Source organism: Lepidochelys olivacea (assembly GCF_965140295.1).
Source record: "Lepidochelys olivacea isolate rLepOli2 genome assembly, chromosome: 3".
NCBI classification, from domain to species: Eukaryota; Metazoa; Chordata; order Testudines; family Cheloniidae; genus Lepidochelys; species Lepidochelys olivacea.
Genome location: NC_140413.1, coordinates 90,128,394 through 90,379,019, shown reverse-complemented (window position 1 = coordinate 90,379,019; position 250,626 = coordinate 90,128,394). Strand labels below are relative to the sequence as shown.

The window sequence follows — 250,626 nt, the reverse complement described above, 5'->3', positions numbered from 1 at the left end:
TCGTGCCTCTTCACCCGCTCCTCCAGGCCTCCCTCCTGCTGGTCAGCTGGCTGACCACTCAGGTTTTTTTTCCTTCACTAATTTGTATTTAGTTTTTGTAGACACTGCCAGGCTGAAACAGCCAAGAAAAGATTAAGGGCTATCTATCTGTCACATAATTAAGCAGGAGTTTGAAGGAAGGAGTGTCCTCTTACCAGTCATAGAAGTGTGAAATTAAATTAAGGGGCTGTGAATTCCCCTTCACCAAAACTAGTTCATCCTCTGAAGCTCTGATTGGTAGGGGGACAAGCAAACAGGAATTGGGCAAAGAGATATCAGAAAATTCTTACCCAACTTCCTGTGGCAAGGTCTCCAGAGCAGAAGAGGGAGAAGGATGCAGGGGTGTGAACACCAGTTGGTTGCCACTGCTGCTGCTGCAGGGATACAGCGGGACAAGAGTCAGCTCTGGGCTGGGCCTGAGCATGTGGCTGCGTTGAGCCTGCACCATCCTGTACTTGAGAATCAGGAGCCACAAAAGGAAGAAGAACCCAGATTGATGACTGAGAGGGGTGGGGTAGATGTGTCCTGTGTGGTTGGGTGGCACAGCTCCGTAATTGCAGCTGTAGAGGGAGAGCAAAAAGCAGAATTGTCACAAACTTGTAATCATTGGATGTAACAGGAAAACCTTGAGTAGGAGTAGAGAGGTTATTTTACCGCTGTATGTGGACCTGGTGCAACCGCTGCTGGAATGCTGTCTAGTTTGGGTGTCAACAGTTCAATAAGGATGTTGAGAGGGTTCAGAGACGAGAATGATTAAAGAACTAGAAAACCACAGCTCCATAGGGACCATGCCCACCACTGCTCTATAGGGACAGACTCAAGGGACTCAATCTATTTTTAGTTAAACAAAAAGAAGGTTAAGGGGTGACTTGATCACAGTCTGTAAGTACCTACATGGGAACAAATTTGATAATGGGCCCTTCAGTCTAGCAGACAAAAGTATAACAAGATCTAGTGTCTGGAAGTGAAGCTAGACGCATTCAGATTTTTTTTAACAGTGATGGTAATTAACCATTGGAATGATTTACCAAGGATTATGGTGGATTCTCTATCCCTGACAATTTTAAAATCAATATTATATTTTTTTTAAAGAGCTATACTGTAGTTCAAACAGAAATATTTTGGGGAAAGTTCTATGGACTGGGTTATACCGGAGGTCAGACTTGATGACCACAATGGTCCTTTCTGGCCTTGGAGTCTGTGATCCCACAGCTGAGGGGTTGATCAGAGGACCAGATGCTAGGGACAGCCAAGACACAGCAGAGAAGTCTGGGTCAGCACTGGAACCGTGGCAGTGGGTGCCAAATACACCGGAGTCCCAGACTTGGCATGTGTGTTTGCATTGTTCAGAGACGAGCTGGGGCGGTTTGGATTCTGAAGAACAAAAGCCAAAATAGGGAAAGAACAGGTTAAAGAACAGTTAGATGTATTCAAGTAATCAGGGCCTGATGAAATTCACTTAGGGTACTTTAGGAACTAGCTAAAGGAATCTTGGAACTGTTAGCAATTATCTTCAAGAACTCTTGGAGGATGGGCGAGGTCCCAGAAGTGGGGCCAGATTTACACCTTATGTGCTCTTAGGCTCAGCATCTTCAGCACACACCCCTTCCCCACCTACAGCTGACCTTCATGTTTTTCGTAAAAAATTAAACTTTTAACCCACTTTTAACTTTTAGGCACCCCTAGAATGCTGGCACCCATAGGCATGTGCCTACTGTGCCTAATTGGAAATCCAGCCCTGCCCAGAAGGCTGGAGAATGGCAAACATAGTACCTGTGTTTAAAAAGGGGAACGAACTGGACCCAGCGAATTATAGAGCAGTCAGCCTAACTTTGATACCTGGAAAGATACTGGAGCAAATTATTAACCAACTTGTAAGCACCTAGAGGAAAATAGGGTAATAAGTAAGAGCCAACATGGATTTGCCAAGAACAAATAATGCCAAACCAACCTAATTTTCTTCTTTGACAGGATTACTGGCCTAGTGAATAGGGGGAAGCAGTAGTTGTGATATATCTTGATTTTAGTAAGGCTTTTGACACAATCCCACATGACATTCTCTTAAGCAAACTACGGAAATGTGATCTAGATGAAATTACTATAAGGTGGGTGCACAACTGGTTGAAGACCATACCCAAATAGTAGTTATAAAGGGTTTGCTGTCAGTCTGGAAGGAAAGAATCTAATGGAGTCCTGCAAGGGTCTATCCTGTATCCAATATTAGTCAATATTTTCATTAATGACTTGAATAATGGGGTGGAGAGTATGCTTATAAAATTTGAAGATGACACCAAGCTGGGAAGGTTTGCAAGCACTTTAGAGTACAGGGTTAGAATTCAAAATGACCTTGACAAATTAGAGAGTTGGTCTGAAATGAACAAGATGATACTCAATAAAGGTAAGTGCAAAGTACTTCACTTAGGAAGAAAAAATCAAATGCACAACTATAAAATGGGAAACAACTGGTGAGGTGGTAATACTGCTAAAAAGGATCTGGTGATTATAGTGGATCACAAATTGAATAACAATGTGATGCAGTTGTGAAAAAGGCTAACATTCTGGGATGTATGTAAGACATGGGAGGTAATTGTCCTGCTCTACACATCACTGATGAGGACTTGTATAAAGTACTGTGTCCAGTTCTGGGTGCCACATTTTAAGAAAGATGTGAACAAATTGGAGAGGATCCAACGGAACGCTACAAAAATGATAAAAGGTGTAGAAAACCAGACAAATGAGGAAAAGTTTAAAAAAAAACCAGGCATATTTAGTCTTGAGAAAAGAAAACTATGGGGGAACTGATACGTCTTCAACTATGTTAATGGCTGTTATAAAGAGGACAGTGGCCAGTTGTTCTTCATGTCCACTGAAGGTAGGACAAGAAGTAAGAGGAACAATCTGCAACTAGGGGATGGCACTCTGTACCTCAAAGCAGTATCCTGGAACTCCCATATTCACCAGTGTCATATAATTATGATATGTTTTGTACAAAGTATGCCTTGGGAGATAACATTTTAAAAGCCTTGATCTATTTAACATTAATATCCTGTTGGATTGTGTGTGTTATCAATGTGTGGGGAGTTATGATGTTTTGCTATGTGTGCATTACTGAAATATGTTGTGTGGTTGGGAACACCCACAACCAGCCTTTCAGGTACAACAATGGATTAGCCGGACATGCTGATGGCCAATTAAAGAGAATCCACTATCCCAGGAACTGTATACAATGGATGCTTCTCAGAGAGGGCATGTAGACAATGGAGACTGCTTGACCCACATCATAACAAAAGATCTTTACAGAAAGCTGAAAGAAACTATAAAGAGGGGAAGTGACATCATCACTTGGCTTCACTCCCTCCACAACTCAACACCTGGAAGAAACATCTAGAGCAGGGATTGGCAACTTTTGGCACGTTGCACGCCAAGTTAAGCCCCCTGGTGGGCCGGGCCAGTTTGTTTACCTATTGTGTCCATAGGTTTGGCCGATCACGGCTCCCATTGGCCAATGGGGGCTGCAGGAAGCGGCACGGGGCGAGGGATGTGCTGGCTGCCACTTCCCGCAGATCCAATTGGCCTGGAGCAGCAAACTGCGGCCAGTGGGAGCCGCGATCAGCCAAATCTGCAGATGCGGCAGGTAAACAAACCAGTCTGGCCCGCCAGGGGGCTTAACCTGGCTGGCCACGTGCCAAAGGTTGCCAATCCCTGATCTAGAGGACAAAAACATTGAACTGGGGAGGGTAGCCCTGGGCTGGCAGAGAATTCCAGCCTGTGTATTGAAGATCTGTGACTTGTTTCTATCATCTACCAGGCTGAGACACTGCTTGATTCAGATTTAGTTTATAGAACTCAGATTGCGAATTTATTTAATTTCTTAGGTAACCGAATTTGATCTCTATGCTTACTACTTATAATCACTTAGATTTATTAACTACAAAAAGATAGATTTTGTTTTATATTTACCTAAACAAAGGGTTTTGCTTGAGTGCTTGGGAAATCTCATCTCAGTTTACAAAAGCTAGTGTGTTTCCTCTCCACATTGAGGGAGGGGCAGACTGGGTAATGAACTTACACTTCTGACCAGGGCAAGATGGTACAATTCTGGGGTGCAAGGCTGGGGAGCTGGGGTGAACTGCCTGGAGCCTCTCTTTTGCTGGTTCATGAGTGGCTGGGAGAAGCATTCATTGGATGTGCCCCTGCCAATGGATGTCTGTGTAAGCGCAGTGCCTGGAGAGATTTGTAGCTTGCCAACAGCTTACCGTGTGAGAGGAAGTTTAGATTGGTGGGGCAGATGGCTCAGCAATCCCACAGTCCCTGTTGTACCCCGGGGACCCTGTTACAATTAGGGGGATTTAGGTTAGATATTAGGAAAAACTTTCTCACTATAAGGATAGTTAAGCACTAGAGGTTGTGGAATTCCCATCACTGGAGGTTTTTAGACAAACACCTGTCAGGGATGGTCTAGGTATACTTGGTCCTGCCTCAGTGCAGGGAACTGGACTAGGTGACCTCTCACAGTCCCTTCCATCCCTGCATTTGTATGATTCTATTATTGTCTATTACTAATCAAGATAAAAGGATAAAAGGAGTGTTTTACTGCTAATGGGGTTAGATAGACAAATTATTGGACAGACGAGGAAAGGCTACATATATAACCACCCTAGATATCACCAAGGGGTGTTTACTGATATCTTGTCCCCAGATTGCTGGGTAATAAAATACATTTCCTACTTCCTTTGGATTGAACTAGTTTCAAGCTCTTTTATTTGGGCTCTTTGGAAGAGATGAACCCCAAGGTGATGTGCAGGTATCTGGCTCTGTAGCCCTATGATTTCATGGTATGCTACACACCCACGGTGACTTGTGTGCATGCAGATTTCTTCTCTTGGAAAGGGGAAGGCTTATTGGATGGACAGAGATAATGTTCTGGGCCCCACTTTTGATAGGAGGGTGTATCTTATGGTGAAATAGCCAGGAAAGGGTTAAGGGCTGCCTATCTATTACAGCAGAGGTTTGAAGAAAGGGGTGTTCTCTTGCCAGGGCTTACAGAGAAAAGGGGAAAGGCTTTGGGGGCCAACAGCCTGCTTTGCTTAGGGGAATTGCTTTGTTTTGTGGTACTGTTGTTCTAGAAAGAGATCCAGTACTGATTTAGAGACTGCAAGTGATGGAGAACGCCCACATCCCTAAGTGAATTGTTCCTGTGATTAATCAACCTTACTATTAAAAATATGCATATTATTTCTAGTCTGAATTTGTGTAGCTTAAGCTTTCAACCAATGGATCTCATTTGTAACTTTAACATTCTATGACTTTCCCCCCCCCTGTGATTTAACCTTATTTTCTCTCTCTGCTTTTTCTGGTTTTGCCTTAGAGCCCAATATTCCCTCTTTCCAAATTCATTTGACTCTCCCTCTAACCTTCTTCTGGTTCATTGTTCAGGATTGAGTCTTTAATTACCAAGGATCGGGTTAACAAGGACAAAAACACCTCTGTTTATTTCTTTTATTGCTCTCTTTGGATATGTTGAGATAATTGGACCTACTATTTACCCAAATTATGAGCTCAACTGTAAACAGTGAGTGAAAGTTTATCAAAGGTCACAATAAGTTATAACAACAAATGTTGATGGGAAAAGATGCAAAAGGGAGACAGACTGAATTAGTCCAAACCAAAAGGCCTACTGATAATAACTCAAGGACTGCATTAAGATCATGCCTGGTACAGAAGAGTGTGGGACTGGAAATCAGTGGACCAAAATTACAGTATTGGAAATTAGGCCGAACTGGTGAACAAAATAATGAGATGGGCTATTCTACTCACCACTCCCTTTCTTACAAAGAAAAGACTTTGAGGGGAAAATTAGCAGAAGAAGCTGTCTGATAAAAAACTGCTGTCTGGGAGATGGGTGAACAGGAAAAAAAGTGAGCCTAATCATGCTAGATACCACCCCCACCATCTCCTCAAACCCAGGATCCACAGCATCACTATTGGGACTTCATCACCCTAACCCTGAGAGACGTCCTGACCAGACGGGGCCAGAGAGAGAGCGGAATCCAGATGACATCGCTATCTCCACCTCTACCTGCTCTGTCTAAGTCGCAAACGCTCCCTGGGATGTGAAACTGTGTCAGTCCCCACTCCCACTCTTCCTCTGTCTCAATCTGTCTTTTTTCTATCTTTGCTGTTCTTTTCTCTCCCCTTTTGTGTGGGCTTGTCTTTGTGTTTTTTTCTGGGAAACAGGATCAGACTTTAACAGCAACAATTACAGCTCCAGCCCAGCTCAACTAAGTTTTTCTCTTTTCCTCCCAGCTGGACAGTTATTACCATCTAAAAGACTGTCAAACAAGGCATTTTTCCCCCTTCTAAAGACTATCTAAAGGGAAATGGAACAAAACATGTTGTTAGAATGAAAGCCTTATTAATACTTCTAATTTCAAAGGCTTTAACTGCTTTTCCTTCTTTTTCTATATCTTTAATAAAAGGTTAAAAAGATTTTTTCTTATGTATTTGCCATGGTACTAAGCAGGCTGAGGTCTCTGTATACCAAACCCCAAACTTTCTTCAAGCAATTGGACAGTGACTGGGTCACGCTGACACCTTTGACTCTTTGAGCTCATGCAGTCCAAATTAATACAACAGATAACTGGTAGGATTGAAAATGAGAACCAACATCCTTTTAATTGTTTTCACAGATTTTCAGGGCAGAAGGGACCAATATAATATTCTAGTGTGATCACCTGCACAAAATGGGCCAGAAATTTCATTCTGGGTTTCTTGCACCTTGACTAGTAATTTCTTGGTTGAACTAGAAGCATATCTTTTAGAAATGCATCCAAGCTGGATTTAAAGACTGCAAGAGATGAAGAATTTACCATATACTTTACTAATCTGTTCTAGTGGTTGATTATCTTTATTGGTAAAATGTTGTGCCTTATTTCCAATTTTATCTTTGCTGACTCTCTCTCTTTTCTCCCACAGGGCTTCAGAATGTTCTGCTGTGCAGTTTGAGAGATGGTTCTGTACAGCTTTAAGTTTGTTTTGGAAAGGATAAATCCACTCCTCTCCCACATGCCTGACACTGCGGAACCACTATCTCCTGTAGGGCAAACTCAGTATTTCTCACTTTAATTTTTTTACAAAGTGCTGTATGTTCTATTTTTTTTCAGGCAAGGTCAAAAAAATTGCACCTTTATACTTGGAAAAGAAACTGCAAGGTTTGAGCTGGATGGTAGTTCAGAGGGAGGGAGTACTAGGAGCTGTTTCAATTGTATATACACAGATAATCTAGATCAAACTGATAACTGTTTCAAAACAGATTTCCAAGAATGACTTGAACCTCTCTCTGCCTGTACAGCATCCAGCTCAAAGGTCAACGTGCTGCTGGTAGTAAACTCCTATTGTACAGCATAGTTTATAATCAGGAGCAAAAACCCGATGTTTACCTGTTTGTGGTGCACACTATTATCACTCTTGCCTGTTTGCAAGGGGTACTCGCTGGAGAGAAGCAGTGAATGTGCATCTCAGGGGCGATGCTAGAACAATTTGTTTCGGGGGAGCAAAGGGGTGGTGAAGACCATTACTGGGGGAGCAAGGATTTTCCTACCATATTTTATAGAATGGGGATAAATAATGACTGTAGCAATTTATTTACCTAATTGAAGCTGGACATGCCTGTGGTTGCAGCAAATCTGTCCACAACTCTCTTCAGATCAAGAGACTTGGACAAGTTTTTTTTCCAATAGGCATGACAGCCAAGTCCCTTAACTGGTTACTGGTCATGTGGTTTCTCAAACAAGCTTTCACCCATTTGGAGGACTAGTTTTTCTCATCTCCAACCGACATGCAGTGAGGTGAAATGTCTTGCCCAAGGCATCAGTGCAAGTCTGTGGAAGTGCCAAGATCAAAATTCAGAACTTCCTAACATAGAGTGTCATGCTTATTTCTTTCCAGACCATAGGCCTCTCCATTGAGTCGGTTTCTCTGAGGAAATGCTGGATACTGTCTCAGATCGTGTTTGTCCTATCTATTTCCAATTTGTTTAGACTGGTTTCTAATTAGAAGAATGTCCTGGAGGTGGATTCCCTTTTCAAATATGTACAATTGATTCTCAAATTATTATTGATTTGTTTGGCTCTTACACATGCCACAGGATATGCATACTCCAAAAACACTTGCAAGGTTTAAGACTTTTACAAAGGCAGACCTCAATTCTGCAAGGTTCTCCATGTGGGCAGGGACTTAAGAAGCTATGCTTAACATCACTGGGCGACTGGAACCTATCTGGTGGAACAGATCTCCTTGGTCAGTTTCAGTGGTTGACAAACACCTCTCAATGTCCCTTTTCACCCCTTCTCTCCCATTGTTTTTTTAGTAGTGTCATAAGCAGAGGTTGAATTTGGAGAAAAAATTAGTGGCGCTCTTCCAAGCTCCACCCATATGACTCATCAAAATCAGATGCTACGCTCAGAACTTTGTGCAGATGTTCAAAACATACTGACCAACAATTTCAAATTAACCTCAGAGCCATCCTGCGCCCCACCCCCAACACCCTCACTGCTAATCACACTGCCTCATTACTAGCCCACTAATACTTCCATTCAGCCTTGCCCCCTTCCCTCCCCCCCCACCGGTGCTTTTATTTCATAGAATATATACTGAGGCAAGCAGAGTTGCAGCCCCTGCTCCCTCCCCCCCCCCAGTGTGGGTGCCCACCCGTAGGGCTATAATAAGCTCTGTGTAGGCAGTGTTCAGGGAGGCAGAGCCACAGTTACACCCAGGAAAGCAGAGATGAGATGTACGGGCTCAGCAGGGCATTTGCAGCAAAACAGAACCTGGTGGGCCTGCCCGCTTCCTCCTGTGCCGAATCCTGGGAAAGGACAGGATGTTATCCCCTCCCCAATCCCTCTCCAACTACACCCAGGGAGAATGGGGCATAAGCTCCCCAGCCCAATCCCCAAACTGCTCCTTCTGCACCAAGTTCTGGGGTTCTGGCTCCTTCTGCAGCCAAGGCTTGAGGGACAATGAGGTATAACCCCCTCCTTGACATACTGACCCACCCCCAGTGTCGGCTCCCATTCACACTGCTGAGATCTGCGCTACCCTCCCCACCTCCCCTGCCCATGGCAGCCCTGCACTTCAAATCTAACGCCCCTAGTCCCCTGCCATAGGCCGCTCAGCCTGGCCAACCCTTCCCCTCCTGTAGTCCTACTGAGTGAAGCAGAAGCAGAGCAGAGGTCAACTACATTAGCCAAAATAAGAATCTTGTACATCAGCCACATGTGTGCATCAGTCTCTCTGACTCAGAGGGAGAGAGAGCGGGCGAGACTGATGTGCAGGCATGCCTGGTGCATATGATTCTGGGTAATGCAGTTTTTATATGGGAGATAACATTAAATTGGGAGACTGGAGAATTTTGGTTGGAAATAGGAGTCTCCTTGGCATACCAGGTCAGCCTGATTTGAAACAATCATACTCTGAGCTACACTAGGATCCTTGCACTTTGCGCCCCCTTGGTGAAGGTTGAATAGCTCCATAGGCTCTGCAAGTCCCCCTGCTTTGGGCTTTTTCATTGGAAGGTAAAATAAGTGGTGGTATCTCATAAATGCCATGTACATAATGTGTGACACCAAATGAGTTGTCATAGTATATTGTGAAGATCTGTGAGCCTCCCTTTTCTTTCTTATATGAATAATGAAATAGTGAATACTGACATTTAAATGATCACTACTTGGGAATCTGAATTAACACCTCACTGAGATGAATGGGGCAGCTCATACATCTTGGAACTAATGTTTAGGGCTCTCAGCAGATTCACACAGACATCCCTGCATTGGTTACACTCTGTTCATATTTTTGCAATTGTAACTAGAGATTTACTCTTAAAAATGAAAGCGGAGTCTCTGAAGAACAAGATAGCATGAGAGAGAAACTAGTGCGTTGTACAGCAGCATACCATTCAATTTGAGCCCTAATCACAAGCAAAGAGCTAATGTTACTCAAGTCCATAATTCCAAAACAGCAACAAATAGGGACATAGGTTTCAGATGTCACTATCTGTCATCCAAATGTTCTTCTCTACAAGCAGCCAGAATTTAACAGCAGTTCAACAGTATTGATAGCATATGATCAGTGTTTCTCTCAGATAATTCTTCTTGCATCTTAAGAGGTAAATCTGGAAATGAATTTTTGACTGAAGAATTTTTAAATTAAAAGAAAATAAGTATTACAAAAATGTACCAGAAACAAATTTCTCTTATAGGTTTAAAGATGTTTGAATTTCATGTAATACAGCTGAGTCAGGTGAGGTAATATCTGTTATTAGACCAACTTGTGTTGGTGAAAGAGACAAAAAAGCTTTCAAACTATTTGGAGCTCTTCAGGTCTGGGAAAGGTACTCAGAAGGTCACAGCTAAATAAATACACAGTGGAGTAGATTGTTTAGTGTAAATAGTTAGCACATATTCTAAAGGACCTGTGGTGAAGTGACGACTCACTGGCGCAGCGCCTTCTGCTGGTCATCTCGGGAATTAGCTCTTTCCAGCTTTCAGAGCACCCTCTGCAAGCTGGTGTCTTACCTTCCCCTTCCGAGTGCAGGCGGAGGAACCGTGATTGTCCCCCTCTCCTTTGTTGTCCCCGTGTCCTCCTGTGGTTAGTGCCCTCCTCCCCTGCCTGCAGTCTAGCGGGGAGGAGTGGTTGCTTCCTCCCTTCCCCCGGTGCCTCCTCCCGCTACAGTTCCCCCCCTGCCCACACTGGTACTCTCCCTCCTGCATACAGTCTAGCAGGGGGGAGTGGTTGGCCCTGTCCCACCTTTCCTACTCCCAATACCCTGTCTGTTGGACCCTCCTCCCCTGCCTGCTATCTAGTGGGGAGGAGTAGTTGTCCATTGTCCCACCCTTAATTGAGGGCCTCCTCCTGCTTTTTTCCACCATGGAGGAGGACCCTGCCTCTGTCCCTGGCCCCACCCCGCCCCTGCTCCTGCCCCCACTGCTCCCATTGTTCATCCCCTGCCACCACCCTTGCCCACCCCAGCAGCTACCCTCTCAGACACTACTAGCCTAGACTCCGCTGCTGCCATGGCTGCCCCTTCCATTGGCAAAAAGGGCCAGGGGAATAAAAAGGACAAAAGCCCCGCCTGGAAAACAAAACCTCCCGTTGGCGGGGCTGCCCTCCCTGCCGCAGCCCCGACATCTGCTGCGGCCCCTTCCTCCCCAGCTGTTCCCTCCACCAGCTCTGGGGGCGCTCCATCTCTTGCCCCCAGAGAGTACGCCCAGGTGGCCGCTGCCCCCCCGCATGCCGCCACGCCATCTGCTCTGACTGCTGCCACCGTTACCATTTCTGGTGGCCGGGGCCCCTTCCCCTCGCTGACCAGGAGGCATTGCGTCCGCTGCCTCCTGGTTGAAACGTACGTGCGGGCGTTGGTGAGGGTGGTAGGGCCCACGGTCATCGTGGTGGCCTCCAAGATGTATGGTAAGGTTGTGTCCTTCCTTGCGTCGGAGGCTGCCGCTCAGGAGGTGGTAGAGAAGGGCATGGCGGTGGGGGGGCGTGTTCATTGCCCTAGAAGCCCTGGAGGACTTGGGTGTACGGGTGGTATTGACCTCCGTCCCTCCCTTCCTGCCCAATGTTGCCCTGTTGCCTGCCCTCTCCACCCTGGGGAGCCCATCTCCATCATCAACCCTCTCCCACTGGGCTGCAAGGACCCCGCCCTCCACCACGTTCTGTCCTTCAGCCAGCAGGTGCGGATTCAAGTGCCGCCAGCAACGAGTGGCGGGGTGGTGCTTGAGGGGTCCTTCTTGGTGTCCTATCAGGGGGCCCATTACCAGGTCCACTATTTGACGGGGAGGCCCAGTGCTTCCTCTGCCGGGCGATGGGGCACGTCTGGAGGGACTGCCCCCGGCCCGGCCTGGAGGAGCATCCAGGACCCCTGAGACCCGGGAGGGCATCGGCCCTGTCACCACCGGCGACCCTGGCAGCCCGGCTGCCGCTGCCCCTCCTCCCGTGGGGGCAAGACCTCTGTCGGGAGGGAGAGGGCTCGCCCCAGGGGGAGGTTTCCCTTCCTTCTGTTGTCCCGCCCTTGCCGCCCCGAGCCCCAAAACAATCGCCCTTGACCCCTGGCCCCACCCCGCTGACCGGCCCTCCACTTCCACTTCAGAGGGCTGGGTGCTCGTCCGGGGGAAGTGCGGCACCCGTAAATCGCGGGCTCGATCCCTCCCCTCCAAAGAGGAGGGAGAAGAGGCCCCCCGAAAAATACTGCGGGGGGCTGATGTTGTTACATCTTCTGCCACGCCTCTGAATGGAGCTCAGCAGGGGATGCCGGCTATGGCAGCCATGGCCGCAGACAGAGGTGTCACCGCCCCTCTTGTTGAGTCCCCTCTCGAGGAGGCCTCTGTAGGAGTTCCCCCAGCCCCTTTGCCATCTGCGTCCCCTGCTATTGTTGATACTGGAGCGATTACTGCCCTGGCTCCTGATGGGGAGGACTCTGGGGCTGTGGGGACTAGCTTTACCTCCATATTCAAGATTGAGGCCCTGGGTCTGACTCCAGTCACCCAGGGGGAGGACAACCCCCGGTCAGCAGGCCTCGATCTGGGTGGTGGCTCAGTTCCACCACCCCCTCCTCCTTCTCCCCACCCCTCACTCCCAACTGTAGCCCCCGCTCTGGTCCTGGGGGCGCCCTGGCTCTCCCTATTTGTCCAGCCACAGATGGCACCTCATCTGAGGCCACTGAGCCCCTAGAGGTGACGGCCGATGCCAAGTGGTCGGGCCCTGAGCCTGTGGGCGTGCCCTCCAGCGCCCAGATGGAGTGGTTGGCCGGCCCTCCGGAGGGGGGCCTCATGGAAGTTTCCGTAGTGCCTGACGCCGTGGTTGCGGGTGACGTGTTTCTCACAGCTCCCGTGCCCGACGTCAGCGCAGGCCCCTCTCTGACCCCAATCCCATTGTCCCCTGCTCCTGGCCAAGAAGAGCCACACCCTGATAGCCCGGTTGCCGGGGACCATGAATCCATCAGTGTCCCTGCTCCTGTTCCTACCCCTGCTCCCAGCCCCCTTTCTGCCCCGGTCCCGATGTTGGCCCTTATCTCTGCTCCTGCCCCTTCTTCTGTCCTCGCCCCTGGCCCAGTCCCCGCCCCGCCTCCTGATCCTATTTCCGTCCCCAATGAGTCGCTCGCCCCCTTCCCCGCCATCGCCCATGTTATTGCCGACCCCAAGGTTGTCTCGTTTCCTCTGTCTACGGATGATTCTCAGGGGGCGGTTTTCATGTTCCCTCTCCCTAACATCATGGGGGCTGCACTATTCCCTCCGCCGCCCCCTCCTGTGCCGAGAATGGGGATGGGCTGTCAGGCGCAATTGCGCCGGGGTTCCGCTCCATGTTTGCCCGTCTCTGCAGGCCGCAAAGATCTTTTAGGGGCCTTACCGGAGGGCGGCGGTGGGTTGGCTGCCGCGTCCCCCTCTGCGCTGAGGGAAGAGCTGCACCATTTCCTGCTGGACACTCATGGTTCAAAGGGCAAGGTGCAGCTCGCCCTCCAGCGCTGGGGGGACTTCCATCGCGTCCTCCGGGCCATGAAGGGCCCTTTTAGGGGAGGGGAGAGCTGGTGGCTGGAGTGGGGGGGACGAGGTTTACTTTAGCCACCTCGCTGCCCGTTCGGCTGGGGTGGCCACCCTGTTCTCCCCCAAGCTACGGCCCGAGGTGCTGGGGGTAGCCGAGGTCGTGCTGGGTCGCCTGTTGCACGTCCGGGCCTGCATAGAGGGGCTGAGATTAAACCTGGTCAACGTCTATGCCCCAAATGCGGGCCCAGAACAAGTGCATTTCTATCGGCAGGCATCAGTCTTCCTTGGCACCCTGGATCCTCACGAGTGCCGGGTCCTGGGCGGGGACTTCAACACCACCCTCGAGGAGCGGGACTGCTCAGGAGTCGAGACATCCCAGGCAGCTGCGGGTGTCCTCAGGGAGATCGTGGATCATCACTCCCTGGTGGACATCTGGTGTGACCACCACCCGGATGATGATGTTACCTTTACATATGTCCGGGTGGAGGGGGATCGGTCTCGCCACTCCTGGTTGGACTGTATTTATATCTCAGGTTTCCATCTGGCACGAGCCTATGCCTCCGGCATCCGTCCAGCCCTGTTCTCGGATCACCACTTGGTGATCACCATTACTCTAACCTTTTCTCCCCGGATCTGACCGATGCCAATGCCAGCAGGGTGCTCTGGACCAAACTCCCGACGGTCAGCATGGGCGACCGAGACCGACTGGAGCTACCTCTCTCTCTGGCCAAGCGCTCGGAAGCCCTCCGTCGCATGCCCACTAATAAATCTCCAGGCATGGACGGGCTGACCGTGGAGTTCTACAGCGTGTTCTGGGACATCCTTGGCCCGGACCTTGTCATCGTCTGGGCTGAGTCCTTGCAAAGCGGGGTCCTCCCTCTCTCATGCAGGTGAGCTGTGCTCGCCTCATTGCCGAAGAAGGGGGACCTCTGCGACTTACGGAATTGGTGTCCCATCTCGCTCCTCAGCACGGACTACAAGGTCGTAGCAAAGGCCATCTCACTGCGGCTGGGGTCCGTGCTTGCAGACGTGGTCCATCCCAACCAGACCTACACCGTCCTGGGCCGGACCATTTTTGACAACTTGTATTTGGTCCAAGACCTCTTGAAGCTGGGGCGTAGGGACGGTCTGTCGTTCGCCCTTCTGTCCCTGGACCAGGAGAAGGTGTTCGACAGGGTGGACCACGGGTATCTCCTGGGCACTCTGCGGGCGTTCGGCTTCAGGCCCCAGTTTGTGGGCTTTCTCCAGGGTCCAGTTGAGCCTGACCAGTCACTTCGCATTGGCGTACAGCACCGGAACGAGCCGGTCAGCTTCGGGCGGGGAGTACGGCAGGGGTGCCCCCTCTCGGGCCAGCTGTTTGCTCTGGTGATTGAGCCCTTCCTCCGCCTCCTCCACCAGAGGTTGTTGGGGTTGGCGCTTCGGGAGCTGGAGCTGCGGCTGGTCAAGCTCTTGTTGTTGGTCCAGCTCACGTCCCTTGGCCCGTGCCACTTTCCGCAGCCCCCATTGGCCTGGAGCGGTGAACCGTGGCAGTGGGAGCTGCGATCAGCCGAACCTGCAGACGTGGCAGGTAAACAAACCACTCCAGCCCGCCAGGGGCTTTCCCTGAACAAGCGGCGGACCAGCTTTGAGAACCACTGATCTAGACCATCCCTGACAGGTGTTTGTCCAACCTGCTCTTAAAACCCCCAGTGATGGAGATTCCACCACCTCCTTAGGCAACTTATTCCAGTGCTTAACCACTCTGAAAGTTAGGAAGTTTTTCCTAATGTCCAACCTAAATCGCCCTTGCTGCAATTTAAGCCCATTGCTTCTTGTCCTATCCTCAGAGGTTAAGAAGAACAATTTTTCTCCCTCCTCCTTGTAACAGCCTTTTATGTACTTGGAATCTGTTATCATGTCCCCCCTCAGTCTTTTCTTCTCCAGACTAAACAAACCCCATTTTTTCAATCTTCCCTCATAGGTCATGGTTTCTGGCCCTTTAATAATTTTTGTTGCTCTTCTCTGGACTTTCTCCAACTTGTCCACATCTTTCCTGAAATGTGGTGCCCAGAACTGGACACGACACTCCAGCTGAGGCCTAATCAGCACGGAGTAGAGCAGAAGAATTATTTCTCGTGTCTTGCTTACAATACTCCTGCTAATACATCCCAGAATGATGTTTACTTTTCCTGCAACAGCGTTACACTGTTGACTCATATTTAGCTTGTGGTCCACTATGACCCCCAGATCCCTTTCCACAGTCACTCCTTCCTTGGAAAGTCATTTCCCATTTTGTATGTGTGCAACTGATTGTTTCTTCTTAATTGGAGTACTTTTGCATTTGTTCTTATTGAATTTCATCCTATTTACTTCAGACCATTTCTCCAGTTTGTCCAGATCATTTTGAATTTTAATCCTATCCTCCAAAGCACTCGCAACCCTTCCCAGCTTGGTATCATCTGCAAACTTTAAAAGTGTACTTTCTATGCCATTACCTAAATCATTGATGAAGATATTGAACAGAAATAGACCCAGAAACAATCCCTGCGGCACCCCACTCATTGTGCCCTTCCTGCATGACTGCAAACCACTGGTAAATACTCTCTGGGAACTATTTTCCAACCAGTTATACACCCACCTTATAGCTGCATTTTCCATTTCTCCAAAATGATAATCAGACTTGAGAAATCATCAGACCGGGAGCATTTCATGGAGAGGTTTTTATCTGGGAAGAGTAAGGTTTCATTTCTGCTTAACCAAGCAGAGAGAGAATTACACTGGGGATGAGGGATTTTTAGACTGGGGATGAGGAACCTTTTTAAAAAAAGCTCATGTAATTTTATAAACCAATAACACAGAAAATGGAATTAAATGCTTGTTTAAAGAAGCCTTAAAGTTTTCCAGGGTGCACATTCAGCAGTTTACATACTTACACTTTTGATGTGCCTTGTGTGGCCCAGTGTAGCCAACTGGTGCACATTGGGTGTAGACTGGAGTGTGTTATTTCATTTATTAAATGGTTAAAAAACAACCCATCGAAAATATACTTGGCATATATCTCAGAGAAATTCGAAAAAGATATATAAAAACCAACAAAATATCAGAATACATTTGAAATCCTTTTGTAATCTTAAATTTTCCAATTCCTCCTCCTTTTTCTCTCCTTGCCCATCTTTAGAATACCCTCCTCTCCCCTCGACTTCTTTCCCCCACCCTCATCTTCAAACAATCACCATGCTGCCTATCTCCAACCTCTGAACAGATCATCACTGGTGCCTGTGATCAGGGCTGTGAAATGATAGCCTCTGCCACCAGCCCTGCTTCCCTCCGGTGTTGGTCAGGACGCATCTTCAAGGAACAAGCAATGTTTGAGTGAGTCAGTTATTCTTTGTAGCCCTGAGAGGAGCATAGTCAGAAGCAGTAGCACTAGCTTCCCTTTTATGGACCTGGTTAATTTTCCTTGGTGGCCATGGCTGAAGTGGAGTGAAGTGGGGTGAAGTGGAGATATTGTTTGAAATCCTGCTTCAGAAAGGGGAAAAGAGGGAAAAGAAAGTGAGGATGGAAAAACAGAATGGGGGAAGAGACAAGGTAGGAGAGAAGGAGGGTGTGAAAGATGAATGGCAAAGCATTTTTGAATACATACAACATATTTTATATTTTCATTTTTCCATGAATATTTACAGCAGGCATGGATGTAGCATTTTGTGATTTGATTGGGGGAAAGGTTTTATAATCCCAGCATGAGTGCAATTAAATTTGGAAAGGTAATTACATTAGCTGAAATCAGCCAATTAGTTCACAACTTCCAGCCAATCCAGTTTATAAACCCAAACATCTCACTAATAGCGCATGGAATAGGCAGTGGTCAGATTATTTATTAACATCTGTTTCTGGGTTTGTTTCTCTAAGGGTATGTCTACACTACGAAATTAGGTCGAATTTATAGAAGTCGGTTTTTTTTGAAATCGGTTTTATATATTCGAGTGTGTGTGTCCCCACAGAAAATGCTCTAAGTGCATTAAGTGCATTAACTCGGCGGAGCGCTTCCACAGTACCGAGGCAAGCGTCGACTTCCGGAGCGTTGCACTGTGGGTAGCTATCCCACAGTTCCCGCAGTCTCTGCTGCCCATTGGAATTCTGGGTTGATATCCCAATGCCTGATGGGGCTAAAACATTGTCGCGGGTGGTTCTGGGTACGTGTCGTCAGGCCCCCGTTCCCTCCCTCCCTCCGTGAAAGCAAGGGCAGACAATCGTTTCGCGCCTTTTTTCATGAGTTACCTGTGCAGACACCATACCACGGCAAGCATGGAGCCAGCTCAGGTAACCGTCACCCTATGTCTCCTGGGTGCTGGCAGACGCGGTACGGCTTTGCTGCACAGTAGCAGCAACCCATTGCCTTCTGGCAGCAGACGGTGCAATACGATTGGTAGTCGTCCTCGTCGTGTCCGAGGTGCTCCTGGCCACGTCGGCTGGGAGCGCCTGGGCAGACATGGGCGCAGGGACTAAATTTGGAGTGACTTGACCAGGTCATTCTCTTTAGTCCTGCAGTCCTATTGAACCGTCTTATGGTGAGCGGGCAGGCGATACGGACTGCTAGCAGTCGTACTGTACCATCTTCTGCCAGGCAGGCAAGAGATGAGGATTGCTAGCAGTCGTATTGTACCATCTTCTGCCCAGCAGCCATGAGATGTGGATGGCATGCAGTCCTTCTGCACCGTCTGCTGCCAGCCAAAGATGTAAAGGATAGATGGAGTGGGTCAGAACAAGAAATAGACCAGATTTGTTTTGTATTCATTTTCCTCCTCCCCTGTCTAGATCACACTGCAGTCAGTCACAGAGAAGGCGCAGCGAGGTTAATCTAGCCATGTATCAATCAGAGGCCAGGCTAACCTCCTTGTTCCAATAACAACGATAACTTTGGTGCACCATTTCTTATTGGAACCCTCCGTGCAGTCCTGCCTGAAATACTCCTTGATGTACAGGCACACCCTTTGTTGATTTTAGCTCCCTGAAGCCAACCCTGTAAGCCGTGTCGTCAGTCGCCCCTCCCTCCGTCAGAGCAACGGCAGACAATCGTTCCGCGCCTTTTTTCTGTGCGGACGCCATACCAAGGCAAGCATGGAGGCCGCTGAGCTCATTTTGGCAATTAGGAGCACATCAACCACCACACGCATTATCCAGCAGTATATGCAGCACCAGAACATGGCAACGCGATACCGGGCGAGGAGGCGACGTCAGCGCGGTCCCGTGAGTGATCAGGACATGGACACAGATTTCTCTGAAAGCATGGGCCCTGCCAATGCATGCATCATGGTGCTAATGGGGCAGGTTCATGCTGTGGAACACCGATTCTGGGCTCGGGAAACAAGCACAGACTGGTGGGACCGCATAGTGTTGCAGGTCTGGGACGATTCCCAGTGGCTGCGAAACTTTCGCATGCGTAAGGGCACTTTCATGGAACTTTGTGACTTGCTTTCCCCTGCCCTGAAGCGCATGAATACCAGGATGAGAGCAGCCCTCACAGTTGAGAAGCGAGTGGCGATAGCCCTGTGGAAGCTTGCAACGCCAGACAGCTACCGGTCAGTTGGGAATCAATTTGGAGTGGGCAAATCTACTGTGGGGGCTGCTGTTATGCAAGTAGCTCACGCAATCAAAGATCTGCTGATATCAAGGGTAGTGACCCTGGGAAATGTGCAGGTTATAGTGGATGGCTTTGCTGCAATGGGATTCCCTAACTGTGGTGGGGCTATAGACGGAACCCATATCCCTATCTTGGCACCAGAGCACCAAGCCGGCGAGTACATAAACCGCAAGGGGTACTTTTCGATAGTGCTGCAAGCTCTGGTGGATCACAAGGGACGTTTCACCAACATCAACGTGGGATGGCCGGGAAAGGTGCATGACGCTCGCATCTTCAGGAACTCTGGTCTGTTTCAAAAGCTGCAGGAAGGGACTTTATTCCCAGACCAGAAAATAACTGTTGGGGATGTTGAAATGCCTATATGTATCCTTGGGGACCCAGCCTACCCCTTAATGCCATGGCTCATGAAGCCGTACACAGGCAGCCTGGACAGTAGTCAGGAGCTGTTCAACTACAGGCTGAGCAAGTGCAGAATGGTGGTAGAATGTGCATTTGGACGTTTAAAGGCGCGCTGGCGCAGTTTACTGACTCGCTTAGACCTCAGCGAAACCAATATTCCCACTGTTATTACTGCTTGCTGTGTGCTCCACAATATCTGTGAGAGTAAGGGGGAGACGTTTATGGCGGGGTGGGAGGCTGAGGCAAATCGCCTAGCTGCTGGTTACGCGCAGCCAGACACCAGGGCGGTTAGAAGAGCACAGGAGGGCGCGGTACGCATCAGAGAAGCTTTGAAAACCAGTTTCATGACTGGCCAGGCTACGCTGTGAAAGTTCTGTTTGTTTCTCCTTGATGAAACCCCCCGCCCCTTGGTTCACTCTACTTCCCTGTAAGCTAACCACCCTCCCCTCCTCCCTTTAATCACCGCTTGCAGAGGCAATAAAGTCATTGCTGCTTCACAGTCATGCATTCGTTATTCATTCATCACACAAATAGGGAGATGACTACCAAGGTATCCCAGGAGGGGTGGTGGAGGAGGGAAGGAAAATGCCACACAGCACTTTAAGCACAGCACTTTAAAAGTTTACAACTTTAAAATTTATTGAATGACAGCCTTCTTTTTTTTGGGCAATCCTCTGTGGTGGAGTGGCTGGTTGGCCGGAGGCCCCCCCACCGCGTTCTTGGGCGTCTGGGTGTGGAGGCTATGGAACTTGGGGAGGAGGGCGGTTGGTTACAGAGGGGCAGCAGTGGCAGTCTGTGCTCCAGCTGCCTTTGCTGCAGCTCAACCATACACTGGAGCATTCTGGTTTGGTCCTGCAGCAGCCTCAGCATTGAATCCTGCCTCCTCTCATCACGCTGCCGCCACATTTGAGCTTCAGCCCTGTCTTCAGCCCGCCACTTACTCTCTTCAGCCCGCCACTTACTCTCTTCAGCCCTCCACCTCTCCTCCCGGTCATTTTGTGCTTTCCTGCACTCTGACATTATTTGCCTCCACGCATTCGTCTGTGCTCTGTCAGTGTGGGAGGACAGCATGAGCTCGGAGAACATTTCATTGCGAGTGCGTTTTTTTTTCTTTCTAAGCTTCACTAGCCTCTGGGAAGGAGAAGATCCTGTGATCATTGAAACACATGCAGCTGGTGGAGAAAAAAAAAGGGACAGCGGTATTTAAAAAGACACATTTTATAAAACAGTCGCTACACTCTTTCAGGGTAAACCTTGCTGTTAACATTACATACATAGCACATGTGCTTTCGTTACAAGGTCGCATTTTGCCTCCTCCCACCGCGTGACTACCCCCTCAACCTTCCCCCCTCCCTGTGGCTAACAGCGGCGAACATTTCTGTTCAGCCACAGGCAAACAGCACAGCAGGAATGGGCTCCTCTGAGTGTCCCTGAAGAAAAGCACCCTATTTCAACCAGGTGACCATGAATTATATCTCACTCTCCTGAGGATAACACAGAGAGATAAAGAACGGATTTTGGTTGAATGCCAGCAAACATACACTGCAATGCTTTGTTCTACAGTGATTCCCGAGTACGTGTTACTGGCCTGGAGTGGTAAAGTGTCCTACCATGAAGGACGAAATAAGGCTGCCCTCCCCAGAAACCTTTTGCAAAGGCTTTAGGACTACATCTAGGAGAACCGCAAATGCCAGGGCAAAGTAATCCTTTCACATGCTTGCTTTTAAACCATGTATAGCATTTTAAAAGGTACACTCACCAGAGGTCCCTTCTCCGCCTGCTGGGTCCAGGAGGCAGCCTTGGGTGGGTTCGGGGGGTACTGGCTCCAGGTCTAGGGTGAGAAACAGTTCCTGGCTGTCGGGAAAACCGGTTTCTCCGCTTGCTTGCTGTGAGCTATCTACAACCTCCTCCTCCTCCTCATCTTCTTCGTCCCCAAAACCTGCTTCCGTATTGCCTCCATCTCCATTGAAGGAGTCAAACAACACGGCTGGGGTAGTGGTGGCTGAACCCCCTAAAATGGCATGCAGCTCATCATAGAAGCGGCATGTTTGGGGCTCTGACCCAGAGCGGCTGTTCGCCTCTCTGGTTTTCTGGTAGGCTTGCCTCAGCTCCTTCAGTTTCACGCGGCACTGCTTCGGGTCCCTGTTATGGCCTCTGTCCTTCATGCCCTGGGAGATTTTCACAAAGGTTTTGGCATTTCGAAAACTGGAACGGAGTTCTGATAGCACGGATTCCTCTCCCCAAACAGCGATCAGATCCCGTACCTCCCGTTCGGTCCATGCTGGAGCTCTTTTGCGATTCTGGGACTCCATCATGGTCACCTGTGCTGATGAGCTCTGCATGGTCACCTGCAGCTTGCCACGCTGGCCAAACAGGAAATGAGATTCAAAAGTTTGCGGTTCTTTTCCTGTCTACCTGGCCAGTGCATCTGAGTTGAGAGTGCTGTCCAGAGCGGTCAGAATGGAGCACTCTGGGATAGCTCCCGGAGGCCAATACCATCGAATTGTGTCCACAGTACCTCAAATTCGAGCTGGGAACGTCGATTTAAGCGCTAATCCACTTGTCAGGGGTGGAGTAAGGAAATCGATTTTAAGAGCCCTTTAAGTCGAAATAAAGGGCTTCACTGTGTGGACGGGTGCAGGTTTAAATCGATTTAATGTTGCTAAATTCGACCTAAAGTCCTAGTGTAGACCAGGGCAAAGAGTTATGGGAAGCCTATGGTTTGACTAAGTCAGAGGGCAGTACACACACTGGGATGACTTCAATATTCTCTTCCTTTCCTATGAAGAAATGATTAAGGTGAGACTTGTCAATATCCCTACAGCTAATGTATGGAACCATAAACGTGTCCAAGCAGATCATATCTAGTCACACCATAGAATTACATTGAGATGTGAAGTGCTGGCATCAATGGAAAGGAGCCTGGTCTTTCACAATATTAACAAGTCTCATGTGATATAAAATAAATTAATTAAAGCTAGGCAAAGCTTTCATAATTAAACCTGTAAACAGGACACACCTGCTCTTAGGTTTCACTATGAAAGTGAACCTTTCGGAAGATTTGGGCCAGCTTGGGTTGACCTGTGTCCCTCCTTTTCTTCACACAATTCTCAGATACAGTCTGAAAAGTCCAAGCAAAACTCTAAATTAAGCCAGTGAATTTGGCCAAATTTTATTAGCTTGTGAACCTGGATGCCCTCCACCCATTAATTCCTTCCCACCCAACTAGTGTGTCATAATTAACAAATTTGATAACCATACTTCAGTGTCCTAACAACTGACTTACCCTAGGAAGAAAGGCTCTGTATTGTCATTAGAGCCAGTTGAAATTTTTTTTGCTCTGGTGGTTAGGGCAATCACTTAGCAAATGGGAAACTCAGGTTTGCAGGCCTGTGTTTTCCACATCCCATGTGTATGCCCAAAGTACCAGGTGGGCTATTGGTTATGCTGGGGTCTCTCTCTCTCTCTCTCAGACACTTTTAATGAAAAATATTGAATATTCATTTCCTTTCCTCATTGGAATGGAAACAACCTTTCAAAACCTTGACACTTTTTGTAAGATGGAATTGTTGCTTTCTGGCAGTTCCTAATGAGCATACACAGGTTTTACCTCTGTTACCCATTTTGTTCTGCACTCTTCTGAAAAATGACTGACATTGTGGCATTTTCTGCCCTGTGCATTCAATGCTGGATAGTCATTCCTGTATGTGTGAGTCACAATAGTTCCATGTTCATGGTGCTGCTTCTGAGTGCCGTCTGCACAAAGGGGTTGTGTAAGTTTATTTTGTCTGTTCTCCTTCCTAAGTTAAGAATATCAATAAGCCTTTTTAGTAGACTCTTGACTAGCTACTGGGCTTTTAATCTTTTTTAAGAGCATGCCATCTCAAATGCATTCTGGAAGGCCAGATCAAATTTTGATGGCTGCTTCTTCTCTAAAATCCTTTTAAAAAATGTCGGTTAATTTTCTGTTCCAAATGTGCTTGTTTTTACTGGATGCAAAGTCTCTGTTCCATTAGAAGGAGCACATTTCTAACAAATGCTTTGGCTTATTCTCTAAGCTTTTGACTGTGTGGGTGAAAACAAGCTCCACCATGGATAATACTTTGTTCAGGCACAAAGTAATCATTAAACTTCTTAAGGACTATCTCAAAGTCATTCATTTTGTGCTCACTTCTCAAACACACAAGCTTTGAAAATGTGTTCATCTTCTGTGGCATAAATGAGGGCTCACCAGGGTGGCACCTTCCACCTCTTTGAATTTGATGGCAGACTGTTGTATCCATTTTGCCATTCTGTGGCCTCTTAAAGTTGAAAAACGCTGGGGCAACAAACTCAGGTATAGCTACGCTAGCAAGTGTAGATAAAGCCTTGTTCTCTCTCAGGTTTATGTCTGACACTAAGGCGTGATAGGAACAATCACAGTTCTTCTTAAACAAGAGATATTAAAGGAAACTTCTACAACTACAGACAAACAAACAGGTTTCCACAAAGGTTTAGTTCCAGTTTTCCCTGTTGTTTATCAGGGACTACACCCTATCTAGAACTCTGTACAGCACACAGAAACGTCTAGCATATATCTACACTGCAAAGAAAAACCCATGACACCAAATCTCAGAGCCCAGGTCAATAGCAGTGTAGACGTTCCTGTTTGGGCTCTGAAACCCTGTGGAGACAGTCTCAGAAACCAGGCTCCAGCCTGAGCAGGAATGTCTACACTGCTATTTTTAGCCTCACAGCCCAAACCCATGAGCCCAATTCTGTTTACCCAGGCTCTGAGACTTTTGCACCTTTTGTGCACACACACGACTCTAACATTGTCCAAAGCAAACACAGACTGCAGAAGCAAACATCAGTTATTAGTCTGGCTTTGCTCCTCACTCCCCTTTACTATGCACCCCCTTTTTTGACCTGCAAGCTGTGGAAATGAAGTGAATAACTAGGCTGACTCTGCTGCACCCACATCCTTGTAGACGCCTTTAGTCCACCAGCAGCCTGCTAGTGTTGCACCTTTGATTTATTCTCTCCTTTCCATTATGTGGTAAGATCAGCTCCCTGCCAGAACCCACACACCCACGAGTCATATGCCGTGTAGGAATCATTTGAAAGCATCTCACCATCTCAAGCTCAATCCAAGACTGGGAAAGAGTCCATGGGAATGGAATTCCAGAACTGAGGAAAAAACATGTTAGCACTGTTGACACGGATACAACAATTTGAACAATAACTGCTTGTCCTTGTCATTACCCAGAGTCTGAAAATCAGGCCCCTGGTGACTGCTGGAAATTAAGTCCCTTGTTTTCTTGGCAATAAAATATTTATATATAAAGAAAGAAATAAGGATTATTCTGTGTGAAATAAGTTAAGGAACTTAACTAAGGTATCCAAACTCGAGAAGAGTAGACAGAGAACTGCTCAGAACTTCCTATATGCCCTGTCCCATGACGTGGTAAGAAGAGGTCAGTTGGTAACATTAATGGCCAATAAATTCAGAAAAAATAAAAGGAAATCCATGGAATCACAGTAGCAATACCACAGAGAAGGTTGCATGAAATATTCCATTCTATTTGTTACCCCTTTCCCAGCATTTGCAAATTCCTTTTGGCTTAAAATTTCTGACAGGAGATAGTTTGAGAAATGAGTGAGAAAGTGAAAGCTTCGAAGCACTATAATGTTGATTTTGATGCTGTAGAAGACGTAGTCACTGATGCCGTACTGAAATTTTTAAATGAAAATTGCCTGCAACAGCCCAGATGTGGCCATGATAGTCATAGGCAGGCTGACAACAGAGCAGCATGTTGTTTAGTGTCTATTATTGGGATTTTGAAGGTCTCATATTCATTCTTTTAAGATCTCACAACAATGGGTGCCACGTAAGCTATTGTTGTACAAATCCTGAATAAGAGGTGTGACGTGACATAAACTGTGACCGTAGAGATAACTGTTGCAACCAGGGTCCTATGGTTGCACCAGTTCTTGTACAGAGGAGGCCAAGTGGCGTGTCGATGGAAAGGTTGTAGTTTGCTGGTTACGATTATGCTGTCTGTCTGTATCATTTTTGTATTTGAAGTTATGAATATTGGCTATGTATTTGTTTGATTCTAAGTAGCCTCAATGAAGCATTTGGTCAGCTTCTTGAGAAAGGACTATTCTCAGTAAGTGCCCAATCAAGAAACACTTCACTGACAATGGACTTTGGGAGATGCCAGTCCACACCTGAGCTTTCCTGGACCCCTTCAAACTAACATGTAAACAATAGCGTCGGACTGCAAAAAGCTGAATCGTTCATAGACATGTGAATTGCCCAGGTGGTTGCAGACCCATCGTGTTGCTGTGATTTTGTAGCAAGGAGAACAAAGGGGTTTCCACCCACAAGAGAGAAAATATAAAAGGCCCTGGAAATTCCTCCATTTTGTCTTCAGCTGGCTCCACCCTGAAGAGATGCCTGAAAGAAACTGGAAAAAAGGACAGTAACTATGGGGGTGTGAGCGATTGCTGGACCCAGAGTAGACAGGAGTCTAGTCTGTGAAAGAAGCTTATTGGAACATCTCTGAGGGTGAGATTTACCTGCATTTAGTTTCCTACTGTATTAGGCTTACCCTTGCGTCTGAGGGCAAGTCCCTCTGTCATAAAATGCCAAGTACAGTTCTACTGTCCTTGATTCACAGAACCAGGATAACAACACTTTATTACTCCTGCTCCAATAACAAAGAGGCTGGGGATCCAACAGCAGTCAAAGTGACCATTTGGGCAAGCAGTCCCATCATGCTAGGCAGGGTGGGCGTGCCCATGCAAATAAGATCAGCCCCTGAAGTCCTTTTCCACAGCTCACCATCATTTGTCAGGGTAGAGCTCATTCTGACGCTGCTTACATCGAGGGGAAAAAAACCCACCCCCATAGAACTACAATCAGGTTGCACACCAGCTGTAAAGAAAGTATTCTCCTGTTTCTAGGAGTGAGTGTCACTCTTGTTTATTCAAGTGGAAGGCAGGAGTGTGGGCTTGTGTCTTGGAGTAGCAGAAACAGAGCAGAGAAGGTAAATATTATTTTATTATATATTACTAAAACATCTCCATCAGTAAATCTGTGAATGAATTAAATATCTTATGAGCTTCAGCGGTGAACTTTTCCAACGCTGTTCTTTGGCAATAAGCTGAGTGGCATGGGCATCTGATCCTCAAATGCTTTTTTTGGTGTGGTTATCCAACAACGAAGTCACAACACCAGTGTGTGTTAAAGAGTTGACTGGCGAAAGTAAATGTAATCTAAGCCATCGTTTGTTTTACAGTATGTGCATGAAGATGGAGCTTTCAACTGGCAATAGATAGTTCCTGCTGTGTCAGCAGAGGTGGGTGGAAAAGTTAAGGGAGAAACAGGTTTGTGTAGGCGTACAACTGTTGCACCTGGCTGGCCTGATGCCATTCTACACATCAGTGCTGGAATATGAGATTTGTAGAAAAGTTATAACTCCTGTACTCCTGCATACGAGTGACCACCCTAGACCAGCCCTTTTGCAGGGTCCATCAGGCTGAAAACTTCTGTAGTGCAGCCTGAAGGGTAAAAGGAAGTTGAATTTTTTTAAAAATTGAAAAAAAGAATGCAAGTAATAAAATTAGCAGGGGGGCTGATTGCATTCAGAAAGCAGGAAGGGGGAGAATTTTCAAGGTGACTGCAGCCCTGCTGGGTGAGAGCATATCATTATTTAAGAACATTTCTAATTTATGTCGCAGAATGAGGTTTATCTTAGGACTCAACTATTTTATCACATGGTGCTCTTCCATAGACACATCTACCTGTAAAAAAAAATATTATTCCTCAATATGATTTAAAAGCTCCATTACTGAACATGGAGATTAGCAGATTTATTGGGAAAACCAAACCAAAGTATCAAATTCAACATTTTATGGGGTCCCCGAGAGAGGATTCTCTGGACACTACGCATTGGTATGGCTCTGCCCCTAGTGTGCACTTGGGAAGCAAAACGATAAACTCCCCAAGACTGGTTCTTGCATAAGTAGATGAAGCTGGTCGCTCCCCAGATCTTCTTGCTGCTCAACTTTTGCTTTCTCAGCTTGACAGCTTTGGGCTGAGTTTAAAGAGATACAGTAACAGCTTTGTGATCTGGAGTGTTGGGGGAGTGGGGGGTGCCGGAAAGTCAAACATTCTGGTTCACGAAGAGGGAGGGAGTTTGGGTGCAGGAGGGGGCAGAGGGGTGGGCGTTGAGGTCTGAGGGAGGGGTCTCCTTCCCTGAGAGTTTCATCCTCCTCAATAGCACAGAGGCTGTCGGACCAGGGGTGGAGCCATTCTTCTGTGTCCCGGAAAGTCTCATCTATGTACTTCTCTGTCTTTTTACTCCTGCAGCTTGTTCCTTTGTCGTTGTTTTGCTTTTAACTGGGGTGTGTGTGTGTGTTTTGCCTTACCTTTAAAGAAGTTTAAGAAATGGTACATGTATGTAGCCCCCCCTCCCCCCAACAGCTCCCCTTCACAACTCCCTTGCAAAACTCCCCTGGTTGCTAGCTCCTCTGGTCACTTAGGAGAGGGCTTTTTAAAGCCCTGGTCTTCCTGAGTAACCCCACTCCCAGGGCTGTCCCAGCCTTTCCCCCAGTTGGGCTTTACTCTTAATTAATCCTGGCCCTCCCTCTCACAGATGACACCAGGTAACCTAATTGACTTCTCAAGCCCTCATCAATTCTATCAGGGCTGGTGTGGGGTGCACACCCCATCACAAAGTTGTAACGACCCTGGGTTTGGTGGGACCCAACTGAGAGTGTCAATTTAGGACAAACTGCTTAAAGCAGGGCAGTTACAGCCCAAGCTGGGGTTCCTTTGCACACCAAGGAAAACCAAACCAAACAGAGAAGACTTTGCTTTTACCCCACTGGCTAACCAAAAGTCACAAAAACAATTCCCTAAGACACTCCAGTTTCCCAGTATCACCACCACGGTTTTGTTCAATATCTTCATAAATGATCTGGAGGATGGTGTGGATTGCACCCTCAGCAAATTTGCGGATGATACTAAACTAGGAGGAGTGGTAGATATGCTGGAGGGCAGGGATAGGATACAGAGGGATCTAGACAAATTGGAGGATTGGGCCAAAAGAAATCTGATGAGGTTCAATAAGGATAAGTGCAGGGTCCTGCACTTAGGACGGAAGAACCCAATGCACCGCTACAGACTAGGGACCGAATGGCTAGGCAGCAGTTCTGCAGAAAAGGACTTAGGGGTGACAGTGGACGAGAAGCTGAATATGAGTCAGCAGTGTGCCCTTGTTGCCAAGAAGGCCAATAGCATTTTGGGATGTATATGTAGGGGCACAGCGAGCAGATCGAGGGACGTGATCGTCCCCCTCTGTTCGACATTGGTGAGGCCTCATCTGGAGTACTGTGTCCAGTTTTGGGCCCCACACTACAAGAAGGATGTGGATAAATTGGAGAGAGTCCAGCGAAGGGCAACAAAAATGATTAGGGGTCTGGAACACATGACTTATGAGGAGAGGCTGAGGGAACTGGGATTGTTTAGTCTGCAGAAGAGAAGAATGAGGGGGGATTTGATAGCTGCTTTCAACTACCTGAGAGGTAGTTCCAGAGAGGATGGTTCTAGACTATTCTCAGTGGTGGAAGAGGACAGGACAAGGAGTAATGGTCTCAAGTTGCAGTGGGGGAAGTTTATGTTGGATATTAGGAAAAAATTTTTCACTAGGAGGGTGGTGAAACACTGGAATGCGTTACCTAGAGAGGTGGTAGAATCTCCTTCCTTAGAGGTTTTTAAGGTCAGGCTTGACAAAGCCCTGGATGGGATGATTTAATTGGGGATTGGTCCTGCTTTGAGCAGGGGGTTGGACTAGATGACCTCCTGAGGTCCCTTCCAACCCTGATATTCTATGACCAGGGCCACTCGTTATGGGGACAAATGGTTATGAAAACCAATACCCCAGTCAAAGAAAAAGGTTCTCTCAATCCCAAAGGACCAAGCCCCATTACACTGTTGTCAATCCTTTAGAATCTAAAATCTAAAGGTTTATTCATAAAAGGAAAAAGATACAGATGAGAGCTAGAATTGGTTAAATGCTTGCGCTCCTGGTTCTGGTGGTGTACTAGAGTCGACAGGAGAGCGCTCAGTGGTTGATTTATCACGTCTATACTCAAGAAAATTGTACTGTACTTAAATTTGGGATCCATGGCTGTGACCGCATTGTATCCAAATTTGTGTTATATAGACACACTTTCTAGCGAGGGTCTGTTGTACAGTTTTTTTTGTACTAAAACATACAAAAATATAATGCCGTTTGGATTCCAATCCCTGCTGCATTAATGGATTCTCTTTAAGACGAACTTTTGTACTTCATTTATAAAGTAGAATGAGACACAGTTTTGAAGAGATTATGTGATTATGGCAGATAATTACATGATATTACAAATAAAATTAGCATCAAAGATGTTTCAAATAAGGCTATTTTCTTTCCCAGGGACTGTGTGGACTCAGAATATTTTGAGCTTGATTTATCATGAAGGCCATCGAGATGGAACAGAAAATATGGAAACAAAATGCAGAGTCCCATGGCTGTAGTATAATGTAACTAATATCCATTATGACCATCCTCCATCACCTTGTCTCTTTGCTTTACTATTTAGTTCCAAGAGATCTGAGGAACAAGAGAGCAAAAGTAGGTGAAACTATTTTTACAATTTAATTAACATTACCCAGGAAAACTTGTAGCTTTCACCAATAAATCCTCTGAGCCTGTCTGTCTGTCCTCCCCACAACCACCCTTCCTAAAGCAAATCTCCCCTGCATGGGGATGGAGCTCACTTCCTCCAAAGTTGCATTCCATGTCCTTAAACCCAGCCAAAGGGGGGAAAACAAGCTCAATCAAGACCTTAGCACTTCAGTGTCCAGTTTCAGTGGAGATCCCATTTTTCATGGGACTGCTGTGCTTGGCCTCTGGACCAAGAACGGAGCTGCTTCATCCTCATCATGACAGCTCACCCTAAAAGGGGCATTATTGATGGGTTAGGATCATTACAGTTTGCATGTTATATTGTAAATTACAGTGGTTTTGTTGTTGTGATGTATGTAGCTATGTAACTGTAAGCTCTTATGCTATCCATGTTTTATGTCTCCTGCATCTTTAAACGTCAGGAAACTTTTGCTAATGATAGGGCGGGGTGGACTGTGCCAGATGCAGCTCAAGAGGAAGGATCTCCCAGGGCCAGGGATTCACACTAAGCTCTCTCTCATGGAGATGGCTGCCCTGCCCTCCTGTGTTGCTTTCCTTAATCTAAACGGAGAGTCATTCACACTGAAGGTGTGCAGTGCTGGCCTGCCGTAATTTGAGAGAAAGTGTGAGAACTGCCTTGTGGGAGTGATGCCAATCTCTTACACTGCTACCTGGATCTCCCATGAAAGGTGGCATGTGCCATGCACCCACTTCCCCATGAGACTCCCTTCACAGTCACCCTTCCAGCTTCCTTCTCTCTGTTGCAGTAACACCTATAATAAGATGAGCAGATGCATGGTGCAGAGCTTGCACTGCATGAGGTCCGTCACTGCAACCTCTCAATCCATAGGAACCTTCCTCCTGATTGGCTTTTTAGCTCAGCCCCATTTCCCATGCAGAAAGACTCCTTAAAGTTACAGGGACGGTAAAAGTAAATGGAACAACAACATCTCCTAAGCTGCACAGAGCACAATTTAAACTACAGACATCTGGAAATCTTGTATTGCTTATGTGTATTTTACAGGGCTCATGTAGGTTTTCACAATTTTAAGACCATGTTGATGGTGCAGGGAGTTTTTCTCTTCATGGCTTCTGGCTGTCTGTTCTTACTGTGCACCACCATATGGCTCAGCTGTCTGTGTGGTTTTCCAGAAATTCTCAGCTCCAAATTGTTGGAGAAATTGGTTGTGCTGTTCAGCAGTGCATTTTAGCATTACTTTTTAAACATTGTATCCATTACAATTCTCTAAAAATATCTCCAGCTGCAATCTTTTTTGAAAGAGCAAGAAATTCATGCTTACTAGGATTCAAGTTTAAGGATATGTTTTTCACTGAAATATTTCACCAATATACCAGACACAAGGCACACAAATAAATATCTGTTGCTGACTTAACAGTGTATTTCAAAGGAACTCAAAATCATATCAATTTATTCAAGTTTAAATTCTTTTCAGATAAATTCTTTTCAGCACCTGCAATTGCACTCCCTGTTAATTTTTGTGCTGTTTATTGTCACATTTTCCATTATTTTTAAATGGTTTTGCTCCCCTCTTGCTGTGTGAAAGACCCATATAAATAACTGGAAATAACTTGAAGATCTGATTCTAAGTACATTTACTCATGTGCTTAACCTTACAATACTGAGTAATCTCCTTGAGTTCAATGGTATTATCATATGTAGACAGTTATGCATGTGCATGGGGGTCTTTAGAATTAAGGAATCGCAATAATGCCACTGAATGTACAGAAAATGCTGGCAAAGACACAAAAAGAATCCTATTCATTTAAAGCAGGATAAACTATTTACTAAAGTACTTATTCTAGCCCTTTTCAGATATAATGATTTTAATGTTACTTGCAGCAATAGCAATTTTATAAAACCACTGATTTGTAGGTTAATTGTGACCCTTTAATATACCTGAGACTGTCACACTTTTTACTTTGCACATTATTTATGTAGCCAGAAACCCAAATGACGTTGAGGTTTCCTATTTTCATTTTTCCAGCCTTTCGCTCAAACTTGAGACAATACCAGATTTTAATATTTTTCTGGAGAGGTTTTTAGCTGGGAAAGGTAAGGTTTCATTTACTGCTAAAAGGCTAAGCCCTGATCACTGACCACAGCCTGAGTAAACTATCTGAGTGGGTAAATTACTTAGATGGTGGAGCTGGTCAAAATCCTGGCCCGCACCTCACAACCTGGGGTCTAAGGTTGCAATAAATGCAGTATCATTCACAGCTCACAACAGAGATTTTGTGCAAAGGTAGTCCAGGGGGGCTGCATAAGCACATGCACTGCACCAATAAAGTGCAAGTTGCCTCGTGTATCTCAACTGGGTGTTCATTCTGAAACCTAACAATGAAGATTTCAACACACTTCAACTCCACTTAGGCACTCAGATAACACATGGGAGGAGATGAGGATGAGCACTATACAGAGAACACAGAGAAGTAGTTTTTGACAATTCATTTTCTGGTTTAGTAGTTTTCCACAATTATTATGCCTATCCCGCAATCCCAAACCACTACTTCTACCTTCCAAAGAGCCAAAAGACTCAGCTGTAACCTATCTAGCTCCTGGCGTCTCTCTTAATATCTCTAACAATGCAACATTCTCACTAAGGCAGCTTATGGCACACTGAAAATTTCAGTACATAGTAAAATATATTCTACACATTATTCTATTATGGGAATTAGTGTGACTATCTGATCTGCATAGGAGCTTTTGGGCCTGAATCCAGCCTCTTCTGCCCCAAGCTTTGAATCCACTGCCTCTTTTGTCCTGTTTAGAATCACACTACAGATGATTTTCCCTACAACAGAGAGTAGTGTGACTCCTCTCCAGTTATTGCCATCAGTGAGATCACCCTTTTTAGGTACTCTGCCAACGATTCCATGTTTTCACTTGCCAGTAGGGGTCTCTTCTCCCCAGAACTTGCAACAGTTCTGTCAGTTTTATTAGGGTAGTAGGGTCCAGTTCTTTTCGCTTTTCCACTGTGATTTGATCATCTCCTGCCATTTTGTTGTTTTTCAGCTTCTTAATTGTAGCCTGTATTGCTGACATCTCTGTTGCATCAGTCTTAATGCCAAGTAGTTTAGGTTCACATGTTTCATCAATATCTGGGGCTGAGGCTGTTGACGACTTGTCTGACATGCTCTGCCCATGTGTCTTTCTGTTACACCTCAGTTGTAAGCCTTTTTTCATCTTGGCTTTTTATTTGCCCATTTCCTGTTTTGAAATGTCCACACTTCTCACTGCTTTGTCTGTTTTCTTGTACTTTCCCTTTGCTTCTTCTAATATTTCATTTGTCTTAGCATTCAGGAGTTTTCCTTTCAGTGCTTTTCTTTCCTTGTTGAGATGCGAGGTCTCTTGGCTTATTCAGTCCTTGCTCTGTGTGTGTGCTGATACCAGGCTGTGACTGCTGCAGCTTGAATCGCGTTGTCTCAGAGCACTGTGCATTTTTCTTCAGGTCCAACCTCTATCTCACCTTCCTCTGCCTCTGTCAGCACCCCAAATCTGTTCCATAGTTCACGCTGGAATTTCTCAGAGCACACTTTTGTTTTCAGTTTTAGATTATTAATTTCTTTAACTAGAAGAATTAATCTGCGTTCTGTTTAAAGTTGGTCTTTCTCAGTTTTAATTTCAGTTTGGCAATGCAAAGGTTTTGGTTGCTCCTGTCATCTATGGCATGATCTGCCCTTGCATCTTGGACAGATGACCTGAATCTTGAACTGATTCAGATGCAATTGATTTCTTTTTTTGTTTTGCCATCTGTCAAATCCCATGGTTCTTTGTGTATGTCTCTAGAAGGGAACAGGATGCTTGCAGGAACTAAGTCAGACACCAAGCACAATTCAGTGAATTCCAGGTTTCCTTCATCATTGATATAATTGACTTTGAAAAGGTATTTGACAGCCTGCATGGGCGTGCATTGCGGAATATTCTTCAGTTTTGTGAAATTCAAGCTAAACCCATCAACAGCATACTGGCCATGTATAGAGATGCAAGGTTGCTCTATCAGAGTGAATAACCTGACAAGAGAGTGGTTCACTGTGGACACTTATGTGAAACAGGGACACATTTTATTTTTGCTCGTTTGGCATTGCCATAGACAGGATAATGAAGAAGTGTGTTAGTAACACAAAAACTGGAACCCAGATGGTAAAAGCCTAGAAGACCTGGACTGAGACACTACTGAGCAATTCCCTGGAAAAGCTACAAAGAAAGAAAGACAACCTGGCAAAATCTGCAGGTCAAACATGGCTCAGAATCAGTTACTTACATCCTTGAAACTCAGACATCAAGCGGTAATGTCATATTAGAAGGCAAAAACATCAAGAAAGTGGAATAATTCATCTGGGAAGTGCTATTCTAGCCAACAGGAACATCAAGAATAATGTGACATAAAGGTTAGGAAAAGCATCCGCCTTGTTCACTAAACTCAACAGCACATGGACATCAAAGATATACAGTACCAAAGCAAAACTGAGAATTTTCAACTCAAACGTCTCTGTGCTAACATATGGCTTTGATAGCTAAAGATCTACAAAAAATGTTAAACAGAAAATCAGACGCCTTCGAAAATAGGTGCCTACAAAGATTCTGGACATTGGTGATGACCTCTCTCCATCCAATAAATATATCCAAGGAATCACCAGCCAGCAGCTTATTTCCAGCAGAATTAGGAGGAAGTATTGGACATATATGGGACCTGCACTTCACATGCCAACACACAGAGTTCCACATGAAGCTGTCAAGTGGAAACCAACTGGGTTAGGAAATGAGAGAGCCCAAGAGACCCTAAAAAGAACCCTTCACAGGGAGGTCACAATAGTTTATCATAACACCACTGAGTGGATGGAAGTAGTATCAAATGACAGAGAGGAATGGAAGAGATTAGTTTCACCCTGGGCATCAACATTGACATGATTATTTTGCCCCTGTATTTGGTACTGGTGTGACCACTGCTGGAATACCATGTCCAGTTCTGGTGCGCACAATTGAAGAAGGATGCAGATAAACTGGAGAGGGCTCAGAGAAGAGCCATGAGAATGATTAAAGGATTAGAAAATGTGCCTTGTAGCAATAGACTCAAGGAGCTCAATCTGTTTATTTTAACAAAGCAAAATTTAAGGGATGATTAGAGTCTGCAAGTACCTACATCAGGAACAATCTAGCAGAGAAAGGTATAATATAATTCAATGGCTGGCCGTTGAAGCTAGACAAATTTAGACGGGAAATAAGTCATAAATGTTTAACTGTGAGAGTAATTAACCACTGTAACAATTTGCCACGGCTCATGGTAGATTCTCGATCAATGACAATTTTTAAATCAAGATTGTTATTCCAAAAGATATGTTTATGAGTTATTGGGGGAAGTTTAATGCCCTGCGTTATACAGGAAGTCAGACTAGATGACCACAATGGTCCCTTCTGGCCAGAGAATCTATTAATCTAGGAATCTATCAATCTAATTCTAGGTTTGTGATCACTAATCCATCAAAAGTAATGGAAAATACTATCTATGGGTAAATAATCCAGGACAAAAAAGGGCAAATATGTTGTGCTGGGTGCAAGTACCATGCTATGGTGCCAGTGGATTCTAGAGGTAACAGTGCAATGTGTATTCGTTATCACGTAACAGTCTGTCTGTTTGTGGAAAAAAACCAAAACTTGGCCTCAGATCCCTAGACGAGAAGCTGGACTTGGCCTGTCCTTTATCTCATGTTTAAGATGAAAGATAATCCAGAATAAGGCTGTGAATAAAAACAGGAACTGGAATAACATCTCTGTGAGCCCAAATATCCCACCAACAGCAGAGGGAAGAGAAGCTGAAAAACGGAAGTCTGCTCCATCGATTCTGCAGCCGTGCTTGGGAGATTATTAGGATGCAAAAATGTCAATAATTGAACAGTTTTTCTGTTTGAGATCATTAACGTTTATTTCTATAATTTTTCTTCTTCATAAGTATTGGCTGGCTCCTGGTTCAATCACATCAGAGGCTGGTACACCCACAAGGATGACTTCAATATTCTCTTCCTCACCTATGAGGAGATGAAGAAGGTGAGACCAGTCAATCACTTTGTATCTGAAAGGTTTCAGAGTGGTAGCCATGTTAGTCTGTATCAGCAAAAAGAACGAGGAGTAGATGTGGCACCTTAGAGACTAACAAATGTATTTGGGCATAAGCTTTTGTGGGCTAAAACCCACTTCATGAGATGCATGCAATGGAAAATACAGAAGGAAGATATATATAGAGAGAGAACATGAAAAAATGGGGTAGGGTATCTTCCTACTGTATTTTCCATTCCATGCATCTGATGAAGTGGGTTTTAGCCCACAAAAGCTTATGCCCAAATACATTTGTTAGTCTCTAAGGTGCCACAACTACTCCTCATTCTTTTTATATCTGAAAGAAACAGAAAATAAAATGCCTCCATTTTTCAGTGATATTTTGCCACCTTTACCCTTAACATTTGTTAGTCTCTAAGGTGCCACAACTACTCCTCATTCTTTTTATATCTGAAAGAAACAGAAAATAAAATGCCTCCATTTTTCAGTGATATTTTGCCACCTTTACCCTTTTACCACATCAGAGGCTGGTACACCCACAGGAATGACTTCAATATTCTCTTCCTCACCTATGAGGAGATGAAGAAGGTGAGACCAGTCAATCACTTTAGATCTGAAAGGTTTCAGAGTGGTAGCTGTGTTAGTCTGTATCACCAAAAAGAGAGAGGAGCAGTTGTAGCACTTCTGAGACTAACAAATGTATTTGGGCATAAGCTTTCCTGGGCTAAAACCCACTTCATCAGATGCATGCACTGGAAAATACAGTAGGAACATATATATATATATATATATATATATATATACAGAGAACATTTTTCATGTTCTCTGTATGTGTGTGTGTGTGTATATATATATATATATATCTTCCTACTGAAAATCTGAAAATTCTTAGGAAAGCAGCTAAATGAAAAAGAGCTGGACACTGTTGTGGAAAATGCTACATTTGATAAAATGAAAACTGATCCCAGGGCAAACTATGAGTCCATGCTAGGCAACCTCCTGGAACGAGGCAAAGGACATTTTCTTCGCAAAGGTAAGGCAGAAGCAACCAAATCTAATTTAATCCTGCAGATCCTGGCACAGGACGTATTGAAGCTCGCTGCCGAGACTTCCAATCACAACTTTCTGTCCCAAGGAAACACTTGGCTTCAGGAAACTAAGACTGCTGAGTGAGGGTGTATCGCTGTGTGACAATGCATCAGGCACCATTTCTCACAGATTAGAAGAGAGCTGCACTCCTTTGCTCAATGCAATGTCTTAAATGTTTGCTGAGCAAAGTAGTGCAGCTGTCTTTTGATCTGTGAGAAAAGTTTGTCAATATATTTTAAAAATGAAAATGTTCAATAAGCTCTTGTGGAGGGTAACATTCATTTTGTGCCACTTGTAAAAGGGAAGGGTCATCTTCAAGAAATTAAAACGTGAACATTCGAGAACACTGAAAGCATTTCTGTCTAGTGTTTCTGGGAAACTTCACACGTGGTGAGCATCGGAACTGATTTTGTCTCTACAGCTTTCAGGGCTTATTTAGAGTATGAAATTAGCCAAAGAAATAAAATCTAAGGGCCCCTTTGCAAACAGGGGCCGCTAACAAGGAGTTTCGAGAGGTAGTTTGGAAGGGGAGTGGGAAGGGGGCAAGGTACACTTGCCATTCTTTAAAACCTTTACACTAAACTATAATATACATTTCTTGATTTAAACAAAACCCTGTCATTAACCTAGGTAACTGTATGAGAAAATGCAGGCAGAAGCCCAGGAGCAGAGTGGGGGCTATCCTGTTTATTGCACTCGGTGTAGCATGTACGATTACCTGCCCTATGGGCGGGTGGCGTATGTGTGCATTCGGTGCAAGGAGCTCCTGGCCCTCAGAGACCATGTACGGGCTTTGGAAGCAGGGCCGGCTCTAGGATTTTTGCCACCCCAAGCAAAAAAAATGTTGGCCCTCCCCTGCTTTTTTTTCATTCCCCCCTGCCCCCTGCCCAGCCCCAACTCTGCCCCTTCCCAACCCCTTTCCCAAATCCCCAGCCCCGCCTCCTCCCCCAGGTGTGCCGCATTTCTCACCCCCCCCCATTGCTTTCTGTGGCTCCCCTCCCCGCAACCCCCCGCCCTAGCTCACCTCCGCTCCACCTGCTCCCCTGAACACGCCACCGCTCCACTTCTCCCCCCTCCCTCTCAGGCGAGGGGAGGCAGTGTATTCAGGGGAGCAGACAGAGCAGAGATGAGTGAAGGTGGGGGAGAGCGCAGGAAGTAGTGGGCGGGGGGGTGTAGAGGAACCGCTCCGCTCCCCTCCCCAGCTCACCTCCGCTCCACCACAGCCGCCTCCCCCGAGCGCACCGCCGCTCGGCTTCTCCTCCCTCCCTCCCAGGCTTGCCACGCAAAACAGCTGTTTTGCGTGCAGCAAGCCTGGGAGGGAGGGGGGAGGAGCGGAGCGGTGGCGGCGCACTCAGGGGAGCAGGCGGAGGCGAGCTGGGGCGGCGGGGGCACATTTCTAGGGGTGGCCTGGCCGGCGCTGGAACGCCGCCCCTAGATATGTGCCGCCTTAAGCACCTGCTTGTTTTGCTGGTGCCTAGAGGTAGCCCTGTTTGGAGGCCAGCGTGGCGGAACTGGAGGAGCTAAGGGAGGCAGAGAGGTTTGTTGGTGAGGCTTCCGGGACACTGTAGATTTGTCCCACCTCTGGTCAGACAGCCCCTGCACTGTTAAGGAGGATGAAAGGCCCAGAGAAGGAGAGCAGTCAGTGGGAACAGAGGGAAACCTTCCCATAGTTGGGACCCTCCTTCCAGATGATGTTGGGGTATCCTCTCGCACTGAGGTTACCTCTCCGGGGGAGGGAACTCCAGTCATTAGGAAAAGGCAGGTGTTAGTAATGGGACATTTGATCATTAGAAACATAGATAGCTGGGTTTGTGATGACCGGGAGAACCGTATGGTGACTTGCCTGCCTGGTGCGAAGGTTGGGGATCTCTCAAGGCATTTAGATAGACTTATGTGTAGTGCTGGGAAGGAGCCGGTAGTCGTGGTACATGTAGGTACCAATGACATAGGGAAGGGTAGGAGAGACGTCCTGGAGGCCAAATTTAGGCTGCTAGGAAAGAGACTGAAATCCAGGACCTCTATGGTGGCATTCTCAGAAATGCTACCAGTTTCACGCTCAGAGCCAGGCAGGCAGAGCTTCAGAGTCTCAATGCATGGATGAGACGATGGTGTGTGTGTGTGGGGGGGGGTTAGATTTATTAGGAACTGGGGAAACTTTGGGATGGGGGAGCCTATACAGGAAGGATGGACTCCACCTAAACCAAAGTGGATCCAGACTGCTGGCACTTAACACTGAAAAGGTTGCAGAGCAGTTTTTAAACTAAGAGATGGGGGAAAGCCGATTGCTGCAGAGGCGCACGTGGATCGGACAGAGACTTCCTTAGCGGAGAGTCTATTGATAGAGATTATGTTAGATGGGGTGGGATCTGAGTTACCCAGGAAAGAATTTTCTGTAGTATCTGGCTGGTGAATCTTGCCCATATGCTCATGGTTTAGCTGATCACTATATATGGGGTCGGGAAGGAATTTTCCTCCAAGGCAGATTGGAAGAGGCCGTGGAGGTTTTTCGCCTTCCTTTGTAGCATGGGGCACGGGTCACTTGCTGGAGGATTCTCTGCTCCTTGAAGTCTTTAAACCATGATTTGAGGACTTCAATAGCTCAGACATCGGTGAGGTTTTTCGCAGGAGTGGGTGGGTGGCCTGCGTTGTGCAGGAGGTCAGACTAGATGATCATAATGGTCCCTTCTGACCTTAGTATCTATGAATCTAGATTCTCTAGGTTTTAGTCAGGAGCAGGGGATGAAAGAGGACAAAGTATGGGCCAGATCAGACGAGAAACATTCACATAAAGAATCTGACACATCAGAAAAGGGCAGACAAATAAACAGTGACAAGTTTTTAAAGTGCTTGTAACACAAATGCTAGAAGTCTAAATAATAAGATGGGTGAACTAGAGTGCCTCATGTTAAAGGAGGATATTGATATAATAGGCATCACAGAAACCTGGTGGAGTGAGGACAATCAATGGGACACAATCATTCCAGGGTACAAAATATATCGGAAGGACAGAACAGGTCATACAGGGTATGGGGGAGTGGCACTATATGTGAAAGAAAATGTGGAATCAAATGAAATAAAAATCTTAAATGAATCCACATGTTCCATAGAATCTCTATGGATAGTAATTCCATGCTCTAATAAGAATATAACAGTAGGGATCTACTATCAACCTCCTGACCAGGACAGTGACAGTGACAATGAAATGCTAAGGGAGATTAGAGAGGCTATCAAAATAAAAAACTCAATAATAGTGGGGGATTTCAATTATCCCCATATTGACTGGGTACATGTCACCTCAGGATGAAATGCAGAGACAAAATTTCTTGATACTTTAAATGACTGCTTCTTGGAGTAGCTGGGACAGGAACCCACAAGGGGAGAGGCAACTCTCGATCTAGTTCTGAGTGGAGCGCAGGATCTGGTCCAAGAGGTAACTATAACAGGACTGGCTGGAGATAGTGACCATAATATAATAACATTTAACATTCCTGTGGTGGGAAGAACACCCCAACAGCCCAACACTGTAGCATTTAATTTCAGAAAGGGGAACTATGCAAAAATTAGGAGGTTAGTTAAACAGAAATTAAAAGGTACAGTGACTAGAGTGAAATCCCTGCAAGCTGCATGGACACTTTTCAAAGATACCAAAATAGAGGTTCAACTTCAATGTATACCCCAAATTAAAAAACACAGTAAAAGAACTAAAAAACGAGCCACCGTGGCTTAACAACCATGTAAAAGAAGCACTGAGAAATAAAAAGGCATCTTTTAAAAAGTGGAAGTCAAATCCTAGTGAGGTAAATAGAATGGAGCATAAACACTGCCAAATTAAATGTAAAAATGTAATAAGAAAAGCCAAAAAGGAGTTTGAAGAACTGCTAGCCAAAAACTCAAAAGGTAATAACAAAATGTTTTTTAAGAACATCAGGAAGCCTGCTAAACAACCAGTGGGGCCCCCGGATAATCGAGATACAAAAGGAGCACTTAAAGATGATAAAGTCATTGTGGAGAAACTAAATGAATTCTTTGCTTCAGCGTTCGCGCTGAGGATGTTAGGGAGAGTCCCAGACCTGAGCCGTCTTTTGTATGCGACAAATCTGAGGAATTCTCACAGATTGAAGTGACACTAGAGGAGGTTTTGGAATTAACTGAGAAACTTAACAGTAAGAAGTCACCGGGACCAAGAGTTCTGAAAGAACTCAAATGTGAAATTGTGGAACTATTAACTATGGTTTGTAACCTGTCCTTTAAATCAGCTACTGTACCCAATGACTGGAAGATAGCTAATGTTACACCAATATTTAAGAAGGGGTTTAGAGGTGATCCTGGCAATTACAGACCAGTAAGTCTAATGTCAGTACCGGGCAAATTAGTTGAAACAACAGTAAAGAATAAAATTGTCAGACACATAGAAGAACATAAATCGTTGGGCAAAAGTCAACATGGTTTCTGTAAAGGGAGATCATGTCTTACTAATCTATTAGAGTTCTTTGAGGGGGTTAACAAACATGTGGACAAGGGGGAACCAGTGGACATAGTGTATTTAGGTTTCCAGAAAGCCTTTGACAAGGTCCCTCACCAAAGGCTCTTATGTAAATTAAGTTGCCATGGGATAAGAGGGAAGATCCTTTCATGGATTGAGAACTGGTTAAAAGACAGGGAACAAAGGGTAGGAATAAATGGTAAATTTTCAGAATGGAGAGGGGTAACTAGTGGTGTTCCCCAAGGGTCAGTCCTAGGACCAATACCTATTCAACCTATTCATAAATGATCTGGAGAAAGGAGTAATAGTGAGGTGGCAAAGTTTGCAGATGATACTGAACTGCTCAAGATAGTTAAGACCAAAGCAGACTGTGAAGAACTTCAAAAAGAGCTCAGAAAACTAAGTGATTGGGCAACAAAATGGCAAATGAAATTTAATGTGGATAAATGTAAAGTAATGCACATTGGAGAAAATAACCCCAACTATACATACAATATGACAGGGACTAATTTACCTACAACTAATCAGGAGAAAGATCTTGGAGTCATCGTGGACAGTTCTCCAAAGATGTCCACGCAGTGTGGTGCAGCAGTCAAAAAAGCAAACAGGATGTTAGTGTAAGCAGTGTCAGGATGAGCTCCACCCTGACATCTGGTGGTGAGGTGTGGCAAGTTGTGGAAAAGAACTTCAGGGGCTGATCTCATTTGCATAGGCACACCCACCACACCTAGAATGAGACCATAGCTGCCCAAATGGTCACTTTGGCTGCTGTGGGATCCCCAGTGTCTCTGTTATTGGGGCAGGAAGAATAAATTGTTATTACCCTGATTATGGGAACTGTGCTTGGAACTGTACGTGGCCTTTTGTTATGATGGAGGGATTCACCATCAACTAAGTAGCACTCGCTAGGCAAGGGTCATGGGTTCCAAAACTGTGTGAAGGGAGAGAGGCTGGGGACAAGTATTAATACTTGGTGGCATGGGCCCCTTGGTGAGGGCCTTACATGCTGATTGCACTTCCTCCTCTCTCCACTGTGGAATATCAGAGCTAATTTTGATTTCATTAGAAGTCTAGTTATAGGCTGCTGAGCTCACTTTGGGCTGACAGTGCACCAGCACTGGGGCTCCCCTACTATAAGCTGAATTCACCTAAGAGCTGAAATCACTGAGTGTTGTGTTAAGTAGTGGGGGAGCCTGAAGATATATTGTGGAGCAGTTTGCGGGACGGCTGGTGAAGCAGTTCGACGCGGAGCAGTGTGTGGATGGCAGGAGCTGCAGGGGGCCCACTGTCTGTGTTGGATGGCGGCTTTGGTCTAGCACCTCTGTTCTGCCCGGCGGCCCTGCCGTGGCCCATCTCACAAGGGGTGCTTACCAATTCCCCCACAGGGAGCAAAAGGTTTCTATGCACCGTCTTTATTTGCCCTGGACCGTCTTCAGGTTTGATCTTGTAGACCGGCAGATCTCCCAGCTTTTCCATCACCAGGTAAGGTATTGCCTTCCATCTGTCAGCTATCTTGTGTTTGCCAGCAATACCCAAATTTCGCAGCAGGACTCTGTCCCCCGGCTGGAGCTCCTGCGAACGCACTCTAGCATCATATCGATGTTTGTTGCGGTCTGCGTTCTTCCGAGCCGCAGCGGTAGCTAAGCGATAAGCATCCCGCAGCTTTTCTCTTAGTCGGGATACATATTGCTGATGAGTTTCATAGCTATCTCCATCCTCTGATACACCAAAGCACAAGTCTATGGGTAATCTTGGTTCTCGCCCAAACATCAAGAGATATGGGGTGACTCCCGTAGCATCGTTCTTTGTGGCATTGTAGGCATGCACCAGAAATGCGACATGCTGGCTCCAGGTTGCCTTCTGCTCTGGTCGCAAAGTTCCCAACATATCTAATAGGGTTCGATTGAACCTCTCTGGCTGAGGATCACCTTGAGTGAAGGAGTTCGTGGGGCAGCTGGCGGAGCGGAGCGCAGCTGAGCGAAGGAGTTCGTGGGGCGGCTGGCGGAGCGGAGCGCAGCTGAGCGAAGGAGTTCGTGGGGCGGCTGGCGGAGCGGAGCGCAGCTGAGCGAAGGAGTTCGTGGGGCGGCTGGTGGAGCGGAGTGCCGCTATGGAGCTATGGGGCGGTCAGCTTCAGATCACGTAAGGTGCCTCTTACCCCCGTCCCATTTCCACCCAGGTTGGGAGGTAAAGCTCCGCCGATAAACTTTCGAACTCTGGGGCTGCCCTGACCAGGGACAGAGACTTTTGGGGCATTGGACTTTTGGGACTTTGGGTGATTTGGGGTTGCTGGACTCAAGAACCAAAGGGAAAAGGGCATGCCCCAATTTGCCTGGGGTGGGATTGTTTTTGCTCATGGGTTGTGTTATGAATCCTGTTGGTGGTGTTTCCCCAACATAATGCCACATTGTTTCTCTCTGTTATTAAAAGACTTTTGCTACACTCAGACTATGTGCTTGCGAGAGGGGAAGTATTGCCTCTTGGAGGCGCCCAGCGGGGGTGGTATATATTTGTCCCAGGTCACTGGGTGGGGGCTCGAGCCGGTTTGCATTGTGTTATTGGAATGGAACCCCTAGATATTGAACCCGGCCCTTGTTGCTGCCAACTCTGACGGGCAGAAGGGTTACATTTTTGGGGGCTCGTCCGGGATCGCCTGGGTCAGTACCCCTCGCAAGCACCTGTTGAGTGATCCACTACATTGGGAAACAGTTTACATATTTTTTTTTGTTTGTGCTTATATTTTGAGGAAATTACTGTTTGTATAATGGCTAATATGTCAGGTTTGTTGGGCCCTGGCTCAGCAGCTTCTAGCTCGGAGGCTGCAGCCTCGGCTGATGATTGGACAAAAGCTCTGGGGCAAATATTGGAAAAGGTTGTGCTGCCCCATGCTGAGTCAGACTCTTGTCGTAAGTTAAGATTATTTGCTGGGGAGGAGGAGTTTGAACCCTGGTTAGAGCATACCACTGAAATGCTGCAAGAGTGGGCCGTACCAGATGCAGAAAAGCGAAGATGCCTTATAGAGAGCCTTGGCGGCCCAGCATTAGATGTGATTCGCACCCTGAAGCTCATTGACCCTGGGGTCAGTGTGAAGGACTGCCTAGAGGCCCTTGAACACAACTTTGGGAGCGTAGAGGGCCCTGAAGACAGCTACTGTAAGTTCCTTAATTCCCGACAACAAAAGGGCGAGAAGGCTTCAGCCTACATACAGAGACTGGAGAGACTGCTTCAGAGAGCTGTCATGAGGGGAGCAGTGACTGCTGAGCAGATGGATCAGACCAGACTGGCTCAAATTGTAAGAGGAACTCAGTATCAGAACCCGATTCTACTTCATCTCCGGCTAAGAGAACGACGGGAACATCCCCCAAGTTACTCCCAGCTGATAAAAGAGGTCCGAGAGGAGGAAGAAAGGCAGGCTGCCAGTGAGTTTTGGGAAGCCCAAACATCGGAGCCAGCCAGCACAACACCACTGCAAATGGCCAGTGTACTGATGGTGAGCACCAGAGAGGAACTTGCCCAACAAATGCAGGTCCTGACGGAACGGATAGCTGAGCTGCAAAGTACTGTTGACCGAGTTAAGACTTCTAGGAATAAGAAGCCTCAAACTGTAGCGATTGAGAAGCCCGCACTTAGAGCCACCATCCCCCCCAGGCGAAGGGGGAAAGGTCAATTCTTCTGCTACCGATGTGGTCAGGATGGACACAGTGCTGCCTAGTGCCGTAATGAAGAAAACCCCTCCTTAGTGTATGGAAAGCTGAGGATCAGTTGGGAGAGATCTGGTAGCTGCCAGAGGGTCTGGGGACGGGGACCCCCCAGGTCTGCAGGATTTGAAGATTCCCCCAGAAAAGACTGTCCAGCTGGGATCCCTGCAGGACTGATAGGGCCTCAAGCAGAGGTCATGGTGAGGATCGAAGGGGTGGAGTGTAAAGCAGTGCTTGACACTGGATCTCAAGTGACTATTATATTTCAGTCATTCTACCAACAGATGCTTAGGCACCTGCCTATACAGCCACTGACTGGCCTTGGCCTATGTGGCCTCAGCATGGATGAATACCCCATCAAGGGTATGTCATAGTGCACCTGGAATTCCCAGAGGAGGTTGCTGGGGTAAGAGAAGAGGTAGACACAGCTGCCTTAATATGCCCTGACCCTAAAGGGACTTCTGATGTGTCTGTGCTGATAGGGACCAACTCCAGTCTCTTCAAGGTACTCGCGGATTACTGCAGAAGGCGGGCTGGGGACCAGTACCTGAATACCCTGATGATCCATACGCTTTGTGCTGAAGCCTATAGGAAAATTGAGAGCGCTAAAAGGGACACATCTGAGCTACCGCTTGGGGCACTGAAGTACGCGGGCACAACCCCCTTAGTAGTGCCTGCAAGGACGGAGCAAGAAGTGCTTGTCATGAGTACCTGTCTGAAAGGCAGTAAAGGGACGTTAGCAATGATAGAGCAGCCGATGGGAGGAGAGCTCCCTGAAGGAGTGCTGGTCCCCAGTGGAGTCATAACCCTACCTGCTGAAGCCCAGGAAAGGGTGACTATACTGATTGCTAATGAAACGAGTCGTGATATTTTTGTGAAGCAAGGACAAAAGATAGCAGACCTCTTTGAGCCTGAGTCGATTGTAAAACCCCAGTATGAAACTCAAGTTCCGGCAATAGACCCAGCAAAGTTTGACTTTGGAGATTCACCAGTGTCCAAGGACTGGAAAGATCGCCTGAGGAAGAAACTTTGTGAAAGATCCAAGGTGTTCTCACTGCATGAGTGGGATGTGGGATGTGCAAAAGGAGTAGAGCACAATATCAGACTACATGACTCTCGACCTTTCAGGGAGAGATCTAGGAAGATTGCTCTCTCTGAGATGGAAGATGTGCGACATCATCTTCAGGAGCTGGCTGCGAATGGCATCATTACAGAGTCCCGCAGCCCATACGCCTCACCCATTGTGGTAGTCCGCAAAAAGAATGGGAAAATCCGGATGTGTATTGACTACCGCACCCTAAACAGCCGTACTGTGGTCGACCAGTACACTATGCCTCGAGTGCAAGACGCCTTAGACTGTTTGCTGGGAAGCCAGTGGTTCTCTGTGTTGGATCTTCGAAGTGGATACTACCAGATCCCTCTGGGAGAAGAAGATAAGGAGAAGACAGCCTTCATCTGCCCATTAGGGTTTTATCAGTTCGAACGCATGCCCCAAGGGATTTCTGGAGCACCTGCCACCTTTCAACGTCTCATGGAGAAAGTTGTGGGAGACATGAATTTACTGCAAGTGTTAGTTTATTTGGATGACCTGATTGTGTTTGGAAGAACCTTAGAGGAGCATGAAGAAAGACTTCTTAAAGTGCTTGATAGGTTGGAGGATTATGGTCTGAAGCTTTCAATTGACAAATGCCAGTTCTGCAGAACCTCAGTGAAGTATGTGGGTCACATTGTGTCCCAAGAAGGTGTGAGTACTGATCCTGATAAAATAGAAGCACTCACTACATGGCCACGTCCAAGTAACTACAGAGAACTCAAGACCTTCCTTGGATTTAGTGGCTACTACCGCAGATTTGTGAAAAACTATGCTACGATTGTAAAGCCTCTGAATGATCTTACCAGGGGACATCAGTCCAGCAAGAACAAATCTAAGTCCAAGAATAAGGGGAGGTCCCCAAAGCCTCCTGTGCAGAGACACAATGGCCCCTTTGCACCATTTGGGCCACGGTGGGATGAGAGATGTGAAAGGGCTTTTCGAGAAATCATTACTTGCCTAACTCATGCTCCAGTCCTAGTTTTTGCTGACCCAAGCAAACCATTTATCCTGCATACTGATGCCAGTTTGGAGGGTCTGGGAGCAGTCCTGTACCAGGAAGTGGAAGGCAAATGTAAACCTGTAGCCTTTGCCAGCCGAGGATTGTCTGATAGTGAAACTCGCTATCCCACCCACAAGCTGGAGTTTTTGGCCTTGAAATGGGCCATCACTGAGAAATTTCGAGACTACTTGTATGGTGCTCAGTTCCAGGTGTGGACAGACAACAATCCACTGACTTATGTGTTAACAAGTGCTAAGCTGGATGCTACAGGGCAGAGATGGGTGGCCGCCTTGGCTAGCTATGAGTTCAGCATTCAGTACCGATCAGGGAGAAGCAATGTAGATGCAGATGCATTGTCCAGGCGTCCGCAGGCTCCAGAAGTTGCTGTGATACCCACAGATGGAGTGAGAGCAATTTGCAGTGTGAGTCGCCGAGAGCCAGAGGCCCGTGAAGACTTTCAGGGATGTGTTGCAGAAGCTTTGGGCCTGCCCCCTGAATGCATGCCTTCTGCTTCGGTGAACTATATTGCATTAGACCAATCTCCTTTGCCCATGCTCAATGCGGCTGACTGGCAAGAAGCCCAGCGGCAAGATATTGACATTCGTGATACACTACTTGCCAAAAGGGAGGGGCGAAGCCCAGCTGCGGTTGTCCCACCTAACCCGGAGGGTAAACTACTATTGAGAGAATGGACCAAACTAAAACTGATTCAGGGAGTGCTACACCGAATGACCACTGACCCTTTACAAAAACAACGAGCACAACTAGTACTGCCAAAAAAGTACAGAGCCCTGGCCATGAGGGCCCTGCATGATGACTTTGGGCATTTAGGGATGGAGAGGACCCTGGAACTTATTCGTAGTAGGTTCTATTGGCCCCGAATGGCTGAAGATGTTCGCAGGAAATGTGAGACTTGCGCTCGATGTGTTCAAAGGAAAACTCTGCCCACGAGGGCTGCATATCTCAAGAACATCACCAGCAACAAACCTTTGGAGTTGGTATGCATTGATTTCTTGTCTGTAGAGGTAGACAAGAGGAATGTTGGAAACATTCTAGTAGTGACTGACCATTTTACACGGTATGCACAAGCATATCCCACACGTGATCAGAGGGCCACCACCGTTGCTCGAGTATTGTGGGACAAATATTTCTCAGTCTATGGATTCCCGGCTCGGATACACTCTGATCAGGGGCGGGATTTTGAGAGTCACCTTCTGAAGGAGGTGCTGAAGATAGCAGGAATTAAAAAGTCTAGGACAACGCCTTATCACCCCCAAGGTGATCCTCAGCCAGAGAGGTTCAATCGAACCCTATTAGATATGTTGGGAACTTTGCGACCAGAGCAGAAGGCAACCTGGAGCCAGCATGTCGCATTTCTGGTGCATGCCTACAATGCCACAAAGAACGATGCTACGGGAGTCACCCCATATCTCTTGATGTTTGGGCGAGAACCAAGATTACCCATAGACTTGTGCTTTGGTGTATCAGAGGATGGAGATAGCTATGAAACTCATCAGCAATATGTATCCCGACTAAGAGAAAAGCTGCGGGATGCTTATCGCTTAGCTACCGCTGCGGCTCGGAAGAACGCAGACCGCAACAAACATCGATATGATGCTAGAGTGCGTTCGCAGGAGCTCCAGCCGGGGGACAGAGTCCTGCTGCGAAATTTGGGTATTGCTGGCAAACACAAGATAGCTGACAGATGGAAGGCAATACCTTACCTGGTGATGGAAAAGCTGGGAGATCTGCCGGTCTACAAGATCAAACCTGAAGACGGTCCAGGGCAAATAAAGACGGTGCATAGAAACCTTTTGCTCCCTGTGGGGGAATTGGTAAGCACCCCTTGTGAGATGGGCCACGGCAGGGCCGCCGGGCAGAACAGAGGTGCTAGACCAAAGCCGCCATCCAACACAGACAGTGGGCCCCCTGCAGCTAACTTACCCCTATTCTGCACATCTGAGAGTGAGTCTGAGGAGGAAGACGCAACCCTGGTGTATCCTGGGATGGAGACAAGATTTCAGTCTCGATCAGCTGAACCAAACGAGAGTTTTCCCTCTTCCGCCCTAAACCCAATGGCGAAACTATTTAGGCCCCTTTCTGATACCCCGGTGCTGCTGATGAGACCCCCCTGTGATGACACACACAGGTTATTGGACAATGGGGACAGACAGGTAGAGGATGTCCTGGGCACCTTGGACCCTCCAGCGTTAGAACTAGGAGTGCAGGGGCCTACGCCAGTAGCCGAGGGACCCTCCAGGGAAGCCTCTCCATCCGTCACTCAAGAGGATGTTCCCCCTACCTCGGCAACAGAGATTCTCAATAGACGAGACAGGGTGATAAGACCAGTGAAACGGTTAACTTATGATGCACCTGGGGTGACTAGTGAGGAGCCAATACATTTAGCACACAGGCTTGTGGAAGCTAAAGTGGGCTTCCTGAGGCCCTTTGGAGGAAACCAATGAGTTGGTATAAAGGGAGTGTGATTTGTCGGGACGACAAAGTCTCGGCTGGGGGGAGGATGTAAGCAGTGTCAGGATGAGCTCCACCCTGACATCTGGTGGTGAGGTGTGGCAAGTTGTGGAAAAGAACTTCAGGGGCTGATCTCATTTGCATAGGCACACCCACCACACCTAGAATGAGACCATAGCTGCCCAAATGGTCACTTTGGCTGCTGTGGGATCCCCAGTGTCTCTGTTATTGGGGCAGGAAGAATAAATTGTTATTACCCTGATTATGGGAACTGTGCTTGGAACTGTACGTGGCCTTTTGTTATGATGGAGGGATTCACCATCAACTAAGTAGCACTCGCTAGGCAAGGGTCATGGGTTCCAAAACTGTGTGAAGGGAGAGAGGCTGGGGACAAGTATTAATACTTGGTGGCATGGGCCCCTTGGTGAGGGCCTTACATGCTGATTGCACTTCCTCCTCTCTCCACTGTGGAATATCAGAGCTAATTTTGATTTCATTAGAAGTCTAGTTATAGGCTGCTGAGCTCACTTTGGGCTGACAGTGCACCAGCACTGGGGCTCCCCTACTATAAGCTGAATTCACCTAAGAGCTGAAATCACTGAGTGTTGTGTTAAGTAGTGGGGGAGCCTGAAGATATATTGTGGAGCAGTTTGCGGGACGGCTGGTGAAGCAGTTCGACACGGAGCAGTGTGTGGATGGCAGGAGCTGCTTGTGGGCCGTGGAGCTGAGTGAAGGAGTTCGTGGGGCAGCTGGCGGAGCGGAGCGCAGCTGAGCGAAGGAGTTCGTGGGGCGGCTGGCGGAGCGGAGTGCAGCTGAGCGAAGGAGTTCGTGGGGCGGCTGGTGGAGCGGAGTGCCGCTATGGGGCGGTCAGCTTCAGATCACGTAAGGTGCCTCTTACCCCCGTCCCATTTTCACCCAGGTTGGGACGTAAAGCTCCGCCGATAAACTTTCGAACTCTGGGGCTGCCCTGACCAGGGACAGAGACTTTTGGGGCATTGGACTTTTGGGACTTTGGGTGATTTGGGGTTGCTGGACTCAAGAACCAAAGGGAAAAGGGCATGCCCCAATTTGCCTGGGGTGGGATTGTTTTTGCTCATGGGTTGTGTTATGAATCCTGTTGGTGGTGTTTCCCCAACATAATGCCACATTGTTTCTCTCTGTTATTAAAAGACTTTTGCTACACTCAGACTATGTGCTTGTGAGAGGGGAAGTATTGCCTCTTGGAGGCGCCCAGCGGGGGTGGTATATATTTGTCCCAGGTCACTGGGTGGGGGCTCGAGCCGGTTTGCATTGTGTTATTGGAATGGAACCCCTAGATATTGAACCCGGCCCTTGTTGCTGCCAACTCTGACGGGCAGAAGGGTTACATTAGGAATCATTAAAAAAAGGGATAGAGAATAAGATGGAGAATATCTTATTGCCCTTATATAAATCCATAGTACACCCACATCTTGAATACTGCGTACAGATGTGATCCCCTCATCTCAAAAGAGATATACTGGCATTAGAAAAGGTTCAGAAAAGGACAACTAAAATGATTAGGGGTTTGGAACGGGTCCCATATGAAGAGAGATTAAAGAGGCTAGGACTTTTCAGCTTGGAAAAGAGGAGACTAAGAGGGGATATGATAGAGGTATATAAAATCACGAGTGGTGTGGATAAAGTGAATAAGGAAAAGTTATTTATTTGTTCCCATAAGAACTAGGGGTCACCAAATAAAATTAATGGGTAGCAGGTTTAAAACAAATAAAAGGAAGTTCTTCTTCACACACTGCACAGTCAACCTATGGAACTCCTTGCCTGAGAAGGTTGTGAAGGCTAGTACTGTAACAGGGTTTAAAAGAGAACTGGATAAATTCCTGGAGGTTAAGTCCATTAATGGCTATTAGCCAGGATGGGTAAGGAATGGTGTCCCCAGGCTCTGTTTGTTAGAGGGTGCAAATGGATAGCAGGAGAGAGATCACTTGATCATTACCTGTTAGGTTCACTCCCTCTGGGGCACCTGGCATTGGCCACTGTCGGTAGACAGGATACTGGGCTGGATGGACGTTTGGTCTGACCTAGTATGGCCGTTCTTATGTTCTTATGACAATTCTTGTGGCTGAGAGGAGAGGGTATTTTTCATGTTGTAACCCTTATATGGGAGAGTGGTGAATAGATATCAGGGGTTTGTGGTCTTATACTGCTGAATAGAAGGGGGACCCAGCTAGATGGTAATGGGCACTGTGGTATGGAAAAGGGAGAGAACCACTGCAAACTCTTAAGTACAGTATTGCCTGAAAAGGATGTTCAGAGAAGCTCAAATTTCTCTTAATAGTAACTACTTCCTTTTCTTCTAAAATTGACAGTGAAATAAATCAGTACAGGAAGATGATAACTGAGATGTATAAAACCACTGGTTCCTAAAACAAAATTAGTGACATTGTCTAGAAATACTGGGTCAAATTAGTTTCCCTGGAGTCAAAGTTATTTCACCCACACCTTCAGGACTGGAAATGTACCGCCAAAGCCCTAGAGAGCTATGTTCTGGGGAGATGAGAGAGGAAAGAACTGAGGAGAAAAGGAACTGCACCCAATTAGCAGCATTCACAGCCTCTTACGCACACAAGGGATATTCAAATTATAATCAAATGTCCAAGTGGCAGCAGAACATCTAGCCACCAATGCCTCTTCTGTGTCTCCTGCTCTAGGGATCGTTGGAGACTGGAAGAACAAAATGACTGTGGCACAGAGGAAAAGGTTTGACAATGTTTTTAGGGAGAAAATGAAAGACCTGTCTTCCACGTTCACCTGGGATATTAATGACGACATATAGGCTGGTTTCCAGCTGGAAAGAGATGAAAGTGCTCTAAAGAAAATGAAAATACGTTTTTGTCTCCAATGTTCATAAAAATCCATCATTCTGTGCACATTAAAGATTTTAAACCTGCAAAATTTTTTCCTTCTTACACGTATTTGCACATCACCATAGCACCCCAGTTCTAAGATATGAAAAGGTGTTACAGACTGTCATGTTCTGGGGTGCAATCCAGGCCAGTCACGGCTTATGTCCTCACATGACCTATAAACCTGTGTGCCTTAACTGCCCTGAGGCTGTGGCTGATAGCCTGGACACCAACAGCCAGCAGACAAACATATAGTATCCTGAATGTCTGCTCTGAAGCCCTGGATCAGCACTCTGACCCCAGCTGCCTGCCTACAACAATACAGCCCCACTCTAGTCTCAGTCACTCAATTACCTCATGCAGCGGTAACACAGACACACTCCCAGTCCTGAATTTTCCCCAAACTGCATGCTTTCCAATATCTAGCCCTTTCCTGGACCATTCAGAGAGGTATCAAGATCCATTTGTTCCTTTAAAGATACACTATCCAGCAGCCTACCACATTAACTGGAGTTGATATTCACTTTAAATCAAACACAGGCATAGGTTGGTTTGGATTAAAAGTAAAGCAAATTTATTAACCAAAGGAGTTTGGATTTTAAATGAGTTCAAGTACAAAGGATAGAAAGGTTATAAGCAAAACGCTTTCTAGAGACTACGACTTAACAAAACAAGCTACAGCCTCTCTTCGGGATAAGATTCTTACAACACTACCTTCCAGCAAGATGGCTGACCACGCTTCAGGTCAGGATCTCCCACAAAGACCAATGCGTTTGGTTCCTTTGCTTTCTTACATGAAACATAACTTGGGGGTTCTTCGCTCCTTTCTTGTATAGTCCAGTACCTTTCATATGAATTCTTTTGAAGGCTACCCCTCAACGTAAGTCATAAAGTTTATTCCAACTATGAAGAAGGTAACATTCAGTTTCCTGATGAAAGAAATTCCATGCTGATTTCTTCCCTTCTGCTATTTGCAAAATGCAAATTGATCTCTTTCCTGCAATCTCCTCCTACTGTAATGCTTTGTGGTTATCTTCTCCCCTTGTTGGCTTGATGGTCCTGTTTACCTTCTGTGTAAATTGCTTTCCCATTGTCTCTTAATGTAACTTCATGGTGGCAGAACCACATTCCTTTGTCTAGGGTGGGGTAACTTCACCCCTGCACTGCCTGGTAGACACATTTTGGTAACATAATTTTCTGTTTTTTATTTTTAATTTGTCCCCCATATCCACATCACACAATAATATCATTGATCAGTATATGTGATGGGGTGCACCAACCCTGCACTGGCCCACCAAGGGTTAACTACTCACTTTGGGCCCGGGAGGCCACGCCTGCTTATCCTTGCTTGGCATGCTCCAGGTGGAAGCAATATATAGAATCATAGAATATCAGGGTTGGAAGGGACCTCAGGAAGTCATCTAGTCCAACCCCCTGCTGAAAAGCAGGACCCATCCCTAATTAAATCATCCCAGCCAAGGCTTTGTCAAGCTTGACCTTAAAAACTTCTAAGGAAGGAGATTCCACCACCTCCCTAGGCAACGCATTCCAGTGTTTCACCACCCTCCTAGTGAAAAAGTTTTTCCTAATATCTAACCTAAACCTCCCCCACTGCAACTTGAGACCATTACTCCTTGTCCTGTCCTCTTCCACCACAGAGAATAGTCTAGAACCATCCTCTCTGGAACTACCTCTCAGGTAGTTGAGAGCAGCTATCAAATCCCCCCTCATTCTTCTCTTCTGCAGACTAAACAATCCCAGTTCCCTCAGCCTCTCCTCATAAGTCATGTGTTCCAGACCCCTAATCATTTTTGTTGCCCTTCGCTGGACTCTCTCCAATTTATCCATATCCTTCTTGTAGTGTGGGGCCCAAAACTGGCACAGCACTCCAGATGAGGCCACACCAATGTCGAACAGAGGGGGACGATCACGTTCCTCGATCTGCTTGCTATGCCCCTACTTATACATCCCAAATTCCATTGGCCTTCTTGGCAACAAGGGCACACTGCTGACTCATATCCAGCTTCTCGTCCACTGTGATCCCTAGGTCCTTTTCCGCAGAACTGCTGCCTCGCCATTCGGTCCCTAGTCTGTAGCTGTGCATTGGGTTCTTCCGTCCTAAGTGCAGGACCCTGCACTTATCCTTATTGAACCTCATCAGATTTCTTTTGGCCCAATCCTCCAATTTGTCCAGGTCCCTCTGTATCCTATCCCTGCCCTCCAGCGTATCTACCACTCCTCCCAGTTTAGTATCATCCGCAAATTTGCTGAGAGTGCAATCCACACCATCCTCCAGATCATTTATGAAGATATTGAACAAAACCGGCCCCAGGACCGACCCCTGGGGCACTCCACTAGACACCGGCTGCCAACTAGACATGGAGCCATTGATCACTACCCATTGAGCCCGACAATCTAGCCAACTTTCTACCCACCTTATAGTGCATTCATCCAGCCCATACTTCTTTAACTTGCTGACAAGAATACTGTGGGAGACCGTGTCAAAAGCTTTGCTAAAGTCAAGATACAATACATCCACTGCTTTCCTTTCATCCACAGAACCAGTAATCTCATCATAGAAGGCGATTAGATTAGTCAGGCATGACCTTCCCTTGGTGAATCCATGCTGACTGTTCCTGATCACTTTCCTCTCATGTAAGAGCTTCAGGATTGATTCTTTGAGGACCTGCTCCATGATTTTTCCGGGGACTGAAGTGAGGCTCACTGGCCTGTAGTTTCCAGGATCCTCCTTCTTCCCTTTTTTAAAGATTGGCACTACATTAGCCTTTTTCCAGTCATCCGGGACTTCCCCCGTTCGCCACGAGTTTTCAAAGATAATGGCCAATGGCTCTGCAATCACAGCCGCCAGTTCAAAAAAGGGATGCATCTCAGTTCAGTCAGGGCTGGCTGATGGAGGAGAGTGGATGCATGTTACAGGCTTCTATCAGGAATCCAATCGAGCCCCAAACTATGGAAGCTGGGCACCCACAGAGGATCGGGGAGATGGAAAGCCACTTATTCTGGAGGAGCTGCAGGATCCGGAATCAGTGGTAGATAGGAAGCAGCCCAGAGAACATGTCTATTGAGAGAAGAACCTGAAACCAGAGCTACTGGTTCCCTGGATCAGGACCTGGTGGAGAAGGGCAGGCCGAGGTCCCCCTACCCCTCACTGTGCCTAACACTAGGCCTCTCTGCCCTGAATACAAGGGCAGCTGCATAGACTCTGGCCACTAGGCATCACTGCCCTGAACACAAGAGGAGCTCCATAGACTCTGGCTGCTAGGTTTCGCTATCCCGAAGGCGAGGAAGCACATTGACTGAAAGGGGTTTTCCCCCCTTCTTTCTCCCCTGATGGCCTGATACCCCAGCGTGTTCTTAGTTTTTCATTGCTCTTACATGATACCTTCTAGCCACAGGTTATGACATTAGTGAGTTGGGGTACATTCAACTGGTCAGGTCAGTTGAAACTCACTACCAGATACCAATGTGCCCTTTGCTGTCTTGCACTGGATTGCTGTTAGGGTCACACATGCAAAACACTTAACTACACACAATGCCCTCCCCTGCACCCCCGCCACCTCTATCCCTGATATGTAGAATAAGTGTTGACTAAACCCTGCTGGAATCGTAGTATCTCAGTGAAGTAGGACGTATTTTGGTAGGATTTATTTTAAGAGCTAAACAAAGTTATAAGACTTCTATAGACACATATTTCTTTTTTTTTAATTGGAGTTGTATGTCTAATCCACCATGCATGGAACTGAAACTTACCCATTACTGACCCTCCGGGTCGTTGGGGAAAGCCTTTGTTGGTATGACTTGGATATTACAGATTTCAGCAGCCTTAACAGAGAATGCTGCACTTTTAAACACATGCCATTGGTCTAAACTGTGAATTCTCAAGTACCATCATGGAAAATCATAATGGCCCAAATTCATCCTTGATCTAACGTTGACTGCAATGAGTATTTCTAAATAATTTCACCAATTCTGTTTAAGGCACCAGTAGTACCAGCTCAGTTCCTAATATCGTGTAGTGATTTTCTTCCATCACAAATGTTAGAGGGAAAACTGGGAGTAGGAAGTAGTTACTATTAAAAGTAGTATGAACTTCTCTGAATATCCTTTTCAGGCAATGCTGTATTTGATACAAGATGGTGGTTTTCCACCTTTCCCATTTCCATTCCAGGGCCCCACTCCCATGTATTGGGAACCCCCTCTCCTGTTCAGCAATATTGGAAGAGCAGGGTGGATGCTAACCCCTGATATCTACTCATGACTGAGAACCTAAGATATAAGGGATATGACATGCTAAACACCCATCTCCTGCTCTCTGAAACAAGAATAATTTCTTAGATTTTATTTATTTGGCTGGGTTCATGCTCTAAATAACTCCTGGAAGCAATAGGGCACCTGAGCTGATCTGTCTCACCATTTGTGAAATTGCACAGTAAGCACTAGACAGGATTGCTTTCAGTTTTCTCCTACTGATCTCAGATTTTAATTTTGAGGGGGGAAATCTTAACTTTTATAAATGGTACAAAGTGATTGTTACCATCCAAGAGAGCTTGTACAATTATATTTTTTTTGTCAAAACGTGTCACTGTGTATTTCCCAGCTCTGTTCTGTGGACACTTACAATGTTGCACTGAGCAAAACAGTGCAGCTTTTCATCTCTCTCTCTCTCTCCATATATATATATATATAGGCAAGACTTATTTTAAGAGCTTATTTTTAGGCACTGTGGCAGTTGTTTTCTACTTTTCCATACTATGACACCCACTTCCATTCCAGGACCCTACTCCCTTCTAGGTAAGATCACCTCCTATTTAGCAATATCAGAAGAACAGTCATCATAAGAGTCATCACAAGTCTGTAACATCTATTCACAATCCCAAGTTGAGACCCTCCAAGATAAAGGATACAACATGATAAAAACCCAACTCCTCCTCTCAGGCATGAGAATCGTTTCTTAGATTTTATTAGTTGGATTATTTCATGCTCTGCATTATCCCTGAAAGCTGTAGTGCATCTGAACTGATATGTCTCATCATTTATGAAGCTGCACAGAAGCACTAGACTTTCATTTTCTCCTAGTGTTCACAGATTTTAAGGGTTTTTTTGAGGGCCTGGGAGGAGGATCTCAACTTTTATAGATGGTATGACGTGAATTTTTCACTTTTTGAAATGTTGACATTTTTTCCTCATTAAAACTTTTTACTATTTGTTGGCCCAGATCTGCTCTGCAAACAAACACTTATGGTGTTGTACCAAGCAAAATAATGCAGCTTTTTTTTCACCTTTGGGAAACAATGCCCCACTCACAAACTTTAATGCCACAAAGCCAATTGTTATCTAGGGATGGAAAGTTTTGTTAGTCATTGGAAGTCTTAGGCAGTTAGCTTCAACACATCTTGTGCTGGGATCTGCAGGATTAAATGTTTATAACAAGTGGCTGCTTCCGCCTTACCTCTGCAAAGAAAATTATCTCTGCCTTTCTCCAAGATACATGTCTTGTCCTCGTAGTTGGACCTGGGATCAGATTTCATGTTATTGAATACAGCCTTCTCCACCACAACATCCAACTCCTTTTCAGTCAGCCGTTTTTCCAAGAGGTCACAAATTTTCAGCACAGCACTTCTGAGATCCTAAAATGAGCACTATTTCAATTTAACAATTCCCAAAATGAGAAAAGCAAAAGAGCCAAATAAATAAATGAGAGAATAGAGGCTAATGGGATATTTCAATAAGGGTGGGAAACTGAACATGGAATGAAAGATGCTCCTCTAATTACACTGTTCTGTAGACAAGATTTTTATTCACTGTCCCTGGGTACAGCAATATCAAATCCTGACAGGTGAGTAGCAAGATGAGTCCTTATAAGTCTCTTCTTTACGTAACCCTTCCTCATGGCCTACCAAGAGAGAACAAGCTCATTTCTGTGTGTGAGAATACTATTGCTAACATTATATGTGATAAAGGCTGACAATTTTCTGAGCAAAGAGTCTGTCTCATAGCTGTGACTCTTTTCCCAAATATCTCTATTCTTTATGTTAGCAGATGTTCCTTATTTTACTATTATATAATATAGCGTATATTTCACTATATGTTAAGTGCAGACCATGTGCAGCCCAAGAGACTATGGGTGGAATTTTCAAAAGTGACTATGTGAGTTAGACACCTAACTCCTATTGAAAGCCAGCTCAGAAACCTCCCATTTTCCTGCTGCGGGCTTTGGAAAATCTCACCCTGTGGTCCTGATTCTGCTGCCCTGACATGGAGAAGTATTTTTTTCAAGAAATGTCAGTGAAATCCATGAGACCAATGCATTTTGTGAGGAGTCACATTGTGAGCAAGGGTGGCAGAATCTGATTGGTTTACTGAATGAATGCAGTGAGGCGTTAGGCTTGGGCTACCCTTAGATGTTACGTCAACATCACTAAGATGCTCAGGGAACCATAGTATGGGGACAGAGAGGGATATACAGATTCCCTTGGAATGTGACAGAGGTGGGAGTGGGGGGCACACAGCGCTTGCGCATGGGTGGGTAGGAATGGAGGTGAGACACACGGAGCCTCTGGCATAACTGAGGGAGTGGGGTGGGGGTCGTCCCTGACAAAGGGGATAGGAGAATGGGACACTTGTGAGTAGGGGACAAGGAAGGGATGCAAGGCAGCCCTGGCCCAGAGATACAAAGTTTGTGCCACTTCAGTGTTTAGATATAATGATATCAACAGGCCTCACCTTCTTCATCTCCTCATAAGTAAGAAAGAGAATATTGTAATCAACTCTGTAGGCATACCAGCCTCTGATGTGATCAAACCAGGAGCTAGCAAGTACTTACAAGGGGGAAAAATAATTGAATGTTAATGATCTCTGAGAGCAAAATAATTCAATCATCAACACTTTAGCACCCTACTGTCAGAAGAACGGCTGAGAATGACTGTTCAAGTCCCTCCTTTAAACACTAGGGGAAAACTTCAACAGGAAAGATTGAAGAAATTGTCTCACTCCAGAAGACCCCATAACCCAGTGGTTAGGACATGTGTGAAAGCAGGAATTTCAGCCAGGGTATCCCACATCCTCTAAGTGCTCTAACTCCTGTGTGATAGAGTAAAAAGGGGCACCACCTCTGCTGGCTGTGTTGTCATGTGGGTCCTGACGTGGTAGATGGTCTCTAAGGTGGCCTCTGAGCATAGCTACTGGATACAGTTACATGGGCAAGATAGACAGGGGACCGCCTACTTTGTGAATCCTGCCACATGAGCAAAGAACCAAGCTGCTCAGATGTGTCAGGACTGAGATATCTGTGCACATGCCCAATGGAGGCTCCTAGGGGACTTTGCCAGGGAAAACTTAGGCATCTAGGGAATTTAGGCAGCTACAGAGTTAATGGCAGCTGAACGGGGCTTGTGAGAATCTACATTTTGTGTTTAGGCCCCTAAAATGGAAGTTAGACCCCCAAGACCCCCTTGTGGCTTACACCTGACACCTGACTTGGGTTTTACAGACAGTCAGACAGTTACATAGCCAACAAGTTGTGCTTTTACCTTTAGACTTCACTGGCCTCATACAATGGTACTTTACCCAGTACAACATATTTATGCTTTGGATCAGGAATCAGCAACCTTTGGCACGTGGCCCGCCAGGGTTAGCCCCCTGGTGGGTCGGGCCAGTTTGTTTACCTGCCGTATCCTCAGGTTCAGCCGATCACAGCTTCCACTGGCCACGGTTCACCACTCCAGGCCAATGGGGGCTGCAGGAAGTGGTGGCCAGCACATCCCTCGGCCCCATGCAGCTTCCTGCAGCCCTCATTGGCCTGGAGCGGCAACTGTGGTCAGTGGGAGCTGTGATCGGCTGAACCTCTGGACGCAGCAGGTAAACAAACTGGCCCGGCCCACCAGGGGGCTTGCCCAGGTGGGCCACGTGCCAAAGGTTGCCGATCCCTGCTCTGGATAGTTTACTTTTGGATAATAATTTCTTTTATATTTTTTGTGAGCTGCCTAGAACTAAATGCCACTGTATTATCCAAAATCCTGTGTCCTTTGTGGCAACCTGGCTTAAAGTCCAAAGTGAGGATCTTCATGGTTTCTTCAGCTCTCCAATGTGGCAAACTGAAGAGTCTGCAGCAACTTCAGCAAAAAATGGAAGATTTTTTTTTATTGAATTAAATATGAACAACTGTGCACTATTCCTGGTTTTATTAACAAACAAGTTATTTACTGTCAACTTAAATTGTCATAGAGTCATGGACTTTAAGGTCAGAAGGGACCATTATGATCATCTAGGCTGACCTTCTGCACAACACAGGCCACAGAATCTCACCCACCCACCCCTGTAAAACTCCTAACCTATGTGTGAGCTACTGAAGTCCTCAAATCATGGTTTAAAGACTTCAAGGTGCAGACAATCCTCCAGCAAGTGACATGTGTCCCACGCTGCAGAGGAAGGTGAAAACCCCCCAGGGCCTCTGCCAACCTGCCCTGGAGGAAAGTTCCTTCCCAATCCCAAATATGGTGATCAGCTAAACCCTGAGCTTGTGGGCAACACTCACCAGCAAGACACCCAGGAAAGAATTCTCTATAGTAACTCAGATCCCACCCCATCTAACATCCCATCACAGGCCATTGGGCATATTTACCGCTAATAGTCAAACATCAATTTATTGCCAAAAATTAGGCTATCCTATCATACCATCCCCTCCACAAACTTATCAAGCTTAGTCTTGAAGCCAGATATGTCTTTTGCCCCCACTGGTCCCCTTGGAAGGCTGCTCCAGAACTTCACTCCTCTGATGGTTAGAAACCTTTGTCTAATTTCAAGTCTAAACTTCCTGATGGCCAGTTTATATCCATTAGTTCTTGTGTCCACATTGGTACTGGGCTTAAATAATTCCTCTCCCTCCCTGGTATTTATCCCTCTGATATACTTATAGAGAGGCTATATTAGCTGCATTAGAGAGAACATTGCATTGTAAGAAATAATTAAGGGAGAATTCAGGAGCTGGACAGGTGACAGCTGAGTCTTTTTGGCTTTTGGGAGGGTGTGGTGGTAGTTTGGGACTGTGGACTAAGCAAAGTAGTCGGATATTTCTACTAAAGTGATCAGCATCTTACTATTTCTGTTTTCTCTGGAGAGTGCTTATTAGCATCTGCTCATCTCAGTTATTTCAGCACTTAATTGTCAAAATGTATTTAAATATTCATTAATAGGTTTCAGAGTGAATACCTAATTGAGATAAATTAAATCAGGCAACGTGCACTTTATTGGTGCACAGTTTCTCTGGAATGATTTTGCACACTGAATTTCTCTAGTGAGCTGTGGATCCTACTGCAGTCACTCCAGCCTTAGAACTGCCCTTCCTCCCAAGCCCCATGCCCATCTAAGGGGGAGACTTCTGACCAGCACCACATTCTGTATAATTTACTGACATGGATAGTTTATTCAGGCTGTGCTCAGTGAACAGGGTTTGGTTTTTTAGCAGTAAATGAAACCTTACCTTTCCCAGCTAAAAACCTCTCCAGAAAAATATGAAAATCTGGTACTGTCTCAAATATGAATGCATGCTTGCTAAAACGAAAATAGGAAACCGCAACATCCGTAGAGTTTCTGGCTACATGAATAACCTGCAAGATAAAAAAACTGACAATCTCAGCAACATTAAAGGGACACCATTAACCTTCACTGAGGGACTCTTCCTTTAGATTAAGGAAAAGCAGGAGAGGGCAAATATCTCCATGAGAGTTAGCTTAGTGGGAGTTCCTCACACACACACCCCCCCCACCCCAACCTCTTGAGCTGCATGTGGCTCATTCCACTGCCCCATCTTCGGCAAGAAGTCTCCTTATGTATAAACTTGCAGGAGATATGAAATATCCCCTGTATGGAGAACATAACAGCTTATACTTACATACAACACAAAACCACTAACTTACAATATGTGTGGAATATGCAGTATTGTTGGAACTGTGTTGGTCCCAGGATATTAGAGAGACAGTGGGATGAAGTAATAAAGCTTAGAAGCGTGTCTCTCAAACCAACAGAAGCTGGTCCAATAAAAGCTATTACTTCACTCACCTTGTCTCTAATATACATTGAAAACATGCAGACTGCAATGATCATAACTCCCACTTTTGGGTGAACAGTCATGGGGTGGAGGAAGCAGCTTGGCCCAGGGGCCAAGCACAGCGGTTCCATGAAAAATGGGATCTTCATTGAATCTGGACACTGAAGTCCTGAGGTCACACTGGAACTTGTTTGTCCTGCCCCCACCCCCCTCCACACACACACATTGCTGGGGTCTAGGGAGATGGAATGGGGCCTCGGAGGAACGTGAGCCCCTATCCCTTGAGGAAGGTTGCTTTTGGAAGGGTTGTTGGAGAAAGGCAGACAACCCAGCCCTGAGGATTTGGACTGATTTATTGGAGAAAGCAATGCATTTTCTTGGTTAATTTTAATTACTTTGTAAAATTAGCATCACCATCCTTTGTTTCTCAGATCTCTTGGAGCTAAATAGTAATGCAGGTGAGTGGAAAAGAGACGTGGTGATGGACGACTGCCATAATCCATTTTATTGGAATTGTACTCTAGCCATGGAACTCTGTCAATTGTTTCAGTTTTTGCTGTTCCATCCCGATGGCCTTCATAATAAATCAAGCTCAAAATATTCTGCATACACACAGTTCCTGGGAAAGAAAATAACTTTATTTGATGATTTTTTTTAAATTAGAGCAAGAATCTGACTAAAACCAGGTGTGGTTTTGAAGATATTGTGTTTCATTTTTAAAGAAAGTACAAATACTTGCAACAATTGAAGGGTAAAGATAATACTCGGTCTTACTCTAGGGAGTTCATAAGTGCAGCAGGGAATTGTTAATTTTTGTACATTTTAATACTGTATATACGTGATGGTCAGTAACTAAATTTTCAAATATCGGATATCCATTCAGTGTAAATTCATTCCTGTGTTTTGGTGTTGATCATGAAATGGGCCATGGAAACAGAAGCTACCTCCTGTTAAAAATGTGTTAGAAATGGCTCTTTTGTTTCTATGGCTCCTACAAAGTATTGTGGACTATAATGGAGCAATTTATACAACTACACACTTGGAGCCAAATCTGGCACACCGTTGAAGTAGCTGTGTTGGGCAATAGAGAGATGTGGAAGATTCCTGGGGGAACAGGGAAAGAACCTAATCCTAGGTGGCAGGGCAAAACTACTAACAAATCCTATCGTTGGGGAGAAGATGAGAGAACAAACAACATATGACAGATGTTAATCACATCATTTATGCAGTACTAGAAGACACTCAGATACTACAGTGATAAGCATGGTATAAGAACCTGTATAGAATAGAATACAATCGAATAGACAACATCATGCCTGACACATGACTGTCCCTGAGGGGAATGATCAGTGGAATCATGTAATGGTAGATCCACTGGTGTTACCCAAACCACCCTGTATACTTTTGCTGCAAGAGTCTCCAAGGGCCCCTGCTCCATCCATGAAATGGAAGACCCCCAGTCCTACTGCAGGGCCCATGGGAACTCACATTCACCTTATTCTCCATCATGACCACCAAACCTTTCTCAGAGTCACTGCTTCACAGGATAGAGTATCCCAGGCTGTAAGTATGGCCTACATTCTTTGTTCCTAGATGCATAACTTTACCACTGGCCATATTAAAAGGCATTGTATGTGTAAACGGGGGAACAGTCCTGCTATTGTGGGGAACTTTCCTGGCTTCTGCACTACCCTGGTGAAGTGGGCTAGTGAAAGGATCTGAGTCCTCGCTCCCACTTCCTTTACCCAGTGGCCTCCCTGCCCTTGAGGACTCCTGTCCTCCACTCCAGACATCCACTCTCCTGTCTGGCAGAGTCCTCGTAACCCCAACAAGGCTGGGCCCAGGATTCCTGGGGGGCTCGACCCCCAACCCTGCTGGGGTCACCTAGGATATGGGCTAGGGTGTCCCACTCCAGGGTACTCTCTCTGCCCTGAGCACTTCTCTGACCCACTGACCATTACATACAAGTTAAAGCAAATGCAAGTTATTTAATCAACAATTAATTTTAAAAAGAATAAAGGAAAATGGGAAAGGTTAAAGGAAACACATCACCCCGGTCTGTGGCAGGGAACATCACAAACAGTGTCTCTAGAATGTCAGGTCAGATCACAGTCTGTTCCTTGTAAGTCTCAGGCCTTCTTCTCAGGCCCTGGCTATAATGCAGGGATGCTGTGGGTTGGACGCTCGCTCTGGTGGTGGCCACACGCTCTCAGGATCTAAGTGGTAGGACCCTTCTTCCCAGTGTTGCCCCCGCCCTGTCGGGGTTACTGCTCACCACACCCAGCTCTGGACTGCTTCAGCCCCAGCTCCACCACTCTGTCTCAGCACTGCTGCTGCTGCTCTGCCTCCAGCTCCCTGGGCTGCTTCTCTGGCCCCTCTGGCTCTGGTTGCTACAGCTCTGCTCCCAGGACAGGTCTGCTCTCTCTGGGCTGTGCCTCTGGCTTTGGGGCTGCAGCTCTGCTCCCACAACAGGGGCTGCTCTCTCTGTTTCTGGCACAGCTCTGCTCCCCAGCTAAACTCAGGCCCCTGCTTCCTCCTTAGCTCAGCCCCACCCTGTCTGACCCAGGCAATTCCAGCTCACAGGGAGGACAGGACCTCCCTGGCCTCCTGACTCCCTGATTAGCCTGCCCGCCCTGTCATTCAGGCTGACCTAGAGCATTGACCTCTCCTCATTGTTCCTGGGGGTTGTCAGTCTCAGGGTCCTGATTCCCCTTCGACCCTTCCCCCTTTTTAGTACTGGGAGCTAGCAACTAAAATACCCCCACTGAATGTTAGTGAGGGGGCAACAGTCCCCTTACATACGTTTGAGTCCACCTTACCAAATCATTATGTATCAGTGATCTGTCCTCTTAATTTTTTAATCAGCCTTTGTGTCATTTGCAACCTTTATCAGTGATGATTTTATGATTTCTTCCAGGACATTGATCAAAATGTTAAATAGCATAGGGCCAAAAACCAATTTTCGGATGTTTTCTAAGTAAGGCTTCTCTCCCCCCTCCTAGTCAGGGCACTCTCTTTTGCGGTGTCCTTGTCTCCCACAGGCATAACACTGCTTTGGCCAGTGTTGGGGACACTGGGCATGGCCACTAGGTAACTCGAGGGGATGGAAGACCACGAGTGTCGATGAAGCCCCCTCGCACTAGGCCCAAGTGTCCTTGGCTCCTCCCCCTGCCTGGAGGCACTCGCAGCAGTTATGAGTACTGGGCCCAAGTGTCCTTGGCACCCCTGCCTGGAGGCACACACAGCAGTTATGCTGAGGATCTGCAACAATATGTTGCAGAGTCAGACTGCCTGAAACTAAACAAGGCCAAACAGGGCAGATATGGAAGAACAATGATGAATAAAGCAGTTTTATGTATGATTTAACAGCTGGTACAGAGAACAAGGGAACTAGCTGGTAACTGGATTGGCTGGCTATATGGATACTTAGGGCAGCTTGCTATTGGATAAGTATGCTGAAGAAAGGATGTATAAAAGCCTGTGTAACTTCCTGCTTTGTGTGCAGGATTTGAGATTCTATTCTCCCTGTACCTTGTTTGCAGCTGCAGATAAACTTTTCTGCTTCTCCACCCTGTTGTGATTATTGGGTGATGCACACCGGGCAATGAACCCCTGCTGTTGCTCGCCTCTGGCACTGGGTGCCGGCAACACCAGGATTCTGGCCCTGGTACCTCCCTTTCTATGTTGCTGTCTCGGGCCTCTGCTAGCTTTTTCCCCCAGGAACTTAACTAGAGCCAGTTGCTGATCGGCCAGCTGGGCCAGATAATTCTGAATGTACCAATATGCCTCCCACTGTCTTTGCTGGTTCTCCAGCACCTACTGCAGCAGGCCCTGGCTCCATCCCTGTTGTTTGTCACCCCCTTTCTGCTAAAGAGTCCAGAATGGGAGGGTATAAGTGCTCTCTGCACAAAAAGCATACTGTGTCTCTATTGTCTTTCCCTTTTTCTGTTATGATCTCCACATTCCCCTTGTACTGGAGTGACTGTGTGTCCATGTTCTCCATCAATGCCACAGAGTCCACTCACGGGAAGGGACACCTCCTCCTGTGCAGTCTAGGGAATCTGTTCTTTCCAGGTGTGAAGTCCTCTTCTGCTACTTGCCGCACACTCTGTTGCTTCTCTCGCTCTCACTCACCGTTTGGAACTCAGGGTACTCCTTCTTCATGACTTGGCCTCTGGCAAGGTCACTATATGTGTGGTACTCCAGAAGGGGGTCTAAAGTTCTCTCCTGACAAATGGGCTCAGGCAGTCTTCCCGGTTTCCCAACCAGCTGCTGAGGAAGTGACACTGTCTGGGCAATGAAGGGAAAGATTGCATGAGTCCATTTGTGAGGATAGTTCCCTTTCTGAGGTATCAGAGTGTAACACGTACAGTGACCTGGCTGGAGAGCCACAGCACAAAGAAGGAGCACCCTGAGCGCCACACCGTGAAAGAGAGGCAATAGAGTGCATGGCAAGCAGCAGAAGAGGGCCTTCGACCTGGAAAGAGCTGATTGCCCAGGAGGAGGCACCACTAGTGGTGAGTGGACCCCTTGACAGGCCCCCAACTCCCATGGGGAGTTAGTACTTAAATACGTTTGAAGATCTCTGCCTTTGTCCATTCTTTAAACTTTTTAAAAAACATCTATCTGCAACAATATCTATTTATCTGAAAGGGATCAAGCTATTGCTAATACAAGCTAGTAACTCCTACAGGACTATATATTCATGTTGATTCCTGCATCTTTGCTGGATTCCTCTGTTGTATCTTCTGCTAGCAAATTCATGTCTTTTCACTGGGACTATCACAATACTCATACCAACTATTTTCACAACAAATACGATAGTGAGAGGTGTCCTATAGAGCAGACATACAGCATTCTGTATTAGAGAGACAAGGTGGGTAAGGTGACATCATTTATTTCACCAGCTTCTGTTGGTGAGAGAGACAAGCTTTTGAGCTTACACAGAGCTCTTAGACTGAGATAGCTGATATCAAAGCCAACCATGTGGTTTGCCCCATGACTTCCTGGAGAAAGGCAAAGAACATTTTATTCACAAAGGTAATGCAGAGGCAATCAAATATGTTAAACAAACGCACAACTGCAGATAGCAGAGACAGGATTACACCACTGGAGTTCTTGACTCCCAGCCCCATGCTTAAATTAGCTGACCAGACTGCCTGCCCATCTGACAGCATTCTGATATGAGGACGGTTGTACCTTACTGATGAATTATAAATAAATTACACAGACAAAGCCAAATAAATTCTTTTTCTAACTGAGAAACTGTGTAGGACGGGGGGGGGTAATTCACAGACTTTGACATCTGACTGCTCCTCATGCTTCCTATGAGACAAACTTTTTTTGCTTTTTAATGGAACGGTACCTGCCAACAAAAGTCTCAAAAATATATTTTAATTTTTTTAAAAATCCATAATTTTGATTGTTAACACAGTTAACAATAGAAGACAAAAGCATCTACTAAACTGCACAAATATAGGAAGGTGCAATTGTGATTTTAAAAAATGCATACTGTCTGATGTATGTCATTTATGGGACCCAATCCTGAAAAATCTTCCAGCCCAGTGGCTTCTGTGGAGGTGCAGAGTTCTACCCAAGCAGAGCAACTCACAAAAATAAAATCTTACCAACCTGTTTATGTGAAACCTGTCCACAGAAGGATACACCAGTCTTCCAGTAAACAACATTTAGGATTGGCAGAACTTTATTTTTTGATCATTTTGATGGAAAATACCAGTGTTTATTTTTCATTTTTTTCTATAAATTTAAATATTCAGTTGTGGGAAATCATGGGGCAAGGCCAGACAATTGTATACTGACAGAGACATTGAGATTCAAAAACTTAAAGCTTCTGTTAAAATACAGTTTGTCAACCTAACATCAAACTATACAAAGCAAACATCCTTAAATCAAATTCTAATAAATTCTTAAGCAGCATTTTTCTCTGCCTATCTGTAAATTTCAATTGTCGATGAAAATATTTTCATCAGTTTGTGTGTGCACAGTGAAATTGATGCTTACTGACATTAAACCTATAAAAATCTAATCGTTCCAAACCTAATATTGGATTGTTTAGGACATACAGCTGAAATGAGTCAATCTACGGGAATATTGGGGTATTGCCTTGATAATTAAAAGCATTGCAGTTTTGTTCTCTGTTTTTGTGTAGGTCTGCAATACTTGCTCACAAAAATCATTTTAAAGGTTGCCATGTCTGTAGCAAAATGACCAAATAGCAGACAATTCTTATCTTACTCACTTTTTTGTTGTTGTTGTGGAAGCAATGAAAGAACAAATCAAGTCTGGAGAATTATTTGAAGACTGCATGATTTACACTGGAAGTTGGAGAAATGTGCTATGTGCATGTCACATCATGTAATAAACTGGCAAAATGTGTATTGCAGCCCACTGAAGTGATTGGTCTATTAATGGCTAAGGGCTTATTATTACTAGCTAGCTGAGGTACTCCATTAGCACCAGTGGACAAGGCTCCTGCTTTTAGTGTAGAAGGTCTTAGGTTCAAATGCTGGTGATAAAACAGGCAGGTGGGTTATTACACCCAGAGTCTGCGTGGCTCTATATAAATTGTGCAATTAATAATTAAATTTAATAAAAATTAACGTCACTTAATCTTTTAGCAAAAACTTTATATGTTAATACAAACACAATATGGTATATCTGCCAATTTTTTTCTCTTTAATAAACTACCTGAAAGTAAGTGAACAAATTTTACAACATTGTAGTTAGATCATTTTTAACTTAGGTTCATCAAGAATTAAAACAGTTTTTTTGTACTCCTGTCCATTTCTGCTGTTGCCCGTTTGAGGTGTTGCTGGTAAGAAAAGTTGGAATGAAAGTGAAAACTACTGTCATTTAAATAATGTTGGCTACTGAGATCTTTAATTCAGACATATACATGGAATTCGAGGCAAATTCATTACTGTTTTTTCACACAGACAATTTGAAGTCTTCACATTTGTAACAATTACTGTATTTTGTAATCTTTTACTAGGAGTCACCCCTCAGTTCAAGGGTCAGAACTGATTAAAAGAAGAAAGGCTAATGAAATCATGAAACTCCAGTCAGGTTGTGCACCAGCTGATCTGGAAGTAGTATAAATATTTGCTAGTTTTTAGGACTGAATATCAACCTTGTTTATTCAGGTGGCAGCGAGGATAAACAGAGAAGAGAAGGTAAATATTATACTGTAAGATAATGCTACTGAAGTCTTTGGTGGTAAATTTGTGAGAGACTGGAGTATTTTATATGATTGAGTGAAGTGGATTGGATGCCGTGGAACTATTTTTCCATCATTGCCCTCTGGTAATTAGCTGAGGGACATGGAATCTGTTCCTGAATTTACTGTAATTTTTTTTGTGACCATTCAGCAAAGTGTTGTTAAGGAGTTGACTAATGAAATGAATGTAATTTAAGCCATCATGGTGTTTACAGTATCAGCAGCATGATGGAGCTTTTAATTTGTAATTGAGTCAGCCCTCAGCTTTGGTCAGTCTGAGCCACACTGGCATTTCTCTCCTCTACTGTCTGCTTGTCTGTATCAGCACTTTTTGTATAGTTCCTGCTGTTGCAGCAGGGTTCATGGAGAAATAGATGTTTATACAAGTGCAGCTACTGCATCTAGTTGGCCTGCATGCCCATCTATATAACAGTGCTAGAATTTGAGATTTCCAGGAAGGTTTTATAACTCTTCTCCTTCTACATATGGGTGACTATTTTCGAGCAGCCCTTTTGCAGTGTCCCTCAAATTGAAATCTTCTATAGATCTTGCAGTGCAACCTGAAGGGTAAAAGGAAGTTGTGTAAATCTTTTAAAAGTTGAAAAAATAATAAAATTGGCAAGGAGGCTGATTGCTATAACAAAGTAGGAAGGAGAGAATCTTCAAGGTGAGTGCAGCCCTGCTGGGTGAGAGCATATCATTGTTTTGTTTAACGGCCTAAGTGCTAGGTTTGGTTTGTCATGTGACTCAAGTATTTTATCATATGGTGCTATCCTAGGGACACATCTATTTCTAAAAACAAAACAATCTTTTCTAAGTGTGATTTAAAAGCTCCATTACTTAACAGGCAGATCAGCAGATTCATTTGACAAAACCAAAACTGTAAGCTCAAGGGCAACATTTTCTGAGGTCTCAAGGAGGAAGGGTTCTCTAGAGATTGCATATTGGTATGTTTCTGTCCCTAAAGTGCACTAGGCCACAATGGGAAGCAAAAGGATAAACTCCCCAAGTCTGGCTCTTGCACCAGTGGACGAAGTTGATCACACCTTTCCCCCCATCCCCCATCTTCTTGCTGCTCAATCTTTCATTTCCCAGCTTGGCAACTTTGATCTGAGTTTCAAGAGAAATGGGAGTTCTCAGATTTTTTTCTCCATATACACTTTTAGTCTATTAGAACTAGTGTAGATCATGGGTTACTATGGACCTTGTCAGATGTGATATTACTAAATTACTTATGCTATTCAAAGGGGCAGGTAGAATGTGAGTATAGAAGAATTGCAACAATTCCTGCTCAGAAAGTCCTTCTTTTGCAATATATTCTAATCTGATACTTTTCCTGAAATATTCAATAGTGAAACTGAATTTTGTCTTGCTGATACAAAAAATATGCAACTTATTAATAATGATGATCTGCATATTTTATTTACATTAATTTTTTTTTTTTACAAAAATAAGGTGAGAACAAACAAACCAACAATAACAAGAAGTAAAGGAATGGAAAGGAAAGGTGGCGGGGGGAGAGTATTCTGCATCTCTGCAGACATCCGAAGTGAGCTGTAACTCACAAAAGCTTATGCTCAAATAAATTTTTTAGTCTCTAACGTGCCACAAGTCCTCCTTTTTTTAGAATATAAAATCATCTTAGAAATACAGATTAAGAAAATGTAAAACAGAGAAGAGTTGCATCATGTATTCCATAATATTTAATGTTGTATTCAGCAGGACAGCTGACTTGCCCTTACTACAAAGTTTTTGCAAATAAATCTCTGACAAACTGCAGGATAAATCAAAAAACCCGTGAACGACATTTTTTATTCCCAAGTTTAGTGCTTTTAATTAGGTACCTTCTGCATGTCCAGTCTTCATCTTCTGGCATGCAGTGGAAAACATATTCCATTTTCTTTAGAAAGAAATTGCAGAAGAGTGGTTTTTCAAATGTCATTTGCTTCATGTGGGTTCAGGGATTCGGCTGGAAGGGGGTGTGCAGGGAGGGGGAGAGAAGGGAGGAGGGAGACAGTGGGGAGAGGGCGGGGCTTGGGGCAGAGCAGGGGTGGAGTATGGGCCACAGGTGCGCTGGGGAGCAGGCCTCCCCAAGCAGCAGCTTCACCCACTGCCCATGACAGCCTGTAAGAGCGGGTCGGCTCCCGCACACCCAGCACGCACTGCAGCCTCCGTAGGCAGGGGCCGTATTCACAGAGCTGAATGCAACCATGCATTCTGCGTGAGGGAGAGAGTACGGGGGTTTCTGCGGGGAACTGAGACTCTGCTGCCACGAGGCAGACCGGGTGGCTTGGTATCCTTTGCTGCCTTGTCCTTCCCCCCAGGGCTGCGGTTGGGCATAGGGGCACCAGTTTAATAATACTGTCTAGGGCCCCATAAATCTTTCTTCCGGCAGCTCACGGAAGTTACTAGATCACAGGCCCTGGTTCTCATGGGAGACTTCAATCACCCGGATATCTGCTGGGAGAGCAATACAGCGGTGCACAGACAATCCAGGAAGTTTTTGGAAAAGGTAGGGGACAATTTCCTGGTGCAAGTGCTGGAGGAACCGACTAGGGGCAGAGCTCTGCTTGACCTGCTGCTCACAAACCGGGAAGAATTAGTAGGGGAAGCAAAAGTGGATGGGAACCTGGGAGGCAGTGACCATGAGATGGTCAAGTTCAGGATCCTGACACAGGCAGGAAAGGAGAGCAGCAGAATACGGACCCTGGACTACAGACAAGCAGACTTTGACTCCGTCAGGGAACTGATGGGCAGGATCCCCTGGGAGGATGAGGGGGAAAGGAGTCCAGGAGAGCTGGCTGTATTTTAAAAAAATCCTTACTGAGGTTACAGGGACAAACCATCCCGATGTGTAGAAAGAATAGTCAATATGGCAGGCGACCAGCTTGGCTTAACAGTGAAATCCTTGCTGATCTTGAACACAAAAAAGAAGCTTACAAGAAGTGGAAGATTGGACAAATGACCAGGGAAGAGTATAAAAATACTGCTTGGGGATGCAGGAGTGAAATCAGGAAGGCCAAATCACACCTGAAGTTGCAGCTAGCAAGAGATGTTAAGAGTAACAAGAAGGGTTTCTTCAGGTATGTTAGCAACAAGAAGAAAGTCAAGGAAAGTATGGGCCCCTTACTGAATGAGGGAGGCAACCTAGTGACGGAGGATGTGGAAAAAGCTAATGTACTCAATGCTTTTTTTGCCTCTATCTTCACGAACAAGGTCAGCTCCCAGACTACTGCACTGGGCAGCACAGCATAGGGAGGAGGTGACCAGCCCTCTATGGAGAAAGAAGTGGTTCGGGACTATTTAGAAAAGCTGGATGTGCAGAAGTCCATGGGGCTGGACGAGTTGTATCCGAGAGTGCTAAAGGAATTGGCGGCTGTGATTGCAGAGCCATTGTCCATTATCTTTAAAAACTCATGGCGATCGGGGGAAGTCCCGGACGACTGGAAAAAGGCTAATGTAATGCCCTCTTTAAAAAAGGGAAGAAGGAGGATCCTGGAAACTACAGACCAGTCAGCCTCACCTCAGTCCCTCGAAAAATCATGGAGCTGGTCCTCAAGGAATCAATTCTGAAGCACTTAGAGGAGAGGAAAGTGCTCAGGAACAGTCAGCATGCATTCACCAAGGGCAAGTCATGCCTGACTAATCTAATTGCCTTCTATGATGAGATAACTGGCTCTGTGGATGAGGGGAAAGCAGTGGACGTGTTGTTCCTTGACTTTAGCAAAGCTTTTGACACGGTCTCCCACAGTATTCTTGCCAGCAAGTTAAAGAAGTATGGGCTGGATGAATGGACTATAAGGTGGATAGAAAGTTGGCTAGATTGTCGGGCTCAACGGGTAGTGATCAATTGCTCCATGTCTAGTTGGCAGCTGGTATCAAGTGGAGTGCCCCAAGGGTCGGTCCTGGGGCCGGTTTTGTTCAATATCTTCATAAATGATCTGGAGGATGGTGTGGATTGAACCCTCAGCAAGTTTGCAGATGACACTAAACTGGGAGGAGAGGTAGATACGCTGGAGGGCAGGGATAGGATACAGAGGGCCCTAGACAAATTGGAGGATTGGGCCAAAAGAAATCTGATGAGGTTCAACAAGGACAAGTGCAGAGTCCTGCACTTAGGATGGAAGAATCCCATGCACCACTACAGACTAGGGACCAAATGGCTCGGCAACAGTTCAGCAGAAAAGGACTTAGGGGTTACAGTGGATGAGAAGCTGGATATGAGTCAACAGTGTGCCCTTGTTGCCAAGAAGGCCAATGGCATTTTGGGATGTATATGTAGGGGCATTGCCAGCAGATCGAGGGACATGATCGTTTCCCTCTATTCGACAATGGTGAGGCCTCATCCGGAGTACTGTGTCCAGTTTTGGGCCCCACACTACAAGAAGGATGTGGAAAAATTGGAATGAGTCCAGCGGAGGGCAACAAAAATTATTAGGGGACTGGAACACATGACTCATGAGGAGAGGCTGAGGGAACTGAGATTGTTTAGTCTGCGGAAGAGAAGAATGAGGGGGGATTTGATAGTTGCTTTCAACTACCTGAAAGGGGGTTCCGAAGAGGATGGATCTAAACTGTTCTCAGTGGTAGCAGATGACAGAACAAGGAGTAATGGTCTCAAGTTGCAGTGGGGGAGGTTTAGGTTGGATATTAGAAAAAAAAATTTCACTAGGAGGGTGGTGAAACACTGGAATGCATTACCTAGGGAGGTGGTGGAATCTCCTTCCTTAGATATTTTTAAGGTCAGGCTTGACAGAGCCCTGGCTGGGATGATTTAGTTGGGAATTGGTCCTGCTTTGAGCAGGGGATTGGACTAGATGACCTCCTGAGGTCCTTTCTAACCCTGATATTCTGTGAAGTCCTAAGGACAGCCTGACTGCAGCCCACTTTCCTGCAGCCCCTTTTCTGCCCTCAGTTTCTGGGCTTTATACAGGTGCCTCCTGTTCCTATCCAGCTGAGCCTGCTTCCAATTAGTGGCTCCTTTGCAACCTAAATCTCTCTGCTGCTCACTGCTTAATTGGTTGATTGGGCCCACCTGGCCTAATTCAACCCACCTGGCCTAATTCAACCTTTGCAGCCTTGAGGCCCCAATAGACATTCCTGGGGAACATCCTGCTCTTCTAAAATGCATGTATCAGCAACTTCAACATAATTCTTATCAGGAAGGACGTGGGGGAAAAGCTGCCCTTTCTGTGACACCCAAAACTCCCTCCCCTCCTGCCTTGGTCAAATTGAGAGTGCTGAACGGCCATTTACAGCCTGCTGACTTGGCTGCTTTTAGCAATAATCTGTAATGGTTTCAGGCACTTTACTGGTTTGCCAAAGTCTCCCTGTACTAGTTCACTGAGTTGTGGGTATTCACAGCTGACGTTGATCCAGAAAACAGGTAGAGTCATTTCATGAAACTGTAATTTTGGACCCTCATCACTTGACAGTTCCAGATACTTGTCCTCCAATGATGGTGACAGAGAGATCTCAATTTCTAGAGAGGAGACTGGATCACTGCTTTCCTTTCCATGGATCAGAGTTTGATAGGAAATAGTCATTGAATTTTTGGAGAGTTGATTGGAGAAGGGATGCAATTATTTCATGTAGGAGAGGCAGATCCACATCTTTACTGTCATCAATAGCCAGAAATGCAAAAGATAGAAACATGTCACAACAGTCACGTCCAACTCTCTCTTTTCAGACTTGAAGCTTTTTTTTAAAGGCATGATCTTGTCAGCCAATACAAAGACACTCAACATACTTCCCTGCATAGAGAGATTAAGCTGACTGAAGTTATCAAATATATCTGCCAAATATGCAAGTTTGGTAAGCCATTTAAAATCCTGAATGCATGCTGCCAGAGGGGCTTATTTTGAAACAGAAAGATTCATGTCACAGTTCATAATTCAGTTTAATGCTTTGCCACGGGATAACTGTTAGGATATAGATATTCAGGCCTGTCTGTAAAGGCCTAAACTCTAAGAATGTAGGTATATGTTTATTATTTAGCTAGTAACAGAGGTATACAAGAAAGAATCTGTGTAAGGGCTTTCTCTCACTGTGACAGTCTGAGGCCCTGTTCTTAGGCCAAAGCCTTTGGCTAAGCAGCAGAGGCAGCCATAAGCTGGGAAGCGAATGGTCACATCCTCACATTCCAAACTAGTCAATCTGGGGCTGTTAGAAAGGTGATCCGATCTATCACCTCCAGAGAAAGGGAAGAGCCTAGAAGATGTAAAAGGAAATTTATGTTGATAGTTTTCTGTCTGGTAAGAATTCACTTATCAATAGACACAGCTGGGAAACCCTTATGTCTTTATCGATGTAGTTGTGATATCCTCACTTCTGTATTGTTTTGTCATCATAGTTCCCACTTTGCTATTGTTTATCGGCATGGTCTCTGTCTGGTTCTTTGATTGTTTCTGTCTGCTGTATAATTAATTTTGCTGGGTGTAAACTATTTAAGGTGGTGGGATATAATTGGTTAGCTAATCATGTTACAATATGTTAGGATTGGTTAGTTAAATTTCAGTAGAATGATTGGTTAAGGTATAGCTAAGAATATTACTATATAAATTAGGGGCAAACAGGAAGTAAGTTGGGATTCGAAAATAAGGAAAAAGGAACTTTGATTTAAGCTTGCTGGAAGTTCACCCCAATAAACATCGAATTGTTTGCACCTTCGGACTTCGGGTATTGTTGCTCTCTGTTCATGTGAGAAGGACCAGGGAAGTGGGAGAGTGAAGGAATAAGCTCTCTAACAATAACCACCACACTTCAGTGTGTAAGAGTAAGTGATGGTGTTTAGACTCCACTTCTTCACACATTGTAGCAAAGAGATGAGAGTTGACTCCATTTGCTTTCACAAAATTCATAATTTTAATCAATACACCAAGGACATTGTTTAGTTCTGAAAAATCAGTCCAGAGGTAACTGCTTTGACAATGACATTGTGTGGTTTAGCTAAGTAAAAGTTGTACTAGAACTTACATTTTGCTCACTGCTTTCTGTTGACTTCCTTCCAACAAATGCATGTGAACGTGCTTTGCATATCAGCACCATGGCAAATTATGTCAACCCAGACAGTTTATTTACTTATTACTTTTTAATGTTCAGAAATACTTGAAAGAATACAGTGATGTAAAATGCAAGTACAAACAAAACTTTACATTTTAAATATTAATATTCGGTGTCAGGGAAATCTCAGGGACTGGCAAGGAGGCTGCCATGGACTGGCACCAGTCCACAAACAGGTCACTGATAAACACTGAATAAAAACAGGAACTGGAATAAAATCTATGTGAGCTTCCCCAACAGCAGAGGGAAGAGAAGCTGAAAAAAAGGAAGTCTGCTCTATTGGTTCTGAAGCCATCCTTATGAGAGTATTAGGATGCAAAAATGTCAATAACTGAACATTTTTTCTGTCTGAGATCATTAACATTTATTTCTATAAATTTTCTTCCTCACAAGTTTTTGCTAACTAATGGTTGGATCACGTCAGAGGCTGGTACACCCACAGGGATGACTTCAAAGTTCTCTTCCTTACCTATGCGGAGATTAAGGTGAGGCTAGTCAGTCACTTTATTTCTAAAATAAAAGGTAACTAAAATGCCGCCATTTTTCAGTCTGATTTTGCCGCCCTTACTCACATTGAGCTGTACTTTACTCTGTGAGGAGTCTCGTTGATTTCACAGAGTAAGGTAGATTGGTCTCATTGATTTCAATATGAGTACTTGAAAAAGTACTTCTCAGTGTGAGTAAGGGTGGAAGAATCAGAACCATAGGGTGAGATGTTCCAAAGCACCAAAGTAGGCTAGCCACTTAACTTAACTACATACCACACAGACTATGCTGACAGCTTGTGCCACACACACTCAAAGAAACTGCGGAACCACCTGATCAACATCCTCTACAGCAAACAGGGAAAGATTAAGAATGAGCTCTCAAAACTGGATACTCTCATAAAAAACAACTTTCCACACAAACTTCCTTGTGGCTGGACTTTACAAAAACTAGACAAGCCATTTACAACACACACTTTGCTTCTCTACAAAAGAAAAAGGACACTAAACTTTCTAAACTACTACATGCCACAAGGGGCCACAACAGTGGTTCCTTTAACCCACCCAGCAATATTGTTAATCTATCCAACTATACTCTTAGCCCAGCAGAAGAATCTGTCCTATCTCGGGGCCTCTCCTTCTGCCCCTCAACCCCCACGAACATGATACAGTTCTGTGGTGACCTAGAATCCTATTTTCGACATCTCTGACTCAAGGAATATTTCCAACACACCTCTGAACAACATACTAACCCACAGAGATCTTCCTACCAAGACTACAAAAAGAAGGATTCTGGGTGGACTCCTCCTGAAGGTCGAAACAACAGACTAGACTTCTACATAGAGTGCTTCCGCCGACGTGCACGGGCTGAAGCTGTGGAAAAGCAGCATCACTTGCCCCATAACCTCAGCTGTGCAGAACACAATGCCATCCACAGCCTCAGAAACAACTCTGACATCATAATCAAAAAGGCTGACAAAGGAGGTGCTGTCGTCATCATGAATAGGTCGGAATATGAACAAGAGGCTGCTAGGCAGCTCTCCAACACCACTTTGTACAAGCCATTACCCTCTGATCCCACTGAGGGTTACCAAAAGAAACTACAGCATTTGCTCAAGAAACTCCCTGAAAAAGGACAAGAACAAATCCGCACAGACACACCCCTGGAACCCCGACCTGGGGTATTCTATCTGCTACCGAAGATCCATAAACCTGGAAATCCTGGACGCCCCATCATCTCAGGCATTGGCACCCTGACAGCAGGATTGTCTGGCTATATAAACTCCCTCCTCAGGTCCTTTGCTACCAGCACTCCCAGCTATCTTCGAGACACCACTGACTTCCTGAGGAAACTACAATCCATTGGTGATCTTCCTGAAAACATCATCCTGGCCACTATGGATGTAGAAGCCCTCTACACCAACATTCCACACAAAGATGGACTACAAGCCATCAGGAACAGTATCCCCGATAATGTCACGGCAAACCTGGTGGCTGAACTTTGTGACTTTGTCCTCACCCATAACTATTTCACATTTGTGGACAATGTATACCTTCAAATCAGCGGCACTGCTATGGGTACCTGCATGGCCCCACGGTACGCCAACATTTTTATGGCTGACTTAGAACAACGCTTCCTCAGCTCTCGTCCCCTAGTGCCCCTACTGTACTTGCGCTACATTGATAACATCTTCATCATCTGGACCCATGGAAAAGAAGCCCTTGAGGAATTCCACCATGATTTCAACAATTTCCATCCCACCATCAACCTCAGCCTGGTCCAGTCCATACAAGAGATCCACTTCCTGGACACTATGGTGCTAATAAGCGATGGTCACATAAACACCACCCTATACCGGAAACCTACTGACTGCTATTCCTACCTAACTTTCATCCAGACCACACCACACGATCCATCGTCTACAGCCAAGCTCTAAGATACAACCGCATTTGCTCCAGCCCCTCAGACAAACACCTCTATCAAGCATTCTTACAACTACAATACCCACCTGCTGAAGTGAAGAAACAGATTGACAGAGCCAGAAGAGTACTCAGAAGTCACCTACGACAGGACAGGCCCAACAAAGAAAATAACAGAACGCCACTAGCCATCACCTTCAGCCCCCAACTAAAACCGCTCCAATGCATCATCAAGGATCTACAACCTATCCTGAAGGACGACCCATCACTCTCACAGATCTTGGGAGACAGGCCAGTCCTTGCTTACAGACAGACCCCCAACCTGAAGCAAATACTCACCAGCAACCACACACCACACAACAGAACCACTAACCCAGGAACTTATCCTTGCAACAAAGCCCGTTGCCAACTGTGCCCACATATCTATTCAGGAGACACCATCATAGGGCCTAATCACATCAGCCACGCTATCAGAGGCTCGTTCACCTGCACATCTACGAATGTGATATATGCCATCATGTGCCAGCAATGCCCCTCTGCCATGTGCATTGGTCAAACTGGACAGTCTCTATGTAAAAGAATAAATGGACACAAATCAGATGTCAAGAATTATAACATTCAAAAACCAGTCGGAGAACACTTCAATCTCTTTGGTCACTCGATTACAGACCTAAAAGTTGCAATTCTTCAACAAAAAAACTTCAGAAACAGACTCCAACGAGAGACTGCTGAATTGGAATTAATTTGCAAACTGGATACAATTAACTTAGGCTTGAATAGAGACTGGGAGTGGATGTGTCATTACACAAAGGAAAACTATTTCCCCATGTTTATTCCACCCCCCCGCCCCCTCACTGTTCCTCAGACGTTCTTGTCAACTGCTGGAAATGGCCCACCTTGATGATCACTACAAAAGGTTCCCCCCCCCCAGCCCCACTCTCCTTCTGGTAATAGCTCACCTTAAGTGATCACTCTCCTTACAGTGTGTATGGTAACACCCATTGTTTCATGTTCTCTGTGTATATAAATTTCCCCACTGTATTTTCTACTGAATGCATCCGATGAAGTGAGCTGTAGCTCACGAAAGCTTATGCTCAAATAAATTTGTTAGTCTCTAAGGTGCCACAAGTACTCCTTTTCTTTTAACTCCTATTGAGATTCAATAGCACATAGGAGCGTAATTCACTTAGTCACAACAGGTGTCATTTGCTTCCTAGTGAAGAATATCTGCTGGATCTGAGCACAGAGAGAAAAGATAATAATCTTGCTTTATTTCATTTCCTTTTCTGCACAGCTGTTTGGCAGCTACACAACCCATCCCACGAGGCATCTTAAAGGGAAAGGAGAATTTTAGCTACATATTAGAGCGTCTTAAACTGCTTTTAGATTAAAGATTTTTTTAATCAAAATGACTTTTTATAAAACTGAAGGTCATTTTGTAACTTTTTGTGAAAAATGACATTTGATTGCAATTTCTATTGATGTTTTTCATTAATTAAAAACTAGGTTTTCAGCAAATAAAATGTTTTAATAACTATTTTGATGTTTTCAGTAGATATCTAGTTCAAATCTTTGAAAAATACAGAACTCTTCAGAATTTCTGAAATAATTAATACAGTGATGTAAAATGCAAGTACAAAAAAACCCACTTTACAGGTACATTTTTAATATTCTGTGTCAGAGAAATCTCAGGGACTGGCAAGGAGGCTGCCACGGACTGGTTGTTGAGAAACATTAGTGTAGGGAAGTTTTTCTTTTCATGCCTTGTTGCTGGCTGTTCTGAGTGTGCACCATTGCATGGCTTAACTGTCTGTGTGGTTTCCCAGAAATTCTCAGCTCCAAATGTTGGAGGAATTGCCCGAGGAATTGCCCTCCTTGTTGAAGGAATTGCCCGAGGTGTGCAGCAATGCAGCTCCCACTGGCCCCGGTTTGCCGTTGCAGGCCAATGGGGGCTGCAGGAAGCGGTGTGGGCCGAGGGATGTGCTGGCCGCTGCTTCCTGCAGCCCCCATTGGCTTGGAGCGGTGAACTGCGGCCAGTGGGAGTTGCGGTCGGCTGAACCTGCGGACACTGCAGGTAAACAAACCATCCCAGCCCACCAGCAGCTTTCCCTGACGGGCCATGTGCAAAGGTTGCCGATCCCTGGGCTAGATGATGAATGGCAGTATCCACTGAGGCATAGGGTATATGCAGTCGGGGTTCACCGGGAGTAGAGACCGAGAGTGTGGGGGCACTACTGTGGGGCAGCACCCCAAGATAAGGGGCACTGGGGTCCAGGAGGGACGTGGGGCCTGAAATGCTACAAGTGGTGGGATTCACAGGAAGCAGGTACTGGCAGGGAGACACTGGCCAGCAGGAGGCGCTCTGAGGCTGGAATTGAGCTAATTTCTGGATGACCAGCAGGAGGTGCTGCACTGGTGAGTTGGCACTCTGTTACAATACCCCAACTCACTAATTTCATAACCTGTGTCTAGAAGGTATCGTGTAAGATAGCAATGAAAAGCTAACAACATAGTGTGCGGGGCATCAGGCCATCAGGGGAGAAAGAAGGGGGAAAACACCCCCTTTTAGTCAATGTGGCTCCTCTCATTCAGCAAAGCGAGGCCTAGCAGCCAGAGTCAGGGCAGAGAGGCCTAGGGGTAGGCACAGGGAGGGGTAGGGGGACCTGGGCCTGCCCTACTCCACCAAGTCCTGATCCAGGCCCCAGGGAACCAGTAGCGCTGGTTCTGGCTTCAGGTTTCTCTCTCAAGAGACGTGTTCTCTGGGCTGCTTCCTATCTACCATTGATTCTGGATCCTGCAGCTCTTCCAGAGCAAGTGGCTTTCCATCTCCCTCATCCTCTGCAGGTGCCCAGCCTCCATAGTCCGGGGCTCGATTGGATTCCTGACAGGACCCTGTAACATGCATCCACTCTCCTCTGTCAGCCAGCCCTGACTGAACTGAGCTGCTCCCTTTTATATATTGCTTTCACTTGGAGCATGCCCAGCAAGGACAAGAGGTGGCCTCCCGGGCCCAAAGTGAATAATTAACCGTTGGTGGGCCAGTGCGGCATTGGTACACCCCATCAGATATACTGATCAATAATATAATTGTGTGATGTGGATAGAGAGGACAAATTCAAAATTACAAACACTTTGGAAATTATGTTACCAAAATGGGTCTCCCAGGCAGTGCAGGGCTGAAGCTACCCCACCCTAGAGAAAGGAATGTGGTTCTGCCACCCAGAAGGTCCATTAAGAGACAATGGGAATGCAATTTACACAGAAGATAAACAGGACCATCAAACCAACAAAGGGAGAAGATAACCACACAGCATTACAGCAGCAGAAGATTGCAGGCAATAGATCATTTTGCAAACACCAGCAGGGGAAGAAATCAGCATGGAATATCCTTCATCAGGAGACTCTATATTACCTTCCTCATAGTTTGAATAAACTGTATGACTTACGTTGAGGGGTAACCTTCAAAACAATTCATATTAAAGGTACACTGGTTTATAAAGAAAGGAGAAAAGAACCCAAAGTTATGTTTCATGTAAGAAGGCAAAGGAACCAAGCACGTTGGACTTTGTGGGAGATCCTGACCTGAAGTGTGGTCAGCTATCTTGCTGGAAGGTAGTGTTGTAAGAATCTTATCCCGAAGAGAGGCTGCAGCTTGTTTTCTTAAGTCTTAGTCTCTAGAAAGTGTTTTTCATTTTTATTTGCTTATAACCATTTCTAATTCTCTCCTTTGAACTTGAACTCACTTAAAATCCAAACTCCTTTGGTTAATAAACTTGCTTTACTTTTAATCCAAATCAGCCCATGACTGTGTTTGATTTAAAGTGAATATCAACTCCAGTTAATGTGGTCAGCTGCTGGGTAGTATATCTTTAAAGGAACAAATGAACCTTAATATCTCTCTGAATGGTCCAGGAAAGGGCTAGATATTGGAAAGCATGCAGTTTGGGGAAAATTCAGGACTGGGAGTGTGTTTGTGTTACCTCTGGATGAGGTAATTGGGTGACTGAGACTAGAGTGGGGCTGTTGTGTTGTAGGCAGGCAGCTAGGGTCAGAGCACTGAACCAGGGCTGCAGAGCAGACACTCAGGATACTGCATGTTTGTCTGCTGGCTGTTGGTGTCCAGGCTGTCAACCACAGCCTCAGGGCAATTAAGGCACCCAGGTTTATAGGTCATGTGGGGACACAACTCCTGACTGGCCTGGATTGCACCCCAGAACATGACAGTCTGTTACACCTTTTCATATCTTAGAACTGGGGTACTACGGTGATGTGCGAATACGTGTAAGAAGGAAAAAAAATTGCAGGTTTAAAATCTTTAATGTGCACAGAATGATGGATTTTCATGAATACCGGAGACAAATGTATTTTCATTCTCTTTAGTGCACTTTCACCTCTTTCCAGCTGGAAACCAGCCTATATGTCATCATTAATATCCCAGGTGAACTTGGAAGACAGGTCTTTCATTTTCTCATTAAAAACGTTGTCAAACCTTTCGCTCTGTGCCACAGTCATTGTGTTCTTCCAGTCTCCAACAGTCCCTAGAGCAGGAGACACAGAAGAGGAATTGGTAGTTAGATACTCTGCTGCCACTTGGGCATTTGATTATAATTTGAATATCGCTTGTGCGCGTAAGAGGCTGTGAATGCTGCTAATTGGGTGCAGTTCCTTTTCTCCTCAGTTCCTTCCTCTCTCATCTCCCCAGAACATAGCTCTCTAGGGCTTTGGTGGTACATTTCTAGTCTTGAAGGTGTGGGTCAAATACAATAAAAAAATACGTTTCTGTTTTGTTATATGGAGGTGTACATCTCCTCTATCCTTCCTGGCATTAGAAATGTACCCATTAGTGTCCATTTGATTAGCTGGGCAAATGTATTATTAATGTGACTTGCATGTTACAGATGTCAGAAGCCTTATCAGAGAATGCTGCCCCTCTGATAAAACACATGCCACTGGCAAAAACTGTGATTGCGTTTTGTGGAATGCAGCCGTGCCCCTAGGAAAACCATAATGGCCCAGATTCATCCTCGGTCTAACTTTGACTGCAGTGTAACTAATTTGACCCAGTATTTCTAGACAATGTCACTAATTCTGTTTTAGGCACCAGTGGATTTATACATCACCGTTATCTTCCTGTACTGATTTACTTCATTGCAAATTTTAGAAGAAAAATTGGCAACAGGAAATAGTTACTGTTAAGAGAAATATGAGCTTCTCTGAACATTCTTTTCAGGCAATGCTGTACTTAACACTTTGCAGTCGTTCTCCACCTTTTCCGTACCACAGTGCCCACTACCATCCAGCTGGGTCCCCCTCCTATTCAGCAGCAGTACCGGGTTTACCATGGTGCCACTGGCTCCCTGGTGCCAGTCCCATGCTCAGAAGGGGTCCATAACACCTGCTTCCTCCCCTAGCACAGTGCTGCGAGGGGCCCCGAGATCGAGGAGCAGCATCCTGGTTACCACAGCGCCCAGCCTCCAGCCCCAGAGAACACCTACCCCGTCCCCTTCAGGCCTGGCCAGCCCCTGAGGCAGACAGACAGACAGCCCCCTTCCCCGGGATATGATACAATGTATCAGGGCCCTGGTACAGTTTAACCCCCACACTGCACCTAGAGACAGGCAACAACGCTCCAGCTCTCACCCTCTGCCCGCAGGTGCAAGGATCCAGCCCAGAAGCCGAGAGCTCAAGGAACCTGGGAGCTGTAGTTCCTTGGCCAGCTCCCTGGCTGGAGAGCCAGCCCTGCAGCAGGGAAGGAACTAAATTTTCCAGCGTTCTGTTGGCAACTATCAATGAGAAAGGGAGGGGGAAGCTGCCAGGGTTGGTGAGACCTGTTGTACACCAGGCTTGCTGTGAATGGGGAGCTGGCTGCTAGAAGGGGGTGGCACTGTGAATGGGGAACATGTATGCCCAAGGAGTAGAAGGCTTTGGCCCAGATATCGTCCTCAGAAGACTTCCCCAGACTGGCTTAGGGATGACTCTGCTGGCAGCTCCCAAAGAAGGAATTAGATGGAATGAATGGACAGTGCACCTCTATCTGAAGCCTAGCAAGGGAGGTATGTGGACCCCCACCAGTAGAAGTTAGAATGATAGGTAAGGGAGGGAAGGCTCTACTAGAGTATCTGGGCAACTTTAGGTATAGTTCCAGGTATGCAGGAGGATCTGAGTCATGGGAACAGAAATTGACTTTTCCGTTCCAGATTTATCTAATATTCAGAAAGGGAATCTAGAACCTGCCTTACGGATCTGAACATTCTCAAAATTCAGGAGTGTTCAAGTTCAGTTTGGGCTGCTCTCTATTATTTCATTTCTCCCAAATCAAATGCTGATCCACTGTAACTTGCTGTTGAAAAAGTAGGATCAAATTGAGCAACTAATGCTAGCATCTTCCCTGCTAACTAGGACTGGAATTGCTATTTTCAACAACCATTCCTGGGTGGTTGTATTTTTGTTTTGTTTGTTTAAAAAGAAAATGACAGTAACATTGCATTGGCAAGTTCCCCACAGGAACTAAGGCCTTGTCTACATTGACACGTACAGTACTGAAATTTTCTTCACTCCAGGCTGTGAAAAAACTCACCCCAGTGTGATGCAAGTTTCAGCACTGTAAAGTGTCAATGTAGACAAGGCCTTAGTTCCTATGGGGAATTTGCCAGTGCAATATTACTGTCATTTTCTGCCATTACTGTCATTATTGGGAGCACTTTAACACTGGCTGTGTAGACATATCCTAAGAGTGGAACAAAAGAACAGCAAAGGCACTTTAACTTTTCCTCATGATGTGGAACAGTCTTACAGTCAGTTCCGGGTTTACAATGGCTCCAGTGGATCCATGGAGCTGGGCCCATGCTCAGAAGGGGTCCTGGCCTGCTCTGAGACCCCGCTGGCTCCCCCCACCCAGCACTTGCTCCTCTTGGCTGGACGAGGACTCCTCTCCACCCCCTGCTCCTCTCAGCCCCCTGGCCAGACCCCAGTGCACCTCCCGCTCTGGGCAGTCTCTGCTTCCCACCAGCTGTGGGTCCCCACCTGTCTCCTCGGAGCTGAGCCACCTGGGACTGGTGCAGATGCCTGGCCAGTCTCAGCCAGGTATGTGGGGGGGCTTGGGGGAGTGGGTCTGTGGGGAGTCTGGCGGGGAGCTTGGCTGTGAAGGGGTGAGGAAAATCTGTGTGTGTGTTGGGGCACTAGGGAGTGGGGGTTCTGTGGGGGTGCTGGGCAGTTGTGGTGGGGCTGTGGGCAGGAGTGGTGTTGTGCAGGGCACTGTGCCTTTGTGGGTGGGGCTGGGGGGTACACGACTTAAGGATTTGGGTGGGGGAGAGCTAGGGGGTGTGGCATGGGACTGCACCCGAGGGAGAAGGGCATGCTGCCAGCACAGGGCTGGGCAGGCCACTGTGCATCTGGCAACTGCCGGTTTGTAAATAGTGCCTTCTCACTGGGCGGAGCAGGGCCACCCCTGCCATGCCCAACCCATGCCATGAAGGCTAGGACTATAACAGGGTTTAAAAGAGAACTGGATAAATTCCTGGAGGTTAAGTCCATTAATGGCTATTAGCCAGGATGGGTAAGGAATGGTGTCCCTAGCCTCTGTTTGTCGGAGGGTGGAGATGGATGGCAGGAGAGAGATCACTTGGTTTACTCCCTCTGGGGCACCTGGCATTGGCCACTGTCAGTAGACAGGATACTGGGCTGGATGGACCTTTGGTCTGACCCAGTATGGTCATTCTTATGTTCTTATGCCATGCCCCATTACCTCTGGCTGACTCCTCGCTCTGGGGACTGACCTCCCCGTGCCATGCTCCATTGCCCACATGGGGGCCCACAGATATGTTTGGTGCCGGGCCTGCAAAAGGTTAATTCAGCCCTGCTTACAGTATGGATCCAGATATCCTCCAATCACACAAACAGAACTTTACTGCAGTTCTGTAACTATGCGGGAACCAGTCCTGCATTCTGTGCACATTGAAAATTCCTACTGAATTCAGAAGTGCCTTGCTTTTGTAACCATACCACGGGATATTTTCAGAACCTAAGCAGGTTTACATTTAATAATTGGGTGGGAAGTCTCTCAGAAACAGTTACGTGCTGCAGGAGGTGTTGATTAGTCACTAGGTAATGTGAGACCCTCCTGTGTACACTAGTAAACCAATGCAGCATAATTTTAGGATTATGCTCCTAGAGTCTAGAATGAAGTCCTTTGCTTCTATACACAGCACATTAAGACAATGAAAAGACCCACATGGACTTCAACAGGCTTTGGGTGGAACTGGTTATACCCAGTATAACTCCACTGTCTTCATAGGATCCCAGTCCCACAGCAGAGGGTGGCATTGTGAGCTTGTTGCAGAGCTGCTGCACAGGGATGTCAAACCTTCTGGTGCCCCAGCCTCCAAAATCATCCAGGCTGCACCTTCTGCATGACTATGTGTTAGCTGAGGAGTGCATGGGAATTGGGGGCCCCTGCTGCAGCTGATGGGCATCTCAGGTACTTAAAGCTATGGCCTAGAGTAGGGAAGCACTTTATTGCAGAGTCTGCAGCTGCCTAGGGCCAGTGCTCAGGATAGAGACAGAGTACTTAGTGATGCTGTTGCAAGGTTCAAGCATGCTCAGCCTTGGAATTGCCACTCCTCCCACAGCTAGTAGGTGCAGCTGTCTAAGGCTGGCCTCTGGCAATTGGTCCCATGGCTGGAGCCAGAGAAGCTACAGGTGGCTCTCTGACTATAGGGGGCCATTAAGCTAGGAGCAGACAACTGGAGTTAACCTCAAGGAGCAGAGGTCAGCAGTAGGAAAGAAATGTTAAGTGGAGCAGGGAAAGAGGAAGCAGGTCGGGCTTGCAGGAGGAGAATAGGACCTGCTGGCTGGAGAGCAAGTCCAAGATAGAAGGGAAACAAGCATGGGGAGAGGTGGTGGTGACCACATAGTGGAATAGCATGTAGATGGGAGCAGAGGGAGAAAGAAGGCTGGTGACTTCAGGTACCTAGGGGCTAAGTGTTCACTGAGCCAGGGTTGGGGAAATGGTGCTTGCAAGTGGCTTGCTCAAATGGCAGGAAGGGTGCTGGGCAAGGGATTTGTCAGAACTGATCAGGCATCTGCTGGCTGTGGAAATTTATTGAGCCGAGGCCAGGACCACATAGAGTGACTGGTGAAATAGGGTGGTACTGGAGACATGGCTAAAGAATGTCTGAATGAGAAGGAGATAAATCTATGGGGAGCTTCCGTGTTCACTGTGAAAGTTCTGCTCACTGTGGACACTGGTAAACCCACCTGGGTACCAGGGGCGGCTCTACCAATTTTGCCGCCCCAAGCAGTCGCCGCGAATTGCCACCGCCACAACAGCAGCGGAGCTATCGCTGATTTGCCGCCACGGGACACTGACTGCCGCCCCATTCTAAATGCCGCCCTAAGCACCTGCTTGGAAAGCTGGTGCCTGGAGCCAGCTCTGATGGGTACAGCTCAGTGAGAAAAACTGGGGTCTGAGAAAGCTGTGTATGGCAATACACATAGTCTTGCAGAGGTGCATGTTCAAAATGAAAAATGTCTCTGAGATTCAGTACCAGGTATACCATGGTGCCAATGGTACCGCCACAGCAGACCCACATGCGGAAGGGGCCCATAACAATGACTACATGGGGGCCCGCAAATATGTTTGGCTCTGGGCTCACAAAAGTTAATCTGGCCCTGATCAGCAGTATCAGAAGACCACAAACCCCAGACATCTATTCACAACTCTCCCATAAAAGGGCTACAACATGAAAAATACCCGGCTCCTCTCAGCCACAAGAATTGTCCCACAGATTTTATTTCTTTGGCTAATTTCATACTCTAAATAACCCCTGTAATAAATATAAAGGGAAGGGTAAACACCTTTAAAATCCCTCCTGGCCAGAGGAAAAATCCTCTCACCTTTAAAGGGTTAAGAAGCTAAAGGTAACCTCACTGGCACCTGACCAAAATGACCAATGAGGAGACAAGATACTTTCAAGAGCCGGGAGGAGGGAGAAAAACAAAGGGTCTGTGTCTGTCTGTATGATGTTTTTGCCGGGGACAGAACAGGAATGGAGTCTTAGAACTTAGTAAGTAATCTAGCTAGATATCCGTTAGATTATGATTTCTTTAAATGGCTGAGAAATTAAGTTGTGGTGAATAGAATGAATATTCCTGTCTGTGTGTCTTTTTGTAACTTAAGGTTTTGCCTAGAGGGATTCTCTATGTTTTGAATCTAATTACCCTGTAAGGTATATACCATCCTTATTTTACAGAGGTGATTCTTTTTACTGTTTCTTCTATTAAAATGTTTCTTTTCAAGAACTGAATGCTTTTTTCATTGTTCTGAGATCCAAGGGTTTGACTCTGTGGTCACCTATGCAAATTGGTGAGGATTCTTACCAAACCTTCCCCAGGAAGTGGGGTGCAAGGGTTGGGAGGATTTTGGGGGGAAAGACATTTCCAAACAACATTTTTCCAATAAACCCAGATAAATGTTTGGTGCTGGCAGTGGAAGTCCAAGGGTAAAATAGTTTGTACCTTGGGGAAGTTTTAACCTAAGCTGGTAAAAGTAAGCTTAGGAGGTTTTCATGCAGGTCCCCACATCTGTACCCTAGAGTTCAGAGTGGGGAAGGAACCTTGACACAACAGAAACATTTTAATAGGAGGGGGACCCACTACCATCTAGTTGGGTCCCCCTCCTATTCAGCAGTATAAGAAGACCACAAACCCCAGACATCTATTCATGACTCTCCTATATAAGGGCTACAACATGAAAAATACCCCTCTCCTCTCAGCCACAAGAATTGTCCCATAGATTTTATTTCTTTGGCTAATTTCATACTCTAAATAACCCCTGGAAGCTGTAGAGACAAAATCAGTTCCGATACTCACCATGTGTGAAGTTTCCCAGAAGCACTAGACAGAAATGCTTTCAGTTTTCTCTAATGTTCACGTTTTAATTTCTCGAAGATGACCCTTCCCTTTTATAAGTGGCACAAAATGAATGTTACCCTCCACGAGAGCTTATTGAACATTTTCATTTTTAAAATATATGGTTACTTTTTTCTCACAGATCAAAAGACATTTGCACTACTTTGCTCAGCAAACATTTAAGACACTGCATTGAGCAAAGGAGTGCAGCTCTCTTTTAATCTGTGAGAAATGGTGCCTGATGCATTGTCGCACAGCGATGCACCCTCACTCAGCAGTCCTAGTGCCCCAAAGCCAATTGTTTCCTGGGGACAGAAAGTTGTGATTGGAAGTCCGAGGCAGCGAGCTTCAACACATCCTATGCCAGGATTTGCAGAATTAAATATTTATTAGATTTGGCTGCTTCTGCCTTACCTTTGCGAAGAAAGTGTCCTTTGCCTCGTTCCAGGAGCTTGCCTTCCATGGAATTATAGTTTGCCCTGGGATCAGTTTTCATTTTATCAAATGTAGCATTTTCCACAACAGTGTCCAGCTCTTTTTCATTTAGCAGCTTTCCTAAGAATCTGCAGATTTTCAGCACAGTGCCTCTGAGATCCTGAAATGAACATTATTTCAAAGTAACAGTTTCCCAAATAAGGAAAATAAAAGAACTAACTCAATAAAACGATAGAGTAAAGGGTAATGGGATACTTAAAGAAAGGAAAACTGAGCATAGGGATATAGCACTAAAGAATAAAGTTGGCTTCTTATTTGGGACCATCAGTCTTACTACACTACTTCATAAGCAAGATTTTAATTCCCTCTAAGAGGCTACAGCAGCATTAAAAACTGGCAGGTAAGTAGCAAGTTAAGCCACTGCAAATTCCTTCTTCATTAGCCAAAACATCCTCGTGGCCCAATGAAGAGAGAAAAGGCTCATTTCTGTGACTGTGATTACAACTGCTAGCACCATGTAAGACAAAGGTTGTCAGAATTTTCTGGCTATCTGTATTTTGGTCTGTCTGTGGCAACCTATTTTGGAAGCAGAAGGACCCCTGTTGTGTCCAGTTCTGGAGTCCACAATTCAAGAAGGCTGTTGATAAACTGGAGAGGGTTCAGTGAGTAGTCACAAGAATGATTAAAGCTTTAGAAAACATGCCTTCCAGTGACAGACTCAAAGAGCTCAGTGTATCAATGGCTATTAGCCAGGATGGGCAGGGACGGTGTCCCTAGCCTCTGTTTGCCAGAAGCTGGGAATGAGTGACAGGGAATGGATCACTTGATGATTACCTGTTCTGTACATTCCCTCTGCGGCACCTGGCATGGGGCACTGTCAGAAGACAGGGCGCTGGGCTAGATGGACCTGTGGTCTGACCCAGTATGGTCGTTCTTATGTACTTCTTTAATTTAACAAAGAGAAGGTTAAGAGGTAACTTGATTACAGTCTACAACTACCTACATGGGGAACAAATCTTTATTAATGGGCTCTTCAGTATAGCAAAGAAAAATATAATACCTCTTAATGGGAAGGGTTTTTCCTCGCTTTGTTAATCAGCCTTGCTGGTCCTATTAACATGCTTCCTGCTGAAGTCAGCAGAGGGGATGCCGCTGCATCTCTACCTATTTAGCTAAGAGGTGCACTCAGATACTCCAGACCTTGTTTAGAAAGTGTGATTAAAATCAGTTTAAAATGGATTGAGTTCAACCAGAAAAAAACCATGTATGGACACTCAAACCTGACTTCTGCTAAGCTAGGTGAAGTTGTTAAGGAGCCAAAAGCTAGCTGAGCTGGTAGAAAAGTGAAAAATACTAGTTTCTAAAAAAAATTGAAACTTTGAGGACTTCTGTACTTTTTCAAAGATTTCACATCGATATCTTAATTGAAAATATCAAACTAATTCTTAAAATATTGTATTTACTAAAAACCTAGTTTTGAATAGATCTTGCAAAAAAAATCATTTTCACAAAAAATTACAAGATCTTCAGTTTTGCACAAAAAAAAAGGGCCATTTTAACAAAACATCTTTTGTTCTAAAAGCAGTTTGAGATGTTCTAAAATGTATCAAACCCTCTCCTTTCCCTTTAGGATGCCTCATGGGATGGGTTGTGTAGCTGCCATCCTGCTATGCAGGAAAAGAAATGAAGTAAAGCAAGATTATTATCTTTTCTAAGTGTACTCAGATCCAGCAGATATTCTTCACTGGGAAGCAAATGATACCTCTTGTGATGAAGTGAATTAGGCTCCTATGTGCTATTGAATGTCAATGGGAGTTAAGTGGCTAACTTACTTTGGGTCTTCTGAACATCTCACCCTATGGTTCTGATTCTTCCACCCTTACTCACACTGAGAAGTACTTTTTCAAGTACTCACATTGAAATCAATGAGACCAATGTACCTTACTCTGTGAAATCAACGAGACTCTTCACAGGGTAAAGTACAGTTCAAAAAGGGTAAAGGTGGCAAAATATCACTGAAAAATGGAGGCATTTTATTTTCTGTTTCTTTCAGATATAAAAAGAATGAGGAGTAGTTGTGGCACCTTAGAGACTAACAAATGTATTTGGGCATAAGCTTTTGTGGGCTAAAACCCACTTCATCAGATGCATGGAATGGAAAATACAGTAGGAAGATACCCTACCCCATTTTTTCATGTTCTCTCTCTATATATATATCTTCCTTCTGTATTTTCCATTGCATGTATCTCATGAAGTGGGTTTTAGCCCACAAAAGCTTATGCCCAAATACATTTGTTAGTCTCTAAGGTGCCACATCTACTCCTCGTTCTTTTTGCTGATACAGACTAACATGGCTACCACTCTGAAACCTTTCAGATACAAAGTGATTGACTGGTCTCACCTTCTTCATCTCCTCATAGGTGAGGAAGAGAATATTGAAGTCATCCTTGTGGGTGTACCAGCCTCTGATGTGATTGAACCAGGAGCCAGCCAATACTTATGAAGAAGAAAAATTATAGAAATAAACGTTAATGATCTCAAACAGAAAAACCGTTCAATTATTGACATTTTTGCATCCTAATAATCTCCCAAGCACGGCTGCAGAATCGATGGAGCAGACTTCCGTTTTTCAGCTTCTCTTCCCTCTGCTGTTGGGGGGATATTTGGGCTCACAGAGATGTTATTCCAGTTCCTGTTTTTATTCACAGCCTTATTCTGGATTATCTTTCATTTTAAACATGAGATAAAGGACAGGCCAAGTCCAGCTTCTCATCTAGGGATCTGAGGCCAAGTTTTGGTTTTTTTCCACAAACAGACAGACTGTTACATGATAACGAATACACATTGCACTGTTACCTCTAGAATCCACTGGCACCATAGCATGGTACTTGCACCCAGCACAACATATTTGCCCTTTTTTGTCCTGGATTATTTACCCATAGATAGTATTTTCCATTACTTTTGATGGATTAGTGATCACAAACCTAGAATTAAATTGATAGATTCCTAGATTAATAGATTCTCTGGCCAGAAGGGATCATTGTGGCATCGAGTCTGACTTTCTGTATAACGCGGGCCATTAAACTTCCCCCAAATAACTCCTAAATATATCTTTTAGAATAACATCCAATCTTGATTTAAAAATTGTCATTGATCGAGAATCTACCATGAACCTTGGTAATTGTTACAGTGGTTAATTACTCTCACTGTTAAACATTTATGCCTTATTTCCAGTTTAAATTTGTCTAGCTTCAACAGCCAGCCATTGAATTTTATTATACCTTTCTCTGCTAGATTGTTCCCCATGTAAGTACTTGCAGACTCTAATCAAGTCATCCCTTAAACTTCTCTTTGTTAAAATAAACAGATTGAGCTCTTTGAATCTTTTGCTAGAAGGCACATTTTCTAATCCCTTAATCATTCTCATGGCTCTTCTCTGAGCCCTCTCCAATTTATCTGCTTCCTTCTTCAGTTGTGGGCATCAGAACTGGACATGGTATTCCAGCAGTGGTCACACCAGTACCAAATACAGGGGCAAAATAATCATGTCAATGTTGATGCCCAGGGTGAAACTAATCTCTTCCATTCCTCTCTGTCATTTGATACTACTTCCATCCACTCGATGGTGCCACTTGACATCTGAGTTTCAAGGATTCAACTGATTCTGAGCCCTGATTGACCTGCAGGTTTTGCCAGGTTGTCTTTCTTTGTTTGTAGCTTTTCCAGGGTATTGCTCAGTAGTGTCTCAGTCTAGGTCTTCTAAGCTTTTGCCATCTGGGTATCAGTTTTTCTGTTACTAACACACTTCTTCATTATCCTTTCTATGGCAATGCCAAACAAGAGCAAAAATAACATGTGGTCCACAATGAACCACTCTCTTGTCAGGTTGTTCACTCTGATAGAGCAACCTTGCATCTCTGTACATGGCCGGTATGGTGTTGATGGATTTAGAGGGAATTTCGCAGGACTGAAGAATATTCCACAATGCACGCCATGCTGGCTGTCAAATACCTTTTGAAAGTCAATGATATCAATGATGAAGGATACCTGGAATTCACTGAATTGTGCTTGGTGTCTGACTTAGTTCCTGCAAGCACCCTGTTCCCTTCTAGAGACATACACAAGGAACCATGGAATTTGACAGATGGCAAAACAAAAAAAGAAAACAATTGCATCTGCATGAGTTGGAGATTCAGGTCATCTGTCCAAGATGCAAGGGCACATCAAGCCACAGATGACAACAGCAACCAAAACCTTTGCATTGCCAAACTGAAGTTAAAACTGAGAAAGACCAATGTTAAAAGAAAGCGGCAAAGAAATCAATAATCTAAAACTGAAAACAAAAATGTGCTCTGAGAAATTCCAGCGTGAACTATGGAACAGATTTGGGGTGCTAAGAGAGGCAGAGGAAGGTGAGATAGAGGTTGGACCTGAAGAAAAATGCACAGTGCTCTGAGACAATGTGATTCAAGCTCCAGCAGTCAGCATACACACAGAGCAAGGACTGAATAAGCCAAGAGACCTCGCATCTCAACAAGGAAAGAAAAGCACTGAAAGGAAAACTCCTGAATGCTAAGACAAATGAAATATTAGAAGAAGCAAAGGGAAAGTACAAGACAGCAGACAAACCAGTGAGAAGTGTGGACATTTCAAAACAGGAAATGGGCCAATAAAAAGCCAAGATGAAAAAAGGCTTACAACTGAGGTGTAACAGAAAGACACATGGGTAGAGCATGTCAGACAAGTCGTCAACATCCTCAGCCCCAGATATTGATGAAACATGTGAACCTAAACTACTTGGCATTAACACTGATGCAACAGAGATGTCAGGAAAACAGGCTGCAATTAAGGAGCTGAAAAACAACAAAATGGCAGGAGATGATCAAATCACAGCAGAAAATCGAAAAGAACTGGACCCCACTACCCTAATAAAACTGACAGAACAGTTCCAAGTTCTGGGGAGAAGAGACCCCTCCTGGCAAGTGAAAACATGGAATCGTTGGCAGAGTACCTAAAAAGGGTGATCTCACTGATGGCAATAACTGGAGAGGAGTCACACTACTCTCTGTTGTAGGGAAAATCATCTGTAGTGTGATTCTAAACAGGACAAAAGAGGCAGTGGATTCAAAGCTTGGGGCAGAAGAGGCTGGATTCAGGCCCAAAAGCTCCTATGCAGATCAGATAGTCACACTAATTCCCATAATAGAAGAATGTGTAGAATATATTTTACTATGCACTGAAATTTTCAGTGTGCCATAAGCTGCCTTAGTGAGAATGTTGCATTGTCAGAGATATTAAGAGAGACGCCAGGAGCTAGATAGGTTACAGCTGAGTCTTTTGGCTCTTTGGAAGGTAGAAAATAGTGGTTTGGGATTGCGGAATAGGCATAATAATTGTGGAAAACTACTAAAGCAGAAAATTGTGGAAAACTACTTCTGTGTGTTCTCTGTATAGCGCTCATCCTCATCTCCTCCCGTGTGTTATCTGAGCGCCTAAGTGGAGTTGAAATGTGTTGAAATCTTCATAGGTTTCAGAGTGACCATCCAGTTGAGATACATGAGGCTACTTGTACTTTATTGGTGCAATGCATGTGCCTATGCAGCCCCCCTGGACTACCTTTGCTCAAAATCTCTATTGTGAGCTGTGAATGATACTGCATTTATTGCAACCTTAGACCCCAGGTTGTGAGGTGTGGGCCAGGATTTTGACCAGCTCCACCGTCTAAGTAATTTACGCACTCAGATAGAAGAAAAGGAGTACTTGTGGCACCTTAGAGACTAACAAATTTGTCTGAGCATAAGTGAGCTGTAGCTCACGAAAGCTTATGCTCAAATAAATTTGTTAGTCTCTAAGGTGCCACAAGTCCTCCTTTTCTTTTTGTGGATACAGGCTAACACGGCTGATACTCTGAAACCAGTCACATAGGTTACTCAGGCTGTGGTCAGTGAGCACGGTTTGGCCTTTTAGCAGTAAATGAAACCTTACCTTTCCCAGCTAAAAACCTCTCCAGAAAAATATTAAAATCTGGTATTGTCTCAAGTAGGACTGAAAGGCTGGAAAAATGAAAATAGGAAACCACAACGTCCTTCGGGTTTCTGGCTACGTAAATAACCTGCAAGGTAAGAGTGACAGTCTCAGGTAGATTAAAGGGACACCATTAACTTACAAATCGGTGGTTTTATAAAATTGCTATTGCTGCAAGTAACATTAAAATCATTATATCTGAAAAGGGCTAGAATAAGTACTTCAGTAAGTATTTTATCCTGATTTAAATGAATGGGATTCTTTTTGTGTCTTTGCCAGCATTTCCTGTACAATCAGTGGCGTTATTGCGCTTCCTTAATTGCAAAGACCGTCATACACATGCATAACTGTCTACATATGATAATACCATTGACCTCAATGGGATTACTCACTGTTGTAAGGTTAAGCACATGAGTAAGTGTACTTAGAATCAGGTCTTCAAGTCATGTCCAGTTATTTATATGGGTCTTTCACACAGCAAGAGGGGAGCAAAACCATTTAAAAATCATGGGAAATGTGACAATAAGCAGCACAAAAATTAACAGGGAGTGAAGTTGCAGTGTACTATCTGAAAAGAATGTAAACTTGAATAAATTCATTTGATTTTGAGTTCCTTTTTAATACAAACCCTATTAAGTCAGCAACCGATATCTATTTGTGTGTATTGTGTTGGTATATTGGTAAAGTATTTCACTGAAAAACATATCCTCTGACTAGAATCCTAGTAAGCATGAATTTACTGCTCTTTCAAAAAAAATTGCAGCTGGAGATATTTTTAGAGAATTGTAATGGATACAATGTTTAAAAAGTAATGCTAAAATGCACTGCTGAACAGCACAACCAATTTCTTCAACAACTTGGAGCTGAGAATTTCTGGAAAACCACACAGACAGCTGAGCCATATGGTGGTGCACAGTAAGAACAGACAGCCAGAAGCCATGAAGAGAAAAACTCCCTGCACCATCAATGTGGTCTTAAAATTGTGAAAACCTTCATGAGCCGTGTAAAATATACATAAGCAATACAAGATTTACCAAAGTCTGTAGTTCAAATTGTGCTCTGTGCAGCTTAGGAGATGCTTTTGTTCCATTTACTTTTACCGTCCTTGTAACTTTAAGGAGTCTTTCTGCATGGGAAACGGGGCTGAGCTATAAAGCCAATCAGGAGGAAGGTTCCTATGGATTGATAGGTTGCAGTGACGGAGCTCATGCAGTGCAAGCTCTGCACCATGCATCTGCTCATCTTATTATAGGTGTTACTGCAACAGAGAGAAGGAAGCTGGAAGGGTGACTGTGAAGGGAGTCTCATGGGGAAGTGAGTGCACGGAACATGCCATCTTTCATGGGAGATCCAGGTAGCAGTGTAAGAGATTGGCATCACTCCCACAAGGCAGTTCTCACACTTTCTCTACAATTACATTGATAACATAAGAGCTTACAGTTACATAGCTACATACATCACAACAAAACCACTGTAATTTACAATATAACATGCAGACTGTAATGATCCTAACCCATCAATAATGCCCCTTTTAGGGTGAGCTGTCATGATGAGGAAGAAGCAGCTCCATTTCTTGGCCCAGAGGTCAAGCACAGCAGTTCCATGAAAAATGGGATCTCCACTGAAACTGGACACTGAAGTCCTGAGGTCTTGATTGAACTTGTTTTCCCCCCTTTGGCTGGGTCTAAGGACATGGAATGGGGCTTTGGAGGAAGTGAGCCCCATCTCCATCCAGGGGAGATTTGCTTTTGGAAGGGCGATTGTGGGGAGGGCAGACAGTCTGGCCCAGAGGATTTAGACTGATTTATTGGTGAAAGCTACAAGTTTTCCTCGATAATGTTAATTAAATTATAAAAACAGCATCACCTACTTTTGCTCTCCTGTTCCTCAGATCTCTTGGAACTAAATAGTAAGGCAGGTGAGTAGCAAAGAGACGAGGTGATGGACGATGGACATAATCAATATTATGTATGTTATACTCCAGCCATGGGACTCTGTCTGCTATTTGCACATTTTCTGTTCCATCTCGATGGCCTTCATGATAAATCAAGCTCAAAATATTCTGAGTCCACACAGTCCCTGGGAAAGAAAATAGCCTTCTTTGAAACAGCTTTGATGCTAATTTGATTTGTAATGTCACGTAATAATCTGCCATAATCACAATCTCGTCAAAACTGTGTCTCATTCTACTTTATAAATGAAGTACAAAAATGTGTCTTCAAGGGAATCCATTAATGCAGCAGGGGTGGGAATCCAAACAGCATTATATTTTTGTACATTTTAGTATAAAAAATCCTGTATCTATCTATGTGCTGGTCAATAACTAAATCTTCAAATATTTTTACCTAGGCTATTCAGGTTCCCCATGGAAACGGTGATTACGACACACAGTTTTTCTCCCTCTGATGTAGCCTCAGTGCTGCGGCATGACTGTCCATTCCAGTAATAACCAGTGGATTCACTGGCCCTATCCAAAGCACCCTGTATACTGTTGTTCTGAGAGTTTTTACGTACCCCTATTCCACTCCCGCAGTGGAAGAGCACCGGTGCTACTTCAGGGCTCATGCAGAAGGCTCACGTGGTCTGTCCTGTCTGTGCATGTTACATGACCTGTCAGCAATACAGGGAATTCTCTACTAAGAAGGGCCCAGGGTACTTTAGTGACCAGAACTGGACATGCCAAAAGCTGTGTTACAATGTTTAGTATCCAATGGGGTATAGAGTCCTTCTCTCTAAGCTCCTCACAGAGGAGTTGGTTCTGCTATATTATAACTCTTCAGCTGCAAGTAATTCTCAAACCTCATAGGCTGGAAGAGGTGCTATTCTTGTTTGAAGAAAATATATCACTGCGAAGTCTGAGAACAAAAATGCTGATCACCTGAGTACAGGTAGTTGGTAGTTCAGCTTGAATACTCCGTGATAGGCCTGGGATCAATCTGGGGCGGCGGGGGTGTTTAGAAGATGGCTGTCTCAGGGGAGTCTGAGGTTTTGTATTTGTGTCTAAATTCATTAGTCTGAGCACTCACACCACCTTCCCTTTCCATGAGCTTATTGTTTCCAGAATATTGCTGACATAAGTGTTTACACAAAGGAGATAAAAATAGTGGTCGACTACAGAAAGAAATAGATGCAGTTTATTATAATACATATTTGGGCATAGCTTTGGGCAATATTTGCCCAGTTCAAATATACTTTGCAGATTACCTCTAAAGCTTTAACCTTCTGCCATTGCCTTAAACATAGGGATGCAACTGAGATAATGTCTCCAATAAACTATTGGCAGGTAATAGATTTTAAACGGCTACCACCAAAAATAGGTCATAATGGTGGTCAATAAGCTTGGCGGAAGAGGCGGGGAAGGTCAATAAAGGTTTCAGACAAAAATCAGATATGATTTTCCTAAAGGGAATCAAGCAATCAGTCTTACCTGATTTTGGAAAAGTAACTACAAATACATCACTGTCTCTGATTTCAAAATCCTCCAGTAAATCTATGTATTCAGGTGTAACAAGGTGTGGTTGGAAATAAATTCCTTTATGTTGGATCAAAAATTCTTCTGATGGCTCCATTGTTAACTCCGTTTCACTCATATGTCAAGAATCTGCAGGTTAGAAAATTTAATTTTATATCCTTTTTATTTTGGTGTCATCTATCCTTCAGGCCAAAACTTTCAGGACAACATAAACAAAACAGATCCCTTTTTGATAACAAAATGTATATTAAGAAAAACAGCAAAGTGAATGACAGCATAGAAATGGCACTTTTAGGGACTGGCATGAGAACAGAATATCTTTGGCAGGTAAAAGTGCTGTGTAATACGTTGTATTTGGGTTCTTTACTTGTACAAAGTGTCTGGTTAGGCACCAATATTGCTTCACGAATTATCTAATGTTACAGAATCCATGTCAATGAGCACTTAAAGTCAGAGCTACTCAAGGAGCTCACCACGTAGTCCAGTGCTTTCTATGAGCGACGACTTAGTCCTTGTGCACAACCAGAGGAACGAGGCTGCATTTCAGTTAAGTTTGTGTCTGGAATTTTGTTCACACCATCTTATTATTTCTGATTCTCGCTCTCATATTTCCCTGTTTAATATGTTTCTCCCCGTCCCTCTTGTCTAGTAACATAAGTTCAGCAAAATTGGAGGGAAGGAGAGGAAATTTCTTTCCTCTCAAGAGTTTTCTTTGATAATTTTATTTTTGGCCACTATATTTTATAAGATCCCAAACCTGTCAGTCAGTGACATCATGCCACATACGTGCCAGTGGAGCACATTGGCTACGTCCTTCCAACAGAGAGCAGAGAGACAAAGAAATTGGAGTAAAATGACCTTCTAGAGGATTTCACCTCATATGTCTCTTACAGTATTTGAGTTGGAACAGAAATCTCCATGTAGTTTATCAGAATAAGTGAATTGATACTCAGGTCTCTCTCTTTCAGGCTTTCCAATAAAAGATGTCTTTTTTGTGGTATACAACTAACAAAGAGGTGTGTGTGGTGTGGGGAAAAAGCCCTTGTTAGTGTCATTAGACAGCATACAAGGCTCAATAAGAGTAATTGCACAAGCGAAGTCAGTGATATGACTTAGGCCTGGCCTACACGACAGAGTTAGGCTCCATGTAAGGCGGCTTATGCAGTGGCCTGACATCCTGAGTTCCCGGGAGGTGCTCGACCCCCACTCCACCCTTTCTCCCAAACCCTCGCCCGGCCTCTTCCTCCACCCCCGTACCACCTCTACTGCTCCCCCAGTGCCTGCTGCACGCCACTGAACAGCTGATCCACAGCAAGCGGGAGGGTTGGGGGGATGGGGAGGAGCTGATCGGGGGCTGCCGGTGGGTGCTGAGCACCTGCTATATTTTTTTCCATGGATACTCCAGGCCCGGAGCACCCACGGAATTGGCGCCTATGAGCGTATGGCAAACTAATTCTGTCAGCGTACAGACGACAGCCTTGCTCCCACCAGCGTAAGTGCCCTACTACACTGACTTCATAACTTCACCTCCAGGAGAGGCATAGGCCTTATGTTGGCGTCGTTAGGGCGATGCAGAGTCTGTGAAGCACTGTGTTCCTTACATCCGCTGTTGGCTGTCATTCTTGTCAATCTGACAGCTTTGACAAGAAAGGCTGGTAGGCTCCTTGCTGTAAATCCAAAGCCCAGCTCACAACTTAGGCTGTCACCCCACGGCAGGTGTGGGGCTTCATCAGGAGCCCAGCTGTCGCCTGGGCTCCCTGCTCTGAACCAGGCTGCTGCCCGGGTTCCCTGCTCCCCACACTGAGCCAGGCTGCCACCCGGGCTCCTAACTCCCTGCTCATGGCCAGGCTGCCACCCAGGCTCCTGACTCCACACTGGGAGCCCAGCTACTGTCTGGGCTCTCAGTTCCCTGCTCCCTGGGCTCCTGGCTCCCTGTTCCCCAGATGGCAGCCAGAGAGGAGCAAGGAGTCTAGGCAGCAGCTGGGCTCAGAGCAGGGAGCTGGGAGCCCGAGAAGCAGCTGGCCTGGGAATGGGGATCTGAACTGTGGTGGCAGATGGGTTCCCAGCAGGGAGCTCCCTCTGGAGCTAAGAGCCTTGTGCTCTCAGACCTCCACACTGCCCCTCTTAAATGACTATGAACACTCCTGGTAAGGACGTGCCCCACAGAGAGAAGGAGTATAGTGGGGACATAAAACACCACAATAGTTACTATGGTGGCTGCGTATCGACATCAGTTTGTAGTGTTGACATGCCTTTAGTTGTGACCAAGCAGGAGGTGCAGTCATTGGCCAGGAGATGACAGTCCTGCTCACAGTCTCTCTCATCCAGCTGTTTCAACTTGAAGGAGCAACAAGCTGGACAACGCAGGGTGTTTTATGCATTTGCTGTTGGATGGAGTGACCTGGTTCTTCTTCTTGGCAAAGGTGATGCAGCCCAATCTGAAAGTGACCTGTACTCAGGGGTCAAAGTAACTTAAGGGACTTACTGGTATGCATGGCTGGGGTCCTGAGTGGGGAGGGGGAAGGGGGCAGAGGGGTGCTCAACCAGAAAGGGCAGGGTCTCAGACAGAAGGGGCGGGGCCTTTAAATCCCTGTACCCTTTAAATTGTCGCCACTACCCTAGGGCTCAGACAGTGGGTCTCTGGCAGTGATTTAAAGAGTCAGGGGCGCCGGCCGCTGCCAGAAGCCCAGGGCCCTTTTAAATTGCTGGCCTGGGGAAGCTTCCCCCTGCTGGTACAGTCCGCTGTGTACGGGCTCTTGCTGGTATGCCGTACTGGACCATACAGGCTTACTTTCACCTTTGCCTGTACTTCTGGTAATGAGTTGAAATGTCCAACCATGAGATGAGTTGTGTCTCTTCTCATCATCCAATGAGAAAACAAGGCATCTCCTGTTTGACTGTGATGGGGTGGGCACCCCACACCAGCCCTGATAGAGTTGACGAGGGCCTGAGAAGTCCATTAGGTTACCTGGTGTCATCTGTGAGAGGGAGGGCCAGGGTTAATTAAGAGTAAAGCCCAACTGGGGGAAAGGCTTGGAGAGCACTGTGGGCGGGGCTACTCAGGAAGAGCAGTGCTTTAAAAAGCCCGCTCCTAAGCGACCAGAGGAGCTAGCAAACAGGGGAGTTTTGCAAGGGAGTTGTTGTGAAGGGGAGCATTGGGGGGGGGGCTACATACATGTAACATTCCTTAAACTTCCTTAAGCTTAAGCCAAAACACACACACACATACCCCCAATAAAAACAAAACAACAACAAAGGAACAAGCTGCAGGAATAAAAAGAGAATGCAGGCAGAAACCCAGCAACAGAGTGGGGGCTGCCCAATTTATTGCACCCAATGCAGCACATATGATTACATCCCCTATGGGCAGGTGGCGTATGTGTGCATTCAGTGCAAGGAACTCCTGGACCTCAGAGACCATGTATGGACTCTGGAGACCGGGTGGCTGAGCTGGAGAAACTAAGGGAGACAGAGTGATACACAGATGAGACTTTCCGTGACATAGTAGAATGGTCCCAACCCTGGTCTGACAGCCTCTGTGCTGTTGAGGAGGATGAAAGTTTCAGGGAAGGAGAACACTTCCTTCTGCACCTCAACCTCCAGCCCTGAGCCCCCTCCTACACCCAAGCTCCCTCCCTCTTAGTTTAGCAGAATTTGGCTTACCGGGACCCCCCATTCCCCTAACATGTCAATAACAAAGCTTTTACTGTATCCAGGGGTGGCCCTAGACTAGCTACCAGAAACTGGCGCCCGAGGTGAACCATGCAATCAGCGCCCCTACCCTCAAACGCCAAGGACAGATCTAGGCTGACATTTTTGGTATACTGGGAAACATTTTGCCCCTTTTTTACTCTTTACTTTTACTCTGTTTTTTTGTTGTAAACAGAGGCTTACTTATTCAGTTTCTGAGTCCATCCATCTGTCCAACCAATGTTTCTGAGATCGGATAAAATAGAGACACGAAATTTTCAGAATAGATTTTTACGTGACAGCTAGATGATATTTCAGTCCGATTTCAAATAAAAATGTATTAAAATGTTAATTATAATTTTTATTATTACAAATCCAAAATCATCCATTACACTATCCTGTTTTAACTACCATTACCACCACATCCAATATAGAAAGAAATAAGAAAACTCTGCAATGAACATTAACCTGTATTTACAAAACACTCCAAATAAAAAACACTCTGTGCTCTTAAAACATGACTTTTCTTGCTTTAAGTTTTGAAAATTCAGTCACTAGTTCTTTTAGATCCAGTTTTCCAGCTATTTCATGCTCTATTGACATTGTGGCAAGTCCAACAAGTCTCTCTTGCACCATTGTTGAACACAAATATGTTTTTATCAATTTTAACTTTGAAAAGCTACATTCCCCACTAGCTCCGGAAACTGGAAAAGTTAAAAGAATGCATAAAGCTATAAAAATGTTTGGAAAACTGTCTGAGAGTTTATTTGCACAAACAAACTTCAGTACTTCTTCAGGAGTGGAATGTTTCTTAAGTCGTCTTGAAAAAGCCTGACGCTCACTACACAAATCTGTGGCATCGATGTCTTTTGAATTTTCATGAGTCAATGCCGACTCCAGTTTTATACAAAATTCTCTTATCTGTTTTGCTGTTTTCTTTTGCAAGCTGTGGATATTATATAGAAAGCCAAATACTGACTCTAGCTGCTGTATCCATTGAAATCTTCCATTGACCAAGTGAATAGCAGCATCAAGGACTGCAAAGTAGAAATTCACTTTGAACCTCTGTTTTGGGTTCTGAATGAGTGTGTCTCCTCCTTCATACAAAAACTGCTGTTTCTTTTGCCGAATGTGAACTGGCTCTGGTTCAAATTCTGTCAGAAAGTCTATTTCTTCAGCAAGCTCGAGAGAATCTACCAGTGTTCTTTCAAGTCCTTCATCACTTCTGAATTCCTCCAGAATATTTTTAGTTTGCTGCAGTTTTTGAATAGCAAAATGTATGTTCAAGTTCTTTTTCTGAAGCTGCTTACTAGTGAGATTAATCTCAAAAAGGATGTTACACCACAAAATGAGTGCAGTCATAAATTTGAACTCGGAAAGGCCATTTGGAAGAGCTTCTGCGTCTGAATGTGCCATATTGCCAGATGATCCAGTAAAGGTAATATAATCAGAAATTTCAATTAGGGTATCATAAATGTTTCCAAGTTCATAGCAAAGGGCCTTCACAGCATCAGTGCGACTCTCCCATCTTGTGTGACTAAGTGGTTTCAGAGTCAGAGAATGTACATGGCAAGTCAGAATCTCCCAATGGCGTGTTGAGCCTGAGAAAAACACATAACCACGTTGCACCAGGTCAAAGAAACTGCCTGCCTCCAAACATCATCTAGCAGCATCAGTGACAACCAAATTCAGAGAGTGCACACTGCAAGGAACGAAAAAGGCCCTAGGATTGATTTCCATCATTCTCCTTTGCACACCGTTGTCTTTACCCTTCATATTACTCCCATTATCATAGTGTTGGCCACGTAAGTTTTCAATAGATAATGACATGGTTTCAAGCTCTTGTAGAATAGTTTCAGTCATCCAGTCATCTCCTTCAGTGGTACAAAACCCAAAAAATGTTCCTTTATGAGCACTTCAACATTATCTGCATCTGCAGACTTTTCCATATCCACAAAACGAATGATCATCATCATTTGTTCAACATGACTCACATCTGGTGTACAGTCCAGTATTATTGAAAAGTATTTTGCCGAGTGGGCAGCTTCTACAATTTTCTTTTCAATGGCATTTGCTAGGATTTGAATCAGTTCATTCTGCATATTTTTTCCTAAGTAATGAACCTGTGTTTCATGATCAGTTATTTTACGTAGATGCTCCTTCATGACTGGATCAAAGAAAGCTAGGTATTCGACAAATTTTTAAAAGTTTCCGTTACCTGGAGTGTAAAATTTTTCATTTCTACTGTGGCCACGGAATGCTAAATTTTGCACACTGAGAACTCTCACTAAAGCAATCAGACGCTCTAATATTTGTTGCCAATATTCTTCTTTTTCCTTGATCACATGTACATTTTCTTCATCGATAGTTTTTCTTTTTTTCAATCGTAATTCAAGTTCTTTCCAATTTTGAAAACATTCCAGATGTTCTGTACTTCTTTCATGTGAAGAGAGAATTGAAGATATGTTTTTCCAGTTTTTCGAACCATATTCAGTAGGTGATGTACCAATTGCTTGATTTCTAAACAGCTTGCAGCAAAAGCAAAACACAGAGTCCTTCAACACTGAACATTGTAACCAGTATCGATGAATTTCTTCCCCATTAATGAGTTTCCTCTTGTAATGCTGAGCAGAGAATTTTCTTTTATTTCCATCCTTAGGGGAGGGAAATTTGTGAACTTGTTCGGGTCCATGTTCCATGAAAATTTGTCACACACTCTCATCACATCTGGGCCATGAAACTGGGTCCCCATACTGTAACTTGTTTGTAACTTCCTCATCCTTTCTTCCTTCTACTTCATTTACTTCAATTTCTGCATGTGTCTCTGAAGGTGAATAAATATTCTCCACTTCCATATCAGTCTGATGCTGTGAGCTGTCTTCATCTAGAAGTAAGCTTCCATCAGCTTGAGTTTCCAAACTGCTTTTTTGTGGATGTGAGCTTCCCTCATCTCGAAGTAATGTACCTTCATCTTGATGTTCCAAACTGCTTCCACGTGGATGTGAGCTAACCTCCTCTCCAAGTAAAATTCCTTCATCTGGATGCTGTGAACTGCTTCCATTTGTATTTGGATTAAAGAGAAGATATTTCAGGAAGGATCGCTGCTGTTTTGCTTGGTCCTTTTCCTTCTCAGCCTTTTGTTTAAGATGCTCAGCTCCTGAGGGTTTTCTTTTTCCTCTTTCTGCCATGGAGCATTTGAATATTGTTATGTACTGTGCTCCTGTCTGCAAGCATTATAGCGTTAAGGATGGCTGACACATCTACGACATGGTTGCTGATTTAAAACACATGGCAGCCATCCCAACATGTACTTTCACTGCTTAAAGGTTCAATGATTAGTAACATACACTCACTTATCTATTAAAACAGTTAGTTACAGCCTTTACATGGAAACAAAATGACCTTTTTTGATGTTATAAACCAGTTGTTTGAAAGTAATCCCCTTCCTCTTTTAGGGACCTTATTTATTCCATGTGAACCAGTTATAACAAAGAAAAGTTCATAATTATACAGCCCAATAATAACGTTAAGGTTTAATAATGCTTCCTTTTACCCTTCAGGCTGCACTACAGAAGTTTTCAGCCTGATGGACACTGCAAAAGGGCTGGTCTAGGGTGGTCACTCATATGCAGGAGTACAGGAGTTATAACCTTTCTACAAATCTCAAATTCCAGCACTGATGTGTAGAATGGCATCAGGCCAGCCAGGTGCAACAGTTGTACGCCTACACAAACCTGTTTCTCCCTTAACTTTTCCATCCATCTCTGCTGACACAGCAGGAACTATCTATTGCCAGTTGAAAGCTCCATCTTCATGCACATACTGTAAAACAAACGATGGCTTAGATTACATTTACTTTCACCAGTCAACTCTTTAACACACACTGGTGTTGTGACTTCGTTGTTGGATAACCACACCAAAAAAGCATTTAAAGATCAGATTCCCATGCCACTCAGCTTATTGCCAAAGAACAGCATTGGAAAATATTTCCACTGCATACAGTTCACTGCTGAAGCTCATAAGATATTTAATTCATTCACAGATTTACTGATGAAGATGTTTTAGTAATATATAATAAAATGTTTACCTTCTCTGCTCTATTTCTGCTGCTCCAAGACACAAGCCCACACTCCTGCCTTCCACTTGAATAAACATGACTGATACTCACTCCTAGAAATAGGAGAATACTTTTTTTTACAGCTCGTGTGCAACCTGATTGGAGTTTTATGGGGGTGGGTTTTTTTTTCTTTTAATCTCTTCCAACCTTTGAACTGAAGTCTGACTGCTAGTGAAAGATTACAAAACAGGTAGTTCTTAGAAATGTGAAAAGAGTTCAAAATGTCTGAATAAAAACACATTACATTGAGTAATGTGACTCAAATTCCCAGAGTATGTCTGATTTAAATAACTCAACAGTAAAACTATTCAAATGATAGGTTTCAGAGTAGCAGAGGTGTTAGTCTGTACTAGCAAAAAGAAAAGGCGGACTTGTGGCACCTTAGAGACTAACCAATTTAATGGGCATAAGCTTTCGTGAGCTACAGCTCACTTCATCGGATGCATTCAGAGGAAAATACAAGTTGGGAGATTTATATACATAGAGAACATGAAACAATGGGTGTTACCATACACACTGTGACAAGAGTGATCACTTAAGGTGAGCTATTACCAGCAGGAGAGCGGGGCGGGCGGAGGGGCGAGGGGGGGAACCTTTTGTAGTGATAATCAAGGTGGGACATTTCCAGCAGTTGACAAGAACGTCTGAGGAACAGTGTGTGTGTGTGGGGGGGATAAACATGGGGAAATAGTTTTACTTTGTGTAATGACCCATGCACTCCCAGTCTCTATTCAAGCCTAAGTTAATTGTATCCAGTTTGCAAATTAATTCCAATTCAGCAGTCTCTCGTTGGAGTCTATTTTTGAAGTCTTTTTGTTGAAGTATTGCCACTTTTAGGTCTGTAATTGAGTGACCAGGGAGATTGAAGTGTTCTCTAACTGGTTTTTGAATGTTATAATTCTTGACGTCTGATTTGTGTCCATTTATTCTTTTACGTAGAGACTGTCCAGTTTGACCAATGTACATGGCAGAGGGGCATTGCTGGCACATGATGGCATATATCACATTGGTAGATGTGCAGGTGAACGAGCCTCTGATAGTGTGGCTAATGTGATTAGGCCTATAATGGTGTCTCCTGAATAGATGTGTGGACACAGTTGGCAACGGGCTTTGTTGCAAGGATAAGTTCCTGGGTTAGTGGTTCTATTGTGTGGTTGCTGGTGAGTATTTGCTTCAGGTTGGGGGTCTGTCTGTAAGCAAGGACTGGCCTGTCTCCCAAGATCTGTGAGAGTGATGGGTCGTCCTTCAGGATAGGTTGTAGATCCATGATGATGCGTTGGAGAGGTTTTAGTTGGGGGCTGAAGGTGATGGCTAGTGACGTTCTGTTATTTTCTTTGTTGGGCCTGTCCTGTCGTAGGTGACTTCTGGGTACTCTTCTGGCTCTGTCAATCTGTGAGTGGATGGGTCATTACACAAAGTAAAACTAATTCCCCATGTTTATCCTCCCCCCCCCCCCCGCACCCACTGTTCCTCAGATGTTCTTGTCAACTGCTGGAAATGGCCCACCTTGATTATCACTACAAAAGGTTCCCCTCCTCGCCCCCCACTGCTCTCCTGCTGGTAATAGCTCACCTTAAGTGATCGCTCTGGTTACAGTGGGTATGGTAACACCCATTGTTTCATGTTCTCTATGTATATAAATCTCCCCACTGTATTTTCCACTGAATGCATCTGATGAAGTGAGCTGTAGCTCATGAAAGTTTATGCTCAAATAAATTTGTTAGTGTCTAAGGTGCCACAAGTACTCCTTTTCTTTATTCAAATGATAATATACTAGTTTACACTTTCACACCAAGTTTTTCATACCAGCAGCGTGATTAAGGAAGACAGGAGAAATGGAAAGAGGAAAAAAAGAAGTGGTGATGTAGATCTGAGAATCATCAGCATAAAGATGGCAGTTAAAACCCTATGGCTGGAGCCTGGGATTAAGCCAAAGGAACATTTCTGCTAAATTTTAATGAAAAATGTCCTCAGTGTGGCCTAGGGATTGGGAAGATCCCCATAGGGAAGGCATTGCCTACGCCCAGTTTTGAGTAAGATGCCAATGTCATCTGCTGATGTGTACAAACTGGCACTAAGCACACCTCTGAGACTCAACCCTGTGCCCACTGAAAACGATTGGAGTTTTGCAGTTGACTTCGAATAGAGACATTTCAGGCAGACATGCCAAACCCATGGAAAAAACAACACAGAAATTGGGCTTGTTTTTGGCTTAATTGGCTTGTGAGTTGCTTATTGGCTACTTTTTGGCTTGTAGGTTGTTTGGCTTGCAGCTTGTTGCTTCTTTTTTTTGATTGGCTCCCAGTAAGCAGGGGCAAGGGGGGAGAGAGTCAGGGGTGCACAGCAGGCCCACCACAGTCCCAGACTGCACGTCGGGGGGATCTAATCACATAGAGTGTTGGGGTTCTTAGGGATTGGCTTGTTTTGGCCTTGTTTTGAAATGGGATTAGCTTGATTTTTGGCTTATTGTGAAAGTTGGGGTGCTTATTTACTATGTGAAAGTTGGCAACTGTGATTTCAGACCCCAAGTGACAATTTTAACTCCATGGTCTCAGAATCCACTGTGACGGGTTGGATCACAGAAACCCCCTTGGGGCTGCCAACTGATGTGCCACGACTACTTCTGCCCCTGCTTTCCCTGACAGCTTGGGACTCCAGCCCCCTGTCTTGTTGAGCCAGATACGCTAGTTTGCTCCAACACAGAGCCAGGGTCTGAACCACATGCCCCAAAGCTTCAGACTTAACTGAAAGCAGCTTAAGTAGTGTTCCTGTCTTTAACACTCAGATGCCCAATTCCCAGTGGGGTCCAAACCCCAAATAAATCCATTTTACCCTGTATAGAGCTTGTACAGGATGAACTCATAAATTGTTTGCCCTCTATAACACCAAATAGAGAGATATGCACAGCTGTTCTCCCCGCACCCCCACCCCACCCAGGTATTAATACATACTCTGGGTTAATTAATAAGTAAAAAGTGATTTTATTAAATACAGAAAGTAGGATTTAAGTGGTTCCAAGTAGTAACAGACAGAACAAAGTGAATTACCGAGCAAAATAAAATAAAGCACGCAAGTCGAAGCCTAGTACAGTAATAAAACTGAATTCAGATAAAATCTCACCCTCAGAGATGTTTCAATAAGTTTCTTTCACAGACTGGACACCTTCCTACTCTGGGCACAGTCCTTTCCCTAGTACAGCCCTAGTTCCAGCTCAGATGGTAGCCAGGGGATTTCTCATGAAGGCTGCCCCATTTGTTCTGTTCCACCCACTTATATATCTTTTGCAAAAGGTGGGAATCCTTTGTCCCTCTGGGTTCCCACCCCTCCTTCTCAATGGAAAAGCACCAGGTTAAAGATGGATTCCAGGTCAGGTGACATGATCACGTCTCTGTAAGACTTCATTACCCACTTGCCAGCCCACACGTATTCAGGAAGACTTACAAGTAAAACAGAGCCATCTACAGTCAATTGTCCTACTTAATGGGAGCCATTAAGATTCCAAACCACTATTAATGGCCCACACTTTGTACAACTACAATAGGACCTCAGAGTTATATTTCATATTTCTAGTTTCAGATACAAGAGTGATACATTTATACAAATAGGATGACCACACTCAGTAGATTATAAACTTTGTAATGATACCTTACAAGAGACCTTTTGCATGAAGCATATTCCAGTTACATTATATTCACACTCATTAGCATATTTTTATAAAATCATATAGAGTGCAATGTCACACCCACAACTCCCACTTTCTTTTGGTCTGGAATGACACTGAAAAGAAGCCATTTACTTAAGTCATCTGTAGGACTGGAGAATGTATTTCACATGATCTTACAGAACTAACATGGGAGTGTGTGGTCATAATTAGTCTATTCTATTTTCAGTCTATTCTAGTTTTTCTGAGCTTTTTCTTTAATTTTCTTGAAATATGGAATTTCCTTAAAGTTGCCAGAAATTAAGATGTTGGTTTTGGGGTTTTTTTTTTGCTTTTTTCATAACTGCACTCAAAACCAAAACAATGTAAAACTTTAGAGCCTACATGTCCACTCTGTCCTACTTCTTGTTCAGCCAATCGCTCAAACAAGTTTGTTTACATTTTCAGGAGATAATGCTGACTGCTTTTTGTTTACAATGACACCTAAATGTGAGAACAGGTGTTTGAATGGCACTGTTGTAGCCGGCGCTGCAAGATATTTACATGCCAGATGCGCTAAAGATTCATATGTCCCTTGATGCTTCTATCACCATTCCAGAGGACATGTGTCCATGCTGATGATGGATTCTGCTTGATAACAATCCAAAGCACTGCTGACTGATGCATGTTCATTTTCATCATCATGAGTCAGATGCCACCAGCAGAAGGTTGGTTTCCTTTTTTGCTCATTTGGGTTCTGTAGTTTCTGCATCAAAGTGTTGCTATTTTAAGACTTCTGAAAGCATGCTCCACACCTCGTCCCTCAGATTTTGGAAGGCACTTCAGATTCTTAAACCTTGTGTCGAGTGCTGTAGCTATCTTTAGAAATCTCACATTGGTATCTTCTTTGTGTTTTGTCAGATTTGCAGTGAAAGTGTTCTTAAAATGAACAACATGTGCTGGATCATCATCCGAGACTGCGATAACATGAAATACATGGCAGAATGCAGGTAAAACAGAGCAGGAGATATACAATTCTCCCCCAAGGAGTTCAGTCACAAATTTAATTAACGCACTATTTTTTTTTTGAAGAGCATAATCAGCATGGAAGCATGTCCTCTGGAACGATGGCCAAAGCATGAAGGGACATATGAATCTTTAGCACATCTGGCATGTACATATCTTGCGATGCCAGCTACAACAGTGCCACGTGAACGTCTGTTTGCACTTTCGGGTGGCATTGTAAACAAGAAGCAGGCAGTATTATCTTCTGCAAATGTAAACAAACTTGTTTGAGCGATTGGCTGAACGAGAAGTAGGACTGAGTGGACTTCTAGGGTATGTCTACACTACGGAATAAGGTCGCATTTATAGAAGTCGGTTTTTTAGAAATCGGTTTTATATATTCGAGTGTGTGTGTCCCCACAGAAAATGCTCTAAGTGCATTAAGTGCATTAACTCGGCGGAGTGCTTCCACAGTACTGAGGCTAGAGTCGACTTCCGGAGAGTTGCACTGTGGATAGCTATCCCACAGTTCCCGCAGTCTCCGCTGCCCATTTGAATTCTGGGTTGAGATCCCAATGCCTGATGGGGCTAAAACATTGTCGCGGGTGGTTCTGGGTACATATCGTCAGGCCCCCGTTCCCTCCCTCCCTCCATGAAAGCAAGGGCAGACAATCGTTTCACGCCTTTTTTCCTGAGTTACCTGTGCAGACGCCATACCACTGCAAGCATGGAGCCCGCTCAGGTAACCGTCACCCTATGTCTCCTGGGTGCTGGCAGACGCGGTACGGTTTTGCTACACAGTAGCAGCAACCCCTTGCCTTGTGGCAGCAGACGGTACAGTACGACTGGTAGCCGTCATCGTCATGTCCAAGGTGCTCCTGGCCACGTCGGCTGGGAGCACCTGGACAGACATGGGCGCAGGGACTTAATTTGGAGTGACTTGACCAGGTCATTCTCTTTAGTCCTGCAGTCAGTCCTATTGAACCGTCTTATGGTGAGCAGGCAGGCGATACGGATTGCTAGCAGTCGTACTGTACCATCTTCTGCCGGGCAGGCAAGAGATGAGGATGGCTAGCAGTCGTATTGTACCATCTTCTGCCGGGCAGGCAAGAGATGAGGATGGCTAGCAGTCGTATTGTACCATCTTCTGCCGAGCAGCCATGAGATGTGGATGGCATGCAGTCCTTCTGCACCGTCTGCTGCCAGCCAAAGATGTAAAAGATAGATGGAGTGGATCAAAACAAGAAATAGACCAGATTTGTTCTGTATTCATTTGCTTCCCCCCATCCCCCGTCTAGGGGACTCATTCTTCTAGGTCACACTGCAGTCACTCACAGAGAAGGTGCAGCGAGGTAAATCTAGCCATGTATCAATCAGAGGCCAGGCTAACCTTCTTGTTCCAATAAGAACAATAACTTAGGTGCACCATTTCTTATTGGAACCCTCCGTGAAGTACTGCCTGAAATACTCCTTGATGTAAAGACACCCCCCCTTTGTTGATTTTAGCTCCCTGAAGCCAACCCTGTAAGCCGTGTCGTCAGTCGCCCCTCCCTCTGTCAGAGCAACGGCAGACAATCATTCCGCGCCTTTTTTCTGTGCGGACGCCATACCAAGGCAAGCATGGAGGCCGCTCAGCTCACTTTGGCAATTAGGAGCACATTAAACACCACACGCATTATCCAGCAGTATATGCACCACCAGAACCTGGCAAAGCGATACCGGGCGAGGAGGCGACGTCAGCGCGGTCACGTGAGTGATCAGAAAATGGACACAGATTTCTCTGAAAGCATGGGCCCTGCCAATGCATGCATCATGGTGCTAATGGGGCAGGTTCATGCTGTGGAACGCCGATTCTGGGTTCGGGAAACAAGCACAGACTGGTGGGACCGCACAGTGTTGCAGGTCTGGGACGATTCCCAGTGGCTGCAAAACTTTCGCATGCGTAAGGGCACTTTCATGGAACTTTGTGACTTGCTTTCCTCTGCCCTGAGGCGCATGAATACCAAGATGAGAGCAGCCCTCACAGTTGAGAAGCAAGTGCCGATAGCCCTGTAGAAGCTTGCAACGCCAGACAGCTACCGGTCAGTTGGGAATCAATTTGGAGTGGGCAAATCTACTGTGGGGGCTGCTGTGATGCAAGTAGCCCACGCAATCAAAGATCTGCTGATATCAAGGGTAGTCACCCTGGGAAATGTGCAGGTCATAGTGGATGGCTTTGCTGCAATGGGATTTCCTAACTGTGGTGGGGCCATAGATGGAACCCATATCCCTATCTTGGCACCGGAGCACCAAGCCGCCGAGTACATAAACCGCAAGGGGTACTTTTCGATAGTGCTGCAAGCTCTGGTGGATCACAAGGGACGTTTCACCAACATCAACGTGGGATGGCCGGGAAAGGTACATGACGCTCACATCTTCAGGAACTCTGGTCTGTTTCAAAAGCTGCAGGAAGGGACTTTATTCCCAGACCAGAAAATAACTGTTGGGGGTGTTGAAATGCCTATATGTATCCTTGGGGACCCAGCCTACCCCTTAATGCCATGGCTCATGAAGCCGTACACAGGCAGCCTGGACAGTAGTCAGGAGCTGTTCAACTACAGGCTGAGCAAGTGCAGAATGGTGGTAGAATGTGCATTTGGACGTTTAAAGGCGCGCTGGCGCAGTTTACTGACTCGCTTAGACCTCAGTGAAACCAATATTCCCACTGTTATTACTGCTTGCTGTGTGCTCCACAATATCTGTGAGTAAGGGGGAGACGTTTATGGCAGGGTGGGAGGTTGAGGCAAATCGCCTGGCTGCTGGTTACGCGCAGCCAGACACCAGGGCGGTTAGAAGAGCACAGGAGGGTGCGGTACGCATCAGAGAAGCTTTGAAAACCAGTTTCATGACTGGCCAGGCTATGGTGTGAAAGTTCTGTTTGTTTCTCCTTGATGAAACCCCTCGCCCCTTGGTTCACTCTACTTCCCTGTAAGCTAACCACCCGCCCCTCCTCCCTTCAATCACCGCTTGCAGAGGCAATAAAGTCATTGTTGCTTCACATTCATGCATTCTTTATTCATTCATCACACAAATAGGGGGATGACTACCAAGGTATCCCAGGAGGGGTGGTGGAGGAGGGAAGGAAAATGCCACACAGCACTTTAAGCACAGCACTTTAAAAGTTTACAACTTTAAAATTTATTGAATGACAGCCTTCTTTTTTTTTGGGCAATCCTCTGTGGTGGAGTGGCTGGTTGGCCGGAGGCCCCCCCCCACCGTGTTCTTGGGCATCTGGGTGTGGAGGCTATGGAACTTGGGGAGGAGGGCGGTTGGTTACACAGGGGCTGTAGTGGCAGTCTGTGTTCCAGCTGCCTTTGATGCAGCTCAACCATGCACTGGAGCATACTGGTTTGGTCCTCCAGCAGCCTCAGCATTGAATCCTGCCTCCTCTCATCACGCTGCCGCCACATTTGAGCTTCAGCCCTCTCTTCAGCCCGCCACTTACTCTCTTCAGCCCGCCCCTTACTTTCTTCAGCCCGCCACCTCTCCTCCCAGTCATTTTGTGCTTTTCTGCACTCTGACATTATTTGCCTCCACGCATTCGTCTGTGCTCTGTCAGTGTGGGAGGACAGCATGAGCTCGGAGAACATTTCATCGTGAGTGCATTTTTTTTTCTTTCTAAGCTTCACTAGCCTCTGGGAAGGAGAAGATCCTGTGATCATTGAAACACATGCAGCTGGTGGAGAAAAAAAAAGGGACAGCGGTATTTAAAAAGACACATTTTATAAAACAGTGGCTACACTCTTTCAGGGTAAACCTTGCTGTTAACATTACATACATAGCACATGTGCTTTCGTTACAAGGTCGCATTTTGCCTCCCCCCACCGCGTGGCTACCCCCTCAACCTTCCCCCCTCCCTGTGGCTAACAGCAGGGAACATTTCTGTTTAGCCACAGGCAAACAGCCCAGCAGGAATGGGCTCCTCTGAGTGTCCCCTGAAGAAAAGCACTCTATTTCAACCAGGTGACCATGAATTATATCTCACTCTCCTGAGGATAACACAGAAAGATAAAGAACGGATGTTGTTTGAATGCCAGCAAACATACACTGCAATGCTTTGTTCTACAATGATTCCCGAGTACGTGTTACTGGCCTGGAGTGGTAAAGTGTCCTACCATGAAGGACGCAATAAGGCTGCCCTCCCCAGAAACCTTTTGCAAAGGCTTTAGGAGTACATCTAGGAGAACCACGAATGCCAGGGCAAAGTAATCCTTTCACATGCTTGCTTTTAAACCATGTATAGTATTTTAAAAGGTACACTCACCAGAGGTCCCTTCTCCACCTGCTGGGTCCAGGAGGCAGCCTTGGGTGGGTTCGGGGGGTACTGGCTCCAGGTCCAGGGTGAGAAACAGTTCCTGGCTGTCGGGAAAACCGGTTTCTCCGCTTGCTTGCTATGAGCTATCTACAACTTCATCATCATTATCATCATCTTCTTCGTCCCCAAAACCTGCTTCGGTATTGCCTCCATCTCCATTGAAGGAGTCAAACAACACGGCTGGGGTAGTGGTGGCTGAACCCCCTAAAATGGCATGCAGCTCATCATAGAAGCGGCATGTTTGGGGCTCTGACCCGGAGCGGCCGTTCGCCTCTCTGGTTTTCTGGTAGGTTTGCCTCAGCTCCTTCAGTTTCACGCGGCACTGCTTCGGGTCCCTGTTGTAGCCTCTGTCCTTCATGCTCTAGGAGATTTTGACAAAGATTTTGGCATTTCGAAAACTGGAACGGAATTCTGATAGCACGGATTCCTCTCCCCAAACAGCGATCAGATCCCGTACCTCCCGTTCGGTCCATGCTGGAGCTCTTTTGCGATTCTGGGACTCCATCATGGTCACCTGTGCTGATGAGCTCTGCATGGTCACCTGTAGCTTGCCACGCTGGCCAAACAGGAAATGAGATTCAAAAGTTCGCGGTTCTTTTCCTGTCTACCTGGCCAGTGCATCTGAGTTGAGAGTGCTGTCCAGAGCGGTCACAATGGAGCACTCTGGGATAGCTCCCGGAGGCCAATACCGTCGAATTGTGTCCACAGTATCCCAAATTCGAGCTGGCAAGGCCTATTTAAGCGCTAATCCACTTGTCAGGGGTGGAGTAAGGAAATCGATTTTAAGAGCCCTTTAAGTCGAAATAAAGGGCTTCACTGTGTGGACGGGTGCAGGTTTAAATCGATTTAACGTTGCTAAATTCGACCTAAAGTCCTAGTGTAGACCAGGGCAAAGAGTTATGGGAAGCCTATGGTTTGACTAAGTCAGAGGGCAGTACACACACTGGGATGACTTCAATATTCTCTTCCTTTCCTATGAAGAAATGATTAAGGTGAGACTTGTCAATATCCCTACAGCTAATGTATGGAACCATAAACGTGTCCAAGCAGATCATATCTAGTCACACCATAGAATTACATTGAGATGTGAAGTGCTGGCATCAATGGAAAGGAGCCTGGTCTTTCACAATATTAACAAGTCTCATGTGATATAAAATAAATTAATTAAAGCTAGGCAAAGCTTTCATAATTAAACCTGTAAACAGGACACACCTGCTCTTAGGTTTCACTATGAAAGTGAACCTTTCGGAAGATTTGGGCCAGCTTGGGTTGACCTGTGTCCCTCCTTTTCTTCACACAATTCTCAGATACAGTCTGAAAAGTCCAAGCAAAACTCTAAATTAAGCCAGTGAATTTGGCCAAATTTTATTAGCTTGTGAACCTGGATGCCCTCCACCCATTAATTCCTTCCCACCCAACTAGTGTGTCATAATTAACAAATTTGATAACCATACTTCAGTGTCCTAACAACTGACTTACCCTAGGAAGAAAGGCTCTGTATTGTCATTAGAGCCAGTTGAAATTTTTTTTGCTCTGGTGGTTAGGGCAATCACTTAGCAAATGGGAAACTCAGGTTTGCAGGCCTGTGTTTTCCACATCCCATGTGTATGCCCAAAGTACCAGGTGGGCTATTGGTTATGCTGGGGTCTCTCTCTCTCTCTCTCAGACACTTTTAATGAAAAATATTGAATATTCATTTCCTTTCCTCATTGGAATGGAAACAACCTTTCAAAACCTTGACACTTTTTGTAAGATGGAATTGTTGCTTTCTGGCAGTTCCTAATGAGCATACACAGGTTTTACCTCTGTTACCCATTTTGTTCTGCTCTCTTCTGAAAAATGACTGACATTGTGGCATTTTCTGCCCTGTGCATTCAATGCTGGATAGTCATTCCTGTATGTGTGAGTCACAATAGTTCCATGTTCATGGTGCTGCTTCTGAGTGCCGTCTGCACAAAGGGGTTGTGTAAGTTTATTTTGTCTGTTCTCCTTCCTAAGTTAAGAATATCAATAAGCCTTTTTAGTAGACTCTTGACTAGCTACTGGGCTTTTAATCTTTTTTAAGAGCATGCCATCTCAAATGCATTCTGGAAGGCCAGATCAAATTTTGATGGCTGCTTCTTCTCTAAAATCCTTTTAAAAAATGTCGGTTAATTTTCTGTTCCAAATGTGCTTGTTTTTACTGGATGCAAAGTCTCTGTTCCATTAGAAGGAGCACATTTCTAACAAATGCTTTGGCTTATTCTCTAAGCTTTTGACTGTGTGGGTGAAAACAAGCTCCACCATGGATAATACTTTGTTCAGGCACAAAGTAATCATTAAACTTCTTAAGGACTATCTCAAAGTCATTCATTTTGTGCTCACTTCTCAAACACACAAGCTTTGAAAATGTGTTCATCTTCTGTGGCATAAATGAGGGCTCACCAGGGTGGCACCTTCCACCTCTTTGAATTTGATGGCAGACTGTTGTATCCATTTTGCCATTCTGTGGCCTCTTAAAGTTGAAAAACGCTGGGGCAACAAACTCAGGTATAGCTACGCTAGCAAGTGTAGATAAAGCCTTGTTCTCTCTCAGGTTTATGTCTGACACTAAGGCGTGATAGGAACAATCACAGTTCTTCTTAAACAAGAGATATTAAAGGAAACTTCTACAACTACAGACAAACAAACAGGTTTCCACAAAGGTTTAGTTCCAGTTTTCCCTGTTGTTTATCAGGGACTACACCCTATCTAGAACTCTGTACAGCACACAGAAACGTCTAGCATATATCTACACTGCAAAGAAAAACCCATGACACCAAATCTCAGAGCCCAGGTCAATAGCAGTGTAGACGTTCCTGTTTGGGCTCTGAAACCCTGTGGAGACAGTCTCAGAAACCAGGCTCCAGCCTGAGCAGGAATGTCTACACTGCTATTTTTAGCCTCACAGCCCAAACCCATGAGCCCAATTCTGTTTACCCAGGCTCTGAGACTTTTGCACCTTTTGTGCACACACACGACTCTAACATTGTCCAAAGCAAACACAGACTGCAGAAGCAAACATCAGTTATTAGTCTGGCTTTGCTCCTCACTCCCCTTTACTATGCACCCCCTTTTTTGACCTGCAAGCTGTGGAAATGAAGTGAATAACTAGGCTGACTCTGCTGCACCCACATCCTTGTAGACGCCTTTAGTCCACCAGCAGCCTGCTAGTGTTGCACCTTTGATTTATTCTCTCCTTTCCATTATGTGGTAAGATCAGCTCCCTGCCAGAACCCACACACCCACGAGTCATATGCCGTGTAGGAATCATTTGAAAGCATCTCACCATCTCAAGCTCAATCCAAGACTGGGAAAGAGTCCATGGGAATGGAATTCCAGAACTGAGGAAAAAACATGTTAGCACTGTTGACACGGATACAACAATTTGAACAATAACTGCTTGTCCTTGTCATTACCCAGAGTCTGAAAATCAGGCCCCTGGTGACTGCTGGAAATTAAGTCCCTTGTTTTCTTGGCAATAAAATATTTATATATAAAGAAAGAAATAAGGATTATTCTGTGTGAAATAAGTTAAGGAACTTAACTAAGGTATCCAAACTCGAGAAGAGTAGACAGAGAACTGCTCAGAACTTCCTATATGCCCTGTCCCATGACGTGGTAAGAAGAGGTCAGTTGGTAACATTAATGGCCAATAAATTCAGAAAAAATAAAAGGAAATCCATGGAATCACAGTAGCAATACCACAGAGAAGGTTGCATGAAATATTCCATTCTATTTGTTACCCCTTTCCCAGCATTTGCAAATTCCTTTTGGCTTAAAATTTCTGACAGGAGATAGTTTGAGAAATGAGTGAGAAAGTGAAAGCTTCGAAGCACTATAATGTTGATTTTGATGCTGTAGAAGACGTAGTCACTGATGCCGTACTGAAATTTTTAAATGAAAATTGCCTGCAACAGCCCAGATGTGGCCATGATAGTCATAGGCAGGCTGACAACAGAGCAGCATGTTGTTTAGTGTCTATTATTGGGATTTTGAAGGTCTCATATTCATTCTTTTAAGATCTCACAACAATGGGTGCCACGTAAGCTATTGTTGTACAAATCCTGAATAAGAGGTGTGACGTGACATAAACTGTGACCGTAGAGATAACTGTTGCAACCAGGGTCCTATGGTTGCACCAGTTCTTGTACAGAGGAGGCCAAGTGGCGTGTCGATGGAAAGGTTGTAGTTTGCTGGTTACGATTATGCTGTCTGTCTGTATCATTTTTGTATTTGAAGTTATGAATATTGGCTATGTATTTGTTTGATTCTAAGTAGCCTCAATGAAGCATTTGGTCAGCTTCTTGAGAAAGGACTATTCTCAGTAAGTGCCCAATCAAGAAACACTTCACTGACAATGGACTTTGGGAGATGCCAGTCCACACCTGAGCTTTCCTGGACCCCTTCAAACTAACATGTAAACAATAGCGTCGGACTGCAAAAAGCTGAATCGTTCATAGACATGTGAATTGCCCAGGTGGTTGCAGACCCATCGTGTTGCTGTGATTTTGTAGCAAGGAGAACAAAGGGGTTTCCACCCACAAGAGAGAAAATATAAAAGGCCCTGGAAATTCCTCCATTTTGTCTTCAGCTGGCTCCACCCTGAAGAGATGCCTGAAAGAAACTGGAAAAAAGGACAGTAACTATGGGGGTGTGAGCGATTGCTGGACCCAGAGTAGACAGGAGTCTAGTCTGTGAAAGAAGCTTATTGGAACATCTCTGAGGGTGAGATTTACCTGCATTTAGTTTCCTACTGTATTAGGCTTACCCTTGCGTCTGAGAGCAAGTCCCTCTGTCATAAAATGCCAAGTACAGTTCTACTGTCCTTGATTCACAGAACCAGGATAACAACACTTTATTACTCCTGCTCCAATAACAAAGAGGCTGGGGATCCAACAGCAGTCAAAGTGACCATTTGGGCAAGCAGTCCCATCATGCTAGGCAGGGTGGGCGTGCCCATGCAAATAAGATCAGCCCCTGAAGTCCTTTTCCACAGCTCACCATCATTTGTCAGGGTAGAGCTCATTCTGACGCTGCTTACATCGAGGGGAAAAAAACCCACCCCCATAGAACTACAATCAGGTTGCACACCAGCTGTAAAGAAAGTATTCTCCTGTTTCTAGGAGTGAGTGTCACTCTTGTTTATTCAAGTGGAAGGCAGGAGTGTGGGCTTGTGTCTTGGAGTAGCAGAAACAGAGCAGAGAAGGTAAATATTATTTTATTATATATTACTAAAACATCTCCATCAGTAAATCTGTGAATGAATTAAATATCTTATGAGCTTCAGCGGTGAACTTTTCCAACGCTGTTCTTTGGCAATAAGCTGAGTGGCATGGGCATCTGATCCTCAAATGCTTTTTTTGGTGTGGTTATCCAACAACGAAGTCACAACACCAGTGTGTGTTAAAGAGTTGACTGGCGAAAGTAAATGTAATCTAAGCCATCGTTTGTTTTACAGTATGTGCATGAAGATGGAGCTTTCAACTGGCAATAGATAGTTCCTGCTGTGTCAGCAGAGGTGGGTGGAAAAGTTAAGGGAGAAACAGGTTTGTGTAGGCGTACAACTGTTGCACCTGGCTGGCCTGATGCCATTCTACACATCAGTGCTGGAATATGAGATTTGTAGAAAAGTTATAACTCCTGTACTCCTGCATACGAGTGACCACCCTAGACCAGCCCTTTTGCAGGGTCCATCAGGCTGAAAACTTCTGTAGTGCAGCCTGAAGGGTAAAAGGAAGTTGAATTTTTTTAAAAATTGAAAAAAAGAATGCAAGTAATAAAATTAGCAGGGGGGCTGATTGCATTCAGAAAGCAGGAAGGGGGAGAATTTTCAAGGTGACTGCAGCCCTGCTGGGTGAGAGCATATCATTATTTAAGAACATTTCTAATTTATGTCGCAGAATGAGGTTTATCTTAGGACTCAACTATTTTATCACATGGTGCTCTTCCATAGACACATCTACCTGTAAAAAAAAATATTATTCCTCAATATGATTTAAAAGCTCCATTACTGAACATGGAGATTAGCAGATTTATTGGGAAAACCAAACCAAAGTATCAAATTCAACATTTTATGGGGTCCCCGAGAGAGGATTCTCTGGACACTACGCATTGGTATGGCTCTGCCCCTAGTGTGCACTTGGGAAGCAAAACGATAAACTCCCCAAGACTGGTTCTTGCATAAGTAGATGAAGCTGGTCGCTCCCCAGATCTTCTTGCTGCTCAACTTTTGCTTTCTCAGCTTGACAGCTTTGGGCTGAGTTTAAAGAGATACAGTAACAGCTTTGTGATCTGGAGTGTTGGGGGAGTGGGAGGTGCCGGAAAGTCAAACATTCTGGTTCACGAAGAGGGAGGGAGTTTGGGTGCAGGAGGGGGCAGAGGGGTGGGCGTTGAGGTCTGAGGGAGGGGTCTCCTTCCCTGAGAGTTTCATCCTCCTCAATAGCACAGAGGCTGTCGGACCAGGGGTGGAGCCATTCTTCTGTGTCCCGGAAAGTCTCATCTATGTACTTCTCTGTCTTTTTACTCCTGCAGCTTGTTCCTTTGTCGTTGTTTTGCTTTTAACTGGGGTGTGTGTGTGTTTTGCCTTACCTTTAAAGAAGTTTAAGAAATGGTACATGTATGTAGCCCCCCCTCCCCCCAACAGCTCCCCTTCACAACTCCCTTGCAAAACTCCCCTGGTTGCTAGCTCCTCTGGTCACTTAGGAGAGGGCTTTTTAAAGCCCTGGTCTTCCTGAGTAACCCCACTCCCAGGGCTGTCCCAGCCTTTCCCCCAGTTGGGCTTTACTCTTAATTAATCCTGGCCCTCCCTCTCACAGATGACACCAGGTAACCTAATTGACTTCTCAAGCCCTCATCAATTCTATCAGGGCTGGTGTGGGGTGCACACCCCATCACAAAGTTGTAACGACCCTGGGTTTGGTGGGACCCAACTGAGAGTGTCAATTTAGGACAAACTGCTTAAAGCAGGGCAGTTACAGCCCAAGCTGGGGTTCCTTTGCACACCAAGGAAAACCAAACCAAACAGAGAAGACTTTGCTTTTACCCCACTGGCTAACCAAAAGTCACAAAAACAATTCCCTAAGACACTCCAGTTTCCCAGTATCACCACCACGGTTTTGTTCAATATCTTCATAAATGATCTGGAGGATGGTGTGGATTGCACCCTCAGCAAATTTGCGGATGATACTAAACTAGGAGGAGTGGTAGATATGCTGGAGGGCAGGGATAGGATACAGAGGGACCTAGACAAATTGGAGGATTGGGCCAAAAGAAATCTGATGAGGTTCAATAAGGATAAGTGCAGGGTCCTGCACTTAGGACGGAAGAACCCAATGCACCGCTACAGACTAGGGACCGAATGGCTAGGCAGCAGTTCTGCAGAAAAGGACTTAGGGGTGACAGTGGACGAGAAGCTGAATATGAGTCAGCAGTGTGCCCTTGTTGCCAAGAAGGCCAATAGCATTTTGGGATGTATATGTAGGGGCACAGCGAGCAGATCGAGGGACGTGATCGTCCCCCTCTGTTCGACATTGGTGAGGCCTCATCTGGAGTACTGTGTCCAGTTTTGGGCCCCACACTACAAGAAGGATGTGGATAAATTGGAGAGAGTCCAGCGAAGGGCAACAAAAATGATTAGGGGTCTGGAACACATGACTTATGAGGAGAGGCTGAGGGAACTGGGATTGTTTAGTCTGCAGAAGAGAAGAATGAGGGGGGATTTGATAGCTGCTTTCAACTACCTGAGAGGTAGTTCCAGAGAGGATGGTTCTAGACTATTCTCAGTGGTGGAAGAGGACAGGACAAGGAGTAATGGTCTCAAGTTGCAGTGGGGGAAGTTTATGTTGGATATTAGGAAAAAATTTTTCACTAGGAGGGTGGTGAAACACTGGAATGCGTTACCTAGAGAGGTGGTAGAATCTCCTTCCTTAGAGGTTTTTAAGGTCAGGCTTGACAAAGCCCTGGATGGGATGATTTAATTGGGGATTGGTCCTGCTTTGAGCAGGGGGTTGGACTAGATGACCTCCTGAGGTCCCTTCCAACCCTGATATTCTATGACCAGGGCCACTCGTTATGGGGACAAATGGTTATGAAAACCAATACCCCAGTCAAAGAAAAAGGTTCTCTCAATCCCAAAGGACCAAGCCCCATTACACTGTTGTCAATCCTTTAGAATCTAAAATCTAAAGGTTTATTCATAAAAGGAAAAAGATACAGATGAGAGCTAGAATTGGTTAAATGCTTGCGCTCCTGGTTCTGGTGGTGTACTAGAGTCGACAGGAGAGCGCTCAGTGGTTGATTTATCACGTCTATACTCAAAAAAATTGTACTGTACTTAAATTTGGGATCCATGGCTGTGACCGCATTGTATCCAAATTTGTGTTATATAGACACACTTTCTAGCGAGGGTCTGTTGTACAGTTTTTTTTGTACTAAAACATACAAAAATATAATGCCGTTTGGATTCCAATCCCTGCTGCATTAATGGATTCTCTTTAAGACGAACTTTTGTACTTCATTTATAAAGTAGAATGAGACACAGTTTTGAAGAGATTATGTGATTATGGCAGATAATTACATGATATTACAAATAAAATTAGCATCAAAGATGTTTCAAATAAGGCTATTTTCTTTCCCAGGGACTGTGTGGACTCAGAATATTTTGAGCTTGATTTATCATGAAGGCCATCGAGATGGAACAGAAAATATGGAAACAAAATGCAGAGTCCCATGGCTGTAGTATAATGTAACTAATATCCATTATGACCATCCTCCATCACCTTGTCTCTTTGCTTTACTATTTAGTTCCAAGAGATCTGAGGAACAAGAGAGCAAAAGTAGGTGAAACTATTTTTACAATTTAATTAACATTACCCAGGAAAACTTGTAGCTTTCACCAATAAATCCTCTGAGCCTGTCTGTCTGTCCTCCCCCCAACCACCCTTCCTAAAGCAAATCTCCCCTGCATGGGGATGGAGCTCACTTCCTCCAAAGTTGCATTCCATGTCCTTAAACCCAGCCAAAGGGGGGAAAACAAGCTCAATCAAGACCTTAGCACTTCAGTGTCCAGTTTCAGTGGAGATCCCATTTTTCATGGGACTGCTGTGCTTGGCCTCTGGACCAAGAACGGAGCTGCTTCATCCTCATCATGACAGCTCACCCTAAAAGGGGCATTATTGATGGGTTAGGATCATTACAGTTTGCATGTTATATTGTAAATTACAGTGGTTTTGTTGTTGTGATGTATGTAGCTATGTAACTGTAAGCTCTTATGCTATCCATGTTTTATGTCTCCTGCATCTTTAAACGTCAGGAAACTTTTGCTAATGATAGGGCGGGGTGGACTGTGCCAGATGCAGCTCAAGAGGAAGGATCTCCCAGGGCCAGGGATTCACACTAAGCTCTCTCTCATGGAGATGGCTGCCCTGCCCTCCTGTGTTGCTTTCCTTAATCTAAACGGAGAGTCATTCACACTGAAGGTGTGCAGTGCTGGCCTGCCGTAATTTGAGAGAAAGTGTGAGAACTGCCTTGTGGGAGTGATGCCAATCTCTTACACTGCTACCTGGATCTCCCATGAAAGGTGGCATGTGCCATGCACCCACTTCCCCATGAGACTCCCTTCACAGTCACCCTTCCAGCTTCCTTCTCTCTGTTGCAGTAACACCTATAATAAGATGAGCAGATGCATGGTGCAGAGCTTGCACTGCATGAGGTCCGTCACTGCAACCTCTCAATCCATAGGAACCTTCCTCCTGATTGGCTTTTTAGCTCAGCCCCATTTCCCATGCAGAAAGACTCCTTAAAGTTACAAGGACGGTAAAAGTAAATGGAACAACAACATCTCCTAAGCTGCACAGAGCACAATTTAAACTACAGACATCTGGAAATCTTGTATTGCTTATGTGTATTTTACAGGGCTCATGTAGGTTTTCACAATTTTAAGACCATGTTGATGGTGCAGGGAGTTTTTCTCTTCATGGCTTCTGGCTGTCTGTTCTTACTGTGCACCACCATATGGCTCAGCTGTCTGTGTGGTTTTCCAGAAATTCTCAGCTCCAAATTGTTGGAGAAATTGGTTGTGCTGTTCAGCAGTGCATTTTAGCATTACTTTTTAAACATTGTATCCATTACAATTCTCTAAAAATATCTCCAGCTGCAATCTTTTTTGAAAGAGCAAGAAATTCATGCTTACTAGGATTCAAGTTTAAGGATATGTTTTTCACTGAAATATTTCACCAATATACCAGACACAAGGCACACAAATAAATATCTGTTGCTGACTTAACAGTGTATTTCAAAGGAACTCAAAATCATATCAATTTATTCAAGTTTAAATTCTTTTCAGATAAATTCTTTTCAGCACCTGCAATTGCACTCCCTGTTAATTTTTGTGCTGTTTATTGTCACATTTTCCATGATTTTTAAATGGTTTTGCTCCCCTCTTGCTGTGTGAAAGACCCATATAAATAACTGGAAATAACTTGAAGATCTGATTCTAAGTACATTTACTCATGTGCTTAACCTTACAATACTGAGTAATCTCCTTGAGTTCAATGGTATTATCATATGTAGACAGTTATGCATGTGCATGGGGGTCTTTAGAATTAAGGAATCGCAATAATGCCACTGAATGTACAGAAAATGCTGGCAAAGACACAAAAAGAATCCTATTCATTTAAAGCAGGATAAACTATTTACTAAAGTACTTATTCTAGCCCTTTTCAGATATAATGATTTTAATGTTACTTGCAGCAATAGCAATTTTATAAAACCACTGATTTGTAGGTTAATTGTGACCCTTTAATATACCTGAGACTGTCACACTTTTTACTTTGCACGTTATTTATGTAGCCAGAAACCCAAATGACGTTGAGGTTTCCTATTTTCATTTTTCCAGCCTTTCGCTCAAACTTGAGACAATACCAGATTTTAATATTTTTCTGGAGAGGTTTTTAGCTGGGAAAGGTAAGGTTTCATTTACTGCTAAAAGGCTAAGCCCTGATCACTGACCACAGCCTGAGTAAACTATCTGAGTGGGTAAATTACTTAGATGGTGGAGCTGGTCAAAATCCTGGCCCGCACCTCACAACCTGGGGTCTAAGGTTGCAATAAATGCAGTATCATTCACAGCTCACAACAGAGATTTTGTGCAAAGGTAGTCCAGGGGGGCTGCATAAGCACATGCACTGCACCAATAAAGTGCAAGTTGCCTCGTGTATCTCAACTGGGTGTTCATTCTGAAACCTAACAATGAAGATTTCAACACACTTCAACTCCACTTAGGCACTCAGATAAATTGAAAAATAGTATTTTGTTTTAGAGTGCAAATATTTGTAATAAAAAATATAGTGAGCACTGTACACTTTATATTGTGTTGTAATTGAAATCAGTATATATGAAAATGTAGAAAACATCCAAAAATATTTAAATAAATGGTATTCTATTATTAACAGCATGATTAATCACAATTAATTTTTTTAATCGCTTGACAGCCCTAATGACTACCAAAATCTTTCTAAACAAGTAGTTGAGTCATATGAAAGGATAATCTTGTTCTGTAACTGTGACCAAAAACACTCCTGTATTCACACCTTACATACTATTGTAATATATTTGTGTACAAAACATCTTTTGTGAGGTATCATCTGGAAACGAGTAACTTTCTGGCCAAAAGTATCATGGTGAAATGTATGTAGTGTCATCAGATGTTTGGCTGCATGCATGTGTTCTCTCTGAGTACTGCACTGGCTCTGGCCAGATACCCAGTTTAGCAGGCTTCAATCGAACTGCCCAATAAGACCACAAGACTTGGTTTAGCAGCGAAGGCGCACAGCCAGGTTTATTGTCGATGAAGCACAGGAATAGCACCTGGCAGACTCTACAAGGATACTAGCACATGTATGCTCGTGACAATGGATGCAGCTCAGTCAGTGGCAGGACTTTCCACTGCTCCCTCGGCTGGCCAAAGACACTCCCTCTGAGATACCTCTTACACACCAATGCAAAAAATTACGTATTGACCCTGATGTACCAGGGTGCCACCAATTACCTTGTATGTGTTGGGTTTGATCCAAACATCTCTATCCATCATACTGTCATCCTGACCTTATCTTCAGGATGGGTCAGTGTGTTTCTGTTATCGTTGGGGAATGTGCTGGCATCAAGGTGTTCTGGTACCACCTTTCTGGAATGCATTTGCATCTATATGCTTATGCCTAGCACTACTTAGGAATATGTGTTTCTGCAATATCAGCCCTGTTCTTGCCAGATCCTGTGATCTGGGCCTACCTTTTGCTCACAACTTAACTGTGCTTTATATTAGCAAGTTATGATCATTACTTTATCCCAGGCCTCTGATACAAGGCCTTATGTTTCAGGCCATCTTCTTACTACATGTAGCAACATTATATGTAAAGTTATAAATGCCCCCTGTATGATATTGTCAGCACATATTCAAACCCACCCAGCCCTGCCTTGGCAAAAGTTGTTCAACTGGTTTATCCTACACAACAAAATGTGTGTTTCCCTCAATGTACATATAAGTAGTAAACAGGATCCTTGAGACAGCAAGATGGGAAATGGCAGGAGATAAGGCAAATCTGCATTTCAGCATACACAGGGAAGAAGAAAGAGCAAGGAACCACCTTCACCACCCAACTCCATGTTACCTTCTTTACTGTTTGAATAAACTTTGCTTTAAGGGGTAATCTTTAGAAGAATCCATTGCAAAGGGTGACTCGACTATAAAAGTGAGAGGCAAAAACACCCCCAACAGATCTCTCCCTGCCTCTGTGTCTCTTTCACCTAAGAGAGACACAGTAACCACCTCTTTGACTCTGAGGGGAAACCCTGAAGAGAGAATATGGTCATCTGTGTTGCTGAGAACCTGCGGTAAGGATTTTACCTTGAACCAAGTCTAGCTTGTTAAGTTTTAGCTACTAGAAAGCATTTTGTCTTTATTTCTCTTGTAACCATTCCTGACTTTAATACCTAACACTTGTACTCACTTAAAACCTATTTTAAGATTAAAAAATGAAATAAGTTTATCTAACTACAAACTAATCCAGTGTTGTGTTTAAACTGAACGGTTTGGTAACTCCAGGAGAATAGCAAACAGCTGAATTTTGACCCCTTACAGCTGCAAAGGACCTCTAATATCTGAACAGTCCAACATTTGGGAGCGTGTCGGGGCCATCCTGAAAGTAGTAACCAAGGTTGCTGGAAGTCAGTGTGGGGCTAGTATGCTGTTGAGAGGCTGCTGGGGTCAGAGTTGCTGGACCAAGCGTACAGCTATATGTGGACACTCAGAGTGTGACCTGGATGCTGGCAGGCTGTTTGGGGGTGGCCCAGACTGGGAGCTACAACAGTAAAGCACTGAGGCACACAAGGTTGCAGGGCAAGCAGGGACAAGCCCTCAGTTCTGAAATGCACCCCAGAATGTGACAGTATCATGCTACATAGGGGCTTCTGGGCTGAAGGTTCCCATTTCTAAATATGTAACTAAAAGTTAAATATTTCTAGTTCTCAGAGCAAATGTGGCAATAGCAGTAAACACTCTGCATACAAACAAATTAACTTGCTTGAAGCCCTGATAGCTAAAATAGTCATACTAAAAATACATTAAAATTTAGAGTGCGCACACAAACCTCCATCATCTAGAGGCTTGGCAGCTCCCTGATCCCAATTTATTCAGAGACCTGTGTCTTGAAATTAGCTTTACGCCTAGTTATTGTTTGAACAATCACTCATACGATAACAAGGCATACCTGTACTTAGTTCCTTTTGTATACAGTATCCCAAACTACTTTATTCAAAAGAGCCTCAAGTCATCTTTGAAAAATATTATATTACATTATGAATATTTTTCCATCAGAGGAAGCGAGATCGTATCTTCATAAACAAGAAGTAAACCTGCTAAAATATTTAGCAACACGGAGATCCTTGGATTTTCATTTATAACTGATGATCAATAGCAAACATCTATTGCAGCTTGATCTATAATCACAGAGGAGTTACAATAGTGTCTTCTCCCCTCCCTCCATGTCTCACTAGCCTTCCCTCCCCAATTCAGTTATCCACTTTTGCTTATATTTCTTGCCTTGGTTTATTCACTTTCCTCTATTTCTCCATTTAAAATGCTTTCCTGTTCCTTCTTCTAAGGAAAATACAGCATCCTCCTTACTCTTCGACCCACACTCACATGCTACATCTTCCTCTCATTAGCAATAGTCTTCCATTTCGCACCTCTCTCCATAGCCTGTGATCTTCCAGCAATCCTACTGCTCTTCTCCTAGCTGTACTATTGTGGAACACAAAACAGTGCAGCAAAGCACAGAGCAAGCTGATGCCACTCTAACCCCAAGGAAACAGCTGAGCTAACATCTGCATGTTGGTTCCTGCAGCTTGGCTGGATCTTTTTGCTCTATCTTGCACTAACAGACTTTTCACCACGGTTGACTTCAACATAATGCCACACCTAGTAATTACAAGGTGCCATGGTATCTAAGAGAGACAGTATTCTGAACTGTTACTCAAGTTTAACGACAATGGTGTGGTCTTGTACACTGCTGATCGTACAGAATAAGTCCCATTAATTAAATTATTGTTTTTATAACATTTTCAATAAAGGTTAACTACTGCACAAGTTCAAAATAGAAGTTGCCTTTCAAACTGATCTATCAAACGTTTGAAAGTTATTTTAAGGCCTCCATGTCCTTTAGAACTTTTTTCCAAATTCTTGTCTGGATTATGGCCAAGGAAGTTAAAATTTGAAAAGAGCAATTAAAGGGTTTTTACTGCTCTGGTTTTACTTTTAAAAAAATCGGACCCAAGATGTCAATTTTAAACCCTATGTATCCTGCAATGGCCAAGTTATCAAATCGCCTTTCTAATGCAGAAACTATTTTATCTTTAACATCAGCAGTGTTATTGGTGGTGCTGCTGTAGTATGGGGAAGAGGAAGGATATCATCTAACATGGAACTCTGAGGAGGTGGTGTGAAGTTGGAAGGTCACCACCAGTCAGTCTCTCTCTAGCCGTTAATGAATGAGAACGGTTACAAGCATCATTAATACATTGTATACGAAGCATTGTAGAGTCCCACAGATAGAGCAGGTTTATAGTAAGCACTCCCCATTTCTTCACCAGAACTTCCACACGTATCTCAGGCTGAAGAGAACAGAACAGGTGCTCAGCACACCTTTGTACTGCCGCCCATGCAGCATCTGCCCTAGCACCTTTCCACCTTGCATGTCTGATCTCTTCAAGGGCAGTTATTGAGGTGGGAAGGGAGAACAGAACAGATGTCTGGGTTTCTAGACTTCATACAGGTTAACAATATGCCTAACATTTCACATTTGAAATGTTAAAGCCAATTTATTAATTATGATGAAAGTCATCAGAAGAGTATTCTCCTGAAATTAAAAGAGTTTGGTTTTTTTCCTTCAAAAATGAAAACCAATACATGCTTGGTAGAGCCACAGATGCTGTGGCTTTCCTGACTGCCTCTTTCTCCCTACATGTGTCCAAGCATACCAATGAAACAGCCAGTTCAGCAATTTCAGTTTAGTCACTATCTAAATCAACAGCGTTGTAATCAGGGTCATCCTCTTCATCGTCCAACTCCAAGTCATCCATTTCCTGGAACAAGGATTCATCCACTTCCACGCTGTTTCCAGCTGTAAGGGGGGGAAAATAAAACAGTGTTTTATTATGGATTTTTATGGAAACAGGAAAAAGAAAATTAGGGGTTTTTCCTTCATTCTTCAGACAGAAAAGAAAGACGTGTTGCTCTGATGCTTCTCCATCAGCTAACTCAGTGGTTTTCAACCTGTGGTCCGTGGACCCTTCGGGGTCCACAGATTGCATCTAAGATTTCCAAAGGGGTCCGCACCTCCATTTGAAATTTGTCAGGGGTCCGCAAATGAAAAAAAAAAAAGGTTGAAAACCTCTGACCTAGCTGAAAAGATCAGATTGTCTAAGAACCTTTGAGTCCTCTGCTTCACCACAGAAAACAAATTCCCCTGTACCAATTATTTACAGTTATTCCATGATGCTGGTCCAAATTTAATGAACTTTACTGTTTGGTTCACACATGTTGACTTGAACAGAATGGGGAGAGGTGGAGGAACAACCCCCACCCCTCATTTCTGATTAACTAGAATAACAATGCTTTCCCCACCCCAGTGTTTAACAGAGCTGATTGTGACATAGGTAAAATATCCACAGCCAATTGATGAACTGATGTTACCGCTGCTAGTTCCAAGAGATGGCAACTATCCGATTCATTCCAAGATAAGTGCATCAATTCCTGGAAGCTGCAAGGTCTGTATGGCCCCAAACTTGCAAACACAAGTGTAAATAAGAAAATAAATTAAAAAAAAAAATCAAAGGGACATGTGTATGAAGACACTCTAGGCTTAAATGCAAAATATGGGCCTATGGGAATATTAGAAACACAACATCTCAAACACTACGTCTAACATGATAATGCCACACGTCGCTTTCAGGACAGCAACTACTGGAATGTTATTTGAGAACATGTGACCTACAGCAGTTTAGAAGAATGCTGGTTAGACCAACATAAGTTCTTTCCATATGCCTCAAACCTCCCTCTTCTCAGCACACCAAGCAACAGTCTGAAATTTTCCAAACGAATTTAGCTCCTGAAGCAGTATCAGTTACTTTACACAGAGGGAAAAATTGCAAAGCTATATGAGATTTACAAGGAAGCAACAAAACCTGACAAATTTTTCTTTAAAGCCAACCACCCTTTTTCATACGTCGATCCTTCTTATTGGTTACACACATGAAAAATAAAATTATATTTTAAGTAACTGCTAAGGCCAGACTTATGGGGAAAAAATCATGAAAAATATATTCAAGAGTTCTACATTTAAATCACTGATTATGTCTAATGGGAAAAAGCAGAGCAGATAAAATTTAAACACCTGTACTTCCACAAAAAAACACAAAAAACCAAACAATAACCCCATCGTTTCAAGGTTTCAGTGGTGGTCATAGCAAGTTTTAGGGCTTGTCTACACTACAGGTTATGTTGGTATAACTTATGTCGCTCAGGGTTTGAACACCCCCCCCCCCCCCCCGAGCAATGTTAAGTTACACTGACCTAAGTGTCAGTGTGGACGCAGCTACCACCTCTCAGAGGTGGTTTTATTATGCCGACAGGAGAGCTCTCTCCAGTCAGCATAGAAAAGAGGTGGGCAAACTATGGCTTGGGGGCCACATCCGGCCCACAGGGCCGTCCTGCCTGACCTTTGAGCTACCGGCCAGGGAGGCTAGCTCCTGGCACCTCTCCTGCAGTCCCCCCCGCAAACATGCCTCCGCGCGGGGAGTGTGGCTGACTCCGGCTGGGTGGTGCGGCTTCCAGTTCTGCCGCTCTGAGCGGCATGGTAAGGGGGCGGGGAGGTTGGATAGCGGGCAGGGGGTCCCGGGGGGCAGTCAGGGGACATGGGACAGTTGGATGGGGCAGGGGGGGCGGTCAGGGAACATGGAACAGGGGCGGGTTGGATAGGCGTGGGAGTCCTGGGGGGCCTGTCGGGGGACAGGGAGGGGGAGGCAGTTGGATGGCATGGAGGTTCTGGGGAGTGGGGGGGGAGGGAGAAGGAGGCGGTCAGGGGACAAGGAGCAGGGAGGCTGGATGTGTCGGGTGTTCTGAGGGGGGTAGTCGGGAGTGGGCGGATAGGGGCAGGGGGGACAAGCTGTTTGGGAGAGCACAGCCTTCCCTACCTGGCCCTCCATACAGTTTTGCAACCCAGATGTGGCAAAGAATTTGCCCACCCTTGGCAGAGAACATCTTCAGCAGACCCGGTGCAGCTGCACCACTTTAGCACTTTAGTGTAGACTAGTCCAGAGAGATGCTGGAAGTGCAGCTTTGTACATTTTCATATTTCCTTCTGAGACAGCTAAAAAATGACTGATAAAACCTGCAGTATGTCACAACTGGGTCTGCATGGAACAATGGTGACATCTACTGGCCACGTAAAACAATCCCAGGCTTAGATTTCTCACCTGCAAGTATTTCACAGGAGGCATCTGTTTTCAATTAAAAGGTAATAATATAGAAAAGGTTTGAGATTTATCCACCCCCTTCCCATTGTGTATTAATGTCAGAATTACAATATGGCACGCTATTAAAGTGGAGTTATTTAAAACTAAACTGCAGTTTCTTACTCAGTCTCATGTTGTCATGCACACCTCAGCTGTGCCCGTGGTAGAGGACAGCAGAGCAACATCCTCATTTAGGGCCAGATCCTGTTCTTACTGAAGTCAGTTGGCGTTTGGTCACTGACAGGAGTAGGACCAGATGCACACTGAATTAGGGCCACCATATGGTTCAAAAGTTAATGCTTTAAAGTAAAGGTCATTTACATGGAGGGAAAAAAAAAACTTGCTGAAGACCCGAACGCCTTTAAATAAACTGTACATAGCGGTCTATTCTTCTGCTATAAAAGTTGCTGATGATATCATCAACATGGCAGGACCTGCATAAAAATATACACTCCCCAATTCAACAGCCTCTTCTACTTGTGTGCGTTCAGAGTTATCTGCCAATATCAGTGACAAAGTAAGATTTTACTGTTTTTTTACTTCCAAAAGACCTAAAGAGTCAAGAAAGCCAGGAGACAGCTAGTATCAGAAGGGTAGCCGTGTCAGTCTGAATCCTCAAAAACAATGTGGAGTCTGGTGGCACCTTAAAGACTAACAGATTTGGGCATAAGCTTTCATGGGTAAAAAACATGGAGTTTATGCATCTGAAGAAGTGGGTTTTTTACCCACAAAAGCTTATGCCCAAATAAATCTGTTAGTCTTTAAGGTGCCAAGAGACAGCTGAATTCTATTGCTTCTTGTGCATCAACTGACTGAGTTAATAAGGCCTTGGCTACATGAGAAAATTACATTGGTTTAACTTAAAACCCTTTTAAAGCGGATTTAGAAGAAGACATATTTTGCTAATGCTCTAAGTGTTTTGGGTTTGTTTGGTTTTTTTTTTTTTTTAAAAAAAAACACACTACTTTGCAATATTTCTGCTAAAGAAGTTCTCCCCACATTAAACAAACATTTAAGACAGCTTTTAACCATAATTAAGTCTACGATTTAGTCACGGAGGTCACAGATTCGGTGACATTACGGGAACTCCATGACTTCTACGCTGGCGGAGACAGGACTGTATGCCCCTGCCCTTCAACTGGGGCTGGCTGGAATCAGGACCATGCAGCCCCAGTCTCACGGCTTCCGCTGGGGCCACACACCCCAGCCCCACGGAGTCCTGGGCTTGGCAGGGGCTGCAGCCAAGGCCACATGCCCCAGCCTGGTGGCTGCAGTGGGGGCCATACACCCCCATCCTCCACTGCAGCTGGGGCTTGGTGGTGGCTGCAGTCAGGGCCGCACACTCTATCCTGCAGCTGCGGCCAGCTCCAGAGCGGGGGCTGAGTCCACCCCGTGGCTGCAACCCTGCTGCGGCCACAGGGACTCCATTCCTGCCCCCTTCCTTGCTCTGCCCGCCCAGTTATTTTTAGTAAAAGTCACGGACAGGTCATGGGCTCTGTGAATGTTCGTTTATTGCCCATGACCTGTCCGTGACTTTTACTAAAAATAACGTGACAAAATCTTAGCTTTAACCATAACTTAGCTGCACAATTTGAAGTTTAGTCAGATTTCTAAACAAGTCTTTCAACAGTGCAAATAATGGAAAAAAAAAACACCATAAGTTTACCTTCTTCTAAGAACTGAATGTCAGACGTGTCAAGATTATGATCTGTTTCAAATAGTTGTTTTCCTAAAAGAAATAATAAATATTAAAATTAGTGATAGCTTGGAATGTAGTTACTAAAACCAGGCAACATGAAATTTTGTAAGAGTCTTTTAGAATTTTGCTAAAAGAAAAGGAGTACTTGTGGCACCTTAGAGACTAACCAATTTATTTGAGGATGAGCTTTCGTGAGCTACAGCTCACTTCATCGGATGCATCCGATGAAGTGAGCTGTAGCTCACGAAAGCTCATCCTCAAATAAATTGGTTAGTCTCTAAGGTGCCACAAGTACTCCTTTTCTTTTAGCGAATACAGACTAACACGGCTGTTTCTCTAAAACCTTTTAGAATTTTGATATTTAAATAACATCGAAGTCATATTTGATAATTTGTGTACCCTTGGCATTTTCCTCAGACTATACTTGGACCAGTTACTTCTTTGCCTATCTCATCTATTAAATTTTAAGCTTTCTGGGCAGATGTTGTCCATCTTTCTGGGATTCCTTCCCTTGCAGGTGAGACAGGCTCTGCAAAAGAGCTCCATGCAAGAATTAATGCAGCTTCAGGTGAAATCAACGCTGAGAGAAAGGATATACCCCCACTGTCTCCTCTGGTTTTGCCTGGAGGTCACACACAATGCTCCTGAAGTGTCAAGGAGGAAGAATATAGTGCTGTTGATCTATCACATTTATGCGCAACAGGTCAAATCGTCATCTCCATGAACTGACTTGGGCCAATCAGGCCCATGTTTGTTGCATTCAACATGTATTTGACTCCCCTTCCTACCATGTGTCCATGTAAAGTAAAATGGAAGCTTTTGTAAAAATGGACATGAATCTTTCCATGCTCACATTACCTATCTTCTGAGAATTTAAAGAAATTCATTTTATACTGATTCTACAGTCTACTCGAAAACCATTTAACATGCCTAATGTTCATATTAAATTGCTTAAGTATATATTTGTATTGCTACTACACGACTTCTAAAACATGTCAGATTTAGCAAAATCCTTTCAAACATACATTTCCATTAATTTAGCCTAATAAATTTTTAAAAAACATATATCCTCACAAGTTACATGTGTGGCTCGAAAGCTTGTCTCTCTCACCAATTGATGTTGGTTGAGTAAAAGATATTACCTCACCCACCCTGTCTCTCTAATATCCTGGGACCGACAAGGCTACAACTACACTGCAAAAAACTCTTTGACACTGCAGAGGCCAAATCCAGAGGTCCTTATTCAGTCAAACTCCCATCAAAGTCAATACCTCAGGATCTGAAGCCACATCTCTGATATCAATCTATTTCACACAAGCGTCACCGTTTGTATTTGCTTTGTGGGCACAACCCTGGTTCTCTTCATGCACAAGCAAATTGGCTTAAAATGCATCATTTTAATTGTGTTTAACTGTGTGGGAGGTCAACCAGCAGAAAGTCTCTGTATTGTCTTCACCCTTTCTGTGCCATGGAGCCAAGCTCTGCAGCATTGCCCTGATTTTAAACATGGAGGGGATACTTTCAGTGGGCCAGCATGGCCCTAAAAAAAAAAAGATATGGATCTACAAGGCTGTAATCCCATTGGAGGAAAGGGGTCAATGATAGGCCATAATCACGACTCCTCTCCAGCCACAACCAAGTTGTGCAGTTGTCTGGGAATGAAAATTTCTTTCCGCATAGACCATTCCTACTGGTAACTCAGGCTTTGCCCATTTGATAGTCACTTTGCTCCCTCTTATGGCATATGGCCAGATCAAACTGAATTATATGGACAGTAAGAATACTGCATCACCACCTAACCCTGCTTCTAAACCTCTCAGAGGACAAGACATTGTGTCTTCCTTATACTGGTTACCTGTCTCATGCATTAACAAATATATCACTATTTTGCAGTAACAAACCAGAAACAATACAAACATCTACATTCAACTAAATAATTTAATGTGGAGCTGGCAATCTACAGTAACTCCCCACTTAAAGTCGTCCTGGTTAACGATGTTTCGTTGCTGATCAATTAGGGAACATGCTCGTTTAAAGTTGTGCAATGCTCCCTTCTAACGTCGTTTGGCAGCCGCCTACTTTGTTCACTGCTTACAGGACGAGCAGCCCGTTGGAGCTAGCTGGTGGGGGCTTGGAACCAGGGTGGATCGGCAGCCCCCCATCAGCTCCCCGCTCCCCTAAGTTCCCTGTGCAGCAGCCAGCCATCAGGCTATCAATTGCCGGCAGTTCAGCTGTCCCTCCCCCCACAGCCATGTGCTGCTCCTGCCCTCCCCAGAGCCTCCTGCTTGCTGTGTGTGTGTGGGGGGGGGGGGCGGGCGGACACATCGGTGCGTGAGGGAGAGGGAGGCTAATGTCAGGGTGTCCCCCTCCCCCTTGCTCCTGCACCCCGCTTACACCATCTTCCATAGAGCAGGGGGATACACACAACAGGGCTCAGGACGGAGGGAACTTCTCCATCTCAGTTCGCTGATTAACTTAAAAAGGCAGTGTATTTAGAGTGGGGTCAGCATCCTTAAAGGAGCAATGCGCATCTCTCTCTCACACAGGGTGTGTGTCTCTGTCTGCCATGCTCTCTCTCCTCCCTCCATTCCTGCTGCCTTGTAGAGCATGAGGCTACATTAACAACGAGTTAACCCTTGAGGGCTCAGCCAATTGCTAGTTCATCATTTAGCAGTAAGGCATCCCCTGGGAAATAGCCCACCCTCTGACTTCACCACCTCGAACAAGCTTCACAATCATCATCGCTATGTTCCAGTGTTAAATTGTTTGTTTAAAACTTATACTGTGTGTGTGTGTGTGTGTATATATATAGAGAGAGAGAGACACACACACACACAATAGTCTTTTGTCTGGTGAAAAAAATTTGCCTGGAACCTAACCCCCCTATTTCCATTAATTCTTCTGGGGAAATTGGATTCACTTTAACATTGTTTCACTTAAAGTCGCATTTGTCAGGAACGTAGCTACAACGTTAAGCGAGGAGTTACTGTATATGTTCAAATAAATTGGTTAGTCTCTAAGGTGCCACAAGTCCTCCTTTTCTTTTTGTATATGTTCCAGCGCAACACAGACTATCTTATCATATCACTCTCCATTTTCCTCCCCTTTCCAATTTTCCTCACCATTCCTTGATGCTTGAATGGGTCTTGTGTGAGAAATGGACTACTCACACTTGCACCAACACAAATGCTCAAGCCTCCTTTCTAAGGCACCACAATAAGAAGCTAATGCTTAGTTTACAAGATAAATCTTCCCCGTTAACAATCAGACCTTGATTCGCATCTGACAATACTATACTAATCTTTTACTATAAAAAATAAAATTCTTGGACATGGTTTCATTATTTGACATACTGGTCTGATAAGTTGGCAAACTTGGAGAAAATTGCAAAGTCATACCACTTAATTTATTTTTGCCTGATTGCTCTTCTTCTTTCATCTTTTTTCTTTTAATTTCTAGGAGCTCTGCATCAAACTTTGCTTTCCAGCTTAGGAAATTCTCGATTGTAACAGGAGTGCCATGGAAACATAGCTGTAAAAGAAAAAAAAAGTTACGATTCCAGTGGCAAAGCAAAGAGTTAAGATTAATATTCTCTTTATGGTTGAAATTATTGTATGCCAAGATGCAGTAACTACTAGGCACCAATTTTAACTAGGTTTCTTATAGCAAATTAACCCCCACTACAATAAGAAAGTGAAAAGTGTGATATTCTTAGTCGTTTTTATGTGTGGCTTGCAAATTTATTCACAGAAGACTATTGTAGAAAATTCCTGTTTTGATTTGGATCTATAATGTAATACCAATAAGATAAAGCAGCATATACACAGGTGGGTAGTGCACCTTGTTAGTGGTTTAGGTCAAGTCACAATGAAAAAGGGGTGTGTACATGAGCGCTAAGGATGGATTGGACAGATATGCTTTGTATATGAATATTTGTTGTTAAAATTCCTAAAACCACAGAACACTTTATATTTAATATCTGTACCACACAGGGGGGTGACATATATGACCAGCAAGACTTCTCCTCTATCATGGAGGAAGAGGAGAATAACTGTTCCTTCCACCATGGCAACTACATAATGACCCTACTGTGCAATCACATTCCTCCATACGATAGGGCTTCCAGAGTGCTTTGTGCTTGTAAAAGCCCATGGCCAAAGCTCGTAATCTGGGATTTCAGAAATGCAGTGCACTCTGAGGTGTAAATATCTGGGAAACACCAAAGAGCATGAGTGTGTGAACAGACCTATAGTGATGGGATCCAAACTGAAAGGATATGGAGTCCTACAGCCCTCTAGCTGCTACCAAAAGAAGGAAGTGAAAACTCAGTGGTGGAGTTTCTTCTAACACATCTTGAGAAGGGGAAGAGCTACTTAGTGGTGGCAAACAAATACCAGGCTACAGTGAAGAGGCTAATGGGTCTGGCTGACTCTAGAGTTTGAGCCATCCAACTTCCTTTCCATCAAGTCAATTGACAGAGGAATGGAGTTGCCCCGCTTCTTGGTTGCATTCATGTTATAAAGGAGAGAGAGGAAGCATCAGAAAACTGTATAGGCTGTTCAAACCTTCAACAGCTGGCCACGGTCCCACAGGGACCGTACAACATCTGAGAACAGTGTGAGGGTAATGCAATATACTCTAGTCCCTCCTGCTCCTCATCCCTTCCTTCCACTTAAAATGAAAGCCACACGGAGGATGGCATGGCGCTGGTTAACACCAGCTCTGCGCTAAGTGGGCACTCCCTCATTTCAGGGAAGAATATCTGGCTAGAGGGATGATGTCAGTGTCCACTCTCTGTGCTGTCTGGGGGTCCAAAGGGAGAGAAGTAGTCAGAGGACATCCCCAAACCTTTCAAAGCAATGCCAGAAAAGTTCAACCTGGAAAGTGCAATATTTATGATTTAATAAATCACGGAAGTTGTGCTCAATGTGTGGCTACTTCTGAAGTTTTAAATATTGCTTCTGCCTGTTGTGTGTCTGGGACAATACTACTGCTAATCAATCCTACCTCAACCACAGCACCTTTAGGAAGGAAAGCCAGAAAACGGAATACTTCACCCACCTTTTCTGCCTCCTCTGCTTCTCTTTCCTTCTGTTTCTTTTCCTCCTCTTGTCTTGTTTTTATTTGATCCACTATTTCATTTAATTTCTCTTGTACAGCTGACACTAGAGTGAAGATCATTACCATCCCCAAGTTCTCTTCTGCCTGCAACATAAAAGGCGGCAGCCTCAGACAGGCAATTCACTAGGCAAACTTGTCATGGACAGAGAGGTTACACATTATGCCTGTTTGGAAAGTGCTTATGCTTAGTCTTGTAGGAATGCAAGTTTCACTGCTGAATTGCCTTGCACCAGTTCTGGAAATTAGTCAAATTTATTTCACTGGGTTTAAGCCACTTAAAATGATCCCAGGTGAGAGAGGAGGGAAGAGCAGTAAACATCAACACTGTTCTCTCAGGTCACTATTAGAGATGTAAATAGGGTTTAAAAATAGTAATCGTTAAACCTATTAAAATTCTATTGGTTAAATGAGTAACCCTTTAGGAGTTCACATAGGTGGTGAACTAAGGGTGCAGGGGGTGCTGCAGCACCCCCACATTTTATGTGGGACCCCACTGCCTGCCACGTGGGGCCAGCAGTGGAGTTTAACCATTAACCAAAACTGATGCTTATCTGTTAAACTGGTTAAACTTTTACATCCCTAGTCACTATCTTCACAACAGGTTACCAATACCATCTGATTATAGCCCGCACTCTTGGCAGGAAGGGGATACAGGGTGCTGCTAATTAACCAAAAAAACCCAAACTCATTTGTTAAATTAAATAATTTTAAAGCAGGTGGGGATAGAACTCCCTAGTCATGAATTTCTGGAGCCACACACTGCAGTTCACAGCAAGCCTTCCAGCCCAGTAGGCTGACTCGTGCTAAAGGAGCTTGAGCCAGCACACTAAAGATAGCGAAGTGGACAATGTGGCTCTGGAGGAGACTCAGGTTAGTACCTCGAGGCTCAGACCCAGGGGGTTGGGTGGGCTTGAGAGCCCAAGCTGTAACGTCTGTACAGTTATTTTTAGCAGGCTCGCTCCCAGCTGCAGGGTAGACATACCCACAGGTGCTTACTAATTGCCCGTACAAGCCAATATGGTAGCGAAGACCACATTTCTGCACTGTGTCCCCAGTCCTCACTGCTGTTACCAGTCCTACGAGAAACATGGATGCTAGGATCGTTCAGCTAGCTCAGGTAATAGCAAGGTCTTATCTTGATTTTAGTTTCTTTCTTAAGTGCCTTAATACTTCCTATACTCTAGTTGTCCAAAGACCTAGCGGGTTTTCCTGTATTTTGGAAGTCTTAATACCTGGCAACTTATTTACACAAAACTGTTAAATACAATCAAAGGCATCTGTGCCAGGAAAAAGTTGTGGAGCAGGAGAGGTGTTAAACAATTTATTTAGAGCCTTCCCATTTCAGAGCTGTTGTTGTTGTGTTTGTGAACCCTAACACAGGGGGCAATTGAACCTTACTTTGTCATACTCAAAGTTTAAGGCTAGAAGGGACCACTAGATCATCTCCTTTGATATACAGGAGATCACAGGCCACCACCACCACCCAACACCGACACACTAAACCCAACAACCAAAATTAGACCAAAGAATTACAGCCCACAGTAGACTAAACTATTATGTGCCACTGGCAGAGAATAGGAGGGACCAGTGCTCCAGACCTCTGCAATGGCAGGGTATTCATTAAGCGAAATATATGCAGATGATCCTGGCAAGCTACCTGCACCTACAATGCAGAGGAAAGCAAAAAGAAAAAAACCCAGTGTCAATGCCAATCTGAATTGGGGGAAAATTCTTTCCCAATCCCACATTTGGTGATCAGTTAGACCCTGAATACGTGAACAACCAGCCAGCCAGACACCTGAGAGAAAGAATGCTTGATACCAGCTCCAAGCACCAGCCCATCCAATGTCCTATGTCCAGTCATAGCCATCTCTGATGCTTCAGAGAAAAGAAAAGAAAAAAGAAAAGTGGGGTGGGGCGGGGCAGGGCAGTAGGGGAATCCCTTCCTGATCTCAGCAAGTGACTGGCAGAAGTCCTTAAGCATGAGATTTTAGGAAATATCAGACAAGAACCAGAGAGAGGATCCCCAAGACTGCAGCTGCCAAGCCCTGCCTCCTCACCATCACAAACTCCTCTCTCATACAATCCCACTTGTAAATTTGTCCAGTTCTCTCTTAAAACTAAGTTGTTTGCCCCACATCTCCTATTGGGAGGCTGTTCCAGAACCTCACTTCTCTGACAGTTAGAAATCTTGTAATTACCAGCCTGCATTTGTTGATGGCCAGTTAATACCCAGTTGTTCTTGTGCTAACATACACTAAAGGACTAAATGGCTCTTCATCCTCCCTGGTGTTTACTCCCCTAATGTATTTAGAGAGCAATCAGATCCCATTGCAGACTTCATTTTCTTAGGGTATGTTTATACTACAAACATAAGTCGACATACATTAGATCAACTTTACCGCAGTAATTACCATGGTGGTGCATGTTCACACTTCCCTCCTTGGGTTGGTGGTACATGTCCTCACCAGGAGCGCTTCCACCAATCTAAGACAGGCAGTATGGGGTGCTGAGAACCCGGTCTCTTAGCTCCGCTGGCAGCTCCCTGCTGGGACCCCAGCTACCGCCCAGGCTCCCAGCAGACTGCCCCCTCCTCCCCCTCTGGGAGCAGTGAGGTGAAGCCACCTGGAGCTTCTGGCTCACAGGGAGCGGGATCCAGCTGCTCCGACTTCTTGCCCTCCCCTGGCCTGGAGCCAGGCAGCCTTGTCAATATCACAGCTCAGGAAGCCCTGAAACTGACAAGGCTGCCCAGCTCCTGGCCAGGCGCAGACTCCCAGGGCCCAGGCTTCTGGCTTCAGCTCCCAGCGGGAAGCAGGCTCCTGCTGTTCAGGCTTCTCGCCCCAGCTCCTCAGGGGACAGCTGGGCTCTAGCTGCTCTGCTTTCTTGTCAATTTCAGGATTCCTGCCGTGAAACTGACTTGACAGCAAGCAGCCAAAGTAAGTAATGCTGCTGTCACCCTAACTATACCGACATAAGCCCTGTGCCTCTCGTGGAGGTAGAGTTATTATGTTGGGGTAGTAGGGCACTTACATAGTCAAGAGCAAAGCTGTAGTGTAGAACTGACATAATTAGGTCAACATAAGCTGCCTTACATCAACCTGTGTAGCATAGACCAAACCACAGGCTAAACAAGCCAAGCTCTTTTAGTATGCTCTCATAAGATAGGCCCTCCAATCCTCTGATTATCCTACTAGCTGTTCTTTGTACCTTGTTTAACAGAGCCATTTCTAAAGCTAGATCATGCATCTTTATATGGCTGATCACATGCATCTTTACGTGGCTGATCATGCATCTTTACGTGGCATTTAAAAAAAAATCAGCATGTTTTGTTTTAAATATATACCACACAACTTTTTATAACGGTCAAAAATCAAAGTCTTAGGGTTTGGAAAATTAAACTCAAGTTAATGTAAGTCACTCCCTACAGCAGAATGCACAAATCAATTCGTAAGACATATGCTCTTCTAAGTTTTGGTTAGCATCAGAATTTACTGTGCCTACTTCACCTCTCAAACCAATGAATTATGAAACAACATCAATAAGAGAGTCAATATAGTCTTAATTTCCTTACCTGTTGTGCTAGAAGGTTTAGTATGTCTGTGACATCATTATCTTCAAGGTTCTCCTGGGAGAATATTTCATAAAGTGGAGTTTCATCTGGATATTTTTCTCCATAGGTAAATTTAAGGGTTGCCTGGACAGCTACGGTACAAAAGGCAATCTTAGTGTGACGGCCTCAAACTTCATAAATATTAACTCTTAATGCTGAGGTTTATATTAGAGTAACAATCTTGTTTTGTTTAACAATCCACAACAACATCTATTTTAAAAATGGAACTAACACCTTACAATAATTATAACAGTTGGTTTGAATATAACATATGAATCTCAACTCATCATTAACCCTCAGATGTGCTATAAAAGTTACCCATGACACAGGAGACAATTCTTGGCACTTACTGGCTGTTTACACCTTCAATTCACATTAGAAACAGTAATTAGTCTATGTAATACTCCTCTGAGGTACTGCAGATCAGCAAGCAATATCCCCTTTTAAAGAGTAAAGTAAGAGAGAGATTAAGTGACTTGACCAGGGCTATAAAGTGGGTCAGCAGCAAAACCAAGATTAGAATCCAGGAGTCCCAGTACTGTGCCAATCCAGTACACCATACCACCAAGAGTATTTCTTGCCACATTTGGTATGTAAATTTGTACCACAATATTTGGTACGTAAATACCTAGTCAGCATGTGATATGAAGACATACTGAACCACTATTGTGACTGACTGAGAGCTTCCTGCAGTTCTGAACTGCTATACACTTCAAATCTACACTTTCCATAGACTGTCATGTTTTTCTGATTAAGGACCCGCTCTTATTGACTTCAACAGAAACAGGACCAGACCCAGCAAACAACCAACTACATTTTTAGTGGTAGCAGTAAGCTATATCTTAAACATCACAAGGAATTGTTCTGATTGGGCAAGTCACAATCTACTGATCAGAACATATTAACAGTAGATTAAGAGTTCTTAAGTAACAGATCTAGGAAAAAAGAAAAGGAGTACTTGTGGCACCTTAGAGACTAACCAATTTATTTGAGCATAAGCTTTCGTGAGCTACAGCTCACTTCATCAGATGCCTTCAGTGGAAAGTGTAGAAGATCTTTTTATACACACAAAGCATGAAAAAAAACCTCCCCCCACCCCACTCTCCTGCTGGTAATAGCTTATCTAAAGTGATCACTCTCCTTACAATGTGTATGATAATCAAAGTGGGCCATTTCCAGCACAAATCCAGGGTTTAACAAGAACATCTGAGGAGGGGAGGAAAAAACAAGGGGAAATAGGTTACCTTGCATAATGACTTAGCCACTCCCAGTTGCTATTCAAGCCTAAGGTAATTGTATCCAATTTGCAAATGAATTCCAATTCAACAGTTTCTCCCTGGAGTCTGGATTTGTGAGAGTGTTGGGTCATCCTTCAGGATAGGTTGTAGATCTCTATCAAGATCTCTATCAAGCATTCTTACAACTACAATACCCACCTGCAGAAGTAAAGAAACAGATTGATAGAGCCAGAAGAGTTCCCAGAAGTCACCTACTACAGGACAGGCCTAACAAAGAAAATAACAGAACGCCACCAGCCGTCACCTTCAGCCCCCAACTAAAACCCCTCCAACGCATTATTAAGGATCTACAACCTATCCTGAAGGATCTACAACACTCTCACAAATCTTGGGAGACAGACCAGTCCTTGCCTACAGACAGCCCCCCAACCTGAAGCAAATACTCACTAGCAACCACATACCACACAACAGGATCACTAACCCAGGAACCTATCCTTGCAACAAAGCCCCTTGCCAACTGTGCCCACATATCTATTCAGGGGACACCATCACAGGGCCTAATAACATCAGCCACACTATCAGAGGCTCCTTCACCTGCACATCCACCAATGTGATATATGCCATCATGTGCCAGCAATGCCCCTCTGCCATGTACATTGGTCAAACTGGACAGTCTCTGCATAAAAGAATAAATGGACACAAATCAGATGTCAAGAATTATAACATTCATAAACCAGTCGGAGAACACTTCAATCTCTCTGGTCACGCGATTACAGACACGAAAGTTGCAATATTACAACAAAAAAACTTCAAATCCAGACTCCAGCGAGAAACTGTTGAATTGGAATTCATTTGCAAATTGGATACAATTACCTTAGGCTTGAATAGCGACTGGGAGTGGCTAAGTCTTTATGCAAGGTAACCTATTTCCCCTTGTTTTTTCCTCCCCTCCTCAGATGTTCTTGTTAAACCCTGGATTTGTGCTGGAAATGGCCCACTTTGATTATCATACACATTGTAAGGAGAGTGATCACTTTAGATAAGCTATTACCAGCAGGAGAGTGGGGTGGGGGGAGGTATTTTTTCATGCTTTGTGTGTATAAAAAGATCTTCTACACTTTCCACTGAATGCATCCGATGAAGTGAGCTGTAGCTCAAGAAAGCTTATGCTCAAATAAATTGGTTAGTCTCTAAGGTGCCACAAGTCCTCCTTTTCTTTTTGTGAATACAGACTAACACGGCTCTTAAACAGGTCTAGGAAAACATCATTGTAAACTATTCTGAAGCACCAACTACAGCGGTAGACTTACCTGATATTCAGAGCCCATTCACAAGAGGACAACCAGATTTCCCACAACAGGTTATTTCACATTATATCTACTAGAGATAGACACAGATACTTGGAATAATATTTTAAAACAATCAGGCCTTATAATTTCAGAAGTTATAAAGAAAAGTTTTCCCCATGACCGACTTACTTTCATCGTTTTCTCCTGCTTCAGATGTCACTGTGATGGTGAAACTTGTTGGGTTTTCTGATAATACTGTAAAAAAGTAAAGAAATAGTACATAAATGAGAGATTCTTAAAGTCAGACACCTTTTCTTTACTAGCCTATGGGTGCTACCTTGGTTCTGTTATTTCATTAAACCGGAACATCTTTAGGTCTCTAACAAGAAGCCTCCAATCCATTAATTTTTTTTCCCTAGATAAACAATTTTCTCTTCTTGATGATTTAATATCTGTTTTGTTCTTCTGCTATTACAGAGTGTACATATAGTACCAATCTCACATAAAATGTTTGTCCACCAAAAGGATATAGATACAGTGCAAATCTAATCTTAAGTTTTTCTATGTGAGGATATAGGAGAACAAATCATTTGAGCAAAAAAAGGTTAAAATGTCTGTTTATGAATTAATTATATGCATACTGAATACCAGGCGCTTTCTTGGTCTAAATGCAGCTGCTCATTCACTACCTATTCATTACCAGTCTCACTGGTAAGCAGAAGAATAGCAACGGGTGCATTTCTATCTTTATTCTAAGAAGAACATGTAGTAACTCTACAAAAGAGAAATCAGCTCCTATTGATATTTTTAAAAAGGCACCAAAAAAGTGGGAAGTACTTTTCAGAGCAAACAGAAGTGCTTGGATCCTGCCTCAAAGAATCAGCAATCTAACTTTGGAAGTGATATGACAGGTGAAGGCAATTAATTGCTGACATGAACAATTTAGAGATGAAAGTTAAATTCACCCAAGACCTCAAAACAAGGTCCTAACCACCAGTTACTTTATGAGTACTATGTAGGGAACCCCTAGAAGCGTGGCACCACAAGGTGGTTTCTGACAACTGTGCATAACCTGGGAAGATGGATGGGCACACGAGACCCACAATTTTGCAGATTAGTGGCTCCAGCTCGTTGTATAGCTTTTTCAGAGGGGCTGTAGCACATTACCCCGAGTAATGGCCACAGGAGAACTCTATCTTCTCGTTGCAGATCCAGACTGTGGGCTGTCATAGAGTGAATTTCACCTGATTATTCAGGAGTATAAACAAGTGAAAGATTTTCACCAAAAAGTCTGAAAATCTGACCTAAGCCCTGTTGTTGTTACAGACTACAATACACTTTTTTCTGGGCTTGAGGAAATCCTAGCAGTGAGCTGGCTCAGCTCAAATGGCATTTTACAGCTTTAATCTAGGACTTCATTATGTTCTATGATTCTGCATCTTGAGTCACTGATAATAAATTCATACACCTTTGGCTTAACAAGCTAAAATAACTTCAACACAGATTTTAAAAGGCTGAAATAAGCAGCAAGACAATTAAATAAGAATCTGAAAAAGAGCACCCCAGCGCTTGCAAATTTAATTGTCAAATAAGAGTTTGGATTTACCGCCACTTCCTTTACCTAACAGGTCATGACAAAGCAATAAGCAAAAATGAATTGTTTTGGAAAAGCTCTGTGTTTTGTGCTTTACAGGGATGACAGACGAGATAATCACAGTGCTCCATTCTGATGTTGGAAACTATGAAAAAAAGCCAGGCATTGGAAATGCAACAAGTATGGAGGCAAACTGAGCATCTGTTACCTACTCAGCAATGCCACACGCCTGGCGAGGATCAGAAACGAGAAAAGAAAGCCGAGCAGGGCTCCAAGTTGGCTCGTTTTTGTCTTTAATTTCCACCCAGGTGTCTGCAAGAGCCCTGCTTGTAAAGGCTCACCCAAAGGCGCTCACCCTAGATCCTCGCCCACGTCCTGCTGGAGCACGGTGAGCTAGGAGTGCCGGGGCCTAGCAGCAGCGAGGGGTGTCAGAGAAACCAGACTGACACACGCCACAAAAAGCAACTCAAGGTCAGGAACCTACGGAGGGGCTGGGAGGGAGCAGCCTGGGGCTAGCGAGAACTAACCCAGCGCAAGCCAGCCGCTCTGCTCAGCGGGGCAGGGGGCAGAGAAGCCAGCCCGGCTCTGCTGCCCCCAGCCCCGGGGGAAGCCTAGGGTAACGCCACAGGACTCCCGCAACCGGCGTATTTAAAGAGGAGCGGGGCCCCCGCACCCGCTGGACCCTGTTTAGAGCGGCCCAGGTGGGGGGCCCCGCTGCTAAGTGCGTGGCGCTGCGACCCAAAGCGCGGCTCCGCCACCCCCAGCTCCCTGCCCGGGCACGCCGCCGCCGCAGGAGCCGGGAGGCGCTCGGGGAGCTGCGCGCCATGCAAGGACTGGGGGGGGCGGGTCCACCCTCGCCCCGCTGCAGGGAAGCTCGCGCCAGCTCCTCGAGCCAGGCTCCCCCCCCCCCCCCCCGCGGCTGACCCGTGAACGAGTCCGGGTAGATGGACTCCAGCGCCTCCCGCTCGTTGCGCTGCTCCTCGCTGCAATCGGCCATGGTCCCGCGCCGCCGGCCATGGAACGCTCCGCCACGGCCCAGCCACCCGGGCGGCCCGCGCAGGCGCACCCCGGCCAGGGGGAGGAGCTGAAGCCGTGACACATCCGCAGCTCTGTTCTCGACCTGGGCCGCCAGCCGCCCTTTGCGGTTTGTCTACATGTGGAGTGACTTCGGATTAGCTGTGACAGGCGCCCCGTGTGGACGCTCGTTCTGAACTAAGAGCGTCTCGCTCCGGTTCTTCTTAATCCACTTTTAGATGGGAAACTACTCGGGAAGAGCTATTGCTGATTCACTCCGTGCGTTCACATAGTCAAGCATAAGAGTGTTTTAGTTTGAAGGACCTTAAACCAGTGTAAACCAGCGAGGCTCGTCGTCCGTTTTGGAGCCGGGTGCCAGCCCCCTGTTGAGGTGCTTTGTCCCTCCCCGACATGGACAAAACCTGACATGCTTTGTTCAATGCCAGACAAAACTTGGACAAAACCTGACCTGCTTTTGTCTGGCATTGGACAAAGCATGCTGCCCTTTCCAGTGTCAATGCAAAATCACTATGCAGGCAAAACCACATCTGTGGGGGCAGGAGGTGATGTGCTCTTAAAGAGGGCCACACACCCGCTGTGTGTACAAGCCCAGACTAGCAGGGGCGGCCCCGTGCCTTTTCTGCAAGTACCAGCTCATCCCTTATGCAAGGAATGTCAGAGTGGCCACCCTACCATAAACTAACTCAGAGTAAGGTATGTTTGTTCTGGAATAAAATTATCTGGCAAGGAGTTAATCCCAGAGTAGTAACCAGCCGAAAATTCACACCCTACATTAATCCGCATTAATGGTCAAGTGTAGACTAATTGTGGTTGTTTCTCTGTGATTGACAGCCCGCCCCACCCCGCCTTTCCCGTTCTACTTTTCCCTGCCCCGCCCTTGGGACGCAACCAGCGTTGCTTTTGGTGGGCATCGCTCGTCAGCGGATGTGTTAGGTCTGAGGCTTGGCTGTCATGTGTCGGGGTGGGGGCCGCTGAAGCGCGACAGGGGCTGCAGGCTACGCCGTGGGTCACATGATGCAGGAGTTGGGCTGTGTCCTTGGCGTCCTCATTTCCGCCTCTGCCGTCACGGTTGCCCGGTCGAGGAGGGGGCGAGCTTTGTCCTCCAGCCCCAGCGCTAGCCGAGATCTGCAGCAGGGGAAGGATCAGGGTTTGGGGTGGTCGGTGCTGCAAAATTCAGATATTCTGGCTCATAAGCTCTGCGATTGCAGAGACCAACCTGGGGGTTTGGCCCGGCCTGCGATGAGTACTGCACTGCAGTCTCACTGGCCTGCTCATAGGGCGAGCAGTTACTCTGTCAGCGCAGGGACGGTGCAATGAGAGGAGCTGGCAGAGGCAAGGAATCTTTCTTGCAAAATTCCAAGATGGATTGCAGAATTTTCAATAAAAATCTTCATTTCCCCCATATTCTAATGAAGTCTCACGGAGTCCGTTTTTTGCAACCTCCTTCACAGTGTGCAGGCTGTATAAAATTGTGCATGGACAGAAAATCTTTCAGGCTAAATCATAAAAAGCAGCAGCACTGATCCACTTACTTAGGTCACCTTTATACACTTTGCCTCAGGTTAGCCACCTGTTCAATTGACATAAATACTTGCTTCTCTCATGGGGGAAGTGAGGTTTAGAAGGAACCCAATTTAAGTAAAAGCAGTCACAGGTAGTAGAACTTTCAAATTCATTCTGCCAATGGTTTTGGTTTTGCAATCACATATTCCAGGTTTGAATAAATAACCTCTCCTCTATTACTGCATTACCCCCCCCACCCTAAAACTCCCTTCCCTGGCCCCACCCCAGAGCCCGCACCCCCAGCCAGAAACCCTCACGCCCTTCTGCATCCCAACTCCCTGCCCCAGCCTGGAGCCCTTCCTGCACCTTGAACCCATCATTTCTGCTCCCCCAGCCGGAGCCCTCATCCCCTCCTGCACCCCAACCCTCTTCCCCAGCCCAGTGAAAGTGAGTGAGGGTGGGGGAGAGTGAACGGTGGAGGGAGGAGGGATGAAGTGAGTGGGGTGGGGCCCCGGAGAATGTGTGGGGCAGGGCAAGGGTGTTTGTTTTTGTGCAATTAGCAAGTTGGCAACGCTATTTGGCGGCAATAATTTTGCTGCAAACTGGGTCAAATTTACAAAAACAAAACCAAAAAACCTCACATCCTTGATCTTTCTCTTTACAGGCAATGTGATGAAGAAGAGAGCTGCTCTTAAAAAAAAGCTTTTAAATGAAAATACTGTCAGTTTTGAGATGTGTGTCATCACTAGAGTGTCAGGCAGTGCAAGAAGAATGGCAGCCCTAGTTATTGAAATAATTTCAAGCTAATCAGAACCTTATCATGTGTTATAAAATTAATGAAATAGTTATTGGACTCCATTTTCCATCTCTGTTGAAATCCATTAGTACCTCTACCTGTTCATGCTCTCCAATTATAACTGGTTTCTATGAGGAGGACTATGAAGTGGTAAGAATTTTCACTTGGATTGTTGTTAGGGGGAAGAGTCCTGTTATTAGACATTTAAGGAAATGGGTCTTTTTCATTTAGTGGCAGCTGAAAGAACACAGTTTTCATTCAGCTATGGAACAAGATTATTTATCTCACTAAAACAAAGATTGTTCCTAGAGGGAGAGGAATGAAGAAGGACAAATGCTAGACAATTTGACGCAGACCCATAAAGCTATTTATACCTTTGTAGATCTGGACCCATTGCATACTACATTATTCCAAGGAGTTCTGCTAGCACAATAATGAGCATGACTGAACTGAATAGTAGAGACACACCGAGCTGCACTCAAATGCTCTTTTCACATCCTTTTGAGGCAGGGAGTGTGCATTTTACATCTGTCCAAACTCAGGTAGTGCTCAAAAGGAGTCTATCCTCCCCACAAAAGAGTGGATTATGATCTAATAGAGAACCTAGTTTCTAACAGAGATCTAATTCCACCAAACTGAGTTCTCTAGGTTGGGGTTCACTTATAGAATAACCAAGTTGAATAAGACAAGCTTTTTCTAAATAAGGAATGATACTAGATAGTATGTTCTGGTGGTGTCCAAACCAATGTTCTGGTTGGGCAGGGTTTGTCTGTTTGTTGGGGAGGAGACGGATTTTATAGCATGGCAGCAGCTTCCATTGACTGTACAACTACAACTCTTCAGTGGGGTAGGAGAAGTGCCTTGTGTCTTTGAACCACCTTGTAGCACCCCGAAAGCAGAGCAAATTAAAGAATTAACTGTTCTCTTGCTACTGTTCTTTGGCTGTCCATTTCTCCTTGCTGGGTTGATGTGTAAGTAGGGGCATAGCGAGCAGATCGAGGGACGTGATCGTTCCCCTCTATTCAACATTGGTGAGGCCTCATCTGGAGTACTGTGTCCAGTTTTGGGCCCCACACTACAAGAAGGATGTGGAAAAATTGGAAAAAGTCCAGCGGAGGGCAACAAAAATGATTAGGGGACTGGAACACATGACTTACGAGGAGAGGCTGAGGGAACTGGGGATGTTTAGTCTATGGAAGAGAAGAGTGAGGGGGGATTTGATAGCTGCTTTCAACTACCTGAAAGGGGGTTCCAAAGAGGATGGATCTAGACTGTTCTCAGTGGTAGCAGACGATAGAACAAGGAGTAATGGTCTCAAGTTGCAGTGGGGGAGGTTTAGGTTGGATATTAGGAAAAACTTTTTCACTAGGAGGGTGGTAAAACACTGGAATGTGTTACCTAGGGAGGTGGTGGAATCGCCTTCCTTAGAAGTTTTTAAGGTCAGGCTTGACAAAGCTCTGGCTGGGATGATTTAATTGGGGATCGGTCCTGCTTTGAGCAGGGGGTTGGACTAGATGACCTCCTGAGGTCCCTTCCAACCCTGATATTCTATGATTCTATGATGGCATAGTGACACAGACCCACCTCTTACTGGATGCCATGGGGATCAGGGGTGTCCTTCTTGACCCTGTCCTCATCCCCTTGCTCCAGCTGCCTTCCTCTGTGTGGAGCCTTGAGCACACAGAGGGTGTTCTATGCAATCCTGGTCAAGGGAAGGATGAGGGGTTGGAGGGCAGGAAAGAAATGATGCCATGAAGTCAGTTGAATACCACTCTATACAGGAGGGCTGAGATCCAAAAGGGAGAGGATTCTCCACATTCAGATCATGGAGGGATGGTACCCTCCTTAGAGATGGTCAACATTTTAGAAAACTGAGCTTAGGAGAAAGATTTTAAACAAACCCCTCAGGCATATTTAGTCTCGAGGGGGAAAAAACATGAAGGGGGAGCTGATAACAGTCCTCAGGCAGGGTAAGGGTTGTTAAAAAGAGAACAGGGATCAATTGTTCTCTACGTTAATTGAAAATAGGACAAGAAGTAATTGGTCTAATCTGCAGCAAGGGAGGTTTAAGTTAGATATTAGGAAAAACTTTCTAACTATAAGAATAGTTAAGCGCTGGAATAGGCTTCCAAGGGAAGTTGTTGAATCCCCATCATTGGAGGTTTTTAAGAATAGGATAAACAAACACCTGTCAGGGATGGTCTAAGTTTACTTGGTCCTGCCCTGGTGCAGGGGCTGGACTTGATGACCTCTTGTGGTTTCTTCCAGTCCTTCATTTCTATAATGCTAACAACTGAGATCCAATCATAAGACTACCCAGCAAGTTGGCAGGCAGGCTGGCTCCAGGGTGAAATAGCAGTTGTGCTAAAGGTGCATTGGCAAATATGCAAGTAAAAACTTCCACAGCAACCTCTCAAGTACCTTTGAATTACTTGGTCATATGTACCATATAAGTTACAAATGTAGAATGGGCCAAGACAAGGTCAGAGTTTATACAGAGAGTTAATACTGAATTACCTGGCTTAGACTGTGAATAGAATTTTAGCAATTGTATGTGGGAAAATAACCCCTGTCAATACCTGCAATACTGTATATAGAATGGTTTTAAGATAAATCAGTTTGCTGTGATTATGACAAGCACACTCTTCTCCATCTGTTTCACAAGCTCTAATTTTTCCAATAGCTGCATTTAGGAGAGATAAAAAATGGACAGTTTGAGTTCTAAAGTGAAACAGGTAAAGTATGAATTGATTTTGGATGTGACTCAGCCTTCAACAGACATATTTATTCTCCCCATGTCATCTTATTGATTTCTGATAGTCACAAGTTCTTTTGAAAGCTGTGCCTGCACCAGTCTAAATATACTTAAGAAGAGAAAAAACATGCCATCTCAAACCAGCTAATTGCTTTTTTGTTAGCAACAGTACCATTCTCTCAGGAATACAGTCCTCTGTAAACTTTGGCAGATGGACTTCAGAGGCTAAGTAGTATTTGTAATGACTACTATATAAATAAATATATTATATTTGATATTACAAACAAATTTTAAATCCCAAAATATCAACAGTCTTTAAAAAGCAATCACTAATTTCAAATATTTGCACTTTCATTTGGGGAGGGGAGCGTGCTTGTGGGAGACACTATCATGTTAATTTAGGGTTTTTAAACACAAGAGTTTATAAAACATAACATCGAGTAGAGATATCTCCATAAATTAAAAAAAAAATCTAATGAAAAATCTTTCACACCCAAATACAGCTTATTTTTAACCCTAAACATTGCATCATTTTGCCACTATGGTGCATGAGAGCCATGAAAGTAAAACTGACTAGCTTGGTTTTTATTGTCCAAACATAGAAAATGGAAAAATATATAGCGTATTGGTGGGATTTTTAAAAGGAGCATAAGAAAGTTAGGTACACAACTCCCATTGAAAATCCTAGCCTACACATTTAAAGTGTTAAGTTTTATTACTTGATGGTGTTATCTGTATAACTGCAGTAAGAACAGGACACTTGTTTTAAAAAAAAATATTTTTAACATGACAGTCTCTCCCCTAAAGTGAAGTCAAATCAACTTTCCCTTGAACAGTTAAGGTACCAAACTAATAATGTGGTGCAGTTATGTTTATTTTTAAATTTGCCAAATTAGTCATGTAAGTCACAGATACATTTACATTACAGCTAATTAATTCTTGGAAAAGCCAGAAGAAGTTTCTCACACAGAATTATCAAGTGGTAACAAACTACATCTCCCCCACTGATTACGTCTTATATGCAAATCTTTGAGTCTGCAAAATGCCTGTTTTTGTTTGTTTACAGATTAAAAAAAACACACACACACAAAGTCATGCTCACCTAGATTAATATTTTAGCACAATCCCTACTCCTGGCTCCTGTATACAGAGCAGAACATGGCTAAACAATAATCTTCTATACATGACTGTTTATCAACACACAGAACAAGTGTTTTGGCTAGAGCCACAGTGATTCAGTGGTATAGATGTAAATATAATTCAGCTCTCCTGACTCCCAACCCAGTGTCTTATCCACTATTCCACACTACTTCTTTACATTACAGGTCCTTGGCAGGAAGAATAGCCCCGATCCTACAAATACTTACACACGTTTAACTTTAAGTATGTTGGGACACTAAGGCCTGGTCTACAGTACGCAGTTATTTCAGAATTAGACGAGTTACCTCGAAATAAAACTGGTTCCGTCCACACAACCAAACCAGTTTTTTTGATTTAAAGGGCTCTTTACTCTGATATCTGTATTCCACCTCGTCAAGTGGAGTAGCGCTAAAATCGAGATCGCAGTTCTGGGTTTCAGGTACTGTGGATGCAATTCGACGATATTGGCCTCTGGGCACTATCCCAGAATGCTCCCTTGTGACCACTCTGGACAACACTCTGAACTCCAATGCACTAGACAGGTAGGCAGTAAAAGCCCCGGGAACTTTTGAATTTCCTGTTTGGTCACCATCAGCACAGGTGACCATCAGCACAGTCCACCATCACAGGTGACCATGCAGAGTCCGCCATCACAGGCGACCATGCAGAGTCCACCATCTCAAGAGACCACGCAGTCCTGGATTCGTTGATGAGCTCCAGCATGGTCTGAATGGGACGTACTGGATCTCATTGCATGTTGGGGAGACAAATCTGTTATGGCAGAACTACGTTCCAAAAAAAGGAACGCAAATACGTATGCTAAAGTCTCCAGGGCCATGACGGAAAGAGGCTACTCCAGGGACACAGAACAGTGTTGTACAAAAATCAAGGAGTTCAGGCAAGCGTACCAAAAAGCCAGGGAGGTGAACGCGCGCTCTGGGTCACAACCCCATACATGCCGCTTCTACCGTGAGCTGCATGCAATTGTGGGGGGTGACACCACCACTACCCCACCATTGTCCATGGACACCTGCGAGGGGGGAGTAGCACATAGCGAGGAGGATGAGTTTTTGGAGGACGAAGAGGAGGAGGAGAAAGAGGAGGACAGTGCACATGTGGCAAGTGGAGAATCTGTTTTCCTCCCTAGCCAGGAACTATTCTTAATGCTGGATCCAATAGCCTCCCGCTACTCCCAAAGCATGCTCCCGGACCATGACCCTGGAGAAGGCACTTCTGGTGAGTGAGAGCTTGATCAGAACCATGCGATGGCGGGTGGGGGGAAACCCAGCCTCACTGGGCTGTTCGCATTTAGTTTAAAGGGCTCATCCCTGCTCAGAGCCTCATCTGAGCCATGCTGGGCTGTTCGCGTTTAGTTTAAAGGGCTCATCCCTGCTCAGAGCCTCATCGGAGCCCCGCGGGGTGTGGGTGTGGCGGGGGAGGGTGTTGTGTGAAGCGATCATCCCAGAGAGCCCACAGGCTGCCTGTAAACTGAATTCTGAATGCCCGGACTCATGTGATGGCTTACTCACACCAAAGTGGTAGGCACTTCAGTATAAGAGGCAAAGTGAGACCTTGCACAGAAAGAACATGTGCTGTGTACTATGAATTGCCTGTTTCACTGAGAAATGGTGTCCCCTTTGTTCTCTAAAATGTATCTTTTAAAATACTACCCTCCCTTTTCCTCCTCCTGCAGCAGGTGCAAATCTTTCAATGCAGCCCCATCTACTCCGTCCCAGAGGCTGGTCCAGATTAGAAGGCGGAAAAAACGAACTCGGGATGACATGTTTGCCATCTCTGTGGTAAATACACAGCTTGTGATATATGCAGCTCCTGCAGTCCTCCTGCACTGATAGGGCCCAGCTGAATGCGTGGAGGCAAACAATTGCGGAGTCGCTTAAAGTGTTACATGAATACAAAGAGAGGAGGGACGTGAGCGATGAGAGCAGGCAGTATGCTTTGGTCAGCTCATGGGGGAGCAAACTGACATGCTCCACTGTATGGTGAATCTAATGTGGGAAAGGCAGCAAGACCACAGACTGCCGCTGCAGCCCCTGAATAACCGCCCTCCCTCCTCCCCAAGTTCCATAGACTCCTCACCCAGATGCCCAAGAACACGGGCGGGGTGAGGGGGGAGGCTACGGGGACCTACACAGTCAACCCCAGAGGATTGCACAAGCAGCAGAAAGCTGGCATATCCTAAATTTTGATTTGGTTTCTGGACTTGTCCTTCCCTCCTCCTCCACCCCCCTAACCCAATACCCCCCCCCATCTAGCTTCTGATTTCTCTCAATGTTTTGTGCAACAACTAATAAAGAACGGTTATTAAACAATTGTGACTTTATTTCCTTTCATATATATAGGGGGCAGGTAACTTTAAGAGAAACAAACACAACTCTCACACTGTACCCTGGCCAGTCATGAAACTGGCTTTCAAAGCTTCTCTGTTGTGCAGCACGCCCTGCTGCGCTCTTCTAATCATCCTATTGTCTGGCTGTGCGAAACTGGCTTCGAGGTGAGTTGCCTCAATCTCCCACAATGCCATAAACGTTTCCCCCTTACTTTCACAGATATTGTGGAGCACACAACAAGCAGCAATTACAATTGGAATATTGGTTGTGCTGAGATCTAACTGAGTCAGTAAACTGCGCCAGCGCCCTTTCAAATGTCCAAATGCACATTCCACCACCATTCTGCACTTGCTCAGCCTATAGTTGAACTGCTCCTTACTACTGTCCAGGGTGCCTGTGTACGGCTTCATGAGCCATGGCATTAAGGGGTAGGCTGGGTCCCTGAGGATAACTATAGGCATTTCAACATCCCTAACAGTAATTTTCTGGTCTGGGAAGTAAATTCCTTCCTGCAGCTGTTCAAATAGACCAGAGTTCCTGAAGATGTGAGTGTCATGTACCTTTCCCGGCCATCCCATGTTGATGTTGGTGAAACGTCCCTTGTGATCCACCAGTGCTTGCAGCACCATGGAAAAGTACCCCTTGTGGTTTATGTACTGGTTGCCCCGGTGTTCCGGGGCCAAGATAGGGATATGTGTTCCATCTATCGCTCCACCGCAATTAGGGAACCCCAGCACATAAAAGCCATCCACAGTGGTCTGCACATTTCCCAAAGTCACTACTCTTGATAGCAACTGGTCAATGATTGTGTTGGCTACTTGCAGCACAGTAGCCCCCACAGTAGATTTCCCCACTCCAAACTGATTCCTGACCGACTGGTAGCTGTCTGGGATTGCAAGCTTCCACAGGGCTGTGGCCACTTGCTTCTCAACTGAGAAGGCTGCTCTCATTTTGGTGTCTTTGTGCTTCAGGGCAGGAGATAGCAAGTCACAAAGTTCCATGAAAGTGGCCCTACGCATACAAAAGTTTCTCAGTCAGTGGGAATCATCCCAGACCTGCAACACTATGCGGTCTCACCAGTCTGTGCTTGTTTCCCGGGCCCAGAATCGGCGTTCCACGGCATGAACCAGGCCCAACAGCACCATGATCTCCCAATGGCCGCATGCCGTGCCGTCTGTGTCCATGTCCTCATCAGTATCGTAACTGCGTTGTTGTTGCTTCCTCGCCCGGTTTTGCAGGTGCTGCACCTGCTGTTGGATAATGTGCAAGGTATTTACAACAGAGATCTGATCAGGCTCCATGGCTATGGTGCCTGCACAGGCAATCCTGGAAAAAGGGCGCGAAATGTAGGAGAGCAGAGTGGCAGCGGAAGCTGTGCCGTTTGGTTCACGGTAGCCGAACAAAGGCTGAAAATGGCTGTCTTCTGTGGTTTTCACGGAGGTTGGAGCCCAGGACAGACAACATGGAGAAGCTCGGAAGCGCGGCAATAGCGGGAGAGCAAAGTTGGTGGCGGAAGCTGTGCTGCTCGGTTCACGATGGCCGAGCAGAGTTGAGTTGGAGAGGTGGATTCATAGTAGCAGGAGAGCAGCGGTGCACCGTCTGCTGAAAGCAGTATGGCGTCTGCACCCCAAAAAGGCACGAAACGATTGTCTGCCGTAGCTTTCTGACAACACACACCCAGAAACAACCGTGAGAATGTTTTTGCCCCATTATGCACTGGGAGCTTAACCCAGAATGCCAATGGGTGGCAGGGACTGCGGGAACTGTGGGATAGCTACCCACAGTGCACCGCTCTGACATTTGATGCTAGTCTTGGTACTGTGGATGCAATCCGCCGAATTCACGCACTTTAGTGGGGACACAGAAGACCAAATGTATAAAATAGCTTCCGAAAATTCAAATGGAATAATTTTGAAATAATTTCATACTGTAGATGTACCCTAATATACTTAAACATGTTTAAGTCTTTACAGTATTGGGGCCATAGATTGTATACTTAGAGAAACAGTGTAGGAAACAATCTATGACACGTGCAGGAAAGTGCTCTTATTATAACTGTAGTGTTCAGAGGCCACAATCAGGATAAGAGCTTCTTTGTAGTAGCAACTATACAAATGTATGAAGATACAAGTTCTGCCCTGAAGAGTTTACTACACAAGGCCCTGTTCTTGCAATGCATTGTGCATGGGCAGATCTCTGAATAACTTGTGGTAAGGTCAGGGCCTAAAAATAATGCCCTTTCTAGGACTGTGATCCAGTGAAATGAAAAATCGTTAGCTAAAATTACCAGTGGTACAGAAATATACACTGAAACATTTGGGAGCATTCTGCTAGCACTATTCTCTGTGGTAAATACACAGCTTGTGGTATATGCAGCTCAGTGCTAATCAACACACAAACATAGACACTTCTTTAGTGCCATCTGCAGAACTTGTTGCCAGTACCTTTTGAAGCTTTATTTTCTCCCAATATTGTTATGCCAATAAAATAAAAACCAGCAGGATCTTATAAAAGGGGAAAAGACAAAATACCACATTTATTGTGGATACAGAAAGAATCATAGTAAGCAGTTAGTTATAGCTATAACATTCCATTCAATCTCATATTTATTCACACATTCATTCATACAAACACACACACAGAGGTTCTGCAAGGTTGTTATCATAGTTACCAGCCTTAGAGTTGCTCATGCCAAGCCACTGGCCAGGTGGCCTGGACATGAGGAGGGAGCAGAGCCTTGTCAGATGCACAAGTTCTCCTGGAAGTTGGTTTGCAGAATCAGACCCCAAAGTTCTCACTTTCTAGAGTCCATTTTTATAGGAATTTCTTCCTATGCCAGTCTATGGGAATTGCTTCATCATGCTGTTGATGAATCAATCAGCAGATGGCACATTCCTGACGGCTCCGTGCTGCTAGATGTTATCTTGTTCTTTGGTTCTCCCATTCCTGAGGCTTTGTTGGGTGGATTCCAGTCTGCCCTCCGGGGGTCCTCTGGTTATTTCCACTTGATGCCTTCTTCAGCCGATGGACACTGGATTCTTAGGCTGGCACCTCCCTGATCATTCAGTTATTATCCACACCAAGCATCCATCATCTATCTCTATTTTAATCACAATTGTTAATACAACAAAAGGACGGGGAGTCTCTGGGTACTGTTTCTGTTGTTACAGAGTATTGCTTTGAGTCTCTCTCTGTGTGAATTGCTTTGAGAACAGACTCTGTCTTAGAATGTACTAACGCAATTAGCAGCTTGCAAGTTTCACACAGAGAGGGAGAAAAACAGTACCAAAAACCAAGAGACCTCTTAATTAGTAATACCCTGGAATTTAAACTATGGGGAATCAAACTCATTTGTGATTTTAATACAGAACTTCTTTAATATGATCCAACAATATCACATGATTTTCCACCTATTTATACATGAAAGACAATTCATGCACCACTAAATTACATTTCTACAGGGTTCCTCCCTCCCCCCCTTTGTGATTAGGAAGATCACATCTCTCTGGCTTCTGCATTGTTATTTTATGACGATCTTCCATTAAGCTTCAGTTCACTTTAAAATCTTCCATTGATTTCATCTGAGCGCCCTTTGGACACACAATTTTCTGTTTTTTTTTTTAGGTGAGGCAGGCTTTCCCAAGCCATCATTCTTTCACTCAAAAAATACATTTGATGTAAAATTGACAAGAGGTCAATCAATAGGAAACTCAAGACTGTTGAGTTAGGCAATCTGTACATGCAAAAAGACAACTTTGTACTGCAGCATTGTTGCTGTGTGGATATTTTGTTTTTTCATTCCTTTCATGCTATTTCGTAAATAATATTGCTGGATCATCTTATTCAGGAATGACTTACAAAGAACAACTCAGCTCTGAAGCAAACCATTTCAATTATGGATGTTTTATCAGGTATTCATATTTCCCTATAAAAGTAAAAACGTTTTGCTTCCTTCAAAGTTTGCTTCCTTCTTGCTATTCTTCAAAGTTGTTCCCTAGTTAGGGGGTGGAGGGATTTTCCTTTTACACATCAGTTATGGCAATATGAGGATATTGGGTCATAAAATCACTAACAAACTCATCTGATGTCCCTACTCTCTGGTGTGTAGTGGAGGTACTGAGCATCATTGCTTCTGTGAGCTGCTAGAGTGGCAAGGGAGAGGAAGGATAGTCCAGAGCGCTACCCTAGGATTTGGGAGATCCATGTTAAAGTCTGTGCTCTACCACAACTTCCTGTGTGATCTTGGGCAAGTTTCTTAGGCCCAGATCCCCCAAAGTCTTTTAGACATTGCTCTTCTCGGCTTTGTAATGAGCAGCATTCCCTAACTGGACAATCTATTACAGTATCATTGGTGTGGGTGGATGGTGTGATGCATGACTCAACCATTTTTTGAGCTTCAGCAGACTTTTGGGGTGGGGGGGGAAAAATTGAGGGGGGGGGGATGTTTGGACATAGTTTAGTGCTCATGAAGAGTGTTGGACTAGCAGTCCGGGTGGCTGATGACTGAAATCCTCTGTTTATCCACAGACCACTACAGTATAGACACTCGGCAGTGCCAGCTTTCTCATACTGTCTTGCCAAATTGCTTCAACCCTGTTCTGGAGAGACCACACCTAAGAATTTGTATGTTCTCCATGCCAACCTTCATCTCTCTACTGGAACTGAACTCAAGGTGCCAGTTAAGGATCATTAATAGAGATGCTTTTATAATGCAAACACCTGGTCCCTAAGGACTGGCTTGAATCTACCTCACAAATCAGACAAACCTCTAACAACGGAGGATGAATACAAACCAGTAACCTAGAAGTGAAAGGTATCATTATCCTATTACCAATCACTTGAGTCATTTAGTTCCCAACCTGTTTGCATAATGTCTTAGCTATTGTATTTCATGTAATGTCTGGAGAGCTTTCATAGACACAGTGAACTACTGCATAACGTATTTTTCAATTTCATACAACAGATTTTTCCAACAAAACAAAGATTTCTGCCATGTGTTATGCACTCCGGTGTATATTTTTCTCCTGCACAATTGCAAAATAAACAATGTAGATTGAAGTCATTCATCCTTTTATGTATAACTGGATATCGGCAATAGGATCCATTCACATGATGCTCCTGAGTATCTTGTGCTGATTCAGTTGCAGGATCTATTATATTTAGGATAATTTTTAGGACTAGCTTTTAAAATAAAATACAGTCCATTTTCTTTCTGAGGTTTGTGGTGGGAGAGAAGTTTTGAACTTGTGCCCAAAGATAAGGAGGCACAACTGGGAAACAGTTCCTTTCAGTAGTTGGGGTGGGATTCTACTACTGAAAAACAAGCAGTTTTATGAACAGTTTTAATGCCTGCCTTTATGACTTACTGAATGGATGGTTATCTAGTGTATTATCTGAGCCATCACATTCGCCTTTGACACTTTCATTTACATAATTCTAGGGCCATTGTGACAAAGCCCCACAAAACCATGGGAGTGCACAGTTAAAGATGGCAGAGACTTACTATCGCCTATGCTTTCCAACACCGGGCCATGATTTTGTGCAATATGAAAGCTGTTAAGGTGACTCCCATTTTGCATAGCAGGATTTAAAAGTCTGCTTTCACGGTTCCCCCTTATCTCTGCACATTCCTATTTTTGTTGGCTTGGGACATAATCTTAAATGCTTCTTGTAAGTAAATTATTTCCATCCCCTCCCTCCAGTAATTCACAGGCTTTTTTAAAAAAAACTGTGTGCGTTAAAACAAAGCATCCACTGTCAGAAATCTTTAGCTGTAATTTTACTTTAGGTCCAGATCCAATAATGAATACAAATCGAATAGCACATCTGAGGCTGAAGTAGCTCTCTGAAACCAGTGCCAAAGTGTTTGCAGAAGTGGGAACTAAGTAATTTCCCCCTTTTCCTCTTCACAATCCCTGGCTTAGCAGCCCAAGTATCCCCTGAATCAGTCAAGCCAACCCAGAACCACTGTGCAGAGGAGTAAAGAGCCTGTATCTCCTTTATTTCCAACAACAGAGGATTGATTCATACATATTACCATCATTACAGTTTTACAACATAGTTCAATATTAATAACATTTCAGATGTATTGTGTTATAACAGAGACTTAACAGATCATAAAATGATGAGTTTTGTAACTTAAATACATTTGATAGATTAAATGCAGATTTTCGTATCAGGTATATGTGCAGCAGATTTTATTAAGTATAACAATCATATAAGAGGATATTTTTCCCCAATGGAAATCCTCCCACCCCCTTCTAAAAATAGTTCTGAACAATAGAAGGGAAATGCCTCTTGCAATTTATGAAATAACCTGATGTTCACATTCTGCTTTGTGGCTAAACGTTGTAGATATTGGTTTTGTTGAATGCTGTCTACCCAGTGTATTCAACTAAACTGTTGCATAAAAGAGACAACTAGAAATGAATGGGTAATGATAAAATTAATGTGGATCTTTTAACTCATTGTTAACTTTACTGATTTCTAATCAAATGGAACATTTTTACTTATTTAGACCCCAATCCAGTCAAGCACCTAAGCATGTGCTTAACTTTAAGTATATGAACAGTCCCGCTGTCTTCAGCAGGATTATTTACCTGCTCAACTTTAAACATGTACTTAAACACTCTGCTGTATCAAGGCTTTGTGCACTGAAGCCTGCCAGATGAACCAAGTACATTCAGGTCATTTATCCCTATATCGTCTGAACTGGGGAAAAAGCTAATGTTGAGAGACACAAATCGTGCAGGTTTAAAGTAGATAGTCTATTAGTTCTTTGCTTTGTCACTGCTTACAAGCTTACTTTATTACAGCAGTTAACAGGAATTAAAGACAATGATATGTACATCAAATAAAAGTGCACTGTTAAAATAATAATATATTTGTAATGTATTTTTAAATGTATCTCTATGTGTTTCTCTGCATGGGAGGTAGGCTACTAAGCACCTATTAGATGCCTATCTGGATCTTTAGGTGCCCAAATTCTTGTAAAAATCCTGCCCTAGATCTGTTTTTAAGATGGAACTTAGACATTTTGAAAATTTTACCCCTACTTTACTTTGAATTATTTGTTGTTTTTTTAATGAACTTTCCCGCACATTTCCAACCCTGCAGGGGAATGTTTACTTGCCTCTTAACACTGGATTGAATATTTTAGAAAATGAATTTGTGAAAACATTTTCAGTCATAGTAGTTTAGATACCTCCACCCTTACCTGACTGGAGTCAATGGGACTATTTGTACAGCTAGATACTACTCACCATAAGTCCAGGTAGCAGAATCTGGCCCATTAAGGATTATAACCACCCTGCATATTTCTAAATTTATGTTTGACCTTGACCTAAATTTGAGCCTAAACTAAGTTCACAAAGTGGACTAAATTCATCTCTTCTGCTGCAGGAGGATGCAAATTGCATGCCCCTCTATGCCAGGCAAGGGGCACCTGCTGCCCAGATGATAGGGAAATGCCCTGCTGCAAGGGGGGATATTGTTTACAGAAAGAAAAGGAGGACTTGTGGCACAAGTCCTCCTTTTCTTTTTGCGAATACAGACTAACACGGCTGCTACTCTGAAACCCATTGTTTACAGAAGCGCTTTCCCCAGGGTTCCTCTGGAATAGTGCTTGAAGCATGAAGAGGAATACGAATGTTTCGCACATAAATACTTAAATCTGGCACATAAATACTTTGCCACAACAGTGCCATGTGAATGCCTGTTCTCACTTTCAGGTGACATTGTAAATAAGAAGTGGGCAGCATTATCTCTTGTCAATGTAAATGAACTTGTTTTTCTTAGTGACTGGCTGAGCAAGAAGTAGGATTGAGTGGATTTGTAGGCTCTGAAGTTTTACATTGTTTTGTTTTTGAATGCAGTTATGTAACAAAATATAATTCTACATTGTAAGTTTCACTTTCACGATAAAGAGATTGCACCACAGTACTTGTATGAGGTGAATTGAAAAATTCTGTTTCTTTTGTTTATCTTTTTTACCATGCAAATATTTGTAATAAAAATAATAATATAAAATGAGTAGTGTATGCTTTGTATTCTGTGTTGTCATTGAAATCAATATATTTGAACATGGAGAAAAACAGCCACAAATATTTATAATAAATTTCAATTGGGATTCTATTATTGTTTAACAGTGCAATTAAAAACTGTGATGAATCACGACTAATTTTTTTAATCTAGTTCATTTGTGTTAATCGCATGAATTAACTGTGATTAATTGACAGCCCTATTTTAAATCTTATTAAAATATGTAAAATATGTTTGGCCCACACAAGGTTGTGCTTAGGTTTATATGGCCCTCCTGTGTAATAAGGTTGGGCACCACTGCTGTAAGCTATAGGAGAGGTGCTTTGGGAGCACCTGCATCTACCCTCTAGGCAGTCTTTCTAACTACCAGGCCCTGTCAATGGTAGCCCAGCAGAAGCTGATAGAGGCTGCAGCTGAATATAGCTCCTTGATTTTATCTTTGAAAAGAATCTAAAGACCAATTACTTTATGTTACAGTGTCTTGTATTTGGGTTTTTATTTTCCACTGTGGAAGCTTTTGTTTGGCTTTCCACAGCAAAAACTGGCATGAACAATAGACCACCTTTTTTATCCCTCAGAGCATAAGAATTTAGAATCATTTGGTGTTGCCTGGCCTGATTTCACACAGTGAGATCCTGCTGTTGTGTATTTGGATTGCAATTCATTCCTAGGGATGGAGCAGCTATTTATGTGGTTGTGCTCGGAAGCAGATCTGTTGCCAATCAAATTTCTCCTAAAAGGTTTAATGCTTGTAGTAAATAGGAGGAGCATCAGCAACAGCGCAGAGTACAGCAAGCAGATCTAACGCAAAGAGAGGAGAAAACTTTAGGAAGGGTGAAGAAAGAAATACAGTTACTGGAGGGGAAAATGCTTCTTAAAGGAAAAAAGATATAAACCAATGATCATACAGTTCATCATTATTCAAGCAACATGTCACGGCCAACGAACAGAAGACAAGATAATCACAAAATAGTAAGGCTTATTTAAATATATAAATATTACTTCACATGGACTTATAGCTAGCTATTGTTTTATTGAAGTGTATTGTTTTGTACAGTCATGATGGTGGACTAGCTAGAAAGTAGAAATGTGAACCAAATTTTAGTAGGTCTATGTACCGAGGGATGAATCTGTCAATTTTAGAATGGCTGCACTGAAGACATTTATGGCTTCAATGAAAATATTAACCCTCTTGTGAGCAGACAATGCTGTGACTTAAAAGAGAATGTTTTTTTGTTTGAGTTTCTTACAAAATCAGATCTTGGAATGAAAAGTATTTGTGAAACAATTGACATTAACATTTGCTTTTGAAACATTCTAATTTCTCCTGACTGTGACTGTGATATGAAATGTTTTTCAGCCAGCTCTAGTCCGGAACATGATGAATCCAGATGGCTGAACTCTGCACTTAGCATGAGCCATTCTTCAGTTGCAGGGACAGATGGTTTAGGCAGGACTGCTGCATATGAGCTGCCCAGCTGGAGAACTAAATATGCCTCCTTGCTGGCGGACCACACCCTCTTGTTGCTGTGTGGTGCTAGGCCAGCACTGAGGCCAGTGCCCTCTCCTGGTGATCGGGAGCGATCCTACATTCCTGCTTGCATGAGAGGGACAGGAAATAGTGCACCTGCACTTCACAGGGTAGAAGCTGGTCCTTAAGGCCAAAATCTGCTCCCATTGAAAACAATGTTAAAACTCATACTGATCTGGATTTGTCCCATAATGAGGAACTATTGATTGCACAATACAGTATTACATCTAGCAGGGGATACCACAGACAAAAGGATGCCTTTTGCTGTTCCAACTATTATGTTTGCTCAGTATTTTGATCATATGCAGTATCTGTTAATATTCTCCTAATATTCCAAAGTCCACTTTAAAGACTTGGCATGGGAAACTATCCCCGAAGCATTTCTTACACTGCATGAGCATTAAAAAAAAGAAGAAGAAGAAGAATATTCTGTCCCATTAAAGGGCTAGAAAACCAAGGTTGTCAATTATTCTCTAGTTCTCTGACTGTGGTTTTAAGGGGTAAAATAGCCAACTATTGGAAACCTAAGAACACTTGGCTCTAACTTTTTGTTCAGGAGCCTGCCAGCCAAATGTGCATGTACAAGGATGTTCATTTTTGGATCTTCCCATTCATTAACTTTGCCCAGAAGTATAGATTGGAAGTTTCCTTATTTCTGTTAGGAACTTAAGGTGAATTGTCTTCAATTCTACCAACCCATTTTATATATGATGTAGTTTTTAACTTCTATTCAAAATTACCCTCAATGGGTTCTAGTTGGCACAATGGTGTAGGGCACTAGCCTTCTATTTTGAAAAATAAGGCTTGGGTCATCAGTGAAAATGAATTTGTCCGTACTAGTCTAGTCTCCTGTGAAAAGGTCTGGATAACAGCTCATGCACCAAATCTATTGTTTTCAGGCACCACAAATATTTGTCTGTCTCCAAACCAGTGACGAAGTCTGTCTTAAAAGAGCTCCAGCCAGGGTTAATATTTTTTCTTGAAAAGAATGAACTAACCAACAATAAAAATGTGACATAGATATAAGGAACCTAAATAGCAGAGTAGGACAAAAAGAGACTATTTCACCTTGGCTCCAAGTACTAGCTGAGATGTTTTAATTACTATTCTTCAGATAATTTGTATTGTGGTAGCAACTAAGAACGCTCGTCTGGGACCCCATTGTGCTAAGAGCTGAGGCTTATTCCTGCCAATGTGATTTAAATTTCTGTTTAAAGTTTGAACTGCATTTACATTTCAGTCCATCACATTTTGCTTCTTTCTTTCTTTCAGCAGCCACATAAAGAATTGTGTGAACCCTTATCATTTTTCTTTACTTCTTTTTATCTTGTAGGATTGGCATTTACCAAGCATCTCATCCTCTGCATCAGCACATCACATGGTATGCAGCAAATCTAGATTACTATATTTCCTACCATTCCTTTGGATTTTTCAGCAATTCACGTGGAGTGCAAGGTGTTTCAAATATAAACAAATATCATTTTCATTAAAAAAAGTCATCAGAACTTTTCCTCCAGGACAGAATTGTTCTGCTTTTTCTAAAAGTCCCAACAAAACATTACATTTTACATATTTCACAAAGTCCTCTACTAATGAAGGAACAATCCAGCAGGTGGAATTTCATTCTTGTCATAAAGGGCTCAATTGTGCTCCTGTTTTACTCAGCTGAGCAGGGTTGAGTAAGACCCTCAATTGAAGAAGGCCTACCCCAATTCGGGGTCTGGATCAGTTGTGATGCACTCATCCCTGCTCTCTGGATACTCCCCTCTATGAGCAAGTGGCTGGGAAGAGCTCAGCTCCACACTGCCCCTATTCACTGACTAGAGCAGAGAGCCAGTCAGAAGGGGGAAAATAAATGGCACCCTTTCAAGGATGGAAGTAAATTGCACCCCCTCCCCCAACCCAGAGCAAAGGAGGAATTGTGTCCCAAAGTCTCTGAGACACTTGGTCTTCTGGGGCTACTCACAGGTTGGTGCCATTTACTCACCAACCTGTACTCAGGACTGTGCCTAAGAGCACAATCTAATCCCTTGCCTACACACAAAAGTTGTACCACTTTAACAGCACTAGTATAGTTAAAAGGGGGGCAGCCCCTTACTGTGGACGCAGTTATATCAGTATAAATGTACTTATATCAGTATAGTTATTCCCATACTGGTAAGGGAATAAATTATACTGGTAAAGGCAGCTTTATACTGATATAACTGCATCCATACTAGGAGTATAACTATTTTGGTAAAAAAAAGCACACCCCTAGCCAAATTTGTTATACGGGTATAACTTTCAAATGTAGACCGGGCCTAACCCTTAATTTTCTCTTGTAATATGTACACTTAGATGTACAAGGTGGCAGGAGCCCTTATACTTGACTTTACACGACGTATTGTTCGGGTATATGTCTGAGCAATCCTGCTCTCTTCCTAAGAGCCCAGGTATGGTATTAATAGGGACGTCTCACAGTCATGGAAGGCCCCTGGTGCGTTGGTGTAAACCAGCAAGCACAGAACCCAGTGCTTTGTAGAATTCTGAACATTCTATAGCGAACTGCATGGCTCCATGGAAACTGGGTGTTGGTGTCTCTGAGTTTGTCTACACTGGAAAAGTGGTCAAGGTTAGCTAGCATGTTGTAACTAACCTCAGCCTTTTCCCTAGTGCAGATGCAGGGTAACTCCTTCTACCTCAATTTAGTAGGTCAAGGTCCACTTTTCCTAATATACATAAATCATCTGGGAACAACCAGATCCCCTTGAATATACCATCTCTTCCTGGCCAGTTCATTCTTTTGCCTTCCTACTTTGTTGATTTGACATAAGGATTTTAGAAGCAGGTAGTCTTAGCAGCAGGACAGACTTCTGGCTTAAAAGTGGAAAGTATTAGATATATTTATATGTGTGACAGAAACAGCGTCAGAATAAAACTCTTCAGTTCAGGAATCTGGAGGTGCAATAGCACTAAGAATGGAATAAGAGCTACTGATGAAAAGAATTTAAAATATTGGCCTCTTATTAGATATCTGAAAGAGAAGGAGAAGACTCTGGGACTGATTCTCATCCGCTTCTTCTTGTCATTTACACCTGTGCAGAACAAGTGCAAAGTGGGTGTAAAGTGCTACTGTTCTGAACTGACCACTTTCTGTATCTATTTTGCATTCACTGTGTGCAGATGTAAATGACAAGACTCAGAACCATTGTGCCTTTTTTATTGCAATTGAATTTCACCATCCAGGTTGCTGCTACTCTTGTAAAAGACCTAATACTGTATTGCTTCAATAATCCTGAATGCCATTAGTCTTGGATTTACTTTTTTGCATTATAACTCTTCTTCCTTCCAAAATTCAAACGTGATGCTACAGTCATAAAAAAGAATGAGATTAGAAATACCACAGTCTTGCAAATGGTACTCCATGCATGTGTAAGGGGTGTCTGCACAGACCCCTTTGCAATACTGGGGCCTAAGTGAGGGGTGATAATAAAGTAAGGTATACTGAATCCACACCCTGGATATCACTGGCTGTGTGTCCATAGACAGAAGGTTCCTATAAAAATAAATGTTGGGCTTTTTATTCCAAGACACTGTATGAAGTTAGGAGGAGCAATAAGAGTTTGATCCTAGTTTTTTCATTCTCAAACCATATACACCCTCATTTTCCCCTTTGTTTGACAGAGCAGAGAACTCTTTGTGCTTACTTATGGAGCTTTGGTAGCCCAGCTGTGTAAGGACTACGAAAAGGATGAAGATGTGAACAAGTATCTAGACAGAATGTAAGTAACAAGTTTATTCTGCATTACACATCCAGTTTAGCATTAGTGATGTCCACCTACTTGTATATTTTCTTCCATCCTCTTATTGTCTATTATTTGTTGAATAACAGAATTGTATTTGGGACCATGCAAAGTACAAACGAAGACAGAGTCCTTGACACAAAGGCACTTACAATAAACTTTATCACAAGGTGGTTCAAGAGAAGAGCCCCGTGTCCTGTGCAAGCTCCTAGAACCCATCAGCCCGGTACAGACCCCCTTTGATGATTATTTTCCATGGACATTCTAGAAGATAAGTGGAATGGCAGGAATGTTCACCATGGCAATGAATTTTAAACAAATAAGCTCTTTGGGGGCAGGGGTGGTCTTTTTGTTCTGTGTTTGTACAACACCTAGCAACAATGGGGTTCTGGTCCATGACTGGGGCTCCTAGGGATTACCATCATAGAAAACAATACATAATAATATTGTAGAAAATTTGCCAGAAGCAATTTTTGAATTAGTTATCAACAAAACCTGATTCTAAGAGTTAAGTTCATCCATTCGGAAAACAGAAACATACCATGTGACCGACACATCCAATCAAAACAACTAGAATTTTGAATATCAGACACACAATAAACTGCTTGCAAACAAGTTACAGGCCAATAGTTATTCACAATAACTATTCCAGACAGCACCTGCTTGAGAAAATCGTGATTTACTCACAAACAGAAAAAAAATCAATAAAACTCATTGAATCGATCACTTGATATTAATTCTTCGCCCAGCCCCAATGAGTATCACGTGTTTCAGCACATTTGATGTAGGTTCTTTGCAGGTTCTGTGGTAGAAATAGGAAAAGGTTCACACTGGGAGGTGTGGAGTCCTACTTTACTTCTCTCCTACTACATGAGCTTTTTCCTACCAAATTGTACTCTTTTCCATTTGATGAACAAACTCCTCCCTGGGTTAACACCGTTGGTTTAACATCATTAACACAATTATATACATTTAGCCCCTTGTGCTTTTACTCACGTTTTTGCCAGCAGGGCTATTTTGATTTACTTCTCTGCTTATGCAGCACTATCAGTGAAGATGAAAGCAGCACAGCTTTGGAAGCAAAGTTTATAACCTAGGAGGTCCCATACGCATAGATATAATAATATGGCTGTTGCATTTCTGTTACACACAGGTTGTCAGACAGCAACTTGTCACTTCAGTTTACAGATTGTTTTATGGATCTAAAGGTTAAACTTAAAAATAACCTGAGCACTCTCTGGTATTGGTGAGGTACATATTTTAATAGCGGCTAATGAAATATTTACTAGGGCACCAGTAATGGTGATACTCAGCTAAATGTGCCAGCAATAAATAAATATTTCATGGCTTGCCGGTACATCACACAGTGTTCTTCTGAACCTTAGTCTTCCAGAAAGCTTTTTGTTATAACATGGCATTGGCTACGGTATAGGCTTCTTGTTATAGGGCCCAATCTGAAATCGATGGAACCCTTTCCACTGACTTCAGTGGGCTTTGAATAAGGCCCATAATGAACAGTGAAAGAGATTCAGAAACAATTAAGTTTAAATGGATATAGAAAAAAATCAATGAAAGCATTTCTGAGCTTGGCCCAGGTGCTTGCATTTACATTCATTAATTTTTCCTTCTACAAAGCCTCCTGTACAATATTTGCCATAATTTAGGAATGGAAGGATTTTACAAGCTTTCATCCTTTTTATATTGTCCATCTTATTTCTCTGGAATTTCAGTTCTGTGTGAACAGTGTAACTGAATTTAAATCTAGTGAAATGGAAAATGCGTTTTGCCGAACTGCAACTAATTTTGTGCAGAAGTAGCATAACAGAGACTGTGGCTATTCTTTTATGGTGATGGGAGATCAAGAAGAAGGAGCATATTACGAGGAGAAAAGAGAGACAAGAAAGTAGAGAAGGAATTTCAGAGGAGGAATGAGAGGAGAAGGAGAAGAGAAGGGAGGATAAAGAGAAGGGGAGTGGAAGAGAATGGGGAGAAGGTATATAATGATAGAAGAAGGACAACGGAGGAGGGACAACAGAAGAGGAAGAGAAGCAGGGGTGGGAGGACCTACTCATTTCTTCTGTGAGCCATTTCAGAGGGATTGCAGGGGACAAGACTTCTGCAACCTGCAATTTCTGTGGCAGGCAGGTGAGCCAAGATGCCCAAGACAAATTGGACTCTGGCCCCACCTGTTGGGCAACCCAAGTTATGTGACATGATGGGGAAGAACCTTTTTTCTCAATAAGAGACTACTGAAACACCCTTGATAAATACATTAATACCACAGTCATGTCAGGACTCAGGGAGTTCCAAGTATAAGGGGTTGGTTTCTTCAATTATTATGTAATTATTTTTTGCTAACTAATTTGTTGTTTCACACATGCTTCAATGAACCTAAAATTGACAAATGTCACTGGAAGCAAATGTCAAGAAAAGCATGAGTCAGTCCCTCAGACTATGCATGGGTATGTCAAACCTCCATACTTAGAGCAATGAGACTACTACTAAATTCCCTCTAAGCTGTGGGGTGTGTGTGTGCGTCTCTCTCTCTCTCTCTCTCTCTCTCTCTCTCTCTCTCACACACACACACACACACACACACACACACTGTGTGTCTCTGGCTCACACACAAACTGTGTGTGCTTGTCTCTGTCTGCATCTCTCTCACACACATCCACACCCACCCACTGTGTGTGTCTGTCACACACACCCAAACACACACAGAACGTGTTCTGTTTCTCTCTCTCTCTCTCTCTCTCTCTCACACACACACACACACACTGTCTTTCACAGTCACCTCCCAACACATACTTGTATTATTATTGTTGTTACTTCTTAATACTTCTTTCAAAGTGTTATTTTAGTTTTTTGACTGGTCTATGCATTTCAAAATTTTTATTTCTCTCTTACACTTAAATTTAATTATTTCAGTAGTGAAATCTAAAATGCCTAACCTGTCCTGGCTGGAGTAATTATCCCTATGGTAACTTTTTAAAAATATATATTATATCTAGGTTTTTTTGTTTCTACTGGTGGTGCACATGCACACATTACCTTGATATGGTGCACATAACAAAATTCATTCTGCACATGGATAGAAAAAATTAGAGATAACATTGGTCTACCAGTGTCATCACATTCCCAACTGGCCAAGCTGTATGCTCAGTGTGTAATGGCCTTCTCAGAGGAATCCCTTTAGAGATCCTACTTCAGAGAATGACACGGGGAAAGATAGCACTAACCATGGTTAGGTTTTAGTAACGACTAGATAGTAGGACGTGATTCTCATTTACATTAAGGCCACTTTATACCATTCTAGTCATACAAAGAGGCCCTAAAGTGAGCATGTCATAAATATAAAGGGAAGGGTAAACCCCTTTGAAATCCCTCCTGGCCAGGGGAAAGCTCCTCTCACCTGTAAAGGGTTAAGAAGCTAAAGGTAACCTCGCTGGCACCTGACCAAAATGACCAATGAGGAGACAAGATACTTTCAAAAGCTGGGAGGAGGGAGAGAAACAAAGGGTCTGTGTCTGTCTGGATGCTGCTCTTGCCAGGGGCAGAACAGGAATGGAGTCTTAGAACTTTTAGTAAGTAATCTAGCTAGGTATGTGTTAGATTATGATTTCTTTAAATGGCTGAGAAAAGAATTGTGCTGAATAGAATAACTACTTCTGTCTGTGTATCTTTTTTGTAACTTAAGGTTTTGCCTAGAGGGGTTCTCTATGTTTTTGAATCTAATTATCCTGTAAGATATCTACCATCCTGATTTTACAGGGGGGATTTCTTTATTTCTATTTACTTCTATTTTTATTAAAAGTCTTCTTGTAAGAAAACTGAATGCCTTTTCATTGTTCTCAGATCCAAGGGTTTGGGTCTGTGGTCACCTATGCAAATTGGTGAGGCTTTTTACCAAACCTTGTCCAGGAAGTGGGGTGCAAGGTTTTGGGAAGTATTTTGGGGGGAAGGACGCGTCCAAACAGCTCTTCCCCAGTAACCAGTATTAGTTTGGTGGTGGTAGCGGCCAGTCCAAGGACAAAGGGTGGAATATTTTGTACCTTGGGGAAGTTTTGACCTAAGCTGGTAAAGATAAGCTTAGGAGGTTTTTCATGCAGGTCCCCACATCTGTACCCTAGAGTTCAGAGTGGGGGAGGAACCTTGACATGGTGGCACAGTGGTGGGATTAACCTGAAATCATTTTGAGATCCAGTTGAGATTTTTTGAACTAGAAATACAGATTTTAAAAAGGAATTTTTAGGAAGTCCAGAAAGCAGCTTTGAAACTGAAAGCAGCTTGGTTTCTCTCTGCTTTGTGGCCAAGCAGAGACAAAAGGGGATTATCTTGTGAATTGCAGGTTTTCTTTGCCTGGAGGCAGGGTACTTAACTCCTGCAGGGAAATTCACAGTCTTCCAACCCAGAGGTTTTTTTTTCTTTTCTTCCTAAAAGTAAATAGGGGGTGTGTGTTCTACCCATTTGCTTTTTCTTTGGGCTGGGTAAGCAGGTTTCCAAGTAGTTGGAGGTTTTTTGCTTTAATTTGGGCCCAGAGCAGAGACAAGGGAATTGTCTTTTTCTGTAGGCTGACAGTCACTATCAGAGAATAGGTATTCTATTCCAGCACAGCAAAATTTTACAGCCACGTTTTGTTTGTTTATTTCTAAACCTCGGGTGTAAAGTTAGTTAAAAACAGAGAGGTTAGAATGACCAAATCCTCAGCTCGACTACAGCTGGAATTAGCCAAATTTCAGGCTGAGGAAAAACAAAGGGAACATGAAAGACAGATAGAACTCATGCGGCTGGAGAAGGAGGTACAGGAGGCTGCCCACAAGAGGGAAATGGAGGCAAGGAAGCATGTGGAGGAGAAGAGGGAAAAAGAGAGGAAGCATGTGGAGGAGGAGAAGGAAAAAGAGAGGAAGCATGTGGAGGAGATGGAGAGGATAAAGGCCCAGCAGAATATACCAACAAACCCTAGCAATCCTTCTCCAGGTACCACTTCCCATCCCAGAAAGTTCCCCACCTACAAGGCAGGTGATGATACTGAGACCTTCTTAGAAAACTTCGAAAGGGCCTGCCTTGGGTACAACATCTCTACTGACCAATACATGGTAGAGCTGAGGCCGCAGCTCAGTGGACCCTTAGCTGAGGTGGCAGCTGAAATGCCTAAAGAACACATGAACAAGTATGAACTGTTTAAATCCAAGGCGAGAGTCAGAATGGGGATAACACCCGAGCAGTCTCGTCAGAGGTTCCGAGCCCTAAGGTGGAAACCAGACATGTCATTTACCCGACATGCCTACCACATTGTGAAACATTGGGATGCCTGGATATCAGGAGCAAGTGTTGAATCTCCAGTAAATTTGCCCTTCCTAATGCAAATGGAACAATTCTTAGAGGGTGTTCCTGAGGAAATAGAAAGATACATCCTAGATGGGAAACCCAAAACTGTAATTGAGGCAGGAGAGATTGGAGCCAGATGGGTGGAGGTGGCAGAGAAGAAGAAAACTGGTCGCAGCTGGAGCGGAGACCAGAAGGGACCACCCCAGACCACACCCTATTACCGGGGGCCGCCCAAAGCCCCACCTACCTCCCAAAGAACCCTCCAGACCCCTTATCGTCCCACCACCCCGTTCTCCAGCAACCCTCCTCGCCCCAGTGACCCGTCAGCTGGACGATGTTTTAAATGTAACGAGCTGGGGCATGTAAAGGCCAACTGCCCCAAGAACCCCAACAGATTACAGTTCATTGCACCGGAATCACACCAGAGGTCCACAGGCCCAGATACCTCCCAGATACCCTTGGAGCGGAGGGAAACTGTGAGTGTGAGCGGGAAGAAGGTCACCGCATGGAGGGACACCGGAGCACAAGTGTCAGCTATCCATGCTTCCTTAGTGGACCCCAATTTAATCAACCCAGAGATCTAAGTGACGATTCAACCCTTCAAGTCCAACTCTTTCAATTTGCCTACAGCCAAGTTGCCTGTCCAGTACAAGGGCTGGTCAGGAATGTGGACTTTTGCAGTCTATGATGATTATCCCATCCCCATGCTGTTGGGGGAAGACTTGGCCAATCATGTGAAGCAGGCCAAGAGGGTGGGAATGGTCACCCGCAGCCAGGCTAAACAAGCCGTGAGGCCTAGCTCTGTTCCGGAAACTTCTATCAGGACCCAGTCAGAGGTGATGGACCCGGACCCCAGGCCAATGTCTGCAACAGCAGTAGTGGATCCAGTCCCAGAGACCCAGACGGAACCAGTCCCAGAACCGGAACCAGCCGAACAACCAACACCAGACCCCGTGTCAGCACTGAATCCAGTACTTGCAACCTCAACACCAGAGGGCCCCACCGAACCTGAACTGGCAGCAGCCGATAACCCGACACAAGAGGCTCAGCCGGAGCCTGAATCCCAACATAGTGTACCAGCGGGGAGCGGTTCAGAGTCAACAGAAACAGCTCCACCCCCTATATCGCTTCCAGAGGGACCAAGCCTAGGTCCACAATCCCATGAGGAACTGATGTCTCCAGCATCAAGGGAACAGTTCCAGACCGAACAGGAAGCAGATGAAAGCCTCCAGAGAGCTTGGACGGCGGCACGGAGCAACCCACCGCCTCTCAGCTCTTCTAATCGATCCAGGTTTGTTGTAGAAAGAGGACTTTTATAAAAGGAAACTCTTTCTGGGGGACACCATGAAGACTGGCATCCTCAGAGACAGTTGGTAGTTCCAACTAAATACCGGGCCAAGCTCTTGAGCTTAGCCCATGATCACCCTAGTGGCCATGCTGGGGTGAACAGGACCAAAGACCGTTTGGGGGGGTCATTCCACTGGGAGGGAATGGGCAAGGATGTTTCTACCTATGTCCAGTCTTGTGAGGTGTGCCAAAGAGTGGGAAAACCCCAAGACCAGGTCAAAGCCCCTCTCCAGCCACTCCCCATCATTGAAGTTCCATTTCAGCGAGTAGCTGTGGATATTCTGGGTCCTTTTCCGAAAAAGACACCCAGAGGAAAGCAGTACATACTGACTTTCATGGATTTTGCCACCCGATGGCCGGAAGCAGTAGCTCTAAGCAACACCAGGGCTAAAAGTGTGTGCCAGGCACTAGCAGACATTTTTGCCAGGGTAGGTTGGCCCTCCGACATCCTCACAGATGCAGGGACTAATTTCCTGGCAGGAACTATGAAAAACCTTTGGGAAGCTCATGGGGTAAATCATTTGGTTGCCACTCCTTACCATCATCAAACAAATGGCATGGTGGAGAAGTTTAATGGAACTTTGGGGGCCATGATACGTAAATTTGTAAATGAGCACTCCAATGATTGGGACCTAGTGTTGCAGCAGTTGCTCTTTGCCTACAGAGCTGTACCACATCCCAGTTTAGGGTTTTCCCCATTTGAACTTGTATATGGCCGTGAGGTTAAGGGGCCATTGCAGTTGGTGAAGCAGCAATGGGAGGGATTTACACCTTCTCCAGGAACTAACATTCTGGACTTTGTAACCTACCTACAAAACACCCTCCGAACCTCTTTAGCCCTTGCTAGAGAAAACTTACAGGATGCTCAAAAAGAGCAAAAAGCCTGGTATGATAAACATGCCAGAGAGCGTTCCTTCAAAGTAGGAGACCAGGTCATGGTCTTAAAGGCGCTCCAGGCCCATAAAATGGAAGCATCGTGGGAAGGGCCATTCATGGTCCAGGAGCCCCTGGGAGCTGTTAATTATCTCATAGCATTCCCCACCTCCAACCGAAAGCCTAAGGTGTACCATATTAATTCTCTAAAGCCCTTTTATTCCAGAGAATTAAAGGTTTGTCAGTTTACAGCCCAGGGAGGAGACGACGCTGAGTGGCCTGAAGGTGTTTACTACGAAGGGAAATGTGCTGGTGGTGTGGAAGAGGTGAACCTCTCCATGACCCTTGGGCGTATGCAGCGACAGCAGATCCAGGAGCTGTGCACTAGCTACGCGCCAACGTTCTCAGCCACCCCAGGACTGACTGAACGGGCATACCACTCCATTGACACAGGTAATGCTCACCCAATTAGGGTCCAATCTTACCGGGTGTCTCCTCAAGCTAAAACTGCTATAGAACGGGAGATCCAGGATATGTTACAGATGGGTGTAATCCGCCCCTCTGAAAGTGCATGGGCATCTCCAGTGGTTCTAGTTCCCAAACCAGATGGGGAAATATGTTTTTGCGTGGACTACCGTAAGCTAAATGCTGTAACTCGCCCAGACAACTATCCAATGCCACGCACAGATGAACTATTAGAGAAACTGGGACGGGCCCAGTTCATCTCTACCTTGGACTTAACCAAGGGGTACTGGTAGGTACCGCTAGATGAATCTGCCAAGGAAAGGTCAGCCTTCATCACACATCTCGGGCTGTATGAATTTAATGTACTCCCTTTCGGGCTGCGAAATGCACCCGCCACTTTCCAAAGACTTGTAGATGGTCTCCTAGCGGGATTAGGAGAATATGCAGTCGCCTACCTTGACGATGTGGCCATATTTTCGGATTCCTGGGCAGACCACCTGGAACATCTACAAAAAGTCCTTGAGCGCATAAGGGAGGCAGGACTAACTGTTAAGGCTAAGAAGTGTCAAATAGGCCTAAACAGAGTGACTTACCTTGGACACCAGGTGGGTCAAGGAACTATCAGCCCCCTACAGGCCAAAGTGGATGCTAGCCAAAAGTGGCCTGTCCCAAAGTCAAAGAAACAGGTTCAATCCTTCTTAGGCTTGGCTGGTTATTACAGACGATTTGTACCGCACTACAGCCAAATCGCTGCCCCACTGACAGACCTAACCAAAAAGAAACAGCCAAATGCTGTTCAGTGGACCGGAAAGTGTCAGAAGGCCTTTAACAAGCTTAAAGCGACACTCATGTCTGACCCTGTACTAAGGGCCCCAGACTTTGACAAACCGTTCCTAGTAACCACAGATGCATCCGAGCGTGGTGTGGGAGCAGTTTTAATGCAGAAAGGACCTGATCAAGAATTCCACCCTGTAGTGTTTCTCAGCAAAAAACTGTCTGAGAGGGAAAGCAACTGGTCAGTCACTGAAAAAGAATGTTATGCCATTGTCTACACTCTGGAAAAGCTACGCCCATATGTTTGGGGACGGCGTTTCCACCTGCAAACCGACCATGCTGCACTAAAGTGGCTTCACACCGTCAAGGAAACTAACAAAAAACTTCTTCGGTGGAGTTTAGCTCTCCAAGATTTTGATTTCGACATCCAACACATCTCAGGAGCTTCTAACAAAGTGGCTGATGCACTCTCCCGTGAAAGTTTCCCAGAATCAACTGGTTAAAATCGTCCTTGAGATGTGGAAAATATTGTTAGTCTTTATGTACTTGGTAGTATATTTAGAGATGCATGTGTCTTATTAACTCTGTTTTCCTAGAGCTCCAGGAAGAAATCCCAGCCAGTGTTTCACCCTAGCTGAGATTTGGGGGGCGTGTCATAAATATAAAGGGAAGGGTAAACCCCTTTGAAATCCCTCCTGGCCAGGGGAAAGCTCCTCTCACCTGTAAAGGGTTAAGAAGCTAAAGGTAACCTCGCTGGCACCTGACCAAAATGACCAATGAGGAGACAAGATACTTTCAAAAGCTGGGAGGAGGGAGAGAAACAAAGGGTCTGTGTCTGTCTGGATGCTGCTCTTGCCAGGGACAGAACAGGAATGGAGTCTTAGAACTTTTAGTAAGTAATCTAGCTAGGTATGTGTTAGATTATGATTTCTTTAAATGGCTGAGAAAAGAATTGTGCTGAATAGAATAACTATTTCTGTCTGTGTATCTTTTTTGTAACTTAAGGTTTTGCCTAGAGGGGTTCTCTATGTTTTTGAATCTAATTACCCTGTAAGATATCTACCATCCTGATTTTACAGGGGGGATTTCTTTATTTCTATTTACTTCTATTTTTATTAAAAGTCTTCTTGTAAGAAAACTGAATGCCTTTTCATTGTTCTCAGATCCAAGGGTTTGGGTCTGTGGTCACCTATGCAAATTGGTGAGGCTTTTTACCAAACCTTGTCCAGGAAGTGGGGTGCAAGGTTTTGGGAAGTATTTTGGGGGGAAGGACGCGTCCAAACAGCTCTTCCCCAGTAACCAGTATTAGTTTGGTGGTGGTAGCAGCCAGTCCAAGGACAAAGGGTGGAATATTTTGTACCTTGGGGAAGTTTTGACCTAAGCTGGTAAAGATAAGCTTAGGAGGTTTTTCATGCAGGTCCCCACATCTGTACCCTAGAGTTCAGAGTGGGGGAGGAACCTTGACAGAGCATAAATTATATCTGTGCAAACTTTAAGACCCCTTTTCATGACACATGAGGTACAGGCCTACTTTACACTGGCAGTGTGATGTACAGTGGCCTTAGTGTATATATGAATCAGGCCCAGTAAAATCTCCATGTCTCAGAATACTACCTCATTCAGGGGCCACAGCATTTTTCAGACCTAGTTCATGCAGCTGCTTTGCTCAGAGAAAGAGTGAGACTAGAGAGAAGAATGAGGGGAGGAAACAAAAATTGTTCAGCTTTGCATGTAACTTTCTTTTCTTTGCTTCAGGGGGTATGACATTGGTATAAGGCTGGTTGAAGACTTTTTGGCTCGCTCTGCTGTGAGGAAGTGCCGTAGCTATTCTGAAACTGTAGACGTGATTGCACAGGTAAATAAGATTAAAGTAGCTAGACTTTGGTATCCTTTGATGTCCTCAGCTTCTGGGAAGACAAGACTGGCCTCATCTCCTACCAATTCATTCCAAAGCAGAATTAGCCCGTCTACCAGTATGCTTAACTCTCCAGTCTGAAATGAAGGTGCTACAAAGCAGAAGAACAGGACAGTATGGTGTTCTTCATTTTAACACAAGCTCTCCTGGTGTTAACCAAATCAGTTCCCTTATTTAGAACTTTTTACATCCAGCTAACAGCACACAAACTTAAGTCTGCTCAGAGCGACAGCAGCAGCAGTTCTGGGTCCTGGCCTGATAAGCTCTCAGTGTGCTGTGATACTGTGTGAATTGTCAGCCTTTGAGCTCTCCCACTACATTCAAAATACTAGCAGTAGGTCCACGCAGATAGGACAATGGAGTTCTAACCAAGAGCTCGATACAGCTAAATACTTAAGCATGTGCTTAACTTTAAGGACCAACCTTCCCATAGCTCCCTTATGCAGCACTGGCTTTTACCTATATTGCGATGACTCAGTGGGGCTACATCTCTTGAGGAGACATTGGCTCTCACTAACATAGAATCACTGATGTTTTATTTCAGCCCAGAAATGCTTGAAAACAGGACATTCAATATAGCAGGTCCATATTCAATCACTAACCCTTTTGCTGGATCCTAAAATGAAAAACACGTCTCCACAAATGAGTCATCATAACAAAATACTGGTTCAAATAGATAAAATTCAAATATCTACACAGAGGGATGTTAACCATATGAGATTATGTGAGTAAGGCAAGCAGGACTTGACACCATGAATATGTTATCTTTTATACCCCCACACTGAATGCAATTGTTTTATTATAATATAAAGTTACAGTTAACAGCTTTTTAAAATATATTTAACAACAACAACAAGCACAGAGACATCTGTCAAAGGTCACACTCTAACACTCAGGTTTGCACAGATTGCTGAGTGTGTAAAACAATTATTTATGCAGGAGACACTCAATGTACATTAGTAATTACAAATATACTGTACTTATTTTTACTAATGCACTGGTATGCAGTCAACATGCATATAACTTCTCTGTCTCCTTCCAAATATTTTAGCTAGATATCACACCTCTTCTTTGTATCTGAATGAACAGTGTGTACAAGATGGCCAATGTATATTGCCTTGTGCTAAGTGCATTTCAAAAGAATCAGGTGATAAAGATATTTTATGATTCCTGTTCCTTTTTGAGGGATGTGTTTGAATTATTCAGCTGTATTTCTACTCTTGGAAGCAGCAGAAAGACACAAACTGAGACATCTTATTTTCCATGCATCTGAGGTACCAGTCACTGCACTGTCTGAGCACCTGGCAATCTTTTATATATTTATCCTCATAACACTTTTATGAGGAAGGGAAATGCTATTATCCCCCTTTTACAGATGGGGAACTGAGACTCAGAGAGGCTTACCCAGGGTCACACAGAAAATCTTTGATATAGTAGGAAATGGAGTCCCAGTCTCCTGCACCCCTGACTGGTGCCCTGAACTCTTGGACCACCCTTCCTCCTCACTGATTGTTGACTTAAAAACATCCATCATATTATTCAAATTATTGTCAGGCATATTTGAACTTGTGAGAAGTAGAATCACATTTTCTAGGTGTTGACTGGAGTTTAACGTAGCTAATGTCCAGCATCAGTTTGAAAATTTACTGTAAGAAATATATTGGATCCTTGTTAAATATATACTGATTATACATAGTGATTATTAAAAATGCTTGGATCATGCAGTAATGGTAAACAGCTTGGTACTAAGGCCTTGATCCTGCCGTCAGAGCCATGACAGTATATCCTTGTGCTTGTGTGGAATCTCACTGCTGTCAGTGGGGTTCTGCACTATCACAATGGCCTGCTCACATACACCCAATTGTAGGGGTTGAGGCCCAGGTACTTATCCAAATGGTCGTCAAGACTGAAGCTCTTTTACTGGCTATTCTAAATGGAAGCAATCACAACGGATAGGGAGGACATTTCCTGCTAATGTCAGGCTGGAGGAATAAAGGGTCTGAAGTGAAGCCCAAAAATATTAAAATGAAAAGTAAAAAATGAAGTAGTTACCTTTTTATTTGTTGACAGATTAGTTCTCCCGTATATAGGGGTAATGCTGCCGGGAACAGGATCTGTAAGATTTCTGCCACCAAATGGTGCAAAGCAACCTGGGCAGACCTGCGACTCAGTCGCATTATGTGAAAAGTCATTTTAAATGGTCTCTATTGTAGTGAGAACACGTTGTAAAGAACAATATAAAGGGAGAGCTTGGCTTTTGGAACTTTAATGGGATGGCACATTTTAATGGCAAAATACATTCAAATAAAACCTTCTTCCTTCGCTCCTGTACTGTGCTTGGGAGGCGTTTGCTTGGTGAAAGCTGAAGAATTTCTTTGGCATCAGACTAAGGCTCCTGTTCAGCAAGATACTTAAGCCCATGCCTAACTTCAAGTCCCGTCAACTTCACTGGGACTGTCCAAATGCTTAAGAGTTAGGCATACACTTATGTACTTTGCTAAATCAGGGCTTGACAGCACTTGTGCTGACAGGAAACGTGGAATAGTTTTGTCACGCAGTTTGAAAAATGTAACAGTTAAGCTATTTTAGATTGTTTTATTTGTTGACATGCTCTCACAGAAAAATAAATATTGGAAGAAATACCAGCCCCTTAGTTCATTTGATGCACAGCAGCTTCTGCCTTCCCCCACACATAACCCCAGTACTGCATTGGACCCATTATCCAATTACAAGATATTACAAAAGTTTTAGCAGAGTGCAAGGGCAAATGCTCTGAGTGCCAGAACTCTTGGGATGGAGACCTCTGCCTGTGCATATCATTTTTGTGTATTTTTAGACTTGATGAAAATTGCTATAATGTAACTTTAGGAAGAAACTGGGGTTTTCTGCAAAGGGAAGACTCCATGGAGGAAGACCCATCTGTAGTGGCTAAGGTTCCCAATTTTGGTTGGACATATTCCTGGAGGTTTCATCACATGACATAATCTTTAATTAAAGATTAATAAAAAGGGTCTAGAGGTAATCCCAGCAATTATAGACCAGCAAGTCTAACGTCAGTACCGAGCAAATTAGTTGAAACAATAGTAAAGAATAAAACTGTCAGACTCATAGAAGAACATAAATTGTTGCACAAAAGTCAACATGATTTCTGAAAAGGGAGATCATGTCTTACTAATCTATTAGAGTTCTCTGAAGGGGTCAACAGACATGTGGAGAAGGGGGATCCAGTGGACATAGTGTACTTAGATTTCCAGAAAGCCTTTGACAAGGTCCCTCACCAAATGCTCTTACGTAAATTAAATTGTCATGAGATAAGAGGGAAGATCCTTTCATGGATTGAGAACTGTTTAAAAGACAGGGAACAAAGGGTAGGAATAAATGGTAAATTTTCAGAATGGAGAGGGGTAACTAGTGGTCAGTCCTAGAACCAATCCTATTCAACTTATTCATAAATGATCTGGAGAAAGTGGTAACGGTGAGGTGGAAAAGTTTGCAGATGATACTAAACTGTTCAAGATAGTTAAGACCAAAGCAGACTGTGAAGAACTTCAAAAAGATCTCACAAAACTAAGTGATTGGGCAACAAAATGGCAAATGAAATTTGTCCCTCGGCCCACGCCGCTTCCAGCAGCTCCCATTGGCCTGGAGCAGCGAACCACGGCCAGTGGGAGCCGCAATTGGCCAAACCTGCAGATGCGGCAGGTAAACAAATTGGCCCAGCCCCCCAGGGGCTTTCCCTGCACAAGCGGCAGAACAAGTTTGGGAACCACTGTATTACATTATAATAGGAATAGATCAGTGAAAACAATACAAGTAACATTCCATTAGGTTTCATGATGTTCTAACACCTGAATATGCTCTCCCATTAACACACACTTTGATCTAGGGCATGTATACCGGGCATGCATAATGTAAATGTAAAGTAATAGTAAACAACAAGATTTAGATAGGTGACAACAATATGATCAACATCTCCTCTGATCTCTGTTAACACACAAGTGAATTGGCCTGACAGTATGCTAATACACTGCACTCCTTTGATATTCACACATAAGTGAATTGGCGTATGGCACTGGCCTGAGCTGGTCTGTCAGCATCATAGCATCTCATAATTATAGGAAAAGAACAGGGTCTGACTAATGGTGTTTACCAGCTTGCAAAGAAAGGGACACTGTCCCTACTCCTCACAAGCCCTCCTTATTGAACACTTTATCCAGTTCATGTGCTTTCCCCCTCCATGGTAGGTGATTCCATTTTAAGAGGTAGGGAGTCCAGGGTCGTTGACTGGAGAAGGACCCTCTAGCACTGCCGTGGGGATTGGCGAGGGCGAGGGAAAAGCTGGGAGGCAGTCCAGAGGTGCAGGCCCTTTGCACACATGGTTTATGTCTCCAAGGGCAAACCTCACCTCCCAAAGGAACCTATCCATTGGAAACTCCAGCAGAGGAAACACGTAGGGCTCCCTGTCCTTTGTATAGGTTTCCCCGGCCTAGAAGATGACCTAGCCCTTAGTTGTTAATATGCCTATGACTTATAGTTTTCAGTACCAAATCAGATTCTTATTTTGTGAATGGTCTCTTTTAAATTCCTTTCATAGCCTTAAGAGAGATTTTCAGCTGTTGCATATTGTGATGCCTGCATGATCTTTTTTCAGAGAATAACAATTAAGCAGAATTTTAGAAGAAAAGATTGTTTACTAGGTGTTTTATTTCCATTTTATCATTTGGTGAGGTAAATTTATATGAGGCTTAGCCCAATTATGACTGCTTGTAATGATCCATAATATACAGACAGTGATCAGCAGCTAAACTAATACTATAGATTTAGCAGCATAGACTAGAACCCATTCATCTGTAAAACACCAGTTTCTTTCTACTCAGTGAGCTAACATTGTTCCACTTGCTATCTACCCATCAAACAGGCATTGTCCTTTTCAATCCAGCAGAGGGCAATATACACAAATCATACAACCTAGTACATTAAATATGTGTAGGTGTCCAAGCAGTTGCAAAAGGAAACCCAAATATACATTAAGAAAAGGTTGATCTAAATCATATTAAAAAAAAAACAACAAATCTCTGATGGACCTAATATAAGCAATATATTACAATATTTCAAACATACACATTCCCCAGACTTTTCTATGTCTGTGGCATGTAAGTGTTAAATCACTTACATTTTAACAGTCCTGAGGACCATCTGGTAGCTTTTGAGCCTCAGTTCAATTGACCCAGATGGCCACCACACAAAAATCACCTCTATAACTGGCACTAACTGGATCAATTTGAAAAACAAAATAATTCTCATACATACAAATAAAACAGTTAGGGAGACCCAGTGACAAATGAGAAGGGTGCAGCAGATGCTATTTCTGTATTTGCCTAAAGCTGGTATGCCTCTTGACAGTAACAATGTGTCCCCACCAAAGTAGCACTACCCATATTGCCATTTTACTTCCAGCCCAATCACACTGTGGTCTCCCCAGGCAGTTTTTAATTTGACAGGGTAGAAAATCTATAAACATTCAATTAAAAAAAAATACACAAACTCTGAGATTCTTTTATAGTCAAAGTTATGAGACTCCGTTACATTTTATAAGAAACAGGGGGAAAAGTAGTACGTTTCCATGACTGGGAGAAAGCAGTGGACCTGCAAGTTGTGCAGAGTTCCAGGAGAATACACCTGGATTCTCATATTACTGTCATGTCAAATGTTAAAAGGGAAAAGAAAACAACCAAACAAAAACAATTGGTAAACAAAACACTCAAGTATTACTCAAGTTGAGTAAAGGTGGCAAAATCTCAGCCCAAATGTTTAGCTGAAGATACTGATTGTGCAACATGATAGAAACTAAATTATGTGACGTGTGATCCTTTCTGATATTTTGGCATCAAGGACAGTTCCTGAGCAATATCATAAATGATGTGACTGATATGGAAGGTCAGGAATCACTATATCTTTCATGTTTCAGAGTAGCAGCCGTGTTAGTCTGTATTCGCAAAAAGAAAAGGAGTACTTGTGGCACCTTAGAGACTAACACATTTATTTGAGCATAAATAAAGTGACTCATCGGATGCAGTGAGCTGTAGCTCACGAAAGCTTATGCTCAAATAAATGTGTTAGTCTCTAAGGTGCCACTAGTACTCTATATCTGTCATGTTGGCCATGAAGGGACTAAGGCCCAGATCCTTAAAGGTATTTAGGTACCTAAGCCCCATTGAATCAATGAGAGTTAGGTGCCTAAATACCTTTGAGCATTTTGGTATACCTGCTCAAATGGAAACACAGAGAGGATCTCTTTTGCATTCACTAGAGCTGATGTTGCCAAATACCCTCTAAAAAGTCATAGAGCCAAAGTCACTCACTGCACACACTTACTATGATCCGTTGGTGTCTGCAAACCATGTTACTAAAGCAACAAGCACACATCTCCCCTGTGATATAGTAGACAAAACAGACACCTTTATGTTGCATAAAGCAACTTCAGGTGGTCAGCACATGAAAAGAAGAGTGTTGTGAAGTCCCTCAAATCAGCCTCTGGGCCTGGTCACATTTTTCTTTGCTTGTTTTTCTTCTCTTCTTTTTGTGTGATGCATTTCCCTTTGTTTTTGCTGTGTTTTCAAATATTAGTAACAGATGTGAGATGATTTTTCTGGTTTTACTGGGTATTTGAAGTTACTCAGAGTTCTGCCTATTTAAAAGGGCCTGATTTATTCTTTCCCTGTTTTATTGTATAGTACAATTAACCAAACAACACAAATATAAGTAGAGAAAGGCTAACTTTAGGAACAAGGGAAAGGACTCTATTTTCCTCCTGTTACAGGGTCTACTATCAACTGCTATCAAGACTATTTAGCATACTAACAGAAGGAGTCTCTAGTAGCATAGTCTCAAGGAAGAAAATAAGATTAAGACACTGACAGACTTCTGAATCTTTGTTTACAAAATAGCAGTTTAATGTTCTTAAATGTCACTTTCAAACTTAATGTTCTGAAAATTCTGGAAAAAAGGTACAATTATAACCAGCACAACAATCTGAGCACTGGTTTTCTACAGAGTTCTTGATGTATATATAATCAGGAATGTCTCCAAAATAACCAGAATGTAAATGGAAATGAAAGGAATTATCTCAGGTAAATGCAATCAATCTGCTAGTTTAAGTTTACACAGCTTTTTGCATTAACTGTTTATATAATATGTTAATTCCTCAGGTCATTATCCAGGCTAAAAATAACAGGCCAGGTACTTACATTTTTAGCTGGTATATCTAAATGCACTGATTGACCCTGTAGATTAAATAAACTAAGTCAGGATCAATTATTATGATTGTTAGAGCCAGCAATCATTTGGGGACAACATTATGTAGCATTATGGCTCTGATCCTGCACTCTTTAAGAAAGTAAAACTGGAGCCTGCAGGATCAGGCCATAACTGTTAAATGCAAGTATAAATTGGGAAGAAATTAAACAAAAGAAGCAGCTTCAAATGAGATGCACCAAAACAACTTGCTGTGCCAACCCTATCATAACTGCTGACGGACAGAATTTAACACAGCCACTTAGTGTGAGTGGGGATTTAAAAACATTAGTCTAGCAATTCAGACACCAGTAGCTAGATATTACTGCTAATTTGAACTCAGTTGGTATGGGGCCAAAAGAAAGAGATGATCAGCTAAAGTAAACCCTTCTTCCACCAATTTTCCATGCTGTGAAGTGAATCCCTATGTCATGGGGTTCTGTGACAGAACATATTTGCTACATGGCTACCACTGGAATGGAAAAAAGATGCAACGACCCTCATAAAAGTAAAAGAATAACTCGCTTTCTTAAAAATCCAATGGATAGTCCAGTCACTGATTGGCCAGACAAGAAAGGGGAAAAAAAGGAAGAAATATATTGAAAATAGAGATGAGCCAAGGAGACGATGTGCAAGTCTGGATCCAGATCCAAATTAGGTTCAGACTAAGGTTTATAATTTGGGTTTGAGGATGAACTAGGCCAAGTTCTGAAATCTGGTGAACTCTTCTTGGGAGATTTTGCTCCATAAAATCAGATATCCTACAACTGATCCTGTAAGATTTCAAACACCACGGGTCGCATCCAAACTAGATCTAGAAAATAGGTGCCTGGTTTTAGATACAACCCAGATCAAAATTATAGGGCAATTTGGATGCTCAAATTTGACTCTAATCACGTTCCATAAAATTTCAGAGGGCTAGTACTTGTCGTTCTGGTTTGGATCCATCCAATTCAAAGTAGAAAAGATTTTTTTTAAATGAACTTGGCCATGAATAGAACGAGAAATAAGGAAGATTGCACTTCAAAACATTGCTAAAATTGTATTCTTTCTTTCTCTGACGGATAAAACAAAGATGATGATTGTAACTATGTTGCAGTCAACTATGGGAAATCTGGAAGTCTAGCCAAGCTATGCTTGCCACAGGATATGAGGCAGGGGCAAAGGTGACTTGAATCCACCTTAACACTTCTCAGATCTTGAGAACACGTAAGGGCCCAGTTAACCCCTGGTCAGAGTCAGAGCAGCCTTTGAGAGACTCTAATCTTCCCTGACTGCAATAGCCCCCTATTGGCAGTTTTGGTAACTCAGGCACTCTGGCGACACTCCCTCCTGCTCTTGACATTCCCCTTGAACCAAGGGTTCTAAACAGTGGTATGGGGTCTCCTATATCAGCACTATATAGTTGGCAAGTCTTCCATACAAAGTCTCATACTGGAAGATAGTTTGAAAATCACTTCTGATGGAATATTTCTTGCAGTAGCCTTCTGTAAGGTTGTTTCCTTGTATTCCCCTATCTATCTATATCCATCTGTTGACTCTTGTCTTATACTTAGATTATAAGCTCTGAGGGGCAGGAACTGTCTTTTTGTTCTGTGTTTGTACAGCACAGTGGGATTGTGGTCCATGACAGGTGTAATGGAATGCCAAACTGTATTATACTGTTCTGCCACTAGGTGGAACTGTGTATAAAATACCTTATTTAAAGCTAACCTTAGCCTTAGACATACCTGGAAGAGCATTAAAAGATCTTATGATGAACACATCGGTTACAAATAAGCAAGTTCTATGACCAGTCCATATCTGGTACAGGAACATAACATGGTGTCAGAAGTAAACTAAGAACAGAAATGGAAGGAACAAAACAACAAAGGTTGCAGGATCTCATTAACATGCCACTCTTCAATGCCTCAGAGAACTTCAGTTTTGGTAAACCTTCAGAATGGACAATCTGAAAACAATATTTTGTCAGATTTTGCATTGCTACCAAGCTGTGCAATGAAACTGGAGATATTCAGGTATCTTTAATTTATGCTATAGGGAAGCAGGCAGAGCATATCTTTAAATCCTTTGACTTTACTGAAGACTGTCACAAAGATGATTTGAAAGGGTTCTGGCTATGTTTGAGGCATACCTTATATCTCAGAGAAATGTGATTTATGAAAAAACATGTTTCCATCAGAGAATGTTGAATGTTTTATAAGAGATCTGCATACAATGGCTGAAAACTGTGATTCTGGGAATGCAAAACATGAAAATATCAGAGAGGGGCTGGCTATTGGATTAATAGAAAAAAAACTTTTCACAGCTGCTACAATGGAAGAGAGATTAACTCTAGCTACAGTTACACAGAGAGTTACTGTGACCTGGTGAGGCAGCAAAACCTAAAGCAACAGGACAAACTTGAAAAATCTAAAACTAGCTTAGTAACTGTAAACAGACACTTGAATGTTAAAAGTCATTATCATAAAACTGCTGAGGCAAGGAGAGAGAACTCCTAAGCTAAAAAGGACAAATTCCACACTACATGTACAAGGTATGGAAAAAGCCATATCCCAAGACGTGATGAATGTCCAGACAAGGCACACAGTGCAATAAATGCATGAAATATGGACATTTTGCAGCAGTTTGCCACACCAAAGCCGTCAGAGAGTTGACTCATATTACAGACAATCAAGAACCAATTTTTCTGGGACCTATAACTTGCGATGACATAGAGGCTGCCTGGACAGTGAAACTGAATAGTCATTTCAAGACTATTGACTTTAAAATTGACTCAGGAGATGACGTTACAGTCATCTCAGAAGGGACTTACAATTACCTTCAATCCCTCCCAGAGCTGAAGTCACCGGACACAGCTCTGACTAACCTTGGAGGTACTCTTGAACTGCATGGGTCAGTTCGCCACAGAAACAACTTACAAAGATAAATGTCCCAACAACAATGAAGTGGGTGAAACCAGACAATCACTACTTCCCCAAATGAACTCACACAGGAAAATGATAAAAGATGAAAATGACCTATGGTCTGTGGTTGAACACTTTTCACCAAGTGATCACTCTATACTGCCACAAGTACGCCTATTCTTTTTGTATTATACTGTTTTGCCACTAGGTTTCACTCTGTGTAAAATATCTTATTTAACGCTAATCTTTGAACGGGGCTCCGAAACGCTACATAATAAATAAACAAATAAATCAAAAAATTATTGCTTTTCAGCCTCTGAGAAAGGGAAAAATGCACATGAACGGTTGTTTGCTAAGTAGTAAATTGCAAATTGAAGTACTGTACTGCAAGCAGTAATGAGAATTGTATTAATCCAGGAAATCCGCATTGGCATGCCAAAGCCTTTCTAGTATCATATTGCATCCAAACAGTGCTTAAGGAAAAGTACTTGGGAAGAATGAAAAGTATACCAGCAAAATATGTTATTCTGGCAAGCAGCCTTTTCCCTTCTCAGCAGTTTATTTATTTATTTATGTATTTATTTATTTTTGGTCACTTATAGTCCTGCTTTCTGATCTGAATTCTAATGTCATTGTTTGAGCTTATTTATCGCTACCATTCTTCACTTTGGACCCATTATTCATATATATGGTCCAGTATGCAGTGTTAGTGAAAAGTCCCTACTAACATATATTGCAGGGATTCGCCGTCCCCTGGCCAATGGGGGCTGTGGGAAGCAGCGGCCAGCACATCCTTTGGCCTGTGCCACTTCCTGCAGCCCCCATTGGCAGGGGACGGCAAACAGTGGCCAGTGCGAGCTGCTATCGGCCAAAGCTGCGGACTCTGCAGGTAAACAAACTGTCCTGGCCCGCCAGCGGATTTCCCTGACAGGCCGCGTGCCAAAGGTTGCTGATCCCTGATATATTGGGATGTCAAAGCAAGCTATTTTTTATTTATAGGCATTTCTAAGGCTTAAACTACACTACAGACTTCTGTCAGTATAACTATGTCACTCAGGGGTATGGAAAGTGACCCAGTTACATCAAACCTAACACCTGGTGTAGACAGCACTATGTTGAGAGGAGAGGTTTCTCTGTCAACATAGCTACTGCCTCTCATGGAGGTGGAGTAACTATGCTGACAGGAGCTCTCCTCTGGTAGCGGCTCACTAAAGCGTACTGCGGCGTTTTAAGTGTAGACCTGCCTTCAGCTACTCAGTACTGTATTTAGGCATCTTACAAATGTTAATGAAGTGAGTTTTCAACAGTTAGGAAAGGTCTTGTGGTTAAAGAATGGCCTGCTAGGTTGGGGTGTGTGTGTGTGTTCAATTCCTTGGTAATCCTGAACAAATCACAATCTCCATGTGAAAAATGGCACACTAATACCGTCCTATCTTACAAGGATGATAGCATGGTAAATTCATAAATATATGGGAGGTGGTCAGAGAGGTCCTATTATTTCTCCAATTTTGCATATGTGGAAACAGGCACAGGGAGGTTGACATTCAGTTTTGTAAAATATCCTCAATTTTGCGGAGTCAAAAACCTCTTCCTCATGAGGATGGCCTGGAAGCGAGCACTGTCCCAACCACAGGTTGCCTTATTTCACCCTGAAAGGAACTAGACAGGGTAGCTTTCATGAACATTGTGGCCAGACACACCCTGGAGTGAAAATATAAGGCTAATTCCTTAGCTATTAATTAGATTTCTTCAAATATTCTTATTCTAGCTCTCAGATTCCATCCACTTATTGTGAACTCCTAAGCTTTTCTCAGTTACTTGTTTATAGTTTTAATGTTTTGCCTTCTTATTTTAATCCCCTTTACTAGTTAATAGCCACTGTCCTATCATAGTTTCCATGTGAGTTCTGCTTTGCATAGGAAATTTTAACAAAAGAATTTGGAAAGCCTCATATTGTTCTAATGTGAAATACAACTCAGACTAAATGAAAAGCATATGAGGCACTTAGCACATTTAACTAGTTACTTTCCTCAAGAACAGAAGCTTGGAGATTGATAGAGTAGAGCTAGATATAAAGCAGGGGAAGAGTTTAGCAGAACTCTAATAATTAAAGGAGCAAAATGTGTGGTTAGGGAGAAGGGTCTAGTAAACTGAGAGACAGAGCAAACAGTAGCATTGCTTGGGATTTTTCTGTTGTTTTATTTGTTTGGGGTTTTTTGATGGAAAATATGGTTAATACAAAGGTGACATTTTCCATTTTCCATGGGAAAATATTGTTTTTTTCCTGAGATTATTTTTTTTCTTTTATTTTGGGTAGGGTTAACATTCATCTCTGCACCCATTTGAGCCACCACAGTACCTAATAGAAATAGTAGTTCAGATGCTGCAGCCCCCATCTCCGACATTTGCCAGACTCCCTCTCCCAGGATAAACCACAGTCTCTCTCATAGACTCATAGAATCTCAGGGTTGGAAGGGACCTCAGGAGGTCATCTAGTCCAACCCCCTGCTCAAAGCAGGGCCAACCCCCAATTTTTGCCCCAGATTCCTAAATGGCCCCCTCAAGGATTGAACTCACAACCCTGGGTTTAGCAGGCCAATGCTCAAACCACTGAGCTGTCCCTCCCTCTGGCTGAGCTGCTGCAGTGTATCACAGGAGTCCCCTGGCCGCAATGCATCATGGGAAATGTAGGTTGACTGGGGAGCCCAGCCCATAGGAGAGAATGGGGGCCATGAGGCTGAGGCACCCGAATTATAATTCCCATGAGGCAGCACAGGCAGATGTAGATTAACTTTGACCCAATGACCAGAAACAAAAGATTTTGTTTCCAGTCAACAAACTGAACCCAAATATACTGGTATATGCGCAAATCAACATTTTTCAGAACTTTTGGTTCCATGAAAGTTTTGATATTGACTTACTGTCCAGATTTGGGATAAAAACAAATATTGATCTATTATAATTTACTGTGGGGCAGAAATTTTGTTTTTGAGCAGCTTTAGCAAATAGGTAGGGGTATTGGAGCTGTAAGTGTTATCACATCATTCCTCTGTTCTTAGGTCTTGTTTATTTTTTACCATCTTGATTTCAGAAAATGGAATCTTCATTCTAATCCACTTTAGAGAGAATGGTTTAATAACCTAAGAGCCAGGAACTCCATAGTTCTGTTTGTCTTTGCCATTGACTCTCTTTGGGTATGTCTACACTGCAAGTGCAGGTGTGATTGTAGCATGGGCAGGCAGATGTGGTGGCATGGGCTTCAGCCAGGCTAGCCTCCCAAGTGCAAGTCTTCTGGGGACCCTGGTATATACTTGTGTTGCTAGGCCTCAGCACCATTTGCTCACTGCTACTACTGTTACCATGCCTACACATGCTATAATCACACCTTCACTTGCAATATAGACATACCCTTTACAAATCACTCACGACTGGATTTTTACATGCGTTACTTCCATGCTCAGCTTTGGCTCAGATTGCTACTCTAGATGTTGAGGAGAGAGCAGGAGCTACTTACCCAGGGCTCTCCGTTCCACACTGGAAGGAGAGAGGACTGAGAGAGACTAGAAGTGACCTGGCGGCCTGGCCCTGTTCTTCTTCTTCACCAGTCAAGCAGCCAGCCAGGCACACAGTGTGGGATACATAAGATACTTCATGAAAAAGGACAAAGTAACTGACTCCTTACCCAGAGCAAAGTGGGGGAGGAATTCTGACTCTCTGAGTCTGTTTTGTCTTTGGCCTGTTGCGGGGGGTGGCTCAACTAGGCTTGCTAGGTGTCCAGTTTTTGACAGGAATGTCCGGTCTAAAAGGGACCCTGGCAGCTCCAGTCAGCACCGCTGACCGGGTTGTTAAAAGTCCAGTTGGCGCAGGGCTAGCAGGCTCCCTACCTGGCTCTGCATGGCTCCCGGAAGCAGTGACATGTCCCCCTGGCTCCGAGGTACAGGGGCAGCCTGGTGGACTCTACGTGCTGCCCCTGCCCCATGCACCAGCTCCACAGTTCCAATTGGCTGGGAAATGCTTGCACAGAGCCACCTGGCTGCCCCTACGACTAGGAGCTAAGGGACATGTCGCCACTTCCAGGAAGCCCCTCAAGATAAGCGCCACATGGAGCCCGCACCCCGATCCCCTGCCCCAGCCTGTAGCCCCCTCCTACACCTAAACTCCCTCCCAGAGCCTGCACCCCTTCCAATCCCTGCCCCAGCCTGGAGCCCCATCCCACATCCAAACTCCCTCCCAGAGCCTGCACCCCCTCCAAATCCCATGCCCAAGCCTGGAGCCCCCTCCCACACCCAAACTCCCTCCCAGAACCCACACCCCGCAACCCTCCCACATCCCAACCCTCTGCCCCAGCCCTATGCCTCCTCCCGGACACTGACCCCCTCATTTCTGGCCTCACCCCAGAACCTGCACACCCAGCCCAGAGCCCATACCCCCTCCCACACCTCAACCCCCTGTCTCAGTCTGGAGCCCCTTCCCACACTCCAAACCCCTTGGCTCCACACATCCCCCAGCCCAGAGCCCCCTCCTGCACCCCCAAACCCTTTATCCCTGGCCCCACCCCAGAGCCCGCACCCCAACCCCCTGCTCCAGCTGAGAATCCCCTCCCACACACTGAACCCCTCATTTCTGGCCCCACCCTGGAGCCCGACCCCTCCAGCCAGAGCCCGAACCCCCTCCTGTACCTAACCCCCTGCCCCAGCCTGATAAAAATGAGCGACTGAGGGTGAGGGAGAGTGAGTGACAGAGGGAAGGGGGGATGGCCTTAGTGCGGGGGCGGGGCCTCAGAGAAGGGAGACAGGGTCAGGGCCTTGGATAAGGAGTGGGGCAAGAGTGTTCGGTTTTGTGCGATTAGAAAGTTGGCAACCTAGACTCAGCTAAGAGCTGCCCTTTAGCCGGGGTATATTGTGAAGTTACATTCTAGCCCTTAACATCTCTGGTTCAGTTTTTGAATCTTTAAAAGGAAATGATGGCATACACCTGTCTCTCTGGGGTATTAATGAGGTTTTGCTAATTTTTCTAATATACTTTGATCTCAAAATTATCTGTAAAAGTGGTAAGTCCTACTAACTTTCCATGGATGAATTTTCAGTCTTCAGTCATCTTTTCTGCCCCTAAGGGCCAGCAAAGTGCATGCAGGGAGATGTTGCAACTGAAAGTTTATGTTAGAGACAATTTTCATAAAAACAGAGTTTGAGGCATCTGCTTGCAGGACTCTGTGGGCTGTGTGCCATAGTCAACTTTAATTGAACAAATATGCTTCAAACTGAGGGACACTCAACTGATTTTCTGCAGAAGGTTCCTGGTAGCCAAATAGCAATTTGTAATGAAACTAAAGAAGTTTTGAGAAAAAAAATAAAGTACAGAGAGAGAAGCAAAGGCTGGAGTAAAATTTTCAAAAGTGCCTAAGTGACTTAGGAGACTAAGTCCCAGTTTCAAAAGTGATTCAGGGACTAAGGCATTAAGGAGATTTTGACTCCTGTCTACATCACTTAGAAAAGTGGGATCATAGAATCATAGAAGTGTAGGACTGGAAGGGACTTCAAAACGTCATCTAGTCCAGTTCTCTACACTCAAGGCAGGACTACGTAATAACTAGACCTTTCCTGACGGGTGTTTGTTTAGCCTGTTCTTAAAACCTCCAATGACAGAGATTTCACAACCTCCCTAGGCAATTTATTCCAGTGCTTAACTACCCTGACAGTTAGCAAGTTTTTCTTAATGTCCAACCTAAACCTCCCTGGCTGCAATTTAAGCCCATTGCTTCTTGTCCAGGATGAGGCACTTCAGAAAATTTTACTCCTAGTGAATTATATTTTGCTGAGTATCCATTTCTGTACATAGAATCATAGAATATCAGGGTTGGAAGAGACCTCAGGAGGTCATGTAGTCGAATCCCCTGCTCAAAGCAGGACCAACACCACCTAAACCATCCCAGCCAAGGCTTTGTCAAGCCGGGCCTTAAAAACCTCTAAGGATGGAGATTCCACCACCTCCCTAGGTAACCCATGCCAGTGCTTCATCACCCTCCTAGTGAAATAGCGTTTCCTAATATTCAACCTAGATCATCCCCACTGCAACTTGAGACCATTGCTTCTTGGTCTGTCATCTGCCACCACTGAGAACAGCCTAGCACCATCCTCTTTGGAACCCCCCTTCAGGTAGTTGAAGGCTGCTATCAAATCCCCCCTCACTCTTCTCTTCTGCAGACTAAATAAGCCCTGTTCCCTCAGCCTCGCCTCATAAGTCATGTGCCCCAGCCCCCTAATCATTTTTGTTGCTCTCCGCTGGACTCTCTCCAATTTGTCCACATCCCTTCTGTAGTGGGGGGACCAAAACTGGATGCAACACTCCAGGTGTGGCCTCACCAGTGCCGAACAGAGGGGAATAATCACTTCCCTCGATCTGCTGGCAGTGCGCCTGCTAATACAGCCCAATATGCCTTTGGCCTTCTTGGCAATGAGAGCACACTGCTGACTCATATCCAGCTTCTCGTCCACTGTAATCCCCAGGTCCTTTTTTGCAGAACTGCTGCTTAGCCAGTTGGTCCCCAGCCTGTAGCGGTGCATGGGATTCTTCCTTCCTAAGTGCAGGACTCTGCACTTATCCTTGTTGAACCTCATCTGACTTCTTTTGGCCCAATCCTCCAATTTGTCTAGGTCACTCTGGACCCTATCCCTATCCTCCAGTTTATCTACCTCTCCCCCAAGCTTAGTGTCATCTGCGAACTTGCTGAGGGTGCAATTAATCCCATCATCCAGATAATTGGTAAAGATGTTGAACAAAACCGGTCCCAGGACCAACCCCTGGTGCACTCTGCTTGATACGGCTGCCAACTAGACATCGAGCTGTTGATCACTACCCGTTGAGCCTGACAATCTAGCCAGCTTTCAATCCACCTTGTAGTCCATTCATCCAATCCATACTTTTTTAACTTTCTGGCAAGAATACTGTGGGAGACAGTATCAAAAGCTTTGCTAAAGTCAAGATATATCACATCCACCGCTTTCCCCATATCCACGGAGCCAGTTATCTCATCATAGAAGGCAATCAGGTTGGTCAGGCATGACTTGCCCTTGTTAAATGCTAAAAGAGAATCTGTTTGATGTAAAAAGAAAGCCCTTGAAGACAAAATTAATACATTTTTCTAATTAAGTGTTCATTCTTGATGTCCTTAATCAGTCTTTAGGCAACCTCTCCCCCATCCCCTGGAGTTCAGAGTAAACATTGAAGGACTGGATCTATAGTTGTAAAGGTTTGTTTACTGTGTGCTTTCTACAAGTCATTGTGCTCAATACAGGGATAGCTGGATGAAATTTAATGTCCTGTGATATATGGGAGGTCAGACTAAATGATTTAATGGTCCATTCTGGTCTTAAACCCTGTGGATTTTATGACTTTAAAGAATGGCCAGTTTTTCAAAGATTAACACATTCTATATCAACCATTCCAGGTTAAATAATTGTAATCTAAAATTAGTGTAGTAAGACAAAATTCATTAATGTGTATCTGAATTTCTGGAAGTCTCTGTACTTCACCTACTTGTTAGAAAGTGAAAGAGCTCATCAGCATTTCCTGTCAAAACACAGATATGGTGTTTGGATGACAAATCAGTGCTTAGGCCTATTTGAAAAAGTACCTAAGTACATGCATGTGCTTAAATCTCATTTACTTCAATGAGACTTAAGCACATGTTTAAAGTTAAGTGCTTTCTTGAACAGGGATGCTTTCCTGAATCAGGGCAATAGCCCCAAAATTGATTTCTTTAAAGTACACATGCATTCCTTGCTTCCTCCACAAGCCTTGTAGGTGGTCTGAAGACTGTGTGAACCATCCATTATTTTGCTCACAGAACATCCAAAGCACAAAAGCCCACACTTGCTGTGGGTTTGACTGAGGATCTGTTTCAATATGGATTTCTCGCATAAGCACAAGCTTTAGGGCTGTACCCTGTAGTGCTTCCTTATGCAGAACTCATGTTGGTAACAATTGAATTTTGCTTGAGCGAAGACTGAATAGAACTGGGTGAACTATTTTCAGCAAATAGTGTATTCAATGAGTCTAAGCCCCTTTTCAACTCAGGAATTATCCACTAAGAGACTTCCATTTGCATTAATTTGTTAACTGAAATTATTCAATGAATAGTTTATACAAATATAGTTCAACCTGTGAATTTCTCACACACTGTTAATATGACTGTTCCTTCACTTATTCACTGTTTACCATTTGCTGTTCACAAAGTAAGACTTGTCACCTAAGAAACAGGATATTGATTCTGCCTCCTGATTGGAAGATTCTCAAATCCCAAAAGAGCCTTGTAAAGAGATGCTCAGATACTATAGCAATGAAAGCCATATCTGTACCTAGAAAGCTACAGACACTTTCAGTACTGATATAAAATATCCCAATATTTTCTCTTACCAGGAACAGTCTGGTAAATACAAAATTAATTGTGTGAATGTTTGTGGAACGCAAATAAAAGGGACAAATCAGACATCAAGAATTATAACATTCAAAAACCAGTCGGAGAACACTTCAACCTCCCTGATCACTCAATAACAGACCTAAAAGTCGCAATTCTCCAACAAAAAAATCTTCAGAAACAGACTCCAATGAGAAACTGCAGAATTGGAATTAATTTGCAAACTGGACACCATTAAATTAGGCTTGAACAAAGACTGGGAGTGGATAGGTCATTACACAAAGTAAAAACCATTTCCCCATGCTAATTTTTTCCTCTACTGTTACTCACACCTTCTTGTCAACTGTTGGAAATGGGCCATCCTGATTATCACTACACAAGATTTTTTTCTCCTACTGATAATAGCCTACCTTAATTGATTAGTCTTGTTACAGTGTGTATGGCAACACCCATTGTTTCATGTTCTCTGTGTATATATATCTTCCTACTGTATTTTCCATTGGATGCATCCGATGAAGTGAGCTGTAGCTCACGAAAGCTTATGCTCAAATAAATTTGTTAGTCTCTAAGGTGCCACAAGTCCTCCTCATTTTTTTTGCTGATACAGACTAACACGGCTACCATTTTGAAACCTGATTTAAAAACAGTTCATCTGTGCAGAAATATGATCTCTTTCATGATCGGGGAGATTGATGGTAACATGCTACATAAAAGCCTGCCAGTCACCCAAGGGAAAAGAGCTTGATGGCTGCTTTGCATTCAGTTTTTACAATATTTCTAAAAACTCTGGAGAAGGGAAAAAGTGGTTGTGACCCATGTTCTGAATTCAAAATCCTTATGAGAAATCACAGAGCTATGTGATTAATGCACTTATTAGGAACCTTGATACCACAGTCACCTCACCTGTACTCTGACTGCTAATTTATCTCACCCCAGATTTATTTTAATTTTCCAACATTTTAGCAGCTGCAGACTCTCAATAAAATCAGCCTACCACAAAAATATTTTGTTCTCTATATATGTGGAATTTCCTCTGTCCTCTTCAGTTTTCCACTGGACCAAGGCCAACGACAGACAAGATTCTACATTCCTGCACCAGAGACATGTTTAAGTCCCAGCATTGCAGAACCCTCCAGAAGCAGAAATGGGAGCTTTCTACCATTACACAGGAAGGATTCCCAGACTTCCAATGGGAGAAAAATAAGAATAATGCATTATTTAAATTAAATAGCCACCTTTGATATTTTCTTCATTTAAATGATATGAGATGCTATATGTTGTACACAAAGAACTATTGCATTTGTTGACGTTGAACAAATCATCTTATCAAAATCTATGCTGAATTCTTTGTGCTGTTGGGGCCTGGTCTAAAGCCCACTGAAGTCAACTGAAAGATTCCCATTGACTCCAGTGAGGTTTGGATTAGGAGTCTGAAGCACAGAAGAACTTTCTTTCCCCCTTTCTTGAGCAGGCATATAGTTGGGAAGGATGGTGTGCCAGTACGGGTTTAGTATGGCATGATGCAGCAACTCATTTGCATGCCATAGGCAGTCCAAAATGGCATTCCTTATGCGTATGACCTCACATATATGGTGCGTGCAAGGCCACGGTGTGCAGAGGATGCCATTTTGGGGCTGGATCGGAATCATCCCACAGGTTGGATTTGCGTTGCCAGTTGGATGGCGCACAGTTGGTTGGGCATGCAATGTGTGCGGTGCACTCATAGATGGCGCGCCACTGGTTGGGAGAGAAAGAAAGAATGGAGAAAGAGAGGCCACTATCGGCAAAATATAAAGATTAAGACTGTTAAAATTAAATCACATTAGCAAAATATTTAAAAAGACTGAACATGGCTGTTAGCTATACTCTTTCCCGTCCATCTACGAAGTCCAGCATTGTCTCTCTTTCCTCGCTGATGTCTTTCTTGCCATCTTCGACCAGTCTATGAAGGGTGCTGTAGTGTTGCTCACTGCTGTTGAAAGAGTAGAGTTGAGAAGCGTCTTCCCAGGCCTGGAAGGTTGGCATAGGAAAGGCGCCTGGTTCTTTGTTCTCAAAAAAGCTCGTCAGGTTTCGTTCACTGAGTTTGGTAGAATATAGCTGGAAAAGTTGTTCCAATTGTTCTCTCTCCTTCTCTATGTAGATCCTCCAGAACTTCATTTGGAGGTGGCTGATTTTAGATTGGCACCTGGCACAACAGGTGGTTAACAGAGACAAAAGAGCTGTAGTGACTATGATGCACCACCCTAGAACCTGGAAAAGAAAATAAACAAGCCATGCACTTAAAAAAAAACAAACCCTGAATCTAAATTTCACTTAGATCAGAAATAACTGACAGTCACAGTTCTTCATGTTGAGGATACAGTATTCTTTTCCCAGCCTCAGTGTGGATCTCTTAGCCACAGTGTAGATCAATATTGCATATTTCTTTTTATTCATTTTGTACCCAAAACTCACACTGATGTCAACAGGAGTTCTGTATTTTGAGAAAAAACAAATATAGATATATAGATATATATATGCCATAAGTGAGGATCAAGAATACTGAATACCCTACATTTTTTATTTTGCCACAGATTTGTGTGGTTTTTAAATTATTATTTGTTATTTGTATTACTGTCGTGCCTAGAGGTCCCTACTGAGATAAGGGTTTCATTGAGCAAAGTGCTGTACGCGCACATAGTAAGAGACAGTCCTTGCCTCAAACAGCTTACAGTCTAAATAGAGAAGACAGATAAAGGGTGGGAGAAAGGAACCATATTAATCCTATTTTGCCAATAGGGTACTGACGCACAGAATGATTAAGTGACTTGTTAACAGTTACAGGAAGTGAATCCAGATCATCCAAATCTACTGCCTTAACCACAAGACCATCCTGTGTCTTTTATAGTTTTCTTAACTGGCTGGTAGAAAAGTCAAAATGATCAGCCAAAGCATTTTAAAAATGCACCGCATTATTTTAAAAATGAAGCTTCCCTCTTGCAGGAATGGTGTCGTATTTATATAAACCCATCTCACAAAATAGGTTAGAGAAGATGGTATCAAGGTCTCAGCTGCTCAGACTTCAACACAGAAATATATGGGTGTATAACATGTTTGATATTGCTCAGTGTGTTTCATCACTCCAAGGAAAATGTATGTCTGGAGAAGAGGGCAAATTAGCACTAGAGCTGGGTGGGGAACCGTTTTCCTGTCCCACAAGAATTTTTGAGATTTCAAAAAGTGTTCCCATCCTGAATTGGGATGGGAAGTCAAAAGCTTACAAATTTTCACACATCAATAATATGGGAGGAGTGTGTATCAATCATCAATAATATGGGAGGAGGTTAAATCAAAATGTTTTATTTCAATTTTTTAATGATCTTTTTTAGTATAAGTTAACTAAGACTTCAAAACAAAAGCCATTTCAAACAAACAACCTAAAACTTCCTTCTAAAAATGTCAAAACAGGATGTTTTGACATTTTAAAAACTTTTGTTGTCAACATTTCTTTTACTGAGAAATTTGTAGAAACCAATCCTTTCCTGCAGGATTTCAACCAGCAGCTCACAGACCGGTGCTCTAACCACCAGCCCCACACAGACATACCCCAGCCTTTCCAAATTGAAATGCTCAGCTGACAGAATTCCATTGTGCAAAAATGTGTGTTTTCATAAATGTGAAGACCTCAAATGTTGCTGTAAAATGGAATTGTCATTCTCCAGAGAGCTGTAATAGTGATGATATGGAGATCTGCAACCTGTCATGTATAAATAATTACCAGGTAAAATCTATATTTACCTGAGAGAAATATATAAACAATTTCCTCACAGAAATGTGTGAAACAGAGCATGCTGATGAATCATTTGTTATTTTTATTGACTAAAAAATTTGAGGGGAGGTGTTTAAAGAACAGCCTCATTTTGCTTATTTTCAAATCATGCTGGTACTACCTGGAAGAATTTGTGACATAAATTTTTTCCCATATAATCCATCCTTTTACCACTTCAGTGCTCCCCTCTGACATGGGGAACTCTGTGCTTCTATGATCTAGCTGCTCATGCACAATCAGCTAGCTAGATAACTTTCACTGTTTCCCATATATGCAACTTAAGACCAATAGACACACGTCCAAGCTTTTAATTCTAATTTTCTGGACGCTGATTTTTGTGAACAATAAAATATCCCCCTGCACTGTTTGTAACCCATACATTGCAGGATTCTTCCAGTGCATGAGGACCTGAAAATTAACCTGTCTCCAGCATTGGCAACTGTTATACATTGATGTGACTGTTGTATGATGATAATTTTCTGACTGCAGGATATTTCTTCTGCTTGGGATGCAGTAACTTGACATGCATCTTTCCCTCCTTTCCTTTCTCTTTTTAATTTATTTAGTTCTTTTTCACCAAGTTTTCTTATATCACAAAGCAATGAACAAACATAAAATAGAATTGTGGGATATGAGTGAGTAATATGTCTTTACCTTTGTATGTTCTTTGTTATTTCATTGTAACTGTTATAGTTCTATTTTCCTTCCTATAATAAAAACATTTCATACAGAAGTGAAACTAACTAGTCCATTTTCATTATCTGAGATGAGAGAAATGCAAAATGAAATAAGCCTTTGTGACAGGGTCAGGCCAGATGGCTATAAGAGAGTAATTTTTTTTTGAAGCAAAAGATGTTTTTTATTTGCATAACACACTTACAAAGTAAAAACAGCAGCATATGCAATGTGTAACACAGCAACCAATCACAATTGTTTTCTCATTAGCTTCAGGAGAGGGAAGTGTTCAAGCTTGCCCGGGCCCAGAGCGTGGGGCTTCCTCGACTCTCGTGGTCTTCCACCCCCTCGAGTTACCTGGTGCCACGCCCGAGTGTCACCAACAATTCCCTCCTCTGAAAGCACCCAACAAGAGGGGCAGACTGTGGGGTGGACAATTCAGGGGGTGGGGGTGACATGCACCCACGTGTGAAAGAACCCCTCTAGGGTGGTGGTGTCTGCAGCAGCAATGGCTGGGGCCCCTTACTCTCTCGCCCAATCAAAGGGTCAGACAAAAGGACCCGGATGGGGACACCAAGCAGAGAATCTCGGACAGCGCCCACTGCTCCTCAAAAGCATCAAGGGAATCGGTGGACGCCGCCCAGAGGAACTCCGCCCGGATACGTGAACAGACTGAGGATCGGAAAATCGCCCCACAGTCACAGGAAACTCCATCGGCCAACCTCCTCTCTCTGGTTTTACAGATGGCCGTTTTAGCCAGGGCCAGGAGGAGGTTAACTAGGAGATCCCGCGACTTTGTGAGGCCACGGATAGGGAGTGCATAAATAAAAAGGTGAGGGGAAAAATGCAACCAAAAACGTAATAGGATATTTGTGAGGAGCTGGAACAGGGGCTGCAGCCTGGTGCACTCCAGATATACGTGCGCTAGGGTTTACCTCACAACACAAAAGGGACAAATATCTGGGATGTGAGTGAAACGTGCCAAGTACGTGCCCGTGCTCACAGCTCCGTGAAGGAGCCGCCAACTGATGTCCCCGACGGGCCTTGGAACGAAGGTGGAATATAGGCTGGCCCACCGGGGCTGCTGACTCTCCAAAGGTGGCAGAAGGTCTCGCCACTTTGTGTCGGGGCAGGACACTAGGGTGAGGGCGTGAAGGGTGTGGAGCGCGAGCGTGTATAGATGTTTCCTTGGTGCGGTTTGGAAGCGTACCAGCTGCAGTTCATGCAGCCAGCTCGCAGTGAAGGGGTGGGGGGTCGATTGGATCTGCGGGGCAGGGGTCCAATTAAAAAGTCCGGCAGGCCTGGGGTAGAGGGTGGGCAGGGCGTGCCCTCAAGCAGGACCTGGTCGAGGTAAGCTCGAGCAGCGGGCAGCAAAGCAGCCTTCACCTCCTGAAGTACGCGCTGGGGGGTACGAGGTCTGGAAAGCCCTATGCGCCGGACGAGCGTCAGGGGATCCAGCCAGTCTCCCCGGTCGTAGTCTAGGAGGTCTCCGACTCTTGTGACTTCTGCCAGGATAAAGCTCTGGCACACCGAGCGGGACTCCGCCACCTGCACACGGAGCTGGGGGTTGTGTAGCAGGGGCTCCGCGAGGAGATCTGCCCCCTCGGTGGCCGCCATGGACCTGGTCGTTAAAAACAATTTCCAACTCCGGAGAAGGTCTTGGTAGAAGACCGGCAGCCTGGAGAGGTCTCATGGAAGACCTCCCGGATGGAGATAAAAGAGCTGCCGGTCATATCGAAGTCCTCGGATGCAGCGCAGGATGGCGTGTGCCAGTGTGCTCCACGCCGAACTGCCTGCACCATAGAGGAGTCTCTGTAGGGCCTGGAGGCGGAAGACACGGACCTGAGTGTGTAAACACTTCAGGCCTTGTCCTCCTTCCTTCAGGGGTAGATGAAGAACCCCTACAGGGGCCCAGTGCATTCCTGACCAAAAGAACCCCAGAATCGATGTCCGGAGGTTGGTCAGGAAACCCGGGGCCGGGACCAGGGTGTTGAGCAGGTACCAGAGCATGGACAGGACTAGTTGATTAAGCACCAGCACTCTCCCTTGGAGGGAGAGACATCGGAGTAGTCCCATCCATTTCTGGAGCCACTCTATCACCCCGCCTTCTAAATTTTCCCAGTTCTCCAGTGGAGAGGGATGCATGGCGGAAAGGTAAACGCCGAGGTAGAGCAGCGGACCCGCGCTCCACCGGATGGTCTGAAGCGCAGGTGGGAGGGAGCTTGCCTGCCGCCAGTCTCCTACCACCAAGCCACAGCTCTTGATCCAGTTGACCCGGGTGGAAGAGGCTGCCGAATAGATGGCCTGGCAAGCCTCCACCCGCGCCAAGTCGCCGGGGTCCTGGATCACGAGGAGCACGTCATCAGCGTATGCCGACAGGACCAGCCGCAGCTCTGGTTCCCGCAGCACCAACCCTGTCAACCTCCTGCAGAAGAGACAGAGGAAGGGCTCGATCACCAGAGCGTACAGCTGGCCTGAGAAGGGGCACCCCTGCCGTACTCCTCGCCTGAAGCTGACCGGTTCGGTCAGCGTCCAGTTGAGCTTAACCAGACACTCTGCGGAAGCGTACAGCACCCGGAGAAAACCCACAAACTGGGGTCCGAAGCCAAACGCCTGCAGAGTGCTCAGGAGGTACCCGTGGTCCACCCTATTGAACGCCTTCTCCTGATCTAGGGACAGGAGGGCGAACAACAGACCGTCTCTACGCCCGAGTTCCAAAAGGTCCCAAACCAGAAATAGGTTATCAAAGATACTACGGTCCGGGACAATGTAGGTCTGGTCTGGGCGGATCACGTCCGCCAGCACAGACCCTAGCCGCAGCGAGATTGCTTTCGCTACGATTTTGTAGTCCGTGCTGAGGAGCGAGATGGGATGCCAATTTCGTAAATCACAGAGGCCCCTTCTTCTGCAATAAGGCGAGCACAGCTTGCCTGCACGAGAGAGAGAGGACCCCGCTCTGCAGAGACTCGGCCCAGACGGTGACTAGGTCTGGGCCGAGGACGTCCCAAAACACGCAGTAGAACTCCATGGTCAGCCCGTCCATGCCTGGAGACTTATTAGTGGGCATACAACGGAGGGCTTCCGAGAACTCGGCCAGAATGAGAGGCAACTCTAGCCGGTCTCGGTTGCTTGCGCTGACCATAGGGAGCTCCTCCGAAAGCACTCTGCAAGCGCTAGGGTCGGTCGGATCCGGGGAGAAAAGACTTGCGTAGAAGGCTCGGACCCTCCCGCACATCTCCGCCGGTTCCGTGAGGGGGGTGCCGTCTTCTGCCAGGAGGCAGGTGACGTGTTTCTTGGCCCCCCTTGTTTTCTCCAGGGCATAAAAGAAGCGGGAGCCGCGATGCATCTCCCGAAGGAGGTGGATGCGGGATCGAACAAAGGCGCCCCGGGCCTGATGGTCCTCGAGAGCCCGGAGCTCCTCCCACTTCTCCCGGCACGCTTCGCAGAGGGACGGGTCCTCGGGATCGGCGGCCAGGCGCCTCTCCATCTCCAAGACCTCCCGTTCCAACTGCTCTATTGCCGCATTTCTCCGTCGGCTGGTGCCCCAGGTGTAGTCGCGGCAGAAAAGCCGGGTGCGCACCTTCCCCAGGTCCCACCATCGCCGAGCCGAGCGAAAGGCACGCCGCTGCCCTCGTCAGGCCAGCTAGAATTCCCGGAAGGATGTCACGAAGCCTTCGTCCTCCAACAGGCTGTTGTTAAAATGCCAATAGGCCGGCCCCGGCCTCTGCATAGAGGGAGGCTGTCATGGTGGCTAGGTGATGGTCAGAAAATGGGGCCAGCCGAATGCTGGAGCAGTGGGCTCGTGAGAGATGGAAGCGTGATAGATAAATGCGGTCCAACCAGGAGTGGCTAGACCGATGGGCTTCCACCGGACTAAGGTGAACGTGGAAGTGTCATCTGGGTGGTGGTCACTCCAGATGTCCACTAGGGAGTGATGTTCAACTATCTCCCAGAGGGCGTCTGCGGTGGCCAGGCACTGCTAGGTCCCCGAGCGGTCTCGCTCCTCGAGGGTGGTATTAAAATCCCCTCCCAGGACCAGGCACTCATGAGAATCTAAGTTGCCGAGGAAGGCGGACGCCTGCTGATAGAATTGCAGCCGCTCCGGCTTTATGTCGGGGCATAGACGTTAACCACAAGCCCCTCTATACAGACCCGGAGTTGCAGCAGGCGACCCTGCATGGCCTCGGCGACCCCTAGCACCTTGGGCCGTAGGTCGGGAGAGAACAGGGTCGCCACTCCAGCCTGCCGAATTGTGGAATGGCTAAAATAGACCCTGTCCCCCCACTCCAGCCGCCAACTATCTTCGGCGGTCGGATCTCCTGCAGGAAAATCACAGAGTACCCTCCCTCCCGAAGGAAGGAGAGCACCTGGGACCTGCGGAGAGCCATCCTACAACCCCGGGTGTTCAACGTTGCAATGGTGAGAAGTGTCATGGGGAGGGCCGGGGGGGATCCTCACGGGCAGGGATGCTCGCATCCCCCAGCAGGCCGCGCGACAGTCCCTGACCCATCCCGAAGGGGAGTAATTGGTCACGGAAGATGCGGACCCACCAGTAGGCCGTGGCATCCTGCTTCTCTGTCCCTTTACCTTCTCCCATGAGGGCCCTTGTGGCCCGGAGGATTTGAAAAAAATCCCTCCATCGCTGGAGAGCAAGCTGTACCTTGTTGCGGGAGCCATGGACATCCTCTAAAAACTTCTGCAGCTCTCCTCACAGCTCATGGGGGGGGGGGGGAGTTATGGTTTCCCGGTTGTTCCCCGGCAGGGCCCTTGGTGCAGCCCTGTGGTCCACTAAAACGGACAAGCAGGGTGCGGACCCCCGACGGAGTGCCTAATGGGCTGGAGCTTCTAGGCCCGTCTCAAACCCTGGGGCGGTAGGGGGCGGTGGAGGGAAAATAGCAGCCCCTAATGGGTCGGGGCAGGAGAACGCAAAAGCCGCTCCCTGGGGGTCATCGGTTGGAAAAGGGAAGGAGACAGCCCCAGGGGCGGCGATAACATTGCAGGAGGTAGACTGGATAGGGATAGGGGCAGGGGCAGGATCAGAGGCGAGGTTCTGGGTTTCGGGAGGTGAGTAGCTGGATGATGGTGCCTCCCGATCTGGCTCGAGGGTTAAGGGGTAGGGAGGGAGCTCTCAGTGATACCGGGCACAGACTCTATGGTGAATTTAGTGGCTACAGCATCAGGAGGTGGATTATCTTCTGTTGGTCCCCCGCCCGGAAAGTAAATCGATTGCTCCGCACTAATGGGGGGTGCCCCTGGCGGCTCGTGTCCTGGCCGCACGGAGCCGGCTGTCACCTGAGCAGGCTCAGTGGTCGTTAGCGGGGTGCCATCAGTGGCCAGGTCGATGGAAGAGTCCAGGGGCTCCTCGGAGGTGGGAGCAGAAACAGCAGTTAGGGGGAGGGAGCATGGGGAAAAGAGGGGTGGAGTGAGGTCGCCCAAATCGAGGTTTTCTGGCAAAAGATCGTCCTCCCCCTGGGCGACCGGGGTCAGATCTAGGGTCTCGATCTCCTCGAACATGGAGGAGAGGACATTTACCATCGCCCCGGGGTTCTCCCCGCTGGCACCAGCCATGACGGTTGCCTTGGGGTTCACGGGGGCTTCGGGTAGGGTCTCGGAGGGGAGGGTCTCCCGTGGTGGGGAGACACTCCCTTCTGATGCTACAACGACTTTCCTGGCTGACACTGGTGGATGGGACGCATTTGTGGGCAAAGCGGAAGGTTTGGCATCGGTGCCCCCCTTCCTGGTCTTCCGGGGGGCCTCTGCCTCGGGTAGATGAGGCAGAGCTCGAGCCTTCCGCTTGCCTCGCTTCCCCTGGACTAGGGCCCAGCCCTCCATGGCATCATCAGGGGGCTGGTTAGCAGGGGTCATATCAGGGGGTAAAGGCGATGGCTCAGGGGCTTGGGCGGGGGATGGTGGGGCGGCATAAGGGAGGGAGGATTCTCCCTGGGGCAGGCTCACTCCCATGCCTGGTGGTATCTCTGCCCCACCCTCCTCCATGGGCCCTGCCAGGTTGTCAGCAGCGAGGGCGAGGCTCTCCCGCTTGTCTGGGCGTTGTAGGGGAGGTGCCCCTTGGGCCTGAGCGGGAGAAGTGGTGGTCTGAAGAGGAGGGGGGGCAGGTTCGGGTATCGGGTGGCCAGGGGCATCGGCAATGACGGGGCCGATGTCCTGCCAGGTCTCGGGTATCCCAGGTGCCCCTCCTTGCCGGGCTAAGGGGCAGTCCCTCTGGACATGCCCTGACGCCCGGCAGAGGTAGCACAGGGCTTCCCCCCTGGAGAAATACACCCAGTAACGGGCCTCCTGGTGGGGGACTAGGAAGGACCCCTCGAGCGCCTCTCTGTCATGCGCCGCCAACAGCAGTAGAAGCTGCACTTGCCGGCGGAAGGAAAAGATGTGACGGAGGGTGGGGTCCTTTCAGCCTAACAGGAGAGGGCTGATGACAGAAACAGGTTTCCCCAGGGTGGAAAGGGCAGGTAACAGGGCAGCACTGGGGAGAAAAGGAGGGACAGAGGTCAGGACCAGGTGGACGCCCAGGTCCTCCAGCGGCTCTAGGGGGACAAACAGCCCCTCCCCCCCCCGCCAGGCCCCTCTCCACCGCCTCCTGGGTGGCAGCCTCCGATGCTAAGAAGAAGACAACCTTCCCATACATTTTGGAGGCTGCCATAATGGCCGAGGGCCCCACCACCCTCGCCAATGCCCGCACGTAGGTCTCCACGTGGGGTGAGGCGGGCACCACGAGGCATCGGAAACCGTGCTTCCTTGTCATGGTGGGAAAGGGGCCCTGGCCATTGTTGATGGTGGCGGAGGTGGTTGGCGGGAGAGATGATGAGGCGGCAGGCGGGGGGGCTGCGCTGCCTGGGCATACGTCGTGGGGGGTGAGGGAGGGACACCCGCAGAGCCGGTGGAGGGGTCAGTGGTGAGGGACACCATGGTCGGTGGCAGGGCCGCAGCAGTGGGGGTGGCCCCTGCCATGGAGGGCCTGGTGATTTTAGCAGGGCCTTTCCCCTTCTTCTTGCCCTGGCCTTTCCCGCCGGCTGCAGGGGCTCCCCTAGAGTCTGGGGAGGCGGTGGGCATAGCAGCGGCAGAGGTCACCCCAGTGCCCTCCATTGCCGATGCCCCAGTGGGGGCAGTGGCAGGTGGTTAACTGGAGTTGGGGTCAGGTAAAAAGGGACAGACTGTGGGATGGGCAGTTCAGAGGGGGGCACATGAATCACCATCCAGAGAGTCCTGTTTGGTTGGCTAGTGCTTCTGGCCCACACGGTGGAATTAGGGCGAGAAGCTAAGTCCAGAGGCAGATGTTAAACAGCCAGCAATGACGATGGAGGGGGCAGTGATGAGGATAGTAGTGTGGAGGGGACACAGATGGATCGGGGGGCAGCTCCGTGCCACACCCCCTGTGTCCCTACAAACACAGTCACGACACAGACAAGGCCTCCCACAACACGAGGGCACAATTTGAAAGTTACTCAGTCTTGGGCCCCCTCCACAGCGATTTGTAGATTCCCTGGGCGGTGTTCCTCCGGTAGACGGCTGTTTCCCTTCCTTGTCCAGGCTCTCTTTTTCACAGCTCCAACATTCCAGGGATGCCGGAGCAGGTGATAAGAAATTCTCTCAGCCAGAGATGGGTCCACAAACAAACAGCAAGCAGCTGGGTCTGGGAGCTGGGTCCTTCCACTCCCCCCCTCCGGGGAGCAGGTCAGCAGGCCCCCCCTCTCTCAGGGTGGGGGGTTTCAGCTGGAGAGGCAGCAGCGTCCAAGGGCGGGCGGGGGCTGGGGGACTAACAGGCAGCCGGCAGCCGGCCACCACTCTAGCAACAGCAGAGAAAGAAAGAAAAACAACAAAAAGAAAAAAAAAAAGGGAGAGAGGTGGGGAAGCCGAAGGCAGGGGCAAAAAGCAAGAAAAGCCCAGGCCAGAGGGTAGCAGTAGGAGAGCAGGCTAAGTAGGTCCCTTTTCCCTGGGTAAGGCAACAGGGAAGGTTTTTTTTTTTAAATTTTAAAACAAAGTTTATATTCTTGGCTATTCAGCAACATCTGTGGAAAGCCTGTAAACAGTCTTCACAGATTGCCAGCATTCTGCTCAATATAGTCAATTCAATGTCCAATTTAACAATTACAGCACAGATAATGTTAGACGCATTTTGAAACCACCACATATTATTCTGTCAAATTCAATCAGCACCTAGATTCTAGGGCCTACATAAAAGAAATAAAAGTGGCAAACACACCCCTATCCTAACAAACTCCTCATTAAGAAAAGGAATTACTTACCCACAAAAGCTATTAGTTTCTAAAATGAACAAATTTTCATCCAAGACAAATTTAAAGAACATTCTCTGTTTCCTGGAATGATATACATTACAAGAAGTTTGTAATTAAGAAGAATGGGTGAGGTTGTGGGGAAGTGTGACTATTATACATGTAGTATAAAGAACATTGTTCTTTGGTCTGCATACTGGATTTGTAACTACTGTGACAGGGTCGGGCCAGATTGCTACAGGAGAGTGATCCTAATGGGATCCGGGAAGTGGGCAGGCTTCACTAAAGGATCCCCCCCAGCTACAGAAGAGTGATAGAAGGCAGATATATTAGTCCCAGGTTAAGTAGGTCCCTTTTCCCTGGGTAAGGCAACAGGGAAGGTTCCAAAACAATCAGGAACCTTCTGGATACAATTAAGACAGGCCAATTAGAACACCTGCAGCCAATCAAGAAGCTGCTAGAATCAATTAAGGCAGGCTAATCAGGGCTCCTGGGGTTTAAAAAGGAGCTCACTTCAGTTTGTGGTGTGCGTGTGAGGAGCTGGGAGCAAGGGGCACTAGGAGCTGAGAGTGGGAACGTGGAGTGTTGGTGGACTGAGGTGTACAAGCGTTATCAGACACCAGGAGGAAGGTCCTATGGTGAGGATAAAGAAGGCGTTGGGAGGAGGCCATGGGGAAGTAGCCCAGGGAGTTGTAGCTGTTGCACAGCTGTTCCAGGAGGCGCTCTAGACAGCTGCATTCCACAGGGCCCTGGCCTGGAACCCAGAGTAGAGGATGGGCCCGGGTTCCCCCCAAATCCTCCCAACTCCTGGTCAGACACAGGAGTCGACCTGGACTGTGGGTTCAGAAGAACGGCCAAGCTGAGGGCTGCCGTGAAGCTCCAAGGTGAGCAAATCCGCCAATAAGCGCAAGACCCACCAAGGTAGAGCAGGAACTTTCTCACACCTTATAAACTGTTTACAGGAAATCAGCTGTTTAAAAATAGCTTTGGTTTTAACAATCTAAGATGCTATTTGTAACACAGTTAAAAATCTATCATTGAATTTTTTAAAAATCTGATAGTATCTCTTCAACTAAATGACATCCTAGAGATCTGACTTTTTAATTACTTCAGCCTTCTCTAGCAATGCAATACATTCTTCTCCCAAGAGTCACTCTCCTCCACTAAAGAAATAAACTTTCTGATTCCAATTTTCTTACTCGTGTTGATTTCAGTGATCTACTTGAGGAGTAAGACATTACTCAACTTGAGCAAGTATATAGAATCTGCCCCTCACCAATTCGATATTGTTTTGTTGCATTGTACAGGCATTCTGATTTTAAATTACTATGTTAGCACCGATGTTAGGATCTCATGCTGTTAAATCCAAAGGTAATACAAAACTTTATTCTAAATAACAAAACAATTATTCTGTATTTCTTACCTGAGACTGTGCTTGAAGCGTCAGTTTTAATTCCTCACTCTCCGAAGAGGACATGGTGGTTTTGCCACAAGCTACTTTGTTCAGCTCTTCCCAGCACCTGACAGATTTGTTATTGCAGAGTGTGTTTAAGTACCCTGGATATTTCAAGCCACTCATGGCACATTCATAAAAAGTTCCATTGAGCAAAGCCACAGAAAGCCACATCACAGGAGCTATCAGAACATTTAAGGTGATTTGTCCAAAGACATAAAAGAAACGGCAGCTGTTCCCTTTGGGGAATATTTTCCTGGGATTCAAACAGCAGCCTGTGAAAAGTTTCCACATCCTGCTATTCATGAAATACCCAATAACTAGCAACACCCAGGCTGGGGCAAATAGAAATACCAAACCATAGATGAAGTTTTCATTGCTGCAGGGACACTTGAAAGCAATGAGAGAAAATAAACGTTCGCTTCCCACGGTCAGTAGAGCCATAAAACTGTAACCAATGGCAGTTTTCCGGTTCATAAGGAATTTCAGAATGGTTTGGATACCATCCATGTTTGATTTCCACAAAAGAGACAAAAAATGAGGCTTTGTTTATTGTGCAGCAGTTTATAACAATGTATTAGGGAGGAGCTCTTGAGAAGAAAAATACCCAGCCAGTGTCTGGTTTAGTGCAGCCTAGATAAAGTGATGATGTCACTGTATATCCTTCCTCACAAATACACCCATATGGGACTAGCTACTGGTGAAGCAGATTTTGCATATCGACAGTATTATGAATCTGTATTGCTCTGTTGTCAAATAAAAACACAATCTCCATTATCATTCCTGGTATTTGACTGTAGCTTCACATGAGAATGAAACAGAAATACATAGTAGGTGATCATGGGAATTCTTGAGCAATGATCAGTGTTTACAGAAATATACTTAAAAAGCCTGGATCCAATTTGGATTTCACATATATTAGCAAAAATGAAGTCTCACTCTGCTGAAGCCAATGGAATGACCCCAGAGTAAAACCCTGTATGTGGAGGGAATCAGTGCCCCTTTATTACACTATTTGGAATCCAATATAGGCCCACATTCTCTGCTGTGTCTAGCTTATGTGGGGTACAGCAGAGTAGGAAGCTGTCGGAGAGCCAGTCATAGCTCCCTGATTCTCTGTCTGGCCTCAGCCCTTACTGCTGTTCTCATTGGTAAACTGAACAATAGAATGTAGCATCTAAAAGCTTCTAGCCTGTTTTACACTCAGTAGTTTCAAATGGCACATTTTTTGTCCCTTTACAGGTTGCGTTCAAGATGTACCTTGGGATTACCCCTAGTGTGAGCTGCAGTAACACAACAGAAAATGAATTCTTCTTAATGCTGGACAAGAACCCTTTAGTGGACTTTGTGGAGGAGCTCCCAGCAGGACGATGTTCACTTTGCTACTGTAACCTCCTTTGTGGTGTTATTAGAGGAGCCCTGGAAATGGTAAAGAACTGGACACTGAATTTTTGTATATCTGTTGTTACTTATAGATATAGGAAAGTGGAACTACAGGATAAGTAAATGTAATATCACTTATAAATATTTAATCTCAGTATCAGACTTAGCAATAGCAACTCCTGCACCCCACCAACTATACCAAGTGAAATTATGCTCTCAGTTTACACCACAGTAAGTTCAGAATTACTCTAGCCAAATAAATGGAGTTGCTCCATTGTTACACTGGTGTAACAGAGAAGAATTTAGCTCAGTAAAATAATAATTAAATGATGGTACATCAAAAACATTACATATTTTGTTTTCAAATCTCAGCTTTTAGAAAAGAATAAACAGAAAGAAGCCATAACTCACATCATGTTGAACTTGCAGGGCCAAATTCAACTCTGGTATCACTTTACTGAAGACAGTAGAACTGCACCAAGGATGAATTTTGTCCACAATCTTCTTTCCTACAAACAATACCTAATTTGCCACCTAATATATATTTCCTAGGTACCATAAGAATGGAAAGTTTTATGTATAGGGCTGTAAATCAATCTCAAGATTCTGATATTTTATAAGGGTATTAACGGAAGTGTTATTTCACGGTGGGGGGAAATTTGAGATTACAATATGAAGCTCACCTGTTTTATGTTTCATGTCCTCAGAAAAAAGCAAAAACACCATTCTGACATTAGGCACTACTAACCAAAATATTGGCATATTGTTAGCAGAATGAAATTTGTGTGTAAGGAGAATATAATTTTAACTCAAATGTGATGTGCAATTCTTAAGGGTCTCTGTAGAATTCCTTTATAGTGAAACTTTAGAAAGGGGCCCCTCTTGTGGTGGGAATAAACAGCTGGATGAACTAAATGAAGAAAAGGAAGAAAAATTACTTTAAATGAAGTGACGAGCCCTGTTTCTCTCCAGGTTCACTTAGTGGCAGAAGTTACCTTCGTTCAGGACAGACTGAAGGGGGACGATGTGACAGAAATAGGAATTACATTTTTAAAGAAGCTCGAAGACAAAAAGCACAAAAGAAAGAAGTGAAGCTGATAGAAGGAATCCTCTCTAACTTACAGTTTGCCCATTTTTATCTATTTAGGAAGAAAATCCAATGGTGGTAGTGGCTTCATTGGTTCAGGTACAGTCACATCTTAGAGAGGTAAAGACATCCAGAGCATGTACTCAAAATGTACTGTCACCACCTTGCAGAATTCAACATAAAATCTTAAAAAGGCCCAGTCCTTTACTCCTTTCACGGAAAATCCCATTGATTTCATCAAAAGTTTTGCCTGAGTAACAAGCGTGTGACTGGGCCCCAAATTTCCATCCTAATTCCTGTTCTTTTTCATTAGAAATGTGACTATTTTCTAGTTTGCTCATTAGTGATGCTTCAAAGACATAAAGAACTGTATTCGTTCCAATATGTTTTTCATTCTAACCCTTATGATTGTGAACAAGAAATTGTTTTGCTATAAATTGCGCAGTTTCTCATTTCAATGCATCTTCCTTTGTTTCACTTGTGATTATGGTTTTTCCTTCATTTTGCCCAGTCTGTCCCACTGAAATCAAAGAGAGATGTGATTCCACTGGGAGCAGGTTTTTCTGTAGGCAAACATGACAACATGCAGTTTTGTTCAAGTGCATATAGCAGGCCTACAGAATTTTTCTGAATAAGGGAATACGGATGCTTTTTGAGACTAAGCACCTTATGCAGCTCTAAATTGCGTGTTCTTCTTGAGAATATAGAGATTGTTAGCAAACTGAAAAAGCATGATGTATTATAATGCACAGTCATCTTAAATATGAGCCTCACCCAAGTAAACTGTAATAAAACATGCAAACACTATTGTGTCACCAATTCTTCTCTGTCGAGGTACTTACATGGCCCACATCACCTCAGTTTCTGAGCACCTCACAACCTTTAATTGATTTTATCCTCACAAAATCCTAGTGAGGCTTGGTGGTAGTGACCTAATTTTACAGATGGGAAATTGAGGCACAGCGTAGGTTAAATGTTTTACCAAAATAACACAGGAAATCTGTGGCAGAGGTTGGAATTTAGCCCAGGTCTTGAGTTCTGGTCCATTGGCCTACCACTAGACCATCCTTTTTTATCCTCCCTCGGGGAGCCAGAATTCCCTATTTTTATTACAATGCAAAATAATCAATATTAATCAATCAATACAAATGCTGCCCATGGTAAACATATGACCCTGTTACTGAAACTCTCGTCTTCATCTCCCTTTCCCGCCTTCTTTTGTCCATTATGTGCTAAAGGCAGGACAAAGCAAAGCACAAAAAATGTTTATGCATAATTAAAAAAAGAGAAATGTATCCATTAGAGTCCACATTTCATAAAGGATGACATTCGTCTTTGTGCTGAGGGTCAGCACAAAACCTGTATATTGCTTAATTTAGTGGGACTTAAGTGGTGCCGCGCCTAGGTCTCACCTAGCATGTGAAAAAATATTTACAGGTTCAAAAGAGGGAAAAGACCATTTCCTTTAAAAATCCCAGAGTATAAAAATTCAGCTAACCACAATCTGCTGGTTCCTCAGCCCAGTGAACTCAATGGAATATTTGCCATCGACATCAGTGGTGCAGGATGAAGCCCAATGTACACTGGCTGCTCCACACATACAGCTCTTTAACTCCTTTCAAGATGTATGCGGAGGTAGAAAATGTATAAGGTAGTTAACAAAGTACAGCACATTCAAATTAGTAAGCTCTGGCCTCAGTACCAAGCATAACGAAGCTGAACAGTATCAAATTCTACGGTTTCACTGGTTTTCTGTTGCATACCCAATTCTGGGAAAGAAGAACAATGACAGAATTTAATTTATGCAAAACAGTAACATTATGGGTGTATTTGTTTTGTATAAATAACATGAGCACAGTAGATGCATATGAGAAAAGAGGGAACATCCCCTGGAAAGCTATTTGGTTGGTCTGTGTGGGACAATGTATCCCATGGAACTACACGGAGTCCTGGGTTGTGCTATTAGACAGTGGAAGACATTTGCCATCTTGCCTGAGGAGGTGCTATAGAAGTTTGATGAGAGAGAGAAATTATGGCAGAAAACAGGTCATTACCAGAAAAACAGAAATGAAGAATGAAAAGTGAAAAAATATAATGAGTTAACAAATTGTAATGCTAATGAAAGCTGACATTAGCTAAACTGTTTCTCCCTCATCTAAGTTTACCATTGTATCTTGTACCTCATTGGAATCATTTTCTTTCATGCTATCTTCCACTAGTTTATGAAGTGTGCTGAAGATCTGCTGGTTAATGTTGAAAGAGTCCAAAGCAGAAGCTTCTTCCCAGGCCCGGAAACTTGGCATGGGAAAGGGTTCCAGTTTCTTGTTCTCAAAAAAGCTTTTCAGGTTTCGTTCGCTCAATTTGGTAGCATAGTCCTCAAAATATTTTTCAAATTGTTCCTTCTCCTTCTCAGTGTAGATCTTCCAAAACCTCTTTTGGAGATGGCTGATATTAGATTGGCAGTGACCATAACAAGTGATCAACAAAGACAGAAAAGCAGCAGTAACTATCACACACCACCCTACGACCTGTTAAAGAAAGGATAATTTGGTATCGAAGCACAAACAAAAGGCTACAATAAAAAAACTGATTGAAAACTCAAATTAGATCGAGAATAACTAGTGTTATTCTGGTTCTTACTGTTGCATTGAGACTGTGTTCTTTAAATGCTCAGGAGAAAAAGCCTTGAAAAGTGGTAATAAAATACAAGATTTTGAAAATAAAGTGATTCCCCAAGTGTCAATTCTATTCACAAGCAGAGTCCCTAAGGAGAATTCCTAAGGACCGTCACTATAGGCAGAGATTAAATTGGATGTCATTTTCAGGATAATATGATCTATACAGTTATGTAAATATTATTTTTCTGTATACTGCACCTTTACATTTTGAACAGCTCTAACCAAAAATTAAGTCTCAGAACTTTAAAACTGGGATTATGGACTTGATCCACAGCCCACTGACGTCAAGAGAAAGACTCCCATTGACTTTAATGGACTTTGGATCAGGCCCTACTATTATAAATCCAGAATACATGGAATAAATCTTATTGTCTGAAGTATTACTGAATGTTTATGACACACTATTATATATTTTCAAATGATTATTGTATGTACACATGAACTAACTGACTGTCTACATTACTAAATGGTTGAAAGTGAGGTACAAAATTTAAAATAATTGCTGGGGTACTTCATGTCTTGCTATAAAAAAGAGAAAGTCTAAATGAGGTCTATTCAAAGGAATGAGCCCTCTAACAAGGTACCAATATGTTTTTCTTCCTAATTTTAAGCTCAAAAAAGCTTTATTCCAAAAGAATTGTCTCCTGGTGTTTAACATTGTTGTTCTACTGTTGCCTTCAGGGTCAGCCCAAGGCTTGCACAAATCCTGAGGGCTGTACACTTTGGAGGAGCCTTGTTGTATTATGAACTCCCCTACAAAATGACCAACCACTGTCCCAAAACCCTTCAAGATGAACGGAAGGAGCTTTTCCACTCCCAATCTTTGAAACCCTGCCTTTACTTTGATTAAACCTTTTGCTCATCCCTCTTCTCAGAAACGTCAAACAACCTGAATTATCTAGCCACATTGCTAAAATTCTCCCACCTCCCTCTGTTGACGAACATCCTATCAAGCCCTTCTGAGCTGCCAAACCCTTCCACACCTTGGTGTGCTATGCCGCTTATAGAAAACTGCCTGAGGCAATGGATATTTCACTTCTCACACAGTCCCACAAAACGCAGTCTGAATCCTGCTTGCATTGCACTGAAATATGTATTTGAAATTTTTTAAAATTATAGTTAAACTCACTGGACACTTGATTTTAAGGCCTCATGATAAACAAAAAGAATAACACAAAGCATGATTTAATTAAAATGATATCTTACCTGCGATTCTGCTTGAAGTGTTAGTATTATCTCCTCAGTCTCCCAAGAGGACAGGGAAGTTTGGCCACATGCTACTTTGGGAAGCTCTTCCAAGCACTTGTTGGATTTATTGTGGCAAAGCATCTCCAGGTACTTCGGATTTTTTGAGCCACTCATGGCACATTCATAAAAAGTCCCATTGAGCAAACCCACAGAAAGCCACATCACAGGGGCTATGAAAGCCTTTAAGGTGATCTGGCCAAAGGCATAAAAGAAACGGCAGCTTTTCCCTTTGGGAAATAGTTTCCTGGGGTTCACACAACAGCCTGTGAAGAGCTGCCAGGTACTGCCATTCAGTGCAAACCCAACAAACAGTAGTATCAAGACTGGGACAAAGAGATACACCAACCCATAGGTGTAATTTTTGTTGCTGCAAGGACACTTAAAAGCAGAAAGAGAAAATAAATGCTCACTTCCCACTGTTAGCAGTCCCATCAAACTGTAACCAATTGCTTTCTTTTGGCGACTGAGGAATTTGAAAACTGTTTGGGAGATACCCATGTTTGAACTGATGAACCCCACAAAACAGGAGAAAAGTGAGGCATCGTTGCTGGGACAAGTGCTATTTCTAGTACTTGTTTGGGTGGAGCTTTTTATTAAGGAAAAAAGCAAGTCTCTCTGGTTTGGAGCAGCTCAGATGACGTGAACAGTCATTCATCATCATTAATACATCTTTTCTTCAAAGGGCACACATACAGCAGGCCCTTCGTTTGTCAGTGGGCAAGTAGGGCAATCCTGCCTCAGGCTCAATTTTGTCTTGTGCAATTTATAGTTGTCCACTAATTCTGGCTATTTCCTTTGGATCCTGTATAAGTAGGGGCATAGCGAGCAGATCGAGGGACGTGATCGTTCCCCTCTATTCGACATTGGTGAGGCCTCATCTGGAGTACTGTGTCCAGTTTTGGGCCCCACACTTCAAGAAGGATGTGGATAAATTGGAGAGAGTCCAGCGAAGGGCAACAAAAATGATTAGGGGTCTGGAACACATGAGTTATGAGGAGAGGCTGAGGGAGCTGGGATTCTTTAGCCTGCAGAAGAGAAGAATGAGGGGGGATTTGATAGCTGCTTTCAACTACCTGAAAGGGGGTTCCAAAGAGGATGGCTCTAAACTGTTCTCAATGGTAGCAGATGACAGAACGAGGAGTAATGGTCTCAAGTTGCAGTGGGGGAGGTTTAGATTGGATATTAGGAAAAACTTTTTCACTAAGAGGGTGGTGAAACACTGGAATGCGTTACCTAGGGAGGTGGTAGAATCTCCTTCCTTAGAGGTTTTTAAGGTCAGGCTTGACAAAGCCCTGGCTGGGATGGTTTAACTGGGAATTGGTCCTGCTTCGAGCAGGGGGTTGGACTAGATGACCTTCTGGGGTCCCTTCCAACCCTGATATTCTATGATTCTATGATCACACTGAGCAATGTGTGCCTTAGTGTCTACTGAGAAGTTATATTAGTCATAGAATTTTTTTCTCATTTAAAATAGCTATGAAATAATAAACAATAATTAATAGAAAACTTGGTAGTTGAAATGATCCCCTCTGCAATGGAGTCTGCTACTCACCACTCAACTGCCCCTTCTGATAGGTCATCTGGGGAGTTAACTCGCCACTGTCCACACCCCAATCAGCCCATTGCCTCAGTCACTTGCTCTGCAGTGTCTCTCTCACTAGTCAGGAGCTGCAGCGTCTCTCCTTCATGGCTTAGCCCTCTGGCCAAGTCACAGTCATTCTCCGCTTCCAGGGTCTCATCAGAATCTCTTTCCACAAAGTCTCAGGCAGACTCCGTATCCATGCACACTGACTGTGCCACTCCTTCAGTGGCTGGTAGGGGAACCTAGAGCCAACTTCTACTCTGGGTTCCAGTCCAGGGACCCTCAAACCAGCAGTTCAGGTCTATACTTTCTTAGACTTTGCTGCACCTTCCTTGGACTGCTTCTTACGCTGCCTTTTTTCAGGCTTCTAGTCTCCACCTTGTACCAGAGAGTGTGACTGCAGGCTCGCCTCACTGCCACCCCCTCTATCCTCAGCTCCTAGGCTTTATAGAAGTCCCCTTGCCTGTTCCTGCCCAGGTGAGCTTCATTCACAATACTATCATTGCCCCTTAGCTCCTCAGCAGGTGCAGCCTATGGCTAATTGGCCTCTCTTAACCCCTTCAGCACTGGGTGTGGGGTGAACACCCCATCACACCCTCCCTGCCACTCTCACACTGATTCTGAATTTATGACCGTTACAGAATTTTGGCTTGTTCATCTAACCAACATGCTGTGAATGTGTGCTGTGTATCACACAAACACAAGTGGTACTGACATTTTATCACACGTAAGACACATCCTATGAAAGGACAGAATGGAGAATTTTTGGGTGACATGACTTTGACCTCCCCAACAGACATTTGACAGGATTATTACTACTGTTATTATCGACTGTCTACTTTAATCCCTAGAGTTTTAGCTATTACAGCCTTGTAGGTCTGGATACTTCAGTGCTCAGCCTGACACTTCCACTTTGCTCAGTCATCCAAGTGATTTTTTTTAGGCATGAAAGTCCTGTCCGTACACGGGCTTGAAGCTGAGTTTGAAATCATAGTTGTAAAGCAGCTTGTGCTCACACTCAGTGAAGTTACAGGGTGCAGTAGAGCAGTGCTCAGAAACCACTCTACAGGGTATCTATCCTAAAGGCTATCCCCAGGAGCACATTTTCTCCTCTTTGCTCCTATTTAGCCTCCCAGCTCCACCTTCTGGACACCAGCCATTGTACTATTTCAGTGGTGACTGAGGCAGGTTTGCGGCTAATTTATTCATTTAACGAACAATAAGAAATAACTTTCAAGTGAAGCATAATGCTGATGCTGCTGGATGCAGATGCTGATGCTACCTCTGTCTCTGCAAGATCCCTGTCTGAGGATCAGTCTACGAAAGCCAGGGGAATGGGCTTGTCTTCATTACAACTGTCACGCTGTCTGGAGTAGCTCACAACTAAGAGAACCAATCTCAGGTCAGACTGTCAGACAATAAGGCAAACACCCAAACTGGTGGTATATTCTATAATTAGATTTCACCTAGCCAGTAACCACTGTTCCCTCCTGGATCACTATAGCAGTCTTACCATGGAGGCACAAAGAGTCCTACTTAGGCTCTCCAGTGCATTTTACCAGCTAGCCAAACTGGACTAAGTGATGAAAGGTTATTAAAACAAAGAATCACCAAAGGGCCAGTCACTTACTCCAGGTCAATGGATACTCCTGACCTCTCACCAAAGACAATGTTGTAGCCAATTTCTCTAGTAAACTAACTAAAGATTTATTAGCTAAGAAATGAGAATTATTGAGAGGTTAAAGCAGATGAAATACATTATAGGTGACTCAGAGTTTGTAAATCCAAATGATTAGCAGAGGTGTAGTAATCTGCTGGTTTTCCATAAGTCTGTCAGGGCTAACAGCTATAGGGATCTCTGTCTTGTATCTGGAACACCCCCTGAAAGTGTCCAAACAGCTCAGAATCACTCCCAGAGTTCATTCTTATAGCTGTCTTCCCCAGAAAGCAGTCTGTCATGTGTTCCCATCATACCAAGGGTCTGTAGATTTCCCATTGCTGAAGGCAACAACCCATGCTTTGAAGTTAACATGCTTCTCATTTACAGTTCTAAGGCTTCAATCCTGGTTGTAGGGCAATTCAATTACAGAGACATGCACAATGCATTTAGTTACAGCCATCCAGACAATCTTTCATTAGTTTTCCTGAATGATGTAATAGCCGGAAACAATCCTTCATTAGTTTTCATGCAGTTTTACACATTAAGTAAATTCTTATCTAAACACTAATACATCCTTTGATCTAGGGCTAATTAAGTACAGGAATATATATATAATGTAATAAAATCCAACAGGATATAGATAAATGAAGACAATACCATCACATTTCCTTTGAATTATATTAACACACAAGTGAATTGGCCTGATCACATTACAATGCCTTTTGATATTCCTTTGATTTCTCTTAGCATGCAAGTGAATTAGCCTACTGCCTTGGTCTGAGCTGGCAGCCTGTTAGACAGCATCACAACAACATTTCTGTTTTTGAAGTGAAGAATCAAGTGAGCTGATGTCCAGAGCACTCCCCTTCTGTAGGCTGGCTCTCTCCATTGTTGGTATGTCTCATTTTACACCACAGGGAACAAAGTTCCTCACGCCAACACACAGAAATGTCTGAATATTTAGTCTCTCTGCATGCATAAATAATGATACTTTGTGCTTACATATTGCCTTTCATCCAAGGATTTCACTTTATAAGCAATCATTAATAATCTTTATCAACCACATGGAATCAATATAGTTATGTGAGATAGATACAGTTAATTCCTCCAGTTATAATGATGGGGAAAACTGTCCTACTTTAACAATGGAGACAAAGGAATTAAATTAAGGAATTAAGACAAGACCCAGTAGGGAACCTAAGAGTTTTGATTCTTATTTATTATTATTTGTATTGCAATATATTTTGGAAGCCCCAGTCTGTGATTGTGTGAGTCCCTATATACACATATAACCAAAAGGCAGTTCTTGTCCCAACAATCTTACAACTTGAGTATTAAAATGAGAATCTAGGTAAGACAAGACAACTTACTGTAATTGTCTGTTCTAACCACTCCATTCCTCAGAAATGCAGAGGAAAATCACTGCATCTCATCACTGAAATAGCTGCACCTTATTAAATGCTTAAAAGGGCAGATTAGTCTGTGAAACTACATACCAGTGTCAAACACAAGTGGTGACGGAACATGCCTTAATGATAAACCAGTTTCCATCAACGTTTAGGGACATGTTGGTACTCATCTTGGTACTCAGCCAGAGGTTTGTTCAGTATGTGATACACAGGAATACATTCCTGCATTTATGAGAAAAAGCATGATATGATTTACCCTGCTGATGTATGAAATTACTTATCTTCAGCCCATGTTCTTTGTATGCTCCCAGTTCTAAAAGGCCCTGCTGCCTCAGACCTACCAGCTCCCCCGACTTCCTACCCCCACTGTGCTCTCCTTCTCCTCCACAGCTGGAAAGATACTGAGGGAGCTGGAAGGCTTTTCTCAGCCAGGCCTTGCCCCATGAGCTGCCAGTGCTTCCTCTTCCTTGCAATGTTCCTCTGGAGGTTGGAGCCTCAAATTCCACAAATGTTTCTCAGCCAGCAACTGATATTCCCTGTATCCACAATGAACATCAGTTCCCTTTTATATACATGCTACTGTCCTCTGCAAGGCAGTTTGATGGCAATAGCATATGTTCTTTGATGCCATGTGACTGGTTCTCAATCAAGGCAGGAAAAATAACCACTGGGTTACTCAATATTATCGATTTCCATTTGTTTTAATAATGAATTGCTTCCCCTTCTCTTTGTCCATCCAGAGCAGTTATAAGAAAAGAATATGTCTATGAAAGTGGTTGTATTACCCAGGGCACCATCTACATTCAAATTTATAGAGTCAGGATTGTCCAGATCATCAAGGGAGCTAGCTGGCTGAACATATCCTAGTGATTTGTGGTGATTCAGTGCTATTGCTGTACCAAAGTCACTCCAAATTTCCTCTTGTCATTAAGATCATTAGAACCTCCTCATTGAATTATAGCCTTATAGTAACCTGTTGTTCTCATAATTTTATATGCTAATGCTTTAATTAATAAATAAAATAAAATAATAAATACAGATTAAGAGACTATTACAGCTTCATTGAAAGAGCTGCACGAGATGAATAATGGAGACGGTAAAGCAGTCAGAGTATTAAATATTTTCTGTACATATATGTAATATTAATGTATATTTTCAAACCTAATACATTAGGATTTAAATGGTATTTCAAATAATTTAATGACATTTTAAAGCAGAATACTCCATAACAAATTAACATCTGATAAATATTTTTCACAGAGACTTTTCTGGATATGATCTGATTTTTTTTAAAAAATCATTTCTGTCAGCTCTTTTGTTTTGGGTTTTGTTTTAATTTGAACATTTGAAGTTATTCTGATAATAGATAGATAGATAGATAGATAGATAGATATTTTTAAACTAGACAAGTATGGTTCTTGAGGAGGTTTACAGCATTACATATATGTACAGAAAATATTTAATACTCTGACCGCTTTACCGTCTCCATTATTTATCCATTGTGGAGGAGAAAAAGCAGCTGAAAGATGTGTGTCTCAACAGTCACGAGAAAAATAAGGGGCATAATATGCAAATATCATTGATAACTAAAGGCCAAAGCCTTCATTGAAGTCACCTGGGGATTTGGTCTTAGGTATTTTGTTGAGGATTAAAATGGTATCATTCCATTACGAAGCATGAAAAATATCCATGCAGTTTGACAAATGATTCTCATTATCATCAAGGTTAATCAATCAAACAAACAAAACAAGGCATGAAAATTCCTAGGGTAACTCCAATCCTTCTTCAGTCTAAACTTGAAAAAAAATCCATAGGGCTGGTACCATAGTTTAAACTGTGGTGGTATAGTACTGTATTACAAATACAAACAATTCTGTAATAAAATACCTTGTGAAGCTAACTAAATGGATGCTATTTATTCTAACTATCTGTGACTCTGAATAAAATAAATTATTTTGTTTTAAAATAATACTAGGGAGAAATTATCCTGTCTTGAAAGAACACTATGGAAGTAATACTAGGGATAAAATGGTTTGTCATTAAGTACTTTCTGTAGTTTTTCATTCTGAGCTAACAGATAACAGTTGTTTTCTTTACTCTGTTATTCCATAGCCCCCCTCCTGCATTTTATAAACCAAATGCCAACAGTGGGGGTGGAGATATACCTTTTACTGGTTTGAGGATAGACTCAATAACCTAGAAGAGTTTTCCAGCCTGCAATTACTGTGACCTTAAAATACAGCTGTGTGGGTTTTTTTAGCTGATGCCTCCATCAGAGTCACAGTTCTGTGTGAGAAACAGGCTTTTCTCTTCTGCTGGTAAATTCCAAGTTATTTGTGGTACAGTGCTTTACAAAACCTCAGCTCATGTATATTGCATTTACAAATGAGAGCACCAGGTCCCCTCTGAGGTGTTCATAGTGGGAAACAGGTGTTTCATTCTGTCATGTGCTGAGTACTAAGATTCTGAGCTGTCAGTGTGTACTGGATGCAACGATAAAAGCACCAATACACCGTTGAATGTTTTCAAGGTAAACTGAATTAATGTTTTTACTGCAGTTAGTTACTTGGGATGTGAAATATAGCACAACATGTTCTTTGATATGTTCAGTTTCTACAGGTGCCAGCAAACAAATCTGTAAACAGGGGAGTATGAGTGGGAGTTCTGTTGGAGGAGAAGAGAGGAGACAAGCCCCTAGTCCTTAGAGGTGGTGAGTGAGTTTTTGTGGGTGTTGGGTGTTTAGTGGGATCACTAAACACTGTGGATAGGGTGGAGATTAAAGAAAATCTAGGCATGGCTCAACACCTAAACAAAACTTTGCCTCCATTTTTAATGAGGCTAATGAAATGCTGTGGGGGAGTGGCAGGGTGCCTAATGGCAATGAGGATATGAAGGTAGAAATTACCACATCCAAGGTGGAAGTCAAACTCAAACAGCTTAATGGGACTAAAATGGGGGCCCCTGGATAATCTTCATCCAAGAATATTAAAGGAACTGGTGCATGAAATTACAAACCCAATAGCAAGGATTTTTAATTAATCCTGTAAACTCAGGGGTCCTACCCTATGACTGGAGAATTGCTAATATAGTTCCCATTTTTAAGAAAGGGAAAAAGAGTGATCCAGGAAACCACAGGCCTGTTAGTTTGACCTCAGTTGTATGCAAGGCCTTGGAACAAATTTTGAAAGAGAAAGTAAAGGACATAGAGGTTAATGGTAATTGGGCTAAAATACAACATGGTTTTATAAAAGGTAGATCATGCTAGACCAGCCTGCTCTCCTTCTTTGAGAAGATAACTCATTTTGTAGACAAAGTAGATCTAATGTATCTGGATTTCAGTAAGGCATTTGATACATTTCCACATGGGAAATTATTAGTTAAATTGGAGAGGGTGAAGATTTAATATGAGAATTGAAAGGTGGATAAGGAATTGGTTAAAGGGGCGATTACAATGGGTCATACTGAAAGGTGAACTGTCAGGCTGGAGAGAGGTTACTGGTGGCTTTCCTCAGGTATTGGTCTTGGGACCAATCTTATTTAACATTTTTATTACTAACCTTGGCACAAAAAGTGGGAGTATGCTAAGAAAACTTGCGTATGACATAAAGTTGGGTGGTATTGCCAATAAGGAGGAGGACTGGAATATGATACAAGAAGATCTGGATGACTTTTTAAACTGGTGTAATAGAAATGGGATGAAATTTAATAATGCAAAGTGCAAGGTCATGCATTTAGGGACAAACAACAAGAATTTTTACTATAAGCTGGGGACGTCTCAGTTGGAAGTGGCGGAGGAGGAGAAAGACCTGGGTGTATTGGCTGATCACAGGATGACTATGAGCTGCCAATGTGATGTGGCTATGAAAAAGGCTAATGCAGTCCTAGGATGCATCAGGCGAGGTATTTCCAGTAGAAAGAAGGAAGTGTTAGTACCATTATACAAGGCACTCGTGAGACCTCATCTGGAATACTGTGTGCAATTCTGGTCTGCCATGTTTAAGAAAGATGAACTCAAACTGAATCAGGTACCAAGAAGGGCTACTAGTATGATCCTAAGCATGAAAAAGCTACCTTATGACAGGAAACTCCAAGAGCTTGGCTTGTTTAGCCTAACTAAAAGAAGGCTGAGGGGAGATATGTGATTACTCTCTATAACTACATCAGAGGGATAAATACCAGGGAAGGAGAGGAGTTATTTAAGTTAAGTACCAATGTGGACAGAAGAACAAATAGATATAAACTGGCCATCAACAAGTTTAGGCTTGAAATTAGATGAAGGTTTCTAACCATTAGAGGAGTGAAGTTCTGGAACAGCCTTCCAAGAGGAGCTGTGGGGGCAAACAACCTAACTGGCTTCAAGACTGAGCTTGATAAGTTTATGGAGGGGATGGTATGATGAGACTGCCTACAATGGCATATCACTGATTAGTGACTGCTAGCAGCAAATATCTCCAACAGATGATGATTGGACACTAGACAAGGAGGGCTCTGAGTTACTACAGAGAATTCTCTCCCAGGTGTCTGGCTAGTGGGTCTTGCCCACATACTCTGGGTCTAACTGATCACCATATGTGGGGTTGAGAAGGAATTTTCCTTCAGGTCAGATTGGCAGAGATCCTGTGGATTTTCTGCCTTCCTCTACAGCATGGGGCACAGGTTACTTGCAGGTTTAAACTAGATTCTCTGTAATTTGAAGTCTTTAAACCATGATTTGAGGACTTAAGTTACTCAACCAGAGGTTAGGGGTCTATTACAGGAGTGTGTGGGTGAGATTCTGTGGCCTGCAATGTGCAGGAGGTCAGACTTGATGACCATGCTGGTCTCTTCTGACCTTAAAGTCAATGAGTCTATGAGTGATTCTATTATATACTTCTTAGGTAAAATCTGGCCCCATTTAAGTCGATGTGCGTTTTGCCACTGACTTCAGTGGGACCAGGATTTCACCCTCTTCCAGGGTGCAACCATCTATAATAGAATTACTCTTGTTAGTAGTCAATGAGCAAATGAACCCTTATACGTGAAAGATAAAGGTAGGACATTTGTAACTGAATAACATTTACTGGGCATCACAAACTAAAGGAATAATGAGAATACACTGTCTTGTGACTGTGCTGCTCTTTACCTGCTGAAAAGACCAAAGCATTAAGCAGAGTACTGAATCCATGGGAACATGCATTTTTGACTTCTCAACACACAAAATCACTATTTTGAGTTCTCTTTATTTACATTTTTATAGTTTTACTGTTTACAATAAGAATATAGTCTTCCAGGTCAGGCATCTCCAGGCCGTTATACTAGGCTCTTCTTTTCTGGCTTGTTTTTAAACTAACTGAAAAAGAAGTTCTATGGAGTTCAATATTTATTGTGTCTTAATGGTTTCCATGTTAAATTTGCCCAGTTTACAGATTAAAAAAAAAATGGAGTAGGGGGTAGAGGATGGAGAGGCAACCTAGTAAACTAAACCTGGGATCTCAAAGTCAAACTGGGTTTTTCTGGCTCATGCACAGTCACCAGAAATGCAGTTTTGGAGGAACCTGAGTACCAATTCTGTTATTGATTAGGCAGGACCAGATTCCCAAAGCTAACAGGAGTAAAGAGCAGCAAAATCTTTTCTGTCACACAAGTAAGCAGACCTGACCCTCAATACGCACTCGGGTTTTTTTCTAATGAGCTAAGGACCATTTTTACAATGTAACTTTTCAGAGTAGAACTGAACTTTAAGGATCCGGAACATCACCTTCTACCCCTCAGTTCCAAAGCTGCTGATTAATTGCTAGAAAATGCCCTCCTAGTCAGCCATTATTATTTAGTTATAGTGACTGCATATTTTTAATCCCTTTATTATTACTGCGTGCCTATGCTAGGAATATTCATACATTCTTAGCATTAAAAAAACTTTACCCAGACTGTATAATAAGCAAAAATAATCAAGCATTGGATTGTCACCACTGGAAGTATATTTTCCCGAGTGTTGATTTCAGGTGTGTTGCTGGCTTAGGCCTAAATACACAAAACGAGTTAGATGTTTAGAAAATCACTGCAAAACCTAAGTTAGGTGCCTAAGCTCCTAGACAGTGAATGGGGAGAGAGAGGTACCTTCGACTGCCATCCACAAAAGGCAGCCTGCTAGAAGGGGAGCTGCCCAAGCTAGTCAATGGAAGGTGCCAAGGAGAGAAGGATGCAATAAGCCTGGCCCCATCTTAGAGACAGGTGCCTGAGTCTGGCCTGCAGGGTGGTGCCTATCGCTGTTTGGGATTCTCAGCGGCAAATGCTCTCCTGGCATTAGGCACCTATGCTGCTTGTAAGAAGCCTGGAGTAGGGGGAAGGAGGAGGACTCAGTAGTTAATATACATGTCTGAGGTATGGGAGACCCTCAGTTCAAGTTCCCCCTCCACCTGAGGGGTAGAAGGGATTTGAACAGGAGTCTGTTACCTCACAGTGAGTGCTCTCGCCACTGGGCTATGGGATAGTCTGATGTGGAGCTCCCTCGGTCTCTCCCATTGAAGCTGTTGCATTCTAATTAAAGAGTCTCTGGAGCGGGGGCACTGGATCCTGCGTCTGCCACCTGAGCACCCTAACCACCAGGCTACAGAGTCATTCTCATGCATGTGCTCTCTCTCTCTCTCTCTGGTCAAAATGACACTTTAACTCTTCCTCCCTGCTGTTCTGTGTGAACTCATCCGAGGGGCCTGATCCAGTTGGTTTGCTCAGAGGCTGCCTACTGGATTGGTCCCCACCCAGGATGATATAGGTGGACTAATGCCTATCTTCCCAGTTTGTGAATTGGTCTGGGGGTTAGAGGGTTTAGGCAGGAGGTAGACATCCAGGTGCCTAGAGGCAGGCAGCTGTGTGTATACTCAGAGGCAGAAACATAGGTGCCCAGGGAACTTTTATTGCAAAAACTTAGGCATCAAGTGAGTTTAGGCCTCTACAGGGTTCAGTGGGAGTTTTGTGCATCACAGTCATCCCAAAACTGGGGCTTAGGTGCCTAAAATGGACTCAGGCACCTAACTCATTTTGTGCATTCAGACCTTAGTGACCTTTGGGCAGCATGAGACTAGCAGTGGAGCAATTTAGTAGATTATGTTGCAATCTCTGACCAACTCAGACTACGGTAAAAGCAAACTGAAGTTACCACAAAGGAAGTTTTTAGTTTCATTATTATGACACAGTTCTGCTCATACACAAATAGTAATACTCGTATTTTGCAGTCCAGCCAACCAAACTCTGGGCCATCATTTATTGTTATTACTTACTGAATGTTTACAACATACTTGGCACTACATATTATTTGAAGGGATGACCCTTTCTGAGCTAGCTCACAGACTAAAGACAGAGACAGACACAGGTTAGTCCACAGCTTGCTTGAAGTTACCCTTTAAGAGGCATTTTCATGTCACTTCATTAGTAAACTAGGCTATAGCTTCAGATTCATGCTCAGTATTTTCCTGCCTTTCTTTGGTTTCCTATAAGAACAGCCATACTAGGTCAAACTAATGGTCCATCTAGCCCAGTATCCAGTCTTCCGACAGTGGCCAATGCCAGGGCTTTCAGAGGGAATGAACAGAACAGGTAATCATCAAATGTCCATTCCCAGCTTCTGGCAAACAGAGGCTAGGGACACCCTGACTGTCTTCAGTAAAAGCCACTGATGGCCCTATCCTCCACAAACTTATCTAATTCTTTTTTGAACCCCATTATAACATTCACAACATTCCATGGCAATAAATTCCACAGGTTGACTGTGCATTGTGTGAAGAAGTACTTCCTTATATTTCTTTAAAACCCGCTGCCAATTAATTTCATTGGGTGACCCATGATTTTTGTGTTATGTGAAGGGGTAAATAACACTTCCTTATTCACTCTCTCCATGCCAGACATGATTTTATAGACCTCTGTCATATCCATCCTCAATAGTCTCTTTTCTAAACTGAAAAATCTCAGTCTTTTTAATCTCTCCTCATATGGAAGCTGTTCCATACCCTTAATCTGTTTTCTTGCCCTTCTCTGTACCTTCTCCAATTCTAATGTATCTTTTCTGAGATGGGGCGATGAGAACTGCATGTAGTATTTAAGGTGTGGGCTTACCACAGATTTATACAGTAGCATTATGATATTTTCAGTCTTATTATCTATTGCAGGGGTTGGCAACCTGCGGCACGCATGCCAAAGGCGGCATGCGAGCCGATTTTTACTGGCACGCTGCTGCCAGGCGGGGTCCCGGCTGCTGCCCCCGCTCAGCCCGCTGCCGGCCTGGGGTTCTGTCCACCGGTGTAGTGTATTAAATTTCTCCCCGTAGGAATGTGATACTTGAGGAGCACCAGGACTAGCAGCCGTAAGTAGCACATTCCTATGGGGAGAAATTTAATACACTAAACCAGGGTAGGGAAGACTGTGCCTCCCCAAACAGCCAGCCCACTTCCCGCCGCCTGAGGGCCCCCCTCATAATCCCTGACCCATCCAACCCCCACACCCTGCTTCTTGTCCCCTGACCACCCTCTCCCAGGTCCCCCTGCACCTGACTGCCCCCCTCAGAACCCTCCACCCATCCAGCCCCCCCTGCTCCTTGTCTCCTGACCGCCTCCTCCTGGGACCCCCCCACCCCTCTCTGCCACCCCCCTGGGACCCCACCCTCCCATCCAAGCCCCCCTGCTCCCAGTCCCCTGGCTGCCCCAACCCCTATCCACACCCCTGACCCCTGACTGGCCCCCCGGGACTCCCACACCTATCCAACCATCCCTGTTCCGTATCCCCTTACCATGCCACTCAGAGCATCAGGACTGGCAGCCATAAGTAGTACACCATAAGTAGCACATTCCTATGGGGAGCAATTTAAAACACTACACCTAGTCCCGCTCAGCCTGTTGATGGTCTGGAGTTCTCAAAATATGTTCTCTCACCCCTTATCGAAAATTACACTACAATTAGCTTAAAAATTTGAAAACTTAAAAACTTTGTTTGTATATTACAGTAATCGTTAAAAAATGTATAATGTTAATAAATACATAAGTTTGATGAAACAAAGTAGTTGTACTTATGTGTCTCTGCTTAATTTGTGTCTTCGATGATTTACCTTCTAAAAAAATCTCATATGTCTCGCACCCCCAGAAAGGGCATCTCGCGTGCACCCTAGGTTAAGAACCACAGCACTAAACTGATAAGATCAGCATTTTAATTTAATGTTAAACGAAGCTTCTTAAACATTTTAAAAACCTTGTTTACTTTACATACAACAACAGTTTAGTTACATAACAAACTTATAGAGAGAGACCTTCTAAAAACATTAAAATGTATTCCTGGCACGCGGAACCTTAAATTAGAGAGAATAAATGAAGACTTGGCACACCACTTCTGAAAGGTTGCCGACCCCTGATCTATTGCTTTCCTACTGGCTCCTAACATTCCGTGAGCTTTTTTGACTGTTGCTTCACATCCTCTGTTTCAGTGCTAACAGCAAGCTTCTCAACAGTGAGTCATCAGAATGCATCAGCTCAATGATACAAAGACACACGTAACATTCCCTCTTTCTCTGCACGCTTGTGGGGAACTTGCTTATGGCTCAAAGCCTAGAAAGCTACTTCTTAAATTAAAAAAATATACAGTATTATTGGTTTTGATGGGCAAGCAACTCCAAGAGTAAAAGTCTGGTTTTGCAACTCTAATTGCCAAACGTTCTGAGCTGACAGGTTAGCTAATGTATATTTCTAGCAGGTGCTTTATAGCATTTCAAAACAGCACATATACTTCTCTTTGGTGTTGGGATTTAAGCTATTTAACATCGTAACTTGAAAGAGTTAAGGGGGCAAAAATATTGTAAAACTGCCATCCAGAAATATGTATTTTACTAAAGGCACTTAAGTAAAAGTAACAAAATTCATTAAAAATAATGCTGCAAACTTTATGGGCCATCTTCTCCTGAAGACTTTGCACATAACTCCCATTGATGTCAATAAGAGATCAGTGCATAGAACGAGACCCTTTTTATATGGCCATAATTATGTAACTGTCCATGCTACAAAAATAGAATTTCTTTATTTCATTACACTGTCCCCATTTCATTAAAATCAGTGCCATCCACAAATCCTAGAGCAGGAGAAAACACATCCTCTTTAGTAGATCTGATGCTGGTGCCTCTGTTTCCACTAATATATTTGTGTATCATGCTGTAATACTGTCCTTTAGTACTGAAAGCATACAAGGATGAGATCTGCTGCCAGTCTTTGTTGCTGGGAGTCTGAAATGGTTCTGGCTTAGTGGACTCAAAGAAGCACTTCAGGTTCCTTTCTGCCAGCTTGGTTGCATGCTCCTTGGCCTTCTTCTCAAAAACCTCCCGTTCCTTTTCCAAGTAGATTTTCCAGAACCTCAGCTGAAGAAAACTGACTGGAGAATGACAGTGGTTAATGCATGTGACAGCCAGTACTAGAATCATGATGCTTGCTATCAGTATCCATCCTAGCACCTGGGAAAACATACAGATGGATTAATGAAGTTTGCGGATGATTAGGAGCATCAAAAGTTCCTGACTAACAATATGTAATTTAACATTGTTTTAGACAGGAGATCAATAAGCGGTCACTGCTTGAAAAAGCCCATCATACTGTGGTGTCTGTGGAGAGTGGGTACCCCATGTATGTGAACAATCCCAGCAAAGTGTGCTAAACTTCAAGGGCTTGGGTTGAGATTTTGGGGTTGGAAGAGAATAATCCATCCTGACTGTGGGTAGGTTCAGGTTTCTATCCAACATTCTGTTGGAAATGGCTGGAAATGCTGACTAGGGGAAAAGTGAATAGTGTCCACTTTCATATAAGACCTCCCACAGATTGAGTCTTACAAGTGAAAAAGCCAAGGTATTTTTATAATATTTAAAGTTGACCATCAAAGAAAAAATGGATTTGTATCCCTTTTTGCTTTTAAGTTATGTATAAAGACCCTGTTTAAAATAATAATAAATAATAAGAGTCTAACCTTTTTCCTGTTTTTTTCTTTACCTTAGAAATATCAGGAACAGCCTATCTTATCTCCCCTGGTTTTGCCAGGTTTTTTGCATGATTCACAAATATGGATTGGGACCTTTCCCATCCCAGCCTGTTACTTGAAGGAACAGTGTGCTAACTCTTTGACTAATTTTTCCAACTCTTTTCTCTGACATGTTTGAGTTAAACAGGTGCTTATAAAAAACAAAGAATGTTAAACTAAGTGAATAAAAATCTCTTCCCATCTCAACTAATCAGACTTCAATTACATGGTTTCCCTGATTTCACAAATCTTCTAGTTCTCTAGTCAACCACAGGCCGCATCTTCACTAGGGAAAAAAGGTGTGTTCTTAACTTGAGTTAGTTCATTCAAGGTTAAATCCTAGTGAAGACAAGGCAGTCTGTAGTTTTCACACAAGTTGCCTCTGGGGCAGCTGAGTAATTAACTTGAACTGCTTACTCACAAGAAAACTACAAAATGCCACGTCTTCACTTGGATTTTACCTCCAGTTAGAAAACTCCAGTTAAGGATACACCCTTTTTTCTTAGTGAAGTCAAAGTCTTATAGTCTGATAGTGAAAAGAGGAGATGATCAGACCTGGATTTCTAATGGAAGAAAACAGGAGAAATTAAAACAAGAACAAACAAAAAAGTCCCAAAACTTTTTAGGACTCTTTTTTACAAAGAAAGGGGAGGGGGGGAAACAAACATATTCTTCCTTTTCAGCTCTCCACAGTCTATAGCTACCTTGTTTTCAGGGAAACAAAAATTAAACCGTATTCGTGGAATATGAGTGTGAAATTGACAGTGATTTCAAACTTGGGGACCCACAGTCAGACTCTCAATGCAACCTTTTTCACATGCTAATACTCTGCTGTTATTAAAGATTTTAAATAAACACCACCTTCCTCTTATGTATGGGAACTGAACTTAGAATCATTCATGATATAAAGAGAGGCAAGGAAATGGAAAAAGAGCAGAGAAATTCACAATACATCTCTTTTGAAACTGGTAGAAAATCTACGGATGGGAAAGCCTATTTATGTGATATCCAGTCAAGTTCCCTGCCCGTGCAGGCTTATTCTTAACTTGCCTCAAAGGAAAAGGCCTGAACATCGTTATGAAGCAATCTCCTCAGATATACAGCAGGCCAAAATGTTAGAGAGCAATATAGACTGCAGTGGGAGATGCAACTGACAATATATTACCTTTCTTTTAGCCGGTTTAGAATATTTTGCTAATTATATAAGTGCAAGAATTTCTTTTTCATATTATAGTCTTGAGGCTGCATCCCTAGGCCATCACATCAGCACAAGTAAGCTAAGGTGGCACCTGTAGGGACAGCACCTAGGTTTAACTGAACTCCTTATGCTGCCCCTCCATCTCTCCAGAAATCACTCCGCATCCAATGCACCTCCATGGGGCTAAAGCCAATAGGATAAATCAAAGGACGGAAGAGACCATACCTGGGACTGAGCACGAAAGTTCACAGATACCTTTGCCTCTTGGGGGAGAGTCCCACCGCAGGGCATTTTGGCCACCTGCTCATGGCACTGGGTCCCTCTGCCTTGGCACAGGTGCCTCTGCAACAGGCTGCTCCCACTTGCTGCGCACTCATAGAAGTTGGCCCCAAGCAGGGCCACGGCGATCCAGGTGAACGGGGCCACAGCAGCGCTCACCGTCACCAGCCAGAACACACTAACGTAGCGCCGGCAGTGCTTCCTGTGGATGCAGCTGCAACGCCTGTCTGGGGCACAGCGGCCGGTGAACAGCCGCCAGGTCCTGACGTTCAGCAGGTAGCCAAGAAGGAAGAGGATCAGGGCAGGCACCAGCAGGAAGACAGAGCCGTAGAGCAGGTTCCAGGAGTTGCAGGGGCACTGGAATGCCACAGCTGAGAAGAGACGCTCGCTGCCTGCTGTCAGCAGGGACAAGGCGCTGTAACGGAGCACCTTCTGGTGCCTGAGGAAGAAATCAAACAAGGTGCGAAACTTCTCCATCTCCTGCCCCTGCTGCTGGACTCTGCCTAGCGCCCTTGCCTTTGAGGAGGATGAAACCTGACTTGGTTATGTGTACAAAAGGAAGAGGATGTGAGGTCTCTAGTTCCCACAACCCACACAAATAAACAGAAAGATTTCATTTTCTCCTGGTGTGGCGAAGATGGTGCAATGTAGGACAAAACATCTGAAAATACCCACTGAGCATTTTCTCTGTATTTTTGAAATGACAGGAAACAGCAGGCAGATAACACACGAAACCCACACTGCTGTTGTTATTTTCCCCCCACAGCCATCATTGCTTCTTTAAAGCTTACATATACTTTCCCAAAAATGCCTGAGTCTCACAACGGCTGATCAATTTGGTTGTGACCGATAAGTAGAGGAGTCTGCAATTTCCCCTCCCAAAATTGGATGTTTTTAGGAAGGTTTCTGTCAAAAATCCAAATGTTAAGGAAAAAGGGAATAAAACAGAAACAAAAACATCATGAAATATTTTTTGCATTTTTGACCAACTCTAGTTATAGAATACTTTGATCTAGCCTATAGCTAGATGGAGCCAAACTGTTTCATAACCACCCTCACAATATGCTTTAGATCATGCAGAGATCTAAACTGAGGTGTTGCCCCTTTTGGCCCAGAGAGTCTGGCAGGTCAGTCAAAGTTCAGGGCCCTGGTAACATTCCAGCTGAGAGGAGAAATTGGTGATAGCCAAGTATTTCTTTGATGCAGTTTTGTGTATTTGCAAAGGATGTACACAGTCCTGTGACTCTGTGTTGCGGTTCAGTGATGAGACAGAACACAGCTTTATGCAAGCAAACAGGCTGGTCAGCGGAGATGGGCTGTTCTGCCCCCCCTGCCTTCCACCTTCTCCTTTTATTATATTTCTCCCCCTAAGCATTACACACTGCTACACAAAGGAATGTATGACGTTGATTCATATGCTTAGTTACCATCCTCTATCTACTACAATCCTGGTTCTCAGGCCTTGAGCCCAGGCTAAAGAAACCTCCCACAGTTGCTGTCCAAACAATCAAGTTCTCAGGGTTCATATCTAGCCCTTGTCCTTGGATAGAGCAATGTGTGCATTGCTCCTAGGAAACAGTCAGGGTGTGCCCCGCCTGCTTCCAGGTGGAATAGCTAGACATTAACCCTTCATCTCCCCTTTTTTTGTTTATTGAGTTGGCCATCTCATGGTAGCCGCCAATTTGTTTTGTCATGCTATTTAACTCCCAGACAGACAAGGACATAACCTGGGGAGCTTTCCAGGGCAAAAATTTTACAAAGTCTTAACAAGGAAGGAATACATTGTACACAGCAGCAACAAAAAAATAAGCCCAATGATTACAAACACAAAATAACCAAAAGCTTAACATCTGCAATATAATCATCTAAAAGGGGTACACTTCTTTTACTACAATTGTAACCAGCAAAAGGCAATATAAGTATCATTCTACTAAGACAGCAAAGGGTGCCATCACTTAAATTTGCAGGAATATAATTAAAGGTGCATGAACCACAAGTAAAAACCCATCCTGATGGTAGGATAATATGGCCATAATTATATGAAACATTAACAGCATGGGAACAATTTAAAAGGGATTGAGAAATTTTTTGACAGCCCAATGGCACCTTTGTACTAGTGCAGTTAACTACACGCGCACAGGTTACATTGTGAGCCCCGGCCGGGTATGGTGTGTGGAGGGATATAGCCGTGCGAGGCAGAGTATAGTTGGCCGGGCCCCAATTAGCCATGCTAAAGTACCGGGAGAAAAGATTAGCATAAGCAGAGAACAGTGTCTTATTCTCCTTCGGGCTTGTAACGGGGGAGGCGCTTCCGAGCCAACCCCTACAGGAAATAGCAGGCACAAAAGGCACACAATCATCACAGAATTAGCAGTGATTTGGGCGAGAATCGCCACAAACAAAGTCTTAGGAGTTTCTGGCTGCTGATCTGCTGCCAGTTTTCGTTGAGCCGTGGCGACCAATGCTTTTACTGCTCCCCAAGTCACGGGCTGGCTTGGGACGCTACGCGTCCTCCGTTTCCATCCCGCCGTTGTCGACTCGGGGGGCAACGCGGTCTCCTCCAAGGTCAGCTGAAACTCTGGTATGGGATTCGACAGCCCCTGGTGCCATGCTATGTTGTTTAAGTGCCGGTCACACACACCGGGCTGGAACCCACAACGGTCCTGCAGGGAGAGACACAGCAGCATATCCCCGACCCCAAGTGATTAGAGGTGCTGGGCCCAGCCACTGTGGATCGGGCAGCTGACGGTAAAAGACATGCGGTCTTTCCAGTACCTCAGATTTGTGAAAATGCCGATCCGCAGGGGTCTGCTGATCTGCATTCAGTGTTAAATTATTTAAAGTAAACAAGAGGATATACATTTGTTGTTGAATGTCTCCTAAGGTTCGGAGATGCAGCTCCCCTTGTTTTAATTGTTTATCTAGCAAGGTTTTGAGTGTGCGATTGGCACGTTCAACAATGGCTTGGCCCGTGGAATTATAAGGGATTCCGTGTTTAAGACGGACGTCCCAGCGGACACAAAAGGTGGAGAGGGCTGCAGAGCAGTAGGCTGGGGCATTATCTGTTTTAATTTGGCAAGGGCGACCCATAACAGAAAAGCAGGCCAGCAAATGGTGAATAACTTTGTTAGTGGCTTCCCCACGTTGTGGAGTTGCCCAAAGGAAGCCTGAATAAGTATCAACGGAAACATGTAAAAATGAATAGGGGCGGAATTGTGGCACATGAGTAACATCCATTTGCCACAGCTGATTTGCTGCGGTACCTCGGGGGTTAACGGCATAAGAAAAAGTAGGAGCAGCAGCAGCACAGTGGGGGCAGGAACGAACAATGGAACGTGCATGATCAGCAGGAATGTGAAACTGCCGGGCCAAAACAGAGGCAGACTGATGAAAAAAGGCATGGCTTTCAATGGGGTCAGAAAAAAGGGAATTTACCTGACCACGCAACGCGCGATCGGCGCGTGCATTGCCCTCAGTGAGTGGCCCAGGCAGAGGGGTATGACTGCGAATATGAGCAACAAAGTAAGGGAAATGACGAGTGGCAAGAAGATGCTGTAAAGACAAAAACAGGTGAAGGAGGTCTGCATCAACCTGAGGGGTAATGAGGGCAAGGGGTAAATGATCAATTACCTGATAAACATAATGGGTATCCACAATTAAATTAAAGGGACAATCAGTAAAAAGTTGAAAGGCCAAAATAACAGCAGCTAATTCTAAGGGCAAAGGGGGATGGTAAAAAAACAATCTTTTAAATCTAACACACAAAGTTGATCGGTTTGAGGAATTAAATTTGGATTTGGCAAGCCAAATTGCAAGGGGCCCATAGGTTGGATGCGTTTATTTATTTCCCTTAAATCATGTAACAGCCACCAAGCACCTGATTTTTTCTTAATAACGAACACCGGGGTGTTCCAGGGACTGGTGGAGCTCTCCAATCGCTGTGCTTGCAAATGCTGCTGCACAAGTGAATGAAGTGCTTTTAACTTTTCTAGAGGGAGGGGCCACTGGTCAATCCATACGGGCTCTAAGGATTGCCATACCAAGGGTAAGGCGGAGGGCACGGTGGGTGAGGGAGGGTTTTGGGCCATCAGATGTTAATATCGAGGGTGGTGTCTAACTTTGTAAGTAAATCACGGCCCCAAATATTGAGGTGGACAGGGAGCACAAAAGGGCGGATTGTAGCAAGGGCACGGCCTCCTGGTTTAGAGACCGTGACCCAAGACAAACTTTGGCGCCCGGGTTTGCTACCCCCAATCCCCCACAACTCTTTAGAAGGAACCGTAGGCCAACTAACCGGCCACTCCAGATCACGAATCACTGTAACGTCAGCTCCAGTGTCCACCAGCCCTGTAAAAGGAACATCATTTAAGAGAAGTGTTAACTGAGGTTTCGAGGGGCGGACTGACATTGTCAGAGCAACAAGTGGAGAAGACGCGCTGTGAGACGGCGAGTGAGACAACGTCGATCCAAAGCCTCCTCCACCCCGAGTTCGATCCTCGGCAGCTGGCACCTGATAGGGGACTAAAATCAATTGTGCAATTGACCGTCCACGCGGGAGCGACTGTGGAAGATGAGTCCACACCTGAACCTTAATAATGCCAGTGTAATCAGCATCAATGACCCCTGGAATGACAAAAAAGCCCTGTTTCCCAGCATGTGAGCGAGGGAGAACAAGACCCACAAAGCCGGCAGGGAGAGGTCCCGTCACCTGTGTAGGTATGGCACAGACCTCCCCTGGCAGCCGAAAGTCAGTGTCCTCCTGCATGATCAAATCAAGCCCTGCACTTCCAGCAGTCGCTGCCCTCATAGAGTCTACGGATTCCAAGGCAGAGGAGCGATTGCCTGAGTAGGAAACACCCCCGTTTGGCCCTGGGTTTGCGGGGGACCCGTCGCGCGGTTTCCCGACCCGCTACGACACTGATTAGCCCAGTGATAACCTTTCCCACACTTGGGGCACTTCTTTGAGGGTCGGGCTGGTGCCTTAGATGAGCGGCACTCCCGCTGAAAATGACCCTCTTTTCCACAGCGGTAACAGCGCTTCCCCTCCTTCCCAGTTTTTCTGAGGGCGGCAGCCAGAACTCCAGCCTTGTGGGCTTGTGTGCCAATGTTCTGGCACGCCCGCAGCATGTCTGAGAGCTCTAAAATACCAGAGGCTTGTGCTGCCTGGAGAGCACGGCGGCAATCCTCTTGCATTTTCAACTGCCAATTTTAACAGGAGCTCGTGAGCTGCCTCAGTGTTATCCACCTGTCGGAGGATAGCCTCCTGCAATCTGTTGGTAAAATCCAAAAAGGACTCTAAGGCACCCTGACGGATACTGACAAAGCTTTTGGTAGGCTTGCCTGAATCCGGGACCTTCTTGAAAGCATGCTGGGCACAGGTGGAAATAATGGGGAAGACGGCCTGAGGGAGTTGAGACTGCATCTCAATAGTAGCAAACTGGCCCTCCCCTGCCAAATGCTCATAAATGATACCTTGCTCTCTATATATCTGGGCTTGGCGTTCTGCCATCTGCCGATACTCACTAAGCCAAATAACATACTGACTGGGTGACAACATCATGCGCAGCAGCGTTTTCCAATCCTCAGGGATTAGGGAGTACCCAGTACCCATCCCTTCAATGAGACCACGCACAAAGGTGCTAGTCAGGCCAAATTCACGAATTGCTTTCTTTACCTCTCTAACCACCGAGTATGGCAAAGTGGTCCAGGTGCCCACGGGGTTGCCCTGGTCATCATTCTGCCAGGTCACCGGGCAAACGGAGACCAGATCAGCCAGCTCCTCTGCTGTAAGATCTGATCAAGCTTTCGCTGCGTGAACCATTTGTTGCACCAGCGAAAGCTTCTGAGCAGATGCAGATGACTCTCCGGGGGGCCCCATGGGGGGAGGGTGATCACACACCGGCTCCGGTGGGGAAGGCCAGGGAGGCGGTGGTAATAGAGGCACTGGGGGCGAAGCAGGGGGAGGGATGGCTGCAGGAGCGGACGGGGGTGGCAGGATCGGCAGCTCCTCTGTTGGTGCTGGAGAGGGCCTTTCCGAGGCGACACGCTGTGTCGCATCGCCAGGAGGGGGGATGGCTGCAGGGGCGGATGGGGGCGGCGAGAGCACCAGCCTCGCGAGGGAGGGTCTGTCCGAAGCGACACGCTGTACCACGTCGCGGCAGAGGTGCCAGGCATGTAAAGCCTGCACGGGTGCCCGAGGCTCTTTGTGCAATGTCTGGCCCAATCGCTCCCAGTCCGCTAGCTTAAGGCTTCCAGCTTCAGGATACCACGGGCACTTGGCACGCACCTCCTGTAGCAGGAGAGTGAGTTCTCGAGCCGGGCAGTCATGCTGAGCCTTACGCAGCAAATACTGCAGCTCATTGCGGTGTTGCACTTGCAAAGCAGAGAGGGAGCTTCCCATACTTACCACAATGAAAAATACTCACCGGGATCCACGAAGTGGATGAGTGACGCGTCTGAAACCCTTGCCGGGCGAGGTGAGTGCTGAGGGCCCCACGTTTGGGCGCCAGTTGTTGCGGTTCAGTGATGAGACAGAACACAGCTTTATGCAAGCAAACAGGCTGGTCAGCGGAGATGGGCTGTTCTGCCCCCCCTGCCTTCCACCTTCTCCTTTTATTATATTTCTCCCCCTAAGCATTACACACTGCTACACAAAGGAATGTATGACGTTGATTCATATGCTTAGTTACCATCCTCTATCTACTACAATCCTGGTTCTCAGGCCTTGAGCCCAGGCTAAAGAAACCTCCCACAGTTGCTGTCCAAACAATCAAGTTCTCAGGGTTCATATCTAGCCCTTGTCCTTGGATAGAGCAATGTGTGCATTGCTCCTAGGAAACAGTCAGGGTGTGCCCCGCCTGCTTCCAGGTGGAATAGCTAGACATTAACCCTTCAACTCTGAATGCAGAAGGAATCAATAACAAAAGGAGCAATTTTTTAGCTTACAGCGCCAAGCCTCTTCAGCAAAACCAGACCCAAAAGGTCTCTCTCCAGCTTTTCCAGGGTTATACCTTATGCTCACAGGACACTGCTTGGCTTTCTTGCTTTGTTGCCTCTGCATCAGTCTGTGTGTTCTGCTTTTTCACCCACCCGCCTCACACACAATACTTAGTAAAACCCCTCCACCCATTCAGCCCAAACTCCTGGGCGCGTCCACAACCTTCTTTTGTCTTAAGTCCTGGTTAACTCATCTGACAGTTATGATAAATGAAGGGTGTGTTTACACTCAGACTCAAAGCAGTTTGTGATCGATGTAGTCGCCAGTAACTCTCAGCATAACAGAGGCCTACACTAAATATATAACTGGGCTGGGGGACCCAGTTATAATTGATATGATTGAAGTTCAGGTGGCTTGCAGTGGAGGCTGGATCTCTACTATGTCTCAGAAGTGTGCCAAAGCTTTACCAAGCTTGGTTTCGACATATGAGTTCACAGATCCTTATGTGTATTGTAGATGGCCCTAAAATATATTTTTAATTAAAAAAACAAAAACAAACAAAAAATGGTTAGAATTCAGATCCTGATTTAGCGATCATTTATTAATAGGGCTGCCAATTTTCTACTCGCACAAAACCGAACACCCTTGCCCCACCCCCTGCCCCACCCCTCCTCCGACGCCCCACCCATGCCCCACCCCTTATTGGAGGCCCTGCCCCCTGCTCATTCCATCCCCCCTCCCTCTGTTGCTCACTCTCCCCACCCTCACTCACTCGCTCATTTTCACCAGGTTGGCTCAGGGGGCTGGAGTGTGGGGCGGGGGCTCCATTTGTGGGTGTGGGTTCTGGGGTGGAGTCAGAAATGAGGGGTTCAGGGTGCAGGAGGGAGCTCCGGGCTGAGGCAGTGGGTTGGGGTGTATGAGTGGGAGGTGAGGGCTCTGGCTGGGGATGCAGAATCTGGGGTGGGGCTGGGGATGAGGGGGTTGCAGTGTAGGAGGGTGCTGTGGGCTGGGACTGCGGAGTTTCGAAGGCGTGAGAGGGATCAGGGCTGGGGCAGGGGGTTGGGATGCTCGGGGAAGTGAGGGCTCCAGCTGGGGATGCGGGCTCTGGGGAGGGGCTGGGGATGAGGGGTTTGGAGTGTAGGACAATGCTTCAGACCAAGGGATTTGGAGGGCAGGAGGGGGATCAGGGCTGGGGCAGGTGGTTGGGGCCTAGTAGGGGGTCGGGGTGCAGGCTCTGGGTGGCGCTTACGTCAAGCTGCTCCTGGAAGCATCCGGCATGTCCACCCTCTGACTCCTATGCATAGACTGGCCAGGCTGCTCTGTGCACTGCCCCATATGCAGGCGCCACCCCCACAGCTTCCGTTGGCCACGGTTCCCAGCCAATGGGAGCTGCGGGGGCGGTGCTTGGGGTGGGAGCAGCATGTGGAGCCCCCTGGCTGCCCCTACCCATGAGAGCCAGAGGGGAGACATGCCGGCTGCTTCCCGGGAGCAGCACAGTGCAGAGGCTAGCAGGGAGCCTGCCTTAGCCCCGCTGTGCGGTGCCGCCAACCCAACAGTCAATGACCCAGTCAGCAATGCTGACCGGACCCACCAGGATTCCTTTTCGATTGGGTGTTTCTGGTCACCCTACTTATTAACAGGTTCGATGTCTTCTACTAGGACTAGTTGTGATTGCCTTATTACTACTCACAGTAGTGAGCTGTGTGCACAGCAGTAATATTTTTACAGAATTGGACCTGTAGTTTGGCCCAGGGCTGTTCTTAGCATGTTACAATCTGGTTTCATATCCACCAAGTTTAACAACTGCTTAACAGTATGGTTACTGTACCGCAAGTGCTCTGAATTCTGCATAGCCTGCTGGGTTTGTCGCAAATTTCTGCTTCTCTGCTCAGACTGAGTCAGAGAGTTTCTGTATTTTGTTCTCTGCCCTCTGCTCTTGTCTCCTCATCCCCTCCCATTAAAAGGGCAGACAGGAGCCTCTGATGGATGGAGGAAGCCGAGCAGCCCTTGTTTATGGCTGGAGCAATAAATGGAATAAGCCCTCAACTACTTTTACGGCTCAGTTACCATCGTAGCCTCCAGGTGGCTCAGGCAGCTGAGCAGAGCAGATACAGCAGATGTGCCAGAGCTGCAATCAGCCAACTCAGCAAAACATCTGACCCTACGATTGCTCAAGCCAGTGCTTTCCTCTGAAGCTCCAGCTGCTGTGGTGTTATGTAGTGGGAGACCCATCTCCCAACTCCCCTGCACCACAAAAGGACCGGGGAGAAGCAGGTCAAGTGGGGTGGGATGAAGGAAGAAGAGATCTGCAGAGTGGAGGAATAAGGGAGAAATCTGGAGGGGGGATTCTTAGATTTTGAGGAGAGGATGGTTCCTATGAAGACATGTTCCTACGCTCTCACCCCCGCAGAAGCACTGTTTCCATTTCCCTAGATCATTCCTCAGCCTCTTGACATCCCAAGCATCAAAGGAGCTTGACAGACAGGAATCCTAATAGCCCCCTGGCTGCACAGTCCTTGTTTTGGATCTTTGCTGCAAACTTTGGAGGTCCTGGTTACACATTTGGTGTTTGGGAAGGAGAAACATTATGTGGGTGGTTTGTGTAGTGGGACGTAACACTGACTTCCCAGGAAGATACACTTTTGAAACTTAGCATAACATCTTACGATCAAAGTTCCTGGCCATGCCACTCAGCCTCCCAAGACCCTCATTATATAACACATGGTAGAACCAAAACCTAGCAATCGCTATGATCCTGCCTATCACAACCATTTGCCCATAATTTTAAGATCAAATTTAGCACCATCTCACATGAATTTGAAGCTCTTTACATCAGCAATATGACTCCATGCCATTCAGATCCTAACTGCTAATATTTATGCTGAAGTAATTATTTTCCCGGGCCATTTAAAACTTCCTGCCCTGTTATTTTTCTTGGACTGCTGGGTGAGGTGATCTCACGCCTTATGAATGGGGCCAAGGTGTTGGTGAGATGGTGTACAGCAATTTGGATCATCACTGCCCGTGCTGCACTTTTCCTGTGACTAATAAATGTAGGGTTTCAGTCTGCAAGTCTGTTTCAAAAGAAAAAAAGAGCATAAAATAAAAAAATATAAAATAGTAATGCTAGGACAATAGAAGACATCTCTCTTCATTTAGTTCTCTGAAGGTTAGTCCTTCTTTTCACTGTGGAGAGAGTGGGGGCTGCCACCTACAGTCTAAATTCATGCTTTGCAGATTAATTACCTCATTTAAAGTTTATTCCTTTGTTTTAACAAAAGTGCCAGAACACTGATTTCTGGTTCAATGATTTTTGGTTCAGTTTGGTTCTTTGGAAATTCTTTAAAACATGAGTCAGAACATCTGTGTGCTTCTGCTCTGGTTCACGTGACTATTAATGTTATTAAAGAATAGAGCTGTATGAAAGACTGCAAATACACCCTGATAGCTTATGCGGAGCAAGGCCTGCTGATACCATGTTGTTTTGCAATTGCCTCCCTAGACATTTAGTATTTCAAAGGTTGAGTACCAACCAATACTAAATAAACAGTACGCTGAACCAA

General features: G+C 44.5%; 5 protein-coding genes and 1 pseudogene across 8 annotated transcripts; 1 reads left to right on the top strand and 5 right to left on the bottom strand.

The window, feature by feature from the left end:
* Window positions 1–84,169: 84,169 nt before the first annotated feature.
* Window positions 84,170–108,595, bottom strand: LOC311518556 (amine sulfotransferase-like). Its single transcript, XM_084624480.1, has 7 exons — window positions 108,488–108,595; window positions 100,666–100,839; window positions 99,109–99,317; window positions 97,200–97,326; window positions 93,616–93,710; window positions 91,194–91,374; window positions 84,170–84,409 (listed from the first exon to the last, which is right to left on the bottom strand). The coding sequence occupies exons 2-7, from the start codon at window positions 100,826–100,828 to the stop codon at window positions 84,285–84,287; spliced, it is 900 nt and encodes a 299-aa protein (XP_084480606.1). The 5' UTR covers window positions 100,829–100,839; window positions 108,488–108,595; the 3' UTR covers window positions 84,170–84,284.
* Window positions 108,596–129,346: 20,751 nt separating this feature from the next.
* Window positions 129,347–151,221, bottom strand: RWDD1 (RWD domain containing 1). The gene is made up of 7 exons (XM_084624116.1): window positions 151,079–151,221; window positions 148,750–148,815; window positions 145,995–146,125; window positions 142,364–142,507; window positions 140,701–140,833; window positions 137,270–137,332; window positions 129,347–133,211 (listed from the first exon to the last, which is right to left on the bottom strand). Exons 1-7 carry the CDS (start codon window positions 151,149–151,151, stop codon window positions 133,099–133,101), a joined length of 723 nt encoding a protein of 240 aa, XP_084480242.1. The 5' UTR covers window positions 151,152–151,221; the 3' UTR covers window positions 129,347–133,098.
* Window positions 151,222–168,688: 17,467 nt separating this feature from the next.
* Window positions 168,689–219,061, top strand: TRAPPC3L (trafficking protein particle complex subunit 3L; the record flags this gene model as incomplete). 2 transcript variants are annotated; one of them, XM_084622051.1, is made up of 6 exons in its annotated part: window positions 168,689–168,743; window positions 170,636–170,683; window positions 172,966–173,063; window positions 183,627–183,726; window positions 217,829–218,014; window positions 218,942–219,061. In XM_084622051.1, 6 exons carry the CDS (start codon window positions 168,702–168,704, stop codon window positions 219,059–219,061), a joined length of 594 nt encoding a protein of 197 aa, XP_084478177.1. The 2 variants fall into 2 exon arrangements, with proteins under 2 accessions (XP_084478177.1, XP_084478178.1); XM_084622052.1 differs by lacking the exon at window positions 170,636–170,683 and having other exon boundaries at window positions 168,702–168,743.
* Window positions 204,261–217,096, bottom strand: LOC311518914 (calcium homeostasis modulator protein 5-like; the record flags this gene model as incomplete). Its single annotated transcript, XM_084624969.1, has 2 exons — window positions 204,261–204,651; window positions 216,557–217,096. The coding sequence occupies 2 exons, from the start codon at window positions 217,094–217,096 to the stop codon at window positions 204,262–204,264; spliced, it is 930 nt and encodes a 309-aa protein (XP_084481095.1). The 3' UTR covers window position 204,261.
* A 2,130-nt stretch (window positions 219,062–221,191) lies between the features above and the next one.
* On the bottom strand, window positions 221,192–223,480 carry LOC311518858 (calcium homeostasis modulator protein 5 pseudogene; annotated as a pseudogene). Its single transcript has 2 exons — window positions 222,941–223,480; window positions 221,192–221,584 (listed from the first exon to the last, which is right to left on the bottom strand). The product of its transcript is annotated as a calcium homeostasis modulator protein 5 pseudogene (transcript).
* A 14,048-nt stretch (window positions 223,481–237,528) lies between these two features.
* On the bottom strand, window positions 237,529–240,705 carry CALHM6 (calcium homeostasis modulator family member 6). Of its 2 annotated transcripts, none has more exons than XM_084625028.1 (2): window positions 240,073–240,705; window positions 237,529–238,092 (listed from the first exon to the last, which is right to left on the bottom strand). In XM_084625028.1, the coding sequence occupies exons 1-2, from the start codon at window positions 240,601–240,603 to the stop codon at window positions 237,673–237,675; spliced, it is 951 nt and encodes a 316-aa protein (XP_084481154.1). In that variant the 5' UTR covers window positions 240,604–240,705; the 3' UTR covers window positions 237,529–237,672. The 2 variants fall into 2 exon arrangements, with proteins under 2 accessions (XP_084481154.1, XP_084481155.1); XM_084625029.1 differs by having other exon boundaries at window positions 240,103–240,705.
* Between the last annotated feature and the right edge of the window lie 9,921 nt (window positions 240,706–250,626).

Coding starts and splice junctions, on each gene's coding strand:
- LOC311518556 (XM_084624480.1), bottom strand. CDS start 100,828: ATGAGTGAAACGGAGTTAACAATGGAGCCATCAGAAGAATTTTTGATC. Junction 99,318..100,665: donor AGTTACTTTTCCAAAATCAG/GTAAGACTGATT, acceptor TTTCTTTCCCAG/GGACTGTGTGGACTCAGAAT. Junction 93,711..97,199: donor GAGGTTTTTAGCTGGGAAAG/GTAAGGTTTCAT, acceptor CTTCTTCATAAG/TATTGGCTGGCTCCTGGTTC.
- RWDD1 (XM_084624116.1), bottom strand. CDS start 151,151: ATGGCCGATTGCAGCGAGGAGCAGCGCAACGAGCGGGAGGCGCTGGAG. Junction 146,126..148,749: donor AGCAGGAGAAAACGATGAAA/GTAAGTCGGTCA, acceptor TTTGTACCGTAG/CTGTCCAGGCAACCCTTAAA. Junction 140,834..142,363: donor AAGCAGAGGAGGCAGAAAAG/GTGGGTGAAGTA, acceptor TTTCTTTTACAG/CTATGTTTCCATGGCACTCC.
- CALHM6 (XM_084625028.1), bottom strand. CDS start 240,603: ATGGAGAAGTTTCGCACCTTGTTTGATTTCTTCCTCAGGCACCAGAAG. Junction 238,093..240,072: donor ACTTTCGTGCTCAGTCCCAG/GTATGGTCTCTT, acceptor ATGTTTTCCCAG/GTGCTAGGATGGATACTGAT.